General features: G+C 41.3%; 5 protein-coding genes and 1 pseudogene across 7 annotated transcripts; 2 read left to right on the top strand and 4 right to left on the bottom strand.

Moving 5' to 3' along the window:
- Nucleotides 1–1,150: 1,150 nt before the first annotated feature.
- On the top strand, nucleotides 1,151–27,680 carry ITPRIP (inositol 1,4,5-trisphosphate receptor interacting protein). 2 transcript variants are annotated; one of them, XM_063102068.1, is made up of 2 exons: nucleotides 1,151–1,386; nucleotides 24,271–27,680. In XM_063102068.1, the coding sequence occupies exon 2, from the start codon at nucleotides 24,284–24,286 to the stop codon at nucleotides 25,940–25,942; it is 1,659 nt and encodes a 552-aa protein (XP_062958138.1). In that variant the 5' UTR covers nucleotides 1,151–1,386; nucleotides 24,271–24,283; the 3' UTR covers nucleotides 25,943–27,680. The 2 variants fall into 2 exon arrangements, with proteins under 2 accessions (XP_062958138.1, XP_062958139.1); XM_063102069.1 differs by lacking the exon at nucleotides 1,151–1,386 and adding an exon at nucleotides 2,361–2,397.
- Nucleotides 27,681–38,528: 10,848 nt separating this feature from the next.
- Nucleotides 38,529–56,266, bottom strand: GSTO2 (glutathione S-transferase omega 2). The gene is made up of 6 exons (XM_063102070.1): nucleotides 56,233–56,266; nucleotides 55,853–55,961; nucleotides 54,220–54,442; nucleotides 53,166–53,267; nucleotides 40,016–40,122; nucleotides 38,529–38,688 (listed from the first exon to the last, which is right to left on the bottom strand). Exons 1-6 carry the CDS (start codon nucleotides 56,264–56,266, stop codon nucleotides 38,529–38,531), a joined length of 735 nt encoding a protein of 244 aa, XP_062958140.1.
- Nucleotides 56,267–62,864: 6,598 nt separating this feature from the next.
- Nucleotides 62,865–78,407, bottom strand: GSTO1 (glutathione S-transferase omega 1). The gene is made up of 6 exons (XM_063102569.1): nucleotides 78,290–78,407; nucleotides 77,977–78,085; nucleotides 73,752–73,974; nucleotides 71,087–71,185; nucleotides 64,544–64,650; nucleotides 62,865–63,064 (listed from the first exon to the last, which is right to left on the bottom strand). The coding sequence occupies exons 1-6, from the start codon at nucleotides 78,321–78,323 to the stop codon at nucleotides 62,911–62,913; spliced, it is 726 nt and encodes a 241-aa protein (XP_062958639.1). The 5' UTR covers nucleotides 78,324–78,407; the 3' UTR covers nucleotides 62,865–62,910.
- A 16,313-nt stretch (nucleotides 78,408–94,720) lies between these two features.
- Nucleotides 94,721–220,605, top strand: CFAP43 (cilia and flagella associated protein 43). Its single transcript, XM_063103441.1, has 38 exons — nucleotides 94,721–94,785; nucleotides 96,158–96,411; nucleotides 100,172–100,268; nucleotides 109,766–109,933; nucleotides 111,726–111,876; nucleotides 132,841–133,000; nucleotides 136,071–136,138; nucleotides 137,957–138,088; nucleotides 143,943–144,059; nucleotides 156,301–156,381; nucleotides 159,787–159,935; nucleotides 161,495–161,598; nucleotides 164,600–164,740; nucleotides 165,607–165,779; nucleotides 166,985–167,134; nucleotides 169,194–169,324; nucleotides 171,252–171,399; nucleotides 173,477–173,569; nucleotides 174,348–174,425; nucleotides 186,948–187,073; nucleotides 189,044–189,148; nucleotides 190,195–190,311; nucleotides 191,254–191,484; nucleotides 193,461–193,667; nucleotides 195,336–195,425; nucleotides 195,715–195,795; nucleotides 196,541–196,666; nucleotides 205,655–205,774; nucleotides 207,226–207,333; nucleotides 208,930–209,016; nucleotides 209,746–209,834; nucleotides 211,536–211,749; nucleotides 213,061–213,173; nucleotides 214,282–214,441; nucleotides 217,589–217,753; nucleotides 219,384–219,464; nucleotides 220,106–220,259; nucleotides 220,439–220,605. Exons 1-38 carry the CDS (start codon nucleotides 94,721–94,723, stop codon nucleotides 220,603–220,605), a joined length of 5,001 nt encoding a protein of 1,666 aa, XP_062959511.1.
- Nucleotides 128,477–132,799, bottom strand: LOC134382429 (tRNA (guanine(10)-N2)-methyltransferase homolog; annotated as a pseudogene).
- Nucleotides 220,606–227,399: 6,794 nt separating the features above from the next.
- On the bottom strand, nucleotides 227,400–230,787 carry SFR1 (SWI5 dependent homologous recombination repair protein 1). 2 transcript variants are annotated; one of them, XM_063103443.1, is made up of 4 exons: nucleotides 230,719–230,787; nucleotides 229,871–229,992; nucleotides 228,838–229,245; nucleotides 227,400–227,774 (listed from the first exon to the last, which is right to left on the bottom strand). In XM_063103443.1, exons 1-4 carry the CDS (start codon nucleotides 230,729–230,731, stop codon nucleotides 227,583–227,585), a joined length of 735 nt encoding a protein of 244 aa, XP_062959513.1. In that variant the 5' UTR covers nucleotides 230,732–230,787; the 3' UTR covers nucleotides 227,400–227,582. The 2 variants fall into 2 exon arrangements, with proteins under 2 accessions (XP_062959513.1, XP_062959514.1); XM_063103444.1 differs by having other exon boundaries at nucleotides 230,611–230,745.
- Between the last annotated feature and the right edge of the window lie 11,140 nt (nucleotides 230,788–241,927).

Here is a 241,927-nt window from a genome sequence, read left to right as displayed (position 1 = left end):
TCAGTCCAGTGCCCCTACCTCCCAGGAATTTCTCCTACCTGCTTTCAGGAGGGTGGATGAGTACCCCACCTGTCCAACTTGTAGATATTTTGGAAATACACAGCTCTTTCAAGAATGTTTTCCCAGATCACCCCATCCACCCATAAGCCCTCCAAACTCTGCCGTAACTATCCCTGATGTAAGGACAGGACTTGAGTAGCAGTAAAAGCTTGAAAATAAAAGTACCCTGGGCCAAGGGCCAAGAGGTCTATTTTTAGAAATTTTTCTCATTGCCTGTTTATCTTTCAGACTCAGCCTAATGTTTTCCAGGCAAGTATTAAAGTTATGTGGCTGGATTGAGGAGGAAAGGAAGAAGGTGATCTAAGACCAAATTGCAGTAGAAATGCTGATAATTTGGGACAGTGTGTTCTAATTTCCCCAACGTGCCCTCACTGGCATTTGGCGCCCCCAACGCAGCTTAATGTAGAATTCATTCAAACCCTTCCTGGTCACTTCTACTGGCTTTGGGATTTGGGCAGGTCACAAAGGAAATATAATAGAAGGGTGTGGATTTCGTAAATTATTAAGGACGGCCAGGGTGCTGCTGCTGCTGCTGCTGTCCCTCTGGCCCCAGTTCTCTCTAAAATAGGGCTAGTGATACTTAATTTAACTTCACAACGTTTAACCAAGGCTTTGGAAACTAAAGCGCCCCTGCAGCATCTGGTAATCATTCTCCTACGTGCCTGGTTACTCAGGGAAAAAGGCAACACTGTATTCTTCATCATAAAATTTGGTGAGTTATTTTAATCTATTCATGCCCCCAAAGAGAAAAAGGTCGGTGCTATGTCCCGACCTGTAAAATAGGTGGCCCCAGGAATCCTACCACTCGTAAAACGCGCCGCAGAAAACGCTCCTAGCTTGCAGGACCTTAACCCCTTCCATTCCGCGGCCTGGACCGACTTTTAAGGTCGTCCTCCCCGCCCCCTGTCCACGCTCCCCAGTTTACTCCAGATCCCGTCCCGCCCGGTCACTCTCCAGCTCTGCTGGGCCGTTTGGAGTTTCCGCGGGGGGCAGAGGGGACGTCACTGGGCAGATCTTCGCGGAGGGCCTTGGGCCCGGCCGCCCTAACCCGCTCGGTCCTCCTTAAGGAGCCTCCGAAGCCTGGAGTAGAGGCGGGTGTTTTGTTCTCTTGAGGAGGAAAAGTTTTTGTGACATCCAGGAAATGAGTAACTCCGCAGCCCCGTGGAGCCTGCTGACGGCGGCCCGAAGGCGGGAGCCGGCTGGGGTCCGCCGCCGCCGTCCGTCTGACTGACCCGCCGCACGCTGCCCTGCAGCTGCCGGCAAGCAGCGCGCAAAGCCCGGGTCGCAAGGCCCTCTGGCGGCGGGGAGCGGGGACCAAGGCTAAACGTAAGTCCCGGGCCGGCAGCCACGAGGCTCTGCTCCCTGATCTCCTTGTGTGCTGGGAGGAAGAAGGGCGCAAGGGAGACCGGGGATTCGACGGAGCTGCGCCCGAGATGGCGGCTAGGAGCGGGGGCGCAGGGGGTGCGGGGTGCGCGGGCCCCCAGGCGGGGCGTGGCTTTGGGGACCCCCTGAGGGCGCGCGTGCGGAGGCGGGCGCAGCGACTAACCGCGGCCACCGCTCTTGCTCCCCCGCGCCGGGAGCGGCGCGCGGGTCTCTGGGCTCCAGCCGGGACCGCGGAGCCCGTGGCCGCTTCGCTGCGACTGCGTAGCGGGCCCCGGAGTCAGAAGCGGGATCACGTTTTTGTTTCTAGTGCTCGGACGACCCGTTACCTTGGCCGTCTGAGCAGAGGGCTGCCGCAGGAGGAAAAGCCCGGTCGCCCTGCTCCTTAGCCGCCGCCTCCCTCCGCCCTGTGAGGAAGGAGTAGGAGTGAAGTTTCTTTCTTCTCGGTTTCTGCTCGGGAAGCTTTGGGGTTGCTTGGGCCGGATGAAACCCCGCCGCTTCCTTTTCTTTTTTTAGTGGAGCAGACCCCACGCTGTACAGGACTTTCTTTCGAGGCTGCAAATAGTCTAACCCCATCCTCAACCTCGTCCCTGTGCCTGCGCCTTTCCAGCTGCTGGGTGAAGGGACTCAGAAGCCCTAGGGCGGGCACCTCCATCTGAAATGCTCCTGCTCTTTAAAAACAGAAATGCTGTCGACCAGAAGAGGAAAATATTTTACTGAACGAGGCAGGGATCTCATTTTACTTTTGCCTCTCTGCCTGGTGTGAGAAGGGCCCCCCCTTCAAAACTAGGAGAGTCACAGATACTGGTAGCATCCTAGGTCCTGGTCTTTGGGATCTAAAACAATTTGGGGGCGCGTTCTATTTTCTTGTTCCTCTTTTGGATTTGGCGCAGGGCCCTTCCCTTTTACAAACCAGTTCTACCTCTGGGAGGCTGCCAGCTGCAGACACAGGCCCAGGTTAGTAGTGAAAATGGGCCGGCAGACAGGCAGAACTGCTGTCATTCACCTCCTTGTTAATAACTTAATAGGCTGTGTTTTGGAGTCCTCCCTCCAGCCTACGTGCCTAAGTGGCTTTCATTGTCTGCTAATTCTCTGTGTGTTGCTGCTGCTCCAGGCCATCCTGCCCTCAGATTTTCCGCTTGTGGGTAATCATAAAGTGGTTATACTGATTCTACTCTTCCTGGCTGGATGGAAGGGCTTTCATTCAAGTGCCATCCTCCAGCTTGGTAATTTTCAAAGATGCAGCAATTTCAGGCTCTGGCTTTCAGGGGGCAAGGATCTGGACCTTTGACCTGATGTCATCTCCCAGAAGTTGCCACTTCTCTGCTCTTGCAGCACCCACTAGGAAACAAAGAAGAGGGTGTGTGGGTGAACTTTTTATCAGAGGGCGAGTAGGGGCAGGAACTTACGAGGAGAGGGTTCAGGAAAAATTGCCCACTCGGAAAGGTATTGTCTGGGAGGAAACTGGTTTTGTATTTTTCCCTTTTCCAACCCTCTGGGGTCAGTAAAGAGAAAGAGGGTGAGTTGTTTTGTCTGAGGGTGCACAGTCTCGGTGGGAGACAGTGGTAAGCACTCCACACATGGAGCCCCATAAGTGTAGGGTTGGGCCGATGGAGTGCACTAGACCAGTTCTCAGTGCCATTTCTTACAAGGGACACCACTGCCAAACAGGAACTTGTCCAGAGAAGGGCTGTAATGGTGTAGAAGGTCTGGAAAGTGCATCTTATTAGGAAGAAAGGAAAGAACCTGCAGAATGTACCCAGGGAAGAGAAGCCTAGGGGGACATGGCTGTGGCCTTCAGGTATCTCAAGCATTGTTTCTCAAGGAAAGAAGACTTGCTCCCTCTGGCCTGAGAGAGTCACTGGTTAGACAAAGCAAAGAAGACTGTATTAGTCTGTTTCTGTTGCTTAGAACAAAATACCTGGAACTGGATGATTTCTAAGAAAATGAAATTTATTGCTTACAGTTTCAGATGCTGGGAAGTCCATAGCCTGAGGAACACATCTGGTGAGAGCTTCCTTTGGTGGTGACTTTAGTGATGCAGGGTATCACATGGCAGAAAATGGCAGAGCAGAGAGAGATTAACCTCTCATGTGCTCTTCTTTTAAAGCCCTCAGAACCACGCCCATGACCACCATTTTTAAACCATTCACTACAGCCTGGCCCTACAATCCAATCACCTCCCCAAGGCCCCACCTTTCAGTTACCGTAATAGGATTTCCCATCCTGAACAGTTACAGTGGGAATTAAGCTTCTTCTATATGAACTTTGTGGACACAATTCAATCAATCCACAACAGACACAGATCTCAACGTAGCCTAGGAAGTAACTTTCCAACAAACAGATCTCCTCCACAGGTAATGTGCTGCCCATCACTGTCAGCCAAGACAGTATGAAGGAGAAGTTGCCTTAAGAGGTGAGGACTCTGTGGTTCCAGGTTTGGCGTTGAGTTCCCTCCATAGGGATGAGGTGGTATGGCAGCCCACTGGGCTTTAATCAAGAATTATACTAAGGGCCAGGCAAGTGCTCCAAGTGTGCCAGGGAGTTGAGAAGCAGGGCTTTATTTATGGCTGAGACCAGTTCATCCCGGATTCCCTCTAATCCAGTCTTGCTGAGGAGGGGGGCAGAGCCGTGAAGATGCTAAGGGCTGATAACAATAACCTCCAGGACTGCTGGTAGCTGATTCAGTCCCTTGAGTGAATTAGAATAAGGTGCTCCCTCTCAGCAAGAGTATGGCACTTGGTGCCATTTAGAAATAGGGGCCTTATCTGGGTGGACATAGCCAAGGCATGTAGCTGGGCATGCAGCATGTGAGCTGGATCTCTCCGCACCCCGTGCCCGCCACGAGCCTAGTGCCCTTAAGCAGGGCACCACTTGAACAACCATTCACAGCAGCCCTGATAGCCAACATTTATCGAGGGCTTAACATTTGCTAGCCTTTTTTCCTTTTTTTTTTAGCCTGTATTAACTTATTTAATCCTCACAGTAGCCCTATGAGATATTGTTATCCCCATTTTACAGATATGGAAACTGAGGCACAGAAAAGTAAAAATGTTCAGGAGCCTGGAAACTGAGTCCCAATCACTGAGCATTCATAGAGCAAGAGGCAAGTTACGCTTTAAAAGCTAGTTTGGTTGGAGACCCTAATGGAAAAGAGGGAAGAGCAATTGCCTTTTTCTTTCTTTGTAAAAGGAGGAAATACCCGCTCTTGGCCCAGGCGGGGGAGAACAGGAAACTCACCTGGCAGGAGAAAGAGGCAAGCCCAGCCTTCATAGCTGATGGCGAGGCCCAGCCCAGGCATCAAATGCCTTTTCTTCTTAATCGTTGAGCAACGTGAGGTAGCAAATCCAGTTTGGGGCCTGGTATGAGGGTGATGAGTAAGTGCCACCTGGGACTTGGAAAAGGCCTTGACCTAGGCGGAAAACTTCCCCAGCACTGGAAGGAGGCGGGAAACGTCCAAACATGCTATCCTGACCTTCCAGCCCCCTGACATCCATTTGTGTCCTCTTCCTTCCTTATCCAAATCCTGTTCACCTGCAAACGCCCATCCCGAGCTTGTCCAGGAAAGCTTCCCGAATCTCCACTTCATGGCTTCATATATGTGATCACTTAGGTTCCACACTGTACATCTCAGCACTTAATTAGTGGGAACTGAGCATTTTACTACATACTATTTATAGATGCTTTAAACAAAATCGGCTTCTCACCAATAAGGAAGTTCAGTCTCCTGGGAAGGACCGGCTGGTACCCAGCAAATTGCCTAAGCAAGGGTGGTGTTTACTTGGATAATGTCACCTGTCCCAGAGTCTGGCTTTTACCTATGCCCACTCAGAAACCCTATTTCCATAATTGTCGGAGTGGTTTGGACTTGGGCTACTGAGTCACCCTGAGGAAACTCCCAGAAGTGAGTGTACAAATTAGAACGCTAGTTTATTAATTTGCAAGGAGACTCTGTGAACATCATACAGATTGGATATCATCTGTTCCCTGAATCCTGGGCAAGCCACACGGGAAACCAAAGATCAGAAGGCAGCTTGTGCTTAGCAAAGCTGGAGTCAGAGCCAAGCAGGAGGAGGGTGAGGGACATTGATGTCTAATAGTTCAGGGCTCTACCTCTGTGGCCCTCTCACCAATGGAGAGATACCTGCCAGGTAGATCAGGTCCTCAGGTCAGCCTGGCTGTATGCATCTCCTTGGCCAGTGCCTCAAGGGCAGCGTTTGCCTGGTAGGCTTTCTCCCTTTCCTCTCATAATGAAGTGATTTTTCATTTTATTTACTTATTTGTTTAGTGCTTTGCAAGCATTAGCTCCCAGCTACATAGATTTGTATTTGCATAAGTTAAATAAATACTGTACAATCTCAAGGTTGTAGGGCCAGGCCACAGGGTAAATGCTGTATGCAAATCAAGAGTACGGTCAAGTGACCTGGATGGGTCAACAAGAAGGCAAGCACAGAGCAGAGAAACATAGTTTCTAATCAGCTGGGAGGCCTTGGGAAATCGGAGGGCCATGGCTGGCCACTTACTGCACCCCCTGTGTGAGTCTGGGGGTGAAGCCATCCTAATGCAGTGCTGCTTTGACTGCCTCAGGCCACTTGCCCTGCCCAACTGGCCTTTTTGGATTTAAAAGGCTCTCCCTGGTCTCTGTCCAGGCAACCCAGAGCTCAGGAGATGTGACCCTCAGGGCTTTGAAGTGGAGCACACTTTGAGTTGAGTCCTTGTTCCACTACTCAGTAGTTGGGCAGGTGCCTTGACTGTTCCAAGCCTCAGTTTCATCATCACTAAAACAGGGATGAGCCCTCATAGGGCTCTTCAGAGGACTGAGCCAGATGATGGGTAGAAAGCACTGATACAGTGCCTGGCACAAACCTGCGATCTGGCTAGTATGAATTCCTGAGGACGGTGGGGACCAATCAAGAATCTATGTTCTCTGCCGATTGGACTCCCAGCTTCCCCGCCAGCCTGCTCCCTCCTCTGAGGTCTGGACAAAGGGCAAGGCTGCAGGGATCCAGACTGCCCTGCTGTGTGGTTTTTAAGGAACTGAGGGCAGAGCTGCTCCTCCTGACCTTTTGGCTGACTCTGGGAGAGGGAAAGTCAGGTTTGAGGCATAGCCTGTCATGGGCATTCAGAGAAGAGAGAAGGGTGAGGAGGTTTTCTGGGAGCAGAAGAGGGTCATTTGGGAGTGCCCAAAAGCCCTCCAGCGTCTTTCTTAACAGTCTGGGACCCACGATGTTTTCCTATAGCCAGAATATTCCCCTCCATCCCGGTGGGCAGCCCCGTGACCTCAGTGGAATGGAAGCATGTTGCAGGTGACATCATCACTGTTGCCCAAGGCAACACCACCATCTTAAGGTAGATAGGGAGGAGAACCGCCCGCCTCAACTGTAACACACATGTTGAAGGGAAGGGACATAGAAGTTGTGACATCTGCAGGTGTGTTTCTCAGGGGCTGGGCAGGGGCTGGCTGGGCTGTGGGGGCAAGAGGAAGAAGGAAAGGAGCGGCTGCAGTTTTAAGGTCTGGTCTGTGAGCCAGTTGGTAGTAGGTGTTTAGACCTTGGGTTTGGCCCTTGAGAAAAGAGCACAGTGCTGACAGCTGCCGTCTCCTTTAGTTCTCCGAGCGTGACTCCTTATGGGGCCTCCTGTAGCCTGAATCTGTAAGGCGGAAGGGAAAGGGCAGGCTGGAGCTGGGAAGGGACCATCAGAAAAGCGGCTTTCCCTTCTTCACCCTCACCCCCAAAGGAAAGAGGAAAAGGATGCCCATGTCCTTTCTATGGGGGCTTCCTCACTGAGCAGGTATTGTGCACCTACGGTATGCATGGCACTGCGCTAGGGATTCAGTGGCCTTGTGGAGCTTTGTGACTGAATGCGCACAGAGAGGAGGGATGGATCGAATCCACTGCCCGAGGAGGCAGTGCCAGCTGGGAGTAGAAACAGGTCTCACAGTCCACCTCCCACCCAGCTCTAGTGTTCCCTGTGGAATTCTAGATAGGTTAAATTAAATCTGTGGAACCCCTTCCTCTCCAGTAGTTCGTGCAGGATGCTGGAGGTGTTTGAGATATGCTTAATATTTTGGGAATGGTGTTAGGGAGGGCAGCCATGGGTGTCTATCATGTCCCATCAAAGGGAGACCCTGGGAACAGCACTATTTGCAAGGTTGAACTCACTCAGCAATTCTGATGCTTTTAACTTGGTGACCTGTGGCATCAGCCACATCTTATAAGGTGACGTTTACTGCTCTCCTTAAGACAGAAATTCCTAAGCAAGGGCTGACAAATGCCAACACAAGGGAAGAAAGTTGTGGGAAAGGGAGAACTCCCCACCCCGAAGAAAGGTCTCTCTCTACAGAGGTCTCAGAACAGGAATCGCCTTGTCTTTCAACTTGAAAGTACTTGATTAAAGTTTTTGCTTTGCGCAACTGAGCATAACTTCAGATTCTTCCCCGATGTCCAGACTATCAGTGGCTAAAGTAATTGCCCTAAGTTTTGTATGAACCTAACTTTTTCAGGGTTACAAAGGAAAATTATTCTATCTTTAGTAGAGAAGACTGTTTGTAGATTATGCTTCTATCTACAAATCTGGTTTTGTCATGACCTTTTGTTCATAAAAGTTGAATAGCCTTTAAAAAAACAATGGCTTCATTAACTGAGCACCTATTCTTAGCAAAGCCCCATCCTACAGGGAGAAATGTGTTTGTTTCTCTTCCTCACATCAGCCCATCAAGGTAGGTATTATCCCAGTTTTACAGGTGAAGGAACAAGCTCAGAGAGGCCGAGGGACTTGCCCAAAGTCACAGAGCTGAAAACAACGGTGACAAGATTCAAATCTAGATCTGCTGTCTCCCAGAGCCTTGCACTCTTTCTACCCCCTCAGGCCTCTGCCTGTATACCATGCCCCAGTGAACATGAAGGTAGCGTAGAGAATCCCACAGAGTTTGAGTGTCAAAGATGAGAGACAGTAGGCAGACCACCAACTCCAGGCCCGAGCCTGTCTGGTCCCTTCCTGCTGTGACTCATTCTGTGATATTAGCAGACGGGGCTCAGTTTTCTTGTCTGTTTAATGGGCACAGTAATAACCAGTACCAGATAATATTTAGAGCACTTTGAGATCTTCAGATGAAAGTCCCTAGGAAAAATACGAAGCCCACAATTATCAAATGACTCACTCCAGGTGAATAACAACACAGTGGGACACTCATTGCTTAGGCTGAGGGGCTCAGCTGTGAAGCTATCCTGGGCTGCCACTGCTTTCTCTGGGTTATTTCCCTGAAGTGGATGCAGGAGAGTCTCCTACCAACCCGAATCAAACCAAAAGGGAGGGTGTTGTCATAATTTTGGCCCTGCCTGTTGGTGCAAAACCATGTGCTCTTAACGCACTGTTCTCATGGGAGCCTGTTTAAATAGCCTTCTTAGCAGCAGGCTAAGGACCCGCCTGAAGTTCATGAAAGGGTCTTTTGTTTGCTGAGACTTTGTTCCAGAGTCCCTAAGAAGGCAGGGATGCCACATGCCTGGGCTGGGGAGGAGGGCAGGGGAGGCCTGGGCCCCACCCTGTGTGCTGCCCCAAATGTCCTGAGAACATTCATGCCACTTCCTCCCTGAATCCCCACCCAACATATGCCAACACACACCTCCCCCTCCTCGCCCCCAGTGTCAAAAGAGCCCTCACTCCCTTTTCCTAACTGATTACAGAGAAGGTTTCCCCCGTCCTTCTGGCTGAAAAGCCTCTCAAATAGCCCAGGTCACACTCATGGCATCTCTTGGTAAAAGAGCTGCGTAATTTCTTTTGGTCTAACTCCCTGTTTCATGCCCAGATTTCATCCAAATTTTCACCTGCCTGTCCCTAAACAGTACAAGGAAGGGAAGTGTGTGGGTACATGTCTGATGTTTCACAGATATCTGGTCACTGAGCAGCACGGCATCATAGGAAACCATGGACTTGGAAGTAAGACAGGTCTTGGTTCAAATCACAGCTCTGTGATGTTGGGTAGGTGTCCTCACCTCCATGCCTCGGTTTCCTAATCTCTAAAATGGAGATAAGTGCCTGCCTCAAAGGTTTAATGCGAGGATGATATACATAAAGCATTTTGCACAATGCTTAAGCCTCAATAAATATGATGTGTTGCTTGCAATTGACTAAACCCTCCTGTGGTGTTGTTAGGGCCATGAGGCTTGTCCAGTTTTCTCCGGAAAGAGAGAATTGCCAGTCCCTCTGCCAAGAGTTACTTGTCTGCTCCTTCTCTTAACTAGTTTTTTATGGAACCCTGTAATCTTCCATTCATCTTAACATTTCTACAAGATCCTGGAGCAAGAAGGGGGTTATCAAGGGGCAAGGCAGCTGGGGGTTAGATAAATGTATGTCGGGGTTATTCCTTGGTCATTTTCTTTGTAAATGTAAGCAGTGAGTCAGCCTGCAGTTAGATGAAGGCCAGTCCAGACCAAAAGGGCCTGAGGCCATCTCCAGGGCTGCGTCTCCAGGGCTGCATCTCCTGGGCTACAGTTGGAAGGGATTTCACTCACATTTCTCAAGGGACTTAGTATGGTTAGCCCTTAGCTTTTCTGACTGCAGGGTGCCTCCCAGGAAGAAAGAACTTAGAAGTTACTTCATCAGGGACTTTCCACTCCAGGAATTACAAATTCCTGCTCCTGGTAGTAAAGGCAGTGAGGTTTTTTTCCCCAGTCCTGACTCCATTCATTCATTCATTGATTCATTCAGCAAACATTCATGAAGTGTCTGCCCCTTCTGATGCGGGGTACTCAGAACCTGGTGGAGAAGCTGTCAGCTCTGCTGGACTGGAGGGAGGGAGGTTGCTGCTGAGCTTCCCAGGTTACCAAACTCCTCCTCTGCCCCATGTCAGCCCCTGGGGCCTTTAGAAGACAAGGAGATGGAAGAGACCACTTAGTCATCCACCCCAAGCTTCTGGAGGAGCTACAGGAATGTTGGTCACCCCTGTCTTCCCAGAGGAGTCCTTAAGATGCAACCAGGATGATGTAACAAACTAAAAGGGAGACCTGACCTTATCCCCAGTAGTAATGCCAACAGCAGTGCCATTTATAAAGCACTGTCATGTGACTGTGCGCCACCTCCCCTGATGTGCGCATGACATGAAACAGGCACTATTGTCATAGCAAGTGCTAGAGCCAAGATTCAAGCCCAGCCCGTCTGAGCCCAGAGTTTGGCCCCTTCGCTACTGTACTCTTGGCTTCTACAAACTATTAAGCCCTTCTTAGCTGAAGACCTTTGGTCTGTTTCTTTCTGGTTGGCCTTGCAGGGCGGGAGTGTGTCCTTGTGAACTTGACCCTCTATCCGTGTTGCTTGCTGCACACGCCAGTCTGACACATGCATATGAGGCTTAGGTTCATGCATTCAGCAGGCACTATTGGAACACTCCTGAGTGCCAGGCACAGCCTCGCAGAGCATGCGCATCACTCATTACTCATCACTCCATCCTTGTGGCTGGAAAATGATGTGGCTGTAGGTTTTGCTTGTCATTATTTTGTTTTGTGTAATTTGCAGGGAGTGTGACTCTGTGTAATCATAGATATTCTGGAAGGAATTTTGCTAATTGTCCCTAGCCTTAAGGTCTAGGCCCTGTGCTTTCTGGAGAAGAAGAGAACTGGTTTGCTCTGTGACTAACCAGTGTGTGAGAGCAGGCAGATGTGCAGGCAGACGTGTCCTGCTCTGTTGTTCAGCCCGGATCCCCACAGCACAGCACAGGCAAAGAAGCTGGCCACTGTCTCTTAATTTTTTTACAACTGGTTGGCCTCCCTTTTGCCTTTCTGTTTCTTGCTGTTCCCCTTTACTAAGATGAAAGAGATTTTTAGATCTTCACAGGCACAGAGCGTGAGTGTGAGAGAGAGAGAGAGAGAGAGAGAGAGAGAGAGTGTGTGTGTGTGTGTGTGTGTGTGTGTGTGTGTGTGCAGGAGGCCCAAGGGGCTTCCCTTCCTCCCCACCCCCCACTTCTTCCCAGCCCAGCTGGGGCCCAGGCATTGTGTCAGGTACTAAGCCTAAGCCGCAGGGGATCAGGGCGCAAGAACAATCTGGTATCTCACTTTGGGGGGGCCAGAATCCCAGGAAGCCAGGACGTGGGTAAGAGATGATGGGGTGGGGAGGCTGGGGTGGGGAGACTGGCCTTTCTGTGGCCATGGAAGGGTCCTGGGGGACTCCTCCACCGTGTCCTGGAGACAGGTAAAGAACTCAGGCCAGGCTGTCTTTCTGAGCTTGTCTCTCTTTGTTCCCATGCAAGGATCAAAGGAAGGTGGCTGTTGGTCGCTGACAGTGCATTTAATTCCACCCATCCCCAGTTCTTCTGTGAGGACTGGGGAGGGCCCTGGGAGGGCTTTGTTTCCACTTTGTTTTACTTTCTGTTTACTCGGGTTCTGCTCCACTCGCTCCCCGGGAAGCCGGTGTGTCTGCAGTTGTTGGGATCCTGCTTCCCACCAATGCCGCCTCATCCCACCCTACCTAAGAAAGTGTGGCTTTTCCTGAGTGTTTGCTGCTCTGCTTGGTGGCCAGGGGTGTCCAGAACACAGGGTAGAGAGAGAGAAAGGGGACACGTTTTGGGAGCCCTGGCATACCCTGCTCGGAGGTGAGTATTGATATTCCCTCTGTACCAGCTCTCTTGTGGGTGAGATGGGCCCACAGGGGTAGGGTGAGTTCTGAGGACTACCAGCCCAAGCTGGTATGTGACAGCATGAACTGGTTAGTGTGGCGTTGCTATATACCAAGCGCCCTGTGATTTCAGGCATAGAAAGCTGAAGTGGGAATCCTGGCAGGCAAGGGAGGCCCTTCTGTGCACACCCATTATAGGAAAGTCTGGGATTGTGGAGCTCTTCTTTTGAAAGCGGTGTCTCCAGCCTGTGCGCTGTGAGCTGGGTGCCGAGGATAGCATGCTCCTCGGCACAGTGAGCAGGTCTATGCCAGGCACTTTGGGGAACGTGAAGATGAGACCCTGCCCTTGCCCTGGGGGAGTCTACAGCCAGGGAAGGCAGTGGGACAAGACCAGACTGAGGCGCTGGCTAACTGTTGACAAAGCAAGATGGGGCACCCAGGGAGACAGTGGGGTCTGGAGCAGACTTCTCGCCCTCTCAGCGCCTTGGGCTGCTGCCTGTGAGGTGGGCTGACGGCACCTCCTCCAGGGCTTCATGCTGAGGACAGAGACGTAGGGACGAGCCTTTATTGGGTGCCTACTGTGTGCCAGGCTCATCTGTGGAGACACCTACACGAGGGACCAGATGCTTGCCTGCACTCAGAGGCCCAATAAACACGTCTGCCTCCCTCCCCTTGTTCTCTATCCCTTTCAAGAAAGAGGGAATTATCTCAGGAGTTGGGAGTGGGGGAGGGACCCAGAGGGCTCTCCTTGGACACGGTTTCTGAGATGGGCTCTCTGTGAGGCCAGTTGGCTGTTAGTGTGAAACTTCCCCTTGGCCCTCCGAAGGGTTACTGAAAATCAACTTGCCAAAAGGCAGATTAATAGGAGAAAAGGCATGACACATGTTATTTAATGCGCATAAGCATGGAAGCCACACACAAAATCTGAGACTTGAAGGGGGGCCAGATGAAGTTTATACCATCCTGAGGTTAGTGATAAGGGGCTTGGAGCCTGGCAAGATGGGTTATGGCAGAGGAAGGGGGAAAGTCATGGCAAGCAAAGGGGGTTGTGTTACCCCAATGAAACCTCACGGGTAGCAGCTCTCAGAACAGACTGTGGTCTGTGGGGACAGTTCTCTGTCAGACCTTCAAAGTGACAGATGAGGGAAGGGCCACAGAGAAAGGCTGGCTGCATTTTTCACTTCATTTCCCCTGCAGATGCAAATCTCCTCTGCAAAAGGCAGCTTTTTAGCTATTCTTATGCTTCCAGCCCCTCTGAATAGCCATCTTGAAATACGTCGAAGACACATATTTGGTGCTGAAATATTTTTGGTTTCCTTCAGTGGGGAAGCGCAGGAGGTGTTCAGAGGACAGACGATGATCAGAAGTGGCTGGGACAGGCAGGGAAGGAACCAAGGGGTCCTCTGAGGCCGGTTGGGGCCAGGGCCTGAGCATCAGACTTGGGGGTCTGACCTGTGTTACACAGAAACAGGGCTCCATGGAAGTGGGGAAGGGATGCAGATCAGAGGCCAGTTCAGAGCTGGCTGGGGGACTGGAGGCACCCAAGCAGAAACAGGAAAGTGGGTGGAGGAGCCAGCTGGGAGAGGGGAGGCTGCATTGCACTTTGAGGCTGCGTTAGTCTCCTGGGGCTGCCCTTCTGGAGGCCAGAGTCTGAAATCAAGGTATCTGCTGGGCTACGCTGCCCGCGAGTGCTCTAAGGGAGAACTTCCTTGGCCCTCCCAGCTTCTGCCAGCTCCAGATGTCCCTTGGCTGTGGCAGCATCACTCCCACCTCTTCCTCTGTCCCCCATCACCTTCTCCTGTTCTGTCTCTTCATAAAGACATTTGTCATTGGATTTAGGGCCCACATAGGTAATCCAGGATGATCTCATCACAAATCCTTAATTTAATCACATCGCAGAGACCCTTTTCCCAAATAAGGCCACATCATAGGTCTGGGCATTAGCCCAAGGGCACAACTTTTTGAGGGCTGCCATGCAACCCATATGTGACTGTCGGCTTTGAGGTGCTCTGGAGGGAATGGATGAGAAAGGGGATGTGGGCCAGGACTCAGGGATAGCAGGGAAGCCGCTTCCTTTTCTCTGGGGCATTTTGCTCCTTCTCGTCCCTTCGCCACTCTCTCCACCCCACTCCCCACTACCCAGTCATAGACACCAGGCCTTAGTCTGTCCATCTATCCCAAGACACTGTGATTTCCATGATGTCCTGTGGGCCAGGGCTTCTGCTGTTGGGGAGCCAGGCAGGGCAGCTGGACAGAGGGGCACCCCATCCTTCCTGGGAAATTGAGGGCCTCCCTGCCTTCTCCATCCTCTGCTTGCTGAGGGGCATGCATCAGCCAGTGGAGGAGCAGGAACAGGAAGGATGTGGCTCCCCACCCGGGGTGGGCAGGGTCCGGGCTGCTCTCCTTCCTGCACCTCAGCTGGCTGGCCACCCTCATGACCTCAGTCCAGAGGAAGGGGTTGGCATCCTGGTGACTTTTGGGTGCCCCTCCTCCTTCCGAGGGTGGGCCTTGACAACCTTAATGCTTTTGGCAGATATGACCAGACACCTCCTGTGAGTCCAGCCAGCGTGTCCCCATGTGGACAGCAGAGATCTCCTTAGCAGAAAGACTGGCTCAACCGCAGTGTGCACTTTCCCACGGCTCACTGCTAGGGCCACTTAACAGGACATGTGGGGCAGTGATCTCTCCTTCCTGCTCTCTCTCTCTCTCCCCTGTCCTGCTCCCCCTCCCTCACCAGAGTCCATTCTTGAACCCTGGTCCTCCTGAGCCCAGGGTCCCACTCACTCAGTCTCCCTGGGTTAGAGGAGGGCAGTGGGGGCTCCAGTTCTCAAGTCCTGGGACTGCGGACCTTACTCTGCAATACCAAGCGCTCCTCCTCAGTGCATAACCATTAGATTTTTTTGCTAAGGCGAGCCTGTGCTGTCCACATGTGGACACACAGGGTGACTCACAGGAGGTGACCGACCACATGCGCCAAAAGCTTCCTCAAGACCCACTCTGGGAAGGAGGAGTTTCAAAAACATTCCAACAGAGTCTCTTTTCTTCTAGTCCCTGGAGAGACCCCGGGGAAGGAAGAGAGCCCCTCTGGCACTTACTCAAAGCCCCTAGCACAGGCACAGCAGGGAGTCAGACCTCACGCATACTGGTTATGATTATTCTTCCCAGTGTGGCTTCTGGGGCCGACTAGGAGGCACTGGACTAGAGTCAGGACTGGGTTTGGAGAGAAAGATCGAGCCAAGAGGAGTTCAGGGAGTCCTGAATGCAGAGGAAATAGGTTTGCTGAGGAGTTGCCAAGGGAATGGAAGTGAAGGGAGTCCGAGGTCAGGGTAACCTGGAGGGACGCTTCCTGAAGGTGGGGGAGGCAGTGGGCAAGAGAGAAAAGGCCAGCACAGCACAGGAATGGGGCTGCAGACTAGGGCCACTGGCTCTGGGTGGCCCACTAACATATTTTATTTGGCTCACATGGTTTTTAAAGAATTTTTGAAATAGCAGTCAACATTTAAAAATTTGGGGGTTTTGATAAAATCCAGATTGCTGACTTCTCTTGGGGGGAAAGAAATCTTCTCATTTCGGATGCACAGGATGTACGATGTGGTGGCTCACCCCTTTAGATAAAGCACGTGCCACCAACATCCCCACCACACAGCTCTCCAGGATCGTGACCACTGCGACCACCTCTCTCATTTTCCCCTGGGGCTTGGCCCCCAGAGGCACATGGTTTTACAACCGTTTTCCCCAGAAAGGGTAACGGAAGAGATGAAGGAAGGAGTCCACTGGCCAGCCGAGTGGCAGGTCCAGGGGAGCTGGGCCTGGCTGGAGGCCAAGAGGAAGGTCCTGTCCAGTGGGAGAGGTGGAAGGTGACTGGGCCAGTGGGCAGAAAGGACGCTGAGAAGAGGAGGCACTGGGGGCCCAGAACCACGCCCTTCCTACCTACTTTTGCAATTATTTTTTTTTGGTCCTCTTCCTTCCTCTTTCCTCACTTCCTGTCCTTGCCTGCCCCTTCCTTTCTTATCAGGGCCTGAGGCCTGCTAGGGCCCACCCTGATGCTGCTCGGCCCCCACAGATCCCCTGCCATCCCCATTTGGGGAGCAGGTGAAGAGAGACCCTCTCCAGAGATGCCCTGGTGGTAGCTCTCCTCTCCCACCATGGATGGGGCCGCGATGCATTCAGAGCTGATGTACAGAACCACCTGTGCTGGGTCCTAACTCTGTCCTGACTTAGGCAAAGAGGAAGGAGTTGGAGACATGTCACTCCCATAGCTCTCTCTGGCCCCGGCCATCTCCTCCTAGGCCATCACCTCCCAAATGCATGATAATTTACATGCTGGGAACCTGCAGTGTGCCTAGCCCCTCACCTGGTGCCCTGGGGGCTGCAGGAGGGCATTCAGCTTCTTGATTATGCTGGAATTGTAGGTAGGAAGGCAGGGACAGGTGGGTGAACTGACAGTAAAGAGCAGGAAGGTGGCCTGACCTGCAGGAGTTTCCAGAGGGGACCTGCTCCCAGGGCAGGTTCCTGGAGGAGGGGCCCCTGAGCCGGCCTTGTACAGTGGGCAGCATTGGACCCAGCAGGGAAGTTGGTCTAACTCCAATGTGGTGCATGGGCTGTGCTAGAGAGAAGTGTGGAACCAGGGATCAGAGGAGTGGACTGGGCCACAGGAGGAGAGCTTTACCAGGGCTTCAGACTCCAAACTTCAAAACCAAGACTCAAGATCAAACTCATGCTCTGCATCCAATCTATCCTTTCTCACAGTCCTGTTTCTCTAACGCTTGGGAAGCTTGGGGGACAGCCGACCTAGGTGATTTTGGTGGTCATCACTGACAATGGTGCCAAGGAGGTGCCCATGGGCAATGGGAGGTAGCAGGGCTCACTCAGCTTCCCATCAGTCCCCTGGGGAATTGAGGGAGAGCAGAAGGAGGGAGCAGGCTCAGCCAAGGTGCTGCTCACATTGTCAGGTACTGCAGACCAGGGCATCTTAGCGGCTACCTAGTAAACCTCCCTGACCATCACTCTTCATCTGGAAGATAGAGATAATGCAACTGCCTAGTTGATATTCTGAAAATTAAATAACAAGACACATGCAGAGTACTTCACATTGTGCCTGGCATAGGGTAACTCACTATTCCTCTCCTGTTGTGTGCAGTAATCCCTGCCAGGTGCTCCCTAGGAGGGCCCATAGCATGATGTCCAGCCTGCTTCAACCACCTCCACCCCACCCTTCCAGTCAAGCATATCTCCTCCTTAGGCCTCAGTTTTCTTATCTTTAAAATGGTGTTAAATTAGTACAACTCTAAATTCTGACTTTCTTAAATCTGTGGCTTTATTTCCCCCAAACAACTGTGTACCTCATTAGTTGGGACTGCAAAACTCCAACACAAAGCCAGGCATCCAGTAGGGGTTCAGCCCAAACTTATGACAGTTTAGGTCTCCCTTGGTGCCTCCTTTCATGGAGAGTCCATAACCTAAACATTGAGAAAGAGACCCAAGTAACCTCCCCAGGGTCTGGGCTGAAAGTGCCCTCCTCTGCTGTCAGCCACCTCCTTTATTCCATATTGTAAAGGAAACCCATCAGCTGCTCCTTTTGGCTCTGAAGATGACGCCAGGGCCGGGGCTGCTTTTGCTGTTGTAATTAGCAAAGCTAATTTCATCTAACAGGTTGGACATGGGGCAAGGACACCTGGCTTGGGAATGGTTGGTTCTCAGATGTGGGCAGGCATTGGAACCACATGGGGGGCTTGTTAAGACACAGATGCTGGGCCCAACCCCAGGAATTACTGAATCAGCAGGTCTGGGATTGCACCTGAAAATTTGCATTTCTAACAAGTTCCCACGTGGTACTGTTGCTGCTAAGCACTGTGAGAAGCACTGTACCATGGGGAACTCTGGGCCTGGGATCCCTGCTGCTAAGCCGCAGTTGTGTGGGGCCGGACACAGGCTCCTGCTGTTCCTGGTTTGTTGTAGGAATTGTCTGGACGGAGGGGAGGAGGTGAATGTAGAGCCAAGAGATTGTCCACCAACATCTCTCCAACAGGTGGGAACAGTGAAGGTCTCTAGACAAGGGGAGATGCCCAAGGGATAGGAATAAAACTCCCTCCCTCTATTGCATTTCGGCAGCCCATGGCTCATATGCCTTTCATGCCCAAGTGCTCATTCTGTCATGTGACATTACGGTCCTTAGTGGTTGGCTGACTCCCTGCGTGAATTGCACTGTTTTCACTGGTGAGGGTCATGCCATGCACATCCTGTGGGCCCTGAAGTATCTATCACATTCCTTGAGCTCAGTAGTTGCTCTGTGAACGTAGCACAGTGGGAAAAACTTGGGCTTTGCAGACAGACTGACAGAATGGGCTTGAATCTCAGCCTGGCTATGACTTCTCTAGTCATGTGGCTAGAAAATTACCTATCTGCAAATTAGGTTAACCCATCTGCAAAAAGGGGCACACACCCACCTCTAGAAGTTTATAGTGGTCACTGTGCACAGTGTCCAACATGTCCTAGAGAGGGCTTGGGGAATGGAAGCTGTGGCTCTGGAACAGCTCTTAGTGATATCCATGGGATTAAGCTATGGTGGGGAGTGCTGTGGGGCTCTGGGAGATGCAGGAGTGAGGGACTATGGTGAAGGAAGGGAGCCGCCCTCTTGGATTTCTCCCCCAGGGTCTTGGCTTCTGGCCAGCGTCAGAGTAAGGATCTGAGTAAATCACTGGTCCTGGCCAACCACTGCCGGCCATCCAGAAGCCACCGTCTTCCTTCAGCTGCTGCTGCCCGTGACCCTGGCCCTTTGACAGCCTAAGTTTAGCTGTGAACTGTATGGGCCACCCCTCTCTGTGGGCAAGGACAGGAGTGGAGAGGAATTCAGTAGCTTCCTGCCGGCGTCCTGGCAAGCTGACAGACAAAAGCCTGCCAAATGACCCAGATTTATTCTCAAAGCCAAACCCACCAGCTGATGTCTCAGACCACAGGTGTGGGACAGCCTCACAGAGGTGAGGGCTTTGGGTCAAAGAGGAGGTGGACATCCTTGGAATTGGGGGAAAGTTGTGTGTGTGTGTGTGTGTGTGTGTGTGTGTGTGTGTGTGTGTGTGTGTGTGTGTGTGTGTGTGTGTGTGTGTGTGTGTGTGTGTCCCATGTGGACATCCTTGGAATTGGGGGAAAGTTGTGTGTGTGTGTGTGTGTGTGTGTGTGTGTGTGTGTGTGTGTGTGTGTGTGTGTGTGTCCCATGTGGACATCCTTGGAATTGGGGGAAAGTTGTGTGTGTGTGTGTGTGTGTGTGTGTGTGTGTGTGTGTGTGTGTGTGTGTGTGTGTGTGTGTCCCATGTGGACATCCTTGGAATTGGGGGAAAGTTGTGTGTGTGTGTGTGTGTGTGTGTGTGTGTCCCATGGTTTGTAAGAGGCTCCCAGCTACCTGTCCTGTCCCCATAGTCTCCAAATGTCCGACCACCCTGATTCCTTCTCCTCGTTCTTCTGATCTCTGGGGTCCCCAGGGAAGTTTTCCGTATGACTTAGTTGGGAAGGGGAAGTAGCAGAGACTTCAAACCCAGCCCCATCCAGTGAGCACTGAGCAGCCACAGCCCTTTTCTCCATCTCTGCCTAGCCCTCCCTACCCCATCCCTTAGGGAGCTGCAGACAGAGGCAGCCTGTGTGGAATTTAACAAGGAGAAAAATGACAGCTGGGATCCCATCCCGGGGGAGGAGAAGAGGGCTTAAGCACGGAGGTGAGTCAGAGAACCCCAGCTCCAAAAGCCTCTCCCCTTTGCCAGGGGGTAGGGCGGAAGCGTGATGTGCCAGGGATGGCAGTAACAGTGGAGCACTTTGTGCTTTCAGAGCACTTTTGAGCATGCACGCGTTCCTCCATGTCCCTGGGACATGGGCAGGGTTGGTGCACTTGGCTGGTGCACTCGGCAGTGAGAAAACAGAGGTCTGTGGATGATGAGGGGAAAGGGGCTGGTATCTGTAGGGAGCCTACTCTGTGCCAGGCACTGTGTTGAGCGCCCAAGGTACGTCACCTCGTTGGGACTTCCCAACACCCTGTGAAGGAGGGTTGTTATTAACCCCATTTCACAGGGAAAGCGTGGGAGCCCTGGAGAAGCTAAGTGACCCACCCAAGATCACTCAGCAGGGGCAGCATCAGAGTTCAGACCCAGGTCTGCTGGGTCTACAATTCGGTCTCCTTCTGTTTTGTTGGTGGTTTTCCTGGGGCTCCTGCAAGACTGTGTAGCCCCGCTATTGTCAGTGTTACTGTGTAGGCTGCCTGCATCCTGGCAGGCTTCCTCTTAGGGGCATCTGTGTGGCGCACTCCATCATAAGCCCCTGCAGGCAGAGTCATCTGCCTATTCGCATCCCATGGCAGCTACCCTTTAATAAGAAAACTTGCTCAGGGGCAATCATTTTGCCAAGCATTTTATATTATGCGTTATCTTCAAGCTTTATAACAGCAGGTGTTATTATTCCCATTTTATAGATGAAGAAACAGGTTCTGAGAAGTTGAGTGATTTGTCCAAGGGGTTACATTCAGTAGGTGCACATGCTGGGTTCTAACCCAGTCTGTCTCCTCCAGAGTCCGTGCTCTTTACCCCTTGCACACAGAGGCAGACTCTCCAATTGGTTTGAAGTTCTGAACCTTGCCTGCCCACCCCGACAGCCCTTCTTCCTCCAGCAAGGATGGGGATGCACACAGGTACACTGTGGAAGCCATTGGGTAGAGAGAAAAAGGACTTCCCAGCTCAGGGCTTGGTGATGGCACCACCCCTACAGCAGTGGCATCCTACCTGAGTTGACATGGAAACTGACTCCCCCCTGGGTTGGGCTATTACTGTGATAGGTCAAGGCCTGCTGTGCCCAAAGGTGGCTGCCCACAGTTCAGGGGCCCTGAAGGACCTCAGAACCCCCAAATTATCTCCTAATTGGCTGCTTCCTGGTATTCCTCTCTTAGCACTCCAGGCCTTTATCTTGAAACTCTCATCTGCATTAGTCAGCCCACCCCGCTGTTTTGCCTTGGACCACGCTGGCAAAACTTTCTGTTGCTGCTTCCCTAATGTAGAAACCAGGGCTGACTTGTTTGTTCAATTATCTAGCAAGCTGCTTCTTGGCTTGGGGAAGAAAAGCTGGCTCGCTGCCCCCCTGTACTTTTTCCTTACCCCACCCACCTTCCAATCTGACTTCCTCCACTTTCTTTCTACCTTTTTTTTTCTTTTTAAAAAAAAGATGACTGGTAAGGGGATCTTAACCCTTGACTTGGTGTTGTCAGCACCAGGCTCTCCCAAATGAGCTAACTGGCCATCCCTATATAAGGATCTGAGCCCGTGGCTTTGGTGTTATCAGCACCACACTCTCCCAAGTGAGCCACAGGCCAGCCCTGACTTCCTCCACTTTCTCTGGTCCCCCATTTCCTCCTCAAGTGGAAACCCATACGTGCTTCAGAGCTCACCTCCACAGCCTCAATTTGTCTGCACACTAGATTCCCTGCTGCATGGCCTCCATCCTCCCAACCCTTTTGGTTCCTGCTAACTTGTCCTGCTGTGTACAGGTTGGAGCTGTCTGAGTCACACCTGGGCAGCAGGCTTTGCCCAAGTGTGGCTGGTGGCCAACATCCTGCCCCTTGCCGGGGACAACCTGCAGAGGTATCCTCATCTGATGACAAATGTCTTCTCTTGTGCACCACTAGGTCAAGAATTTCATTGTGCAAATTCAATGTCAGGGGCTGAAGCCCAAGGGAATAAGCTCAGGCCTCCCCAGAGCTCCTATCAGGAGCACTGGCATGCACCAGAGGGTGGTGGGAGGAGCCTCCGTGTCCTCTTTGTGGTCCAACAACAATCCTGGGACCTCAGCTGATTTGCTCTCTTTGCTGAAATCCCAGGCAGGAAAGGGGTGGGGCGGGTGGGAGGGCAGGGAGGGGGCAAGTGTGGAGAGGGAGGATTGTTAATTCCCAAGGTTCCTGTTCTAGGAGAGGAGAGTGTAATGTAAAGCTTACACTATAAGACACCATAAAACACCAACCATTTCCCAGACTTTGATCTGCAGGGTGTTAAAATACAGATTCTGAATCAGTAGGCCTGGGGCCGAGATTCTGCATTTCTTTTTTTTTTTTTTTTTTTTTTGATACAAAATCATAATTATTCTCTATGCCCTTTGTCCAATCTCTCCTCATCCCCCTTCCCTCCCCCCGGCCCCCTCTAATCACCCTAAATTTCTTCTTTCCCCTGAAAGAATAATGGTTACTCTGTTGATTTGCTGCCCAAATGATCTGTCCAATGCTGAGAGGCATGATCGGGTCCCCCAGTACTATCATAGAGTAGATGTCTCTTTCTTCTGTCACTATACAATGGGCTCTGTGGAGACAGACATCCTCCTCCTTTCTTTATCACTGCTGGTGAATCTTCTTGTGTCAACTTGCTTCAGTGGCTGGTGGACCATCTGCATGGTGGTTGTGGCATCTAGCTGCCTTTGCAACAGCCATGGTTATTGTGGCTGGGGTGGGCCACCACATGGAGATGTTTTTGGCCTGCTACGTGGTACGGGAAGTGTGTCTGGTTGTGGAGAGTGTCCGATCCCTGGTTCCATGCCCCAGGTCCCCAAGTGGGTCCCGAGGCACTGGCACGGTGTGCCTGGTTGTGGGAGGGGGGATCCAGTCCCTTTCTCTATGCCTCGGTTCCCAGGGTGGGCCCCAAGGTGCTGGCACAGTGTGCCTGGTTGTGGGAGGGGGGTCTGGTCCCCTTCTCCATGCCTCAGGTCCCAGGGCAGGCCCTGAGGCACTGGCTGTTGTGTCTGGTTGTAGGAGGGGGGTCTGGTACCCTTCTCCATACCCTGAGTCCCTGAGCAGGCCCTGAGGTGCTGAGATTCTGCATTTCTAACAAGTTTGCATTTCTAACAAGTTCCCAGGAGATATTGCAGCCAGGCCTGTGGTTCACATTTTGAATTGCAAAGATATTTCCCCAAAAGTCACTTGAGGCCTAAAAATCCATTTATCCTGGGGGAATAGAGTACGTCCTTTCACAATTAAGAAGTCGGACTTAAAGTTCAAATGCCTCATAAGAGGAAAAACCAGTGAGTGACTCAGTTGTCACTAGTTCTCTACTTGTCACCAAGATTGTCCTTGGGAAAGACGGAAGGCCAGGAGATCTGTGTCTGAAGTTAGGGTGGAGTCTTCCAGATCAGAAGGAGAGCTTTACAGCAGGGGAAGATAAGGGCTCAAAACTGCTTCAGAAACAGTTACTGTTCAATGAATGTGTGCTGTGCGCCAGTTGCCAGGCCATGCAGTTTGCACAGATTGTCACATCCATCAATACCTTGACCCTGTAGGATACTATTGGTTTCCTCTTGTACAATAAGGAAATCAGGGCCCAGAGAGGTAAGTTAACATTCCCAAGGTCACACAGCTGTTCAAAGATGGGGCTGGCTTTGGAGCCTAGCTCTCTCTCTTAACCACTAGGCTTTACTGTATTGTGGAAAGATGCATTCACTATATAGCATTCACTGCGGGGAGAAGAGGATGTTTTATTCTGGACTATTTTGGTCTGGAGTGATGGAAAAACAACCCAAACTGACTTTAAAAAGGAACTTCTTATTGACTTATATGACTAAAAAGCCCAGAGATAGTGGCTTCATACATAGCTGTACTGCAGGGTAGGCAGGGGTGGTGGTAGTAGGGTTCTGCTTTCCTCACTTTCCTCTGTGTTGGCAGGCTCCCCTTCCTGGTGGCCAGAGAGCGGCCAGTACTGCAGGTGTAATCCTCTTCCCTCGGCAACCCTAGGTGACAGGGGGTCTTTCTCCCCATTGGTCCCAGCACATCCTACGTCTGTCTCCTATTGGCCCAAATTGGGTTATATGCTCATCCCTGAACCAACACTGTGGCTGTAGCAGGGGCAGGGGGGTGGAGGATTCTGATTCTGATTGTCTTGGGCCTGGGTTACATGTCATCCCTGGAGCTGGTAGTTGGGTTTATCTCCACCCCAACCATAAGGACTGGGAGAAGTAAAGGATTTGTTCCCAGGGACAGCAGGTGCTGCTGCCAACAAGAGAAATGTCTGGGCAGGCAGAAAAAGATGTCCAGCACAGGTGAAGGCCCTTGGGGTCCTTTCTTTCAAGGCTAGACTGAGCATGTGAGGAGACCGTAGGGAGGAGAGTGGTGGGTTGGGTGGGAGAAGAACTAAAGCATTCATCAGCTCTGTTGGTGTGAGGGTCCCGGGAAGAAATGGCATCAAGGGAAGCTTGGTATGACCGTTGGTCTCCCTTTTCCAGGAAAGCTCCAACCATGGCCATGGGGCTCTTCCGGGTATGTCTAGTGGTGGTGACCGCCATCATCAACCACCCTCTGCTTTTCCCACGGGAGAACGCCACAGTCCCTGAGAATGAGGAGGAGATCATCCGCAAGATGCAGGAGCACCAGGAGAAGCTGCAACTGGAGCAGCTCCGCCTGGAGGAGGAGGTGGCACGACTGGTGGCCGAGAAGGAGACCCTGGAGCAGGTGGCAGAGGAGGGCCAGGTGCAGAATGAGACCCTCGTGACCTGGGACCTCTGGAGCACCCTCTGCATGATCCTCTTCCTGGTGATCGAGGTGTGGCGGCAGGACCACCAGGATGGGCCCTCACCCGAGTGCCTGGGCGGTGATGAGGACGAGCTGCCTGGGCTGGGGGCCACCCCACTGCGGGGCCTCACCCTGCCCAACAAGACCACACTCGGCCACTTTTATGAGCGCTGCATCCGGGGGGCCACAGCCGACGCCACCCGCACCCGGGAGTTTGTTGAAGGCTTCGTGGATGACTTGCTGGAAGCCCTGCGGAGCCTCTGCAACCGGGACACAGACATGGAGGTGGAGGACTTCATTGGTGTGGACAGCATGTACGAGAACTGGCAGGTGGACAGGCCACTGCTGTGCAACCTCTTTGTGCCCTTCACGCCCCCTGAACCCTACCGCTTCCACCCAGAACTCTGGTGCTCCAGCCGCCCTGTGCCCCTGGATCGCCAGGGCTACAGCCAGATCAAGGTGGTCCGGGCCGATGGGGATGCACTGGGCTGCATCTGTGGCAAGACCAAGCTCGGGGAAGACATGCTATGTCTCCTCCATGGCAAGAATAATGTGTTGCGGCCTGGCAGCGAGATGGAAGACCTGCTGTGTGCCGGGGATTCCCCATACCTGGACACAGTGCAGGTCATGAGGTGGTTCCAGACGGCCCTCACCAGAGCCTGGCACCTCATCGCCCACAAGTACGAGTTCGACCTGGCCTTTGGCCAGCTGGACACCCCAGGGTCCCTCAAGATCAAGTTCCGCTCAGGGAAGTTCATGCCCTTTAACCTGATTCCTGTGATCCAGTGTGACGACTCAGACCTGTACTTTGTCTCCCACCTTCCCAGGGAGCCATCCATGGGGACCCCGGCCTCCAGCACAGACTGGCTCCTGTCCTTTGCTGTCTACGAGCGACACTTCCTCAGAATGACCTCTAAGGCGCTGCCCGAGGGTGCCTGCCATCTCAGCTGCCTGCAGATTGCCTCCTTCCTGCTCTCCAAACAGAGCCGCCTGACCAGCCCCAGTGGGCTCAGCGACTACCACCTGAAGACGGCCTTACTGCACCTCTTGCTCTCCCGGCGGGCCACCGACTGGAAGGGCAGCCAGCTCGACACCCGTCTGCACGAGTTGCTCTGCTTCCTAGAGAGGAGCCTACTCGAGAAGAAGCTCCATCACTTCTTCATCGGCAACCGCAAGGTGCCCGAGGCCATGGGACTGCCTGAGGCTGTACGCAGGGCTGAGCCTCTCAACCTCTTCCGGCCCTTCGTCCTGCAGCGCACTCTGTACCGGAAGACAGTGGACTCCTTCTACGAGATGCTCAAGAATGCCCCGGCACTCATCAGCGAGTATTCCCTACACGTCCCCTCAGACCACGCCAGCCTGCCCCCAAAAGCTGTCATCTTATAGAGCATATGGGACCCCAGAGGACCAGGACAAGAGCATCCCCCATGCTTGCACCTGGGAGCATCTGCAAGCCCTGTCCTGGGAACATGGATGTCTTTGTTGGGAGCTGTGGCTCAGCCTGCCAGGAAACCAGGTCTATGGTGTGGAGGGAACAGAATTCCCACTGGAAGCTGGTTTGCTTTCATGCCATTGGGGCCTGTTGGTAAAGTAGTTGTTTTCTTTTGGAGACTGATTCTCTGCGGCTTCCTTTTGGATCACCATGATGGCCAGGATGATGGCAGAACACTCTGGACACTGAGTTAGAGAAGACGCAAACACTGACTTGGGTGTAATTCTTTTTGCATCCTAGGCCCAGTCTGTACTTGAACAACAGCAGAGTATCTACAAGAACGCCGACAGCGACCCACATTAAGACCCAGGAACGCTTGGCCTCAGCCATTTGCAGCCAAAGCACTCACAGGGACAGAGGTGGGAATCCACATCCTGCACAATGATAGGGGTCCCACTGTGGCTGCCACTTTTTTATACTATTTGGAGAAAAGACCTGGTAGAGACTCAAGGCCCCAGGTGGTTAATGTCTCTGTCACATGGAAATCGGTACTTGGTGGCAAACTTAAAGTGGGCCACTGTTCCAGCTGCCCTTCTTACCCAGGTGCACCCCCTCCCCTGTGCCTTGCCCAGTGTGCTGTGTCCCGAGCACTATGGGTGCCATTCACCATGCTCAGCGGCCCCTCTTCTCTCTTTACTATCTCTGACCATCAGTGTGGTAGGGGGAGGACAAATGCTGAAGGTGGAAGCCGATCTAGAGAAAGAGAGGCACAGGGTGACTATGGCAAGGGGCATAGCCTGGTGCCCAGGGTGCTGGGGTCTGGTTGTCAGTCTGGCCCAGTTCAGAGAAAGCTGCAGAACCTGGGAGCTGGCCTCCATCTCCAGACCTGGTTCAGGAGGGTCAGGAAGCCTCTTCCTCTCCACTTGTGGTTTCACTGACCCTTTGAGATTTTCTCTCTCAGCGTTGCCTCAGCAACCCTTGCAGAGGGCCGAGGAGGAAGTGGGAACGAGGAGCGAGACTGCACCTATTTCTCCAGGGTTTAAGCCAGCCGTGCCTCCCAGACAGAGTAACCAATTCCACAGGGGTGCCAAGGCTCGCCATGAACTGAAGAAAGGAGCTCCTTCCTCTGCCCCCAAGAGAGCTCTCAGCTAGCTTCAGAAAGCTGGAGAAGAAGATGGACTGTTTGCCTGCCAGAGTTAGTCATGGTGGGGAGGCCTGTAGGAAGTTGTCCTGTGTGAGCTGGGGTTGGACTGAGCATGCACTAGGGCCAGCAGGCACTCCCAGGAACGAACCTGCTGAAGTGCGTCTCTAACAGCAGCCCTGGGTCACCCCATTCTGTCTGGATGCATTTCCATATTCAGGGCAAATTTCCTTATTTATTATCACCCATGCCTTTCCCCTCTTCATCCTGATCCTGTTGTGCTTTGAAGAGACCCCAGCAACCAAGAACCAGCCTCCAAAAGCCAAGAACAAACCTGGATCTCCTTGGCTTCCCCTTTGCTTTCGGGAGAAAGTTCACAAAAAAATACCTTCTGGCTTCTTGTTTATACAGAGACAACTGAACTCGGTAGGGACACAGGGATCTTTTATGCACCAAAGCTGCTTCTGATGTAGAGAGCAAGTGGGGCTCTTTGTGTTTCATGCTGCCTTATTTATATTAAAGGAAGAATTAAATTTTGTGAGGAATACAAACAGTCACAGTGTTTGTTTTTAACCAGGAAATCTGTGAGGCTCCCAAGGCAGAGTTCGGGGCAGGGGGCAGGGGGTGGTGGATTTCCTTACAACAAGCAGAAGCTTTCACTCCCCATTTATTCTTACTCTTTCTGGAAACTTGAAAAAAATAACAAAATAGAACATTTCTAGCCTGTCTTTGAGGCAGCTTGTGCACTGCCTGCAGAGTTCCAGAAAGTGCCTTTGAAAGCCAGCTGCAGGGTGGATTCCAGCACCAGACCTTATTTCACAGATCTGATGTGTGTTAAGAAATGTAGGAGCTGGAAGTAACAGGAAGCTTTTGGTTTTTGAAGAGATTGTCTTTTAAATGGAGAAGTTGTAGTCTTCTAGGGCACTTTGATATTCCTGCTAAGGACATCCCCTGCCCTCTTTGTCCAAGGAGTCTCTTTTCCTTCCCAAGGATGCTTGACTTTACCCGGCATCTGCTCAAGTGCTATGCTAAATGCTCCAGGACTGCATTGCTTCACATCTTGACAAGGGTGAAATGAGTAGGGCCAGCCCAAGGCCAACAGGTGGGTTAGGTTAGGGAGGGCCCTACATCCTCAAAAGCCCCAGCCCGTCTTCATGCCTTGCTGAAGCACAGTCCAGGTTGAGAACCTGGGACTGGCACTTTGGTTTATAATCAAGATTGTCATCAGAATCACCCAGAGCTTGGCCAATTGCCCAGACCCCACCTTGAACCTATGTGGTGCCCACAATCCAGTCTGGAGTGGCCAGGTAAGGCTTCCCCCAAGTGACCGATGGCACCCTTAGCTGAGGAAGCCTTCTCACTTCCTTTCCAAATGGAAAGTTACAAAAAATCAAATGGACTGCTTTCCCTACAGAGCTATTAGAAGGTTAGACCTGGGAGAAGCCAGCAAGCCTGCTTGGGATCCATGGTCCAAGTGGCATTGACTGTACCAAAAGCACCTACACTCATACTAGTGACATGAGAAGCAGAGATTGGATGAGGGAGGCAAAAGATGGTGAGCACTTCTTCCTAGCAGGTCAGGAATAGTCCACAAGCATTTATCAGGAGCCTAATGTGCACGAGGCATTGTGGAAAATAGAACAATGAATAGGGCCAGGCCTGTGCCCTAGGAGAGACATTGTAAGATGGCATTCCAAGTACTTGCCTGTGAAAAGTACCACGAGAAAGATCAAGACGCAGTGCTGGCGAGATTAAAGAAGATCATTTAAGGCCTGTTTCTCCAGGTGTGACCCTGCACTACACATATGGGTATCACCTGCAGGTTCCTGGGCCATAGACCAGGGGAATCTAGAAGTTGGGTACAGGAATCTGCATTTCACCAAGTTCTGCAGATAATTCTAGAAGTCCAAGAACCACTGATACCTGGGATGATTCGGGAAGCCTCTGAAAGATGGGTAGGATCATGACCAGGAGAAGCACTCCAGCCAGAACGAAGTAGTGAGGGTGGGAAAGCATAACTGAGGCGAGCAGCGCTGAGGCAGCACCTACTGTGTGCCAGGTGCCCTTCTATGCACACTTACAAACGTTAACTCACATAATTCCATGTCAGACCTATGAGGTGGGTGCAGTTATTACCCTCCCCATTTTCCAGATGAGGAAACAGGCACAGAAGGGTTAAGTGACTTGTCTAAGGTCACACTGGTAAGCAGCAGAGGCAGGATTCCAATCTGGGCAGTGCTGGTATATATGTTGGTATATACTGGAAAATCATGACAAGGTTGAAAAGTGTCTTAGTTCGTTTCTGCAGCTGTGACTGAATATCACTGACTGCGTAATTTATAAAGAATAGAGGATTTTATTCAGCTCACGGTTCTGCAGGCTGGGAAGCCCAAGAGCATGGCACTGGCACCTGGTGAGGGCCTTCCTGCTGCGTCATGACGTGACGGAGAGCACACGGCAAGACAGAGCAAGTGTGCCCGCTCACATCTCCCTTCCTCTCCTTATGAAGCCACCGGTCCCATCCGGAAGGCCCTGCCCTGATGACCTAATCTAATCCTAATCACCTCCCAAAGGCCCCACCTCCAAACAACATAGGAATTTGGGGATTAAGTTTTCTTTTTTTGGGGGGGGGGGATTAAGTTTTCAACACATGAAATCTGGAGGACAAATTCAAACTATAGCAAAAATGTAGAGTGGGGCTGAACCACAGAAAGCCTTGGGCGCTAGTCTGAGGTAAATCTGGACTTCATGCAACGAGCAGCGGTAAGCCACTGGCTGTTTTTGAGTGAGATAGTAACTTGACTCACTCCCAATCTATGGAGTCCTTACCTATGTGACCAGCACCATGTTGGGTCTGTGGGATAGATGGCCAGCTTCCAGAGCAGGGCTGGTGGCAACTGTGGCAGTGGTCAGTGAATGTTCAGAAAGTCCTCAACACAAGTCTCTCTAGAGCTGTGATTCAGAACATTCTCACGATCCGTCTAGTCTCCACCTCGTGGGACAGAGCTGGAAGGCTGTTTGGGTTGGCCAGCGGCCCAAAAGCAGATAGAGCCAAGAACCACAGCAGGGGGCAGCATGTGCCTTCAACTCCCCTGGTCCTGTCCCACTTGGCCCTCCACCCTGCCCCGCCCCCACGGCCCCCCCAGGAGAGGCATCTTTTAGCATTAACTTTTCTCCTTGTCATCTAAAGATAGCTTTCTTTTTTTTAACTAGGTTTTTGTGTTTTTTTTTTCAAAAATAAAAACAATATTCAAGATAAAAAAATTCAATCACTGACAAAAAAATTAAATAACAGATAAAAGTTCCCACTTCTGACTTCTCAGGCCACTCTGTAGAGATAACCAACATTGAGTTTCTTGTGTATCCTTCCAGAATTTTTCTACGTACATACCATGTGTGCATATGCCTCCCTTTTGTTCTTTTTTACGTAAATGGCACCACACCATCTAACTTTTCCTGAATATCTTTTTTGAACATTTGGCTCTACCTATTCTCTAAAATAGCTGCTTACCATCCCACTGCATTTATGCATGTACCATAATTTACCCAGCCTCCCCTGCTGAAGAACACTTAAGGTGTCTCCACTTTTTTTGCTATTATAAGCAATACTACAGTGAACATCTCTGTGCACAAAGCCTGTTTTGAAGTGATCCTTCCTCTCCCGGTAATCACTATATACTGTACTTAACAACTTGCTATATGTGGATGGATTCACCACCAAGCACCTAGCCATAAAAAGAAACTATTGCCTCGGATTTGTTCAGTCATCATGATTCAAGAGTAAGGAAAAGGCATCTAACCAAGTACTAGCAACAACATGTGCTCTGCCCTGGGTCAGGCTCTGTGTGGCGAACCAAAGCATCAGACAAGGACTGTTCCCCAAGGAGCTGGGTCTGTTAGGAAGACAAGACTAATGGCTGCAAAATAAGTCAGAGATCAATGAAGGGTGATAAGTAATCGATAATGAAATTGTGTGGCACCGAGGCCTGCATGAGAGGATGTGAGAACAGCTAGATCAGCTTTGAATGTGAGCTGTAACATTTTAGCTTCCTTATACATGGGAAAACATGAAGAGCCTCCCCAAAGAAAATCAGATTTACACAATTTTTGTTCCGTCTCCCAAATGTTTGCATGTAATTCATCTGAGCCAGGGGCTGGTCTCTTTCCTCCTGCACAATGTGGGGTCCTGCTTTATAGGTGAAAATGGCATTTTCCATCCCGTTGATGTTTCTCTACAGACCCACGAGAAACCAGAAAATAAAACTGTCAACAACAAATTATCTCCCAGCAAGATGGAACCACATAAAACTCAGAGATGTTCGAAGACATTTCTTCTTTTCTTGATAGGAAAAGGTAGGTCTTAAAAGTGCAAAGTGTAGCGCCCGGCTAGCTCAGTCGGTAGAGCATGAGACTCTTAAAAGTGCAAAGTGAGGTATGCAGGATAGGGGTTGGGTCGGGAGTTGGGAAGAGTTTGGTCCCATCTCTTTCTTTAATACCCACTGGTCAGTGGTATTTTAGGTTTCTCTTAGGGTAACTTTATTTAAAATAGTAATAGAACGCAAATAGAAGCACTTTCCTGTTGCTTCTCACCAGCCACACTCAGCCGTCTTCCCAGCTGGCCAGAGATGACATGCAGCCCCCACGACCTCATTGCTCACCTATTCCTCAAAAGTGGGCTGGGCTATGTTAGATCAAAGGTCTCCTGGGACAGTGGTTGGACCCCCAGCAACTGACAGTGGCCTTGGGTCTCTTCCAAAAGGCATGGCTAGTGCTGAATCAGCCCCCCATGGATCTGGAAGCTGCATTTCCACCTCAGGATCTCCCAGCCAAGGACAATGAGTCAGCCCATACGTACCCCGTGTTCCCTCACCCCAGCAATCAGGGCCAAGCAAGATTACAGCAAATGCTGCAAGTAGAGCCAGATTCAGCACCAGGGAGGAGGTTGGTGGCATTCAGCCCTCTTGTATACACAGCTTTGCCTGGTGCAGTTCCTGAGAAGCCCGCTCCACAGATTTGTTTCCTCCTTTGTGGCATTTTATAATCTAGTCAGGCAGGACATCAGAACAAGATATCAAGCAGCAAGGTTGCTGGTCTTGAATGTTTAATGATCCAGAGAGAAACAAGGAAGAGTAGACCCCTGCCCCATCTCCATGTACCGGCTCCCACCTCCAGTGCCCAGACCTCCCCCATAACAAAGCCATGCCAAGGCCAGTGAGACTGAGATACTCTAGACATGGCATAAACAGCACAGGGGCGAGAGCTCGGCTATGCCATGTCCTAGCTTGGCAAGTCTTGTCATTTCTGTGAGCCTTGCTTTTGCCTCAGTTTCCTCCACTGTAAAAGGAGAATAATACTGCCCATCCCACAGAGCCATTGAGAAGACTGAGTGAAAGGGCATGTGTGAAGCACTTGACTTAGGGCCTGACGAGTGACAGGCTCAACAACGGTGACAGCAGCGGCTACTACCCCTGCTCTTAGGAGGGCCCCTCGCAGCCCAGCTCCCCTTCCTGGTTCCCCCTCCTGGCTGTCTCTGGGTGCCTCCTCCTGCAGGAATCTGTCTTCCCTGGGCACTCCTGCAGCACACAGCGCAGGACCTGCGGGGACTGTTTCCTCCACACCTCCCTTAGGGCCGGACACATGCTGGATGCTCAGGAAATGTCTGTGGACCTCACTGGAGGGGCTGGGGCACTGCCCCCAGTTTGAGGGAGTAGGGAGGGGTCTCTTGCCTCGGCCCTTCTGACCCGCTGCTCTCCTCATCCCTCCACAGCAGTTGCCATAGGAACAATAGAGCCAGAGAATGAGTACCAGACAGGACATTCCTACTGCTCCAGAGATGCAGGCTCCTCTTTGTAGACAGCAAAGGGGGACACAGCTGTGACAGCTGCCTCACAGTAAGCTCCCTGGAAGCCATCCATGCATCCATTCATTTGGTGGTTCATCCAACCATGTATTCCTGCAATTGTTGCTTCACTTACTGAGTGGCCATTGCTACCGTACACCAGGCACTGAGCCAGGTGCTCAGAAAACAAAATCAAGTGGGACACTATTCCTGCCTTGAGGGAGCTCCCGGTGGAGAACGAAAAGCAGGAGAGGGAGGTAGGGAGGGCAGGAGGCAAGGCAGTACTGGAGATCAGGAGGGTGGGTGGTGGTTAAGAGCGTAGGCTCTGGAGTCTGCTGCTGCATTCAAACCCCAGCTCTGTTCATTACTAGCTATGTGACATCTGGGCAAGTTACTCCACCTCCAAGCCTCAGTTTACTCATGTTAAATGGGAGTAATTAGCACTTACCTAAGGTCGTGCAGAGTAGGTAGTGTATTTAAAGTACCTGGCATATAGTAAGTACTCAATAAACAGAAGGTTTATTATTGTTCCATGTTCCCTCCTCCGCAATCCCAGTCCCAGGTTTAGGTTAGGGCTTCCTGCAGAGCTTCCTTAGAAGAGCCCCAGCTAACTCTCCCCTGGTTTCCAGGTTAAGCAGCCCCTGCACCTGGGATGTCCGTGGGTCCACTGGCTCTCTACTTTCCCACTGCCATCAGATCATCTGGGACCATGCCTCAGATAAAGTCCCCAAAGAAGCCTTTCTGTTTAGCAAATGAATGGTCAATGATCATTTACTCTAGAATGAAATTTTTAAGATACCTACTGCCCTTATCACGTATACAGTTCTTCAGTATATATGGAAGAAATGCACAGAAACATGCAAACACACACACGCACGCACGCACGCACGCACATCCTTTGAGAGACTTTCTACGTCTCTGAGCATTACTCAAGTATTAAGCCCAGATTAGCAAAGGCTGTTGCTGCTCACAGACCCCCCTCACTTCCCAATTCGGTCCTGTGATGCTGGGAGAGAGGCTGCCCCTGCTCAGCGTCCCCTGGGGGCAGCACAGTCACTCAGCCTTTCTTTGCCCCCAGGGGCCCCAGGACCGGCCTGGAAGAGGCTCTTTCCTGCTGGCTCCTATTGCAGGAAGCTGTTCAACGGTGCCCTCTGGAGGGAGCTGTCTGCTAATGATAAAATGGGCTGGGGACCCTTGTGTCTCTGGGGGAGTCAAGTCATGGTGGATCCTTGGGAGGAAACAATAGGACAGTGTATCGTCCAGTTCTTGTCCATGCAGCATGTGTGTAATTGCCTGTCCATGAGCAGCAGGGTCTGGGGTGCTTTTGTGTTCCATTCAGCATCCAAGCTGCCTGGTAACTGACCAAGCCTGCAGGCATTTCAGTCCCTCACGTTTTAACCCTATGAAGGAAATAACCCACTCCAAAAGGTGACAAAGAGCCTCTGCTTGACCAAACTGTAGTTTAGGCTCCTGAAGTTTCTAGGCACATCTGTGCACACTTCCTTGTAAAATCCAGTCTTGGCAAAGAACCCTGGTAAGTCAGTTTAGCAAGAACCTTCTCCCCACCCCACCCCTGATATCTGATTACCCTCAGTATTTAACCAGGTTCCTCATCCTCCACCATCACCCAGGTGATGTCTGATCACCCTGGCCTGTCTTCACCAAGAATCCTGATAGATCATTTTAGCCAGAATCCCCCTACCCCTGATGTTTCTCATTAGTAATTTTCTATCCACTGACTCCCACACTGCTCCTTGGCTATAAATTCCCACTTGCCCATGCTATATTCAGAGTTGAGCCCAATCTCTTCGCCCACTGCAAAATTCCATTGCAGTGGCCCCTACACCTATCGTGATGGTCCTGAATAAAGTCTTCTTTACTATGCTTTCACAAGTATCACTGGATAAATTTTTCTTTGACAGAGGGTAGAGGAGTGAAGTTCTGAGTACTCTTCTATAACATGGAAGAGGGTATTTATTTTACTGTCATCCACAACTTTGCAAGATTTCGGAATGCACTGTATTAAACTAGGCCTTGGGGTGGGAGGGAGGAGGAAGAGGGATAAAATCGCAGGTTATTGAGATTAAACTGCATGCATAAAACAACCAGAAGACAACTCCTAACCATGAGCCAAGCTGTGTTCACTGTAGCACATGAAGTTCCCCAGAGTGATGAGAGAATGAACACAGCTCAAGTGTGACTGCTAGCAGAAGTCTCGTCATGGTAATAGGGTGGCCTGCCAGTCACTGAGCCTTGACCCAGTGGGGACTAAGCCTTTACTGGATGATCCCATCCTTCTCCAACAACCCTGTGAAATAGGTGCTCAGCAGTCCCATTGTACAGATAAGAAACTGAGGCTCGTGGAGGTAAAGCACATTAGCCAGAGAACATAATGAGTTGCAGAGCCAGGGTTTGAACCCAGTGCATCTGACCTTGAGGCCCTGTTCTGAACCACTAGGTGGACACCACTTCTCTTTACAGAAAGCAGAGTTTCGGCCCGGACTTTGCAAAAGAAAAAGCTGGTTGAAAAAACCAGGAGGCTGCTCTGAGGAAGGGTACAGCGTGGCGGAAACAGAATATGCAATGGCTCAAGAGCTCTGACAGGCCAGATGTGAGCAAAATGTTTGTTAAGACCCAATGTCCAGCCTTCCAGGCCCTCACAGATGATGAGTGGGGAGATGGGTCTGGGGTGGGCACAGTGCTCAGCACGGGGGAGGAAAGGGATGGAGGCTGAGCAATGAGAACCCCCTCAGGCTGGATATTTGGCTGTTTGGGAAAACTTTAGACAACAAACCAAATCAGTCTGATATAAACTACAGGTGAGACAAGCTTGGTCCTCCCTCCATCAAGAAGGCCAGTGACTCTGACACAGGAGACATGGACCAGGGGAAACCTGAGGGTGAGAAATCAAGGGACAGACCACTCCCCCACTGCCATCACTGAAGCTCCAAGGGCAGATGTGGGAGCCACATGCAGGCAGTCCCTGCAGCATTGAAGGGAATGTTGTAGCTTGTCCTTATGATTTAGACTAAACCCACTTGAACACTCACAGCCACTTCTGCTGTCTGAGGTCAGAGAATGCTGGAGCTAGGAATTTAAAGTAACATTTAGTCACCATCCTCACCGCCGCTGCCAGCTCACCCAGCCACACACACACACACACCAGCCCTGTTAGGATGTAACTGGACTTAGTTCAGGCTGCGCTTTAGCTCAGAAGCTTCAAGAAAGGCAACCCCACACTACTCTCTGGTCATCGATTCTGGTATTAACATCATCTGTGACAACGAGGTCTTTCAAATGCTGTGGTTTAAAGTAATTTTCTCTTTTTCCAGTCTGCAGGGGGTAGAGGATGGCTCTCACATTAAATCCTTAAGTTTAAAATGCTTTTTTTTTTTTTTTTTTTTGACTGATAAGGGGATCGCAACCCTTGGCACGGTGTGGTCTACACCACTCTCAGCCAGTGAGCCCACCGGCCATCCCTACATAGGATCCGAACCTGCGGCCTCGGCGCTCCCAGCGCCACACTCTCCTGAGTGAGCCACGGGGCCGGCCCTAAAATGCTTTTTATAAGATATATGCCAGTTGTTAAAATTGGTTATCTCTGGGACATAAGATAATGGAAGTTTTCCTATTTTTCACATTATTGTATTTTTAAACTTATATGTATTATTTCTGACCCCTCTCCCCAATAAAAGAAGTGTATTTTAAAACTTTTTCATGGAGCATTATTTAATTGCCTCTTTCCCACTTTTCTCCAGTTTCCTCACTTTTCTAGTTTCACCCAGAGGTTGACAACTTTTTCCTCTGTGGATCAGGCAGGTGACATGAAGTGAGGAGGAGGAAGAGTAGGACACTGCAGGTGACCAGGACTCTGGCACACTGCAGAGGGCACACCTGGCCAAAAGTTATTCAAATCTGAAACTGGGCTGTGGGTCATCTGCCTGCAATCTTTCCCCATGAGCACTTTCTCCTTTCTATATTTCCTGGTTCTTCATGCTTTCTAAATGAGTATGTGGAGCCCCAAAAAAGAACACCTCTGTTTTGGTGATCTGGAGACATGCCATCTTCTGTTCCAACAACAGCAATATTGGCCCCGTGCCAAGCACTCACTGGCATGCAAGATTTACACCTGCCAAGGCTGAGCAGTCTTCTAAGTCCTATGAGAGGCCACAGGAGACAAGGCTCCTCTTCCCAAGCAAAGATCCCAAGGAAACAGTGATTCATGGACTTCACTCTGCATCAGCTCAGGTGCCATGGCAACAGGGCACCACATCCGGAGCAGATGGTACCGCAGACTGCCCCTGTCACATGGTGCCTCTTCTGGCAGGACAAGCCACCTCACCAAGCAGGCTTGCTGCTGGCCAACTGGCATGGAGTAACACCTGGTAACTATTTACAAGGCCCAAAATACACCCAGAGCCAGCAGATGGCAGGGCCGGGCTGACATGTGGGGAGGATGGAGGGCTGGTTTGGGCTGAGGCAGAGGCAAGGGCAGCAGAACACCACTCTGGCCAGGTCTCTCCTCGTGGTTGAGGGGCTGGGAAGAGTTGCAGTGTGAGCAAAGCTGAAGTGATCGCAGGCTGGCCCCTGGACACTGAGGGAAAGCAGCATTGTACAGACTCAGTCCCCTCCTACAGGGAAGGTGATAGAAGCTTCCAGCCAAAGGCAAGCAGCTCTGAAGCACTAAGTTTAAAAATCTCAACCACAATGAGTGCAGAGATGAGGGGTCCTGTGGGGCAGGGCCCGTGTCCTTGTAAACTTGATCCGCACATGGCCCTGGGCGTGGTACACAACAGGCAACCAGAGGCATTTGGGGGGATGAACCGAGAAAGTGTGTGATATAAACCCAACAGAGTGACCTTTGCCTGTGACTGTGTTTGGGGCGTATGTATTTTTTTAAGGCAGGATGCCGGCTCTAGAACATTTTGTGAGACATCCTGAGCCCTGACAGCACCAGTGAAATTCTGACGTAGTTAGTCCAGGGTGATAAACGGGTGTTTCATTTCCTGCTTTGGAATTCTTTCCAGTCACAAGACCCTCGGTGTCTCTCAGGCCCGCGGCCAAAGTTTGAACGGGAATGACACTCGGGCACTCCCATGTGGACAGCGGCTTTCTTTTGCCAAATGTGGGGTATTCGGATTTGGAGTGTTTTCTTCTTCCTTCTCCCCCTTCTCAAGCTTCCCTCTCACCACGGAGGTTTTTGGACGGTGTCAATCTGTAGCGATAAACATCAATCATAGGTAGACCCTAAACCCCAGCATCAACACCAGCACGAATAACCTAGAGGTCAAACTGTGCTGAAGGTCGAGGAGCCAGGAGGCACAGAGTCTCCCAGAATGTGCTCAGACATGAGCACTGGGCACTTTCTAGAGAATTGCTAGAAGCTACGGGCTATAGGAGTCAGACAAATGATTATCAGAAAGAATACATTTTCTGTTTTCATTTTTATTGGGAAACTCAAAGAAAAGGAACAGAGATGATTGAGCCTCCAGACAATCCCCGATGCAGAACCACGACATGCTTGGGAGATCCTGGACGGTGAAGGGGTAGACTGTGAGGCTCAGCAACATAGTCCGAAGTCAAAGGCAGCGGGGTTGTTCTGGAAATAGAGATTTAAGAAGCACTGGAAGATGGTCTTATCTGTGAGAAGAGCGCACACTGTGGGGTCCTGCTTCATGGCTGCTATCCAGAGCTGAAGAGCTGGGGTGTGGCTCACACAGCTGCAAGACAGGAGAGAGGTGTCACACGTTACAACAGAGGGCATCAGGAAAGGGGACATGTATGGCCTTTTAGATTCACAAGATACGAAAAACACATTTGTCTGGGAATCAAGTAACCTTACTTATCAAGTGAGCATGATCTACTGGAGGAAAATCTCATTTTTGGAATAGCTGCTTGTGTTTTTGAATCATAGAAGTTGTTGTTCCTTCTCACAATACAGTGAAATACTTGTGGACTGAAGGCTCTGGGGAAATAAGATGTCTATTCTTCATCGTTTGCAACAAAAGGAACCCTCCAGAACAAACATTCTTGGGTCATGCTCAGATTTTACTTTAAGGGGTGTGAAAAATAAAAAGACAAGTAGTTTCCAAAACATTTTTTTTGAATGAATGAAACAATTGTGAAACCTTGAAATAATGGAGCTGACAGGGCCCTTTCAGAGATCGATTAGGAAATTCAGGTCTAGGGTATGTAAAGCAACATGCTCAAGACACTGCCACTGGTGAGTGGAAAATCCAGGATGGAGGTGGGGCTTCCTAACCCATGCTTCAGTGCTTTGGTCTTCGGAAGAGGCAGGCTTTTGGAATTTTTATGTTTGGAACAGAGTTTAAAATATCCAAATATGTTATATTTTATCTTCCTTCAGAGAGAGCTAAAGTTGGAAGTGCACGAGATGACCCTCAGGTAGACTCAAACCCGTGCATTAGGAGGGTATAGACACAGTCCTGCTTCAGCGGAACCAGATTTCCAGAAACCAGAAATGGCCCCACCCACCAAGCGGCTGGCTGGGATTAGAGCAGGCACCAGCTTTGTGGGAACAAGGCACGTGTTCTGCCCACGACCCTCCGCACCTATTTGCTCAGCTTTAACTTCCCTACTCGTCCAGTTTTGTTTGTATGTTTTAAGGTAAATGAGATGTGACTAAGGTATATAGTGTCCGCTGGGTGACTCAGCAGGACCAGGTGGAGGGTCACGGAGGCAGCTGCAGCCCAGGCATCAAAACACTGTGACTGTGACCATCACCTGCTTCCACAACCGACGTGTGTTTGGATGGGCTAGTGAGGACAGCAGGCCCTGTAGCTCCATGGCAGACTTTTGGACACAGGGTCTTCTCTGCAGAAGTATAGGGAAAGCGTGAGTCTGCAGTGAGTGGTAGAAGAGCACCAGTGCATTTTTAATAAGTACACCTTGGTGGTCTAAAGCCTGATCTCACTTCTCATACATCCTGAAACATGTCCTCAGGGGATTAATAGTGCACAGAACATTTCAACCATTGTTACTCAGTGTGATTCCAGGAATTCCCAACCATATGGTCAAATGTCTTACTCGGATATCCCATATACATCCAGCCGCTCAAACCAGGGCCAGAGGAGGTAATCGATCATGGATATGCAGTCTCCACCAAAGAAGGTGCTGTTCTGACAGTCAAGAATCTAAAAATGTAAACAGGACAAGCGCTAGTTAATTTGCATATCTGCTGACATATCTTCAGACACTAAGTATAAATAACAGATGAATTCCCAAAAAGGGAGAACTAAGACTTCGATTCTCCTTCCTATTTGTTAGGAGAATGTTTCTTCCCTTTTCCTGAGGTTTCCTCCACCTCCTTTAGGGTCACACTCCCGGCCACACTCAGTCCCCTCCCTTCCTCCCTTCAGCACCAGAGGAGCAGCGAGTCCATGTAATTGGAGAATTTGGAAAAACAGCCTAGGCAGAGGGAGTCCAGCTCCTCCCTCTGAGCCTGGAACAGGCTCCTTGTGTGCTCAGCTTTCCTCGGATGAGCTCAGCCCCTGGAGACAGGAGGCCCTGCTCAGACCACCGCTGCCCATTACTTGGGGAGAGGGGCTCAGCCTGACGCTGAAGGCCAGCAGTAGGAACACCACCTGTGCAGCTGCTTCATCTATAACAAAGAGGAAAATGTAGTCTCCATCTGTCTTACTCTTGTGAATTATTTCTCAACTGGTTCAAAATGAAGACAGGAAAGAGCAGTGCTATTTAATGGGCTCCCTCAAATCCCAGCCTTGCCTCTCCATCATGCTTTCTTTCTCTATTTGAGCTCTTCAAACATCACAGTTGTTGGCCACTCAATTTATCAACTCTTTACATTAAAATAATATTTCTCATCCCCAAATGGACAAATCAATCCAGATAGACAGACTGTAAAGAAAACAGACAAACTCTCAACAGACAGGCAGCCAAAGACTGTCCCAAAATAAAAGCACCCAAAAATTTGAAAAAAGCAAACGTGCTTAGCAGAGGTTATTGTTGGTCCAAAAGTATGGTGCCAATTACCTCGTTAAATAAAACAAACTACTCACTTTGACCAATATAAACAACTAAATAGCTCCCTATGGCTATAGACTAGATTGCTGGGCCCAGGTGAGTTGTGGAAGTAAGCTATGCAGGTGGTGAGGCAGAGGGCCACAGTGAAGCCATAAATTAGGGTCCCAGGGCAGGGATGACACTGGCAGCCAGGAGACACTCAGGCTTGCCTCTTCATGTGCCAGGCCAGCTTGCTGACTCAGCTGTGAGGTGGTCTGGGGTGGTAGCTAAGAAGGTGAGCTCTGGAGACAGCAGACCTATGGTGGGCTTCACCTCTGATTCAACATGGGACCCAGGGCAGCTTAACCTACCTCCTCCTCCAAGCCTCAGTTTTCTTATCTGCAAAGTGATGATAATGTTAGTACCCACCTCAGAGATTATGGTGAGGAGTAACATAATCATTCATGAAAAACACTCTGGCCCTACTCAGTAGATGTGAGCTCTTGTGAAGAGTAAGAGCAGAGACCACCGAAGGTTGCATTCACAGAAAGCAAACCCATCCCTGACAGAAAGGATCAATGAACTCCTCTTCTCACAACCCCTTCTCAAGGGGAAAAGCAAATCTTCTTGCCCTAAAGTCTAAGTCTTCATACCTCCCATTGTGATATATAGGGGTTCCCAATCACTGTCCTGGAAGTCTGAAAAAAATGTTAGGTGACATCACTTTGTTCAAAGAAGCTAACAGGATGGTACTAAAACAGCAGAATGAAACTTGAAACAGAGGCTATTTTCAGTCGTGTATGAATAAGATCTGGTTTAGAGGGGAAAGGAACAAATCATTCAGTTTCTATGAATCCCAGAAGGCGGCAAATTTTCTTTATGTTCGGGAATAAATTATAATTTCCCAAATTCTTACTGCTGACTTTGAAATGTACACCTGCAGCCTGTTATTGGACTTCATGGCACAAATCAGAACCAAATCTAAACCCATCAACTCTGGAACATCTGTATACCTTTTGCTTTTCAGAGCAGAAGTGTTCTTAGAAAAGTCCTTGTCAACACAAATCACATACAGACATTTAATGGAACCCCTGTTGGGTCCTTTGGTGAAGTGATGAGATAATTTTGAAAATGAATAACTGCTTAGTAATTGATATTTGTTTAGTAGTTTTTAAATTTTCCATTTACTCAAAATAGGAGTATGCCTTTAAATATATATGATCTTATAGATGCCAACAATTTTATATAAACACTTGTAAAGTAATCCAGGCCTTACTGAGGTACTCGGCACAATAAAAGGTCAAGATGAGAATGTGGATGAAATGAATCAACTCTCCTTCCACAGCCCTTCCCTCTCAAAATGCACACACACAGTCCCTAAGATTTTCTTAGAGCCACATGTGATGTGGGACCCCCTGACATCAAACTACTTGGAGTTCTTGATACAGCTGCAGATTCTTGAGCCCTGCCCCAAACAGGCATTTCTCCACCAATTTCACACAGGGCAAGTCTAAAAATTCCAATAAAAAAGCTATCTTCCCATAAACTAGCACAAAGTGCTGACGCCTTCCCAGGCACATCCCAATCACATAGGAAAACATCCTGGCCAGGCCTCCTTAGAGGTCTGTTGAAGTCTTTAAGACCCTCAGCAGAGAGCTCCCTTCCAGGCAAACCTGGTACCTTCCAGACATGTAAAATTACTTTTCCCCTTAGAATCCTATAGTATCAGAATTGGAAGGGCCCTGGGACTCAACTAGTGTGACTTTGTCATTTTACCACTTATTTATACCATGCTCATTACACAAAGGATTAGCGGTGCAGTGTAAAAAATGTATGCAACAACACATTAAATAGGAAAAATAATAAAATGCTAAGATCAGGGAAAATAAAAGCTGAAACAGAAGGTCAACACCAGGAAGGAAAACAATCCCAAGACATCAAGTCATGGGTCCTACAGAGTTCTTAAATAAAGTTCTTAAATAAAACTTGACTCCAGCAACACGAAGAGGAAAACATGCTGCTGAGCTGATTCTTGTCTGGAAGTACAGGGCATCCTCACCTTACAGAGGAGGAAACCTGGTTCCAGGGAGGTAAAGGGACTCTCTGGTTAGTGCCAGAACTAGGACAAAACACCATTCTCCTAATTCCCAGACTCATGGCAACCTTGCATCATTCAATTTCAAATATGTATTCATGAGCACTCTAATCACAGAAGTTACCGCAAGTCTCTTGTGAATTCTTTGCTACTTAACAACAAAAAAGCTCTGAACCAGCACACTCTACAGCCAATGACTGGCCCATCTCTCAGCTTCCCTGTGAGAATTCCCTCTCAGTCTTACTCTTCCTCACTGTCTGAATCAGGAGCTCATGCCAAAGCACCTAACTGGCTGGCAGAGATGAGGTATGCCAACATAACCATGGTGAAAGAGCTTATCAAAATCCTCACCTCCCTGTTTCACTCCATTGATGGCAGGTCTTCAGGCAACATTACTAAAATACTTCTTTTCTGTTCTCAGTTTAAATTAAGTCTCTCTCATTTACAGTCGACTAGCTACTCTGAAAAAAACTTAGGATAGAGCCAGAGGTAAAATAAACTGACTGTCTTCACTTCCAATGTCTTATCTTCCCTAAGTGTTTTATCTTCAGAAATGCAATGAGAAGTTGACCTGCGATCTCGATCCAGGTAGCAGTGGTTACATTAATATCCAACGTCATTTTAAAGAACTCTGTGTTGAATTCTTTTGGTCTCCCACCTGATCATATATCACACATGATGATACCGGCCATGCTTAATGCTCAGTAGTTTTCCCCACATTGGAATATCTCACTTTCAGAGCTGTTGTCCTTGGTATCACCAAGCAAGGCAAAATAGCCTGCTTAGAAGGTGCTTTTCTTCAAAAGTCCCAGATATCCCCTATAAGACTTCCACAAATGAACAGAGGAGGAAACTGAGGCTCCAGCTTCTAGCCCTCAGATTTTCTGAAAGCATTAACACATCCTCAATTCAGGCTTAAGAGTTAAAGAGGTTTACTGAATCTTTAGGCCCCTCAATAGCAGAGCTCCCTTCTAATGCAAACATGATTCCTTCCAGACATGTAAAATTCCTCTCCCCTTTAGAATCCTAAATATTTTGTGTGAGATACTTTGTGAAAAGGCGTTTGATGTTCTGGAATATTAGGAAAATCTCTTTTTAACTTTTCTGTTCTCCAGTTCACTGCAAAATAAGACTGTGAATTCAATGAGGCGTCATGAGTGAGCCATGCAGATGAAGAGGGAGGGACTGTCGGGTTTGACGATTTCCAACCCCTGAACGTGAAAAGCCGGGCTGGATGGAAGGGCCCCTCTTCCTCTGCGAGGGCCTCTCGGGCGCCCCCAGAGGGACGAAAGGAGAAAGGCAGCATTTTGAGGTAGAAGCGAGCAGGGCTCCCCCTGGTGGCCATCAGTGGGGAGGCGGCCTGGCCAGGGCTCCCCGAGAAGGTTCCACAGGAGGAAAAAGAAATCTGTTAAGTTTTTGTGAGAGAAACAAGAAGATCATAAAGAGAAGCAGACTCCGGACTTCTTCAAACCAGGCATTTTAAAAAGCTAAAAAAAAAGCTCCAGTCTAAGGTGTTGGACTGTCGGGTTCAGCCTCAATAATTGAGCTTCCAGCGTTGATGCGGCCTCCTTCGTTTACACTGTCACTTACACCACTGCCAAGACATCCCCCGCCTCCCATCCCAAGCTGTGTGGCGGCTGCAAGCGGGGGCTGCTGTATTTGCTGGAGGAGGAAGACGATGCTTTTCTCGATGGGAACAGATCTTAAGAAGCAGAAAGTCGCCCTCCTCCCCCACCCTTCCCCCCCTGAAAAAGACACACAATCATTTGCCAGTATGTCAGCAACATGGGCCCTTGACCAGAAGCCGCAGAAAAGTACTCAATCCCAGGACAGAAACGCTTTGAGTTCATAAAAGGTAAGTGGAGGTTCTCAAGATTTCAAATTTCAGGTCTGAGCTAACGATTGATGAACCAATTCCCTGTAAAACAAACCTGGGGTATAGCACAAAGGTAGGGTATAGCTGAGACCATGTTCTCCTCTAGGAATAAATAGGTAGAACATGCCCCTTCTGCTGCTCAGCATTTATGACCTGGATTCTCCTGTGCAGATGCAGAATACAACTTGTCAACATTTGGGGGTTAAAAGACCTCCCTGAAAATTCTATGCTGGAATCCTTTTAATGGGCTTAATTCTTTTGTTCAAAATATATTTGTAAGATAATGGGGGGTGGGGGAAGCTAGTAGGGTAATGCTTAACCAGTCAGATATCTATAAGTGATGGATGGTGGATGAAAGTATAAATGAATATTTATTCAACCTCTGAAGGGAGAGAGGACTTCCCATGAGTAAAAGCAGTGGAAGAAATCGCAACAGAAAAGGCTTACAGCATAATATTTTTAAATGTCATACTTGTATACGTACCAAAAAGATAAGGTAAATTAAAAGTTAAAACAAAAGAAAACAAAAATTAGTTTTAAAAACAGTCAGATATTATTTATATATAAGGAACTCTTTAAGAGGAACTTCTACAAATCAAGGAAAATCATTAAGACCCTCCATAGGCAAATGGGCAAAGCCCCTGACCAGACGGTTTTCTCAAGACCAAACACAGAGATGGCATACTTTGGGGAAAACCTTCCACTTCGCTAGCAATCAAAGTACACATTAAACCAACAATGATACATTACTGTTTATCTCCAAAACAAGCAAATATCTTTTTGAATGAAATTTCCCAACAGTGAAAAGGAGATAGTGCAAAGGGCATTTTCATACTTTGCTGGTAAGGGATTAACAGCACGAGCCTTTGGGGAAGCAACTTACTAATATACAGCCCCAGCCTCCCAAGTGTTCATACTTTTACATCTGGTAACTCCATTCCTGAGAGTCCAGCCTGAAAGCATAGTCTAAACTAGAGAAAATGCTTTCTGTGCAAAGAAGCTGCTATTCCCTGCAGCACCATTCATAATGGTAAGGGATAGGAAACCGTCCAGACACCCCTAGTTAGTGTGCTGGATAAATAACTTTATGGTTTATATACATGGGGCAAATTATACAAACATTAAAAGTGATTTTTTTCCACTTTTCTTTCCCACCCCAGTTTTAATCAACTCCTGAAGGAAATGGTTAATGGACTTCTGTGGTCAGCACCCAAGGACGTGTTCACTTGGTGAACTCGCAAACGAGTTAACCAAGAAATATCAAGGATTGCAAACAATCCTTGAGAACGCTTGAAGTTGTGAGAACACTTTCTTGGGATGTTCCCAGGAAGCGCATTATAGATAATCAAGTGCTTGAGAAGGGAGGTAACGGCCTTCTGCTCTTGAGAAAAGTATAACAGAATTGATGCATTAATGCTTATATTGCATGCACAAGCTTGCTAAATGTAATAAAAGCTGTCACAGCGTCTGGGTCGGCGCTACTTGCCTGAGAGAGCAGTGGCCCCCGCTCGTCACCTGCGTCTCGTCTGCTGTGTCTTCCTTCGCGTCTCCGATCATTTTAATCAACAACTCCCTCTACGGTAGTAGCAACTATAGGAGTTTGATATGCATCTCACCAGATATTTTTCTAGGCATTCATTTACATGTGTATACACACACATATATAGTTAAGTTTTCTTCTACTAAAATGGGATCATACCATCTGTTTTTCTATGTAATTCACTTAAATATTTCTAGGCAATCTTTTCATGTCAGTACACATAAATCTACCTCATTCATTTTTAACTGCTCTACAGAACTCCAAAGATAAATATAATTTCTTTAACCATTCCCCACCTAATGGATATTAAGGTTTCTGACTTTTCGTCATCACAAATAATCCTGCTCTAATAAACACACTTATACATATAAATAAGCATTTATAAAGTTCATAAAAATATGGGGAAAGTCTTTATATCATAATGGTAACCAAATTTTATACACAGCACAATTTCAACTAAATAAAAATATCATAGCAGAAAAGGACAGTAAAAACAAAAAAGTCCCAAGATAATAACAGTCGTTATTTCTGGGTAGTGGGATTATGGATTTTTTTGTTGTTGGTTTCTAAATTTTTCCTGTATTTTCCAAATTCTCTCTAATGAACAAGTATTACTTTATAATTACAGAATAGTAAAATTAAATCTTTAATAATAATTATTACTCTATTATGTACATGGTGGGAGAGGGTATAGCCTATTAAAAGAAATACAGCAAATACTAATTTACCTAGAAAGCAGCCATCAGAATTGGACAATGAATTAAGTTGCTAAACTAGTGACAGCACTAAAAAGCTCAATTAGTCATCCTGAGTCAGGGATAACCAGTTTAGCGTAGAAGAACAGTGGTTACAACTAAAATGTCACGTTAGTAGACATGTAAGATTATCTAGCAAATCTAAGAGAACTGACAACATACATCCACACAAAAACTTGTACACAATATATAGCAGCCTTATTCATAATAGCCGAAAAGTGGAAACAACCCAAATGTCCATTAACTGATGGGTAAACAAAGTGTGGTGTATCCATACAATGGAATATTATCCAGCCATAAAAATGAATGAAGAATGAACCTTGAAAACATTATGGTAAGTGAAAGAAGTTCATGAAAGGCTGCATATTGTGATTCCATTTATATGAAATGTCTAGAATAAGTAAATCCATGGAGACAGAAAGTAGATTAGTCATTGCCTATGGTTGGGAGGATTGGAAAGAAATGGGAAATGACTGTTAATGAGTAAGGGGTTTCTTTAAGGTTGATAAAAGGTTCCAAAGTTAAATAGTGGTGATGGCTGCACAACTCTGTGAATATACTAACAACCACTGAATTGTACACTGGAAAAGGGTGAACTTTATGGCATATGAATTATGTCTCCATAAAGCTGCTATAAAAATAGCTAGTAACAATGAATTTAGTTTGTTATAAATTGGTAAAAAAAAAAAATCAATTTTGCTTGTAAATAGTTTGCTATATATAAAAGTCTACAGAAAATTATTTTCAGTGAAGAATGATCCAGGTATAAACTTTCTTTCCTTCCTGTCCTGGTGATATCAAAGAATAAACAATTAAACAATATATAAGTGATTTTACCGTGGAAATTAATAAAAATTAAGAAAGAACAACAGCAAAACAATCTAATAGGGACAAAATGTCTTTTTGGAGAGAAGAAAGGACAGATTAAAAATTAAGATTATGGGTGGAATTTAGAATCAAGAAAGTATTTAACTACAGATGCTCCTGGGTGATACACACACAATTTATGCAAATTTAACTCATGCAAACTGCTACGCATAAGATATGTAATCAAATTTGGCAATGTGAGACACTTTGCATGGAAATGTCAGGTAAAGTACTACAAAGTAGGTCGATGAATGCCAAAATGCAAAAGCATAATGTGTCCTGTGGCCACCGGAAGACAAAGACTTCAGTTGCTGGGCAGATTCTCACTCCCTCAGTGCTATTTTGGGGTTGTTAATGTTATCCTTTCCTCATTCCCCTTTGTTAGGTTCTGTTAATGACTGGCAAAGAGCCAGGCAATAGCCAGAATCTAGAACTAATTCATAAGTGGAGGAACACTGAATTCAAGCAAAAATCCAAAGCATCAAAAAAATCGGCTGAATCCTATCTTTCACTGCACTTGAACTTGATGTGACTACTTCTATAATGAAAATATTTTGAATGAAGGCACTGGCCAAAAAAAGCCACTGAAAGGTCCTGCCACATTCAAATCCACAAAGATAAAACAAAACTGAACTCAAGTGTTATTTTGAAATGGAAAAGTCAATAGCAACATAAAAAAGGAATAAAGCTAAAAAATGTGTGCTGCTTAGATTAATTAGTCAGTAAAGGCTAGAAAATCTGTTTGAATATATAAAATATGATTAGACAGGGCATCCTGATAGTTTTAAAATTCATGCCAGTGTTCAGAACAGGAAAGCAAGTCGGAAGGCTGCTGATTCGATAATAAAAGCAGCAGTAATATAGCTCAAAGAATTGTTCAAAATATAGAAAAATGTGGTTATATAACAAGCACAATAAATCTTTAATTTTGATGAAATTGGATTTCTTAAGAAAAAAAATTTTTTAATTTAAAAATCAGAGCACTTATTTCAAAAAAAGAAAGTGTCAGAATTTAAGGCTGCAAAAGGTAAACAGAGCCTTTTGCTCAGGGATAACATGGCAGATTATACATTGACATTTTGGTTTGCTTATCACTCAGAAAGACCATGTGTATTTAATACATTTTCTGCTCACACAAAATCCTGATTGTGCAAAACCATGCAAAAGAGTTGTGTTAAGTCAGAGGATTATCACTACTGGAGTCATTCTGACCTGTTTCAATTTCACTAGAATCTCCTAGAGTCAACATATTAGTTCTTAGAGGAATGGACCGTTAAGTTCACTGGTCATGTTTTCAGATTTCAATATTGCTTACATTGTAGTTTCAATTCTTGCTAACATTTTATGGGACAAAACCCACAATCAAACCTGTTGGGACATGCTGATACTCAGTGGTCCTTAAATAGCATCTGTGAGAGCTACCTAAACCTGGGCTGGTTAACAACAGGTATTTCTAGGGCTCAGTAACTGACAAGAAAGTGAACTGTGTTATTCAGTGATGTGCTAGGACCAGCCAACTGCCCACATCTCTTCCAACTGAGTTTGGAAACGTCACATTCATAGCTGAAAAGAAGCCTTGGTGGAAGTATTGACACCAATGAAATCAGCAAATGCTACAAATCAGGGCCTTTTCTTTTTCCTTTTTCTCAAAGAAAATTGGTTGTTAAACATATATCACCACACCACTGATAACATTCCTAATCTCACTGGTTTAAGTTCCTCACCAGTAAAACCATTCCAAAGTCTAGTACAGCCCACATATTGCCCACATATTACTCCCCTACGCTGTCTCTGCATGAATATCCCATCAACACCAAACTGAACAAACTGTGTCCTCCCTCCAACTCTCTCACTGAAAAGCACCACATTTAATGGCCACAAACTTGGAAACCATCCTCAGTAACTCCTACTCTTTCACCAGATTCCATCTTATCTTAGTCCCTTAAAACTTCCCCAATCAAATCCCTGTCTCCAACCTCTTTAGTGTGGTCTTCTTTGTCCCTCTCCTGTCCCTGCTATTGGCCCTCTCCCCCATCCTCCACACTGTTGCTGGGCTGGACATTTTAAAAGCATGAAGGAACACACTACTCTCTTGTCTGATTGCCCTCAATTACTCCCCATCAACTCTGGCATAAAGTGCAAATTCCTTGGCACAGCGGGACAGGCCTTTTAGCATCTGACTCTGGTCCACCCTCCACAGTCACCTCTTACCCATAACTCCCTCATGCCACCACCTCTCACTGCTTCTTGTTTGCTGCACATACCATTTCTCTCCCCTGTGCCTGTAATTCATCCTCAGGGTCAATAAAGACTTCACCCACCCCCAGCACAAGCTTTCTCTTACACCTGTCTCCAGCCTAGTGCTCAGCACACCTAGGTTTTCAATAATTTAACAGTCTATCTCCTCCTCTAGGCCTTGAGCCCCCTGGAGGTCTTTAATTTTTGTATTCCTAGCACCTAGTTCAGAGCCTACACAGGGAGGCCACTCTTATTTGCAGAGAAGGACTAGTAACATTTACTTGAGCAGGTTGTTGGAAAGATTAAATGAGATGGTGCACACAAAGTCCCTGTCGCACAGTGCAGGGCACAAAGTCCGCCTTCACCTGCCCTGGGAAAGAGCCCCAATGAAAAAGAACTGTGCCCTGGGGCTCCATCATAGTATCATGCATTTATTTAGCAATGTGTAATTTAGAAAGATCATCCATCATCCAAAGGCAGAGTAGGAGGCAGACTGATCAAAATGAGTTTTCAAGTTACTGTGTCTTTGAATTCAAAGGGTTTTTTCCCAGCTCCTTTCCCTGGTCTAGCATTTATTTATCTGTTAGAAGTTAATCAGGCATAATAGGATCAATTCAGCTGATCTTGAAAATAAAGACTTTAAAAATTCTCTATTCAGAAGAGTTCTCAAACTTCTTTTATTTATATATATATATTTTTTAATTGACGTGTATTAATTGTACATATTTATGAAGTACAAGAGTTATATTTCAATATATGTATACAATGTTTGATGATCAAATCAGGGTACTTAGCATATTCATCACTGCAAAAATTTATCGTTTCTTTATAATGTGAACAGTTGAGCTGTCTTTTAGCCATTTGCGAACACACAATAAATTATTAATTGTAGGTGCCTAGCACTACTGTATACCACTAGAACTTATTCTTCCTATTTAGCTGTAATTTTGTATCCATTAACCCATCCCTTCCTTCCCTTTTCAGCCTGTAGTAACTACAGTTCTACTTCCTACTTCTAAAAGTTCAGCTTTTTTTAGCTCCCACATGTGAGTGACAATATATGGTATTTATCTTTTTGTGCCTGATTTATTTCACTTAATGTGATGTCCTCCAGGCTCACCCATATGCTGCAAACAACAGGATTTCATTCTTTTTCATGGTTGAGTAGTATTACATCATGTATATATACACTAAATTTTCTTTATCCATTCATCTGTCAGTGGACACCTAGGTTGATTTCATATCTTGGCTAATGTGAATTGTGCTGCAGTAAGCGTGGGTGTACAGATATTTCTGGGGTATGCTAATTTCCTTTCTTTTGGATAAATACCCAGCAGTGAGATTGCTGGATCATATGGTCATTCTATTTTTAGTTTCAAACTTTTTGTCAAAGCGAATAGTTGCCCTCCCTTTGCAAATGCTATCTATCTTGTTAGATGTCGTTTTAAACATAGTGGTTGAAGGCAGTGCTGTTTGAGGTGAATCAGAATCTGGAAGCATCCACCAGGCCTCCCCTTGCTGGATGGTTCCCCTGCAGAACTCTGCAGTAAAATACTCCCTTGTTTTATACATGGGAAACCAAGGCCCAGAGAGATCCAGAACGTTGCCCAAAGTTCTAGAATCCAGTAAAGCCAAGACTAAGATGCAAGACTCTTTATACCACATCATACTGCCTCCTCAGGGTCAAGGCCACAATCTGTGGCCTCAGGAAAAAAGATTGATATTTACTACACATGACTATTACTCAGTCATAAATACTGCAACTGTACAAATCTAAGATAGGCTACTGGGTGTGTAAATAAATATAATCTGCTTCCGTTTGTTAAATGTCAAATGGAAGAGTATTAATAATCAGTCTTCCCGTAAGGGGATAAAAATAGCATTCTCTGGCTACCAACAGAAAAACAGCCCACCCATAAAGGGAATTTACCAGTTTCTGGAACAAAGATAAAGGAAGTCAAAGAACCACCTTCCAGATTATTCTAGAGGTCAGGGATAAGTGGTTCCATTACTGCCAAGTTAATGAAAGACCTACTGGCAGAGATTGCTGCTGCTACCCACACCCAATTTCCCTTTCTTCCTTAATTACAAAACCCTGATTTTATTCTGGGTGTCCCAGCTAAAAGACTAAATTTCCCAGCCTCCCCTGCAGATAGTTATGACCCTACAACTCAGTTCTGGCCAATGAGATGTAAAAAGTCATTGGGAAGGATTTCTGTGACAGCCCTTTAAAGGGGTTTGGCCGTTTGCCATTTTTTCCTTTCTGTTCTCCTTTCCAGAGCCTGGAGCTTGGATGTGATGGCTGCAGTTCCAGCAGTTATCTTGTTATTTTGAGGATGAAAGCCTTGCACTAAGGATGATAGAGCTGATAGAGAGAAAGAACCTCAGTCTCTGCTAACTTCACCAAGAAGCCATCAAACTAGCCCTGAACAACCTACCTCTGGCTTTTTTATGTGAGAGAATAAACCCTTATAAGATAAATTTACAATAGTTAGGTCCTTTTTATTAGCAGCCAAACACAATCTCTAACCAAGGTGGACACTGGCCTCAATGGCAGAAGCTACAAAGCCATGCAGAGCAATCAGGGATTGTGGTGACTGAGAAAGGAAGCAATTCATCACATCTCCTCCCCCACTCCTTGCTGGACTTTCAAGAATAATTCCAGAGCGCATTAGTGGAGGGCAAGAATGCACATGTTAAAATCTGATGACTAGAAGCTAAACTTAACAAAGTCTGGCAGAAAGAATAAGCCTGTGACAGCAGAAGGTGTCAGTGTGACCAGGTCAGCAACCCTACATGGCTTCCTCCATGGTATCTGACCAGGAGAGGGGCCTTTTTTGTACCTCCTCCAGGTTGCAGAGTTCCTGACGAAGGGCTCGCTTCAGATCAGCGCATTCTCTCCCGCATCTCAGTGCTACCAAACACTCCTTGGTCAGGTGTGGAACCTAATGGGAGGAGACACAGGTTCTTGGTGGAGAATTCCATGGGAACTCCATGTTCTTGCTCCACCTAAAAATGCAGTGAAGCTTTAAAACTCCAGCATAAAAGGCCAACACCACATACAGACTCCGCAGATCCCTGCAAAGAGCACTAGGTTATCTGTGGTTCCAAGAATCCACTTGTCACAGCACCCGGGTAGAACAAGGTGCTTTAACAGGGGCTTTCCAGTGCTCTTTACTTGATCAGCTGCTTCCATGCTGTACATTCTTAGGCGGGACACTTAACCTCTCTAAGCCTCAGTGTTCTCATCTGAAAAATGGGTACAATAACAATACCCATTTCAAAGGACAGTTGTAGGGTTAAATGAGTTAGCCTCTATAAAGTAGTTAGGGCAATGCTTGCCACATCCTAAGTGGTCAGTATGAGTATAAGCTATTAATATCATTTAGTTATTTTTATTTCTTTTCAAAGGGAACCATCTTAAAATTTCTCTATCACTTTTTCTCCCATTATCAGTGGCTGCCCCCTTTGCTCTATTCTTCACATTTCCTAGACAGGTGGCAATCTTGTCCTGCATAAAGGGCAGTCCCCTTCCGTGCACAATTTTCTTCATACTCCGATATTTTTTACCTGAAGCCTGAGAAATACTCCCTTTACAGGATTACCAGTTTTCAGTTCTTTCAACATTCCTATTTCAAGTCACATGGTCATTACCATGTCATAACCATACCTCCGAAGACTGCTAGTTGGAATGGAAAAGCACCTAGCAGTTAAGCCTTTAACCTTTAATATCAATGGTCATATCCTCCTCTAATCCCATGCCAGTTATCCAACTGAGGCTCATGTGGTATTAAAACAAAACAATTGTACCAATGACTTGGTTTTAAAATGAATTGAAGCTCAAGAAAGACATAAAAGTAAAATAGAGTGTAAGTAGCTTTTTAAAACTGAATATACCTTGCAAAACAGCTCCAATAACATCTTTTGGCGAGCTCGTTCATAAGGGTCATACGGAAACAGCTTCCTTCCCGGATAAGCATCGTCCAAGTACTCACAAGCGATGACAGATTCGTAGATCAGTTGACGCTGACTGTTCTCCAGGACAGGAATATGGCCAAAAGGGTGCTTTGTATAGTACCATTCAGGCTTATTTCTCAGGTTAATGTTGATAATTTCATGTCTCAAAAAAGCAAAGGGAAAACAAGACAGAACAAAACTGAGAGGTGTGTGCAGGCAGACGCTCATCTTGAAAGCAGAAGCAATCGATTCATAAAATTAAAGTTTGCAATTAGCTGTTTAAAGTTTAAGTTGTGTATAAGATACATAACATCATTGTCTTCATTCCAGCAGTAAGATGTATTAGATGGTCTCTATGCCTTACCTCGTTTGTTCCTCATGATTCCCCATGAGGTAGGTTTACCTCATAGGAAGAAATAAGGCTGGAGGAGGTACCTTCATGCCCAATGCCACCTGCTAAGAAGTAGCAGAGCCCAGATCACAGCCAGGCAAACTGTCTGAGGGCTCACACACTTAATCATGGCATTAGAGAATTTAGTACATTTTAAAGCTTGAAAACACAAATCTGGTATTAACAGGTTAAAACAGAATATGAAAAATGTTAACTGTTAAGAGCACACATTCTGGCATCATACTGTACAGTCTAGCTGGTGCCCTTGGCCACATTCCTTAACCTCTCTGTGCTCAGTGTCCTTAACTGTAAAACGGGGAGTAATAATTAGACCCTTCTCTTGGCATCATTGCAATGATCAAATAAGTCAATACATAGAAAGTATTTAGGATAGTACCTGGTACATAAGAATGCAATAACTTTTTAATTCTTCTTAATTGTTATTATTATTGGAGGGTCAAGCCTGTAAAGTTACCAGAGGGGCACATATATGCTTAAAAAGATGAAAGGAAACAAGTGTGTACATTTTTTGCTCAGTCTAGGAGATTGTGTTAAAACCTGAAGCAGTGGGTCTCAACCAGGAGTGCTTTTTGCCCCCCTCCCAAGGGACTTATGGCAATATTTGGAGACATCTTTTGGTTGTCACAACTGGGGGGGTCATGTCGAGGAGGGAGGGGGATTCTACTGTCATCTAATGGGTGGAAGCCAGGGATATTGCTAAATATCCAGTGATGCACAGGAGAGCCCCTCCCTCTTCCCCCACAAAAAATTATCTGTCCCAAAAATGTCAATAGTGCCAAGGTTGAGAAACCCTGCCCTGAAGAAATATTTACATCAGTTCCTAAGCTGCCAATTTGTAGCCTTGGCTGTGCCCTTGCTAAACAAACATTACGGGAGGGAACCAGTTCACTAGTCCATCATTCAGTTTACTCTGTGTTGACCTAAAAGTTCCATGCACAGACACGACTCGGAAAAGAGCTCTACATTTCAGGAGGGCCTGCTAAACAACCGGCGCTTTGCTAACCATTGATTGACTTTGCCTGGGAAAAAGAAATGGACAGGGAGCCCTTTCTAGAATCTGAGCAGGGAGCCCCAGGTTTTAAACATCCCCCTGCCTGTGGGGCGCTGGACCTGCTCAGGCGCCCTAGGCTCTGCTTCTCACCTGATGTCTCTGCTTCTCACCTGATGCCTTTGGCCTTGAGGACTAGGCGCACCCTGTGCGAGAAGGGGCAGAACCTCATGCTGTAGAGGCGGATGGTGCCCTCTGGGACGGGCCCTGGGGGGCAGCTTCCTGCAGGGCAGGGGTTGGGAGCACGTGGGGAAGAAGAGGCTGGTTAGCCCAGTGGAGAGGGGGGCTCACTCACTTCCCCGGGATCCCAGGCGCTCTGCCTCCCGAGTCCCACAGAGGACCCTTTTGCGCGTGGCTTTTGTGCCGGGGAGCCCTCCAATTCCCTCTCTGCCCCGCACGTCTGTGGGCCAAGGCCGGGCAGCCCCTTCTCTGAAGCCAACATCCCCAGTCGCTCGGCATACCCAGCCCGCGGACCCCCGCCAAGAGGACTCACCTTTCCCCAGGCTCCGGGTCGCATTCCCAGACATGGTTTCCAGGTGTTTGCGCAGCGACCAGCGCCGACAGTCGCTGCCCCGTAGCTCGCCGCGCCGCCGCCGCCGCCGCCGCAGGATCCAGGGATGGAAGCGTTCCAGCGCGCCCTCCTGCCCCAAATTCAATTTTTGAACGACTGGGCTCTGGACGGGCAGAGGGGAAGTGATGGGGGCAGGAGCTAGGATAACTTAATCTGGGGAGACATCGCCCCAGATTTGGAAGCCCAAGAGTGGGGGTGGCAAAAAGAAAAGTGCCCTTGCTTTGGACATGTGGATACAGCTTTGGTGGGGCCTCCTCCGCGTCATAAATCCGCGAAGAATGGGCATTTAAACCCGGACATGTATTTCAAGGGAGTTTGATAAAAATCAACCAGGGGAAAGCTGCCTTTTGCTTTCCCACTGGGAGCCCTCCCTCTTGCACCACTAAGACAATTGCCCCCATCCTCTGTGTGAGTATAGCTTCTTTTTTAAAAAAAAAAAATAAGGCCTAACTTTCTCATGATGTACCAGACAGGGAAGACAAAGTTACTGGTGTTGAGATCTTGCACAACCCTGGGGGCCAGTGCATCCTTAAACTTTGGACCCTGGACACTACATTTGCCTCGCTGTAGCCTGGCCCCACTCCTGAGATTTTACACAAGCTCTGAAAAACTGGTAGTGAATAAAAACAAGATCCCTGGAGGCAAAGAACAGTTTGTGAACTCTCCCCACCCCCAGCATAAATTTCCAAGAAGTCTTTTTCTAGTTGCGAGGGACACATTGCCAACAGCCCAGCAATACAAGGGCCACTTGCACAGCTCTTCTGCCTACATGAGGTAAAGGATGTAGCTGGCCTTGGCTCTGACATTGATAAGCTGAGATCCTGAATTTCAGCAGGTGGAAAGGGAATTCCTTTAATTTTTCCAGGATTGAGCTGAAGTGGCAATTGCTTGCAAATGCACTTTATGGACTGACAGGGAATGAAGGAAAGAAAAGTATTGTGTCTCACTCACACTGAATTATTTCCATGGATTACCTTATTTGGTTTCCACAACTGCTCAGGCAGGCAGCTAGTATTATTACTATTTTACAAAATAGAGGGGGAAAGCCTCAGAAAAATGAAATTATTTGCCCAAAGTGACCAAATAGTAGGATTGAAGAACTTTAAAAGTCCAAAAGCTGACTCATTGTCTTGACCTCTAAAGCTGATAATGAGGAGAGAAAAGGATATAAGTTCAGGAAAAGATAAAGCACATTAGAGCTGTTCAACAAATGTTAGTTGAATCTAAATACCTTCCATTAAAATGACAGAACCCAATTATGTAGCTTATGAATGGGCACCTTTTGGCCTTTGAAATTCCAATCTATCCAGAATTTCCTGGTTAATAGTGTTAACATTTTTTTCTAGCAAATAAGAATCTTTGAAAATCTCAGAACAGTGACTCACCTACATTTTTCGCTAAGCCAGTTAGTGATTTCATATGAGATAAAGATAAACTTAGATAATAATCTGGCATGTGTTGTCACTTTATAAGAATTAGGGAATGGCAAAAATATTTGCATAAATATTTTCTGGAAAGGAAATGCATATATGTCAGCAAGAAATCTGGTGTTGGAAAAGACAAATTGGTTCTTGACTTGCTAGGCCGACAACTTTTCATTTCAGAAGACAGAGAAAGTAATAGAATAACTACTACTATGGAGCTAATTTTGATCAAGAAGGAAACTGGGTATTAAAATAGAAGCGAGGAACATAACCAAGTCATGTTAGAGCTACTGGTAGATAATGAAATGACTTCTGGGCAGACAAATGTATCCTTCACATAAATAAAGCAGATTTCAAATAGTTAGGAGAAATAGATCAAGATTCTAAAAGGAAGGCCATATAAGGAATGCAAAATCCCCAAATCAAAACAAGTTGTTGCTAACACGTGTTTGGTTAATCCTTACAATAGTCCTATAAGTGTTCTATTATTATCCCATTTTAAAAGATGAGTAAACTGAGGCTAGCCAGGGTAAGCACTGGTTAAAACCTCACAACTAGTAAGTGGAAGAGGAAGGATTAGGAACCCTGGAAGTTTGACTCCAGAGGCAACACACACTCAAACAGTGTCTTAAGTCTATACCAGATGCAATAGCTTGAATTGTTGGCAAACTTTTTTCAGACAGTAAATATTTTATGTTTTTCAGGCCATCTGGTCTCAACTACTCAACTTTACCCCTGTAGGGTATGAACAGCCATCAATAATATATAAACAAATGGGTGTGGCTGTGTTCCAATAAAACTTTATTTATTGACACAATTTGAATTTCAACTGTATATATTTTTTAAAAGCCTTTATTTTTAGAGAAGTTTTAGATTCAACCAAAATTGAGCAGAAGACACAGAGATTTCCCATGTACTACTCTGCGCCCACACATGCATAGCCTCCCCTACTATCAACATCCCAACAAGAATGATACATTTGCTACAATCAATGAACCTAAATTGACACATTATCACCAGAAGTCAGCAGTTACATTAGGAGTTACTCTTGGCAAATTTCATATAGTTTTCAGATGTCACAAATTAAGACTTGTATTTTGATATTTTTTCAACCATTTAAAAATGTAAAAACCATTCTTAGCTTCTGGGCTATACAAAAACCAGCCCTTGGCTAGATTTAGCCCGATGGTTTTAGTTCGCCCAGCCATGGGCTATATTACAATGACTGAATTAGCAATGGCCAAACTGGGCATTCCATTTGTAAATTAAAAGGTTCCTGGGCTCACCTTTCTGCTATGCCAGAAAAGGATGAATTTCCAAGTTTTTTCTCCTCATTCCCAACTTTTAAAGGAAACATACTGCATGAGCTGGAAAATGTTATTAAAAGTAAATCTGTATGTGGGAAGTCACATTCTGAAATGCAAGTATATTTGGTGTAGCTAGGGGAGAAAAGACAAAGGCATGGAATTCATTCTTATTCCACTAAAGAGAAGCAATGTAGTGATAAGTTTCTCACAACAGGCCTGGGAGCCAGATGGCCTGACTTTGAAACCTTGGCTTCGACACTTAGGCAAGCTATCTAACCTCTTTGACTTTCACCTCCCTCAAATGTAAAATGAGATCATTAACGGTACCTACTTGATGGGCTTGTTGTATCAAATGACATCATGCAGGGCAACATCAGTATAGTAAGAGCTCAGTCTACTTTATGCAAAATTAATGACAAATACTAGTGAATAAAAACACATTTTTAATAGCATAGCGCATTCCAGTTTTTTATCCATAAAGATGAAATGCACTGCAATTCAGCTTTGCCAAACATGAGAATTAAAATTCAGCTCACAATACTTATTTCACCAGTTACCAGTTTAATGCCAATTGAATGGGTTGAACGCCGCAGGCTACATTTCAGTAATGTGGTTTTTATTCTTACCACTGAACACTATATTTTCCCTAGAAAGATTTTAATTATGACCTGTAAGCTTATCCCTACTTCCTTTTTAAGACTCAATAGGTACCTCTCTGAAATCCTCTTTGCAAACTTCCCTTCTATATTACTGTTTCATGTTTACACCTCTATTATACTGACTCGCTCAAGCATGAAACAAATTGTAATAAGGCCATATTAAACCTACTCCAAATCCGTTTCCAACCACCTGAAATACAATCAGATCTGTTTTGAAAATGTGAGGATCTTCGGTCAAGCCTTCTATGAAAAGAATGCCACCACAGAAATAATTTCTTCACTCTATTTACATGAGTCTGTTTAGAGAAGAGTAAAGGAAGTAGGGTTTGCATTTTGCAATTTTTCAAAATTTTTCGTCATAACAGTCTTTGATAGTGACAGAAACTGGAGGACATTCCTCTTAATATTTCATTCAGAAGCCTGGTTTACATGACAGATTATATTACTGGGTGTTCATTACTGTTCACCCAGTTTAAAGAGTGAGTTAACGGAGAAAAAAGGCTCTATTCTCAAAACAAAAGCTCACATTCAGGACTTGTTTTTAGAAAGTGAACACCGTAGGGAATCCTGTGTTCTAATAAAGATGTCTTTGGGACATATTATGTAAGATTACTAAAGTTGTCAGAGGATGAGCTATCTTCCCACTAGGGAAAGCAAGGTCCAAGGAGACTTTCTCAGTACTTGATTCTGCTTTCCTATTTCTATTTTTCTTTACAACTTGAGGAATCAAAGGTGGGGGGAGTTTAAACATTTTGATATAATATTTGAATAAGCAAAGGAAAATTTTCAAGATCCTGAAATCAGCAAAAGTCAAACATAAAACCAAACAAAACTCATCGAGTTTGGGAAAGGAACATCAACACCTCTTGTTAAATCCCAGGCATAAGAATGGTGTTGTCAGAAAGGTAGATATTACCCTCTCCTGGCTCAACCTCTAAGTGCTAAGAGTTGTTGAATAAAAAGAGACTGGGGCAGAAACAGCATGTAAATGCATCTCAAGACCGGTCTTAACTGACTTAGTTCAGGCTGGATTTGAATCTCCTCTCCAGCATTTACTAGCTGGGTGACTCTGGGCAAATTGAGATAACTTTCTATGCCCTAGTATTCTTATCTGTAATTTGTAACTATAGTACCAATACATCACATGGTTTGGGGGTTAATTCAGACACTGGAGAAGCATTTACTACTTAGCTTGTGGCTGTTACCTAGTAACCATTCAACATTAGTTATTATTATTTTCATTTTTATTGGAATTTATCAGGAAGACTTTCATGGTCTTCACAAAGACAGTACATTCCCGGAGGCCAAATTCCCCTGCCTGCCAGTGCCCTACTTTGTGATGTAGCTAAACCAGCGGTGCCCCATGCAGGGCTAAGAACTGGGGTGGTCTTCGCCTGTCTTCAGCCAAATCAGAACAATTATAACTATTTAAGTTCAAGGTGTTCTGTTTAAAGACCTGTTCTTAGATTATAACCCTTGTACTTTCTTTGATGTTAAACTCTTTGATGAAACGTTGGCGAAGGTTAAAGGGTCGGGCTTTCTCCTAAAGTTTTAGGCAAAATTAAAAGTTGGTAACCCTGTTCTAGGCCCCGAAACTCGTTAAAACCCCCAAGTTCAGAATTGACCTCAAACCCCTCTTCCTTTCAAAAGCAACGCAGGCCGGACCCACCCAGCCGGTGGAAGTGAAAAGAGAGATGTCCTCCAGGGACCTCCGGGCGCGGAAGGGACGGAACCGGATGGGGGGGCGGCGGCCGCATTAAGGGGAGAAGAGGCGGGGCCCGGGCGGAGCCCGCCCCTTTCTACGCAATCCTACCCGTCAACTGGCCGCGCCGCCCGGGGCTTCCGCCAATCCTCAAAGCTTTTGGAAGCGCCTGCCAAGCAGTGCGGAGCCGAGCCAATGGGCGGCCGCGTTACGGACTCTTCGAGACCGGAGCTGTGGGTTCCCGCCAGTGTCCGTGGCTGGCGAAAGAGTGAGCGGGGTAGTTGTTGGCGGTGGCACCGCGGCCAACCCGCTCCACATCCGACTGGGGATCTTGCGGGAGCCACCGGGGCCTAGCGGTTGGCGCAGGCGGACGGCGACAGAGATAGGTCCGCTGGCGGCCGCGGCGTTGGTGGCGGCCGAAGGCCGTTTGTGAAGTCAACCGGTCCTCGGCGGGCTCTCGGGGTGCGGCCCCCACATCGCCTGCATCACCATGGGGAGGGGGAGCCCACCCCAGGCCTACCGAAAACGTGAGCCGTAGGTGATTGTGGTGCACGCTTAAGAACTAATCATTCAGTGGTTTTCCCCACCAGCAAACTTCAAAATAAGTACAGGAAACCAGACTGTGGGGTGGGGCGGGAGCCCCCTAATCCTGAGGGTAAGAGCAGTGTGCTGGGTGTGTTCTCCGGGTCTTACTGCCAGCATCTTCAGGATTCACGTAACCTTCGGACCCGAGTTGCATCATCTGTAGAATGAAATGATGCTTTCCTACCTATCTTCTCACGGAGGTGATGTGACAGTAAAAATTAAATAGAAACCCAGTGGGCTACGGAAATGTGTGGAAGATGGCATTAATATTTCTCAATGGGGATATTACCTATTACTTATCCAGCCTTATATAGTGAATTAACTGATGTGGTCTCCCCAGTATTCACATAAATAGGATGCCCACTGTGTGCCCAGCATGGGATTTGGTAGGAAAGATTTGAAGGGTTTGGAGACTGGGAGACCAAACAGGAGCCTACCCAGATGCCTAGCTTCAAGGAAATGTGGATCTGAGGTTTTTTTTTTGGGGGGGGGGGGCAGTTAACAATAGGAATAAGAGAGAGAGTGAAATTAAGTTGATGATGGGAAGGAAAGAATAAAGTTTTTCTACTCAGAAACCAAAGACAAGAAACTTGAGAGAGCTTCCCTTGAATTAACAACAGGACATACAAGTGGAAATTTCCTATGAGCAGTTAGAAATCTAGATCCAGATCTCGCTAGAGAGGATAATTTGGGGGTTTCAGCATAGACTGATAGGACCCTCAGAATCATTTGAGCATCCTGAGACAGGAACTGCATTTACATTTGTGTAGGAGGGCCTTGAGGAGACCCCACAGTTAGGTCATGATGTTAAATCAGTAAGAGAAGATGGTCCAATGAAACCTGAGAGTACTTGGTAAGGTAATAGTATTCAAATTAGTGAAGGAAAATATCGGACAAAGCTTTATTGACGACTCTTGCCCCCTTCAGAGCCCATAGTCGCAGGCCTCAGGGTTATTCTGTAAGTAGAGATCGAAGAAACCTTGATGGGTCTTCACATCAATGAGATGACCTGATACTGTGGGGTCTTTCCTCATGGCTGCCATCCAAAGCTTAAGTTTTGGAGTATGGTCGACACACCTGTGGGAGGAGGAAAGAATAGAAGGTATGAACTAGGTTAACTAGGATGGCATCAAAAAGTCTCGCATATATCATCATCATCACTCTGCCATTTCATTGTCTTCCTCTAATTTTTAAAAAATATTTCTTTAAAAAAAAAACAATAAATAAATAAATAAAATATTTCTTTAAAATGCATGTAATCATAGAATATTAGATTTGAAAGATATTGCTGAGGTCTTTGTTTTAGGAAAGATGAATCTGAGACTAGAATTAAGTGACCAGCTCAGTTAGTGTGAGAACTTGTCCAAACTGAAAGGCCAATAACTTTCTAAAAAATGAGAATTTGAAAGGCAATCAAGAATGTTATAGGGCCGGCTCCGTGGCGCACTCAGGAGAGTGCGGCGCTGGGAGTGCAGCAGCGCTCCCGCCGCGGGTTCGGATCCTATATAGGGATGGCCGGTGCGCTCACTGGCTGAGCGCGGGGCGGCCGGTCACAAAAAAAAAAAAAAAAAAAGAATGTTATATATTAATTATTCTATGGCCAGATGTGTTGCTTTGCCTCCCACGGATTTGTCACCCCACTTTCCCTGGGTGACGGAGCCGCAAAGGATTACTCAAAGTCCATCTCTTCTGAGCCGTGAGAAGCCCCAAAGTGGTTAACTTTCCTGGGACCCTCCAGCAAGAGGCATCCCTTCCTTGGGAAAATTAACCCCGAATTGGGGTTCTCTTCCTGCATTTATTTTGCAGACCAGGAAGTTACAGGAAGAGAACATAGGTGGGGTTATAATTTAACAATATAGGCTGGTAACTTTCAGTGAAACAAGTCAGATGACATTCCATTAGACAATTAAGTGATCTTACAGCACTTTCTCAGTATCTACATAACAATCAGTAACTAGTCTGTCCTTGAGCCAGCAACCTTGCTGTGCCACAAATCTTTACCTTACACCAGAGACTTTACAGCCTGAGGAAAATTTCTAGTCCTCCACAAGGTCAGTATTTGAAACTGCAAGGCTTTGGAAAACAAGGCCCTGTGAAGTTTATTTGCTTTATAGTATATTCCACACAGATGTAACTAAAAGTAACCCTGAATAACTTTAAGCTGTAAGAAGTGAAAATAAGGCAAGGTGGCTGCTAAACTCAAAACAGAGCTTGGCAAATAATATGGAAATCTTACTGGTAAATGGGAAGTCATACAATCCTGCAACAACATCCTTATAAAAATTTAAATCCTTATGGATTTTTAACCAGGAAGGAAGGAGTAAAATTTAAAACATTTTACTATTTGTCACAGAAATCCCCTACCCCCAGGGATGGGAAGGAATAGTGAGTGCAGGTATATGAGATGCCCTGGATAGTCCAAAACTCTCTTCTTGTCCGCTTGTTCACACTTATAACAGTTACATTAAATATCTTAAGTTTTGTTCAAAGAAAAGGCCAACATATACTATATTCCAACTATTATTCTATACTATACACAAAATATCCATATCTTACTCATTTAACTCCAGTACTTCCAGCCGTTCGAACCAGGGCCAGATGAGGTAATCAATCATGGAGAGAGAATTGCCACCAAAGAATGTCGTCTTCTTATTAGTCAGGACCTGAACATTAAACAGCATGAGTAGTTATTATTTGTGGATCTCATAAGACTCATCATCAGAAATGATGAAAGCAAATTAAGAGCAGGTGAGAGCAGCAGCTTTTACCCTGGTATAAGTTGGGTTTTTGTCTGTTTAATCAGTTTAAGCTTTAGAATCTTTGGTCTGAGCTGAAGCAAAAACAATCAACAAAATAAATTGGAAAATGGAGAAAAATACAAGCCACAAAGTACAAGATCTTTGTAATACAAAGGACTGATATTCAAAATATCGAAGTCCCAGGAATCAAGAATGAAGGCAAATAACCCATTAGAAAAATGAGCAAGATTTGAACTTCACAAAAGAGGACATCTAAAATGGCCAATAATGGTTCCTGCCGGGACTACCACCTGTGCAGCAGCGGAGGCCCAGGTGCCGAGCCTGATCTCCATGAACGCCGGGGCACTGGGTGCTTCGGTCCCACTGAAGCGATGACCAGTAAGGGGGTCTTAACCCTTCACTTGGTGTTGTCAGCACCATGCTCTCCCAAGTGAGCCATGGGCTGGCCCTCTATCTATTAAGCTTTTGACCACAGGAAAAAAAAAATTTTTTCTAAAGTTCCCAAACTAGCCCAAGGAAACAGAGAAAAAGAGGACAGTGCATCACCTGGGAACTCATTGGGAATGCAAAATCTTGGGCCCAATCCCAGACCTACTGAAAGAAAGACTGCTGGGGAGTAGGTCACGTCACCAGACGTGTTCCCTGGACTTTGGACTTCCCAACCTGTGAAACTCTCTGTGCTCCACCATTTTTGCAATGTGATACTCTGCCATCACTGTTACCGCCACCAAGACCTTCACCAGATGTGTTCCTTGGATTTTGGACTTCCTAGCCTCCAAAATTAGTCACCTTACCAGATGTGTTCCCTGGACTGTGGACTTCCCACCCTCCAAAACTAAACTAAGTCTTTAGGGAGCCGGTGGCAGCGGCAGCAGTGAAGGAAACGGCGGCAGCGGCAGCAGCGGAGGAGCTGGCGGCAGTGGCGGAAGTGGCGTCAGTGGTAGCAGCAGCAGCAGTGGAGGAACCGGCAGCAGTGGCAGCAGCGGAGGAGCTGGCGGCAGCGGCAGCGGTGGCAGCAGCAGTGGTGTAAGCAGCACCAGTGGTAGCGGCACCAGCAGGGGAAGTGGCACCAGCGGTAGCGGCAGCAGCGGCAGAGCCAGCGGCAGCGGAGCTGCGGCGTGAGCGGCGGCAGGGGCAGCAGCAGGGGAAGCGGCAGCAGCAGGAGCGACACCCTGCGGTATGGCCCCGTCACCCAGCAGCCCGGCAGAGTCCAAGCTGACCAGAGAGGCAGCTCCCTGGAGAGGCCCAAGATCTGAGGCAACTACACATGCAAGGCACTACTGGCCAACTGAGCAGTCACTGAGGTAGCCATACCAAATTGGCAACCACAGCAACATCTTAGTCAGTCAATAGTCTCAAACCTGTGGACTGTGAAACCCCCTACCACAATGAATAAACATCAAAGAAAAGATACCAGAAATACAAAAAATCAAGAAAGTACACCACCAAAAGATAATAAATCTCAAGCTCTAGATCCTATAGAAATGACTGACAAGGAATTTCGAGTGATAATTCTAAGGAAACTGAATGAGATACAAGAAAACTCAGCTAGACATCATGATGAAATGAGGAAAAGTATACAGGACCTGAAAGAGGAAATGTACAAGGAAATCAATGCCCAGAAGAAAAATGTAGCAGAACTTGCTGAACTGAGGAAGTTATTCAGCGAAATAAAAAACACAATGGGGAGTTTAACCAGTAGGCTTGTGGAAGTTGAAGAGAGAACCTTTGAACTTCAAGATGGGCTGTTTGAAATAACACAAGCAGACAAAAAAAAAAAAAGAAAAAAGAATCAAAGGCATTGAAGAAAATCTGAGAGAGACATCAGACAACCTTAAGCACTCAAATATCTGAGTCATGGGTATTCCAGAAGGGGAGGAAAAAGGAGATTGCATTGAAAACATATTCAACAAAATAGTTGAAATGTTCCCAGGTATAGGAAAAATTCCCAGGTAGAAAACTTCCCAGGTACAGGAAAAATCACAGATCTTCAGATCCAGGAAGCTCAATGATCTCCAAACGTGTTCAACCCAAAAATGTCTTCTCCAAGACATGTTATAGTCAAATTGGCAAAACTCAAAGACAAAGAGAGAATCTTAAAAGCTGCAAGAGAGAAGCATCAAATCACCTATAAGGGAAAGCAATGCTGAGCAAAAAAAATAAAGCTGGAGGCATAACACTACCTGAGTTTAAACTATACTACAAAGCTATAATAACCAAAACAGTATGGTACTGGCATGAAAACAGACACACTGATCAATGGAATAGAATAGAGAATCCAGAAATCAACCCACACACCTACAGCCATCTGATCTTTGACAAAGGCACCAAGCCTATACACTGGGGAAGAGACTGCCTCTTTAGCAAATGGTGCTGGGAGAACTGGATATCAATATGCAGGAGAATGAAACTAGACCCATACCTTTCACCATACACTAAAGCCAACTCAAATGTATTAAAGAATTAAATATACACCCTGAAACAATAAAACTTCTTAAAGAAAACATAGGAGAGACACTTCAGGAAATAGGACTGGACACAGACTTCATGAATATGACCCCAAAAGCACGGGCAACCAAAGGAAAAATGAACAAATGGGATTATATCAAATTAAAGAGCTTCTGCACAGCAAAAGAAACAATTAACAGAGTTAAAAGACAACCAACAGAGTGGGAGAAAATATTTGCAAAATATACATCTGACAAAGGATTAATATCCAGAATATATAAGGAACTCAAACAACTTTACAAGAAGAAAACAAGCAACCCAATTAAAAAATGGGCAAAAGAGCTAAGTAGCCATTTCTCTAAGGAAGATATACAAATGGCCAACAGACATATGAAAAACTGCTCAACATCACTCAGCATCCGTGAAATGCAAATCAAAACCACACTGAGATACCATCTAACCCCAGTTAGGATGGCTAAAATCCAAAAGACTCTGAACGATAAATGCTGGCGAGGTTGTGGAGAAAAAGGAACTCTCATACATTGTTGGTGGGACTGCAAAATGGTGCAGCCTCTATGAAAAATGTTATGGAGGTTCCTCAAACAATTGCAGATAGATCTGCCATATGACCCAGCTATCCCACTGCTGGGAATATACCCAGAGGAATGGAAATCATCAAGTCAAAAGTATACTTGTTCCCCAATGTTCATCACAGCACTCTTTACAATAGCCAAGAGTTGGAACCAGCCCAAATGTCCATCATCGGATGAGTGGATACAGAAAATGTGGTATATCTACACAACGGAATACTACTCAGCTATAAAAACGAATGAAATACTGCTATTTGCAACAATATGGATGGACCTTGAGAGAATTATATTAAGTGAAACAAGTCAGGCACAGAAAGAGAAATACCACATGTTCTCACTTATTGGTGGGAGCTAAAAATAAATAAATAAATTCACACACCCCCACACACACAAAAAAACCGGGGGTGGGGGGGGAAGAAGACATAACAACTACAATTCCTTGAAGTTGATAGGACAAGCAAACAGAAAGGACATTGTTGAGTGGGAGGGGGGAGAGGGAGGAGGGAGGGAGGTTTCGGTAATGGGCCACAATAATCAACCACATTGTATATCTACAAAATAAAATTAAGAAAAAAAAATAAAAATAAAAAAAATAAATTAAAAATTAAAAATTAAAATTAAAATTAAAAAGTAAAATAAAATAAAATGGCCAATAATCATTTGAAAAGGTGTCCAACTGAGCACCTAGTTATCAGTTAAAACCAAAATGCAATACCAATGTATATTCATCAGAATGGCTAAAATAAATAAGACAAAGTAAGTAAGGGTGTGGAACCACTGCTGTCAGGAGCGTAAATCGGTACAATCATGTTTTGACAGTATGCATCCTTTTTAATCCAGCAATTCTACTTGGAAATGTAACCTACATTCACCAAAAAATATGTACATGAAGGTTCACTGCAGCACTATTTGTAATAGCCCAAACATGGAAATGTTTAGTCTGTCAAAAGTAGAATGGATAAATTGTGCAACAGTCATACTTTGGAACACTATACAGAGAATAGGAAGGAACTATACACAGCATAGATGAACCTCAAAAACCTCATATTGAGTGAAAAAAGCCAGACCCATAGAGTGCATGTTACATGATTCCATTTGTGTAAAGTACAAAAACATCCCAAACTAATATTGTTTCTTGATATGGGTTCTGGATCCATGACTATGTTCACTTTGTGAAAATTCATCAAGTTGTACTCTTATACTCTGGGTACTTCTCTGCATGTAATTTTTCAATAAAAAATGTACAGATAATCCCCAATGTGTAATGGTTTGACTTTCAATTTTTCAACTTTACTATGGTGCAAAATTATTCAGCAGAAACTATACTTCAGATTTTGAATTTTGATCTTTTCTAGGAGGGTCGATACTCTCTCACAATGCTGGGCAGCAGCAGCGAGCAGCTGCTCCCAGTCAGCCACACAATCATGAGGGTAGACAACCGATGCTCTACAGTATACAGTATCCTATCAGTATTTAATAAATTACATTAGATATTCAACACTTTATTATAAAATAGGCTTTGCGTTAGATGATTTTATCCAACTGTAGGCTAATATAAGTGTTCTGTGCAGGTCTAAGGTAGGCTACGCTAAGCTATGATGTCCAGTAGATTAGGTGTATTAAATACATTTTTGACTTAGCATATTTTCAATTTATGATGGGTTTATCTGGATGTAACACAACTGTAAGTGGAGGAGCATCTGTATTTAAAATATACTGGAAGTAGACTGGATTAACTATTAAACAGATGACAATTATTTAAAAATCAAGCACAAAGGTACATCAAAAAGTTTATTGAAAAATTCATATGATCTTTTAATTCTATTTTTCCACAAACTTTTTGAAGTACCCTCATATGTTTCTGAAATTTAAGAAGGTGAATTGGTATTAGGTTTTGCCAAAGGGGGAACTGAGAATATTATCTGGCTAATTAAACCTACACCAAACCAATTTTCCCTTCATAAATAATCTACATAGTTTTTCTCACATAAGATTATGCATTGTAAATTGATTGTTTATATCTACCTGACTATTTGTCTTCTGTCTACTCCTAAACTGTAATCATCTGAAGAATATGGGCTGCATATTACTTTCCAGCTCCCAAACTGTCTGGCAGAAAAATGTGAATTACCAAAATTGATTCAAGAAGAAATGTAACCCCCCCCCAAATCAATTACTGCTAAAGAAATTAAACTGGTAATGAAAACTCTACCCCCACTAAAGACACCATCCTCAAATGTTTTACAGAAACAGTCCCTATCAAATGGTTTCAGAGATTGGAAAAATAGGTAAAGTTACCCAACATCCTTGATACCAAAGCAAATAAGGATGATATAATAGAAAATTATGGGCCAGTCACATTTATAAACACACATATAAAAATCCTATCATTCTTAACTAATTCTATGGTACATACAGAAAAACATTGAGAACAAGTAGGTTTTATCTCAGAAATGCTAGGACGGCTCAACACCAGAAAAATCTGTCAATAATACCTTATTCACCAGATTCAAGAGAAAAGATCCTATGAACATTTTGATAGATGTAACAGATGCAAAAAAAATTCAATAAAATTCAACATTCATTCACGACTTTTTAAAAAAATTAGCAAACTAGTAAGAGAACTTTCTTAAAGGTTTCTGAAAAAAACTACAGCAAACTTCATACTTACGGATAAAATGTTAGGATGCATTCCTATAAAAGACAGGAACTAGGTTTCTGTCAGTAAAAACTGCAGGCTTAGTGTCAGTGGAATATCTCAAGATCAAGAGGAAGACTCTCTCTAAACACTGAAATAGCAGCTCTCCCCAAATGAAGGTAAAACACAACTGAGCTTCCCTAAGTGTTTGTATGATTCATGGCAAACTTTTTTGTGATGAGAAATGGTTATTATGTAATGTTAAGTGGGAAAAAAGAACATGAGTAACATCTATGCTCTGATTATAATCATGTTAAATTATTTTTTTTTAAATATGGACAAGGACTGCAAACAAGCACGGAAAAATAGAATCAGACAAAAAATTGTGGCAATGTTGGTATGATTTTTTTCTTGTTATTTTAATGTGAATGCAACACAGTATTTTAAAAGCAAGCCCATGACAAAGCATTTTTAAGTGATTTGGTTTATATCTTAAACAGAACAGGTTATAGCAATCTGCTATTAACTAAAACTTTTAATTTGGTATTATTTCTAATTGCCATAATGACTTGGGAAATGGGAGTAGGAAGAAAAGAGAAAAAGGAAAAGGAGGGTAGATATAGTGTATCATTTACACTTGATAGCGGCTAGGAGAAAAGATTACCTCCTCCAGCTTGCTGAATTCTTTACGTAATTCTTCTTTCAGGCCAGAGCAGTCTCCCTTATTTCGATTTCTAATAAAGCTTGAAAATGAAGATGGTACCTAGACAGAGAATAATTTCTTAGTTTGTCAGTTTGAGGCTAACTGTATTGGCCCCCTCACATAAAAACATGAGAGAAACCTCATAGTCCTGGTGCCCGGTTGCTCTAGAAACATCAAGAGTGCACTAAGTTCCTGTGTTGACAGAAGTCATGGACTGATCTTAGACACTGTTTTGTACCCTAACCATAATAAGATGCTATGTTGTTCAGGATTTTGTAAGTTGCAAATAATAGAACCCAGTTTGGCGCTTTTGAGATGAAAAATTCTTTAAAAGGACATTGAGTGGCTCATAGAATTGTTGGGAAACTGAACAAATAGGCTTGGAACTATGGTGGAATATGCCAAAATCACTGTGAAAACTGGCCTGATGGGCAGCACCCACTGCCGAGCACTACATACTAGTTTCTGCTGCTGCCAGAAAGTGGGCTCTGGGGTAACTACTGAGGCCACCCACACTAATACCACTTCTACTCTGGAATTTCATCTTCCACCTGCCAGTACTCCTGAAAGCCAGAAGCTCTGCCACATTTCTCCCCCCTAGAACCAGTGGCCCACACCAAGTCCATTTCCTTACATTGCTCATTTCTGAATTGAATTCTACCACATGTGTATCTGACAGGAAGAGCCGAGGTCACAAGCCTTGGCCCTGGCTGCAAAGGGAGCTGGGGAAGAGAATGTCTCTGATTTCTACCTTGGGTGGACATGAGAAGACTGTTCAAAAGGGACTGACGACCTGCTAAGACTTATGGGAGCAGTGTCGGATGCTTTCATGCTGTGGTGGAGGTGTGTGTGTGGTTTAATACCTCAGTCTTTGTTATCATCTCATTGCAAGAGACAGAAGTCCACTCGTACCACTTTAAATAAACAAGTACTTAAAAAACACAGAAGAATCTCATAAAACTCCATCTATATCAGTACAGCTTGCTCTCGTTGGAACTGAAGGTTTACAGGCAGCCCTTCTGTCCACATTAGCTTTTGAGCCTGCCTGGTCTTTCATCTCGTTTTTCCTTAAATATCTTCCCTGTATTATTTACAATATGTTAGTTCCCTTTGCAGTGCTCTTAAGTTCTGCTTTCCTAAAAATTTATTTTTTACATGCCTTTGATTTTCAAGTCTCCAACGATATATACTATACTAAAGCATATGCAACACTAAAGCTTAACATCCTTACTGTCTTAGTGTTTGTGTCTCATTTCCAAATTCCTAGGAGAGAAGATGATTGGGAATGGGGGTGGCATACATTTCTGCCCTAGTGAGCTGTGGCCAGAGCAAGGCCATTTAGTCCATAAGGCCACCTCTTTCCTGAAAGTGAACAGGGAAGTAATGGTGGGCATCTCCGCTTTACTTTTCAAGCTCATTTTCTTTCTAGACTGTACAATGAATCTCTTGTTACTAGTTTTTAAACTCTCCAACATTTCTTGTAAATTCCATATTTCCTTTACATCAGCTTTGAAGGCAGACACTTCTACTATTCTTTTACCCTCATCCTACTAAGCCAGGGCTAAGCTTACTAAGCCCTCTACCTTCCTTAGCCCTTGCAACATCTCCTAAAACAATACATTCTCCCTGTAAGTCTCTCCCATATTCAAGGTATTTTTTTAACCATTTCTTTCTCTAGAGGCAAACTATTCCTTTATATGCCAATAATACTACCAAGGTAACAAGATAACTGGATGTTGCTATTCTTGCATATAAACACACATCTGTTGGTCATTTCTTTGTTACTACTAATGATTTTAACTAATCCACACTGATGGTAATTAAGATACAAACAGTTCTACAGGTATGCTATTTATTCAGTCAGCTAAGAGTTATTGCCAACACACAGTAGAGCTGAGCTCATTTATAGACACTGTGGCTATAACAAGAGCAAACACTGAGTAGTTTCTATGTATCAGACTCTGCTCTAGGTGCTTTATATTAACTGATTGTTACCTTATAAGGTGGAAACAGATAGTGTGTCTGATGAACTAAGGTACAGTTAAGTAAAATAGCAGGTAACTTGCTCAGAGTCAAACAACTAAAAAGTGGCAGAGCCCATCACAAGACTAGGCAGTGAACCAGCAGTGATCAAAATACAGCTCTCCCGCTCCAGGAGCTCATATTCCCAGTGCAATACACAGGCAAAAAGTCAGGCAATTACCTGTGCCGCATGCCTCGGCAGGGAGAAGTTAGCATACATGGGAACATAAAGCTAGAGCAATAACCAGCCCGGACAAGGTTCTGAAGGGCAGCAGTGTACGAGTAGATAAATGAAAATTGACTGGAAGAGAACCAGGCAAAGTGAGAAGAGAAGAATATTCCAGTAAAAGCTGAGAGAGAAGATGGTGAGTCTGGAAAAACAAAAAGTTCAGTAGGGCTGGAATATGAAGAGCGAAAATGGATAACTTTGGAGAGATAAACAGAAACCAGATCATGAGAGAATGTGCAGGACATGTCAAGCTGAACAAGCATATTCCTATTTTCCTCTCCCAAATTACTGAACCATAAATGACAGCACTGATTTAGCTTTAAAAAAAGCGGGGGAGGGTTTTCAAATAGGAACTGAAATTTCTTATACACGCACCTTAGAAAATAATTCAAAGACCATCTTTTGGCAAGCTTTCTCATAAGGGTCATCTGGCAACAGCTTCTTCCCTGGATATGCTTCATCCAGGTACTCACAAGTGATGGCAGATTCGTAGATCAACTGACCCTGACTGTTTTCCAGAACTGGCACCAGACCATGGGGATTCTTCTTAAAGAACCAGTCAGGCTTATTTTTCAGGTTGATATTGATGACTTCATGCCTGAAAGACAACAAAACTATGAAGGCAGTGAACCATTTTTTTTTGTTTCTGAATTAATCATCACTGGCTCTACCATCCACTTAGCTAATCAGAACTCAATTTTAGGAGTCAATTCTGCCTTGATTCCTTCCAGTCTTTGATTTTATAAATTTGACTATTTTAGATACCTCCTATAAGCAGACTTATGCAGTATGTGGCTTTCTGTGTCTGACTTATTTCTCTCAGCATAATGTCCTCAAGATCCATCCATGTTGTCACATATTGCAGAATTTCCTTCTTTTTAAAGGCAGGATAGGTTTCCATTGTATGTATGTGCCGCATTTTCTTTATCCATTCATCTGTCAATGGACACTGGCATCATACTATCGTGAATAGTGCTGCAGTGAACATGGGAGTGCTAATATCTCTTCAAGATCCTGATATTAGTTCTTTTAGATATATATTCAGAAGTAGGACTGCTTGATCATAGGTAGTTCCATTTTTAATTTTTTTAGTAACCTCCAGACTACTTTCCACAGCAGCTATACCATTTTGGATTCCCACCAATAGCGTCTAAGGGTTCCTATTTCTACCCATCCTCACTAACACTTCTTGTCTATTATTATTATTATTATTGCCAACCTAACAGGTGAGAGGTGATACCCCAGAGTGGTTTTCATTTGCATTTCGCTGATGACTAGTAATGATGAGCATTTTTCATATACCTGTTGGCCATTTGTATTTCTTCTTTGGAGAAATGTCTGTTCAAGTCCTTAGCCCATTTTTTAACTGGGTGATTAGATTTTTTGTTATAGAGTTGTAGAAGTTCCTTATATTTTTTGGAGATTACCCTCTTACCAGATATATGGTTTACAAATATTTTCACCCATTCCACAGGTTGCCTTTTTACTCTGTTGATCGTTTGTTTCCTTTGCTGTGTAGAAGCTTTTTCATTTGAGGTTTTTGTTGCCTGTGCTTTGGTATCATATCCATGAAATCATTGCTGAGGCCAATGTTATGAAGCTTTTCCCCTATGTTTTCTTCTACATATTGACCTTTTTTATATTCCTTGAATTTGCCAAACATGTTCCCACTTCAGAGTCTTGGCGTTTGCTGTTCCTCTGCCTTCTTCTCTGCCTGTCTTCTCCCAGGTCTTCCCAGGACAGACACCACATCCTCAAAGAGGCCCTCCCTGACCACTGCTCTGAAGTTGCTGAGCAGACTCTCTATTACATGATCATCTTGTTTTACTTTCTTCACTGAACTGATAATATGTATCTGAAATTACTTGCTGATTTACACATTTATTAAGTCACCTCCTTAGAATGCAAGCGCCATAAGAGCAGGGATCTTATGTGTCTTGTTCCTATTAATAAACACATAGATGAGCAAAACATTAAATAGATATAAATGCTATGAAGAAAATAAAAATCGTTTCAGATAAGGACTCAGTAAATATTTGTGGAACGAATAAATAAATAAATAGAAATGTTTCAAAATTGTCAATAAGATATTACATTTTTGGCTAAGAGACATCTTAATTGTAAATTACATGAGACAACTAGTCAAATTGTGTCCACTGCCCACTATATAAGAATCAACATGGGCTGGCCCGTGGCTTACTTGGGAGAGTGTGGTGCTGATAACACCAAGGCCACGGGTTCGGATCCCTATATAAGGATGGCTGGTTTGCTCACTCGGGGAGAGTGTGGTGCTGACAACACCAAGTCAAGGGTTAAGGCCCCTTACTAGTCATCTTTTTTAAAAAAAATAATCAACATGACTAAATTCAATTCACTTTGCTAATCTGAATAAAAAGTTCCTTGCTTTTTACAAGGATGTTAAGGAAGCCTAAAAATCCACCTGTGAAATAAACTTTCAGATTAAATCTTCATGTGTTGATATGTCTTTAAAAATGTTGCATGGGTAAGTTATACAGTAAACCAAAAAGGTGAAGTCCAGGCTATATTCAGATTGTAATTAGATCTATCTTATATCTTGCCTGAAAGATGGTAGAAGAAATAAGAGAAAGGGAAGTATCATATAATTATTTAAGCCTCATCTATATGATTGTCAAAGCTCGGTAAGTGTTCAATAGAACAGATTACTCAACAATAATATACACGAACACCTTTCGTTTCCTATTTCCCCTTCCACAGCAGTAGCTAGGACAGCATTTAGCTTGAGAATTTAAATATGTAATCCCCAAGGAAACAAGGGAATAGCCAGTTTGAACTCTAGCATATATGTGTGTACATATAAAAAGGTTCATGTGCTGATAAAACACTGGACTCAGCTACCAGCTATTGCAAGAAAAACAAAGCCCCTGCCAAAGAATCACCAACATTTCTGAAAATTTATGCTATGAAAACAAAAGGCAGCTTCTGGGCTTTTGTGATAAAGAAGTCTCAGAACATACATGCATTTTAGTAAAGTGGCACACCTGCCACAAGTTGGAAGATGCACCTTATAGAGAAAACCATGTTCTATGAGGTTATATTTTATGGTAAAAATCTAGTACTTCTCCAATAAAAGTATCCTGGGGTTCAAACTTAAAACTGATCCATGAATGTAGTAGACTCCTGTTGGTTGCTGTATCTAGGAGCTATTACTAACTCCCCCTCTTCCCCCCACCCCCCAACTATTATGGTAAAATAATTTCAATTTTCCTTTGGAAAACTGTCCCAGTAAGTACAGTAAGGTTGTTTTCAATCTGGAATTCCAGAGGGAGGCACATAACCCAGGACTTTGTGCCCCTAAATCTAGCTGTGTCCTGCTTAAGGACTTTTCAATTATATGAGTACAAGAAATGTTAATCCAGTTTGAATTAGTTTTCTCTTACCTGCAGTAAAAAGAGTTTTAACTAATACAGCAAATGATACAGTGCTTTGGGTAAACGTTACTAAATGGTAAATATTTTGCTATGTGTTTAGAATCATAATTTCATCCAAATGAGATAGATGCATATCTTAGTGAAGTGATGGCTAATCCAAAAATAACTTTTTTTCTTTTGATTTCATCTTCCATTTATTTTAGGGAAAAGAATTGCCTGCCTAACCAATTCTCCCCCTAGAAGACTATAATTAGTTTACAAACTCTGAGCACATAGATGAAAAAATTCCTTAAGAACGGGGGGCGTGCTTTAAACTTCCACAGAGCCTTCTGCACCGCAAGTATCTAATAAAAATGTCTGTCAAAAATATTCCGAAGGGGCCGACTGCGTGGCGCACTCGGGAGAGTGCGGCGCTGGGAGCGTAGCCGCGCTCCCGCGGCGCAGGTTCGGATCCTACATAGGGATGGCCGGCGTGCTCACTGGCTGAGCGCGGTGCGGGGCGATCCCCTTGCCGGTCACAAGAAGGGCAAAAAAATATATATTCCAAAGGTCATTGAGAATGAGTTGGTTCCAATCGATACTTGGCATGAGAGAAATGCCAAGTGATCTGGCACATTCCTGTGGGTAACCCATAGGTTAATAACTATGCTGGTATCAAGAATGAGGCTTCTGTTACGCCTGAATTTTTAGGCACAGACACTTCCTTTTTTCTGACTAAACCAACAACCCGATCCATGTGAAATAACTCAGCAGTCTGCTAGGAGGGTCAAAGTCTGAACTCTGTACTGTCGTAAATTACTATTCCAGGAGAGACCATGTTTTCAGTATAACAACCAACAGTACAGACTATGCCGGACAAGAACGGAGAAGAGTAGCCGGGAAAGCGAAGGACCCTGGACCAGGAATCAGGGTCCTACCAGAGCTAAAAGAGCTGCTGCCAGTGGCTCTCCTGGAGCCTCAGCTTTTCTAACCTATAAAATGGTTGTTTAATCTAAATGAGGCGTCCTAGAATGGTGGAGTCCGTGGCATTTCCCCCCCTGGGGAGAGGGGCTGTAACTTGATGTGTCCCCGCAAAGGCTGGGAGTATCTGGCGGCAGAGGAAGCTCCGGGGGCGCTCTCCGAGATCCCCATCCCCGCCGCCCGCAGCAGCGCTCGGTCCCGCTGGGGTTGCGCCCCGCCTCGGTCCTCACCCGATTCCCTTGGCCTTCAGGACCAGCAGGGTCCTCTCAGCGTAAGGGCAGAACCTCATGCTGTAGACGCGGATCAGGCCCTCCGGGACCGGCCCCGGGGGCGCGCTTCCTGCGGGGGGAAAAACCGAGGCAGTTACAGCCTAGAGGGCGCTGGGGACCCCAGCCTCCCGCCCTCCCCGGGTCCTGCTGCCCCGCGACCCGTCCGCGGCCGGTGGGGGCCCTCCCGGGCGGCTCGGTTCCTGGAGCAGCCGCCCTCGGAGCCGCGACCGGGGGGCGCGGAGACCCTCCCCCGCCAGCGGCCGGCAGGCCTCACCCTGCGCCAGGCTCCTGGCTGACTTCCCGGACATCGCGGCGCAGCGCAGGGTTAGGCCGAGATCCCCGCGCCACCCGTCCTGGGGTTTGCAGGCGATTAAGGAAGTAAGTCGCCTCTCTCTCCCTCCGTCCCTCCCCCCACCCCGTCCGTCCCTCCCTTTCCTCCACCCCTTTCTTAAAAGTGCTGGCCTGGGGCGGCCGCCAGCTCCTCTGGGCTGTGTTCCCGGGACCCCGCTGCCCCCGCGCTTAAAGCGAGCGCGCGCGCCCCGAGCCACGTGGGTGACCCAGGCCCATGAGCCCCGAATCCATTTCCCACCTTCTACAAGAAGGATCCTGCGGCCGCTGCAGCCTGGGCCCTAGAGGGAAAATGTGACTGAGACGCCCACCCGGATGCGCCCCGACCCAGGGCCAGCCTTCCCTGGCTCTGGGCGCGTATGGGATATTCTTTAAAACACTGCAGGTGGGTGTTGTGCCAAAGTGTCTCTTGTTGGCCAAGAGATGCGCCCACGTCGATGCACAGAAGCAGCTCGAAATCCTCAGAGCCATCCCCCGACCCCAAACGAAGGTGGTCTCCAGTCCGCCCTCCACGCGGGTCCACTCCTGACCCGGCCGCCCTCACGTGGCACCGGCCCTGTAACAGGTGGCCCTCATCACAACCCCACCCCCCCCACCCCCGCTCCAAGTTTTCGCCGACTTGAGGGCCTGTAGCCCGGGCTCAGCGCTCAGTCAACTTTCCAAACCGTACTCTCCGAAGGTCCTGCTCTGCTCAGCCTTTTTTTTTTTTTTTTTGTCTTTTTCGTGACCGGCACTCAGCCAGTGAGTGCACCAGCCATTCCTATACAGGATCCGAACCCGCAGCAGGAGCGACGCTGCCCTCCCAGCGCCGCATTCTCCGAGTGCGCCACGGGCTCGGCCCTGCTCAGCCTTTTTATTTTTCTGTCGTTACTACCTTAATATGACTTCTGGGAGGGCCACTGTCCCTACCGTCACCCACAGGACACAACCTTTTAATTTGAACTCAAAGGAAACAACATAAATCTGGACATTATTAACCTCAGAATGATAGTACTGCTTTCAAAAATCTATTTATTAAAACATTTTGGTTTCCAAGCCCTAGTAAGGGCACAGGCTCAGTGTCAGGCAGGGGGACTGGGCGAATGCGGTCTTGCGGGTCTATGAAAAGAGGTCCAGCCAGAGGGTCCGCACAAACAGCCCCCTTTAACTTGGAGGTCAGGAAAGAGGAGTTGGGGGCACCATGGTACCGATATGCGGGAAAGGCCGCTCTATGTTTTGCTTGTCTGCCTAGACTTGAAAGCTGGTAACCCCTGTGCCATTTATTGGAATCGGGGTGACCGAGTTGGTCCATTTTTCTTTTGATTAGCTCCACTACGGGAGAGGCAGAGAATGGGGTGATAAGCAGGCAGACCTTGAAGCCTCCCTGCCTGGTTTGATCCTGGCTCGACCCCTGTATTAGTTTGCTAGGGCTAGGGTGACCTAGTAACACAAAGTGAGCGGCTTTGGCGCAGTCCACGCCATGGCAGGATCCTAAAGGAGTCAGCTTGGGCTGCCCTCTCCGAGTTGGCAAGGCCGCTGGAGGGAGAGCTGCTGGCAAGGCCGCAGCTACGAGCACTTGCTGCAACCGGAAGGGCTGCCTGCCTCGGCTTCGTGGCTTTTCCCTTCTCTTTAGATATTTTGGTTAGCGTGGCAGTTCTCTGAATTCCCAAAAGATTATAAAAACAACACAAATAATTATACGGTCATTGAACTAAACATTCCCACAGAGGATCCGAGTAAATTGGACAATTCAAAATTATGCCCTTATGATAAATTGACCACACCAACATATGTTCCAAAAGCACCACTCATGACTAAATATGAGCTGCAGCCTAATTAATGTAAGTTGGCAAACATCATTTACTGGAGGTTATATTAATGGCAAGAGAATGGTTGGTATTAATGGGAAATTATATGATTGGGACAAATTAAGTATATGGAAACGAAACTGTAGAACCCCCTTTACTTGCTGGTGTTCAATTTTAAATAAATCATTAAGAATCAGGTATTGGGATAAAAATATATGCTGTAAAATTATTAAACCTGCAAAATTAGATCTTAGAAAAATAAGAGAGTACACCTAGTTTTGTGAGGGATGGTGCTGTGCACAATGACACTTTAACATTTAGATCAAGATTATAGGGCCACAGTGAATGCATAACCTCAAAATGTGCATGATAATGCTGCTCAAATATCCACTGTTCTTTTTCCATATAAACAGTAGATTCATTCCATTAGAACATAAAATCATTACACCACCATTAGAATTTAAATGTTAGCATTTTTCCTTTTAACAAATTTGTACTTACATTTAGCAATAGACATAGGTCATATGATAGTACTGTCTATCACTTTGCAACTGCAATAGTCCCACCCTGTTAATAGGGTAGATATTAACCACATCTTGCCAACCAGAAAAGGTCACAGGTTAACTTCAGGACAATGAGAAAATGATCCCGATCTGATAAGCTGATACCAAAAGGAAGAAGCACTAGCTAATCACCTGAGACGAAGGAAAAAAAAACTGGCTTCCCCTGTCCTTTTTAAATTATTAATTCAAGCTTAGTGATGTAATAAAAATGATACCCAAAAACCCCCTGCAGAGAAAAATCTCAATAAAAGGCACTGTCTCATGCTCTCCTGTGCTCTAGCTGCAACACGCTGACAGCCCGCAGAGAGAGAACATGCATACTGATGCATTGAGGTCTCTGTCTGTGTTTTTTATTTTCGCCGGCTTCCTCATCCCTCTTTCAAGGACCCACAACTCGACTGGAGCTGGTCTCTGGCACGGCTTAAATAACAGAAATGTATTGCATCACAGTTCTAGAAGCCAGATGTACAAGATTAATGTGTCAGCAGCGTTGCATCCTTCTAAGGACGGTGAAGGAGGATCTGCCATGCATCTCCCCTATCTTCTGGTGGCTTGCTGGCAATCTTTGGCATTCCTTGGAGTGTGGAAACATCACCTGATCTCTGCCTTCATCTTCACATAGTATTGACCCTGTGTGCATGTCTGCATCCAAATTTCTTTTTTTATAAGGACACCAATTTTACTGGGTGAGGGACCAACTGCACTCCAGTATGATCTCATCTTAAGTTAACTAATTGCATCTGCAACAACTCTGTTTCCAAATAGGGTCACCTTCTGAGCTATTGGAGGATTAGGACATCAATATATGAATTTGGGGGACACAATTCAACTCATAACGACCCTTATTAACTGTGGGAATGTGGGCAAGTGACTAACCTCGGTGTGCTTCAGTTCCCTCATCTGTAAAAGGGGCGGTAAAAACTTAATGCCTCCGTACAGAGTTTGGGGAAAGATTAAATTAATTAATATATAGAAGGCAGTTAGAACAGTGCTTGGCACAGGATAATTTCTAAATGAATGTTTGTTATTCTTACATATTTCTATTTAACTTGGTAAACAGGCAAAAAAACATACTAAAATGAAAAAAATCAGACTAAAACATGGGCCTTTCTTAACTCTTTCTACAGAAATAAACTTTTTAGAAGGACTTTTGGTGCCTTAATGTTGTCATGCAAATTAACCTTATAATTTTAATCTTGGCCAGGAAAAACCTCTGGCTGGCCAAACCAAAAAGTTCATGTCAAGGTATTATTTTAGAACGTTTACCTGGAATGGCATGTCCCCTGATTAGAATAAATAGTGTAATGTTTCATTGTAATGATTAGAAAGATCCAGTTCATCAATAAATAAAGTAAAAAGGTTAATTTCTCCAAGAAATAAACTGAAAAAAATATACTGTCCCACTAAATTACTGTACTGTATCACTGTTATGCATTTTGGTAGATCATCTGCAAGTCCTCTGTGGTTGTGTGCGTAATATGTGAACATCTGGATTTAGACTGCTGTTAGCCACAGTAAAAAGGGCAAACTTTTGAAGCTGTATTTGTCAATAATTAGCCTGAGGGGACTAATATGAACTGATCCTGGTGGTTAAAGATGAAGAGTTAGAGGCCCTACTGATAAGAAACAGTTTTCTACCTTCTAAGTACCATCTATCTTCTCTGCTCATACACGTCCACTTGATACAACCTTCTTCTGTGGCTTTTTAGGAATGTAATCTGAATATATGCTTTCTAATATATAATAAATTGATATTAATAAGGTATTTTATTGAGTCATAGGGGCTGATCCCTCATGAATGGATTAATGCTCTCTCTGGGGGAGGAGGGGTAGTGAGTGAGTTCTTGCTTTATTAGTTTGCCTTAGACCTGATTGTTTAAAGGACCCTGGCACCTCCTCTCTCTCTCTTGCTTCCTCTCACCATGTGACCTGCTTGAACCCGCTGGCTCCCTGCCACTTTCCACCATGAGTAGAAGCAGCCTGAGGCCCACGCCAGATGCAGCTGTCCCAGAATCGTAAGCCAAGTAAACCTCTTTCCTTATAAATTACCCAGTCTCATGTATTTCTGTCATAGCAACACAAAACAGACTAAAACAGTAGGTTAGGAATATTGAAAGTCACTTTAACTGTTTCACTGTTATTTTAAGAAATAATATTTACAATCTCTTTTTCAAAAGTTAGGGATCCTTATCCTGTAAATAAGATTTAAAAAAAAAAAATAATAGCATTCTGTGACAGTCCACAGCGGGGAGAAACAGGCTTCATCAAAGAGACTCCCTGGAGAGATACTGGCTGAATGACTGAGTGAAAGAATTAGAAGGGCTCTGAGTGAGGTCAATGAAAAAAAATTATTATAATCCTCACAGTAAAGAAACATGTAGGAATAAGTGGTCCACAAAGAAAGGAGCTTGAATAGAAAAAAAAATTTTTTGAGAATATTAAAAGTGCATTGAGAGTAGAATGGATAAATAAGTTGGGGTGTATTCATATAAGGGACAACTACCCGGCTTTATCTGTCAATATAAATGCATCTCAGAAACATAAGACTGAGCCATAAAAGCAAGTCATGGAATACTATATATGGGATAACTCTATGTTTTAAATACAAACTTTAAAAACATGCAAAATGGAGCAGCATATTGATTATGGCACATGTATATGTGGTAGAATTGAAAAGCAGGGAACATAGCCACACAACTCAGAATAGTGGTTATCTCCAGGGGGCAAGAAGAGAATGGAAAAGGGAGAGTATGTGGCACAGTGGGGGCTCAAAGGTGCTGGTTACCTTCTATTTCTTCAGCTGGAAGGTGGCTTCTGGAGAATGGAATTGAAGAGAAGAGTATGAGGTGGGAAGAAATGAGGTGGAGACTGTAGTCATTTGAAAACCTTTCTAAACAATTTGATGTTTTACTATATGCTATACTGGAAAAAAATAAAAATTTAACTAACTTATTTTTAAAAGAAGAGAACACAAACAAACAAAACTGACTGTTAAAAGGGATGAAGTAGATGCATATGTACTGATACAAAAACATGCTTAAGATACATTGATAAACACAAATATTGCAAAACAGCATATAACAAGGGATCATCCCATCTGTTGAATGTACACTTCCTTCCAGGTATCTGCTAAATATTCTACCTGAAAAATCTTTCATCCTCACAACTACCATCACAATTAAGTACTGTTAAAATTTCCATTTCATGGATGAGGAAACTGGGGGCCGGAGGTTAAGTGACTTTCCGAAGATCAACGTACTGTTGAATGGTGGAGCTGGCTTTTCACCTCTGGTCTGACACCTGAATCTGATCTCTTAACGGCTACTATATCTCAAACACATATTTCTTTACCTTGTAACACCTCTGAAAATTGAGATGTATCTACAATCACCGTAGAGTGGGTGGCAGTCCTGACAGAGATGTTATTGCTCATCTTGAACTTGCAGGGTAGATGTCAATGGCTTGGAAGAAAATCCCAGACCTAATACGAGAGCACACTTGCTGCGTTATTAAATTAAATGCTCTTACTGGTAGAGAGGATAATAGCGTGGGACAGAGGGTAGGGAACAGGAACCTAGCACATGGGCTTGAAAAATTATTCAAAAGAGCTATATTCTAAAAGTGAAACATTGAAGGAATACCTTAATTTATGTCACTTATATTTTCCTTTTTATATTGGCACAAGAATAAGATAGGTTAAAGTTATATTTCTATGTAAGAGTAAGAGTTCTTTTATCAAAAAAATCTGTCCCAGTTTAAAAGAGCTCTTTTAATAAGTATAAAATAAAAATTCTAGTAGCCTGTGTACTTTAATTTGTATATTATTTTCCCCTTATCGGTTCATCCTAGATTTGATGAAATACAGTATTTCTCCCTCACAGTCCCCCTAGAGTACTTACTTTTTTTAAAGAAAAAATGCAGTTTATTTAACGACCAAGACAACATACAAATACACACACACACACACACACACACACACACACACACACACACTTAAAACAGTATTTACCGTTACCACACGGGATGCATTACAAAGTCTTCTGTTCCATGTTCTTTCATTTAAAAAAAAAAAAAAATGCTGATCACAACTTAGTAACCAGACTTTATAAACCACTAATATGTTTCAACCCATAACTGCTCTAGAACACAAACATGTTGCTAGTGTTAATTAATAATTTAAAGGAACTTTATAGTCTTCTAACTTTGTAGAATTATCCCACAATAGTATTCCGTGTACTCTGAAAAAAAAATGTAACATCGACCTGCTACCATGTTTTCAGACTGGATGAGGCACATGCTTTCAGTGTGCTTATAAATCACCTTCCTTCCTAGGCTCATTTGCTAAGGGAAATGACTTGCAACCAGGTAACAGGACCATACATTATCTGTTTTGTACATTTTATATAAAAGTCATTTTTACAGACATTACTTTATTTGATCCTCACAACAACCCTGTAAGGGCAGGCAGGAAAATAAAAAACTTTACAGATGACGAAGTTAAGGTTCAGAAAGTGATTTTTCCACTTATCACATACCTAGTAAGAGGCAGAGATAAAGTAAGAACCATTGTGGAGGGCTCTTTCTCTAAACCACAGCCAGTGAGAATATAATCTGGGCTCAAATATTTTCACAACTTCATCCTCACTTTCTTACTGTTAACTCAAGTTTTTGTCATAGAATACAAAGAAGCACCCAATTCTAAACTTACCATGCCAGGTTTCTACCAGTGAAAAGGCCATGGAACATGTATTTTTGGAAAGCACTGTTTCTTTGTTTCTAGTATAAACTCAAGTAATATGAAAAACCCTAAAGGCCAAGGAAATTGAAGGAAAGTCAGATGAAAAAATATAAAATAGAATATATTGATGGATTTTACTTTTGTAAGAAGGTTCGCTTTGTGAGAAATTAATACAGATGACACTTGAAGCTTTAGAAGAGGATCTCAGATCTTGCTGATGTTATTCAGTGTGGAATGTGGAATGACAGTAAACCATGGTCTGCAGGCACTTGGTACTTGATGCTCTCCTAACTGACATTTTCACCACAGTGCAAATTGATTCATGTTGTTGTCTATTAATGGTCCTTAGATTTCTTTAAATTAAATCCATGTTAGAATCCATAGATGTCCGTGTTCTGCAAAACTGCGTGGGAACCAAGACTCCAAGCCATCTCAGAAGTCCCACCCCACAACCAGGCACCTCCTGCAGGGGTAACTTCATGACTTTTTGTTACTCTGTAAAGTAATAATGTTTTGTCATTCTTATAAATTTCATTGTTTTTCCCTTTCATAATCTCCTACAAAGTCTTCCTCCTATGCTATTTTATTTTCAATGGTTTATCAAACCTGTGTGACATGATGCCACCCATAGATCTTGCAAGGGGTGCCCCTGTCAATGGGCCTCACACTTGAGAGGGCCCATGACTCTGTCATATGGGATCCAGCACTCCACATTCCCCCAGCCTGACTGTAACTCCAAAAATCCATCATTGTGACTTCACATTTCGCCCATGTCCTTGAAACAAAATGCTACTTGTTTGAATACTGTGAGGTTTGTGTGTTGTGCCCCTAATGACCTCAGAGGCAGAAACCACTTAAGGAGTGTGGGGAGGATATGACTGGCAGAAGTGCCCAGATAAGAGAACAGACAAATTAATGAATTTATTGACTCCTTCCTGTCAGAGAACATGAATGTATTCATTCATTCAGTATTGCTTCTTGCGTAATTATTTTCCTGTAGAATCAAGAGACTATTTTCTTCCTTCTCTTTGGTTCCAATCTGTGGTTCCACAGGTTCTCATGAATTAGTGTAGTATTGGCAATAGTTGCACATGAAGGCTGAGGAATGTTTTGCAATATAGAACAAATCTTATTACTCCTATGTTTACATATGCATGTATGTCTAGAGTGACACGTATAAAGCCTGATACCAATTCTTTACTTTGACAACTAGATGGATATTAAATATTAGAACTAAACGTATTTTTGTTTATATAAAAATATTTAACAAGATTTAATTAAAATTGGAAATTCGATTAAAATGTTAGTTTTAAACAATTTTGATTTGGCTTTTTGATTTTCATTCCTATAATTTGTATTTGACTTTTGAATTTTAAAAACTAATTTTAAATAGTTGGACAAATGGTTTATGGGTATCCATTTATATTTTTGCATTAAATTTACAGGTAGGCCTGATGTGACAATCCCGTCCGTTTTGTGAACTAACTTTCTCAGTCCCCTCCATCAAAGCATTATCTAAAACTGTATATTCAGTATATTATCTATTGCATGTTGATCTACAAACCCTTTCCAGGTTTCAACTTAGTATAGATATGTCAGCATCAAAAGCAAGATAAGCAACATGAGACAAGGAATTTAATCATAAAGCTATGTTCCACAGACTTTATAAAAATATTTCAAGTTTGAAAATAAAGTCTGAATCTGTTAGATTAAATGCATAAACTAATAACATTTACCAGTAACTAATCTCTTCCCTATTATTTATTGTAAAACTTCTGGAAATTATGAAGGTTGTTCTATTTTTACTTCCAGAAAAATGCTCAATTCAAATTAAGTGCCCAAATAACTTTAAAATTTCCAAGTCTGTACATCTACTGAAAAGAAGAGTTCTTTAAAACAATTAAAACTACCTGATTCAAATCCATTTGAAAGTTGTAAGACTTTAGGCAAAAATCTTAACTTTTCTGAGACTTGATTTCTCTGACTATGCAATAGGGATCAAATAATACATGTTTTCTAAGGATGTAAGACAGCAGGCACAGAGTAGCAGCTTAATAAAAGTTAGCCATTGTTGTATAAATACAAGTGGATGAGGTAGCAGAGCAGAGAGGAAACCTGTGCAGACGATGTAGATTTCATAGGCAGGTGGACCCAGGTTTGAACCCAACTCTGCCACTAACTAGATGTGCAAACTCGAGTCTCATACTTCATCTCTCTGAGCCTCAGTTTCCTTATGTAGCACAACTGATGGGAGGATTCAGATTTTATCAAGTTTCTAACACATAATAGGAGCTCAATAAATTGTGGTTTATTATCATCATGTGAAAGTTGTCAGAATCAAAATGGAGTCACATGTGTTCAAACAGTGACAAATACAGCCATGAAGTGGGGTGGTTCTCATGCATGTATGCTTGATAACAAGAAATATCATGAAGGACTGCAAAACCACAATCTTGCACAAAGGCCATTGCAACCTTACACAAAAAGTCCTTCTGCGAGGACATCTGCCTGGCAAACTGCCTGTTTAACTTCAGACTAGCGTCACCTTTTTTATTGTTCCAAGGATAATTATCACAAAATAATTATGTAATTCTCCATTGTTTTTCCTTTAAAAACTTTTGTCTTTCTTTATCTCTCTGAATACACACATAGTTTACAATGGCATGCTTATTCCCATGGCAATGCCCTACTCCTAATTAAAACCACTATTCTTTAAAAGAGCCTCTCTGTTTGTTATTAAGGTTGACATAAGTGGTGTCCAGAAGTAGGACCTAGAGCAAAATCACCTTCTGAAGGAACTGGTGATCCTTTGAGCTCTCCACTTCCACAGCTCACATTTTCTGCCCTGGTGAGTCTTCTCTCGGGCCCAGCCTCCCTCTTTGAGTAGAGGTTCTTTTTCACCTTCAATTGGGATCTGGTTTGGTTATAAGGCAGCCTTAACAGAGGACTTCACATCCCCTCTAGGATGATAGAAGACTTTTTGTCTTTTCTGGCAAGTCCTTTCTGGTCTAAAGACAAGTGTCTTTCTGGTTTGAGAACTCTGGTTTCTACAGAATTTACATTTTATCTATGAGGCATGTCTTTTCTGGTGAATTTACTTTTGTTTCTGCACTCCTGGCTTAAAATTTTAGTGAACACTCTGATTTTGTTTTCATTTTAGCTTGGTTATGCATGTCTGTAAATGATTTGGCTCTTTTGTCTTGCTTGTTTCTGGAAATCTTTCAAGAGCAGAAATAAACATTCTAAATTGTGGGTACATATGGCTAATTAAAAGCCACTAGGATGGTCACCACCATCTGAATAATGCCCGTCTAAACTCCTGACATTCTCTGATAGGATTTATAAGATTTTCTTTGCTCTCAGGACATTAATAAGAAATCAAATTGGATTCTCAAGCATTAAGGCATGACGGGTTTTCTGAGACTCCAGCTGGCTACATGGCTTTCCTAATGCAATTTTTAAATCGATGGCCATTATGGGGATCATTCAAACTTCCCAAGTTTGTTTTTTCTTAGTACCAAATTTAGAGACTACAATTACAAAGTTAACATGTAGAGCCTTCTAAGTTCTCTGTTTCTTTTTTTGTTTGTTTGTTTTCCCAACTTTGAACCTGTTGACTCTTCTGTAGGTGTTGAGATAAAACTCACTGCTTATGGCATTCCAGCCAAGATAGAAAAAAAAAAAGAATCTTAAAAGGCTTTCAAATTAATAGCTTTACAAATTACAATAGGTCCATGGTAATCCAAAACCTAGAAACCTAGATAGCTTTTGAAATGTAAACTAAGGTTTTTCTGACTATCAATTGCTTAGGGTGATGAAACAGGTAATGGAAGGATAGAAAACCTAAAGGAAAACAACTAGATAAGTGTTTATAAAAGTTAGGCTCTCAGATCCAACAGGTTCATAATCTAGCACTCAGAGCAATTATATAAAGTATTTCTGTTTGGCGTTAAAAAAATTCTTTGTCTACCACACATATACCGAACACAGCTAAAAAATAATAATTTTTTAAAAATGCTTCCCGCCCACATTGACTAGTAGAGTAAACCGGACTGGCAAACAAAAGATATAATTACTACTAAAAGTTCAAGGATACTTGGAGATTTTGTTTTCCTTATGCAATTCAGCCAGTGCTAGCTAAAATGTAAACATTTGAATATTTAACCCCTAATCTCATTTGAGATTAGAAAAGAAAGGATAAAAAGTTTTTTTTGGTTTTTATTTTTAACCAAGCTGTTATAAAAACTGCTTTACTCAAAATTTTGGTCCAGAGCCTTCATTAGATTACCTATGGGGTAAATAAAATTTAGCCACGTGAACATATCCTATCTTGTCAAAAATATAATTTGGATCCAACTGGTCTTTTATAAACCAGTAAGTTTGTATTACTTTTGCATGACTAAAATTTAAAAATGAAAGCTATAAGATCTTTATTTGTGTGTGTGTTTATGTGTTTCAGTGTGTTTACACATATGTACATGTAATATGCTGTATGTTGGGTCTACATGATAAAATCTGCCACCATCGGACAGAAATCCTTTAAGAAATTATATTCAATAATCTGGCACAGATAAATGAGCACTCATGTATAAAGGGACTTCAAAAAGGCCATGGAAAAGTGGAATTTAAAAGATAAAAATAAAAAATATAAATTTTATTTCTCAACATAAGCACCATCAAATTCAAGACACCTTTGTAAATGATGATATCAGCCATTCAGTCCATCCCTAAAGAGCTGAATTTAACCATGTCAATGCATTCTTTATTACAAATGTGGCTGAAAGGGTTTTGACACTGACTTCTAGCCACCACTCACTCCCTCCAGTGCAGGACCAGACCATCAACCCAGAACAGTCCATCCTGGCGTCGAGGGATGATTGATCAGCGATGCTTTTGCTAATCACCATTGCAATGCCCTATTCCTGAATAAATGTCATTTTCTTTTAGAATGCCTCTGTTATTTAGGTTGATAACCACTACTATAAAAGGGGTCAATTACCAGAGAATAAACTGGTATTTCCTATTACAATAGGTTATCCCTTACCTTAAAAACCTTCATTCTTTACATAGCTTTTTACCCAGAGAAAAAATGCTCACTGCTTGTTTTCACAGATTTTCTTATAAACATGCTACCTTTCACAAAAAGCAAATAATTAGCTAATAAACAGATCATTTATTTATCTACTTAATGAAATACTTTCTAGTATGCTGTATAATCTTTTCCCGTGTTTAAATGACCCTTAAAAACCTAGTTAATGGGTGGAAAACTTAGTGAAAATTCATCTTTCAGATTATCATGGAGTTTGAAATGACAGAAGCCAGGATTGACACAATCTTTCGGTGGGAAATAAGCATGTTTTATTCTGTGGCTGGTAGTGGGCTGGTTTTGGTTTTAGGGTACAATGAACTCGAATTGACCACTGTTTTTTGGCCTTTAAGATAAGCTGAGTTCTCCTACAAAGGTGTAAAACCTCAAGCTGACTGGTCTAGCAGTGAGAGGTGAAGTGGAGATTTGCAAGTGGGAGAGGAGATTGAGAGGGGTAAAACCAATTTAGGGGAGTTGGGAATCTCCTAAAAATGGCGGAACACACTGGTTATCACTTTAGGAAGCCCAAGACTTCTTCCTGGGTCACTGATTAGAGGAAAAACTGTGAGTCTTAGATTTTTGTTTCTAATATTCATAAATCTTTCAGAGTGAGAACTGGAACAGATTTTTCTGATTTATCCTTCCCAGTCTATTCTCTGGAATAATCTGTATTTCCCCTTCCAGACTAAGTAAGAAAAGCCACTCATCTTGCTGTAATCTGGCACGGTGTAGAGGTCAGGATATGTCCTTAATATCTGCCACAGGAACCCAGCTGGAGACCTCACTTTTCATCTAAGCCCCAAAGCCAAGGTCTCAAGGAGTAAGAAAGATACAAGGACTGCTTTTTCAATTTGATTTCATTAAGTTCCTCTTTGGCTCTAGCACAGGAGTTCAATTTCCAAGAGTCATGACTGATTACAGCCACAGTCAATATCTCTTTACCAGACCACTTACTTGGGGGGTCAACCTAATTGGGAGCAGGGCAGGACTGACCTCATATTCTTCTCTGGGGTTGGCTTTAAAATGCTCAGGTTGTGGTTAAAGGTATGCAGTTGGGGGAGGGGATGGGGAAGGGCTTGGTCAAAACACAAATAAGCAAAGTAGTAGGAGATTGGCAACAAGTTTAGGAAGTTCTGGTCAGGGAGTGTTGGGGGTGAAATAGAGCTCCCTACACCCTCATAACATACGCTGTCTGCTTCTGTAGAATTGCTTGCTTAACCTAAGTAACCCCATTTTACCCCATCTAACCTGCAGACTACCCCCCCACTTCTGAATGAGAAACCATTGACCTTCTTATAGAAACAAAAGCCGTTGCATAGAAACAGGGGCCATACACAGTAAACTATTACATGGGAACAGGAACCACACACAGGGAACTATCACATGGGAACACACACAATGAAAAGTTATATGCTTGATTGCTCTAAGGGCTCATTCTTGGCTTCTGTAACCTAGCTACCTAGCTTGCTTTGTGGACCTGGACAAGCTCGTGTGCCAATAGGATGTAGTTTTTGCCTTTAAAAACCCCACAAGACCAAGGTCCGAGGCCGCTCTTCCTTGATTGCTCCTTGGGAGACGGTCACTGGCCAGCTGGAGTGAATAAACTGCCCTTTTCTGCACGAGTGGAGTGTAAGTGCATTTCTCGTGGGAGGGTGCCTCCCAACAGCAGGAGCTTGAATTTCCCCTCTGCCACTTCTCCCTGTGTCTCAGAAGCACTGGATTTTCTCAGCCAGTTTTGTGCAGCCCCTAAACACTAAGCGCTGCCTGTATATGGCATTCATATTTCAGCACAGAAACTCTTCAGGGCAGAAATGTGTCTCCATTCTTTCCTCACCACATCTTAGTGAAGGGCACCACCGTCTTTGACTATGTTAATCTGAAATCTAGGGGTATCCTTCATTCTTTTTTCTCCCTTACCCCCCTTTACCAATCCATCACCAAATCCTATAGACTTTTACCTTCTAAAATATTTTTTTGTGTGTGTGTGTGACCGGTAAGGGGATCGCAACCCTTGGTGTGGTGTCGTCCGCACCGCGCTCAGCCAGTGAGCGCACCGGCCATCCCTATATAGGATCCAAACCCGCGGCGGGAGCACCTCTGCACTCCCAGCGCCACACTCTCCCGAGTGCGCCACAGGGTCGGCCCTAAAATAAATTTTTAATACATTGACTTATTAATAGTTTTCAACTGGGGGTGATTTTGCCCCCAGGGACATTTGACAATGTCTGTAGACATTTTTGCTTGTCACACTGCAGAAGGGCTACTGGCAGAAATGCTACAAAACACTTTACAAGGACTCCTCTCCCTCAAGAATACAGCCTGAAATGCCAATATTGCTGAGATTGAGAAATCCCGCTTTAGCTCCAGTTGGTAGGACCATGGAATAGACTCCTGACAGACCTTCTTATTTCTGTTCTCCATGTTTTCCCACCTCCTGTATAATCCTCCTGCAGCCAGAATGATCTGTTGTAAACAAAGATCTGATCATGTTATTCCCCTGCTTACCTTTAACCACAACCTGAGCATTTTAAAGCCATTTGTCTTTTCATGACTCTTGAAGTCAAAGGCCAGCATTCTCAACTTGTCCTTCACCTGGCCGTTGGTTCCTTCACCAGTCTCATCTTCAGTATTTTCTTCTCCTTTCCCTCTGCTCCATTCCAGTTCATCCAATCTGTTGTCCAGCCTTAATCCCTTCACAAAAACTGTTCTCTGCTCGTCCCACATCCCTCCAGCAATCACTCCTCGTTTTTAGACACTCCGTGAAAGTAGCACATGCGCACAGAAATCATCCCCGACACTGTACATCCAACTCGTGTTAAAGAAAATACATTCAATGACATTTGTTAAAGCATGGTACGGAAGATTTTATTCAGGACTATGGAGATGAGTATAGGGACCACTGCAAGAGATTTTGCAGTGGGGGAGAGACTGGGCTCAACTCCAAACACAGCATAGGCAAGTGGGAATTTATAGCCAAGGAGCAGAGTGGGCGTCAGTGGATGGACAATTACTAATGAGAAACACTAAGGGTAAGGAAGATTCTGGCTAAACTAACCAAACAGGATTCTTGCTGAGGACAGAGTAACCAACATCACCTGGGGGTGGTGGAGGATAAGGAATGTGATCAGATATGAAGTGTGATCAGATGAGGGTTGAGAGGCTCTTCCAAACTGACTTAGCAGGGTACTTTGCTAAGACTGGATTTTACAGGGAAGTACACAAATGGGCCTAGGAGAAGGTTCGGGAGCCTGACTACAGTTTGACCATGCAGAGAATCTTTGTCATTAGGTGAGGATCCAAACATAAGCACTCCTAACATTATGTTCCTTTTCTTCTTATTTCAATCTATAATTCTATATTTCTGTAACGAAGTGGGTGTCTGTCCCCACACCCGGGCTCCCACCAGTCTCTAAGTTCCAGGAAGGAAGGAATTGTATCTGTTTTGCTCACTATTTTGTTCCAAGTGATTAGCACAGTGCATGAATGCATGGGAGGTGCTTGTGAAAGAAATGAAGGAGAGACCTAAAGAAGGGAGGGAAGGGAAGGATCAGGTGAGGGAGGGAGAACTGGGGAGGGTGTAGGAAAGAAGGGAAGATGCAATGACAAGCAGCTGACCATGCGATCAGGAACCTCCAGAAGCTGAGGGTTCATTCGAAAGTATTATACTGTAGTTAAGGGCTTGGAGCTCTGGATTTAGAACAGACCTGGATTGAAGTCCCACTCAATTTTGTAGCCTGGGACAAGTTCTCTTATATTCCCTTATCTGTAAAATGGGGGTGATGAGGGATGTAAAGATTAAATGAAATAATGCCTGCATGGCGCTTGGAAACAGCGTCTGGCACGGTCAGCACTCAAAATTCATATCTCTTTTGACATTTATTAATATTGTAATTACTTGTCCCAGGCTGGGCAACTCCAGCACCCACTCGGAAGAGCCCACCTCTGGCTTCGCTTGCCGCTCGCCTATTGGTCGAGACGCGGCAGCGCTTCCACCAATCTGCTTGGCTGTAGAAAGAGCCGGGCCAAGGGGCAGAGCCAATGGGCGCAGAGGCTACTGTCTCCCGGATACGGTGTAAACAGCGGACGCCTGGCTGCCGAGCAGACCCCGGCGCGCAATAACCGTTACAGACCGGAGCCAGGTCCAGCGTCGCTGCCCGCGGCCGGCTGAGAAAACAAACGGCCCATGGCGCAAGCCCGGGAGCGAGAAGAGGCCCCCTGCCCCGCCGGCAGCGCGTCCCTGTCCGTGAGGTGCGGCGTCCGGCCCCACGACTGGCTGCGGCCTTGCGGAAACTCCCGGCCTCCGTGCCCTCGTGACCCGCTGCTCCCTCCCGGTCTTCAGACCCGCTCTCCCCGCAGCTTCGGGCTCTTCTCCGCCCCGCCCGCTCCACGCCTTTCCGCAGACTTCCCCCCGTGACCTCTGCCGCACGACCCCCCCATCCCCGTATTCAATGACCCTTTCTCGGGTTGTCTCCACCCTCCCCCCTCATTTTTCTGCGACCCCGACCCTCTCTCGCTTACCCAGTATTCCTCACCCCACCCTTCACTTGTGCCTCCTATTTCTGGCTCAGTATTCCCTTGAGCGACCCGGTTCCCCTGACCTTTCATACACCCCCACCCCACCCCTCCACCCCACACACACGTGCCAGGGAGAGCCCGCATCCCATCCGCGTTGCTTTTAGTGATTTCCCCCAAAGTTAGGGCTGTCGATCCCTTCCAACTTCCATCCACTAACTTTAGATTAATTTGCATTTATAGTGGCCTTTGAAAAGCATCAAGCGCTGCACAGATTTAGGTGGTATTTCTTTCCTTCCACATTCTAGAGTGTTCCCTGAACACTCCACTCCATACAGCGTCCTCTGCCAGTCCTGTTCTCTCCAGTCTCTTGAGATTACTCACCAAACCGGTGTCCTTCACTTGCCTTATCCACCGTCTTCAAGCATATCTTTAATTTAATATTTAAATAAAAGTAGAATCTCATCTCAGACTCTCCTTTCTTCTAGCATATGCCTACCACACACTCCTTACTTAGTATATTCCTTTTGTGTTCCAGCCTTTTCATTCATGTCAACTACGTTCTTTTCGTTTTCTGCATGTATCTGTATTTTTAAGTCTAAAATATGTCTACACACTCTTCATCTGTGTAAAGCAATTTTCCTACTTAGCGCACAACCACAAAACATGCTGTTCTACTCAAAGCTTTTTTTAAAGTTAATTTTAAAATCAAAACTAATCATAAAAGATTGGGCCAGGATGCACCCCATTTTCTATTAGGATCAAGCTCTTTTCTCTTTGTATGTTCACTTTTTCTTTCCAAGTATGTAAATAACCCCAGAAATTCTTCTGAGACTTCCTCAGGTCACAGGGTTTTATTTGCTGAAAAAGTTCTCTGAAGAAGGCTCTTGAGACCTATAGAACTTTAGGTCTACATTGAAATTTTTAGTGTTTGTTGACTAATACTGGTCTCACCGCGTATGTGTTATTTTATCTTAGAGATCGTTTGGGGCAGAAAGGAGGTGAAAATAGATGAGTTTTGAAGATATTGATGACCTTTTGTTTTGTTAGAAAAAAGAAAAAGTAATTGAAGTGTGTTATATTGATGGTAATGTATCTTTTCCCGAAGATGGGTGCAAGGATTCCCTAAGCAGAATGTTCATTTTGTCAACGACAACACCATTTGCTACCCTTGTGGGAATTATGTAATTTTTATTAATATTGAAACCAAGAAAAAGACTGTGCTTCAATGTATTAATGGAATTGTGGGCGTCCTGGCAACTAACATTCCCTATGAAGTTGTGGCTTTTTCTGACCGGAAACTAAAACCCCTCATCTACATATACAGCTTTCCTGGACTGACCAGAAGGACCAAATTAAAAGGTATCCTCAAGGACTCTTCCTCTGCCATAACTGAAAGATTTTGTTATAAGATGTGACCAAATCTAGTCATTATAAATGAAGGTGGTTTGTTTTTTGAAGGTCTTAAAAATATATACAAATTTTTAAAAAATCAAACTGATCACTGAGGATTCAATTAAGTGGGCTAGAACCTTGCTACTCAAAGTATGGTCTGCTTACCAGCAACATTGGTGCTGCCTGGAAAGTTTGTTATAAATGCAGAAACTTAGCTTCTAACCCCAGACCTACTGCATCAGAATCTGCGTTTTAACAAGACTCTCCCAGTGATTCATATGCACATTAAACTTTGAGAAGCACTGGGCTAGAAGACTGTTACAGCACTAAATGCAGTTTGAAAACCTGTTTTCAGAATAATGATTTTTCTTTCTTTCCTAATGACTTATTGAAAATCCAGGTGCATTGATGTTTGTATAACTTATAAATACAAGTCTCTGACTTTCAATTTCCCCATGTTTGAAATGGGGATAAAGGTAGCATCTAATATTAAGACTGTGGTGATGATAGATGAATACACACACACACACACACACACACACACACACACACACACATACACATACACATATGTGTGTATATATACATACACGAAGTGCTCAATATTACCTACCATCTGAATTACTACTGACTCATTCATAGATGCAGCGGACCAGACTGGGCTGCTGCACATCTGCTGGAACCTCCATCTAACAGTTCCCTCATTTAACACACCATGCACACAGAGCTCATGCTTGAGGCTGGTCTTAGTTCCGTATCATTCTGGGTCAAATAAGTGTTTGGGTCAAGCCAGGGAACGTCTCTGTAATTTATAACATTTTATTTGTGAGGAAATTTGTCTGTGTTCTCAACAGATTAAGACAATTTTAAAAATATAATCCATCCACCCACTGGGAACTGTCTATGTGAACTATAACTACCCTTTTTTTAAACAATTTTCCCAGCTTGGTTATTTGGCTATAGCCCTGTCCAAGCAATTGCAAGTGAATTCAAACCAATAGTCAACATTCATATTAAATAATGAAACCCTAAAGGAATTCACAATAAAATTAGGAAAGTCAGCAAGGGTATCTGTTATTACCATTGCTATTTAAAATCAACCTGGAAGTTCTAGCCAATGCAACAAATCTGAAACTGAAAAAAAGTATAGCTGAGTTAAAGTATATTACAGGTAACGCAATAGTCTGTGAGCTCATTAAAATGCTGGTTTCAAAATAAATACACATGTAATTAGATTTAAATATTTAGAAATAATCCAAAGAAGAAATGTGAGTGACCTAGATAAAGAAAACTACAAAAATCACTCATTTAAAATATTTGAATATATACAGGCATATTCCTGGATGGAATTTCTGGTTATTACAAATAAATGTAGTTCTGATATTTGTCACAGAAAGTAATTCATAGGTTTATCATATGTTTTTAAGAGCAAGGAATACTTAAATAATTCCAAAGTTCATATGGAAAAAAAAGTAGATAGAATAATTTGAAAGAGAATCATGGCAAGGCAGGGGTCATTTTAACATTATGATGGTATAGTAAATAGGAGTGTGGTATTGGTGTGGGGATCACCAGATCAGTGGAAGAATTGAAGAAGACTGGAGACAGAGTCTAGAGTATATTAAAGCTAAGTAAATGATGAAAGAAGCTCCCACAAACAAACAAACAAAAGATAATCTGAACAAAAATATCGAGTTAGATACTCACACTGTACATCAAAACACTGCATGAAAACAAGCATTTACTATAAACAACAAACCCATTTGAAAAGTAGAAGAAAATAATGGTGGAATATTGAAATGATTTCAGGATGATGAAGAACTTTCCACACAAAGGAAAAAATTAAAAATAAATAGATTGATATACTGTATTCGATTACAAACAAAATTAAAACTTATGAACATCAAAAATGCTATGAGAAATTAAAAAGCAAATAGTAAATGGAGGAAAATATTTGGAATAAATATTATCAAATATTTTCAGACATTTATAAAACAATAAGAAAAAAGACAAATATCCTATTTCAACTTGGAAAAGGAACTTACCCAGACAAATTATAAAACTGCAAATGAACAAAGACATCAAAAACTGTTCCATTTCAATATTAATTTTAAAAAAGGTATCACCCAACGTGTTATTTTTCTGCCTATCAAGGTCACAGTTTGTTTAAAGATCATAATCGCTAGGCAGAGTGCAGTGAAATTGGTAGCACGCTTTTCTGCTGAAGGTGAGAGTATAAGTGTATATAATTTTCCCGAGAAGTATTTACTCTCTTTTATCCAGAATACCCACTTCAAAACATAGAATTTTAAGGAAATAATCAGAAATATGGTCAAAGATTTGTGAGCAAAGAAGTGAAAAGCACTGTTACAACAGCAAAAGACTGGAAACAACCTATATCTTCAATATTATAGATTTAGTTAAATAACTTAAAATATCCCATAAAAGGGTATTATGCAAATGTTAAAAATCACATTTTTGAGGAAATATTAAGAAAATGATAAAATGCTCAATGTAATGTAAACAAAAAACCAATAGGACAGCTCAGTTGGATAGCGCATGTTGCCCCTAACACCATGGTCCAGAGTTCAGTCCCTGTACTAGCGATCAGCTGCCAAAAAAAAAAAGAAAATACCAGAAAGAAATTTATCAAATTTGGTGGTAGGATTACTGAGGATATATTTTTCTTTTCATGACTTTTGGGGGTATTTCCTTCAAAAACTACATTTTTTAATTTAAAATAAATGTAAAGAAAATATAAAATTAATAATCTTCAATTATGGGGTGAAATGTCTGTACAGCAAGAATAGAAAATCATTCTATTAAGTCCTCATCCCATAGAAAAATTATTTTTGCATTGAATGCTCCATAAATACATGGTTTTTTGTTGTTGTTGTTGATTACACTATGCTAAATAAATTCAATAAATGACAAAGTCACATTTTAGGGTTATATTATAGTCAATTAAAATGAGAAGATTAAAAAGCAGGAAATAGAGCCCTTAAAAATACACAGAACAAACAACAGAGATGTGAATGTGAAAAGGCAAACCTCGGAGAAAGCAAAGCTTGCTGCTACAGAACCACACTGAAAACAGCGGCTAAAAGAGAGGGAAAACCAGGCCCCTGTACAGGGGAGCAGAGACAGACACTTCTCTGTTTTAGCATCCTCGTGATATGCATTTCAAACATGTTGTTGCTAAGACATTTAAAATTACGTTGCATTTCTTCAACTATGGGTACAAATGAGAGTAGAACTTTCTAGAATTGTTCCAAGAGCTGAGAGATATTAAGATAAGGGACAGATATGGCCTAAGGTATAGAGATAAGGAAATGAGCTAGAATTATTACAACTCCCCAAGGTATTTAAAGGTTTGAATAACTGTGCTGATTATAATGTCTCCTGTTTATGGGATATATTATGGTTCTTGGGTCATTTAAGTCATGCTGGGACATATGTGGTGTGGTATGCTCAGTTCTGCATTGAAATCTAGAGAGAGTGACTTAATGAGCTTAATTTACTCTAATATCTTTTAAAAATGGACCTTAATTTTGCTCTTAGTTTTCTGTTGATAGTCTTAGAAATCGCCCCAGGAGATCTCTTATTCTAATAGCTAAATGCTTTTGAGTTCTGTGAAAATTATTAGAAAAGGGAAATAAACAGTAAGACTATATATAATTAATCTGAACATTATAATTAAATCCTTGTAATGGATTTTACATTTCAGGCAATGTTCTCCTGGACTACACTTTACTTGCATTCAGTTACTGTGGTACCTACCTGGCTAGTTATTCCTCCCTCCCAGAATTTGAACTAGCTCTTTGGTAAGTTTCAGCATCCTGCAGAATTCCTTTTACTATGTTACATTTTAATCTTATCCTTCTGGATTTTATCAAAGGAAATATATGTGAAAAATCTGAAACGAGGAAAAATGGAAGGAATAAAAATACTAATCTTAAGGTTTAATATAGTTGCTATATTTAGGCATAAACTGTACGAGAGCTAAATTTTGTCTTTTTTTTATTAACGTGCTGTAATGTTTCCTTTGTCAGGTAAAGAATACATTTATAAACGCATAAAGTTTCATCTTTTCTTGATATGGAGCTATTTACAGAGTTAGTGTGCATGTTTTCTACTAATGCTGAAATTAGATGGTCTCTATATTAGAGCTCAGTTTGAAGTAATTGTTTTTAGAGACATTAGAGCAATTTCATGTTTAGAGAGTGGAACGTTATACCACATTTACCAGCTACGTAGGAGATACCTGTGCATGAGATGCGTCTGTCCTTTGCTGGCTCATTTTATGTGTCCAACTTCAAGGCTGCGTTCATTCTTCCATCCATGATATAAACCCCTTCAGAGGTAAATTTGTCTTATTAAGGGAAAAATGTTCCAGGAATGACTGAGGATACTCCTTACATACCAGCATTTCTTAAACAAAAATGTAACAATCAAGGTTCAGAGAGCCACATTTAGTTTAGGAGTCTTTTTTTTTTCTTTAACAGCTTTTTAAAGGTATAATTGATATATAATAAACTGCTCATATATAAAGTGTACAGTTTGACAAGTTCCAGCTTATGTATACACCCATGAAACCATCACCATAATCAAGATAATGAATATACTCATCACCCCCAAAAGTTTCCTTGTGCCCTTTCACATCCTCCTTATTGGCCCTTGCCACGCATAACCTTGGCCCACCACTGCCCTGCCCCAGGCAACTGCTGATGTGATTTCTGTCACTCTAGATTAGTTTGCACTTTCTTGAATTTCATATACAGGGAGTCATACAGTGCATATATATTTTTTTAAGTCTGGCTTCTTTCATGCAGCATAATTATTTTTGAAATTCTCTTATGCTGCTGTGTGTATCAATAGTTGCTTCTCTCTGTTCCACAGTAGGGCTCTGCCACAGTTTTTCTAGTCACCTGTTTGTTACAGTTTCCTAGGGCTGCTTCAGTGTAGTGCCCCAGACTGAGTTGCTTAAACAACAGAAACTATCGTCTCATAGTTCTGGACACACAGGCAGGAAGCAGCCTGGGAGGGGAAGAGAAGCACTTAATTCTGATAGTGCCAAAAGCAGAAGGCTCTGTTTGTCTTTCAGAAGTGCAGCCTTTGAATATTAAAAATAGCAGCAAAGTAGAATGAGCACAGACATTTTAGTGTAACACAAGTAGGTCTGAATCCTGGCTCCACGAATCACCAGCTGTGTGATCTTGGAGTCTGAGCCTCAGTTTCCTCCTCTGTAAAATGGACTGAACAATATCTCCTAAATATGGTTCTAAGAATTCATTGAGCAAAAGTATGCACAATACTTAACAGTGCCTATTATGTAGTATTTATTTAATTAAGTCAAAGGTTCGAAATTGATGATCATTAGGATAATTCCGGGCCACAGATGTGTTTTCTTTGGGCCATAAATTATTTTTAAAATTGGGAAAACTTAGAGAAAAAATTATCTGGCTCTTTATCGAAAGAGTTTGCCAACCTCTGACCTAGAAGTGTATTTTCAGGACATTTCATTCATTTACATTAACTTCCTGGACACTATAGGCATTTGAGTTTGTTCACTGGATTTAATTCATTCAGTACATTTTTTCCCCCTACTTCTTGCTGGATTTAAAATGTTTCTCTTAGGCTTCTTACAGCCTGGTGGGGAAGTCTGAGACTTCTGTAACAGGGCATTTTTGGTAGACTGAGGTGAAGGCAAGACTAGGGGCAGACAGTACCTCCTCCCACCCCAGTCCTTCCCCTGTATTTGTTTGCATGCCTTAATATTCATGGCGTTTCTATCTAGGAAGTTTGGGTTGGAGGGGAGAGAGAAGGGGGCAGGGGTGAGGAGAGCAGAGGAGGACTGGCAGACACTGTGGGGAGGACCAGAAACTAATCTCCTGTGAAGAGGCTCTGCACAGGCAGAGGTGCCTGGGGCCCGTGAATGAGTATGAACAGTGCCAAGGAACAGACCCTCCTCTAGGCTTCTGCGCTGGCACTCAAGGTTGGGAAGCTCTGGGAGCAGCCCTAATGGCATGCTTGGGTGCTGTATATCAAGTGTGAGTGGGGCTGTGTGCCATGATGGGAGCCATCACCAAGTGGCTTTGCCAGCAGGGGCCCTGGACAAGAGCGAGCTGGGAGATGAACAGGGAGGAGGAAGCAAGTTGGTGGTGGCAGCTAGTCTGTGGGCCCTGTGGAGGCAGCCCCTGGGGATTTCCAGTATTGGAAGTCAGACTAGCAGGGACTCATGTGCCAAGATACAACTCCTGGAAGTAAATGTATCCAAGGGGACTTTACCTTTGTGTTCTAATGTTTTGTTGTTTTGGGCCAATTGCCAGTATTGGGATCCAAATGCTTGACCTTAGTGTTACCAGCACCATGGTCTACCAAGTAAGCTAACCAACCAGCCCCTGAGTTCTAATGCTTTAAAAGAGCAGAATGGATTAACATATTTTGTGTGTAATTAAAAATAATTATTTTGAGAAAAACATTTTAAACTGAGGAGGAGTGGCCTCATACTTGTAGTCCCAGACTGGTGGGGTCTGGGACATTTGGGGTCCATAAACAAAGATAATAAGGGAGGCTAATTGCTATGCACCAGCTAATCACCACTAACACCAGTTTCATCAGGGGGACATTTGTTGAGATTTCCAATGGGTCAGGCCATTTAATCCCCACAAAAAACCCATGAGACATTGTGATGGTCTTCATTTTAAAGAAAAAAACAGAAGCTGAGAAGTTAGATGTTAAAGCAGAATTTTCAAGCAGATTGTGAGCATGCAGGGAAGTTTTATATAACTCCATAATAATGGAACACAAATCAAAGCTGATTTCTGTCTTAGTCCATTCAGGTTGCTATAACAAAATACTGTAGACTGGGTAGCTTATAAACAGCAGACGTTTATTTCTCACAGTTCTGGGTCAAAATCAAGCCCTGGCAGTTTCAGTGTCTGGTGAGGGCTCACTTCGTGGTTCACAGATGGTGTCTTCTTGCTGTGTGCTCACATGGTGGAAGAGGCACACTATCTCTCTGGGGTCTCTTTTATAAGGGCACTAATTCCAGGCAGGAGGGCTCTACCCTCATAACCTAATCACCCTGCCGAAGGCCCCATCTCTTAATACCATCACCTTGGGAGTTAGCATTTCAATATAGGAATTCAGGGAGACACAAACATTCAGACCATAGCAGCTCCTGAGTGCTTAAAGAACACACACACACACACACACACACACACACACACACACACAGGATTAGAAAAAGGAAGGGCTAAATAAAATTCCTAGGTTTTTTTCTAGGTTGGATACAAGAATGGTTAACTTTCCAGAGGTCTGTAAAACAATAGCACCTTTTTTTTGGTTTATTTATTTATTATATTATTTTTTTACATTCTAAGATGTTGTTGGGGAGCAGTTGAGGGGAGAGGACAAGGAGGAAGGAAATAGGGTGGGAGAAGGAGGAAGGAGGGGGGTGTGGGTGAGGCCCATGGCAGCCCCCTCATTCCTGCAGGGGAGACCAAGGGGCTTCCAGCGGTAGCTCCATCATTGCTGGGATGGATGCAGATGTCAGGGGGGTGCAGCTGAAGCCTTCAGCACCTCACTGCTCTGGTTGGGGAGACCAAGGGGCTTCCAGCAGTGGCTGGTGGTTGTTGCTGGGCTGGTTGTGGGTGTTGGGGGGCATGAATGAGACCCACCAGCCCTTCCTGCTCCCTGGTTTGGGAGCCCAGGGTCTCCCAGTCCTTCTAGGTTTTATAGGTGTTCTTTGTTGATGTGAGACCTTTCCTAGTTAATATCAAACTGTCCCTGATCTGTGGATATTTTGTTTTTTTCTTTCAGTTCTGTGTTGGGTTATTTGCTGTTCCCATCACTTAAACTCTGCACTGGAACTAATTTGTTGTCCTTTGCTTACTTCTATAATGGAGGAACTTTCTGTGGGGACCAGCACTTGAGCCCTGTGGTTGAGCTAAATTGCTGCTTTGCTGCTGGTTCCCTGGGGAAGCCTTTATGTGCAGCTCAGGTTTTAATTGTTGACCATGTATGTACTTCTGGGTCTTGTGAGTTCCAGTACACCTGGGTTGTGTGGAAACTCTGGTCTGGGCCTGAGTCTTTTCAGCAAACTGTACCCCGTGCAATTCTATATTCCTGACCAGTCTCCACTGAGTGGTCCTGTGCTGATTGGGGATCAGATCAGCTGTCCATGCTGTGCCCCAATGTTCCCCCAATGGGCCTGTCTCCCTGACTGCCCACACTGAAAACACTTCCCATGGGGCAGGCCATGTGCTAGTCCCTTGTGATGACTCACTGGCCTCTGAGTGGCTCTTTTTTTCAGTGGCCTCATTCCTGTGTGGGTCCACAGGAACTCTGTTAGTGGTCTTACTGACCTGAGGGCCACCAAGGCCTTCTTCTCCACTGTTGCCTTCAAGCAACTTCATAGGAAGGGCAGAGCTGTGGCTTTTGCTGGCTCTTGCTGTGTGAGCTCAGCAGCTCCAGCCTGGAAGCTGCTGGGGCTCAAAATGGTCACAGCGGTCCTTTCTTTCTCTCATCGTGGCTTCTCCCACCTTCATGCACTCCATAGCGCTCTCCTCCTCTTCCCCTGAGCTCTAGAGGCCCCAACTTGGCTGTCATTGCTTTTTAATAGTTGTAAATTGTTTGATTTGTGGGAGAGAGTGACGCTGGGGACCATCTTGACTGGAAGCCTCCACAGCACCTTAAACTTCACCATTCTACCAGGCAGTGTCATCATAGCATCTTATTTGTTCTGGAGATAACCTCTAATCTATAAAATCATGCCTGCCTTTATCACACAGGGGCTGTTAATTAGTATACTATGTCAGCAAAATCACATTCCCCAGAAGAATCAGATAGGGGTCAAAGCAAGATACAAAATCCATTTCTCATTCAAAGTCCATTTCTTGGTGGAAAATGCTTTCCAGCACGACATGAGAAATCAAGCCAGCACAATTTTGCTGTTTTCCAAGTTTGAATTTTTTTCTCATAAACTACTTACCTAAACTTATATAGTTGGTGAATTTCTGAGTGGGATTTAAACCCATAGGGGTCTGAGCTCTCTTACAGCTTCCAGTGATCTAAGGTACAGTGGGAACATGTAGTAGGGACACCTCATCTAGTCTGAGAGTGGAGCGGGGTGACCAGGGAAGGCTTCCTGGGCAGGGGAGATAACATTTAACTTGATACCTGTATTAGTTTTCTAGCCCTGCCATAACAATGTACCACAAACTAAGTAGCTCAAGCAACAGAAATGTGCTTGTATCATCTCCCAGTTCTGGAGGCTAGAATTCTAAGATCAAGGTGGCAGCAGTGTTGGTTCCTTCTGAGAGCTGTGAGAGAGGATCTGTTCCATGCCTCTCACCAGCTTCTGCTGGTTTGCTGGCAAGCTTGGTGTTCCTCAGCTTATAAAAGCATCACCCAGATCTCTGCCTTCATCTTCACATAGCGTTCTCCCTATGTGTGTGTCTGTCTCCAAATGTCCCCTTCTGAAAGGACACCAGTCATATTGGATTAAGGCCCACCCTAATGACCTCATTTTAACTTGATTACTTCTATAATACCCTATTTCTAAATAAGGTCACATTCTGAAGAACTGGGGGTTAGGACATCAACATGTGAATTTTGGGGTAGAGGGAGACACACAATTCAACCCATAGCAATACCTAAAGGATGTGTAGGGATCAGCTTTGTGAAGTGAAGGAAGAGGATTCCAAGCAGGGAATGGCACATACAAAGGCCATGAGGTCAGAGGAAACATGACAGGTTTTAACTGAAAGATCATACGGTGGGAGTAAGAGATTAGCCATGAGAGAAGCAAGCCTGGGGGGACAGTCTAAGGCCAGCTCATGAGCAGCCTTATTAGGAGGTGACCACGTAGTTTATTGTCCAAATTAGGATAGTTTTGAGAGTGACAGGGATGTTATTAATAATTAATGCAGAACAACAGGCTTAAACTGGAGTTTCTCCTGGACATACTGGGAAGGATCCTCACCCTACATATAAGCCATGCTGATGGGCACACCTTTTATCCTAAAGGCAGTGGGAAGCTATTAAAGGGTTTTAAGCAGGGATGTGACATGATTGTATCTGCATTTAAGATGATAACTTACAACTGTATTGTGGAAGGTATGTTAGGGGAAACAAGGCACAAACATCAATTAGGAGGCTGTGGTGGTCCAGGCAGGAGATAACTGTGGCATGGATGGGTAGGTGTAGGGTCAGAGAGAAGTGGACCTGTGTGGGAGACTTTAGTGGGAAGAACCATGGAACTTGGCGACTGACTGAATATTGGGTATGCTGTCGACAGAGAGGGAGGGGTTGAGAGCTATACCCAGAGTTGTGACTTGGACAACTTGGAGACATTGTGGTGCTATTCAAAAATATATTGAGGACATGGGAGGAGGGAAGACAGGAGGCAGTGGAGGAAGCTGAGTTGGGGGCACCCTGAATTGAGGATATTTACATGTCTAGCTGGCAGTTGATATATCCATTAGGGTTTAGGGTCAGTTGCTGTCACAGAAACCCAAATTGCTAACAGAAATTTATTTCTTTCACATGCAGTAGTCTGGATACGAGCAGCCCATGGGTGGTATGGTGGCTCCTCTGTGCCAGCAGGCAGTCCCCACTATCTTGCTCTGCCATTCCTAGGGTGTTGCCCTCACCTCTAGTGTAAAATGGTGCACCACCCTTGTATTTTAGGAAGCCAGTGGGAAGGGGAAGGAGGAGGGGACGGCACAAACCTGTTGAAATACACAGTGTGGAAGTTGCACGCACCACTGCCGCTTACATCCCATTGGCCAGTTCAGCCACAAGCCACGTGTAGCTACAAGACATGCTGGGAAATACAGTCTCATTGTGCTGACCATGTGCCTGGCTGACAACCAGGGGTTCTGTTACTCAGAGGGAGAAATGGAGACCAGATATGCCTCTGCCACAGACATCTAGGAGCTCAGGAGAGAGGGCTGGAGATCAACATTTGGGAGTAGTTAAATCAAACTGACAATCAAAGTGCTAAAAGTAGATAAGAACAGTTAAGAAGAAACCTAGGATGAACCTAGAGGAACACCAGTGGAAAGGACTGAACGAAGAGGAACCTGCATAGCAGACTCAGGAGAAGGAGCCATGGAAGGAGGCGGAACAGGTGGGGAGGGTGCAGAATATGCCTCAGCCTGGGCTCCACGGAAAACAGAGTCTGAGGCAAAAGCTCAGGAACCTGTCCCGAATAGGGAGTGTGATCCCAGGGAAGGAGGCAGGGAAAAAGCAGAGCCAATATGAGGGTGTATTGCTTTGCCAGCCACCAGTGGATTCCAAGTGCCATTGATTGCTCCATCTAGAAGGGGGTGTTCAGAGTGGCTGTATGAACTCCTGTGAATATGGATAGTCCTCAGGCATGGACAGACAGGCATGGACAGGGGAGGGGAGAGGAACAGACAAGAACTTACCCACCAACTCCTGCATCCCGTCGATCAAAGCTTCATAGCATGGGGTGTTAACTCCTCTGCACTTTCACATTTATTGTGACCTCCTGCATCTTATGGCCAGGGCTAAAGGGAAGCCAGGGCATATGAAGCAGGTGTGAAAGGAGGCCCAGGTAGGGTGTACCCACCTGAAGTCAGTCACACCCACACACAGTCGGACAACCAAAGAGTAAGCTAGGCAGAAGAGGTGGCCAAGGCCCCAGACACAATTGAGGTTGAGAGGATTCGAGGTGTCCCCTAAGAAGCATGTGACAGAGGGTCCGGGGGTGATTCCAGAAGGCGGGTGTGGTGAGCATCATCAAATCCTGCAGAGGTGAAGTCAAATAAGGACTGAGAAGTGCCTGTTGGATTTAGGGTGCAGGCAGATAACTGTGTATTTGGAGAGAGCTGCATCAACGCAATGGTGCTGACAGGATGCAGATACCCTGGGATGAGGGGAGATAGGGAGGACGCAGAGGCAGAGAGTTTACAGCTCGCTCAAGCTTGGCTCCAATGGGAAGAAGAGAGACCTGGAAGGGTGAGGTTATGGAAAGGCTTTTTTTAAAAGGTGGTATAGATGAGCACTTAGGTGTTGACAGGAAGGAGTCAGGAGAGAGGGAGGGTCTGAAGATGCAGAAGAGAAGGAATTACGAATAAACTAATATTCCTAAGAAGGCAACACCTGTAGGCTCCAGAGCAAAGGTGGTGAAATCAGCCTTAGGTAGGAGGAAGGACATGCTTTCCACTGTAACGAGAGGAGGAGACACCCTAAGAGGGAGTTCAACTTGACATCAGCAATTTGGGAGAATTCTCAGCTGATGGCTTCTATTTTCCTCCTGGGAATCATGGCCATTTACTGAGATCAAGAAGGAGATGGAGGGGTTAGATGGAGGGGGAGAGTGCAGAATATTAAAAACAGCCACTTGGGAGAACAGGAGAGAGAACTGACTGCAGAAACAGAGTGGGATTGGAGGTGGTATCAAGGGCCTGTTGGGACAGTCACTGTGAATCTGTAGTGTCACTGACACACATGGTCCTGTGATCTTTGTTACCATGTCCCTAGCAGCCCAAAGCTTTCAGTTGTATCCATCCAGGTTGACAGTTTTTGCCAGGTATCTGAGGCAGAAAGTCAAGGGACCAAGGGAACCAGAGAGAGCAGCAAGAGAGTGGTTGATGGGATGAATGGCGCACCTGTGATGCGGATAGTGCAAGGAGGAGGGAGCTGAAGACAAGACGAGCTCTGTAAATACTAGTTCCCGTTTCCCAATCACAACTCTGAATGCAGTACTACTCCTCGTAGGGGGCATAGCTCACTTTTATTTATTTATTTTTCTTTCCTTTCATCTAGCAAAGGACCTTGTTCATAATAGGGGTTCAGGACATTCTCTCAAATGGGTAAATGAATGAATCTATTGTAAAATACTACCACTTTGATTTTTAAAAACTCAGTAAATGATTAATTGGTATCGATGATTACAGTGCGCCCAGGTCCACATGGAGTACTCATACGTAATACTTAGAGATTTAGACACCTGCACCTGTTTTTCAGCAAACGGGATGATATATTCCATTTTCTAGGTTTGACTGGGTTCAATTCAAATTTAATAAAAAGAATAAAATAGCCTTGATATTGCATATGACAGTGTTATATTTTTAAAATATATAGTTATTTTATTTTCTTAGAAGGATGCAGCATAATGATAAGCATAATTATTTATAAATTTGTCATTAATGTCATATATTATATAAATTGTACCATAAATTATGTCTCAATTCACATAACTTGTTTCAAAATAATTAGATAAATGTTCTCAAGATGTGAAATTTAAATACATTATTTTTTTCATCAAATACTATTTTCCTCTAAGGAACTGGGAATCAAATGTTATTTTGTGCAAGAAATCACAGCCTGGTATGGACATGAACCAGATGTCTTTTAACCCCATGAACTGGCACCAGCTATGCTTATCGAGTCCAAGTACAGTGAGCGTGTGGACCATTGAAAGAAGTAACCAGGAGCATCATTTAAAATCAAAGTAGGATGCTTTGTTATGACACAGCAACAAAGTGGTGGCCTTCATTTGCATTTATGTAATGTGATTCAGTCAATTTGATGAATTAAGTGGCTTTATACATACACACACACATATGGCTTATCTTGAGTTATGACATCTTTCTACACACATGATTACCTTGGAGTGGTTGTTTGCATTTCAAAAGGATTCTCTATGACTTGATTTCTCAATGAGTTTCTTTTAAATATCAAGTCCTCTGAGAGCTTTTTCCAACATGGTTTAATTTTCCAAAATTTGATTTGCTCTTACTATTTCAAAGCATGCCTATTGTATAAAAATGATGGTTATGACTTTTTGCTCCTATTACTTTGATGATCTACTGAAATCTCAAAAAGAAGAAACTGTTAGATATAGAAAGTGTACGGATTATACATTCAATCACATTACCCATAAACAGAAAGGTAGTTGAGTATAGTGGAGTCATGGGAGTTACCTGTTTAAATAGAACTGGCTCGAAGAGAGATTCTATGACAAATGCCCCAGTGATAGTTGATGATAATGGGTGCCTTTGTTGAGAAAAAGTTCAAAGACTCCAGGTGCCACTTAGCTACCATTTTTAGCATACTCCACCAAGTCAAAGACCAAGAGATCAGGTCATGCATACCCCTGATATTGCAATTTTTGAAAAATCGCCTTGAGAGAAATGTAAAGCTAGTAAATAAAGTTTTCAAAATGGAGAGCTCTGTGAGAGGTACTTCTTTCTGCTTGGGACTCTTTATGTCTTGGTTTCATTTTTACAAGAACCCATTGAGTAGCCAATTCAGTCTCTAGTCAGAGTTGACAACACCATACCTTTTAAGAAAGTGCCTAGCTCTATCAGATCATTGTCAGGGCAAGCAAGTAATTTGTCACACCTTTTTCTCCCTTTGCTTCCCCTGGATATTCTACTGTACTTCTGAATGTTGAGTTGTGATTTTTTTCTATAAGCAAATAAAGTGGGGGAAAAAAGTGAGTGGATTGTCCTGTTTCATAAAGTAAGCAGGGCCTGAGAACACTTAAGCCTTACGTAAGAGTAGGAAGTACTGTTTTTATGTGATCCCAGGGAAGGAGGCAGGGAGTCCCCACTATCTTGCTCTGCCATTCCTAGGGTCTTGCCCTCACCCTAGGATATTTATCATTCATAAAACTTAAACCAAGGAAGTTTTAAATTTAATGCATGAGGCCGTGAATTCATCAAACTCACCTTTATAACCAAATTATGTGTTAAAAGTAGATACATGGTAAATTTGAAAATAAATGCTTGATATCAGAGGCTACAAAGGTAGCTGAATATAGCTTACATATATGTTTATTTTGGCCCACAGTGTTTTTTACTTGAATTAGTTGCCAACATTTAAGATTTGAGAGATTTCTCATAAATATCCAGATTATGGTATTCTCTTGAAATTTTAGAACCAGATTTCTCACATCAACAACTCTCTTGGCTGGAATTGAGTGGCATCTGCCACCTTTACAAGGGACAAACACTTTCCTATTTTCCAAATCCCCACCAGCCACGCATCACCTGTCTGATCCCCATCAGTATTCAAATATTCAATTCTTGCTTTAGATATTTGAAAAATTTTGATAATCCCTATATACTTAATTTATAACTTTGCATAGCTTGTCCTTTTATGATGTATATTTTTAAATCTACCATTTGGCTTTTATCTTTTTATAGTACCTCCCCACCTCGCTTACTGCTGATACACAGTGTTTACATTAGTGATAGTTTCTGTTAATCTGACTGTTCTGATGTCTCTTTTTTCTACAGGTTGATACAACTGCCTCTAGAAGATGGGACATTTTTTAATGAAACAGATGTAATTTTCCCCCCCTCGTTGCCCAAGGATCCCATTTATGGACCCGTGATGCCACTGTCAGCCATTGCTGGGCTAGTAGGAGAAGAGGCAGAAACTTTCAGGGTAATTACCTGGCACCTCTTTCTGTTTGCCTAATGGGATGAGGTCTAGGAAGTGTGATCTCATTTTATTGTCATAAGCATCCCATGAGACATGCAGGATAGAGAGGATCATCCTGGTTTTTGATACAGATTAGCTATGGAGACCACAAAAGACAAAGACACTGGAGTTTTGAGTTTGGTAACTGGGAAGATGATAGCTCTGCTAACAGAAATGGAACCCAGATGTGATTTCACTTTTTGACATTCTGAATTTGGGGTGCAGGGAGGACATCCAGGTGGAGATGCTGGGTGGAAGTTAGCAAAGTGGACCTAGTGTCAGTAAGGAGAAGTCAGGGCTGGAGACACAGGTGTCAGTGTCATTCACAGATAGCAGAGTGGGAGCAGGGAGAAGGGGGTGTGATGAGCAGAGAGAGGAAGGGTGCCAGGGAAGAAGAGAGAACCCAAGGGGAAGCTGACTGCCTGAAGTCGGGAGGAGAACAAGGAGTCGGAGACAGCACAGCCATAGAAGTAGGAGCAAATCCAGCAGAGAAAAACGAGGCCATAGAAAACAGTGAAAGAAAGTTTCAAAAGGGAGCATTAGTTAACAGTTACACACTCATTCATTCATTAATTCACTCAACAGATACTTATCAAATTTCTTCTATGCAGCAAACACTGTTTTAGGCAATAGGACTCACGTGGTGACCAACCAGGTATAAACTTCATGGAGTTTGTGTTGTCAGAGACAGAACAACAACAAAAGTAAAAATACATTAAATTATGGCAAAATTTGATCATTGTTATAACGGAATAAATGTGGGTGGAGGAAGCAAGGAAGAGATTAACGTGCTGCTCAAGTAAGGCCTTTGGGGAAATGACACTTAAGCTGAGACTTGAAGGACCGGGAAGCATTATTCATGTTACAAGCAGGGAGAGTTTTTTCAAGATGGCGGCGGCTGCGGCGGCTGGCGCGGAGTAGCTGAGGTGGAAAAGGTGGCCACTGGGCCTCAGGCAGCCGGGAAACTTGTGGACCTTCCTCGGGCCATCTCTTAAGGGAGGACTGCTGCTGCTGGCCGGTCGTGGGGGCTCAACGCCACTTTGCCCCCGGCAGGAGAGGCTGCCTCATTTACAGGCAACAGCTTTGAAGTGTGGAGCAGGAAAAGAACTGATTCTTAGCTGCAAAAGCGAGTCTTGAAACAGGGAACACGGCGCCAGGGCTGCTGTGGATGCAGCCAGGATCCCGGAGGCTGGGGCCGCACTGAAGGCGGCCAGCTGCCCTATTCAGGATTCGAGGTTTCAGGCCGGCATTAAAGAAGATTCCTGGGAACGCCCGAGCGGCGCCGCGACTGAACAGCCCGAGGCGGCAGCGCCGAGAACACGGAAGGCAACAAACCAGAGACAGAGCGAGCGCCCGACCTGGCACAGCACTGTGAGTGATCCCTGGCACAGCTCTGTTCGGGGGGTGAATGCCCACGCGGCTTCCGCCTGCACCACCAGGCCACTCACTGCCCCGGTGCTGCCTCCATTTTCCCAGGTGCGGGCAGCTCCGCCCTGCTCGGCCATCACTGAGCCCATTTGCTTGGCCTGGCGCGGGGCTTTCCGGACCCTGCTGGCCGACCTCCTCTCCCACTCCCTCCGCGGTTCTCTGGCAGGACTGGGGGTGTGGGGCGTCCCGACCAGTTTTGGGAGGGCTAGGAAGTACGGGCGGGCCGACTGTCACTCCACCACACCCTGGACTCCGGCCCCGGTAAACTTCCTGTTACTGGGAGGCAGATACCATCTCTGCGACCACCAGTTTGGAAAAAAGCCTAACGAATTTCTGGTTGGGAATAGTGCGGTAGGAGAGTTCCCAGGTCCGCTTGAACCTGCCGGAGAGCAGGCTGCAGGCGGGCACTAGACTCGGTTTATACCGGGGGGATACAAAGGTGAACAAGACCCGAGAAAGATCTACACAGTGCTACAAAGGCACCCAGAGAGACCGGTCGTCTGTGCCTAGCAGAAACCTGGTAGACTTCCTGGGCAAGGCGGTGCTGAGCAGGGTCTTGAAGGCCCAGCTGATAGACGAGGGGTGCAGAAGACACGCCCCAGCCCAGCACAGTGTGCACAGAGGGGGGAGACGTGCGGCCAGGGAGGCGGAGTCTCGACAGAAACCACACACCCGGTGGGGTCGCCACTGCACGATCTAACAGCCTGGGCCAGAGCACACGGAACGGGGAGAAGTCCTGTACAGAAAGTGAAAGCTCAACAGAGATCACACACCCTGTGGTACGTGATCCACCAGCCCAGCAGAGTACAAGCTGACCAGAAAGGTGGATCCCCGGAGAAGCCCAAGACCTGAGGCAACCACACACACAAGACACTAGAGGCCAACTGAGCAGTCACGGCGGGAGCCATACCAAATTGGCAACCACAGCAACATCCTATTAGTCATTAGTCTTAAACCGGTGGACTGTGAAACCCCCTGCAACAATGAATAAACACCAAAAAAAAGACACCAGAAATACAAAAAATCAAGAAAGTACACCACCAAAAGTTAATAAATCTCATACTCTAGATCCTATAGAACAAGAAGCCCTTGAAATAACTGACAAGGAATTTCGAGTGATAATTCTAAGGAAACTGAATGAGATACAAGAAAACTCAGCTAGACATCATGATGAAATGAGGAAAAGTATACAGGATCTGAAAGAGGAAATATACAAGGAAATCAATGTCCTGAAAAAAAATGTAGCAGAACTTGCTGAACTGAAGAAGTTATTCAGCGAAATAAAAAACACAACGGAGAGTTTAACCAGCAGGCTTGTCGAAGTTGAAGAGAGAACCTCTGAACTTGAAGATGGGCTGTTTGAAATAACACAAGCAGACAAAAAGAAAGAAAAAAGAATCAAGGACATGGAAGAAAATCTGAGAGAGATATCAGACAACCTCAAGCGCTCAAATATCCGAGTCATGGGTATTCCAGAAGGGGAGGAAAATGGAGATTCCATTGAAAACATATTCAAAAAAATAGTGGCAGAAAACTTCCCAGGTATAGGAAAAATCACAGATCTTCAGATCCAGGAAGCTCAACGATCTCCAAACGTATTCAACCCAAAAAGGCCTTCTCCAAGACATGTCATAGTCAAATTGGCAAAACTCAGAGACAAAGAGAGAATCTTAAAAGCTGCAAGAGAGAAGCGTCAAATCACCTATAAGGGAGCCCCAATCAGGTTAACATCAGACTTTTCATCACAAACCCTAAAAGCTAGAAAGGAATGGGATGATATTTTCAAAATACTAAAAGACAAAGATTGCCAGCCAAGAATACTCTTCCCTGCAAGGCTATCCTTCCGAAATGAGGGGCAAATAGTATATTTCTCAGACAAACAAAAACTGCGGGAGTTCACTACCACAAGACCACCCTTACAAGAAATCCTCAAGGGAGTACTGGGTTTGGTTCCTGAAAAATAACTACCACTGCCATAAAAACCTAAGAAAAATCTAAACCCGCTAGTACAATAAAAATGGCATTCATGAAGAGAAAACAAGCTAACAAAAACACTATCTACAACCTAAGGAACCAACAAACAAAGAAACCAAACAGTAAATCAGAAAGCAAGGAACAAAAGACACCTAAGACAACCAAACAACCAATAAAATGCTAGGAATAAATCAACACCTTTCAATAACAACTCTTAATGTTAAAGGCTTAAATTCCCCAATTAAAAGACACAGACTGACTGACTGGATCAAAAAGCAGGACCCAACTATATGCTGCCTACAAGAAACCCACCTCACCCATAAAGATTCACACAGACTAAGAGTGAAAGGATGGAAAAAGATTTACCATGCAAACAGAAAAGAAAAACGAGCTGGAGTGGCTATTCTTATATCTGACAAAATAGACTTTAAACTAAAAACCATAAAAAGAGACAATGAGGGACACTACTTAATGATAAAAGGACTGATCCATCAAGAAGACATAACAATCATAAATATGTACGCACCCAATGTTGGAGCAGCCAGATTTATAAAACAAACTCTATTAGACCTAAAGAAGGAAATAGACACTAATACCATAATAGCAGGGGACCTGAACACTCCACTGTCAATATTAGACAGATCATCTAGGCAAAGAATCAGTAGAGAAACACAAGATCTAAACAAGACTCTAGACCAATTGGAATTGGCAGATATCTACAGAACATTCCACCCAACAACCTCAGAATATTCATTCTTCTCATCAGCACATGGATCATTCTCCAGGATAGATCACATATTAGGTCACAAATCAAGTCTCAGTAAATTAAAAAAAATTGGAATTATCCCATGTATCTTCTCAGACCACAATGGATTAAAACTAGAAATTAATAACAAACAAAACTCTGGAAACTATACAAACATATGGAAATTAAACAGCATTCTACTTAATGACATATGGGTCCAAGAAGAAATCAAGCAGGAAATCAAAAAGTTTATTGAAACTAATGAAAACAATGATACATCATACCAAAACCTGTGGGATACTGCAAAAGCAGTATTGAGGGGAAAATTTATTGCATTAAATGCTCACTTCAGAAGAATGGAAAGATGGCAAGTGAACAACCTAACACTTCACCTTAAAGAACTAGAAAAACAAGAACAATCCAATCCTAAAGTTAGCAGACGGAAAGAAATCATTAAGATCAGAGCAGAACTGAATGAAATTGAAAACCAAAAAACAATTCAAAAGATCAACGAATCAAAAAGTTGGTTTTTTGAAAAGATAAATAAAATTGACAAACCATTAGCATGGCTAACAAAAAAAAGAAGAGAGAAGACTCAAATAACAAAAATTAGAAATGAAATAGGCGATATTACAACTGATTCATCTGAAATACAAGGAATCATTCGAGACTACTATAAACAACTGTACGCCAACAAATTTGAAAATCTGGAGGAAATGGATAAATTTCTGGACACACACAAGCTCCCAAAACTGAACCGTGAAGACGTAGAAAATCTGAACAGACCAATAACAATAAAGGAGATTGAAGCTGTTATCAGAAGGCTCCCAACAAAGAAAAGCCCAGGACCAGATGGATTCACAGCAGAATTTTACCAAACATTCAAAGAGGAATTGACACCGATTCTTTACAAACTATTCCAAAAGATTGAAACGGACGCAAATCTCCCAAACTCATTCTATGAAGCAAACATCATCCTGATACCAAAACCAGGTAAAGATATAACCAAAAAAGAAAACTACAGACCGATATCCTTGATGAATATAGATGCAAAAATCCTCACTAAAATACTAGCAAACAGAATACAGCAACACATACGAAAAATTATTCATCACGATCAAGTGGGATTCATCCCAGGGATGCAAGGTTGGTTCAACATACGCAAATCAATAAATGTGATACACCATATTAATAAACTCAAACACAAGGACCATATGATCATCTCTATAGATGCTGAAAAAGCATTTGATAAAGTTCAGCACTCATTCATGACAAAGACCCTGTATAAGTTAGGTATAGAGGGAAAGTATCTCAACATAATTAAAGCCATATATGACAAACCTACTGCCAACATCATCCTGAATGGGGAAAAGCTGAAAGCTTTTCCTTTAAGAACAGGCACTAGACAAGGATGCCCACTCTCACCACTCCTATTCAACATAGTGTTGGAAGTACTAGCCAGAGCAATCAGAGAAGAGAAGGAAATAAAGGGCATCCAGATTGGAAAAGACGAAGTCAAACTGTCCCTGTTTGCAGATGACATGATCCTATATATCGAACAGCCTAAAACCTCTACAAAAAAACTGTTGGAATTGATAAATGATTTCAGCACAGTAGCAGGATACAAAATCAACACACAAAAATCAGTAGCATTTATTTTCTCCAATAGTGAACATGCAGAAGGAGAAATCAAGAAAGCCTGCCCATTTACAATAGCCACCAAAAAAATAAAATACTTAGGAATTGAGTTAACCAAGGAGGTGAAAAATCTCTATAATGAGAACTACAAACCACTGCTGAGAGAAATTAGAGAGGATACAAGAAGATGGAAAGATATCCCATGCTCTTGGATTGGAAGAATCAACATAGTGAAAATGTCCATACTACCCAAAGTGATATACAAATTCAATGCAATCCCCATCAAAATTCCAAAGACATTTTTCTCAGAAATGGAAAAAACTATTCAGACATTTATATGGAACAATAAAAGACCACGAATAGCCAAAGCAATGCTCAGCAAAAAAAATAAAGCTGGAGGCATAACACTACCTGACTTTAAGCTATACTACAAAGCTATAATAACCAAAACAGTATGGTACTGGCATAAAAACAGACACACTGACCAATGGAATAGAATAGAGAATCCAGAAATCAACCCACACACTTACTGCCATCTGATCTTTGACAAAGGCACCAAACCTATTCACTGGGGAAGGGACTGCCTCTTCAGCAAGTGGTGCTGGGATAACTGGATATCGATATGCAGGAGAATGAAACTAGATCCATACCTCTCACCGTATACTAAAATCAACTCAAAATGGATTAAGGATTTAAATATACACCCTGAGACAATAAAACTTCTTAAAGAAAACATAGGGGAAACACTTCAGGAAATAGGACTGGGCACAGACTTCATGAATACAACCCCAAAAGCACGGGCAACCAAAGGAAAAATAAACAAATGGGATTATATCAAACTAAAAAGCTTCTGCACAGCAAAAGAAACAATTAAAAGAGTTAAAAGACAACCAACAGAGTGGGAGAAAATATTTGCAAAATATACATCTGACAAAGGATTAATATCCAGAATATATAAGGAACTCAAACAACTTTACAAGAAGAAAACAAGCAACCCAATTAAAAAATGGGCAAAAGAGCTAAGTAGGCATTTCTCTAAGGAAGATATACAAATGGCCAACAGACATATGAAAAAATGCTCAACATCACTCAGCATCCGGGAAATGCAAATCAAAACCACATTGAGATACCATCTAACCCCAGTTAGGATGGCTAAAATCCAAAAGACTATGAACGATAAATGCTGGCGAGGCTGCGGAGAAAAAGGAACTCTCATACATTGTTGGTGGGACTGCAAAATGGTGCAGCCTCTATGGAAAATGGTATGGAGGTTCCTTAAACAATTGCAAATAGATCTACCATACGACCCAGCCATCCCACTGTTGGGAATATACCCAGAGGAATGGAAATCATCAAGTCGAAGGTATACCTGTTCCCCAATGTTCATCGCAGCACTCTTTACAATAGCCAAGAGTTGGAACCAGCCCAAATGCCCATCATCAGATGAGTGGATACGGAAAATGTGGTACATCTACACAATGGAATACTACTCAGCTATAAAAACGAATGAAATACTGCCATTTGCAACAACATGGATGGACCTTGAGAGAATTATATTAAGTGAAACAAGTCAGGCACAGAAAGAGAAATACCACATGTTCTCACTTATTGGAGGGAGCTAAAAATTAATATATAAATTCACACACACACATACACACATACACACACAAACCAGGGGGCGGGGAGGAAGAAGATATAACAACCACAATTATTTGAAGTTGATACAACAAGCAAACAGAAAGGACATTGTTGGGGGGGAGGGGGGGAGGGAGAAGGGAGGGAGGTTTTGGTGATGGGGAGCATTAATCAGCTACAATGTATATCGACAAAATAAAATTTAAAAAATATAAAAAAAAATAAAAATAAAAATAAAAAAATAAAAAAAAAAAAAAAACAAGCAGGGAAAAGAGTGTTTCCGTGGAAAGAACCACATGTGCAAAGGCCTGGGGAAGAAGAGAACTTGGTATGTTTGAGGAACTGAGAAAAGATCCATAGATAAATGAGGGGAAAATGAGGTGCAGGGTGATGTACAAGAGGGAGGCAAGAGACAAGGATAGCATATGCAAGGCCTTTGGGGTGAAGTTAAGAAGCTTCACTCTTCCAAGCCTCTCCTACGGGTGTTATGCTGATGCTTGTGTTAAGTTCCAGGCAGAAAATAGAGAAGGCAGAGTTTCCCAAGTGTTTTTGACTTCTGCAGAGAATTAAGCTATGAATGTTAAAAATAATTCAGTGTGAGAATCAGTTGATTAAAAAAAATCTCTGTGGCAAGCAAAGATTGCATGTCCTTAGTATTTCCTCTAATGAATGACAGTGATTCACTTTTTTAAATGACAGAAAATGACTAATTTCTTTTGTAGCACAGGTCTTAGCTTTGGAAATCTAACTACACTCAGCCACAGTGGGGCAGCAAAGTAAAAATAAATAGGTCAGCCACCAAGAATTGCAATTTGAAAGAATATTTCTGTGTTTAGTACTTAGAGCCTAGAACCCTCAAATTTCAACTATCTCAAATCTTCTTTTTCTGCAGTAAATTTCTGCAAGAGACCTCATCTTTCACATTTTACACCAACATGATGTACCCTACATAAAACATTTAAAATTAGGCAGTTGTCCTTGTCATTTGAAAAATGCTGCTATGAAATGACTTCTTTAAATACTTAAATGTGGAGTTATTTTTTAAAATGCTCATAATATATATACATCTTTATTTTCTAGGACTTTTGCATTCAGTGCATTTTAACCATTTTCTGAAGGCAGAAATTTAATGTTATGGTTTGACATCTCTAAATCATACAGGGGATATTAATAAAGTCACATACTTTGCATTATAGAAATTAATTTTCCCAGTAGTTTACTTTTTCATTTTATAGCTAAATAAGGTGAAGAGAATGGCTAAAATATTAATTAATGTCTGTACTATGAGTGAAAGCATAACCAAAGTAGATCTCGAATGTCTTGGTTCCATTCCTTCCTTTGACTGTCATTTTTGTGACCTGGGTACCAATGGCAAAGAAATCAGTAATGATTTGATCTATTTAAGAGTCTTAAAAATTGACAAGCTGTGGAATTTTACAGAATTACAAACATTAAATAGTCTCACTATCTTTCTTGTGGCTAACACTATAAGGGCGCACACAGGCCTTTAAATAGACCCGAGTCACATTACACAACTTATTTAGGGCATTAGAAACGTATCCTGCGGATCCTAAGATGGCGGTGGCTGCGGTGGTTGGCGCGGGTAGCTGAGGTGGAAAAGTCCGCCACTGGGCCTTAGGCAGCCGGGAAACTTGTGGATCTTCCTCTTTCCGTCTCTTAAGGGAGGACCGCTGCTGGTGGCCGGTCGTGGGGGCTGACCGCCACTTTGCCTTTGACAGGAGAGGCTGCCTCATTTACAGGCAACAGCTTTGAAGTATGGAGCAGGAAAAGAACCGTTTCTTAGCTGCAAAAACGAGTCTCTAAACAGGGAACACGGTGCCGGGGCTGCTGTTGACACTGCCAGGATCCCAGAGGCCAGGGCCGCGCTGAAGGCGGCCAGCTGCCCTATTCAGGATTCGAGGTTTCATGCCGGCATAAAAGAAGATTCCTGGGAGCACCCGAGCCATGCCGCGGGACCGAGTGAGCAGCCCGAAGCGGCGGCGGCGGCTGAGAACGGGGATGGCAACGACCCAGAGGCAGAGAGGGAGCCGCCCGACCCGGAACAGCCCCGTGAGTGACCCCTGGCCCAACCCTGCTCAGGGGGCGGACGCCCGCCTGACTTCCGCCTGCCCCACCGGGCCACTCACCGGCCTGGGGCTGCCTCCATTTTCTCAGGTGGTAGCAGCTCCGACCCAGCTCGGCCAAGCCTGTCCTCCTCGCCCGGCTCGGCTCCTCACTGAGCCTTCCCACTTGCTTGCCCTGGCGCGGAGCTTCCCGGGGCCTACAGGCCGGCCTCGCTTCCCACTCCCTCCGTGGTTCTCTGGCGGGGCTGGTGGTGTGGGGCGTCCCCAGCCAGCATCGGGAGTGAGAGGAACTATGGGCTGGGCCGACTGTCACTCCACCGTACCCTGGGCTCCGGCCCCTGGTAAACTTCCTGTTACTGGGAGGCATATACCATCTCTGCGGGCACCAGTTCGGAAAAACGCCTAACCGATTTTGGGTTAGGAATAGTGTGGTTGGAGAGTTCCCAAGTCCGCTTGAACCTGCCGGAGAGCTGACTGTGGGCGGGCACCGGACTCGGTCCATGCCGGGGGGATACAAAGGTGAACCGTGTGCTGCGGGCTCCTCCCTCAAGGAGCTCATGCTCTGGGGTGGGAGATAAGACAAGTACACAAATAACTGCGATACCAGGAGGAAGGTGATAAGTCCCGAGAAAGATCTACACAGTGCTACAAAGGCACCCAGAGCGAACGGTCGTCTGCGCCTAGCAGAAACCTGGTAGACTTCCTGGGCGAGGGGGTGCCGAGCAGGGTCTTGAAGGCCCAGCTGATAGATGAGGGTTGCAGAAGACACGTCCCAGCCCAGCACAGTGTGCACAGAGTGGGGAGACGTCCGGCTAGGGAGGCGGAGACTCGACAGAAACCACAAACCCTGTGGGGTCGCCACGGCATGATCCAACAGCCCGGGCCAGAGCACAAGGAACAGGGAAAGTTCTGCATGGGAAGTGGAAGCTCAGCAGAGACCACACATCCTGCGGTACCGCCCCGTGATCCAGCAGCCCTGCAGAGTCCAAGCTGACCAGAGAGGTGGCTCCCCGGAGAGGCCCAAGACCCAAGGCAACCACACACACAAGGCACTAGAGGCCAACTGGGCAGTCACGGAGGTAGCCATACCAAATTGGCAACGACAGCAACATCTTAGTTAGTCAATAGTCTCAAACCGGTGGACTGTGAAACCCCCTGCCACAATGAATAAACATCAAAAAAAAGATACCAGAAATACAAAAAATCAAGAAAGTACACCACCAAAAGTTAATAAATCTCAAACTCTAGATCCTATAGAACAAGAAGCCCTTGAAATGACTGACAAGGAATTTCGAGTGATAATTCTAAGGAAACTGAATGAGATACAAGAAAACTCAGAGAGACATCATGATGAAATGAGGAAAAGTATACAGGACCTGAAAGAGGAAATGTACAAGGAAATCAATGTCCTGAAAAAAAATGTAGCAGAACGTGCTGAACTGAAGAAGTTATTCAGCAAAATAAAAAACACAACAGAAAGTATAACCAGCAGGCTTGTCGAAGTTGAAGAGAGAACCTCTGAACTTCAAGATGGGCTGTTTGAAATAACACAAGCAGACAAAAAAAAAAAAAGGAAAAGGAATCAAAGACATTGAAGAAAATCTGAGAGAGATATCAGACAACCTTAAGCGCTCAAATATCCAAGTCATGGGTATTCCAGAAGGGGAGGAAAATGGAGAGTCCATTGAAAACATATTCAACAAAATAGTGGCAGAAAACTTCCCAGGTATACGAAAAATCACAGATCTTCAGATCCAGGAAGCTCAATGATCTCCAAACATATTCAACCCAAAAAGGCCCTCTCCAAGACATGTTATAGTCAAACTGGCAAAACTCAGAGACAAAGAGAGAATCTTAAAAGCTGCAAGAGAGAAGCATCAAATCACATATAAGGGAGCCCCAATCAGGCTAACATCAGACTTTTCATCACAAACCCTAGAAAGGAATGGGATGATATATTCAAAATACTAAAAGACAAAGATTGCCAGCCAAGATACTCTACCCTGCAAGGCTATCCTTCCGCAATGAAGGGCAAATAGTATATTTCTCAGACCAACAAAAACTGCGGGAGTTCACTACCACACGACCACCCTTACAAGAAATCCTCAAGGGAGTACTGGGTTTGGTTCCTGAAAAATAACTACCACTGCCATAAAAACCCAAGAAAAATCTAAACCCACTAGTATAATAAAAATGGCCTTCATGAAGAGAAAACAAACAAACAAAAACGCTATCTACAATCTAAGGAACCAACAAACACGGAAACCAAACAGTAAATCAGAAAGCAAGGAACAAAAGACATCTAAGACAACCAAACAACTAATAAAATGCTAGGAATAAATCAACACCTTTCAATAACAACTCTTAATGTAAAAGGCTTAAATTCCCCAATCAAAAGACACAGACTGGCTGATGGGATTAAAAGGAGGACCCAACTATATGCTGCCCTCAAGAGACCCACCTCACCCATAAAGATTCACATAGACTAAGAGTGAAAGGATGGAAAAAGATTTACCATGCAAACAGAAAAGAAAAACGAGCTGGAGTAGCTATTCTTATATCTGACAAAATAGACTTTAAACTAAAAACTATAAAAAGAGACAATGAGGGACACTACATAATGATAAAAGGACTGATCCATCAAAAAGACATAACAATCATCAATATGTACGCACCCAATGTTGGAGGAGCCAGATTTATAAAACAAACCTTATTAGACCTAAAGAAGGAAATAGACACTAATACCATAATAGCAGGGGACCTGAACATCCCACTGTCAATATTAGACAGATCACCTAGGCAAAGAATCAGTAGAGAAACACAAGATTTAAACAATACTGTAGACCAATTGGAATTGGCAGATATCTACAGAACATTCCATCCAACAACCTCAGAATATTCATTCTTCTCATCAGCACATGGATCATTCTCCAGGATAGATCACATATTAGGTCACAAATCAAGTCTCAACAAATTCAAAAATATTGGAATTATCCCATGTATTTTCTCAGACCACAATGGATTAAAACTAGAAATTAATAACAAACGAAACTCTGGAAACTATACAAACACATGGAAATTAAACAGCATTCTACTTAATGACATATGGGTCCAAGAAGGAATCAAGCAGGAAATCAAAAAATTTATTGAAACTAATGAAAATAATGATACATCATACCAAAACCTGTGGGATACTGCAAAAGCAGTATTAAGGGGGAAATTTATTGCATTAAATGCTCACGTCAGAAGAATGGAAAGATGGCAAGTGAACAACCTAACACTTCACCTTAAAGATCTAGAAAAACTAGAACAATCCAAACATAAAGTTAGCAGACAGAAAGAAATCATTAAGATCAGAGCAGAACTTAATGAAATTGAAACCCAAAAAACAATACAAAAGATCAATGAATCAAAAAGTTGGTTTTTTGAAAAGATAAATAAAATTGAGAAACCATTAGCATGGCTAACAAAAAAAAAGAAGAGAGAAGATTCAAATAACAAAAATTAGAAATGAAAAAGGCGATATTACAACTGATGCATCTGAAATACAAGGAATCATTCGAGACTACTATAAACAACTATACGCCAACAAGTTTGAAAATCTGGAGGAAATGGATAAATTTCTGGACACACACGAGCTCCCAGATGTAGAAAATCTGAACAGACCAATAACAATAAAGGAGATTGAAGCTGTTATCAGAAGGCTCCCAACAAAGAAAAGCCCAGGACCAGATGGATTCACAGCAGAATTTTACCAAACATTCAAAGAGGAATTGACACCGATTCTTTACAAACTATTCCAAAAGATTGAAACGGACGCAAATCTCCCAAACTCATTCTATGAAGCAAACATCATCCTGATACCAAAACCAGGTAAAGATATAACCAAAAAAGAAAACTACAGGCCGATATCCTTGATGAATATAGATGCAAAAATCCTCACTAAAATACTAGCAAACAGAATACAGCAACACATATGTAAAATTATTCACCACGATCAAATGGGATTCATCCCAGGGATGCAAGGTTGGTTCAACATACACAAATCAATAAATGTGATACACCATATTAATAAAGTCAAACACAAGGACCACATGATCATCTCTATAGATGCTGAAAAAGCATTTGATAAAATTCAGCACTCATTCATGACAAAGACCCTCTATAAGTTAGGTATAGAGGGAAAGTATCTCAACATAATTAAAGCCATATATGACAAACCTACTGCCAATATCATACTGAATGGGGAAAAGCTGAAAGCTTTTCCTTTAAGAACAGGAACTAGACAAGGATGCCCACTCTCACCACTCCTATTCAACATAGTGTTGGAAGTACTAGCCAGAGCAATCAGAGAAGAGAAGGAAATAAAGGGCATCCAGATTGGAAAAGATGAAGTCAAACTGTCCCTGTTTGCAGATGACATGATCCTATATATCGAACAGCCTAAAACCTCTACAAAAAAACTGTTGGAATTGATAAATGATTTCAGCACAGTAGCAGGATACAAAATCAACACACAAAAATCAGTAGCATTTCTTTTCTCCAATAGTGAACATGCAGAACGAGAAATCAAGAAAGCCTGCCCATTTACAATAGCCACCAAAAAAATAAAATACTTAGGAATTGAGTTAACCAAGGAGGTGAAAAATCTCTATAATGAGAACTACAAACCACTGCTGAGAGAAATTAGAGAGGATACAAGAAGATGGAAAGATATCCCATGCTCTTGGATTCGAAGAATCGACATAGTGAAAATGTCCATACTACCCAAAGTGATATACAAATTCAATGCAATCCCCATCAAAATTCCAAAGACATTTTTCTCAGAAATGGAAAAAACTATCCAGACATTTATATGGAATAACAAAAGACCATGCATAGCGAAAGCAATGCTGAGCAAAAAAAATAAAGCTGGAGGCATAACACTACCTGACTTTATGCTATACACAAAGCTATCATAACCAAAACAGTATGGTACTGGCATAAAAACAGACACATTGATCAATGGAACAAAATTGAGAATCCAGAAATCAACCCACACACTTACTGCCATCTGATCTTTGACAAAGGCACCAAGCCTATTCACTGGGGAAGGGACTGCCTCTTCAGCAAATGGTGCTGGGATTAACTGGATATCCATATGCAGGAGAATGAAACTAGACCCATACCTCTCACCATATACTAAAATCAACTCAAAATGGATTAAGGATTTAAATATACACACTTCTTAAAGAAAACATAGGAGAAACACTTCAGGAAATAGGACGGGATACAGACTTCATGAATACGACCCCAAAAGCACAGGCAACCAAAGGAAAAATAAACAAATGGGATTATATCAAACTAAAAAGCTTCTGCACAGCAAAAGAAACAATTAACAGAGTTAAAAGACAACCAACAGAGTGGGAGAAAATATTTGCAAAATATACATCTGACAAAGGATTAATATCCAGAATATATAAGGAACTCAAACAACTTTACAAGAAAAAAACAAGCAACCCAATTAAAAAATGGGCAAAAGAGCTAAGTAGGCATTTCTCTAAGGAAGATATACAAATGGCCAACAGACATATGAAAAAATGCTCAACATCACTCATCATCCAGGAAATGCAAATCAAAACCACACTGAGATACCATCTCACCCCAGTTAGGGCGGCTAAAATCCAAAAGACTCTGAACGATAAATGCTGGCGAGGTTGTGGAGAAAAACGAACTCTCATACATTGTTGGTGGGACTACAAAATGGTGCAGCCTCTATGGAAAATGGTATGGAGGTTCCTCAAACAATTGCAGATAGATCTACCATACGACCCAGCTATCCCACTGTTGGGAATATACCCAAAGGAATGGAAATCATCAAGTGGAAGGTATACCTGTTCCCCAATGTTCATTGCAGCACTCTTTACAATAGCCAAGAGTTGGAACCAGCCCAAATGTCCATCATCGGATGAGTGGATATGGAAAATGTGGTACATCTACACAATGGAATACTACTCAGCTATAAAAACGAATGAAATACTGCCATTTGCAACAACATGGATAGACCTTGAGAGAATTATATTAAGTGAAACGAGTCAGGCACAGAAAGAGAAATACCACATGTTCTCATTTATTGGTGGGAGCTAAAAATTAATATATAAATTCACACACACACACACACAAAAAAAAAACGGAGGGGGGGAAGAAGATATAACAACCACAATTACTTGAAGTTGATACGACAAGCAAACAGAAAGGACATTGTTGGTGGTGAGGGAGGAGAGGGAAGAGGGAGGGAGGTTTTGGTGATGGGCAACAATAATCAACCACAATGTATATCAACAAAATAAAATTTAAAAAAAAAAAAGAAAAAAAGAAACGTATCCTGATGTCACATGGGGAAAATCAAAAGCAGATGTTATCTGGGAAGAAATTCGATCCAAGATAACGAATTTAATCTCAAGTATCCAGTTTCCTTTTGCCACCTAACTTTAAAAAAGAAAAAAGAAAAAAAAACAGAAGTTGCTAAATAGGAATCTCTTTTATAAACTCAAATATTCAGAAACATATTTGGATTTTTACATTTTCTAAATCAGAGTAAAGCTGGGCTGCAGTTTTTCATGTTTGGTTTTCAAGTGATCAAAATGTTTGATTTATGATTCCAGAGGACTGAAAAAGGAGGTAGTATTATCAACAAATATTTTAGAACGTCATTGACACCTTTTCTTTCTTTCTTTTCTTTCTTTCTTTCTTTTTACACGTTTTCTTTTAAAACTCAGAATTTTCAGAATTGAAGCAGATAGGTGGGGTTTTGTTTTGTTTTTTGTTGTTTTGTTTGAGTCAATATTAATACTTGAAAGTACAAATATAAATTAAATGAGGTTCAACAGACTTCATAACACATACAATAAAATAGACTATAAAACAAAGATAATTTGAAAAGGATTGTTCAGTTTACTGTGTAGCATTAATTTTTTTTTACTAAAAATTTTAAAACAGTACACGTTTTCTGGATCATACATGGAAGTTCACATCCAGATGTCAAATTCTCATTCTTTCTTCATTGTCAAAATCTTAATTTTCACTCCTGGCTAGATTTTTCTTCCTTGGCAATTATTTTTGTTATGCCACTAAAGTATTTCTCACAGAAGGAATTATGACCTTGATATGGCAGAAAATGATCACTTAGCAGATGTGAATACTGGTTCTGATTCTCAAATTTCTTCACCTTTTCCATTGTGATCAAGTACTTTGATGTGTGAGTGGAAAGCTTCTGCTCACGGGTGCTAATGAGTTTCAGACATGGGTGCCAGGGCACCATCTCTTCAGCGTATTCTGGTATATATACTGGTAACCAATAGACTAGTTTTCCTTCTAGTATGAAGGTCTCAGCTGCAAAGTTTAATAGGTCAAAAAACATATCACTGTGGATGATAACTCAAGGAACCTGGAGTGTAGCTTTCTGGACATTTTTCTATCCCTTTTGGTATTTCCTTCTGTGAACCTGTTCTTCTTATAGATTCTCTGGTTCCATACAGATGATCAGTTATGATTGCATCAAAATGAATGCCCTTCCTCCAGGTAGGTTTAGGTGCATCTTAAACCAGGACATCAAGGTAATACTTCTCTAAACCATATTGATGAAGATTTGCCCTAATGTTTTCATCTGGTGCTCTCCATTTCTGATTTTTCCAACTAGCCTTTCCCCAAGCCATGAACTATGTTGTAGTCTATGTCTGTGCACAAAAAAGAGCAGATGGTGTCAAGAGGCCATCTGTTCCAACAAATGGATCAAAGACATTATCATTTTCTTTCACTTTTCCATGGTTGGCCATGATGAATCATAAACCAGCATCCATTCTTTTATTTCCAATATAGTGTCTCTTTTTGACAGTATATGATTCAATATGCTCTCTCTGCCCATCTGTGATCCACTGATAGCCTCAAGGGAGTGGGCAGAACTGCTGTATAGTAGTTGCGTTTATTCTCAGAGTGGAAGACCTACATTGGTTATCTTCACAATTGAAATCCCTCAACTATCACAGCACTCTGCTTTTTTTCTGTTTTATTATAAAAGCAGTCCAGATTTCCCGACAGGTCTTGTTTTAATGTTTCCAGGTACACCACCTCCTCTCTGGACCCTTTTTCTAACAAGCCTCTTACACTTCACAGGAATCTCCATCTATCAAAATAAATATTGTGAGAATTCTCAGGAATGCAGTTTGTGTCCAAACGATAATACTCCAAAATAGAGAATATATGTTGTGGATTATTTAAATTCACCTTTCCTTCAAATGTCAGGAATTCAAGTGCATCTATTCATTTGACGTTTTCTTCTTGTGTCAATGTTTTATTAAATGTGTGAATCTTTATTTGATATGTAGAGTCTGAATGCAGAAATGGAACTTGGTGCACACTGCCCATTTCATTAAGTTTCTTGCAATATCTTCAGAGGGAATACTAAGAATCCAAAATGGAGACTTTCCATAGGTTCCCTGACTGCAGGTGAACTGTTCAGGGTGCAGGGCAGTGCCATCACAGCTGCCTGCTGTGCACCTGCGTGGCCTACGTGACGTCCCGCCTGTTTTGTTGTTTTCGTTTTTTCAGATTTTGAGCCTGTTACCATACCAGATAAGTGTCTGTCTTCTTGTGATTTATCATCTCAGCTTAGATGTCATCAGGATAACTCAATAAACTTTAAAATAATGATGATTCAGTGAATAACTCTTTTCCCTATGAGTCAAATCTCAGTCAGACACCACAGAAATGTCATTAATCAGCAGCAGTTTAATCCTTTTTAGTGTTTTTACCTTTTTTTGGTCCACTGGGTGACCAGATGGTTGCTCAAGTATTTATTTTCTAACTGTCCTAAGTTATGAGGGTATAAAATAAACCAATCATACAATTAAAGTCAATCTATACTTTTAAAACAATTATCATGATGAAAGTGCCTTAGTCACATTTTAAGGTCCATTCCAAATGATCGTCTCTCTCTCTCCATTCCCTTCACTCTACCAAGAACACATTACTTCCTCGTCAATGAGAAACAATGAACAACCTTCTATTATAACCTATCATCTTTTCTGACTCTATTTGTCGATTCTGCTTTTTCCCTCAATAGGTGATTATCCTATTGAGAGGAGGGATACCTTAGGACTTGTTATATAACCAACACCCAATATTTTAAATATTTATTGAAATATTAGTCATACAACAAATTTGTATCAGGTGAGACTCTAGTAGAAATAGTTACTTTGGCAGAGCCATTCTTGCCACTACCTTGAATCTACAAACCTTTTCTAAATTAACAGAGCAATATGTAATATATTATTCAAACAATTTAGTATTTATTAGAAAGGCAATTTGGGAAATGCCCTCACCCATCCAATGCCAAAGGATGCACAGAGACACGAGGTCCAGTGAAGCGAGACTTTAATTACAGCCTTATAAGATTCGGGTGTCTGAAAGGGAGGCACATGAAAAGGGGCTGTAGCAAGCCATTTATTCCCTAATACACAAGTCCCACTCTCTGCTTCCTCATTTGGCTGAGAGTACTACAGGGTGCACAATCTTCCCAGGTGGCATCTAAAATTTATTACCCGGATTTATTACCCCTTGTAAGAAATTTGTCTGAGTGCTCAGGACAAGTCTGCAAAAAAGGCCTGCTGAAACCCTGTGAAAAGAGACACCAGGAAATGAAGAAAACAATAAAGGGCTAGTCACTCATTACCATCTCAAGGAGAGCTTTATCTGTTCAAGTAAACAGTAAGAGCTAGTAACTAATGACCTCCTCAAGGAGAGCTCTCTGTGTTCAGCAACCCTCCAGCAGTGGGCAGGACCAATCAAACAACTTTTGGGCTGGGCCTGAATCAGTTAAAACACCCTCAGATAAGTCATTTATGAAAATGAATCACTAAGATTATTTTCTTTCAGGCTTCTTGCATTCATCAGGGAGGTTTGAATAGAAAAATGGCTATTTATGTAGGTTCACAATATTACCCACCTGTGAAACCTAGTCCAACTTACCCCACTTTATTTTTCTTCACAGCACTTTCAACACAAGACATTCTATGAATTTAACTTCTTAACTTATTTTTAGTTTCTCATGAGGGCAGGGACTTTTTTGTCTGTTTTGTTCATTGCTACACCCCTGTTCCTAGAAAAGTACCTGGAATGTAGCAAGTGCCCAATAAATGTTTCACCTGTGCCAAAGAATGAAATAAACATGGAGCTCTTAAGGAATTTAAGAATTCTGTTAATTTGGCCAGTAGCTTATTAAAAATGTTTTCTGTATTCTATGGGTGTAAAGATGCTTAAAGAAAAGACGTCATGTTGTAGCAAGTGCAATTCTAACTACAATTTAGCATAATAAAAACTTACATAGCACTAAACATTATACTTTTAATAAATAAATAAATAAACACATAAATGTAAGCTGGTATGTTTGATTGGTTTAAATAGAGAGAGGCAGTGCCATATTATGGTATCCTAAATTCAGAATCTTAATCAGTGCTATCATAGCTACCTTGACCTCCAGGAAGGAGAGCAGATGGTCCTGGGCTTACAAGGAGGCCTGCTCTGTGCTGTCAGCAAAAGGAGCAGCCTCTCCAGGCTGGGTACGAGTGTTTAAGGGTGCAGGGACACAGTACTGAAGTATTATCATCTAAGGTGGAGATCTACCCACTATGACCTGCTTTTTATGGCCCAAGCTCAAGAACACTTTTTACATTTTTTAAGGGTTGTTAAAAAAAGAGAAAAAAAGAATATGTGACACAGACCTATGTGGTCTACAAAACCTAAAATATCCTCTGTCTGGTACTTTGCAGAAAACGTGCCTTAGACCCTTCATCCATATTTTTAGTCCCCAAAGTCAGCTTTTCTTCTAGGTTCACAGATTTTGTGCATTTCTCTTTCCATTGAATCAGTCATGTAGGATGTTTTATGAACCAAATTAGAAAGGCCAACAGAATTAGGTAAAAGGTCCTCTTCTCATTCCCCATGAAAGCTAATATGCACAAGACACAGGTCACCCTCTCCATGGCAGCTCAAGGAAAAGCACATTTGTGCCCCTGATGAACCAGGAGAGAGGAATGTCCCCAAACGGCGATTTTAGCTAGGCAATGACTTTCTTAGATCTAAGATACCAAAAAAGTCCACTAAGAAACAGTTTAGAAGTTGTTACTCAAAGCTTTTATGAGAATCTGTGGCACTAGGAACTCTGAATGTGTTGGCAGGAACACCCTATTTTTTCTTAATGCATTAAAATGAAGAGAGAAAAAAAGGAGTGAGGAAAAAGTTCACTTAGCTCTTGGCAAATGGCAAGACAATGAATTTATCTATGATCATATTCACTGGCTTCTTTTTGGCAATTGTTCGGATGGGTATTTCTCTGGCTCTTGGCCATGATTGTTGTTTTAACACAAGGTTTCCATTCTTTTCCTGAAGCCAAAAGATGATCTATATCCTTTGCTCCACCCAACTATGCATTGCTGGACTCCTGCAAGTGACCTGTATGTTGGCTGTGAAGAGGGTCATCTTTTAATGATTAATGGAGAGACCTTGAAAGTGACCGTGCTTAGTAAGATAGAAGAGGCACCACCAATGGGTGAGAAACTTCTCTGCTTCATATTCCCGGAAGTGTAGCCATGGGTGTTGGTTTTGCACACACTTGAAGATGGATGTTTTGTTACCTATTTTTCCCTTTCTTAGAGACGTCGTCTAATCTTCCTCCTCCTTTATCTTCTGGTTAGTTACCAAGTCCTGCAGATATTCCTTACAGCTAGCTAATGTTTATTGAGTCTTACTATGCGCTTGGCATTCTGCCATCACTCTAAATGCATATTTCATGTGATTCTCAAAACAACATTATAAGGAGATACATCTTTATGATGCAGATGAAGTTAAGAAACATGTCCAAATCACATAAACTATCAAGCTAACACTTGAACCTAGGTCATAAGATCTCGGAGTCCAAGTTCTTAGCTACTTTGCTGTATCCTTTCGTATGCATATGCGCATTCTGCCTAGTCAGCTAATAATCATGGTCCTTTCCTGTCTCCCATCCCTCACAACCCCTTTCTCCATGACAACCATCTCTTCTAAGTCCAAAAGCAATCTTGAAAGTTACCTTTGTGCTTGATCAGATTTTCAAAGAGAACCTGTCTATTTCCCTTAGATCTAGTGTCCATTCCTGGTCCTATCAGCTGTGGCTAGGGTTGGGCCTACATCACAGGAGCCTATGTCCACCCACTGGGGGCTAGGTGCAGACTCTTTGAGGAGGGATCCTGGTCAGGGCAAGCTCCCCAAACCTGTCCAATGTACTCTATTACAATTGCTCTGATTATATCATGCTTTGATTTCTCTAATAATCTTAGGATGACTTCACTGACCTTAATGTACATCTGACACAAACCAGGTAGCTGGTCCTACCAAACTGTCCTTTTTGAAGACCATTTTCAACACACAACTCAAGGACTGCTCTCACTTGATTTCAACCCCCCTGCCATCTGATCCCACCTGCTCCATTAGTATTATTTCCTACTACTCCCCAGCATGAACTTTCTGATCTAGCCAGTCACTTCTTCCCATTGTGTCACAGGCATGCCTTCTACATTATTCCCTTGCCACTTTCCCACTCTGAATCTCCCAGGACTCAGCTCAAATACCACCATCTCCATCAAGTTTTCTCCAACTCTGATGCCCCTCATTAACTCCCTCTCTCATTCTCTGACCCACACTTCACTGATAAAGCTGAGGCCATCAGGTTTGACTTTCCTGCCCACTCCTCTTCCCTTTAGTGTTACTGCACCTACCAGGCTTGCTCCTCTCTCTAATCTAGCGTCTAAAGTGCCATCCAAGTATCTCTCTAAAAGTAAGCTTCTTTCCAGCCTGCCTTTCCAGTTTCAGCTCTTCCCACATGAGCTTTTTAAACTTTCTCATCTTTCGCATGCTCTCTCCAAATTCTGTCAGCTGGTGTTGGTAGTTACCTTTGTCTGGATCACTCACTCTTCCTCGTCTACTTGGTGAAATTATCCTCCTTCGTGGAGCTTTCCCTCTCCTTGCCCCAACGTTCAGGCAAAATTAGGTGCCTCTGTCTGGGATTCCATTAGACTCACTCTTGTGTTAGGCCCCATCCTTTGCTACTACAATGACCCATGTGCATGTCTGTTTTTCCCACTAGTCATCAACTCTTTGAAGTCAGGAATTGAATATTACTCATTCTTTGGCTCCAAAGTCTAATCCCAGATATCATTACAGAGTAAATTGGCAACTCTTTGTGTTTGTAAAATGAATTATAAAACCATGTTTCTCAGGTCCAAATTCCAATCTCACTTCCAATGTATTTTACAAAATTTGGAACTTAATCATATGTAGTCTTGTATTGCTCATTATTTCCTTCCTGCATACTATTTCTTATGATTGTCACAGTATATTACATATGCTTTCAAATACATATTTATCAAGCTTTTACAATGTGGAAGACACTAAGCAAGGTGCCTTAGAGGTTACCTAGATAACAAGTACATAGTATCATAATTTCTATCCTCAAGGGACTTAGACTTTATTAGAGAAGATAAGATAAGTAGACAGATAATTACAGCCAGGTAAGTTAAGGTGATCTTACTAAGAAAAAGCTTCACAAGGTACTATGGGGACTGAGATGAGGGAAACAGTCCAAGTTAAGTCATTTTGAAGATTGAATTTGAACTGACCCTTGAAGGACAGGTTCACAAGGAGAGATGTGGGTAGGTGGAACTTTTGGCAGTGGTACCTGCATGGACAAGAAGGCATGGGGAAGGCTGAGAAACAAGTGGTGCAGTTTGTCTGGAGCATCAAGTGTTACAAAAGAGTAGAGGGGAAAAAGGGGCATCCAACCCATATCTGGCCAGTCATGTCCTGCTCAGGTGTTTGTACTTAATTCAGCTGACAGTGGGCACACTTCAAACATCCTGAATGGGGATGTACCCCAATTGGAATTGTGCTTGGGCAGATTATCCACAATTCAGGAAAGAATGATCCTAGAAGTGAGTGGCTGTAGGCAGCGAGCATCTAGACTGGGCCAAGAGTCAGAAGAATGTGGACTTTAGTGGCAGCTGGATTCGAAAAGAAGGGACTTCTGGGAGATGACATCTTTGAAGGAAAGGAGTATACTTCCTAGCATCTAGCAAAATGTCAGGCACATGGTATGCAGTAAACAAATAATTTGATGGATGCCATCTGAGCCTGTGATTTTGTAGCTCTTGTGGTTTGTCTACATAAAAAGGTAATATGCTTTTGTTATTTTCCCCCAAGGACAATATCTTATTAATGACAAATGTACTCATAGAATAGTTTTTCTTTTCACTTTCTTTTTGTTGACTGTGCTTTATTTACTGAGGTACAAATCTACATACCATAAAATGTACAAATCTTAAGTGTACAGCTTGACTATAAGATGGTTTTGGTTGTCCCCTGCCCCAGATTCTTAAAACCTCTGACAATGCTTTCCTAAAAAATAAAACATATTTACTACATAATTCTGTAATGTTGGTTACATAGGTCTGATGATATAGAACTTAAGAACAACTTGTGCAATTTACATAAGCAATCATTACTAAGCAACTTTTATTATTCATTGTCACCTTGCACTTTTATTTATGTGTCACCTACTTTACTTTGTTTTTCTTTTCCAAAAGACAGAAGAAACCTTATCAGTCCGGTCACCTTGGTATATCAGAAGGAGGGTGTGCTTGCTTCTGGAATTGTAATGTATTTTTTCCTCAAAATTAATCGCTTTCAAGAAAATACATAATTTCTATTTGCTGCCATTTTCTACTATGAGCCATATTTTGGGATGTCAGTTTTTGTCAGATTATTAATTAAAATTGTTTCCTCTTTGGATACTATTATAAAAAAAATTTATGAAGACTTTCAAATATTTACAAAAATAGAACAGTATATTAGCTACCATATACCTATTTTGTTGCAAATAAACAAAAATAGAACATGAAAACCTATTGCTGTCTCCCAATGAAAAACACCTGTAACCCAATTCCATGCACATTTCCGCACTTAATATATTATGTTGTCAGACATGAATTTGGAACCTTTTGTGCGTCCCATTTAGCTTACATGTATCACGTTGTTATTATTGATATTAGAATTAGTATTAATAGCCTCTATTGACTTGTGCTTACTTTGTATCTGCCACCATGCTAAGTGCTTTACTTGTATTATCTTATTGGTCCTCACCAAAACCTTATTAAGTAGGAACTATTGCCCTCCTTATACAGATGGAAGAACCAAGTCTTACAGCATTCACCAGCAAGTAAGTGGGAAAGCTAGGCTTGTACCCAAGGGTGTCAACCTCCAAAGTCCTTGCTCTCATTTATTAGAACACACAGCCTTAAAAAAAAAAAAAAAAAAAAGAACACACAGCCTTAGTAAGTATGAAAAGGGATCAGACAATGTTTTCCTGTGGTGTTGGAATAAACCCTAAGGTTTGGAATTGACCTATACTAAAGTCTCAGGTCTAGCTGTAGCTGTACAGAGTCCACTGTTAGCTTTGTCTTTCCATTGCCACAGATCACATCTCCAGACCCTGAGGGCAGCTAGGCAATGACCTCAGGGTGAGCTATGTAGTTCCACCAGTGAGAAGCCATCTGGAGCTCATTCACCTACACTCAGCTCGTAATTCCCTTCCTCAACCTTGTAGTGGACCATCCCCACCACCCCCTACAGTTAGTCTGCATTTATGGCCTTTTATGACTCTTGTCCTCTTCAAGGCCACTCTCCATGTTTGTTTTAACCTACTTTAAAGGAATGATGACAGCATTTGCTTTGGTGAAGGATGGAGAATGATGGCGAGCTTAGAGAAGGCCCCTTGCTTGTCCCCCAACCCCAGGTCCCATGCATCTGAGCCCTGCCACCTCACAAATGCCCACTCTTAGTTATAATGGGGTCTAATATAGAAAATAATGGATGAATTTTCCCAAACCCACTTACCTATTGTAAAAATAACACAAATTCCTCTTGAGAGAAAATTAACCGAAATCTATTTACAACCAACTAACAAACCCACCCATGTTCTAACATTGTGTGAGGAACTGGAAAAGAGAATACAAAGGAAATAAAAGAAACACCAGGGTCACTTAAGGAGATAAGAAATGCACATAATAATGATTAAAGAGCATGCATTAGACCTAGTGTCCTCTGAAGTAAGGAGACTGCTGTACACAAGCCACACAAGCTCTGCCCCATTTTTCCCACCTCCTGTACAGTGAAGAATGTGGTAAGAATATAGATACTAGAGAATCAAAGGAAGAAGACATCACTAAAGTTTTAGGTAATTGAAAAATGTGTCACAAAAGAGAAAAAACTGAAGCTTTCCCAGGGAACATGGTTAAAAGTTGCCTAAATAAATATGAGAGGACAGTGTATTCTAGATAATGTAAACACAGATGATGATTCCAAATAAACAGTAGATGGTAATCATAAGTCTTAGCTTATCTGATGAGGAAAGAATGCTATGCATTGATGGAGACTAATTTTCTGCATTTATCTCATTGTTTTTGGTCTCTAGGATGGCATCGTGTATTCTTTTACTATTAAAGATTCAAGTTACAAAGTAGAAAATTTTCTTGAGTTTGAACAGCCTGTAGAACATTTGATCTTTTCTCCCAGTTACAAAATGTTGCTGACTCAAACAGATAAGGTATGCTGGATGGTAATTTCTTGATAGGCAATTTTTAGATAATGTTTTTATCAACATTGCTTGGCAGAAATGAAGGGCAGAGAGTGCTGCGTAATGCTACTCTACTAGTCAGGAATCAATAGATTGAAACTGAAAACATACCCAATTTAAAAGGCCTGAATAGCAAAGATATTTGTTTGTTTTTTGCTTGTAACTGAAAGCTTGTGGAGTGGGCCCAAATCCAAGAGCTCCCACTATGCCACTGGGCCTTGTTTTGTGCATCTCTTGGCTCTGTTTCCTCTCTGCTGCCTCTATTTCCATCCAGACCTTCCCCTTGTGGTGTCAGGAGAGACTCCTGCAGCTCCAGCTTATGTTTCTATCCTCTTTGTGACCCTGATGGAAAGAAACCAGCTAGAAAAAAATGTCCTGAAATTAGATATTGGACTAACTTGGGTCACCTGTCTACCTCTGGGCCAATCATTATGATCAGGGAGAATCTAAGCTCTGATTGGCCAAGCCTAAGTCACATGCCTACTCTTAAACCCTGGGTAGAGTTAGCTCACCCAAATGTGGACTGATTTTGGGGTCATGGGTTGTTCTATTAAGGAAAATATGGTTCAGTGAAAGACAAAGGGAGAGGAATTAATGCAGGGTAAAAACAAATGTCCATCTCAATTGTATTGTTAGAAAAACTAATAATGGAATGACCCTCAAAGGTCAGAATTAGAAGCCATGTATATTGCTGGCAATAATTTTAGATGGATTACAAAGTTCAATGATTTCTGCCCAAAAGAAACTTAAATTTAGATATGGAAAGACTTGTTTCTGGTAATTACCAAAAGTTAAAACAACTGTCCTATGTTTTAATAAATAAATGACAAATCTAAAATATTTATGGAGAATAGGAACCATTTAAAAAAATAACAGAAGGGGAAAAGACCCAAATATGCTGACAAATATAAAGTAAATAAACATGTCTGACAGAAGATTGGACACAGCCAAAGAGAGAATTAATAAACTAGAGGATAGATCAGAAGTTATCCAGAATGTAGCTTAAAGAAGCAAAAAGGAAGGAAATATGGAAGGGAGAGTAAGAGACATAAATAATACAGTGCTAAGATCTAACATGTTTGGTTGTAGTCCCAGAGATGAGAGAGAGTGGGGCAGAGACAATACTTCAAAAGATGTTGATTGGGAATTTTCCAGAACAGATTAAGGTCATGAATTTACAGATTTAAGAGGTCCAGTGAATTCCAAGCAGGATACATTAAATGATGATATACACATGTAGACTTACTAAAATGAAATTTTTGAGATCAAAAGATTAAGAAAAACTTTTAAAAGCAGCCAGAGAGAAAAAACAAATTACTTCAAAGGAGTTTCAGTTAGACTAACAGCTGACTTCCTTCTTGCAATAATGTAAGAAAGAAATAGTGGAGTGATACCTTCAGTGTACAGCAGGGGTCAGCACTACCATGGCAGTGTTAAGTAGTTGTGACAGAGACCACATGGTCTGCAAAGCCTAACACATTTACTATCTTCATTTATAGAAAAAATTTGCTGACTCCTGTGATAATGGAAGAAAATAACTACCACCATTCTATACCCAATGAAAATATCTTTTTAGCATGGGAGTGAAAAAAGACATTTTTAGACACACCAAAACTAAGATTTTGTCAGCAACAGACTGTCACTAGAGAAAAGTCTAAAGAATGTACTTCAGGCAAAAGAAAAATGATCCAAGATGGAAGTTGTGTGTACAAGAAGGATGCAGAGCAGTAGTAATGTGTGGAGAAATACAAAAGAACAGCAAAAATAATGTGAAGTTGGGTTTTATTTTATTGTTTTAAATTTTATTTATATTTATTTTTGTGTGCAATGTGTTGTTTCAATACATGTATGTACTACACAATGATTTACTTAGGGTAGATAGCATAGTTTTGTACCCATTAGCCCACTCGTTCTCCTCCCCACCAATCCCCTCTCCTCCCAGCCTCTGGTGACCATTACTCTTCTATGAGGACCACTTTTTTTTCTTTTAGATTCCACACTTGCTGTATTTGTCTTTCTGTGCCTGACTTACTTCACTTAACATGATGGTTTCCAGTTCCATTAGGCCACTGGGGCTTCGCATGATGGTTTCCAGTTCCATCCATGTTGCTGCAAATGATAGAATATCATTTCTTCGTATAGCTGAATAGTTTTCCATTTTATACATGCACACCACAGGCTTTTTTATCCATTCATCTGTTGATGGGCATTTAGGTTGATTCCATCTTTTGGCTGCTGATAATAGCATTGCATGAACATGGGAGCACAGGTGTCTTTTTAATGTATTAATTTCATTTCCTTTGTGTATATACCCAGTAGTAGGATAGCTGGATCATAAAGTAGATCTATTTTTAGGTCTCTGAGGAATCTCCATACTGTTTGCCAAAAAGGCTGTACCAGTTTACATTCTACCAACAATGTAGGAGAGTTCCCTTTTCTCTGCATCATCAATAGCATTTGTTATTTTCTGTCTTGATGATAATAACCATTCTAATTGGAGTGAGATGATATCTCATTGTGGTTTTATTTGCATTTCCCTGATCATTAGTGATGTTGAGCATTTTTTCACGTGCTTGTTGGCCATTTGTATATTTTCTTTTGAGAAATGTCTGTTCAGGTCCTTTGCCCATTTTTTAAATGGTTTTTTTGTTTGTTCTTTGGTTTTTGGAGGTTTTTTTGCTGTTGAGTTGTTTGAGTTTGTCATGTATTCTGGATATTAGCCCTTGTCTGATATGTAGTTTGCGAACACTTTCTCCCATTTCGTAGGTTGTCTCTTCATTTAGTTGATAGTTTCAGAAGCTTTTTAGTTTGCTGTGTGGAAGATTTTAGTTTGATGTAGTCTCATTTGTATATTTTTGCTTTAGTTGCCTGTGCATTTGTGGTCTTGTTCAAAAACGCACTGTCCACTCCCATTCCATGTATAATTTCCCCTATGTTTTCTTCTAGTATTTTCATAGTTTCATGGTTTGGGGTCTTAAATGTTGGTATTTAATCCATTTTGAGTTCATTTTTTTGTGTGTATGGTGAGAGACAGGTCTAGTTTCAGTCTTCTGCATATGGATATCCAGTTTTCCCAGAACAATTTATTGAAGAGGATGTCCCTTCCCCATTGTATATTCTTGGCACCTTTGTTGAAAATCAGTTGGCTGTAAGTGTGTGGGTTTGTTTCTGAGCTCTCTATTCTGTTCCGTTGGACTATTTGCCTATTTTTATGCTAGTACCATGCTGTTTTGGTTACTATAGCTTTATTTTATATTTTGAAGTCAGGAAGTGTGATGCCTCCAACTTTGTTCTTTTTGTTCAAGATTGTTTTATCTGTAAGGGGATCTTTTGTGGTTCCATAAAACTTCACAATCTTTTTTTTTTTTTTTTCATTTCTGTGAAGAATGTCATTGGTATTTTGATAGGGATTATTTTGAATGTTTAGATAGCTTTGGGTAATATGGACATTTTGATAATATTAATGCTTCCAGCCCATGAACATGGGATATCTTTCCATTTATTTGTGTCATCTTTAATTTTCTTCACCAATGTTTTATAGTTTTCATTGAGAGGACTTTCACCTCATTGGTTAAATTTGCTCCTAGGTATTTCTTTTCTTTTTTTTTTTTTTTTTTGGTAGCTATTGTGAATGGGATTGTTTTCATGATTTCTTCTTTGGCTATTTTGTTATTGGTGTATAGGAAAGCTGTTGACTTTTGTGTGCTGATTTTGTATCCTAGCACCTTACTGAATTCCTTAATTAGTTCCAGTAATTTTTTGGTGGAGTCTTTAGGGTTTTCTATGTATAGGATTGTGTCTTTAGCAGTTAGGGATGGTTTGACTCCCTCCTTTCTGATTAATATGCTCTTTGTCGCTTTCTCTTGCTGTGTTGTGCTGGCTAGAACTTCCAATACTATGTTGAATAAGAGTGGGGAAAGTGGGCATTATCGTCTTGTTCCAGATCTTAGAGGGAAAGCCTCCATATTTTATCTATTCAGTATTATATTACCTGTGGGTTCATTGTAGATGACCTTTATTGCATTGAGGTACATTCCTTCTATACCTTGTTTGTTGAGTTTTGTTTTTTTTTATCATGAAGTGCATTGGATTTTATCAAATGCTTTTTCTGCATCTATTGAAATGATCATATGGGTTTTTTCCTTCATTCTGTTGACATGATGTATCACGTTTATTGATTTGCATATGTTGAACCATCCTTGCATCCCTGGGATTAATTCCACTTGATCATGGTTGAATGATCTTTTTAATGTGCCGTTGGATTCTCCTTGCTAGTATTTTGTTGAGGATCTTTGTTTCTGTGTTCATTGGGAATATTGGCCTTTAGTTTTCTTTTTTTGTTTTATCTTTTTCCAGTTTTGGTATAAGGTTAATTTTGGCCTTGAAGAATGACTTTGCAAGTATTCCCTACTCTTCAGTTTTTTGGAAGAGTTTGAGAAGAATTGTTATTAGTTCTTCTTTAAATGTTTGGTACAATTTGGCACTGAGCCATCTGGTCCTACAGAGTTTTTTGTTGTGGTTGTTGGGAGCTTTTTATTACTGCTTCAGTCTCATTACTCATCATTGATCTATTTAGGTTTTCTAGTTTTTCATGATTCGACCTTGGTAAGTTGTATGTGTCCAGAAATTTATCCATTTCTGCTACGTTTTACAGTTGGTTTTCATAAAATTGTTCATAGCAGTCTCTTATGATCCTTTGTATTTCTGCTGTATCAGTTGTAATGTCTCCTTCTGCATTTCAGAGTCTTTGTATAGTCTGTTCCATCTGCCTGAAATGCTGTTCTCACTGAATCCATGTGGATTCTTTATTCATTTCCTTCAAGTCTTCTCTCTAAAGTTACCTTTTCACTGAAGTCTTTCTTGGAGACTCTATTTAAAATTTCACCCTTTAATTTTGCCATGTAGTATCCCCCTTCCCTGTTTTTCTTTCTTATAATTATTGCTGTTTAACTTACAATACATTTTATTTGGATATATTTTTCATTGTCTGAATCCCCCAGTATAATGTAGGCAGGGAATTTTTGTCTGTTTTGTCCTCTGAGGTAGCCCCAGCATCCAGAGCAGAGAAGGCACAGTGTATTCACTCAATATTAGTTGAAGGAATGAATTAAATGTTAAATTATTAAAAACCTACCAGATTTTCATTTTTTTAGATAAATAAACAAAAATATTGATATTTAACTCAAGTAAACTTTAAGAACTTGTGATGAGTTGAAAGCAGACATCTATCTAATTGCTGGTTGAGTGGCCATATCATATTACAATTACTTGGTAGAAATTCATAAATTACAAGACAGAATTTTTTTTTTTTTTTTTTGGCAAGGTGAATTTGGGAGCCGAGAATGATAAACAAGTCATAAAGTCATAGCTTCAGCCACAGTTTCTCCAAAGGCTTTTCAAATTTTTTAATTAGAACTGCCCCATTGAGTTTAGCATGTGGTAGAATTTAGTTTATCTTAAAAACTTTTCTGGTTTTCCACATAAACAGACATTGTTTTTTAAATTTGAAATAAAGTGTTTTATTGCATTTTTAAAATTTTAAAATAAAATGCCAGGAATTGAAGAAGAAAGTCCTATTTATTGATTACTTTAAATGATGAATAAATGAATGAATGGATGAATCAATCAATCAATCAACAAACAAATCAAGTATCTAGATTTTAAGCCTCTCAAGGTCAAGGTCTTATTGAGTGGATCTATACCTATTCCCACACAGAGCCTTGCTTGCAGTAGGCATTTAATAAATATTTGTTGAACTACATACACAACGATTGTAATATGTTTCTTTTTCTTTTCTTTTTTTTTTTTTTTGTATATTTATCAGGGATCTGTTTATATCTACACTTTTGGTGAAGAGCCAACCTTAGACAAAGTCCTAGATGCTTGTGATGGGAACTTTCAGGCAATTGACTTTATCACACCTGGAACCAAACACTTCATGGTAAGAAATCTTCTGTGTCACGGTAGGATTTAAAGATGCAATGTTTCAAGATTTAAATGTCTGTCTACATGTAACTAGGTAACTTTGAAAGTTCATGTGCAAATAGGAGGCAGAGGGAATCTTCGAAGATACTGAAGATAAAGATGCCAACCACTTAGATCATCAAATCTGCTCCCTAGTTAGAATTATCTTATTATATTGTGACTTCATGTATTGTTTTCTGAAAACGGCCAAAGCAATTGAGATCTTAGGAGCCTTACTTCTTGTTTTAACCACCCAAGCTTTGCAAGCAGGTCTTTAAACATATTTATTGCTAATGAGTTGTTAACATTCAGTAAACTATTAATATTTGCCTCCTTTCAGAGTGATGCAGAAGCACCACCTGAGGATAAAAATGAAATAATTGCCAAGTACAAAATATAAATTTAGTCCTACTTAGAAAAAAAAATAATCTCTACATTTAGAAACTATATACTTCTTTTCCAGTGTCTCACTGTTCACCTTTTGTTGATCTCAAGAAACATACTTCAATTTTCGTATGACTTATTAATAATTCCATTAAGATTTTTGGGAGTCTAGCAAATAAAAACATAGACTATGGAATGGGTAATATTTAAAGTTTCTGCAGATCTTGAGATTCTGATTATATGATTTTTTTACTAGATGTTCTCTCATAAAAATCATGTCTATACTCATGATTGTTTCAACTCAGTAAAATTTTCATGTTTGGGAATTAGATACTTGATTCACATTTTCATCTTACCTAATCCTTAGTATTCAAAAAACAGTACTTAAATTATATCACATTGCAGTCACCTTAAGTTTTTCAGTCTTGATGCTGAGAAAGTTATCAAAAAAAGAAAAATGTGCACTCTTGGTTTCCAGTCCAGTTTGTAAGGAGCTTGAAAGTTGTCACTCCCATCCTCACAACAAGAAAAAAAAGCTGAACAAACTGCAAATCAACAATTCTTCCTAGAGTGATCAGTGATTTGCAGTCACAGGGCAAACCAGTACCCCCTCCCCCAAATTGAAGAGACAGACGAATAAATACAGAGGATCACAACTTACCGGAACAGAAACCCAGAAGCAGAAACCACCACTGGAGCCAGTACCAGGGAGATTACAACTGAAATAATGTCACAGACCTTATTTAAGAAATCTCTAGAGAAACCCAAAAACCAATAAGGAGGCAAAAACAAGGACACCCAGAGGGGATTTGAGCTTCTGACACTTACAGCTTCAGTTAACAGTAAACACAGCCTAGATTCTAGCCAGATAAGCATAGAAACTTACGCTAAAGCCTATTTACTTTAGTTCCTTCGACCCACTGCATCATGCTCAGCTTTCAACCCAAAATTGAAATTGACAGCAGGCATATTTGAAGAGACAGAGCAAGAATCATAACCAAATATGGCAAAGATGTTGAAATTATTATGCCAGTAATTTAAAACAAGCATGAATTACATGCTAAAAGCTCCTATGAAAAAAGTGAAAAATATGCAAGGAAAAATGGATAATGTAAGCAGAGATATGAAAACTCTAAGAAAGAATCAAAAGAAAATGCTAGAAATTAAAAACACTGTTAATATAAATGAAAAATATCTTTGATGTGCTCATCAGTAGACTGGACATGGCTCAGGGAAGAATCAGTGATCTTGATAGAATATCTATAGAAATTTCCAAAACTGAAATGCAAAGAGAAAAAAGAATGAAAAAGGCAGAAGAAAAATTCACAAATTATATGACAATTACAAAAGGAATAACATATGCATATTGAGAATACCAGTAGGAGAAGAAAGAAAGGAAGGAAGAGAGGAAATGTCAGAAGTAATAATGGCTGAGTATTTTCCAAAATTAATGGTAGACATAAACCACAGATACAGGAAGCTCAAAGAACACCTAGCTGGATAAACTTAAAAATAATAATAATTATATGCACATCATACTTAAACTGCAGAAAATCAAAGACAAAAAGAAAATCTTGAAGAAAATGGGGAAAGGGGCTGGGGGGAGAGGAAGCACTCTACTCATAGAAGAGCAAGTATAAGAATTACGTAAGACTTCTCTTCGAAAACCATGCAAGGAAGACTGAAGTGAAATAAAGTGTTGAAAGAAAAAAACTCCACCAACTCAGGATTCTGTATCCAATGAAATTATCATTCAAAATTGAAGGAGAAATACTTCCACAGACAAACGAAATGAGGGGATTTTTTGCCAATAGACCTGCCTTGCAAGAAATCTTAAAAGAAGTTCTTCAGAGGGATGGATTCAGAAGGCGGAAGATTGAAATCAATAAGGACATACTCAGAACAAGAAGCCCTCGAAATAACTGACAAGGAATTTCGAGTGATAATTCTAAGGAAACTGAATGAGATACAAGAAAACTCAGCTAGACATCATGATGAAATGAGGAAAAGTATACAGGATCTGAAAGAGGAAATATACAAGGAAATCAATGTCCTGAAAAAAAATGTAGCAGAACTTGCTGAACTGAAGAAGTTATTCAGCGAAATAAAAAACACAACGGAGAGTTTAACCAGCAGGCTTGTCGAAGTTGAAGAGAGAACCTCTGAACTTGAAGATGGGCTGTTTGAAATAACACAAGCAGACAAAAAGAAAGAAAAAAGAATCAAGGACATGGAAGAAAATCTGAGAGAGATATCAGACAACCTCAAGCGTTCAAATATCCGAGTCATGGGTATTCCAGAAGGGGAGGAAAATGGAGATTCCATTGAAAACATATTCAACAAAATAGTGGCAGAAAACTTCCCAGGTATAGGAAAAATCACAGATCTTCAGATCCAGGAAGCTCAACGATCTCCAAACGTATTCAACCCAAAAAGGCCTTCTCCAAGACATGTCATAGTCAAATTGGCAAAACTCAGAGACAAAGAGAGAATCTTAAAAGCTGCAAGAGAGAAGCGTCAAATCACCTATAAGGGAGCCCCAATCAGGTTAACATCAGACTTTTCATCACAAACCCTAAAAGCTAGAAAGGAATGGGATGATATTTTCAAAATACTAAAAGACAAAGATTGCCAGCCAAGAATACTCTACCCTGCAAGGCTATCCTTCCGAAATGAGGGGCAAATAGTATATTTCTCAGACAAACAAAAACTGCGGGAGTTCACTACCACAAGACCACCCTTACAAGAAATCCTCAAGGGAGTACTGGGTTTGGTTCCTGAAAAATAACTACCACTGCCATAAAAACCTAAGAAAAATCTAAACCCGCTAGTACAATAAAAATGGCATTCATGAAGAGAAAACAAGCTAACAAAAACACTATCTACAACCTAAGGAACCAACAAACAAAGAAACCAAACAGTAAATCAGAAAGCAAGGAACAAAAGACACCTAAGACAACCAAACAACCAATAAAATGCTAGGAATAAATCAACACCTTTCAATAACAACTCTTAATGTTAAAGGCTTAAATTCCCCAATTAAAAGACACAGACTGGCTGACTGGATCAAAAAGCAGGACCCAACTATATGCTGCCTACAAGAGACCCACCTCACCCATAAAGATTCACACAGACTAAGAGTGAAAGGATGGAAAAAGATTTACCATGCAAACAGAAAAGAAAAACGAGCTGGAGTGGCTATTCTTATATCTGACAAAATAGACTTTAAACTAAAAACCATAAAAAGAGACAATGAGGGACACTACTTAATGATAAAAGGACTGATCCATCAAGAAGACATAACAATCATAAATATGTACGCACCCAATGATGGAGCAGCCAGATTTATAAAACAAACTCTATTAGACCTAAAGAAGGAAATAGACACTAATACCATAATAGCAGGGGACCTGAACACTCCACTGTCAATATTAGACAGATCATCTAGGCAAAGAATCAGTAGAGAAACACAAGATCTAAACAAGACTCTAGACCAATTGGAATTGGCAGATATCTACAGAACATTCCACCCAACAACCTCAGAATATTCATTCTTCTCATCAGCACATGGATCATTCTCCAGGATAGAGCACATATTAGGTCACAAATCAAGTCTCAATAAATTCAAATAAATTGGAATTATCCCATGTATCTTCTCAGACCACAATGGATTAAAACTAGAAATTAATAACAAACAAAACTCTGGAAACTATACAAACACATGGAAATTAAACAGCATTCTACTTAATGACATATGGGTCCAAGAAGAAATCAAGCAGGAAATCAAAAAGTTTATTGAAACTAATGAAAACAATGATACATCATACCAAAACCTGTGGGATACTGCAAAAGCAGTATTGAGGGGAAAATTTATTGCATTAAAGGCTCACTTCAGAAGAATGGAAAGATGGCAAGTGAACAACCTAACACTTCACCTTAAAGAACTAGAAAAACAAGAACAATCCAATCCTAAAGTTAGCAGATGGAAAGAAATCATTAAGATCAGAGCAGAACTGAATGAAATTGAAAACCAAAAAACAATTCAAAAGATCAACGAATCGGGGCTGAGCCCGTGGCGCACTTGGTAGAGTGCCGCGCTGGCAGTGCGGCGACGCTCCCACCGCGGGTTCAGATCCTATATAGGACTGACCGGTGCACTCACTGGCTGAGTGCCGGTCACGAAAAAACGACAAAAAAAAAAAAAAAAAAAAAAAAAAAAAAGATCAACGAATCAAAAAGTTGGTTTTTTGAAAAGATAAATAAATACAAGGAATCATTCGAGACTACTATAAACAACTATACGCCACCAAATTTGAAAATTTGGAGGAAATGGATAAATTTCTGGACACACACAAGCTCCCAAAACTGAACCGTGAAGACATAGAAAATTTGAACAGACCAATAACAATAAAGGAGATTGAAGCTGTTATCAGAAGGCTCCCAACAAAGAAAAGCCCAGGACCAGATGGATTCACAGCAGAATTTTACCAAACATTCAAAGAGGAATTGACACCGATTCTTTACAAACTATTCCAAAAGATTGAAACGGACGCAAATCTCCCAAACTCATTCTATGAAGCAAACATCATCCTGATACCAAAACCAGGTAAAGATATAACCAAAAAAGAAAACTACAGGCCGATATCCTTGATGAATATAGATGCAAAAATCCTCACTAAAATACTAGCAAACAGAATACAGCAACACATACGAAAAATTATTCATCACGATCAAGTGGGATTCATCCCAGGGATGCAAGGTTGGTTCAACATACGCAAATCAATAAATGTGATACACCATATTAATAAACTCAAACACAAGGACCATATGATCATCTCTATAGATGCTGAAAAAGCATTTGATAAAGTTCAGCACTCATTCATGACAAAGACCCTCTATAAGTTAGGTATAGAGGGAAAGTATCTCAACATAATTAAAGCCATATATGCCAAACCCACTGCCAATATCATCCTGAATGGGGAAAAGCTGAAAGCTTTTCCTTTAAGAACAGGCACTAGACAAGGATGCCCACTCTCACCACTCCTATTCAACATAGTGTTGGAAGTACTAGCCAGAGCAATCAGAGAAGAGAAGGAAATAAAGGGCATCCAGATTGGAAAAGATGAAGTCAAACTGTCCCTGTTTGCAGATGACATGATCCTATATATCGAACAGCCTAAAACCTCTACAAAAAAACTGTTGGAATTGATAAATGATTTCAGCACAGTAGCAGGATACAAAATCAACACACAAAAATCAGTAGCATTTCTTTTCTCCAATAGTGAACATGCAGAACGAGAAATCAAGAAAGCCTGCCCATTTACAATAGCCACCAAAAAAATAAAATACTTAGGAATAGAGTTAACCAAGGAGGTGAAAAATCTCTATAATGAGAACTACAAACCACTGCTGAGAGAAATTAGAGAGGATACAAGAAGATGGAAAGATATTCCATGCTCGTGGATTGGAAGAATCAACATAGTGAAAATGTCCATACTACCCAAAGTGCTATACAAATTCAATGCAATCCCCATCAAAATTCCAAAGACATTTTTCTCAGAAATGGAAAAAACTATTCAGACATTTATATGGAACAATAAAAGACCACGAATAGCCAAAGCAATGCTCAGCAAAAAAAATAAAGCTGGAGGCATAACACTACCTGACTTTAAGCTATACTACAAAGCTATAATAACCAAAACAGTATGGTACTGGCATAAAAACAGACACACTGACCAATGGAATAGAATAGAGAATCCAGAAATCAACCCACACACTTACTGCCATCTGATCTTTGACAAAGGCACCAAGCCTATTCACTGGGGAAGGGACTGCCTCTTCAGCAAATGGTGCTGGGATAACTGGATATCGATATGCAGGAGAATGAAACTAGATCCATACCTCTCACCGTATACTAAAATCAACTCAAAATGGATTAAGGATTTAAATATACACCCTGAGACAATAAAACTTCTTAAAGAAAACATAAGAGAAACACTTCAGGAAATAGGACTGGGCACAGACTTCATGAATACGACCCCAAAAGCACGGGCAACCAAAGGAAAAATAAACAAATGGGATTATATCAAACTAAAAAGCTTCTGCACAGCAAAAGAAACAATTAAAAGAGTTAAAAGACAACCAACAGAGTGGGAGAAAATATTTGCAAAATATACATCTGACAAAGGATTAATATCCAGAATATATAAGGAACTCAAACAACTTTACAAGAAGAAAACAAGCAACCCAATTAAAAATGGGCAAAAGAGCTAAGTAGGCATTTCTCTAAGGAAGATATACAAATGGCCAACAGACATATGAAAAAATGCTCAACATCACTCAGCATCCGGCAAATGCAAATCAAAACCACATTGAGATACCATCTAACCCCAGTTAGGATGGCTAAAATCCAAAAGACTATGAACGATAAATGCTGGCGAGGCTGCGGAGAAAAAGGAACTCTCATACATTGTTGGTGGGACTGCAAAATGGTGCAGCCTGTATGGAAAATGGTATGGAGGTTCCTTAAACAATTGCAAATAGATCTACCATACGACCCAGCCATCCCACTGTTGGGAATATACCCAGAGGAATGGAAATCATCAAGTCAAAGGTATACCTGTTCCCCAATGTTCATCGCAGCACTCTTTACAATAGCCAAGAGTTGGAACCAGCCCAAATGCCCATCATCAGATGAGTGGATACGGAAAATGTGGTACATCTACACAATGGAATACTACTCAGCTATAAAAACGAATGAAATACTGCCATTTGCAACAACATGAATGGACCTTGAGAGAATTATATTAAGTGAAACAAGTCAGGCACAGAAAGAGAAATACCACATGTTCTCACTTATTGGAGGGAGCTAAAAATTAATATATAAATTCACACACACACATACACACACACACACACAAACCGGGGGGGGGGAAGAAGATATAACAACCACAATTATTTGAAGTTGATACAACAAGCAAACAGAAAGGACATTGTTGGGGGGGAGGAGGGGAGGGAGAAGGGAGGGAGGTTTTGGTGATGGGGAGCAATAATCAGCTACAATGTATATCGACATAATAAAATTAAAAATAAATAAATAAATAAATAAATAAATAAATAAATAAATAAGGACATACTCAAGTTGAACAGTATCATTAACCAACTGGATCAAATTGACATCTATAGGATGCTTTATTCAAAAATAGCAGAATACACATTCTTTTCTTTTCTTTTTTTTTTCTTAATTTTATTTTGTCAATATACAATGTGGTTGATTATTGTGGCCCATTACCGAAACCCAGAATACACATTCTTTTCAAACTCATATAGAACTTCAACAAGATAGACCACATTCTGGGTCATAGAACACACCTTAATAAAATTGAAATTACAGAATTATGCAAAGTATGCTGTCAGGACACAGTGGAATTAATTTAGAAATCAGTAATAGAAAGATAGCTGGAAAACCCTCAAAACACTTGAAGATTAAATAACACACAGGTTAAAGAAGAAGTCTCAAGAGAAATTAAAAATTTTGAACTAAATTAAAATGCAGTATAACTTACCAAATTTATGGGATGCAGCACAAGCAGTATTTAGAGGGAGATTTATATCATTGAATGTATTAGAAAAGAAGATCTAAAACCAATCATCTAAGCTTTCACCTTAGGAAACTAGAAAAAGGAGAGCAAATTAAATCCAAAATAGAAGAAAAGAAATAATAAAAATTACAGCAGAAATCAATGCAATTGCAAATAGAAAATCAATATAGAAAAATGAAACCAAAAGTTGGTTCTTCAAAAAGATCAATAAAATTGATAAACCTCTAGCCAGATGTATTTATCTGTTTCTGTTGCTTATAACAAAATACCTGGAACTGAGTAATTTATAAGAAAATGAAATTTATTGTTTACAATTTTGGAGGCTGGGAAGTCCAAAGTCCAGGGAACGTATCTGGTGAGGGTCTTCCTGGTAGTGGTTTTACAGTAGTGCAGGGGTCTCACCTGACAGAAAATGGTGGAGTGGAGAGAGAGAGAGAGAGACTTTTTGTATGCTCTCCTTTTAAAGCCCTCAGAACCACACTCCTGACCACCATTATTAATTCATTCACTACAGCACAGTCCTACAATCTAATCACCTCTTCAAGGCCCCACCTTTCAATTACCATAATAGGATTTCCCACCCTCAACAGTTACAGTGGGAATTAAGCTTCTAATGTATGAATTTTCAGGGCCACAATTCAATCAATTCACAGCACAGGTTAACTAAGAAAAAATGAGAAGATACAAATTACTAATATCAGCAATGAAAGAGGAGTCATAACTACTGACCCCATTGACAATAAAGGAATACTATGAGCAACTCTCTGCCCACAAATTTGATAACCTAGATGAATGGACCAAATCCTTGAAAGACACAATCTACCAAAACTCACACAAGGAAAGATAGATAATCTGAATGGGCCTATACCAAAAAAATTGAATCAATAATTAATAACCTTCCAGAACAGAAAGAACCAGGCCCAGAGGAGTTCACTGTTGAATTAGAAATAATACCAATTCTCTACAATCTCCTCCAGAAAATAGCATCAGAAGAAATATTTCCTAACTCATTCTATGAGGCCGGCATTACCCTAATACCAAAACCAGACAAAAGCACTACAAAAAAGGTAAATTACAGACCAATATCTCTCATAAACATAGATGCAAACATCCTCAACACAATATTAGCAAATTGAATTCAACGATGTATATAAAAAGAATTATACACCACAACCATGTGTGATTTTTTCCAGGTAATGCAAGGCTGATTTAACATTTGAAAATCAATTTTTTAAATATTGTTTATTATAAGCATATTTTTATTACAAATCGTGATTTTTCTTTATGCCTTTTGCCCAACCTATCCCTCTCAAGCGCCCCCTCCCACCCCCCACCTCACCCCCATCTCTAGTATTCTGAAAGTTCAAGGAATTGTTTAGGTCTTTTCTTTCTTTATTTCTTTCTTTCTTAGCACCCAGTTACCCAACATGAGGTATTTCTCTTTCCTTGTCTGTCTTATTTCACTTAACATAATTTTCTCCAGACTCATCCATGTTGCTGATTCATCACATTGAAAAAATAAAGAAAAATTATATTATCATATCAATAGATGCAGAAAAAGCATTTGACAAAATCCAATACCTAGTTATGATAAAAACTCAGAAAACAAGGAATAGAGGAGAACTTCAACTTGATAAGGAATATCTACAAAAATCCTACAGCTAACATCATGCTTGATGGTACAAATACCTATTCAACATCATACTGGAAGTCCTAGCTAGTGCAGTAAGAGAAAAAGGGAAATAAAAGATATACAGACTGGGAAGAATGAAATAAAACTGTCTTTGTTCTCAGATAACATGATTACCTACATAGAAAATCCTAAAGAATCAACAAAAACACTCCTAGAACTAAGTGATTATAGCAAGGTTGTAAGATAAAAGTTTAACATACAAAAAAAGTCAATTGCTTTTGTATATGCCAGCAACAAACAACTGAAATTTTAAGTTAAAAACAATATCGTTTACATTAGCACCAATAAAATGAAATAGGTATGAATATAACAAAAGATGCATGAGATCTGTATAAAAAACTACAAAATTCTGAGGAGAGAACTCAAAGAAGATCTATATAAATGGAGAAATATTGCACATATGTGGATAGGAAAATTCAATATTATCAATATGTCAGTTCTTCCCAACTTAATCTATAAGTTCAATATAATTCCAATCAAAATCTCAGCAAGTTATTTTGTGGGTATTGACTAACCGATCTAAAGTTTATATAGAAAAGCAAAAGACCCAGAATAATCAACATGACATTAAGACAGGTCACAGGACTGACACTACTCTACTTCAAGACTTAGTGAAAAGCTATAGTAATCAAGACAGTGTGATATTGGTGAAAGAGTGGACAAATAGATCAATGAAACAGAATAGAAAGCCCAGAAATAGACCCACACAAATATAGTCAACTGATCTTTGACAAAGGAGCAAAGGCAATTCAATGGAGAAAGGATAGGTTTTTCAAAAAATGGTGCTGGAATGACTGGACATCTACATGCAAAAAAAAAAAAAAAGAATCTAAACACAGATCTTAGACTTTTTACAAAACTTAATTCAAAATGGATCATAGACTTAAATGTAAAATGCAAAACTGTAAAACTTTTAGAAGATAACGTAGGAGAAAATCTAAGTTACTTTGGTCTTGGTGATAACTTTTTATATGTAACAACAAATCACAATCCATGAAAGAAAAAATTGATGTTAGACTTTATTAAATTAATAACATCTGTTCTTCAAAAGACACTGTTAAGAGAATAAAAAGACAAACCGCAGACTAGGAGAAAAATTTTTGCAAAATATATATCTGATAAAGGACTGGTATACAAAATGTACAAAGACCTTTTAAAACTCAGCAATAAGAAAATGAACAACCCCATTAAAAATGGGCAAAAAATATGACTAGACACCTTACTAAAGAAGATACACAGATGGCAAATAAGCATTTGAAAAGATGCTCAAATCATGTGATTAGGGAACTGCAAATTAAAACAGCAATAGGTGGGGATGTCATCACCACCTATTAGAATATCTGAAATCCAAAACAATGACAATAACAAATGCTGGTGAGGATGGGGAGTAACAGAAACATTCGTTGCTGGTGGAAATGCAAAATGGTATGGCCATTTTGGAAGGCAATTTGGAAGCCTCTTAGAAAACTAAACATATGCTTACCAAATGATCCAGCAATTACACTCCTTAGTATTTACCCAAATGGGTTGAAAACTTATGCCCACACAAAAACCTGCAGATGAATGTTTGTAACAATTTTATTCATAATCACCAAAACTTGGAAAAAACCAAGATGTCCTTCACTGTGTGAATGGATAAATAAACTGTGGTATATTCACACAATGGAATATTGTTCAATGATAAGAAATAAGCTATCAAGCCACCATAGACTTGGAGGAACCTTAAATGCAAATTGTTAAGTGAAAAAAGCCAATCTGAAAAGGCTACATATTCCAACTATATGACATTCTGGAAAAGGCAAAACAATGGAGAAAGTAAAAAGATCAGTGGTTTCCAGGCGTTTGGTGGAGAGGGAGGAAGGGATGAATAGGTAGAGCACAGGGGATTTTTAGGTCAGAGAAACTATTCTGTATGATACTGTGATGGTAGATACATGTCATTAAACATTTGTCAAAACCCACAGAATGAACAACACAAAGAGTGAACCCTAATGTAAACTATGGACTTTAGTCAATAATAATATATCAATATTGAGTTATCAATTGCAACAAATGTACCACACTAATGCAAGATGTTAATGATAGGGAATTGTATATTTGGAGGGGGTGGGCAAGGGGAACTCTCTGCACTTCCTGCTCAACAGTTCTGTAGTCCTAAAACTGCTCTAAAAAATAAAGTCTATTAATTTAAAAAAGGAACAATGTATAATTTCTTATTGCTAGGTTTATTCACCAGGCAATAATCCCATTAAATTTCCAAGTAATTTTTATCTCAAATATGTTACATGGAAAAATCTTTATTTTATTTTCTAATCCTAATTAGTTATAATGTATTACTTAAATTGTATTAAAGATAATAGTTAATGTTTGTTCAGAAAAGGAGTATTGATGCTGAAATTATATAATAATTATTTATAATCCACGTAAAATGAAATTCTGTATAAAATCATCAGATTGACATACGAGAAAGAGAGGTAGAACATGCTTCCATAGAAGAGTCTTATTTTCCAGTGAGTGTTTTATTTTTCTTTCTTTTGCAGACACTCACACATTCAGGGGAAGTTTGTGTTTGGTGGGTAGAAGATTGTGCTCGTGCCGGCAAGATTTATCTGAATACCCCAGTAAGTGTGCCTGACAAATGAATTTTTTTTAAAATGTTGAATTCTAATCCAATCTACCTTTTTATATTCAAATAGTCTGTGGAAATGCTTGCTACAAAAGCCTTATTGCAATTCTACCTTATAGATTTAGATTCCTGTGTGTAAAGTATATGGCATAGCCCAGAGAGTGGAATATAATGTACTATATCTGTGTATAGGAAAGGATAACTTTTTTCTGTGGCTGCAGTTATTTTTGAAATCTTAGTGTTTATATTTCACACATGCTGTAAGTTCATTGTGATCTGGCAGGGGTCTCCGTTGCACATAGTCACTCAGGAGGCCAGACGGATGGAGGCTCTACCACAGACTGGGAGAAAAATCTTTGTATAATACATGTCTGGTAAAGTACTGATATCCAAAATACACAAAGAACTCCTAATAAGAAAATGAACAACCCCACTAAGAAAATGGGCAAAAAATCTGAACACCTTACTAAAGAAGGTATATAAATGGCAAATAAGCATTTGAAAAGGATAGCTCCTCAGTGCCAATGAATGGCTTCTTAGTGTCATGGCAGGAGGGGAAGGGAGTGCTGGTGGGTCTTTTTTTTTTTTGGAGGGGGATCTTTGGATTAGAAATTAAGTGCTTCTGCTCAGAAATGAAAAGAACCCTGGCCATAACTAGTTAAATGACCCCACCTAACTGCAAGAGGATCAGTTAGAAATGAAAGAAGATTGCCACTCTGCCCAGTTTAAGCCAAAAAATATAAAGTGGGTGTTATTGGCACAATCAACTATGAAGTACAGAGCTTGTCTGGCCTCACTTGTGCCTCAATCCAGCAGCTCAAATGATTTTACCAAGGACCTTGTTTTTCTCTGTTTCTATATCATGCCTTTCTTAGGCCCCATTTAGTGGTACCCATATGCCACAGGTGCCAAGCTCAAATCACACTGCCAGGGAAGAAAACTTCCTACAGGTGGGGAAGAAGAGAAAGGGAATTTTGCCTTTCTAGAAGACTTAGTAAATATCTCCTAATGTCTTATAACATGCTTGAACTAATCACTGTGGACAGAGGGATGAGAATTGCTAATTGGCATAAGCTTAGCCCTGGAAATGGGATTCAGATCCATTCCACTCAATACTGAAAATAGGGGAGGGATGGTTTGTCAGTGGGTATTCAAGAAATTATCCAGAAGGAGGGTGTATGGATGCTGGATGCAAAATGGTATGGCCATTTTGGAAGACAATTTGGAAGTCTCTTAGAAAACTAAACATATGCTTACCAACCACAATTGCCCACAACACCTGCCACAATGTGATACCATTATTTCTCCCATGTTAATAGTGCATTTTATGTAAAATAATATAAAAAACAAAAAAGAACCAAGAAACTATAATAATGCTGGGGTTTTTTTTCCTTAAATTATCATCATTTGCTGCATTACACAGTTCTAGATGAGATACAGATTGAAAAGGATGAGTCGACACCAGTTGTCGATACACCGGAGAGAGCTCGTTTTATTAGGAGGCACACACACTTATATATAGGGCTTTAAGGGAAAGCTGATTGGTTTAAAATACAATCCCTATTTAGCATACCGCATGGGGCTTGGGGGGGGGCTGATTGGCGTGCGATTCGCACCGGCGGGAAGGAGAGTACGGAAGAGAAGGGCAACCAGTGCCATGATGGGGTGCGGCCGAGAAGGGCTTATGTGATCAGGGTGTGATCCCTTGGGGCATTTGGGTTCTTACACAGATCTTGGTAGTAGGTAGGTTAGTTACAATTCTTCCCCTTTATAAAATTAAAATCTCAATCATAAAAGACTAAACATGATACTTTATGTAAGAGGATTACAAAATACAAAAGATACATAATTCAATGTAATAAATAAAATTCTCCCTAAAACATAAAGATAAAAATACTTACCTAAAAGACCATGAAATATGAAAAAACTTCATAATCTGTGTGGCAAATACTTATATGTATTCATTTCTGTTAGAATCACTAAAACTAGAAGAGATCTTACAAGTTCATCTGGTCACATCTCCTTTTGCAGATGAGAGACGTACAAATGTTCAACAACCCACCCAGGGTCTTAATCAGGATTTAACTTGTTCCTCTTGGCCAAGGAGGGATAGAGGCACCATCAGGCCTTGGCAGACCTTCTTTGAACTCTAAACCAGGCATGGTACACTCATGTGGTTCAGCCTGCGTTGGAGGAGACATTGGTCTTTCCTTGCTGAAGGATGTGGCTGCCCTATGGAGAATTGATCAGTGGACTGACCCAGCGATGCTGAGGCCAAATCTTCCTGCCTGTACCTGGGACTGTGTTCCCTGTGAGCACTTTAGGCAGTGGTCCTCAGAGAACCTAGCCCAGCACTACAATGGCACCACACCTGGACACTAGCAGCTTCCCTTGATGGCACCTGTGAGGTTATATAAGACCCTTCTGACTATTGCTGCACTTTTTTGGACTAGCTCACTATTGCCCTGAAATGGAGGAGACTTTCAACCAATTATTTTGGGAACATGCACCACACCCTGAGAGGTCCCATAAAGGCTTTTCAGTTGAAAAAGATAAAATAAATGCCCACTCAATTGGGAAACTGTGTGCATTCTAATAAGGCAGGACACCTGAATGCTCATATGAACCTTGTCACCAGCTGTGGGATCCTGAGGCAGATCCTTGGCCTCCATTTTCTGTTCTGCAAGATGACGTTCTCTTAAGTTCTCTTCCAGTTCTAATCCTCCATGATTTTATTCAAAACAATCTACAAAGTGTAATAATAGAAGAATAAATCTGATTCCTTAAATACTGTGAAAGTAAATTTGTTCTCTTAAACATCATCTTCTGTATAAATAATTATGAGAGAAACAGGAATCTGTTATGTCTTTCTTTAGTGACTGAATACATGGTCCAGTGATATAGTTAATTTTTTAAAAAATCTTCTTCAGTCATACCAACTTCCCAGGATTCACCTCCACTCAGTAGATGAATGATGATTTTAAAAATCACTTATGTATCATAAAAATATCTAAAAGATGCTAGGAATTTATTTTAAATTTATTATTTTATTTTTCGTTATTATTGGACTAATCATTCCAAAATCATTTAGATAGATTATTGGCATAATCATTTCATCATCATTTAGGGATAAAAATTAAGCTATGGTTTAAAGTCCAAGTAATTTCTTTATATTTTTATCATTCTAATTTTAGAATGAAAGAATAAGATGTACAGATTCCTGTGACTTCTTACGCAATTGGTTAGTTCAGTCACATTGAGTTTATAATTTGAAATACCACGCAACACCTGCCACTCTTCTTCTGCAGGCTTTTCAAATAAACTAAATTCTTATGTGTAGGACAGCAGGCTTCATTCTCTGGCACAGTGAAGATAAGCATCTGGGATTTATTTTAAACAGGTGACAGTTCTGGCTTGCTCTCCATCCTCCCTCTCTGCTGTTGTGGGGACCGTGGGTGGCTCTGTCCACTTCCTCGACGTGACTGATGTGGAATCCCCTCGGGTAGTTCACAAGACCTTTCTCTCCGAATCCCCTGTCCAGCACCTCATGTAAGTATCTCCTGCTTCCAGCAGCAGCCTGGTGTCAGGCCTGTCGAGAATTCCAGTGAGGGCATCATCTCTTTTAATTTTAGGTTTTACACATTGCATTTGTTTCAAATATTAACACATTTTCTCCGTTCAACATTCAGAAGAGTGTGTAGTGAAGTCTCCCCACCCTTGTACCCCCCACACCCCCAGTTCTCTCCCTGAAGGCAGCAATTTCTTGCATCTCTGTTTCCAGAGACATTTTATCCATAAGCAAGCAAAACGATAAGTACGTCCTTTTATTTATAATCATCGAGTACTTGTAAGTGCTTGTAAGAAGTGCAAGCCAGGCACTTCTGTTGTATTAAGGCCATGAGGCCAATACGCTGACTGTCTCCGTTTTACAGATGAGGAAGAGGAGCCACAAAGAGTTTAAATAACTTGCTCAATATTACACAGAGAGTAAATGGCAATTGTCAGGATTTGAGTCCAGGCAGTTGTGCTCCATAGTCACTGCCTTTATGTTTAAAGGGACCAAATATGCACAATGTTCTATACCTCATTTTTTTTCTCTTAATGATAGACCTTGGAGAATGTTTTTCACCCACATGTAAAGACCTTCCTCATTCCTCTTTATAGCTTCATAGTATTCCATTATATGAATATGCTGTCATTTTTTTAAAAATACTATATAGGTAGACGTGTGGATGATTTCAAATGTTTCAAAGCAATATTTTAAAAAGACAATAAAGTGACACTGGACTTGGAGTTGAGCGTTATCATTGTATTAATCTTTTTAAAATTTTTCATAGTAGTAAGTATTAATAGAAACTAATGTTTGTGCCCTGCTTTATAGCTTGAGATACATTGTAGCTTATTGAATGTAATATTTGGAACACCAGTGAGAAAGGTATTATGCTTGTCCCTATTAGACAAATTGGGGAATTCAGGTTCAGAGAGGTGGAGAGAAGCATTTGCTCAGAATTACACAGCAAGCACGCAAGGAGCTGGGTTTCTGCTCAGCTCCACAGCCTCCAGCTCAGTGGGGAAGGACATATAACCTTCCTCTGTTTACCTCCTGCTCTTCTGTACCATAGTTTTTTGCACTTTTTCTTTTCCAGATTCTTTTCTCTTCTTCTACTTTGCATCTTCCCACTTTTTCTAATTTGATAACATCATAGAAATGTTTCATTATGTTCTTCATCCTCCAGCCGAGTACTAGACAGGGTACTGAAATGCCACACCCATCGCCACTTTGAGAATTGCTTATTCCCACTTGAAACATCAAGAAAGTTCTACTGACATATTTCATTCACTTATGATGAAACAGTTGCCCATTTTTACTGAATCTTCTTGACTGTGTACTTGTAAATTGCAACTCGGAAATAGCATTGGCCTAGAGTGCTGTATAATGATTATATCTACATGTAATCACTTGGCTTTTATAATGTTAGAGAGTATTAAAAATTACAAACCACAAGAATGACTGGTTTTGAACATATCTCCACAGTCATTCAGTAAGCTTGTTTACCATCTAATTGGCAAAACGAGTAGGATCTGATATTCGTATTTCTTCTGTCTAGTTATGACCAGCGAGGAATGTATCTGTTCATTGGAACATCAGAAGGAAACGTCTTTGTTATCAACGCCAAGCCCTCAAGCTCATTTCAGATTCTTGGATTCACAGGTATGACATAGAATGTTTATTAATTTAAAATACTGATCACTTTATTCCAAAGAATTTAAGGTTGTGAAAATGGAACTATAGTGAAACAATTATTTATGGCATATTTTCTAAAAGAAAAACATTTAAGTAACTGTTAAAAGTTGTTTAGGAGAATTCCCACATTATGTTTAGAGGTATTTGGAGTATAGAGGCATCTGCTTGGTACATAGTTGATACAAAATAAATTGTCTTGAATCAATTATTGTATTAATTAATGAAGTGGCTGGACATTTCTAATGTTATTACAAGGGGAAGTTGGGGTGATTTCTTCTTGAAATATTTTAAAATAATATTTAATCTATATTTAATAAAGAGCTAATTCTTTTCTCTCTGTCTTTAAGAACCAACTATATATGCATATTTTCTCCAAAAATGTGTTTTTAAATCCATTCACTGATTTAAAAAATTGAGAGCCTACTAGGTACCAAATGCTGAACCTGGGCTTTGTGGGTGATGAAAAGGTCAAGGAGACAGTTTAGTGGAGAAGGAACAAGCAGAGTGCTGTGCGGGCTCAGAGGAAGGAGCAGTTACTTCTGCCAGGTGTGAGGAAGGGAGTGGAGGTGAATGTGGGCACAGGTAGTGGGCTCGGGGGTTTTCATAGGGGCAGGATGGGGCATATTAGTATTCCAGCTCATGATAAAAATCTGAGCAAAGGTACTTAAATGGCAAAAAGTCTGTTGTAACAGGTAAGTGGAAGCATTCACTGGAAGATGATCATAGCAATGAAGTCTGAAAGATGATAAAGGTCTTTGAATATCATTCCAAGGAGTTTGGAATTTGTTCTGTTGTTAATGAGATATCATTAGAGGTTTCACGATGGAACTGGCATGATTTTACTTGGTGTATGGAGGATGACTCTGGCACCAGTGTGAAAGATGAAGTAGAAAGGCAAGAAAATGGAATAAAAGAGATGAGTTAGGAAGCTATAGTAGTAGCCAAGGCAAGAAGTGATAATAATCATAATCATAACAACAGCCAGCATTTATTAAGGGATGCCTTACTATGGGCTAGGCAGTGTTCTGAGCCCTTAGCATGTGTTGACTTATTTAATTCTTAGACAACTTTTATGAGATAGATACTACTAATATCCCCATTTTACAGATGAAGCAATTGAGGCATAGTGAGATTAAGTACTTGTTCAAGATCATGCAGCTAGTTAGTGGTAGAGCTAGGACTCAAACTCAGGAAGTTTGACTTTAGGTGTGTGTTCTTATCCGTAATGAATAAACCCATGCAGTAGTCATGGGAAGAGATAAGAAGGGACAACTATGAGTGATGAAATTGGTAGGGTTTGGTATTCAATTATATGTGAAAGGAAGGGATCAGCAATGAGTCCAAAATCTCTAGTCTGGGTGGTGGAAGTTTGTGATGTCGTTAATTAAATAAGAAAGTTCTAGAGGTCAAGAGATAGGGCGAGCTGATGAGTTCTATAGGTTTGAGGCCAATAAGCTCTTCATTTGGAGATATTCAGTGTAAGTTTGGAAATAGACATATGTACTTCAAGGCTTAAAAACAGAATTCCTATCTTGAAATCATGGAACCTACGAGATGACTCAAGAGACAGAATAGAAGCAAACCTAAATGCTTAATGGGGCCAAACAGGTAACCTAAATACATAAATTAGATGGCACTGTGTGTGGCAGGGCCTGTGGCTGACCTCAGAGTGAATGCACACCTGCCTAAATATTCCATTTAACATATCTGGTTGGCCAGGAGATGGGATGGGAGAAGCTGGGAACAGAACCCTGGACCACATTTTACATTGAAAGTGTGTACAGAGGAAGATGAGACAGTGAAGAAAACTGAGGATGGGCCAGAGTAATGAGAGAACTGGCAGTCACCCCCTCTGAAGGAGCTTGAGGAAGGATGGCTGGAAGAAGGTGCGGGCTGTGACAAACGTGCGAGTGGGGTGAGGGCTGAGAGGAGGCCCTCAGATGTTTGCCAAGGAGCAGATGACCCTGGGAGAATTACTTCTTTGGAATGAAGAGACAGAGAGGTTAGGCAGGGAATAGAGGTAAGAAAATGAAGTCTGTAAGTGGCAAACCTATTTTAGGAGGTTTGCAGTAGAGAAAGGAGAATCAGATGGTAGCTGTTGCGGGGAAGCAGAGTTAAAGGTTCTTATTTGAAGATAGGGGAGTCTTGAGGAATGAATAGAAGGAACCAGAAGGGACACAAGATGATAAAGAAAAATGATCAACAGTGCACAATCTAACAGGAGGTTGGAAGAATGGGCTCAGAATCTTGTTCCTACATCACTGTCAGGAAATGAGGGGGGAGGACGGAAACAGACTGGAAGAAAATGTGAGGTTCAGGATAAGAATGTTGAGGTTGACTTTATGTCAGGTGTCCTCAGTCTACCTTGTTAAGTAAGAGAGGTCATCTCCTGAACTCCTGGAGGAAGGGCTGATACCAGGGCCTGAGAAAGTGGCCACCTGTGGCCCAGTCCTATGGAGAGTGGGAGAGTGAATCTGGAATGAAAGCGTGGTGGCTCCAGGTGTGGCACACCTTGCAGAGGTCAGTTTAGCTGGCTTTCTAGAGGAGCAGACATATAAAGTCAGGTGTATTTCCAACACACCCGAAGTCCCTTGACCGCAGATGCAAAGAATACTGACGCTTGAGTTTATCCAGCCTGAGGAGTGGACAAACTGGTTGGAGTGGACATGTGAGGGGCCAGGGCAGGCTGGGTGCTGACAAGTGTGGTAGGGATGGGAGACTCCAGGGCCACCCCGGCTGGGAAAGACGAGGCAAACGGAGCTGGTTTGAATCTGCCGGTCCAGACATCTGTTCATCAGAAATGTCCCCACCCCTTATGTTTATAGGTCACTTAAAATGTCCAGTAAGTAAAGTTGGATCTAAAGATTTAGTGAAGACAGATCTATAATGTGATATCTTAATCAGAGAGTCAAAAGTTTTTTTAACTTACCAATGACCAGTTGTGGTGTTGATTTCTGTTTGCTTTCAGAGGTGGGCAAAGACATTTTACAAATATCCACCGTGTCTCTTTTGGAAATAGACATAGTGGAAGTGATGGTGCTTTCCTCACTTGCAGAAACAGGAAGAAGCAGGCTGGAAATATTCACTCTGCCTACAATACTACCACAAGGTAAAGAAGAAACAAGCAACCGGTTCTGTCCGGGGTCCAGATAAGTCCTTGCTAGAATTTTTTATTTATTTTTTTTCTCCATCTAGTAATAGTATTTTTTTTTTCTCTTAGCACGTGCAGAGGTAAAATGTCTACCTTTTGTGCATCTTTACAAAGTAAAACTAATGTGGCAACTGAACAATTTGCAATGTACTTTCCTCTAGGCCTTGCAACACACATGAATTTGCTTTGTCACCAGAGAAAAGAAATAGCATCAACATCCATTAATGTCAAATTGATTTGTCATTTTGTGAAGTCTCCTATTTTGTAGCTTTAAAAATATGTTAAATGTATATCGACAAAATAAAATTTTAAAAAATAAATAAATAAATAAATAAATAAATAAAAATAAAAAGATGTTAAATTCAGATAAATTACAGTGTAGTTACTTTCACTGGTAAAATTATAAAGTAAGCTTTCTGGATTAAAAAGTCTGAGAAAATAGATACTCTTTGTTTTAGATGACAAATATGTCTGGGTAGCAATTTTGCAAATATGTAATTATAGAGTAAACGAGAGCTGAAAACTTCAAAGTACTTTTGTGTTTTAATTAAGAATTTCCACACCATCATGACTTTCTCTTAACGATATGTCTCTAAGTTACCCGATGAAATTAACCTAGGCCTTACAAAAGATATTTTAATACTCATGTATTTCTAGTGGGGAGACAAGTTGTTCTTAAATCATTTTTATCACTTAATAGCCTCTACAATATTAATGGAGCATTTCAAAATTTTATTTTTCTTTTTATAGTTGTTCATAATGACTTAAAAAAATAAAATCAATATATGGTGTAAGTGCTCTCTCTTCTTGCCCAAATCTTATAGTTGCTGAAACCTTCACTGATGAAAGAGGGAGGCTGAGAGATGAACTCATCCATAAGTACCTGTACGAGGTGGAACACACTCTGTCCTCTGCAGTCTTGGACTTTCAAAGTAACCGAATATATGGCTTCTGTGATCAAGTGCCGTACATCTGTAGCTATATTCTCCCTGAAGAAGTATGCCAAAACTTAAGCATGCTATCACTTATCTTAGCAATCAAGATTGACACACTTATTAATTAGACATGATACTCTTGACTACTTTAACAGAATAGTCTAGTTAACAAATGGCTTTATTATACTAATATAATCCCCTTCAATTAGATACATATTAGTGTTACTTGTTAATTCATCATAAAATATGTTTGGGGAACCTCACACTCATGTCATATATATCATACTTGTCAGATAAACGTGCAGACAACACAATACTAGTTTAGTGCCTTAAAAACAACAATCTAGTATTAGAAAATCTATTCCGCAGATGTCAGGAGCTACAGAATAGATGATTTTCAGTGGACCTTTGCACCTGATCCTTGAGCAAAATTGCACAAAATAATTAAACTATGTTTCTGGAGTCCTCACATCGTTGCTCTTTCTTCAGACTTCTCCTGTATTGTGTCACCTCCTGCTGCACATACCGGCCCAGTGCCCTCCTGCTTACTGACCTTTGGCCATTCAGTTTCCCACTGATACGTGTCTTCCTGCCCCAATATCTATTTCCCTTCTTCCCCAAATCTTCAGCCAAAGCCTTTTTCTTCCAGAGTAGCTTGAATTAGACACAGAAACACAAAGAAGGAAGGAAAAGTTCCTGGTAAGGGGGATTCAAGAAAAGTTTCATGAAAGAAGCAATATTTGAACTGGACTTTGAAGAATAGAGGCCACATTTAGACGTGGAGCTTTAGTGTGTGCAATCTTGGGGAGCAGTGCTGATGCGGGGAGGTGGGGCAGGACTGGTGGGGATGGAGTGGAGAATGGCACTGCAGGTAAAAGGAAGGACACATGCAGAGGATTGGAGGTGGGAATGCAGGAGACATATTGCGGGGGGGGCAGGGGGAAATAGTGACTACTTTACTTGACTTGAGCATGAGGATATATGAACATGATTAGTAAAAATATAAATTGTCAGTGTAATTTGGGATCTTTAATGGTAGGCTAACATATAAAGAAGACTTCCTTAATTGCAGGAACAAACTTTAATTTGCAAACAAAAATGAGAAACATGATGCAAACACAGGTGCCCACTTTATCTCATATCAGGTTATTTCCAATGACAATGTTTGTGGATTTGAATCTGACCGTATATGTATGCACATCTGCAAATCCAAAGGCTCTGCTCACCTGATCTTTCCTATAATGTGGTCATGTTCTTTAATTGGCAGGAACATAGTGGTGTTTACATTCTTAAACCACACCAAAAAGTGCAAAGCAGACATTATGGACCTGGAATGTTCTATCTATCTTCACATGGATGGTGGCTAATAACAATAGCTAAATGTGGAATTCTGTGTGTCCGAGATGTTTATACTTTGGTAAGCTATTTTTTTTTTAATTATGAGATGTATATATTGAACTCCTATAAGGAACAAAACCATTAGACTGAAATTGAAACTCTTTCTTAAGTAAATTGACTCAACTTTTTTTTTTTTAAACCACTGATGGTATTAATGACTTAACATTTTTACGGGTGTTTTTTGTGCCAAGGTTTGCATCTCTGAGGGAGGAAACTCCAATCAGTAGAATGAGATCTGCAAATAAAGAGTGAGGGGCAGGATGAGCTCCAGCCCAGCTTCATCAGCAGCTAGTTTTGTGTCTTGGGTACTCACTGAGCTTCGGGTGCTCACCTGTGAAGTTAGGGAAGCCTCCTGTGCTCTCACCCTTTGGGGTTCTGACAAGGGCCAGTGAGAGGGTATATGGGAAACTGCTTGGGAAACAGTGAATTGCTGTGCAAGCCTGCTATCTCCTTGGCCTGTGGGCCTCCCCCATGCTTCCTGCAGTGCTGGAAGAGCAGAAGGGAGTGGGCAGGTCCTTTACTGAGTCCTTCTCCATCACTTGCAGACCTCAGTGTCACCACCACTGCTACCATTTCTGATTTCTGTTGTCCTCAGACCTCTGAGAAAGTGCAAACAGTTGCTTCTCCCAAAAAGGTGGGAGAATCCTTTTCTAGGGTTTGAGACTGAGTTGTGCTGGCCATCAATATCATTTAATTCGGCCAGTGATTCTTACCCGGCTTCCTGACCCCCTATATCTGAGGCATTGCCATCACCCCCACGACACATTCCCACCATCCACAGATAAGCTGGATCCCTGGTTGTGCACATCCCAGCTCATTTTGCTCACCTCTAGAAGAAAGCATATTTGGGATACAATTGGGGAAACCTGTTAACCATATAGGGATAATCTTGAATCCCTTAGAGATTATTTTTAAGTAAATGATTTGCAAACTCTGCTACACCATCTGTTAGTCAAATGAGTTGTAATTGTATGGTATAACTGATGGTGGCCTGCCATGGCAAGACATCAGAGTTGTTCTGGATGATTCTATTACCTATGCTCCCATGCAAAACACCTCATATATGAGGTTATTTCTTTACTGTTTGTAAAAGCAACTTAATATTCATCAACAATAGAACTTAAATAAATTATGGTACATAATCAGTACATAAGTAAAATATGGGATATTATGCAGCTGTAACACAGAATGAGGAAATCTTTACATAACAGTAGAGAAAGTGTCCCAAGATATATTGATTGTTAAGGGGGAAAGCAATGTGCATAATATATTATTATATTATAATTTATATAAGTAAAATTTATATTTGTATAAAAATTTGTTTACATGAGCATTAAAAACTGTGACAGGATATTGAAGGTACTAATTACATTGATTGCCTTTGGGCATTGGGGCATGGGGGCAGGAAGGAGATTTCATGGTATACTTTGTAGATTTTGAACTTTGAAACATTTGAATGTATTGCCTATTCAAAAATTAAATTTAAAAAAAAGCATCATGGTAGAGAAACAACGTGACACAGAGATCCCAGTTTTTAGTGAAGGAACTTAAACTGTTGTCCTATGTACCAAATTGATGACATGTTTTGTTTGAGTTCCAATTTAACTCATCTAATTAGCACCCCCCCCCCACCCCTGGGCAGGTTATCTCTCATTCTTCACAGTGCCCATCACTCTTATCACACTCATCCGCTTTGCATACATATGAAACCTGCCTGATTCTTGAAGGCATCTGAATTTGCTTTCTCTGCTTGCTCAGGCCCCTTCCCCTAACTTTGTGGCTTTCAGCAAGTTCATTCACTTTTTAGTTTCTGATTTCCTATATTAGGTTGGTTATAAATAATCCCTCTCCTTCCATACTACACAAAGGTGGGACAATAAATCAGTATTGGTGAACGTGGTTTGAACTAGGGATTTTAAGTGCTGTGTATTACCAAAAGGCTACTTCTATACCAACTAAATGCTGTTACCAAATAGAAAAAGATTTATCCACAAGCAAAAGTGCATGTAACCCCATTAGAAAACCATGTGGTAGAATTGCATTTGTAATTTTTCTGCTTTGCTCCTAAAACTATTGAGGAAACATTTGCTCGGTGTCGAAGTCATTCTCACCAGGGGCATGGAATTCAATTGATGAGAATTTCAATGGATGGACAAAGCTTTCTGGTGAATGGAAGAGATGATGGTACCCTTGTCTACCTCAAATGGAAGTACGTACCGTACACAGCAAGCAACCCCATGTGGTATGGTGTTTTAAAATACAGATTTTCTTATTTGAGTACAGCGAGGCCAGCATACCAGGAGACGACTGCCATTGAACAGATAGTTTGTTATACTCACAGGTCCCAAGAGGAGAGGGCATGCCACACTCCAGGGGCCACATGAGAAGCACCAGGGAGGATCGGATGGCTGGGGGAGTAGGGAGAACGTGGACAAAAGCTTCTAGCATAGTTTCCACAGGAAGGACTGGACCGGGGCTTAGGGTTGGCTAGTCTGAACGGTGTCAGTGGGTTCTGGGGTATAGGGGCTGCCCCTAGCTGTCTGGTACTTGGCCCTGGGGTGATTATGATGGGGAAATGGTGGCCATGAGTGTGAAAGTCCACTACAGGAGGCGGTTGGGGTGTGGCCTCTGGATTGGTTGGTTTGCATTTGGAAGGCGTGCTCCAGGGCGTGTTGCTTACTATCTGCAGTGATTGGCTAGCCCTCAGAGGGGTAATCCCCCAGGGTCAGCAAGGCCCCAGATACCAAAGCATCAAAATGCAAAAAATAAAGACATAGTTAAGATATCTGAGTGTGATCAGTGTTACCTACCACAACTTCTGTTGGAGGAACATAAGGAATGAGGACAATTCTGAACATTAGATAACTTAAAAAGAAAACTCCTATATATCCCTAAAAAACATGACGTATATATGTATGTACGTAAACACACACATTTCCTTTCCTAATTAGATTTTGCTTAGATAATATTAAATTACTTAGACTTTGCTTAGACTAAAATTAAAGTTCTAAATAAACAAACACTACCCAAACATACAGATGATGACCAGGGATCAGAGAGCATGAAGGTGACATGAAATAAGGCAGCCTGGACCTTCAGTGTTGCCTTATCTGCCAATAGACATCATTAATCAACGTGCAGGTCATTTTGTCAAAAATAATATTTCATGTGCCTTCCTGTGATCAAAGCAGTAATAAAACATGACTTTTTTCCGTAACATTGTGAAAATGTTAAATATTGTGGAGATTTTATATTATATTTTTGGTAGCCATTTATTTCAAAGACTCATTTGAAGGCTGTATCACCATGCCCGTTTTATACATGGAATCCCGAATGAAACATCAACTTGTATCGCACTGTCAGTTGTAACATATCCTTTAAAGTCAAGGAGCCAGAAGCATCACAGGCAACAGCAAACACGTGCTGGAGCCCTATTAAAAGAAGTAAAGGGTAATCACCTGACTCCTGACTCAAAGTGATGCTGGGCTTGAAACCTTGGTCCAGAACGTCAGAGCTTGTGACCTCAGGCATGTGACTACCCCTCCATGTCCTCTATAACACTGTTATTCAAGGTGGGAGTCCACAGTATCTGTGAGCTTGCTAGAAATGTCTATTTTGGGGCCCCATCCACTTTTAATGAGAATGTCTGCAGGTGGGGCCCAGAAATCCTGTATAACAAACCCTCCCGGTGATGCTGATGTGCCTAATGTTTGAGCTGCCCTGGTGTATTGAGTGAAAGGAATAATACCTCCCTCAATGTGGGGTGGGACTATGCGGACTGAATTTGATAATGTGATTGATTATGTGTGTGAAGCAGCACTGTGCATTCTAGTCCATTCCAGGGGCTTAGCCGGTACAGTGGCTCTTCTGCAGTGGCCAAGGGCGGTCCAGAGGACATGTTGGGTAAGGGTACAGAGGGAGCGGTCACCCTAGAGAGGTCAAAAGGCCTGTTGTTTCCTGGAACCCACGAAAGGGTTTTCCTCTAAGAAGAAGAGTCCTAATAAACATGGTACTGCAGAGAATTGTCCACGTATTTCTTTGTATAGAAATGGTTAATCTAGAAATAATACTGCTAAATGTTTTTTTTTTTTAATTGTGATTTTGTAGCCTTTGTATTTTCTTTCTTATTAATATAGGCTGTTTGGAGGAAACTTAGCCAGTGAGGCTCTTAACCATTACCAGCACCTATTAATTTCTCTGAGCAGCACCATGAATGAGGAGAATGAATATTTAATGGCAACACCAAGAGTTTCCTTAGATTTGGGATCCGAAGCTGAACACACAGTTGAGTTCCAGTGTAGCTAGCTCGCTACCTTGCTTGCTTGCTTTTTCTTTCTTTGTGAACAAGATAGAAGTTTTCAGTTTGTGGTTTTCTTTAAGCAGATATTTAGTAATGTTTCTTATTATCCAGGTATCACATGATTTTCAAAAAGAGTATAAGCTGCATCTGAGAGAAAATACTCAGGGTTTCTCAACGCAATTGCAAATGTTACATTCTCAGGTCTGATTTAAACCATAGTGTAAGATTCAGTCTTGCCTGAAAAAAATATCTACCAATACTGGTGCTTGGTCAAACCAGTCTCTCTATACTTTTATATCGCATACATTAAGAAGTGTCTAGCTAGAGAACAACATTCATTCATTTATCAAATATTTACTAAGTGCCTATAAAGTGCTAGGCTGTGAGGGGCTATAGCCATGAACAAGATAGAAAAAGTTTCTGCCTTCATGGGAATGGGGATAGGCAAGGAGAGACAGATAAATAACCCAATAAATAAGAAAAGATTGAATAGCAACAAGTCCTATTCAGTGAATAAAAATAGATTGATGTGATGGTGTTTGGACAGATAGCTTCTCCAAGGAAATGACATTTCAGCTGAGATCTGAGTTAAAAGAGGGTGCCACCATGCTAAGAGATAGAGGGGGTGAAGGGGTCAAGATACTTAGGACAGGGGGAAAGACCTTACATGTGATGTGTGAGGACCAGAAAAAAGCCTGTGCATTGAAGTGAACAAGGGAGAAAATGGTAGGAGATGAGGTCCCTGCAGTGGGAAGTGACAGGTAAGAAGGAAGGGCTTTGTAAACCAGGTAAAGAGTTTGGATTTTATTTCATATGTAATGAGAACCTATTGAAGTGTTCTGAGGAGAGGATGAATAATATCTTATTTACCTTTTTTAAATGCTTACTTGTTGCTCTGTGGAGAATGTTTCCTAGGGGTCAAGAGTGGAAACAGGGAGATGACTCGGTAAGCTATGGCAGAGGTCCAGGTAACGATGGAGGTGGTAAAGGACAGGAGTGGTAGATTCCTGGTGGGTTTCGGAGGTAGAGTTGATAGAACTCATGGATGGATTGGACAGAGAGGGAGGGAAAAGAAAGGACTCAAGGACAACTCCTAGATTTTTTTTGCTTGAACAACTATGTATAAGATGGTACCATTCACGGAGATGGGGCAGACTGTGGAGAAGGGAGCAGCTATGGGGAGGAAAAGGCAATCTACGTTTTACCCACACTGAGCTTAAGAAGCCTGTAAGACACCCAAGGGGACATGCCAAGGAGGCCGTGGGCTAGATGAGGCTTGAGTTCTGGGGAGACGCCAGGACTGGAGATGTTGATTTAGGAGTCAGGGGCATGTGGATAGAATTTAAAGCCATAAAACTAGGTAAGGTCATCATGGAAGAATGATGCGAAACAGAGGGGACCAGGACAGAACAACTCCTTGAAGCCAGGAGAAGATTGCAGGGAAGCACAGGAGTCTGAGAAGGGGCCACCAGGAGAAGTTACAGGAGAACCAGGAGAGTACAACGTCCCCAACTCTCTCAAGACATTTTGTTGCAAAGGGGAGCCTAGAAATGGGGTAGTAGCCAAAGGAGAATGTGGTGGTCAGTCGAGGATAGTTTTCCTAAACCAGGAGATACTAGAGCATGTTTGGATACTGTTGGAAAAGATCCGGTAAAAGGGAGAAATGGATGACACAGAGGGAGATGGGATTTAAATAAACATGTAAAGACCTCAAGAAGGAGGAAAAGATTAAGATCCTAAGCACAGATGGCAGGGCAGACCTGGATAGGTAGGAACACTTTGTACACAGTAACAGGAAGAAGGCAAGGAGTGATTTGGTGATGGTGTGACCTGTCTGATCATTTCCACTTTCTCAGTGAAACGTGTGGCTGATATAAGGACAGACTGGTAGAAATTAAATTAATAAAACACTACATCTTGAGTAGGCAAAATGTTTGGTATTATAAAAAGAATGCAACAAATGCATAGGAACTCAAAGCAATTATATGTTGTGGGGTGGAAGGAGAAGAACTTGATGAATTCTAAGTTTACAAATGTCTGTCTTCTTCTAAGCTACCTCAGAACGTGAAGTTAAGCATTGACTCCTCACAAGAGGAATTAGTCCCAGATGATGCTATGAAGGAAATTCCCTGGATACAACAAAAAAGCCAGCAGGTATTTGTAAAACATGGGATAAGGTTGAAATAACGCTCTGTACATGTGCCAAGTAGATTATTTTCCTGTGGAAACCTACAAGAAAGATAGAAGGTAGAGTGAGGTAGTACTTGGCAGAGTGTTACGCCATACGTGTTTCCTGAATGCAAATATACACCCTAAAGACAACCCAGCCTTTTAGATTAAGTTATATGAGCTTTAAGAATTGTACTTAGGCTAACATGAAACCCGACAAAAGTGTCCAAGTAGGCCAAAGCAGAGCATGAACAGTGATACTCTATTTTGAAGTGAGTTTTGGGGGATGCTTGACTTAAAGAAAAGGCATGGCCCAGGAACAGGAGAAGGGGTCCGTGGCTTCAGATGTTCAGGAAGGTGACATAGCTAGCAGGCTGATAATAGCTTGCATTTGGATGTGGCCCGTTTATCTAGTTTCACTCAAGTTCCCAGTAAAAGAGTATACTGGTTTTCTTTTGTCAACTATTCACTATTTAAGTTTTTACTACTTAATTATTTTCCCCCCATTGGCCATATAATGGACATCAGTTTCAAGTTGCCTCAATATGGTCACTTAGATAGTAATAGTTAGATTTAAGCAAGGTATTGCAGTGGTGTTATTTCATATATACTCTATATTATTAGACTTCAGAAATGTTTCATTTCTTTTTCAAGAGAAGTGCTATCTATGTATCTATCTATCTTATTTATTTATCTATCCATCTATCATCTCTCTCTCTCTATGATTTATCTTCCTTTAAGTGATAAATTTATCCCATTTCAGGCCATCAAAAAGGAGGTTAAACTGTTTTCCCAGAAAAGGAAAGAAATAAAAAACAGAATCAAAGTACTTGCTAAAACTGTGAGTGTTGTGATTTTATACACTACAGTAATACATTTGGCCCTTGGTCTAAAATTACTTTTCAGACTTTATTTCTTTCAACACAGCACTATCCCCCTTTTTTTCTCTGCCCATAAGCTCAGTTTTCTGGGGTACTTTAACAGAATAATACCACACTCTATATAAATAGTGGTTTTCTTCTCTGGTTTCCCCCCAAAACCCTGTATTATTTGTTTTTTTAATGCTAATTTTATCAAAGTTATACATTTACATTTTTACAAATTAAATAATACAGAGTAAATATAATTAAAAACAACATTTTTAAAGCAGCACCTGCCCTACTTCTTATCACTCTGATTACTGTACTCCTGAGGTAAGTGTTTTCAATTCTCTGTGCTTTTTTGTTTGGCTATTTATTTCCATCTTTCTAAATAGTCTTCTTAATACTGCTATTTATTGATGTTGCTATTTTGACACTAACTATGGGCTTCCTGGTACGTACAACATACGTATAAATTTATACTTAGTATGCACACTATTCTTCAAAGGTGAGCCACATGGTATATTATGATTACATTTCCATTTCTACAACTTTATTTTTCTTGGAATTAATAATTACCTTTGTTTTGGATTAAGCCTTTCCATGTACTTATTACCAATTCATACTCCCTCAAAATGCTGGAAAACTCATGTCCGTACAGTCAAATATCTGAGGTAACCAATCTGTGAGTGCATTTTTTTCTTTCTTGCAACCTCCCCTCTAGAGATTTTCATCTTGCAGCTCCAGTCTGTGCACCTTGCTCTGTAGACCAGGCACATTGATAATGTCCTAGGGACTTCTCTTTCTCTTGTCCATGTTCCTCAGAAATCTTCTCAACTGCCTCCCAAGTTAGAGCTCTATTTCCTGGATCCCATGTGTTTTTCTTTGTTAATGAGCATCTTTCAATAGCTTCCTAAACAGGACTGCTGTGTTGCTCCATGCTTGGGAATGTCCTTTATAATGTAGCTGAGCTTCTGGGCTCCATTTAAATTAATCCAATGTAAATGGGGCCTGCCCCCTAGAGCTGTAAAATGCATTGGCTCTGTTCTTGAGAAAGAGCACATGAGTAGTACATTTTTTGAGATGTGGTTTTTCTTAAAATGTCTTTATTGTACTCTCACATCCATTTGATGGTTTGCCTAGGTGTGCAACGATTTCCCCTCGTAATTTTGAAGATTTGCTCCATGGTCTTCTAGCTTTTGGTGTTTGCTTTAGAGAATCTGATACCTTTCATATTCCCAATTCTTTGTAGGTAACCAGATTTTTATATCTGGAAACTTATAAGATCCTCTCTTTATCACTGGTGTTTAGAAATTTCACAGTTATGCACCTTGATATGTTTGAAGGATATTGCTGGTGTAGATATACTCTCCACACTTTTTCCACCATGCTCTCAGCCAACAGGCTGGCCTTTATGGGCAGCAACAATGGGATCTCTCGCCTTCTGGCTTGCACTTGGGTTTAGCCAATGAGTGGCATCAGCAGGAGAGCCCATCGCTGCTGTCCATAAAGGCCAGCCTCTTGGGGCTCAGAGCATGGATTAGAGGGCAGGAGACCAAGGTCAGGGTTCTTATTCTCTCAGTTTCCTCCCTGTGGGGTTGAGTTGCTAGTGATTGCCATCCCTGTCCTACAGCTACTGGTTTCTCCAGGTTCCAGTGACCACACCCAACCCTTGCCCTTCAGACCTAGGAGTGGTGATAGCTGCCCATGGTCGGCAGCCCAAGATGCCTTATCACACCTTGCTGGTTCTCCTTACCCTGCCAAATGTTTTTTAAAAGCCTCTCTCTTCAGTTATTCCCTTTGAATGTGTCCTGTTTCCTACCAGGACCCCAGGTATTTTTCCTCTTTCATGTGCTAGACTTTGGTGAGCATTTTAACAGGAAACTATTGTCTTTCAGTCCTAGAAAATGTTCTTGAATTATTTCCTTTGGCAAATCCCTCTCCTTTGTTTTTATTTTCCTGATTATTAATGAGTTTGAGCAACTTTTCATATCTCTGAAGACTATTCGTATTTCCTCTCCTGTGAATTCCCCGTTCACATCCTTTGTCCATTTTTCTAGTGGGTTGTTGGTCTTTTTCCTGTTGATTTCAGAAGTTTTTTTTTAAATGTGTATGTATTTATGTTAATTAGGGTTAGCTAGGCTATGGTAACAAATAAACTTGACAAACATAATGGCATAGGGATGAGCTTATTTCATTCTCATATAACAGTCCTGAGCGCATGTTCAAGTCAGCAGCCATTCTGTTCCATGCAGTCATTCAGAGACCCAGGGCTATTGGAGACCCTGCTATCCTTAGCACATGGCTTCTAAGGTTGCATTGCTTGAATTTAGCCCAGGAAGCTGGAAGGGAAATAGAGCACGAAGGTGAGCATGAGGCAGATCTAGAGGTAGCCATTATTATTAGTTTGAATGCATGAAATTGCTGTTTTATATAGTTCAACCTACAAATATTTTCTGCAGGTATATGGTTCAACCTACTACAAATATCTTCTGTCTTGTAGCTTAACTTTTTTTTTTTTTTAGTTATCAGATATTTTTTATTTTAACATTTATTTGTACATATTTGTGGGGTGTAGCATGTTGTTTCAATACATGCATGTACTGCACAATGATTCACTTAAGGTGGATAGCAGAGTTTTATATCCATCAGTCCACCACTTTTCCTCCTCCTCCCTCCCCCACCGCCCACCTCTGGTAACCATTATTCTACTCTACTTCTATGAGAACCACTTTTTTTTTTCAAGCTTCCACGTATAATTGATATCATGTGGTATTTGTCTTTCTGTGGCCTGACTTACTTCACTTAACATGATGGTTTCCAGTTCCATCCATGGTGCTGAAAATGATAGGATATCATTTTTAAAAAATAGTATTCCATTGTGCATATATACCACAGTTTTTTATCCATTCATCTGTTGATGGACATTTACATTGATTCCATCTCTTGGCTACTGTGAATAGTGCTGCAGTGAACATGGGAGTGCACACGTCTTTGATATATTGATTTCATTTCCTTTGGGTATATACTCCGTAGTGAGATAGCTGGGTTATGAGATAGATCTATTTTTAGTTCTCTGAGGAACCTTCATACTGTGTTCCACAGTGGCTGTACCAATCTACACACCCACCAGCAATGTGGAAGAGTTCCTTTTTCTCCACATCCTCACCAGTATTTGTTATTTTTTGTCTTGATAATAGCCATTCTAACTGGAATAAAAAGATATCTCATTGTGGTTTTAATTTACTTTTCTCTGACATTTAGTGATTTTAAGCATTTTACACATGCCTGTTGGCCATTCGTATGTCTTCTTTTGGGAAATGTCTGTTCAGGGCCTTTGCCCATTTTTTAACTGAGTTATTTGGGGGCGCTTTTTGTCTTTTTGTTTGTTTGTTTTTTCTGTTGAGTCATTTAAGTTCCTTGTATTTTCTGGGTATTAGCCCCTTACCTGATGTGTAGGTTGTGAACACTTTCTTCCATTCTGTAGGTTGTTGCTTCACTTTGTTGATAGTGTGCTTGCTGTGCAGAAGCTTTTTAGTTTGATGTAGTCCCATTTGTGTATTTTTGCTTTAGTTGCCTGCATATTTGTGGTCTTATTCAAAAAACCTCTGCCCACTCCCATTTTGTGTAACATCTCCTGTGTTTTCTTCTAGTAGTTTCATAGTTTTGAGTCTTAAACTTAGGTCTTTAATCCATTTTGATTTGATTTTTGTCTATGGTAAGAGGTATCTAGTTTCAATCTTCTGTGTGTGGATATCCAATTTTCCTAGCACCATTTGTTGAAGAGGCTGTCCTTTCCCCATTGTATATTTTTGGCACCTTTGTCAAAAATCAATGAGCTGGGTCTGGCTGGTTAGCTCACATGGGAGAGCATGATGCTGGGAACACCAAGGTCATGGGTTCAGATCCCCTTACCAGCGGGGAGCCAAAAAGAAAAAAAGAAAGTCAATTTGCTATAAGTGTATGGATTTATTTCAGGGCACTCTATTCCATTCCTTTGGTCAACTTGTTTTTTTTTTTTTATGCCAGTACCACACTATTGTGGTTATTATAGCTTGATGGTATATTTTGAAATCATGAAGTATGATGCCTCCAATTTTGTTCAAGATTGCTTTAGCTATACAGAGTCTTTTGTGGTTCCATACAAGTTTTACGATCTTTTTTTCTATTTCTGTGAAGAAAGTCATTGGTATTTTGATAGGAATTGCATTGAATGTGTAGATTGCTTTGGGTAACATGGACATTTTGATAATGTTAATTCTTCCAACCCATGAACATGGGATATCTTTCCATTTATTCATGTCCACTTTAATTTTCTTCACCAATGTTTTATAGTTTTCATTCTAGAGGTCTTTCAGCTCCTCATTGGTTAAATTTACTCCCAGGTAGTTCATTTTTGGGTAGCTATTGTGAATGGGATTACTTTCTTGATTTCTTCTTCAGCTATTTCATTGTTGGCATATAGGAAGGCTATTGATTTTTGTGTGTTGATTTTGTATCCTGCCATTATGCTGAATTCATTTATTAGTTCTAGTAATTTTTGGTGGAGACTTCAGGCTTTTCTATGTATGAGATCATGTCATCTGCAAATAGGGACAGTTTGATTTCCTCCTTTCTGATTTGAATGCCCTTTATTGCTTGCTTTCTTTTGCCTTATTGTGACAGCTAGAACTTCTAGTACTATTTTTAATAAGAGTGTGGAAAGTGTGCATCCATGTCTTTTTCCAGATCTTAGAGGAAAAGCCTCCGATATTTATCCATTCAGTATTATATTAACTGTGGGTTTGTTGTGTATAGCCTTTATTGCTTTGAGGTACATTCCTTCTATAACTAATTTGTTGAGTGTTTTTATCATGAAGAGTTATTGGATTTTATCAAATCCTTTTTCTACATCTATTGAAATGATCATATGTTTTTTTCTTTTTCCTTCATTCTGTTGCTGTGATATATCGCAGTTACAGATTTTCATATGTTGAACCATCCTTGCATCCCTGGGATGAATCCCACTTGATTCATGGTGTATTATTTTTTCAAATCTGTTGCCAGATTCTGTTTGCTAGCATTTTGTTAAGGATCTTCACATCTGTGTTTATTAGGGATATTGGTCTGTAGTTTTCTTTTTCTATTGTGTCTTTTTCTAGTTTTGGTATCAGGGTAATGCTGGCCTCCTAGAATGAGTTTGGAAGTATTCCCAGCTCTTCAATTTTTTTGGAAGAGTTTGAGAATTGTTATTCAGCAGTGAAGCCACCTTGTCCTGGGCTTTTTGGGGGCGGGGGGAGACTTCCAATTGCTGCTTCAGTCTTGTTGCTTGTTATTGTTCTGTTCTATTTCTTCTTGGTTCAGTCTTGGTAGTTTGTATGTGTCCAGAAATGTATCCATATCCTCCAGGTTTTCAAATATGCTGGTACAGAGTTGTTTATAATAGTCTCTAATGATTCTTTGTATTTCTGTGGTATCAGTTGTAATGTCTCCTTTTTCATTTTTGATTTTTGTTATTTGGGTCTTTTGTCGTCTTTTTTGTTAGCAAGCTAATGGTTTCTCTCTTTTGTTTTTCTTCTCAGAAAAGCAACATTTTTTCTCATTGATCTTTTGTATCATTTTTTGGGTCTCTATTTCATTTAGTTTTTCTCTGATCTTAATTACTTCTTTCTGTCTACTAATTTGGGGATTGGATTGCTCTTGTTTTTTCAGTTCTTTGGGGAATAGCATTAGGTTGTTGGTTTGAAATCTTTCTGTTCTTTTGATGTAAGCATTTATCACAACAGACTTCCCTCTTACTACTGCTTTTGCAGCATTCCACAGGGTTTTGTATGACATGTCTTTATTTTCATTACTTTCAAGAAATTTTTTGATTTCCTGTTTAATTTCTTCTTGGACCCATGGGTCATTCAGGAGCATGTTGTTTAATTTCTGTGTATTTGTATAGTTTTTAGAGTTTTGCTTGTTATTGCTTTCTAGTTTTAATCCATTGTAGTCTGAAAAGATACTTTTTAAAAAATTATTTTAGTTTTTTATATTTGTTGAGACTTGATTTATGACCTAACATGTGGTCTATCCTGAGGAATGTTCCATGTGCTGTTGAAAAGAATGTATATTCTGTAGTTATCTGCCAGGTCCAATTGCTCTAAAGTGTAGCATAAATACTGTGTTTGTTTCTCTGTTGATCATTGCCTAGGTGATCTGTCCAATGCTGAGAGAGGGGTGTTCAGTTCCCCACCCGTTATTGTACTGGGGTCTATCTCTTTTTTTAAGGTCTAATAGTGTTTGCTTTATATATCTGGGTGCTCTGGTGTTGGATACATATATATTTATAATTGTTATGCCTTCTTGCTGGATTGATTTTATTCCTTTATCATTATACAATGGCCTTTTTTTGTCTGTTTTTATGGGTTTTGGTTTAAAGTCTACTTTATCTGATGTAAGAATAGCTACTCCTGCTCATTTTTTATTTCTATTTGTGTGGTATATCTTTTTTTCCATCCCTTGTCTATTAGTCTGTGTATGTCTTTACAGGTGAGGTGAATCTGTTGGAGACAGCATATAGTTGGATCTAGCTTTTTAATCCAATCGGTCAGTCTGTGTCTTCTTAATGGGGAGTTTAATCCATTTATATTTAGGGTTGTTATTGAAAGGTATTGTCTTAGTCATGGCATTTGGCCAACTTTCTCCTGGATGTTTTAAATATCTTTTATTCTTTTCTTCTTTTTATTGATTGTCCTCAAAGTTTGTTGTTTTTTGAGGTGGTGAGATTTAGTTTCTCCTTCTCATTTACATTTTTGTTCTACCAGTGGGTTTTGTTCTTGTGTATTCATGGTAGTGCTTATCATTTTTCAGATTCCAGATACAGGACTCTCGAGAATTTCTTGCAGGGCCGAGTGTGTGGTGGTGAACTCCTGCCATTTTTGTTTGGGAAGTACACTATTTCTCCCTCATTTCTGAAGGGTAGCCTTGCTGGGTATAGTATTCCTGGCTGGCAGTATTTTTCTTTCAGTATTTTGAATATATCATCTCATCTAATTTTATTCTGGCCTGTAGAGTTTCTGTTGAGAAGTCTGCTGTTAGTATGATGGGGAATCCCTTACAGGTGACTTGTCACTTTTTTCTTGCTGTTTTTAAGATTCTTTGACTTTGAGCTTTGCCAGTTTGACTATAATGTGTCTTGGAGAGGATCTTTTGGGATTGAACCTTTTGGGGGACCTTTGAGCCTCCTGGATCTGAAAGTCCATGTCTCTCCCTATACCTGGGAAGTTTTCCATTATTATTTCATCAAATATGTTTTCAATGCTTTTTCCTTTCTCCTTGCCTTATGGAACACCCATGATTTGGATGTTTGTGCACTTAAGGTTGTCTACTACTAGGTCTCTTAGGTTTTCTTCATTTTTTAAATTCATTTTTCTTTCCTTTTTTTTTTTTTTTTTTTTTTTGGTCTGCCTGGGTTATTTTAAAAAGACTGTCTTCAAGATTAGGAATTCTTTCTTCTGTTTGCTCTAACCTACTGCTTAAGTTCTTGGTTATGTATTTTTTAATTTTGTTGAAAGAATCTTTAAGTTCCAGGAGTTCTGCTACATTCTTTTTCAAGGAATTAATCTCTTTATAAATTCCCTCCTTCATATCCTGAATACTTTTTTCTCATTTCATTGTGTTGTCTAACTGAGTCTTCTCTTGTCTCATTGAGTTTCCTTAAGATTGTTACTCAGAATTCCTTGGCAGTCATTTTAAGGGTTTCTTGCTCTATGGGGTCTGGTACTTGAAAATTACTGTATTCTTTTGGTGGTGTCATATTTTCTTGGTTTTTAATATTTTTAGTGTATCTACATTGGTGTCTGGTCATCTGGTAGAGCAGTTGCTTCTAATACTCTGGAGTGAGATTTGAGGAGAGAGCCTTCCTCCTCTTTTTCCAGACTCTGCTGGTAAGTCTACTTGTGTCAATATAGTCAAGTGGCCAGCAGGCTGCCTGCACAGTGGCCATGGCTGCTACTGTGGTGGTGAACTGCCCTTGTTGTGGCAGTGGCTATGGAAGTGACTGTCATGGACCACCCGTGCAGAAGTGGTGTTTGCAGCAGTGGCAGGGGCTGTGGTCCCCAGGTGCCCTCCTGCATTCTGTTGGGTGGGACACTGTCCACAGCTCCTAGTGAGGTCCCTAAGCACACTTTTGCCTTCTGGCTTTACTCAATTTTTTAAAAATATTCTTCAGTGAAGTTTTATAGTTTCTACAAAAGTGACTATGTAAATTTCTTGTTAGGTTTATTTTAGGTATCTTATAGTTTGTATTGCTTTTGTACATGGAATTTTTTTATTACATTGGTTATTACTGGTATATACGAATGTTATGGATTTTATTGACCACCTTGTTGAATTATCTTTTTAGTTCTACTATTTTGTCAGTTGATTGTCTTGGATTGTCTAGGTAGACTATCAAATATTCTGAAAATAATATCTCTCTTCCTTATTAATCTTTATAATTTATTTTTCTTTTCTATGACAAAGGCTTCAGAACTAAATAGTGGTCATGAAAATGAAATACTTGTCATCTTCCTAACCTTAAAGAAAATGAGTCTAACTTTTAAGTATGATTTTTGCTGTAGTTTCTGTTAGATACCCTCTATCAAGTTAAAGAAATTCCTTTTCATCCCTTGTTACCTCAGAATTTTTATTGTGAATTTTATTGTGAATTTTATCAAATTCCTTGTATTCTTTGTATTCCTCAGATACACATTGGTCATTTTAAGTAGTACATGAGATTTAATTTGCTAATGTTTTATTTAGGATTTTTATATCTCTATTCATAAGTAATATTCATCTAGTTTTCTTGTTCTTTCTTTGTATAATGATGGTATCTGGATTATATTAGCCTTATCAAGTAATTTGAGTAATTATCTTTTTTCATTCTCTGAAACAATTTATATAAAATGGGAATTCTTCCTTTTTTTTCCAAATTTGGTAAACAAACCAGCAACCTCTTCAGTCCTGCATCCAACCTCCCCAAACATACAAACTGTCTGGGCCTGATGTCTGTTGCAGGAGTTGATTTTTTCCTATTGTTTCAAGTTCTTCTATGGTCATTAGAATTATCATATTTTTTTATTTCTTCTCAAGTATAGATTTGATAAATCATATTTCCATAGAAAATTGTTTATCTCATCTAGATTTTTAAATCTGTAGTTTAAAATTATGTAATATTCTAATTTTCAAGTCTCTTCTGATTTTTCAGTTACAGCTCTCTTTTTATTCCTAATATGTATATTTATGCCTCCTATGTTTTTTATCAATTACACTTTCTAATGGTTTTTCTATTTTATTAACATTTTCAAAGAATCAGGTATGGTTTTACTGATTTGACTCCATATTATAAGAGAATATTATACGTAATTTAATACCTGTTCATTTGATCAACTCAGAATTTTATTCATTCCTCCTCACTTCATTCAGGTTTATTTTGTCCTCATTTTGTTACTTTTTTGAGTTGAAAACTTGGTTTATTTACTATTTTTTTACTGTTGTGCATGCAAGGTAATAAATATTCCTCTGAGTACAACTTTGACTACATTGCATTGATTTTGATTTGCAATTTTCTCATTACTACTTAGTTGTAAACTTTTTTTTTTTTTTGGTGGCTAGCTGCTACAGGGATCAGAACCCATGACTTTGGTGTTATAAGGCTGCATTATAACCAACAGAGCTAACTGGGCAGCCTAATTAAAAATTAAACATTTTTAATTTCATTTTGATCAATTGTCCAAAGGGTTACTTAGAAAAGTATATGCATTTGTCTGTTTTTAATTTCTAGACTATTTGGTCTATTGTTTATAGATTGTTTTATATATCTTTTTGTTGCTAATTTTGAACTTTATTTCATCATGGTATGTGTGGCCTTGTATCCGGTCACTCTTTGTAAATTTTTCATGTGTGCTTGCAAAGAATATTTTAATTTCTATTTTTTTAGGGGGATATAATGAAGTTCCTTAAATTCCTATTAGATCAATCTAATTCTGTTAGGTTCTTTATATCCATGTTTATGTTTTTGTCTATTTGAACTGTTGTTTTCTAGGATCTTATTAGAGATTGTTCAGTCTATCTTTATATTTCTACAATATCTATGCAAAAATAGATGCAAAAATGTGCATAATCTCTTTGATATATCACTTAAAGGGAGTAACATCCTTTATCCTGTGAAATATATACATTTGTCTGTTTTAAGTGTTCTTAACTACATTTTGTTTTTTTCTGATATTAATTTTTTTTTTTGCTTTATTTCTTTTTCTTAGCCCTGCCTATATATCTTTTTCCACTCTGTTAATTTCAACTTTCTTCCATCCTAGTAACAGTGTACAGCTGGATTGTTTTTTGTAAATCCTAAGATTTTTTAATAGGTGAGTTTAGCCACATTTGTTGTAATCATTGAACTATAATTTTATTTTGAGTTTTCTATTTAACATATTTTCTTGTTATTTCTTTTTCCCTCCTTCCTATCTTCTTGGATTGATTGTGCATTTTTTGTTACTATTGTTCTGTTTTTCTTTACAACTTTGGGAGCCATAATTCTATTTCTATTTTTGAAATTCTAACCCACATGCTTGACCTTCTAGTTTTCTAACATCCCTGGTGCCTTCTTGCTCAGTGGTCCAGAGCACAGTAACATTGACATCACCTGGGATCTTGCTACAAATGCATCTTGACCCCATCCCAGATGTTCTGAATCAGAATCTGCTTTTAACAAGATCCCCAGATGATCCAGAGGTGCATTAAAGTTGTAGAACTCTGGTTTAGTGTGCACTGTACCATATCTACCTCCCAGGTAAGACAAGAACCCTAGTGTGCTTTTGTTGTTGCTTTTTACTTTTTCATTTTCCTCTACCTCAATGCCCCCCTCTCCCATCTCTCATTGATATCATTTGGAGTTATAGTTCTACATTGCTATTTTTAAAAACTTTTTAAAACATGTAAATCTTATTTAGACTTATTAAGTCTTTCTACCTACCTTCCCTCTGGCTTCAGTACATCCTTAATAATCCTTTCAGAGAAGTGGATATTAGTGAACTTTCTGAACCTCCGAATGCCTATACATGACTCTACTCTAATTTGGCCCCACATTTGAATGATGGTTTGATGAATATAGAATTAGAGATTCAAGGTTTTTTTCCCTTGAAAAACTCTTGATGCAAAGCTATGGATCCATTGTATTCTTCTATCAGTCTTATTCTTCTACTTTTGTGTGGGAAGAAGGTAGGAAATCCGACTTTAGCAGCTATCCTAGTCTGTTTCCAGTAAAAGGGGTAGGGGTGGTGTTGGGAAGTGTCTTGGCAGCATATCTTGGGGGGGTGTTCTCCATTTCTTCTAGCCACCGACAGATTCCTTGGGTATTATCCTGTTTCTCCCACCCAAATATTCATTCCAGCTGCTTCTACTCGGAGGCAAATACCCACCCAAGGAGCTTTATCAGGTTGGAGTACATGCAGGTTCTATCCATAACCTGTTTCTAATGCATTACCCCCAACTCATCACTCTGCTAGTGACTTTTAGATAACCCCTTGCTCCTGTATCTGGTGTAGCTTCTACCTTTTGTTGAGTATTGTCATGTGCACATTTGGGGCTATGATGCATCCTTCAGATTCATTTGATTTTCATCTTTCAGGTGTTACAATTTCCATTCTCCTCAAAGATCCTGTTTCTTTTTCTTCTTCTTCTTCTTCTTCTTCTTAATTGCAATATGAGTTTATATACCTGTTATACTTTTTTTCCTCTTAATTTTATATTTTGGGGCAAGAAGAGATTGTAAAGCCCATTCTCAGTCCACTACTTTGAAACTAAAGTCCCCATTTTTTCTATCATGTTGTCTGCCTTGTTTTTGTTGATTTATAAGGGATTTTTATATATGAAAAGTATGAGGTACTTTAAAAAGTTCCTGCAAAAATGTTAAAAGATAATGTGAATCTTTCCATGAACTTTTTGAAGTACTCTCTTATTAATTCTTTGCCATATGTGTTGCAATGTACATCTTTGCCCCTGAATTTTTGAAGTAAAAAACTTTTAAAGGTAATTTTTATTGTAGAAAAGTTCAAATATATATATAAGTGGAGAGAATAATAATATAATAAATCCAGTGGACAATATTGTTTCATCTATATTCCTGTCTATTATCCCTTCCCCTGATTATTTTGAAGTAAATTCCAGACATCACATAATTTCATCTTTAATTATTTTATTCTGTATCTCTAAATGATAAGAACTCTTAAAACACATAACCGCAATTCCATTAGTACACCTAACACACAGTCCTTTAATATCATTCATTGAAGTGGTGAACTTATACATTTTTTGTTTAAGGATTAAATCTTGAAACTGTAATAACCACAATAAGCCCATATTCTAATTCTTTACTCAGTAGTACATTTAAATAAACACAATACTATTTTTTATTGATTGCTGTCTAAAGAGACTTAAAATAAATTTCTTTAAAATTTAATTCTTCACTTGTCACCATCCTTTCTTATTTTAAAATTCAGGTTTTAAATATGATGGAAGAAAATGAAAAAGTAGATAAGATTGCAAAATTAGAACAACAGGAATTTGGCCTGGATCTTGAGGAACTGGAAAGACTGAGAGATGAAAGTGAGAAAGAAGTGTCAAAGGTATGGAAAATTTTAATTTAGCCACCATAGGGCTGGCCAGTTAACTCAGTTGGTTAGAGCACAGCCTTGTAATACCAAGGTCAAGAGTTTGTTTCCTGGTACTGGCCAGATGCAAAAACAAAAAAAAGAAAGAAAGAAAGAAAGGAAAAATAGCCACCATAAAGTTATAATGAAAAAGTAACAAGAAAATAGAAAAGGGAGCTAATGTGAATATAACTAAAACTTTTCCATTAGAGGGCACCATGAATAATACGAATAAAGCAAACTTAGTGATGTGAGTATCATGAGTCAGAGAATCATTGAATTTTAGGGTTAGGGAAAGAAGAGTATCCAGGCTAGCCAGACATCTGGTGTTTGTGTCTGCTGCATGACCCCCAGGCCAACCATTTTCCATTACATGTTTGAACATTTTGGGAAGTCTCCTCATCCACCTCATGCCAACTTTGGACCTCTCTGGTTGAGTAAGCTTTGCTTAATTAGAGGTGAAATCTGTCTCCCTGTACTCGCTGATCCTTCTACTCTTTGAGCATCATCTACTCTAATGGCTCTCAGAAGCAGGTTTTGGTGCAGAGACAGGGTCTTCAGATGCTAGTTTCTCTTACGTTATTTATTTTTCCTGAAATCTGAGGTTTGAAGAGGTTGTCAGCACTGGATTGGACGCACTAGTGGTCCAGGAGAAAACAATGTTAGTACACGGCACCGTAACCCAACTGGTTTTCAGCATGTTTGGGAGCAGATTGCTAGTTCCTGGGAAGCGTTAGTGGCACATACCAGTCAGGGATCCCAATCCTAAAGAGACTAGGCTCTTAGCTAGCCCCGGCCAGGATCTCAACAATAGGAAAAAGACCAAAGGCCAGTAACAACAATCTGAACACAGTTATTGGGGACTGAGTCTGGAGCAGTTGATCAAGTAGCCTCAGGAATGGAGAGAGGAGAGTTGAATGGGCTGGGAACCAGGCAGGTTCTGACAATTGATATGCCAAAAGAGCTGTCTATTTGGGAAAAAAATAGTTTAAAACTGCATTAGGCATTAACTCAATGAATCAGAATTTTTAAAAATGCAAATTAAACAGTCATTTGAATAATGTCAATGAATAAAATAAATAAAAATTTAAAAGAAATAATAAAAAAGACACTTTAAAATCCAGGAAATATTATTCTTAGCTAGTTTGCTAATAATTCTGCCAGCAAAGTGAAGTGAAAAAGGCTCTAAAGTGGATCCTAAGGACTAAATATGACTGGCTCTCACTTTTATACCAGATCTTTTAGCAAACACTGTTAAAATAGGAATACTTAATTACTTAAATATTAAGCAATACAATTGCTTAGGCAAATAAAATTAATTGGAGTAACACATATGTTTCTAAGTGGAAAAATGTAGATTATATGATCCCAAAGAGTAGTAAAGCACTCTTTTTATTATGTACATAAATAATAGAAGAATTCAATGCAGTAAAGATTTCCAAACAGAGGTCACACACTGGCATTTCAAATATGTGTTGACCAGAATTAAGCCAACATTTAGGTATCTGGCAATTTCACATCAAATGTAAATTTCAAACTTCTCTAATAAAAAAGGAAGACTTAGCACAGTGGTTTCACTTCCTCACTGTTCCAATCAGCTGGATCTGTACTCATTAGCTATCCGGCTCACCAAGCAATACGTTTGTCCTCACAACCCACTTCACCCATATATATATGACCTGTCCGCCCTTAGAAGTGTTTGTGTCAACACCCCAGTCCTCAAGGAAGGAATCCAAGCCTGCAGACATAAACGTCAGAAAATGTTCTCAAAGGCAGGAACATGCTCCCCAAAAGTGCATCTCAGTGCCGGCGGCTCAAAGTGTTGGGGAAAGACAATCCCACTCCACCACTAAATGTGCAGCTATGGCTGGTGAATTTACCATTGAGATTATTTTTTCTAAGAAGCCACCTTTTCATTTTTATCTTTTCTCTTTATGTTCTTCAAGATAAGAAAGAATGTGGAGATGCATAACCTAGCCAAGAGCTACTTGGCTGAACTTATCAAAGAAGAATGCTGGAATTCAATGGCTGTGAAGGGTCGCGCTCTTAAGGTAACAGATATAACCCAGATACAAAACTTTGGTGAGAATTTTCACTGACAGTCACATGGCAGGAAATTTTCTTTAAAAAAAATCTTTTTAAATCCATACATAACAAAATGCTGAAAGCATGCTTGCCCCTTCCTATACTGAATTTCTCCTAGACACGTCACTTTCTCCTGATTCATTCTTCCCTCTGCTCAGTCCCCATGTGCTTCCAAGCCAGCATCTCTTAAGATCTGTCTTAGCACCCTTTCCTTCTTTCCTCTGTGACACTCCCTGCATTCAGGTCTTAATATCTGTCTCGTCCAAAAGGCCACCTCACTCACATTTCACACAGATAAAAAGGTAGATAAAATATTGTCCACATTTCTACCTGTGCCTGCCTTCTTATTTTCTAAAGAGCTGTTCTTCATGCTTTTTCACTGAGATTCCTCCCAACACAGTTTTCCTCTCTGTGTAGGGTGACCAAAAGTCTCGGTTTGTGCCTGTGATCCTAGAGTAATTATTAACAGCACCCTTTTTCATTTTGAAATATGCCCCCAGTTTGGATAGTGAAGTATATAATCACCCTACATTTATGTGATTGAGTATTGTTCTAGGACAGGGTTTCTCAAGAGCACCACATTTTGGGCAGTTTAATTCCTTGTTGAGGAGGTTGTCTTATGCATTGTCGGATGTTTAGCAACATCCCCGGTTTCCATCTGCTAGAGACATCCCATATCCCCAGTAGGGACAACAGAAATATCTCCAGACATTGCCAGATATCTTGGGGTCGGGGTGGGGAGGGCTGGAAGGTAGACAAAATTGTTCGTAGTTGAGAACTGCTGCTCTACCAATAAATCCTTCACAGAAGCACAGTATTTTATACAAAGTTCATACAAATACTAATGGAATTCATTGTTTCATTTTAAAGGTTTTCATCATTGATTTCATTCATGTATTATAGATAACCTATGAGTTATTTTTAATCAGAGTAGACATCCCCCACTTCGTCCCCAGATACACACAATTGTACTAACAATGTATTTATTTCATCTTACTTTTTTTCCCCCAAGTGCTTTCACCTCCCCTATGTGGTTGAGAATTTCCCAATGAAAGAGCGCACAGATGAAGAGTTGAAAGAATTGAAGAGGGTTTTGCAGCAAAAGAAGATTGAAACAGAGTGTCTTAAAGTACAATCTTAAATATATATGTATTTATATAAGTGGTGAACTTTCTTTCAGGGTCTCCTTTATGCAGATTTGAGTTAGGGTACAATTTAGGATAAGTTATATTAAACAGATTTGAACTTAAATTGTATCCCAACTCAAATCTGTTTAAGACTATTAGATATTTTACTTCTTGTTAATTTGTAGAATATATTCTAATAAATATAGGTGCCTATATCCACACAATAAATCAAGGATCCTATATTCCATCCAATATTGGCTCGCTCTCAAATATGAGGATACACTTTAAGAAATGGGGTTTTGTTCTTCTCCTGCCCAGAAGTGGTCTTCATCCACACATACCCTTTTTTACCCTCCCATATCACTGGGGATTGTGTTTTAAGATAATTGACCAAGGATGAAGTAGAATCCATTTTGACAAAATTATGGTTTTCCTAAAGCAATCCCAGCTTTTTTAGCAATAATCTCTTCAAACCACTAAAAAACACTGCCCCTTTTGGTGTAGTTTTGTTATGGCTAGAACTTAGCATTCGTTCTTTTTCAGAAGCGTAAAATGAAGACATACTTAATTCTTCTTAACTTTCACCCCCCAGTTTTATGTGAACAAGTTCCTTTGTAAAATATGAAGAGAAGATATATTTTTTAATGCTTAAGAACCCAGAAAGACTCAAAGTATTTACAAGCAGGTGTCATTATGACAGAGAAATATAAATATTACATACTATCAAGGACAATTTTTGTGCTTTGATTTATCCACAGTTTATCAGTTTCTGAAGCTTTAATCTCTTCTGCTGCAGTTTCAGGATCTGTTAATCACTTTGAATTCAACTGTTGGCAAGACAATTTAACATCTTAAAATGATTGTTGAAATAAGTTGTAACAAAATTGCCCTTTAGAAAATTCTTACTATTGCATAACTTCCATGTCATCCTTTTCTCTATTTAGCTACAAAGGGAAATTGTAGAGGTTCAGTCTGCAGCTGTCTTGGTTAAACAGCGTCATGAAGAGGATGATGAAGAAGAGGAAGATGAAAACAAGACAGTAAAAAACACCAACTTGCTCAATTACCTTCTTGGTAGTCTGAGTACTGATTTTGGGGTAGATACCTCTTTGTTGTCAAGCCAATTGGAACTGCATTCCAGAGAGGAGAAAATCAACCAAATTATACTGCTGAAAGTGGGTGGATTTTCTGTTTATCCTCAGAAATTTCTAAAATTCTCTGTCAGGTGTCTTTCAAAGGCTCCCACTGAAACCTAATGCCAATCAAATAATGTCTTTAAAATACAGAGAGAAATATATAGATGGCTAGTGTCCGTGTCCTTTAGACAGAGCTTGTGTACAAGAGTTGAGTTGCTTTCAACCATTTGGACTGGGTTCTGTGATACCAAGTTTTCTAAAGAACATCTCACACTGGCTGACACCACAAACCATTCTTCTGCTTAGATATTCAGTAAGCTCAAAGAGATAAAAGAAACTCTTGAATTCCATCTTCTTGGTAACCCAGATATCAATTAGGATTTCCTCATAACATCAAAATGTGATTCTGTATTGAATTAGTCCATTTCTGTTGCTTATAACAAAATACCTGGAACTGAGTAACTTACAAGAAAGTGAAATTTATTGCTGACAGTTTCTGAGGCTGGGTAGTCCAAAGTCCAGGGAGCACATTTGATGAAGGCCTTGGTGGTGATGACAGTGACAGCAGGGTATCACATTGTGAAATTGTGGAGCAGAGAGAGAGAAAGACTCAGCTCCTCATTCACTCTCCTTTTAAAGCCCTCAGAATCCCACTCCCGACCATCATTTTTATTCCATTCATTACAGTATGGTCCTACAACCTAATCACCTCTTCAAGGACCCATCTTTTAATTACCATAATAGAATTTCCCACCCTCAACAATTACAGTGGAGATTTAAGCTTCAGTGAGGTTGGGGGCAAGGGGGCATCCAATCTACAGCACTTGTCAATCTGCTTAACCTGGAGAAATACAATTTCCTCTCTAAGACTTATGTAAATTCTGGGGTTCAGGGCCCTTCTGGTTCTAAGCTCCTGCTCTTTACTTTCCACCAAACAAATCAGTCTCAGAACACATTTGCAGATGAAAAGACCCTACTTTAGTTTTTTGAAAATGCAGTGACTAAGATTGTACCAATGAAGATAGCTTGAAATGTAATATTGGCTATTCCTTTTCCTGAAAGTCCTTCAGCCATGTCAGCAGTCTGACTTCTAGTCTCCTACCATGTTACTCAGCTCCTTCTTCCTATTCTTTTCTCTTCTCTTGTAACCCCTGGAATTCCTCTTCACTTATACTCAGAATACTAGTTGTTTCTTTGATGCTCAGTGTCTGCTGACCCGTGCCTTCAAGGTCTCACCTTCTTGCTGCTTCATTAAGGTGTTTTCCTACAAGGAGGTAATTTAAGCCCAAGAGAAATTCTGGTGCTAGCTGTTAAGATCATTTCTTCCACCCTACTTTAATGGTTCCATGTTCACTATGATAAATATATGGACTGAACTCTGATGGTATCATAAAGGCCACTTTGAGTTGACCAATCAGCCAGAGTGGGGGCAATCCAGTTGGACCCACTGCCACCTTAGGAATTGGCTAGTCCAGCTGGCTAGCTCAGCTTCCATTCCTACCTGAGAATGACCTGTCCATATAGAGGATTTGCGTATGGTAGAGTTCCTCTGGGAGATTTTCCAAACACTGTCTACAGGCCATCTCTTTCTCTCCATATCTCCCCCAAACAAGGTTTAAAGAAAAGATACTTGCCAACTTAAATGCTGTTATTTCTTTTTGAATATTTTATGTTGGATTTTGTACAAAAGTAGAAAGAATAGCCCAATGAGCCTCCAAGTACTCATCACCCACTACAACATATATCAACATATCTGCATATTGAATTACAATTTACATTTCAGGAAGTAGGTTATGGTATAACAGTTACATTGTTGCCTTAATCCTATCCATGGTTGGATGCCACTGTAGGTTACTGACCCAAAAATAATATAAATAGTATTCCAGAAAGATTAGTTTTACCATCTTAAAAGATAATTTATAGAATGATTTTGAAGGGAAGGTATAACCTTAAGATCATATTGCCACTAAAGATGTAATATGTGATGCATTTTCAATAACATATTGATATTTCAGGATATCATTTACAAGGTAAAAACTGCTTTCAATGATGAGTTTGATGCTGCATATAAACAAAAAGAGTTTGAAGTTGCACGTGTGAAGGAAAGAAATGTTAGAGTTCAAGAAATTATTTTAGATCTCGACTTGGGCGAAAAAGTCTGGCAACCAGGATTTGACGACTCTGAGAAGCCGGAGAGAACTCTTGTTGTGGAAAGTTGGGAGGTACTGGCTAGCTACCTTATCCCTTCCCTTCTTTCTCAGCAGATTTTTCCTAGCTCCTATTTATTCATCTTCTTGTTTGTACTACTGGAAGGAGCTGTATTAGGTAGCTCTCTCAGTTATAAGTGACAAAAATAGGTGACATAGCCTCAGCGATAATGAGGATTTATTTTATGAGCCCTGGAGTCCAGAGAAGATTTGGATACTGAGCCTAGGAAGAAGCAGGAACCAAAGACTGGAGCCTTGTGTGGAGTCTGGAGACCTCTCTTCATCTCTGAGCTCACTTCTTTCTGCATTTCACCTTCCTCTGGCAAATTCTACTTTGTATCTCCTCCACTCAAGAGAGCAGCTGGTCTGAATTAGAATCTCTTAGTCCCAATTCCAGGTTTGCCTGGGAAAGGGCTCCTGGTCCAGCCTGGGTCCAGTGCCTGTACCCAGCGAGGTCCTCACTGTGGGAATGAGGCTGATGGAGTGCCAGAAATTATCTAGGTCATTTAGCAGGATGTCACTGGACAGCCTTCTTCAAAGGTGTTGGCACGGAGGCAAACAAATGCTTGCAAATAAGTGCTTCAAGAAAATAGTTATGATATGACCACATTTCATTTTAAAAAGTAAAAACTGCTAGAGAATACTCAAAGAAACTCACATGAAATTAACTTGATTACTTTGGGGCAAAAGATAATAGTGGCATTTAGAAGTAATAGCAAATATTTTTACAGTCCCTGTGAGATGCCCATCACCATTCTAAGTGCCCTAGATGAATTAAAATGAATTTATTATTTTAAGACTTTATAAGTTAGGTAGAAATATCACCTCCATTTTACAGATGAGGAAGGTGGGGCTCAGAGAGGTAAAGTAGCTTGGCCACAGTTACAAGGCTAGCAAATACCAGAGTTGAGGTTTGAACCCAAACCATTATGCTTCTGAGGACATCCTCTTAACCTCTGCGCTCGACTGTACTTGTTTAAGCAAGTCGTTTTTTCCTGAACCGTACTCTTGCTATGTGACCTAAGACCCTGGAGCAAGGTGACCGCAAAGACTTCACTCTGCCACTCTCTGGAGGGCCCTGCTCTGAGCAATCATTTCATACGTGCATAATTAACCCCATCACGATTATTTCTCCTTGCGCTCTGATCCATTCCACATTCAGAAGAGTGATCTTGTTACAAGACAAACTTTCTCTGTCCCTCCCCTGCCAAAAGCCCTGCAGTGGCTCCTCCTTCCACTTAGGATAAGTCCCACTCCTGCCCCCTCCTTGTCCAGCTGTTCTTGCACTCACGCTGTTCTGGCCAGGCTTCCATTCTCACAGTCCCTCGAACGCCCCAAGCTCTTCACCTCTTAGGACCCCCCCCCACCCCGTCCTTCAGGATTTGGCTTAGATGACACATCTTTGAGTCTCCTTTCCTCCCTCCCTTTAGTCTAGATCAGGTCCCCTGTTATAATCTCTTAGTGACAGAGACAAGCTTTGAGAGCTAACAGAGAAGTAAAAATCTTTTTTCCAACCCTCTCATTTTAGACCCCATCTTCATTCAAAACTAGGAAATTAGTTGCAAAATCTGGATAGTCCTTTTAATCCCCTTAATAGTTTCTAATCTTCTCCCACTGTGTGGAAGGAAAGTTTAGTCTGAATTTTGCAAGAATAACAGCAGAAAACTGCATTTTCCCTTTCAGATTAAAGCTCGCAGACATGTTAACCCATGGCAGAAAGCCAAAACAGGATTGATTGTGACCCGTGAAATGGAGCGTTGGTTTCAGTCAAAGGTATGCAGCTTTGTTCAAACAGTACCCAAGACCCTCTTTCCTTTAGGGATACTTGTGTCTTGGTTTGGCTTAATAGTCTTAGACTCTTACTCCATTGTAGAAACACATCAAGGCATCTGTCATGTTCCGAGGTCACTCGAATCTCAGTTGGTCTCCTCTTCTCCGTGTCATTGCCCACCTTCCTCAACCTAAATGCAGCCATTCTATCACTGGGGGAGGCTGCCCCTGGGGCCACCCAGAGTGTCAGATCTCTGTCTCACTGCCCTCCCTGACTCTGACTCTTTCCCAGAGCACTGACATGAGATTCCGAGCCCTGATGGACATGATGGGAGGTGTTCTGGATGTCAAGAAAGAAGACATTTTGAGAATGGTGAGATTTCTGACCATCCTTGTGGAAGGTGGAATGGGGTAAAAAAAGATAATTAAGGGCCGAGCCCGTGGCGCACTTGGTAGAGTGCGGCGCTGGGAGCGCAGCAACGCTCCCACCACGGGTTCAGATCCTATATAGGAATGGCCAGTGCACTCACTGGCTGAGTGCCAGTCACAAAAAAGACAAACAAACAAACAAACAAAAAAAAAGATACTTAAATTTTACCATTTTTGTCTTATGTGACCTGAGTTTTAGAAATTCTACACCAACAAATATTATACAACCCCCTAGTACCTTATAAACATACCACATTAGGCAAATAAGAAGAAATTTGAAACCACAGGTTTGCCTTCTTACAAAAAGCAACAAATACACCAAAATAAGCAATCACAGTGGTTTTGGTCTCTACAGAAGTCTGGGACACTGCTTCATCTGGGATGCTCCAAATACACCAGGAAGTGTTTTCTTTGATATGTGACATAGAACTTCCTGGAGGTCAGGTGTAGTTCTAGGCATAAAGATACCAACACACACCTAAGTGTCTTGGTATATCCCAAACTTCCCACCCTCACCTAAGTCACAGAAAAACAATTGTAACATTTTTTCATATCCTTTGGTCAAAGTGTAAGGTCATTGTCCTTGCCAATGTAAAGGGCTTTTTAAAAAAATTAATGATAACTGAGCTTTTACTGTACTGCTACGTTTATGTTTGAGCTAGAGTATATGCTTTCCTTTATGTCTTCAGGTGATTCCTCAGCCTGATTTCATGGCAAAACCTGATGCTTTGTGGACTGAAGAGGAAAGGAAACAATTCAAAGATTATGAGAAAAAAGTCAAGGATTTAAATGAAGAAAAAGATAAGTATAGAAAGGTCAGAAGAGCAAAGAATTAATATAACCTATCATATCCAGGGTTTTGTTTCAGTATCATTTCAAATGATTTTTATTTTCTCAGTGTTTTTAATAGCTTACGGATAGTATTTCAGTTTAAATTCTGAAGAGAATTTAGAGAAGTAGGTGAAGATAAATTTAAGGAGTTAGAACAATTTAAAACAAATAGAACATATAGCAATGGTTTAAAAAGTTCTTATTTATTTCAGCATTTCCCACATAGTTACGATTCATTCAGTCCTTCATCCACTCTTCACATGTTTAATGAACATCTATTATAGTATGTTCAAGTCACTGCAATTTGAGTTCAGTAATACTTTTGCTTGATTTGTTCTCAATCTCAAGGAAAGGATTTGCAAAAAGAGGACACAGTCAATGCAGCATACACTTGACAGTTCTGATGTGAAGTTCTTGCAGTGATGTTCTGCTACTTCCATTGCAAAGAAATAGCCCTGCATTAAAATTACTTATAATTACAATAGAGATATAAAAGATGATGGCCTACAACCAAGATACTAATGTTTATTCTTCTGTGGAGAAAATAAAATCATACCATCATTTGAGGCAGGACAGTTTGGCAGCTTTATTGCAGCCGTATGTCATGAACCTCTTTGAACCTATTGTTAGCTTGTCCGTGTTTTTATTCACTGCAGTCCTCTAAGGCCCCTTGCATTTTAATCTAAGATAGTTCTTGCTTAAAAACCAAAATTAGCAATCCTGAAAGAAGATTTCAAGGAGTTAGGGAGTACAGATACATAAGGAATAAAGAGCGGTGACCATTCAACTGCACTTAGTCCATGGTTTTCTGTTGTGAAATAGTCCTCTGCCTACACCCTCACTTCCCTGATCCTTATATTCACTGGTGAAACCCCAGTCTTGATTAAATCCAGTTAACTCTGCCTTCTCTGCATTTGTACCCATGCAGTGGACAAAGAAAAAAATATTGACAGTTTTCACTCTGAATTAATTACCTTAATCTCAGTTGGGTCCTTAGAGCTGCTCAGTGATGCTGTTGCATTTTCCCCCAGCCCAGTGCTCTCACACTGCCGTGCCAGTCCGCAACCCCTGGGGGATCTTGCTAAAAATGCAGATTCAGATCCCATCGTAGTCACTGTGGTTGTTCTGGGGAAATGGAAGGACCTGAGTGAGACTCTTCTAACAAGCTCCCAGGCGGTGCTGCTACTGCTGGCCAGTGGACCTAGAGGACCATTTCACACCTGCTCCTCTGTCCTCCAGCTTTCCACCCCTAACCCCCTCAACTCACTCTCATCATATTTTTTATTTCACTGGGAGAAGAGAAGCAACTAGAAGAGATTTTCCTTACTCTTCTGCCGCTGCATCTACCACCCAGCTGCACTGAATTCCATAGTCTCCCTGCCATTCTGTATCTTACAGATGAAATGGTCTTACATCCACCCACGCCTGGTTCTCCACTTGCACACTAGACGCCACCCATCTCAACTACTCTGTGTCATTATTTATCAATTTGTCCTTCTTTTCTCTGCATTATCAATTTTTCCCTCTCTGTTGGATTTTTCCCATCAGCATAGACACGTGCTATAATCCTACACATTTTATAAAATGTATAAATCTTATATCTCTCTCACCTTATTTTTTTTAAATGCTCCCTTGAAGGGGATACCTACATTCTTTCTGCTATTCTTGTGACTTCTGGGTTACCCTGAATTTATTTCAAAATGAAAAGCAGAAGAAAAAAACCCCAACTCCCTTGACTCCACTTTTCTCTGGATTCACTGCTCAATGTCTTTGCTACCCTTTACAGCATAACTCAAAAAAAAAAAAAAAAAAAATCTGTGTTCACCGTCTCCAATTTCTCTCTTCTAATTTTTTTAAAAATACTTTATTATGGAAAATGTCAAACAAGATGAAAGTAAAGAGACCAGTGTAATGACCCCATTTTCCAGCTTCCACAATGATCTGTTCATGGCCAATCTTGTTTCATTTTATACCTCTGCCTACTTCCCTAACACTGGATTATCTTTTCACCAATTTTTATTTTATAATTGTTCAAATGTACAGATATGTTATGTGCGTAATACAATCCATATACCACATATCTGTACCACTAGTACATGCATATGTCGTATACCTATATTCATCGATTTTTAATATTGCCACATTGTTCTCTATCTTTTTCTCCTGAATAATTGGAGATAAAATGCAGACATTATGACACTCTTAACTACTACAGTATAAACTCCTAAGAACAAAGACATTCTCCTACATAACCACAATTAAAATTATCATACAGAAGAAGTTTAATATTAATACTATTGTCTAGTATACAGCATATATTAAAATTTCCCTGTCATCCAAGTGATGTCCTTCATAGCTTTTTTTTACAGTTGCTAATCCAAGAATCTGATCAACTGCACTTAGTTTTCATGTCCTTTTAGTCTTCTTTAGTTAAGAACAGGTCCACAGCTTTGTGTGTCTGTTCCATGACATTGGCATTTTGAAAAAGTCCAGGCCAGGTTGTTTTGTGGAATGTCCCTCAAATTGGATTTGATTGTTTTCCCCTGATTAGATACAGGTAAAATATTTTTGACAATAATACTAAGTAGGTGATGCTGAGTCTTCGGTGCACCGTGTCAGGAGGTACCTGATGTCAGTTAGTCCCATTATTGGTGACGTTAAGTACGATTACTGGTAAGGAGATTCTCCAGATTTCTTCGTTGCATAAATTCTCGTTCTCCCTTGTATTTAATCAGTAATCTGTGGTGTGGCATTTTGAGACTGTGCGACTCTCTCTTCATTCTGCCTTCTGGCATCCATTGATGGTCCTTGTCTGAATCAATCATTACTACAGTGATTGCAAAATGGTGCCTTTCTGGTTTTTATCATTTATTCCCTTTTTATTAGTATTTTTCTGCAAAGAAGAGCTTTCCTTCTGCCCTGCCCTAGGCATGCTCTTTTTTTAAAATATTCTTCTTAAAATTTAATGTGTTTTAATCCATTTCTGTCATTATTCTTTCTGATGTTCAAAGTGTTTGGAGTGTCCTTTTCATGTGTCCCCATCAGTTTTTTAGCACTTTCTCCCTTTCTAACACAACAAGATGTTCTAGGTACCTGGAATCAGCTATTTTCTAATACCTGATTCCTTTTACTGAGAATTGGTATTTAGAGACGAAAATCTGGGCACTAGATGTGCTCATTGCTTCAGGTCATTTCAGTGGACAGAGCTTGATACACACACACACACACACACACACACACACACGCCCGCGTGCGCATTCACAGCCTGTTACCTCAGTTCAAATTCAACAAATTTCCTTGTACCTTTTTTTTTATTTCTAGAATATAGGGCTCTGGAAAGTTCATGGAAGAGTAAAATTTGAAGATAATACAACTCTTTCCGTGAACTTTTTGAAGTACCCTCATATATCCTGCTGAGGGTACATCACCAGCATGTCATGTGGAGAATTATTTGGACCAATGCTTTTCCCCCGCTTCTGTGTGGATAACATTATCAACTTGATACACAGTTAAGTTCTTTAAACAATGGTGTTCTTCTTTGAAGAGGAGGTGTCTTCTGGTTTTATGATTTTCTTTTGTTTGTACAGGACCCTTAATTTCCACATCTTCCTTCCTTCTTTCCCTTCACCCCCAAGTCTCTAAGGGCCACCTCCCTCTTCCAAGCTGCCTTTTTCTCCCCAGGAGCAGTACCACTGAGACTGCACTTCTGCCTTTCAAGTCCCTTCTTTTTGACTTCCCAGTAGCTCCTCTTCTGACACCTCTACAGCTACCACCCTAAAACAAACCACTGTCATCTTTTCCAGATTTAATGCATTCATTTCCCTGCTCTCCCCCTCCTGATCTCTGTATCTCATCTCATTTTATCTCCTGTTAGTCTCTCTCCTTCATTAACTGTTCTGGCTCCACTGAATTTCTTGCTGTTCCTCAAAGATACCCAGCAAACTCTTGACTCAGACACCCTTAGCTCGTTTCTGCTGCAGGGACTTAACATGCTGCATCCTTTGCCTGGAGTGCTTTTTGCCCATTTGACTTCCCCCATATGACTTGCTCTCTCACCTCTTTGAGATTTCTACTCAATTGTCACCTGATCTCCCTATATTCCATGGAGATCTCTTCCACATCCAATCCTGCTCTATGTCTCCCTTACCCTGCTCTATTTATCTTCATAGTACTGTGAACCTGGAAAGAAACTGAGGCATAGCCTAAACAACGAAGAGCTGATGTAACCCAAATTGAGTGACTGCAGCCTAGGAGGCACTTCCAAGTTACCTTGAGAAGTGTTCTGGAGAAGCAAAGAGGAAGTTGGGCTTATAAAGGGAAAAGGACCAAACAGAGGGGAGGCAGTTACAAAACTGCTCATCTAACATTACGATCGGTGCTAACATCTTTAAGTAGTCTTGGTAGTAGGGGGTTGATTGTAATAGTCTGTGAGATGATCCTCAGCTAGAAATTCTTCATTTTGATAGGAGGTATGTGGAGTAACAGTCAACAGATGGTCGGCAGATGTGTTGGTCATTCTTCCAGAAGGTTGTGACCTTTGTGATTGATTAGAAAAGTTTGAAAGTTTAGGGTGTCTGGCTGTGATTGATTGCATGAGTCCTAGAGTTCAGGGTGCCCTCGGATGAGACGTGCCTGAAGCCCAAGCTAAAATGGCCTCCTCAACTCTATTTTAGGTGCTTTGACCAGACTGATACCATTTTCTTTCATCAGCACTTATCACCACCTGTCCTTCTTCATTTTTTAATTGTTTACTTATTGTCCATCTCCTCTACTAGATTATAACACAAAAGCAGAGAATTGGCCTGTTCCCTGCATCTCCTTTCTCAGCATCTGATGCAAAAGATTTTAGGCAAAATCAGATTATCCCAGGAATGTTTGAGGAAAAGTGACATTCATGTCTTCAATGAATACTCCTTGAGGTCCCACTGTGTACTTGGCACCATGTTAGGGCCTGAGGAACACGTGTGAACAAAACAGACATTGCCCCCCTAACCCACGGTGCTTATTTTCTGGAGTGGAGAGAGCTATATATTAGCTGCACATTCACAAAATAATTATTTAATTACAATGTGACAAATTAGAAAAAACTAGTTTGGGTGCTACCTATGACAGTAAACACAGAGGCACCAACTTAGACTGGGGCCATTGGTGCCCACCAGGTCCCTTTCACAGGTTGACGTGCCTATCCTCTCACTGCTATGAGTGCTACAGATAAAGGCTTACACCTGAGACCTTCTCTGGAGCAATGCCCTGGCTGATCAAGGGAACATCCTTGTCCAGGGACACCTGCAAGGTTACATCACTGCCCCACCCAGGGCAGCCAAATGACTGACGAGGCTGGAAGAGTTGGGGTGAGGAGTGGGGTACAAAAGCCCAGCCCCTTTGTTGCGAAGTGCGACAACTCAGAAGAGCCTCTCTCATTACCGCCCAGCCCTGGAATCAGGCCAAGGCTGGACCGCCTGAGATCACACATTGCTCAGCTCCTGCCCTTTGCCCGCCCTGCTGCCCTCATTCTCTCACAGGTGTCTGCTAAAGAGCAGTCCCACCAGAAATCATGTGCGCTGGATTCCTGTTTCAGGCTTTGCTTCTAACACTTAAGACAGGGCCCAGTGAAGGCTTCCTTGGGAATGTGCCATTTATGGTGGCATTTATACTTGCATTGCAAAAATGAGAAAGAGGTGAACAGGTCCGAGAGTAGGAATGAAAAGTGGACAGATGGAAGAGCATGTGAGAAGAATCTGGGGCACTTGAACAACAAGCAAAAGGCCATTTTACATTATAAAAGGTCCTTTCAGGACCAGAGACCCTCAAAGGCTGGAACCTCAGAGTTTTAAAGAAGGGCGTGTGGAGGACATTTAACAGTCTGGCCTTGGCTGGCTGAATCTGTGGCCATTTGCCATGTGAGGATGCTCCATTATCTAAAAACACAGCATCCCGAGGAATAGCCACTCAGATGACACAGTCCGTGGGCCTTTTCCATCCTTATGAAATAGTGATATAAATTACAAGCAAATTGACCCTGAGATGTGCTTTTTCTGTGTTTGTTTTATTTTAATATTTCCCCACTGCTTAAGTAGCTTAATTTGGATGGTATTTCTCCTTGCATTATATGTCTCTATACTTTTGTCAATTTGGCGGGGGGCGGGGGGGTGCTGACCAGTAAGGGGATCTAAACCCTTGACCTTAGTGTTACAAGGCTGCACTCTAACCAAGTGAGCTAACTGGCCAGCCCTGTGTGCCTCTATACTTCTGGCCAAACCTCTTTCTCTATCATCTTCTCATAGTCAATCTCTTTCCTTATTAAACTGGCATAGAGAGAACTTGTTTTTTTAAAGTAAATTTTTTATCATCATAATAATAATTGATTCAAGTAAGAACCATCAACAGATGCTAAAGCTGGTAGGTAAAAATGTGATGAGGAACAAGATAATTATATAGTCAAAGTATTTTCCCACAAATTAACTAATTCCAAATGGAAAAATAGTAACTTTACGATAGAGAAACTGGCAGACACTACTTAACCAAATATTCCAAGTTAACATCACTAATGATGAAACAAACCAACATCATGTGTCTCCTGATGTGGTAAACTGAGGACATAACATAACTTATGTAGTGTTCCTGCTAAAATTGTGTAACCTGGGTCTAAGCATGAGAAAACATCAGATCGTCCTAAACTGAGTGACACTCTATGAAAGAAGCAGCCTGTCCTGAAGTGTCTGCAACTTGCTTTCAAATTGTTCAGAAAAAGGTAGGTAGGTAGATACGTAGATAGAGAAAGTGATAAGGCAAATGGGGCAGAATGTCAATAATTGGTGAATTTGGTAAAAAGTAAGTAGGAATTCTTTGGAATATTCTTGCAACTTTTCTGTAAGTTTGAAGTTATATCAAAATAATTTACAAACAATAGATTTTTGGGGGTTTTTTTGTCTTTTTGTGACAGGCCGTACCGCACTCAGCCAGTGAGTGCACTGTGCTCCCAGCGCTGCACTCTCCCGAGTGCGCCACGGGGTCGGCCCCAAACAATAGTTATTTTAACTGGGATGAGAAGATACCTCAATGTGCTTTTGATTTGCATTTCCCTAATGATTAATGATGTTGAGGATTTTTCATATACCTGTTGAGAAATGTCTGTTCAGATAATTTTCCCATTTTTTAATTGGATTGTTGTGGTGGTGGTTGTTTGGTGGTTTTTGTTTTTTTGTTTCGTTTTTTGCTGTTGAGTTGTTCTAGCTCTTTGTATATTCTGGTCATTAATCCGTTGTTGGGTAGGTAGTTTGCAAATATTTTCTTCCATTCTGTAGGTTGTCTCTTCACTTTGCCAGTTGTTTGCTGTGAAAAAGCTTTTTATTTAATATAATTCCATTTGTCTATTTTTGCTTTTGTTACCTGTGCTTTTGAGGTTTTACCCAAAAAAAAAAACTTTGCCCAGAACATGTCCTGTAGCATTTCCCCAATGTTTTCTTCTAATAGTTTCATAGTCTCAGACCTTATATTTAGATCTTTAATCCATTTTTAGTTGGTTTTGGTATATAGTGAGAGATAGGAGTCTAGTTTTTTCTTCTGCATATGGATATCTTTTTTTTTTCTTTTAGTTTTATCTTTACACAATGTAAACAATGTAAACATTTTCTGTGGTCCTTACCAATTTCTCCATAGCTCCCCCTCCCTCTTTCCCACCTCTGGTGGTCTCAGTTCTGTTCAGTTATCCCAGCACAATTTATTGAAGAGATTGTCTTTTTTCTAATGTGTGTTATTGACTCCTTTGTTGAAAATGATTTGGGTTTAAATGTGTGGATTTACTTCTGGGTTCTCTATTCTGTTCTATTTGTCTGTGTGTCTGTTTTTATGCCAGTACCATGCTATTCTGGTTACTATAGCTTTGTAGTATATTTTGAGGTCAGGCAGTGTGATGCTTCCAACTTTGTTCTTTTTACTCAGGATTACTTTGGCTGTTCAGGTCTTTTGTGGTTCCATGAATTTTATGATTGTTTATTCTATTTCTGTGAAGAATGTCATTGGTATTTTGATAGGGATTGCATTGGATCTGTAACTTACTTGGGTAGTATGGATATTTTGACAATATTAATTCTTCTAATCTAGGAACATGGAATATCTTTTAATTTTGTTGTGACCTCTTCAATTTCTTTCATCAGTGTTTTATAGTTCTTCTACAGTTCTTTCACTTCTTTGGTTAAATTTATTCCTAAGTATTTTTTCTGGAAGCTATTGTAAATGGGATTGCTTTCTTGATTTTTTTGTATTTAAAGATAAAAACAATTTGTAACAATATGCCTTATATCGATCTACAAGTGTTGTTCTTTTTAGAAATATAAATTTATAGCTTTCCACTTACCTACTGTGTAAGGTAAGCTACGTTAGCTCAATATCCTGGTACAATTTTTAAAGGGGGGAGGGGGACTTTCTTACCTTGCTGTAGAACTGTTTAGAAGGACAAAACATACAGAAAACAAGAGAATACAAATACAAATACATAAACATATGTATATGAATACTCACTTCTTGTTTCCTTAAAATATAAAAAATTCCATGAAAATGTGTTCAGAGTTTGAAAACAAAATCAAGATTTTTTTTAGAACCAAATTTTGTGCGTTGAAATTGCCATCCTGTATAGAGAGTCAGAATTTTCTGGAAAGATTCCCTGTAATTTGTATTTGTATTTGTAATTTGTTTTACTAGGCTTATGTCTGCCTGCATTATTAGCCATGATCAGTGACTTTTAACCTATTTCCCCAGTGTTATCTTTTCTTAAGCAAAAATCTCAGACACACAGTGTTTTAAATAGATCCAATAGAACATCTCTGGTTGAAGGGGGGCAGGGGGCAGAGGGCCCAGAACACCTCACAAGATTTGTCCTCCACCTGCCCCTTCCTTGTGGCAAAATGCAAACACTACTTGCTAGAAGGATTTAATATCCCTAAATGTTAACTTTACTATTGCCTTCCTTTCAGTCATTAGAAGCAGAACTAAAAAAACTTCAAAACTCTATTCAAGAAAGCACACAGAACTTTGATGACTATTTGAAAAGGCTCTTTGAAAGGAGAGTGAAGGCAGAGATGGTTGTCAATCAGGTAAACAAAGGCTTTACTTACATGACTTTTTCTTTTAAGGAGACAGTGGCCTTCCATTGTTCTTAGGATAAAGACCAGCACCCTGACCAGGTGCCAAGGTCTTGGATGCTCTGGGCCTTGGATGCTCCTCCCCAGCCTCATCTTGTGCCACCCTTCCCTTCACTTGCCACACTTCCTTTTTCAGTGTCTTGAACACACCCAGTATCCTCTTTCCTCATGACTCTGCCAGTAATACTCTCTACCAACTTCTTTGCCTCCTAGACTATATCTCGTCATCCTTCCAGTCACAGCTTAAAAGTTAGATTCTCAGATTAGGTTATATCTTCCTACTATATACTCCATTCTTTTCCTTTCTACCACTTAGTGCAGCTGAATTTTAATTTATGTGAGATTATTTTTAATGCTTCCAAGACTGTAAGCTCCATGAGGGTAAGAACTAAATCTTTCCTGTTCATCCCTGTATCTCCAGCAAGTAGCAAAAGGCTTGGTTCATAGTATACGTTAAATGAATAAATAATTCTCATGCCCTAAAAGATGAGATGGAAAAGTCTGTCTTAATTTCCTCCAACAACAGGAATATAAATGAAGTATGCAGTAACTAGAAACCAGAAGATCAAGGAGCAATGCCTTTAAATTCTGAGAGAAAATTATTTCTGACATTGGAATCTATACCCAACCAAACTATTAATTGAGTTTAAGAGGTGAATAACGATATTTTGAGACATGCAAGGTTTCCAAAATTTACATGACCTCATTCTCAGAGAGCTATTGGAAGATGTGTCTCACCAAAGCAAGGGGTCAACCAGAAAAGACAAGGCAACACTGGAGAGAGGTGAAGGAATCTCCAGAAGAATGGCTGCATCCTCAGGGTCCCAGCAGGAATGGTAAAACCCAGACTAGGCGAAACCACAGACACTACTGATAACTATAAATAAATTGTGAGGAAAAGAAAGGGTTGGTAGAGAACATGAGGATTGTAAGAGATTTAAAAGACATGACAAAATGTTTTTAATGAACAAATTATACTGTACAAGGTATACACACTTGGGTAGTAAAACTACAAATAACAAGTAAGTTTTTACTTACTATCAAAGTCAGGACATTTTGATGGGGACAGCTGGAAAGATCTTTTGCAGTGGAAAATTTGTATTTTATGAATTGAGTGGTGATAACAAAGGTGTGCCTTTATAATAACTCATTCAACTACACATTTGTTAGGTATTTTTCTGTATATGTGTTTTCCCTTACAGTGAAATGACGAGAAAGGTAAAATAACTGAATAGTTATTTCAACAGTCTATACTCCTTTTTTCTTTAAAAGATTTTTCCTACTTTTATGACATAAACTTGTTTGATTAGTGCCAAGTCTATGACTGTCGACAAAAAGTCTCAGGTAGTATTGATCATCCCCGCCACACACACCTTTTTTTTTTTTTTTTAATGTTTCTACAGGAGGAATTGAAAATAAACAACCTTGTTTTCTCTTTACTGTTGAATGAAGAATTAAGCTCCAGAGAAAGTTTCCTGAACAACTACCTTACAAAGAAGCAGGAAGAGAAAGTAAGTACAGTGTCTGGCATCTGAGTACAAGCACTTTCTGACAGATGTGCTCCGTGTTTAACAGGAGCTCGTGCATCTGGACCCTTCCTTCTGTCCACCATTCTTACTCACCCTTGTGCGTCCCTTGGCTCCCTGTCTAGTACTTTGCTCCAGGGCCAGGTGAAAGTACCCATTCCAATCTGTTAGTAGAGTTATGTGATTCTACATCTGCAATCCTTTAGTCAAAAGAACCATGTAGTTTTTGGATGACATGTGGTTTATAAAATGAGGTCATGTAACTTTGTGGCTGGAAGCACCAGCTTTTAACCACTGACTGGCTGAGGGATCTTAGACGAGGAATATAACCTTTTAGGCTGCTTTCAAACTCTTCTTTAGGGAATATTGTTCTCTCTGGACCATTTGGCACTCTAAGTTTCACTAAACATGTAAGCAATGGGTTAGCTTGTAGAATGAAAAACTGTTGTATTCTGAAAAACTCTCTATAAATGTGAGCATGAACAGATGTGATTCATTAAATAGACAATGAATACGAAATGCTTAATACATAATAAGTTTTAACAGATGTTAGCTTTTATTAGTATTAATAAGGAACATTTATGAATGCATGACTTACTGTATCATATGTGACATACGTACTCACTTTTTTCTAAGCCTCTGTTAAACGGCCGTATGCAAAGCACCTTCTAAAGACAGCCCTACTCATAAAACCCCTGGAGAGAACTAGATTTCTTTCACAGATGAGGAGACCATCTCAGAGAGGCTGGATAACATGCCTAAGTCACCCACTAATATGTAGTAGAGCAGGAGTTGGAACTGTGGAAATAAACAAAGACCACCCAAATGAGAACAAGCAGAGGATATTTATTCAGAGCTTGGCAGAGCAAGTGACTCAGCCACTATCACTTGTGTTTGGCAGAGACTCAAAAGCAGGCAACTTGAGTGGGAAAACTTGATAGTAAAAAGAAGGGAGGGCTTTAGGTGCACCTTGATTGGAAGTTGCTGGCATGGGGAAGCTGGAGGCAAACCAACTAGAAGCGGGACAACCTATGTGTTTGGTGTGGGAAATATATTTGGCATTCTTTGGATGGGCCTAAGTTGGAACTGAGGGCAAAAATTAGAGAAGCAGTTACTGACAAAGTTATTGACAAAGTCCTGACAGTTGGGGATGATCACTGCAAAGGTTGTGGTTTAGCTTCCTGGCTGGTTGCTGCAGAGGTTGTGGGTCAGAATTCTGTTTTTATATAGGGTCTGATTACCTTCCACATTTACGTTCAGTCTCTCAAACCGAGGTCCACGCCACTCCCAAGCCTATGTGCTTTCATCGTCCACACTGCCCCACCAAGCATACAGAGAGCTCTATAGACACTTACACACTCACGTACAGAGGTGGCTATGCCTGGAAACAGGTGATTGAACGCCTGTTCCTTCAAGGTCTCCAATTGGCTTATTTCTTCTCTGAATGTTATCTGTAATGGATACTTCACTGGCACATTTATCTTGTACTAGGAAATTCCTTATTCTTTTCAGTATCCCCCGCATTTTTGTTCATCCTGAAAAGTCTCCACTTCCAATAAACTATTCCTGATGTTATTATAGAACCAGATTTCGGAAGCCATCCAGAAATCTAGAGAAGACCTCGATGTGTACAGGGAGCACTATGACAACTTACTGGCAGAAGACAAGGTAACAGTCATTGTCTTACCCATTCAGCAATGCAGTAGAGTTGTTGCTGCCTGGATTTGCGAAGATTAAAGGGGAACTCTTAATTTCCTCACAGGTTTTTCTCCTACTATAATTCTGAGCTGTCAGTGAACTTCATTCTGTGCCATTGTATATTTCTGAAAAATCCATGTGTAAAATGAGTTTTTGTAAACTTCTCTGGTTTAAGCTTTCTCTTAAACAAAAACTAGGGTGATCATCTAGCCCTTTTACATTGCAGACCCCATTAGTTGGTCATAAAATTAATTTAGTAGGCTATGACCAGCAGTTTTATAGTAGAAAAGAATAGGATACAATAGCATAAATAAGACAGAATAGAGTGAAATGAAACAGAAGAGAACAAAATAGAATGGAATAGAATAAGATGGAAAGGAAAAGAATAATTAGAATAACTTGCATGTTTTGTGGCTAAATATTATTTTGGAAAACTTCCATTCTGGATGATTTCTGAGACCTCTTATATGAAATAACATTTTTAATGCACTGAGGTGATTCCTATTCAAAACAAATCTTTGTGAAATCTTTTCATAGTGAATGGTCACCCTCTAACAACTCAACTCTATAAACTGAGTTTTCCTGGATATTTTTTTAAAAATCAAAGTGATGCAACCTGTATTTTGAAGGGTATTGTCAGCAAATAAAAGGTTTCTGTACAAAGTTGCAGTCCTCACAATGATGTGTGTGTGACCTTAGGTTCTGGATCGCAGCTTTAAAAAGGAGTTTTCTGAAATTCCCAGTCACCAAGTGGACATACTCTACAAACTTTTTAAACGTCGGCCAAGGTTTGTTTCTCCTTTGCTGTTATGTTTTTGCTATTATGCTGTTGACTTTTAAAAACTTTTTAAACATCGACCAAGGTTTGTTTCCCCTTTCCTATTATGTCTTTGAGAAAAAAGTTGTAAATGAAGAGAAGTGTTATTAGATTTCAGCTTTTTTCTTCCAGTTAGAGGGCAATACTCAGTGTAACATCTTTTAGGTGGAGATGTTTAAGTGCCGTGGTCATAACTCAGTATTTTTTGAGATTATGCCTATATCTTAAGGTAAGGAATAAAGAGTCATAATTTCTTTTCATTATTTAAAAGAAGTTAAGTATCTAAGCATAGTGCTATTATAGGTTCGATTTTATACATAAAAGCAATTTCTCTTAAGTCGTAGATGGCATATAGATTTAGAAACAGTTTTTAACAAGATGTCTTCTAAAAATATATTTTTTTGTGGTATGAATTGGAATTATACATAATAGGCTTCCAGAAGTAAATAAGTTTGGGGAAATACTGGCCTTAAAAAAAAAGTTAAACAGACTTTTTTACTGCAGCACTTCTCAAAACTTTGTTTGCATCTCCAAGTATAAGAAACAGAGTAAGCAGTGTTATCCAAATTTATTTGACCACAAATTGCCTTTACTCAGAGTATCTCCTATGAATGTACTTAAGACAAAGTTTGAAAAATGCCATCATAAATGGTTGAAAATAACCATTATCAAAACAATTCTAAAATATATAAACTTTTTTTCTGAGAGTAGCATTAGAATTACACTTTGCTGACTTCCAACATTATAAATTCAGATTTCATAATTTTCAAACATAATCTAGAAATCATGCAGTTTGTCACAAAGGTGTAGGCTAATCTGTGTCAAGTATAAATTCATTCTCTCACCTTTGAAAGGTTACATGCATCCTAGGGAATTTAACCCAGAACATGCCTCATGTCTTGGTTTTCCTATTTTTAAAGGAGTGAGTTATAGTAAGCCCAAGTGCATATCTTTTCCTTGTGAACAAAGAAGTGAGACCTCCTATATACTGGGAGGCAGCAAGGGAAAAGCACAAGCTTTGTTGTCAGAATTAACTTTAAATCCTAATGCCACCACCTATCAAACCTGTAGCCTTGGGCTGGTAGCACGTCTCAGAGCCTGACTTTCCTCATCTGCAGAAGAGGGATAACAGTACTGACCTCACAATGTTCTGTAAAGGACCTTGTAAGTGAGTGCGTGGCACAAATCTTTGTACCCTTCTTCCCTCTTCAGCCGCAGCACAGGGAAACAAAACTAATCTCTTAACATAGATCAAAAGAGGCACTTCTCCAGTTCCACATGCATCTACACATATTGCAGGCTACTCACCTGCCAAAAGGTTACCAGCAGAGGACGGGCAAGACAGAACCAAGGAACACCCACACTTCTCTTGGTCATTTATTTGCCTGCTTATAATACGCAGAAGGGAGACGTTTCCCGGCACAGGTAAAGCCTCCAGTGCTGACAACAGTTAAGGACAGCTATAGTCCAGCCGAGGTCATGCCTAGGGATCTAGAAGGTGTGGAAGAAGGACAAAGTGGGTGCCTTTCTCTTTGGAATAATCCACCCACCACCTCTCAAGTGCCAAAGGAAAGTGCCATAAAATGTGTCATGTGCTCAGGGTCTTAATATTTAACATTGACCTGTTTTGTGAGAATCTTAAAGGTTGATGGGCTTTTCTTGGTAATCCCAGGATTCACAAACAGAAAGTGAATTTAGATACGACCAATATTGTCCCTTTCGGAGAGCGACCAGGATCTGGAAAGTCGAATAAGGACAACTTTGCCCAGTTAATGAAAGCCATGGATGAGTTGGACAATGTTAATAACATGCCAGAAGGCTTGGACCCCTTGGTCTGGGATCATTTCTGCATAACCAGACGAGCGAAAGTGGAAAATGAACAGAAAGTATATAACATTTATTTTGTTTTATTTTATATCTTATTTTATTTTTAGTGTACTAACATCAACTATATAGTTTACACATTGGTCAGTGCATCCAGAAAAACTAATTATTTAGGTTTTCCTGCTAGGGTAGTAGTTGGTAATATTAATAATAAAATAATGAAATAAGGTATTAACTTTGGTGTTACTGAGGGCTAAGTGCAGGCCTGTGCTTATAGAACAGAGCTGTCCAAAATAGTGGCTACTAGCCACATGTGGTTATTGTACACTTGAAATAAATGTGGCCAGTCCTAATTGAGATGTGCTATAAGTGGAAAGTATAAACAGATTTAGTGTGGAAAAAAGAATGGAAAATGTCTCATTAATATTTTTGTACTGATTACAGATTAAATTATATTTTTCATATATTGTGTTAAGTAAAATATATTAGTAAAATTAGGTTCATCTATTACATTTTACTATTTATAATATGGCTACTACAAAATTTAAAATTACATATGTGGCTCACATATATGGCTCACATATTTCTCTTGGACATCACTGTTATAGATTATCTCATTTTGCATAGGTTGGAATTGTATTTAGCTCAGCATAACCAGCATTATACTTTTGCTAGAATAGAAAAAAAATGTAGCAAAGGGTAAAATTTTGAGAGTGTGTTTATTTGAGAAGAAAATCCTTCTTCTTGTTGCTTCTTGACTACTACTTCCTACCTCCCCTACCCCAAATTCCCTAAATTTAGTGCCACATACATATTTTTGTTAAAGTAACTATGACTTTATAATTTCATCTAAGGTGATGAAAACAAACTGTAAAATAAGATATAAGAAAAATTATAGTTGCTTGCATACTTGATTTTCAGCAGGAAGCAAATTTGGTACTCTTCAAATTATTCATGGAATGTACCATGTAAGTTTTAGACACCTTATGCAAGTTTAATAGCCCTCATCTGAAAATGTGAAATCTGAAATGCTTCAAAATCAAAACTTTTTGAGCGCTGATATGATGCACAAAGGAGACGTTCATTGGAGCATTTCAGATTTCCTATTTTCAGACTAGGGATGCTAAACTGGTAAATATAATACAAATATTCCAGAATCCAAAAAAATCCAAAATCTGAAACACTTCTGGTCCCAAGCATTTTGAATAAGGGATGCTCAGCCTGTATTTCAAAATGTCAGTGATTTAAATTTTCATTAATCTCTTAGAAAGGCAAGCTTGTTAAGATTTTGTACAAAAAAAAGCTAAAAGATGAATGTTTTCTAAAGTTGACGCTACATATGTTCTGAGATATCTATGGTTCAATTTCTCCAGGTAAAACAGAAAGCAGCTGGTTTAATGGAAATGATGGCCTTTCTCCGGAAGAGAGTTGAGGAGGATGAGCAGGTGCAGCAGGAGATTGAGAAAGTGTTCCAGGAACTTGTCCTGTAATTTGAACCTTTCATTCATGTTCGCATACTCAAAGTCTAAGCTAGGCCTAAGTTAGGTTGTGTTATCTTTGGGGGAGAATGCCTGCTCACTGATTGACTTACAGCTGGTGCAAACTTCTCTGTCTCAATCCCAGCACTGTGCTTTAAGATTTCTATTTTAGGGCTGGCTGGCTAGCTCACTTGGGAGAGCTGGTGCTGATAACTCCAGGGTCAAGGGTTTGGATCCCCATACCAGCCAGCTGCAGAAAAAAATAATAATAATTTCTATTTTAGAATCTGCATTTTGTTACATAAGACCTTGATTCAGGATGGAACTTTCCCACATGTTCCATTTCTCTTATTACAAATAAGCAAGTTTTAGATCATCTTAGTATTTTTTTAGATCTGCCCTTTCCACATAAAAATACAAAGAACCTGTTTCCACCAGAAGTATTTTGGGGTTCACGCCTTATCAGTTAACTGTGCGGAAAATTAAGCAGATTTCCAAACACTTTCCACATAGACACATAGCCAGCTAATATCTTTTTCTTTGGGGGAGCTTGTTGTTTTTAACTGACTGATTGGGATACTCTTTCAAGTCCTTCATTGCTTGGTCGTACTTACAGCCACATTGATAAATACTCCTCCAGTGCTTCCACATTCATTGTTATACATCATTTTTAGATTTAGGCTATAAGGAGGAATATGAATTACCTTGAAATACACTTGATAAGTAGCATTCAAATTAAATACTGTTAACATTGTAGGAAAAATCAATAAATAAGGTCATAACTTTAATAGATTTGTTATTTAGTAACATCTCTATTTTCTTCATTTTTACTTTGCTTTTTATTACAATCAAAACTATACTAATATTTTCTTAATCCTAAAGTAAAATTTTATGAGTGTATTTCTGTCCATATTGCTGTTTGAGCAACCCAAGTGTATTTCCACGTCAATAGGAAGAGGTATCAGAGAGCCCTCTAGGGAAGCTCGTCACTGGAAAAATATTCTTCACACTAATCTCCAGCATGTTTTCCTTCAGCTGATTTGAATATTATATTCTCAAATGAAATTTCAGATATAAGTGTTACAACTACTTGCTTTGAAGTCTTTTTTAATATAGATTACAGGAAGAGAAAGCGAGATGCCAGTTGGATTTGACAATCCAAATTCTCCTTAAACAAGGACAGGTAGAAATGGAGAATTTCCAGTTAACACTGGAGTATTCCGATGCAATTCTCATCAACAAGAACATAATTGAAGACTTGAATTCTGTGATTCGGGTAATTATAATTTTTTAAAGAGAAAAACACAACATATTGCTTGCTGTGTCTCGTATTTTGCATTGTTCTCCCACTTCCATGATAAGTAATTTTACTTCAGTTAAATCAGTGGTTCCTAACTGGGACTGCCTGTTAGAATCACCTGAAGAACTTACAAATGTGCCCAAACCCTGCCCCCAGGCATGAGTATTTTTTAAATGCTCCCGCGATGAGTCTAAGGTTCATCAAGTTCAGGTCTATGGAATTAAATGTTCATTTTAATATGCCATAGTTTCATTAGGCCCAGTCTACTCACCTGCAGATAGTCTTAGATAAACTTGGTTAAATTGATTTCAGACCTTGCTTATTTTCTAATATAGATATTTAATGTTATACATTTCCCCCTATACTCTATTTTGTTATACTTCTTTTCCCTGTGTAACAGAGACGAAAACAAAGAATTACATGATTACTCAAGCACTATGTATGCATTGAGGCCTGGACGGACTGCACTTCAGCAATTTCCCCATTAGGAGGGGCAAAACTGAATGTGTCAGCCTCATCCAAAGTTAGTCTCTCCCTTTTATTGTAAAGACAAGGAAGTTTTACAAAAAAATTCAGTCGATTTAACCATTACAAAAACACAAGGATATGGGCAGAATTATGGCTAACAAATGGAAAACTAGTAACATTATTGAAATAAGCAAAGTGACATTCCATAAGGCAGTTTGCAAAAGGTTAAGATGATCCACCAACAAAAACTTGTTCTTAGCAAACACTCCTCTCCTACAGCAGTTTCCTCAGTATTTTTACATAACAATAAAGCAACTTTTTTAACATATCAATCAATAGGTTAACCTGCTCTCAAGGACATCTGTCCTTGAGAGCCAGCAGCTTTGCTGTGTTACAATTCTATATCCACAACAGAGCCTGAGGAAAGTTTCCTGTCTTTTGCAAACTCAGCATTTCTATATGTAATTTTCAAAGGTTAGGTTATACCTGAAACTACAGGGCTTTGGAGGATAGGCCCTGCAAAATACATTTGCTTTATAAATGTTAGTATACTCCACACTGTTTTATCTGTATTCTGCAAACTTTGATGTTTTGTGTTTTCATTTAAAATATTTTCTAATTTCCCTTGTGAATTCCTATTTGACTCATGGGTTATCTAGGAGTGTGTTATTTAATTTCCAAATATTTGGGGATTTTGTACTATTTGGGAATTTGATGCTAATGTTATTTTAATTTTACTGCTCTATGCCCACATTATATTACTATTATTTTGCTTTATACAGTCAATTATCTTTTAGAATGGTGACAAAGAAGGAAAAAAGCTATTTTCTATTTATCTTCATTTTCACTGTTACAAAAGATCTTTATTTTTTTATGTAGATCCAAGTTTCCAACTTGTATCATGTACACTCTGCTTAAAGAACTTCCTTTAACTAAAGTACAGATCTGCTGGTAATAAATCCTCTCAGTTTTTCTTTGTCTAAAAAAGTCTTTAATTCACTTTCATTGCTGAATGATATTTTGATGGATTCAATGGATTGGCAGGCTCATTCATTCATTCATTTGTTCTGTTTCATTCTTTTCACTTTAAAGATGTTCATTTTCTTCTGGCTTACATAGTTTCTGACAAGGTGTCTGCTATACCTTCCACCCCTCCCCCCCGAATGTAATGTGTCTGCCTTCAAGATTTTCTCTTTATCTTTGGTTTTCAGCAGTTTGAACATGATGTATCTAGGTAGGAGTGTGTGTGTGGTTTTTGCAGTTCTCTGAGCTTCTTCAATCTGTAGTTTGATATGTCATTATTTTTAGAAAGTTCTTAGTGATTATATTTTTGAATATTTCTTCTTCCCTGTTCTCTCTCTTTCTACTGGGATTCCCATTGCACATATGTTAGATTGTTTGATATTGTTCTACATCTCTTGGATAATCTGTTCTCATTGTATTTCACTCTCTGTACCCTTTGTGTTTCAGTTTGGGTCATTTCTATTGACCTATATTCAAGTTCATTAATTCTTTCTTCAGCTGTGTCTACTATAATGATGAACCCATCAAAGCCAAAATCTCTGTTATCACATTATTGTTGTTTTTTATATTTCTAGCATTTCTATTCAACTTTTTATAGTTTCCATTTCTCTGCTAAAATTCCCCCATCTGTTCCTGCATGTTATCTACTTTTTCCATTAGATTCTTTAATATAACAGTCATTTTATAAAATAAACTTTTTGTTTTTGAAAAGTTATGAAGATGGTACAGAAAATTCTCATATGCCCCCCATACTCAGTTTTCCTGTATTGTTAGTATCTTGCATTAATGTGGTACATTTGTCACAACTAATGGACCAATATCAACAAATTATTATTATTAAGTAAAGTCCAAACTATATTCAGTTTTCCTAAGTTTTTGCCTAAGTTCCTTTTTCTGATCCAAGATAAAACATATTTAGTTGTCGTGTCTCTCTAGATGGTGACAGTTTCTCAGTCTTTCCTTGTTTTTTTATGACCTTGACAGTTTTGAAAAGTAGTGGTCGGTTATTTTGTAGAATGTCCCCCAACTGTGGTTTCTCTGAAATTTTTTTCATGACTAGTTTGAAGTATGAGGAGGAAGACACAGAGGTAGAGTACTATTCTCAACACAACATTTCAACTATTGATGTGAATACTGATCACCTGGATGAGGTAGTGTTTGTCAGATTTCTTTACTGTAAAGCTACATCAAACTAAAATTCTTTATCCATAGCATCAAGTGTGAGGGCAATGAGTAGGGATACAATGCACACAGGTTGGTAAGTTAGGTGACAGCAAAAGGATTTCCTGCCGAATCACTGACATGTAAAGTAAATTGGCTCTGCCATTTAAATGTATGAGGGGTCTCCAAAATGTTCATGAAAATATTTGTATTATCTTTTAATTCTATTTTTCCATGAACATTTTGAAGTTCCCTCATACCTTATAATCTCTACAGTTAGTGACTATCATGCTTTATAGTTATCAGATTTTGCCCAACAAGTCATTTTTTAATATCTGCTGCATTTTTTAAAAGAAGATAGAATTATCTCTGTGATATAAGTGTTTTGCAAGAATAGCATTCGGCTTTAAATATTCTGTATCCAATACGCAGAATCATATTATATGAATATTGAATGTCCTTTTTTTAAAGACTCAAGGACAAAAGAAAGTTGCTAGCATGATAGAAAGTAAAGAAGTTCACAAAGGAATATTTCAGATTGAGTGGGAACATAAGAAAATGGAGATGGAAATGGAAGATCTAAATCAGAAGGCTTGGGATATTCAGATGCTGTTTTTTTCAAGAGAGCGTCAAAAGGTAAGTTCTCCCTGTCCCCTTGCAAAATTTTAATGTCATTTATTTATGTATCCATCCATTTAACCAGTATTTAATAAGAAGCCTCTGTGATGCCAAACATATGCCATGCCAAGAGTGTTTCCTAATGTGTCTGTGAATTCTGTCTTTGCCTTCCAATTGTTTACATTTGCTGCCTCTGTTTCTTCGTGACCCATTCAGTAGTATAGTTCTATTTTACAGTTCTCTAAGGATTTCCCAATTGTCTAATCCAGTGGCCTTTTTCCTACTCATTACCATCCTTCAATTCTCCATAGCATCTGACCATCTTACTTACCCATTCCTTTGGCTTTTATCACCCCTATTTTCTCCTATTTTTCTTCCAACATGTTAACCCCCTCTGACTTTTACTGGATTGTTTTTTGCAACTATCTTAAATAAATTCATTAAGATCTAGCCCTTAACTCTGTTTTTCTTTCCATGCCCTCTCCCTTGATAGTCTCTATTTTTCTAACTTCAATGATCACTTCTAAAAGACTAATCCAAGCTGTGTGGATTCCAACCCAAGCTTCATTTCTGTATTTCCCACCTCCAAAAAGCTCCTTTACATAATTTACTTATTTGTGTTCTTTTCAGTCACTCACGCAGTCTTAAAGTTTAGTCATCTTTGATTCCCCTCTTTCCCATGCCTTTCAAGTCTTGCCTAGTTTATCTGTTTATTCCCTCATTCTCTATCCTCACTGCCTTTGCCCCAGTTCAGTCCTCTATTGTCAATGGTTTAAACAATCTCATATCTCTAACTGGTCTCTTGACCCTGGGTCTTTCTCTTATCTAATCTATACTGCATATTGCTGTCAGATTAGTATTCCTATTTGGCTCTAATAACATTACTACCCTACTCAAATATTTTTAACTGCCACCTCTTACCTGGCAAATAAATTATGAAATCCTTAGGTGGGAAGTGTCTTTCAACTTAATGTTTCAAATTCATTTCCAGTATTCTAGTATACATCAGTATTCTCAAACCAAACTTCTTACAACTCTCTAGGATTCCACCTCTGTACTTTCACTCTTATTTGTTCTTCTACCTGTAATGTCTTTCCTCATTTTTTTTTTTTTTGCACATACCAAATCTATTTTTCAAGGTCTAGTTTAAATGCCACCGCATTCGTATAGCCTTTCTTGATTTACCAAGCCTAAAGAAATCTCATCACAAATCACCTTTGAATTTGCATGACACTGTACATATCTTCTGGAAACTAATCATATCTGTATGTTCCCTTTTTCTTGAAGGCTAGGCCATGTTATCTTTCTATCTTCTTCAGTGTCTTTAACTGGGACACTGTTAATGTGGGACTCAAGTGAGATACTTAATAAGCATTTGGTGCATTTTAATAAATGAATGAATGAGTGAACGAATGAATGAGAAAACAGACTCCAAGCATTTGTAATAATTAGTATATAGATGAATATATTGATGGCTCAATACAAGTAAATATTATGGTACAAAAGTAAAATCAATCTTAACCTACACAGAGTTATTTGTTATGAAAAACAGTAACTTTCAAAACTAAAACAATCTTTATGAAGTTATCTATTGAAAGAAATAGAGAAAAATATTCTTACATATGTTGTGGGCTTTTTTCTCTCAAAGTACCTAAATGAACCAAACTATGAGTCTATGATTGCTATTCAGATTGGAATAATGGAGCAAACCATTGCTGTTTTAGATAAGGTAAGTTCAAAGACATTGAACATTATAATCTCAACAGCAGTGAATCCTTTGAGCAAAGTAATAGTGTTTCAAATTATAAATTCAAACACACCTAACAAAATCTTGGTCATTTACTCGTATTCATTATATGTATAATTAGAGGTTCCTGAATAGTGTCTTTGCAACATCACCAGTGGCATAGACTGAAGCACCTCTTTTAATATTAGAATTAACCCCTGGGGACATATCTGAGTGTAAGTTAATTTCCTATTGCACATTAGGTTATGATTTATGTCCAGAAATGTTGATAATCTTTCCTGCATTTTAAGGCTTTGTTTTATCATAACATATGCCTAGTTTTGATTATATAGCATATGTGAGAGGGAAACAAAGTAATCTTAAGCTCGTAAAAATAGTCTCTCATTTTTAAGAATACACAAAATTTTTTCTAAAATGTGGTATTAACATACCATTCTATCTTTCAGCTAATAATTTGAGTGCCTAGTATGTGCAGGCCATATACCAGGCAATAAGGATATTGTAGTAAGATGTTATCATAATGATGAAAATGTATTTAAAAATACAAGAATAATGTCTTTATAAAACAAATCGCATTTTTAAAAAGTTATTTTTGTGGGGTATCATGTAAACAAAAATTTCAGACCCACAGAAAGAATGTGGAAAACTGCAAAAAATTACTCAAAAAACTGGGAAAATTCAGCAATCAAAAGGATGTCGCAAATTATACTCTAAGCTGCAATCTTCGAGAAGAATTGGTAGCTGTCTCAGAGAGAAAAGACATCTGTAATGCAGTGGGTAAGCATTTTTTTCTTTAATCAACTGTAGGTTTCTTTCAGTGTAATCAGTACTCCTGAAATCTATACAATAGTTATAAAGCTACCAGCATTTCTTCCACATGTTTGATTGAATGCTCCTTCTGTATTTGAAAGTATTGATCACAATCCAACTAATTCCTTTCTTCATTTTGGGGATAGGGTCTAAACTAACTTGTGAAAAGATTGTCAAAGAACGATATGAAAACATGATGCAACAACAGAAGTTAACAAATATTGCAAAAGAACAAGCTGAACAGATTTCAATACTACAGGCTGAAGTTGAAAGATTAAGGATGAAAACATTTCCTGCTCTTCTTCCAATGTAAAAATGCTGGTGGGAAACCAAAGGCCAAATCAGTAATTTTAAAATCATTTAATTTGGGTAAAATGATTTCTTTTTCTTTCATATTAGGAAATGTAAGTCTCCTCTTAGTTGCATGGTGTTTTTAATAGCAAATTACTTAATTTTAGCCTTAATCGATATAAAATTTTTTGTCCTGCATGAATAAATGTGTAAACTATTGTGAATTATTGTTTTTATTCAAGGATGAACAAGATTTTAGGTCAGAAAATATTCAAGGTCTATTTTATTCATTTAATCTTAACTGGATCAAGGATATTTTCATTGTTATGGTATGGAAAGTCTTAAAGACAAAAAGAAGGTCTTAGTCACCACTAGCATTTCTAACTTTATAAAATTACCAGAAAAGTTATGAAATTATGAATGATTTTTTATCGTAGTCCTTTTTTTGTATTTCCCAAATTTTCTTCAGTAAGCATTTCACCTATAATCAGAAAAAAATTATCAGAATGTTTAAGATTATTCCCTGTTCTACCAATAAGAACAAGGTACATTGTTGACTTTTTCCAAGCCTTAAATCATTTGTAAATTACAACATATTTTGAAAACAATCTATTACATTTCTTATTTATTGGAACAAAACTCAATTTTGTTCCCAATCCAATAGGGTTCATCAAACAGAAAAAAGTCCTTTTTCATTTCCATGAAATAGCGTATTGCTTCACTCATTAGATGATGATACATATATAATGAGAAGACTCAACTGGCCAGAAAACTGCTTTGCCCTTCCATAACCTGTGGACTGCCATATCATTGGGATCACTGACCACAATGTCCAAGTGATGTCAATGCTTCACTCTTCTGCAATTTATGAACTGAACATTAAGTCTAAGCCATAGTACCATATCCAATATACACTGGTGTAGGTAAAACAAGAGAGCTATTAGAAAATCTTCTATTTAGAAAAAAATTCTTAAGATTTCATTGATCACCCACATAGTGATCAGTGCTAGATGGGATGGTAAGGGAAATGACAGGATCAATATAATTTTGATTACTTTCCTCCTTAGTATTAGAATGACTCCTATAGTAGTTTGGCTGATTCAGTAGGGAAGTGCCCATTGGTAACATTTCGTACATCCAGGGTCCTTCAAAATTATCCCTAAGACAGGAATTGGGAGGGAAAGTGTAGGGGGATGGACCCAAAGATGGGGGGGTATGTGAGGTGCAAATACTTTGTACTAAAGATGGGATTGCCAGAAGTTCTCTGTCCTGTTGGTTTTGAGTAAACCACAGAGGATGTACTAGACTTGATTTTTTTTTTTTTTTTTACTTTTCTGGTGATACAAATTCCAAATTCCATGTCACTTAAGTTAGCTCCCTGCATACTCCATTTGCTAAGAGCCAATACCACCAATTCCACTGGATAATGCTCTGTGGATTCCCAGGTCTCCACCAACCAATCAGCTTGTGTCATTTCTATTTCTTAGTCATCAACCCTGGGTTTCTCTGGCAATGCTCCTTGCTTAACTGCTTCAGCTTTGAGACATGAATTGAATGGGGCTTAGCAGGAGCCTCTTGCCCTCAAACTATATTCCAGTAGAAACCTTTTCAACAGAAGATACCTTCTGGCTTGTGGGTTTGGAAGGTGCTTTGGGAGGGCACATGGGTCATGCACCCCAACTTCTCTCTTGATACTATTCACAGTACAGACTCCTCTCAGCTTCTGCTGAACAGCAATTATATTTTTATAGTCCCTTAAAATGTTATCTATATTATAAACTGGTGATATAATTTATTCAGTCAAACATAGCATGGCCTTAAGAATAGGAATTAAGAATATGGGCTCTGTTGCTGAGCTGCCTGGGTTCAAATCATGTCTTTGCCACTTAAGAACCACTTAGTTTTTAAATAACTATGCATTCTTAAATTTCTTCATCCTTGGGACTTCCTGTCAAGATGGTGGAATAAACAGTCCCCAGTGTCACTCTCTCCCACAAATCAACCAATTTACAACAATAAAAAAGCAATGACAGCCTAGCTGGGGCCACTAGAGCTCAGGGGAAGAGGAGGAGAGACCTACGGAGCTCATGAAGGCAGGAGTAGCCATGATGAGAGAAAGAAAAAACCTCTCAGACCATTTCGAGCCCCAGCTGCATCCAGACTGGAGCTGCTGAGTGCACAGAGCAGAAGCTGGCAAAAGCTGCAGCTGTGCCCTCCAGATAAAGTTGCTTGGAGGTGGCAGGGGAAAAGAGGGACTTGGCGACCCCCAGGCCAGCAAGACCACTAATAGGGTTCCCGTGGACCCACATAGGAGTGAGGAGCCAGAACTACTGAAGAAAAGGAGCCACTCAGAGGCCAGTGAGTCATCACAAGGGACCAGTGCATGGCCTATCCCATGGGAAGTGTTTGCACCATGGGCAATGGGGGAGACAGGCCCACTGGGCGAACACTGGGGCACAGCAAAGACAGCTGATCTGCACCCCTATCAGCGAAGGACCACTCAGAGGAGACTGGTCAGGAATATAGAATTGCATAGGATGCAGTTTGATGAAAAGACTCAGGCCCAGACCAGAGTTTCGGATTTCTCGAGAGTCAGAAGTACCTATAAAGTCAACCATTGAAACCTGAGATGCACAAAAAGACTTCCCTAGGGAACCAGCAGCAAAGCAGCAATCTAGCTCAACCACACAGCTCAAGTACTGGTCCCCACAGGAAGTTCAACATTTTAGAAGTAAACAAAGGACAACAAATTAGTTCTACCACAGAGTTTAAATGATGGGAACAGCAAATAATCCAACACAGAACTGACGAAAAAACAAAGTACCCGCAACCAGAGACAAAGTTTCATATTAACTAGTAAAGATCTCATTTCACCAAAGAACACCTATAACATATAGAAGGACCAGAAGTCCCATGGGATATCAAGCCAGAAAGCGGGGAGGGCCAGGGGCCTCAGCAATGCCCCCCAACACCCGCGACCCATCCCGAGGGTGAGGGATGAGGGCCTCAGCCATGTCCCCCAACACATGCAGCCAGTCGAGCAGCTGCAGGAAGCACCCCAGGCTCTCCGAACTGGGGCAGTGGGGGCTCTCAGGCCTTGGCCATGCCCCCCCCCAACACACACAGCCAGCCTAGAGGTGACCACAGAGCTGCCACAGGAAGTGCCCCTGGCTCTCCCATGCCAGGAGAGTGGGAGGCTGAGGGCCTCAGCCACACCCCTGACATCCACAGTCAGCCCAACAGTGACCACTGAGCTGCCGCAGGAAGCACCCCAGGCTCTCCTGACCTGAGGTGGTAGGGGGCCTTGGGCCTCAGCCATGCCCCACCAACATTAACAGCCAGCTCAGTGGTGACCACCAAGCTGCAGCAAGAAGGGCCCTGGGTTCCTGGGGTGAGAAGCAAAGGCTTTTGCCACACCCACTGACATCTGCACCCAGCCCAGCAATGACAAGCCAACTACAGAAGCTCCCTGGCCTCCCCTATGGGAATGTAGGGGTGCCACAGGCCTCAATCCCACCCCTTCTCCTTCCTCCTTCTTCCATCACATTTCCTTCCCCTTCCCCTCTCCCCTCCTTCCCAACTGCTCAACAACATCCTAGAATGTAAAATATAAAATTTCACTTTCCACTTAAAAAAGTGAGAAAACTAAAGAAAATCCTACAAAAAAAAATTTCCTCATCCTTAAAATTGGGATGTTGATAATTATAATACTCAAATTAGTTAATAAACTTTTAAAATTGACACAAAGCGACTTGGCTGCTGGGAGGCAGGGGGTCTGGATGTCTCCAAGAGTTGGGGTGGGCCAGTGGGCGCACCAGAGGCTCCTCAGCCCCACTGAGTGTGAACCAGACATGGGGCAGCACAGCAGTGGCAGACTGAGGCCTGCAAAGGAAGCGGTGTGGCGGTCCAGGAAAGAGCAACAAAGCCAGCATTTGGAAGAAAGGAAAATAATATTGATATTATTGAAAGTGCTCCACGAGAGCAAACAAATGACAATTTGACTTCTAATGATGGAGCGCACACAAAATAATAGTAATACGAAGTCAACATTAGGATTAGGATAAGAGGAAGATGTAGAATAATGGTAATTGAAAGGTGGAGCCTTGAAGAGGTCATTAGATTGATTGTAAGACCATCAGTAGGTGAATGGATTAAAAATGGTGGTCAGGGGCATGGTTCTGAGGGCTTTAAGAGGAGAGTCTGTCTCTCTTGCTCTCTCTGCTCTTTCTGCTTCCACCATCTTGCAATGTGAGACCCCTGGATCACTGTTGCCACCACCAGGTGGACTTTGGCCTTCCCAGCCTCAGAAAGTGTAAGGAATAAATTTTGTTTTCTTCATAAATCGCCTAGTGGCAGGTATTTTGTTTTAAGCAACAAAAATGGACTAATACAGAAAATTGGTACCAAGGAGTGGGGTGTTGCTTATAACAGATACTTGGAAATATGGAAGTGGCTTTTGAACCAGGTGTTGAGAGAGGCTAGAGGAATTTGGAGCAACAGGCCAGAAAAAGCCTAGATGTTAGTGGAAGTTTATAAGACAAGAAAACCATGGAAAATTTTAGAGCTTGGTTGAATGGTGGTGACCAGAATGCCGATAGATATATGGACTATAAAGACCATTTTAAGGAGGTCTCAGATATAAATACAAAGGAATTCTTTGGAAACTGGGGCAAAGATCACCTTTGCTATGAACTGGAAGCGAACTTGGCTGTGTCGTGTCCATGTCCTAGGAGTTTGTGAAAGGTGGGACCTAAGAGTTGTGAACCAGAGTGCTTGGCGGAAGAAACTTCCAAGCAGCAAAGCATTAAGGAAGCTGCATGGCTACTTGCAACAGCCTACACTGAGTTATGGTGGCAAAGGCATGACATAAAGCCAGGATTTAAAAGCAAAGCATAAAGATTTGGAAAATTTGCAGCCTGGACAAGTGGTAGAGAAGCAGAGAGCATTTTTCAGAAGAAAAATTAAATGGTGTTAAGATTAACACAGAAGTACAGGATTATCAGGAGAAGGGGAAACAGGCCCTGAAGGCATTGCAGAAGCCTCTGGGGCCAACCCTTCTATTCCATGCCCAAAGGCCTAGGAGACAAAATGGTCTTGGGGAACAGGCCTGAGGTGCCCTCTGTGGGCTCACTGCCCAGGACCACCTTGGGAAGCTGCTTCCAGCACCAGCACCCCAGCTGCTCTGTCTGCCCCAGCTGTAGCTAAATTGGCCCCAGATGTGGCCGGATGTACAGCTTTGGAAAATACAAGCTGGAAGCCTTGGCAGCATCCACATGGTGTTAGGTCTGCAGGTTTGCAGAATGCTAGAGCTGTGGAGGCTTGGGAGCCTCCACCCTGATTTCAGAGGACATATGGAAAAGTCTGGGAGCTCAGGAAGAGATCTCTTGCAGGGGCAGAGTCACCACAGACAACCTTCACTAGAGCAATGCCGAGTAGAAGGATGGGGTCAGAGCTGCAGCAGAGAAACCCCAACAGTGCCATGTCTAGTTAAACTGTGAGAGCAGGACCGCCATGGAGACCTGAGACCTGTGGAGCTACCAGAGTGGAACACCAGCCTATGAGAGCTAAAGTGTGGCCTGAGACCAGGAAAGCCATAGGAGCAGACCTGCTCAAGGACTTGGGGACCCAACCCTACACCAGCATATAGAGGAAGTCAAACATGGAGTCAGGGTACATGATTCGCCAGCTTCGAGATTTAATGCCTGCCCTGCTGGGTTTGGACTTGTTTGGGACCTGTTACCCCTTTCTTTTGGCCTATTTCTCCCTTTTTGAATGGGAATATGTACCCTATGTGTGTCCCACCATTGTATCTCGGAAGTAGGTAACAGCAGTGCCTAGAAGCAGAAATTTGTGTATGTGGATGGGGGTAAGAGAGTTTACTGGCATGGATGCAAGAGCAGTGCCCTCGGGACCCCTGGGGAGGTACTGGGCTGAAAGTGGGGTGCAATGGAGAGGGGAGAGCTAAGAACAGTGGCTATTTACCAACTAGTTGGGAAGTACCTTTTGTAAAAAACTAAGTAAAGCTGTTTTAGTCCAACTGGATCCAAAAGCAGAAATCCAGAAAACCCTCAGGAACGACTGTCACCTAGAACCAGGAAGCCACTGATCCACAGAACTTTCTCTCCACCTTCTCTGAAAGCACACACATTATCCTCCTTAAGCATGCCAGCTCTGCTGCTTCCAAGTTTACATGCAACAATTCCAGCATGAAAGCCCAATGAAGAGATGGGCTTTCTTTTCCTGAGCTCAATTCCAAATTCTCAGAGACTGGGCCAGCTTGGGTCATGTCTGTATATACGGCCAGGATGATAGGTACAGTTGTATAACTTAGCAGAAACCCAACCCTGTGGAGGTGAGTTTCTGGCTAGGTCATCGTGAACTGAACAGACACTCTAATCTGTTTCACAGATGAAACTAGAAAAGTAGATGAATGTGAAGGACCTTGATTAGGAGATGAGAATGTGTAGTTTCATATGAAATAGACAATCATTTCACTAAATGAGGAATATGAGGAACAAATTTGAAGAGAGGGAAGAACATAATTTTGGGCACATCAGTTTAGTTACCTGCTAGGTTATCAGATGGAAATACGTAGTAAATGGATGGAAACAAGGTTCATAAATTTAGGAGAGGGGTAAGCATTTTTAGATCAGTTTAGGTTTAGACATTCACAAGATTGGACTATTTTTCAACATTTAAAATAAAATTTTGCCATAAAAAAAATGTATTAAAACTAGCTTCCAGAATTGTTCAAATTACTTTTTAAACATGATTTTTTTTTCACATTTCTTTAAATGTCAAGTTTTCTTTGGTAAATCTATCCAATATACTAAAATTTCATTTTAGAACTTAATTTACATTTATGTACAAGAATGTCCTAAACTAATGTTCATCAAGATACCTTCCTCTAAGGCCTAATGGTTTATATCTTCCATTTAAAATGTATAAGCATCTTTTAATTAAGTTACCATTCTCAAAGATATTCTGGAGGAAAAAATATTAAACACCTATAAATTCTTCTTCACTTCTGTTGTAGTGCAGCAATTTATCATCTAACCCATAGTGGTCTATCAATTGAGTAAGGCTTAGTTTCTCGTTCTCTTCAGACATAGCCGACTGCAACTCATAAAGCAACAGCTGACTGCAGCTTCTCCACTTCCTTATTAACAACTGTAACTGAGACAGGTCATTCTGAAAAAGAAACAAAAAACAAAAAACACGAATTTATGTCAATAACTAGAAAGTCATGTGAAGGTTTAAAGGCTAACATATCTGGGAAAGAATGGTACTTCTACCTAGGAAAAACTAGGATGCTTATAAGTAGAATGGTTATAGTATCAGTCAACTTGAGTTCTATGGCTATTTTGTTTGGTCTAAACTCTGGGCCATCCTTACCTTCAGGGAAAAATCAAATCATTTAAAAGGGCAAAACTACGTAGAGAAGCAACAATATAGGTAAAAATTCCACTTTTTCTATTACAACTGTACTTTTAAAAAATGATGCTACACCGTACCTTCCACTCAATTTAGCTGTAAAACTAAAACTGCACTAAAAACTGACAATATTCCAGCTAAAAAAATATTTTTTAACATTCAATATTTCATAAACAAGTCATATTTAGAAAAATCCTAAGATTCAAGAGAGCAAATGAGATATGCTATTCCATTATTTATTCCCCACTGCTGGGGAAGATTGAGCTATCGTATATACATAAACTATGCAGGTAAAATAAAGGTTACCTTCTTCCAAGTGCTATTTAAATCAACCCATCTGGGTTAAAACCTGAATTCTAATACATATTTTCTCAAACAAAATGCCTGAAACATTCTAAATATTTGGGGGAGACAGAAGATTATTAAAAATACTTTTTATTGTACTTTGCTGCCCATTTTTAGTTTTATTCATTCACTGTCAGCTGTCACTTCTGTTCCCACTGTATTTGCACCTAACATATGATACTTCCAATATTGCTATGGGCTAGAAACTAGAGAGAAAAGCTTCAACTGCATTTTAAATGAGAGCTGGGACTTTTAAAAATTTTTATCTGTGTGTAGAGGACTTTTCTACTCTATTCTAAATCTGACTTAAATATGTTGGAAATTGACTAAAGCTGTTGGGAGCCAGGTCTCTGCATAGTTGGTTTATTACGGTAAAACAAACAAAACACCCTATTCTCTATTTTTGAAATTACTTTCCTGCAAATTACATAAAAATTTTTTAAAATTATTATGCAATGGTTGAAATTCTTCTCACCTTTGATCTATACATTTTCACTAGTTTTAGCCTGCGAAGAAGGTCTTCTTTCTCCTGAACCTGCTTCACCAATTTTGCCTTTTCTTCATTTAACCCTTCTTTAGAAAGAGTCTCATTCACAAAATCACTTTGGAGAGCACTGCATGATCCAGTATCAAGTGATTTAGATTCACATGCACTGATATTCTTGACGGTATTTTTCAAATATGTACTTTCTTCAAATTCACTGTCTATGTGTTTAAAACCTTCCTGAAATTCCAAGCAGTTTTGTTCTGTTGAAGACGGTTTCTCTGAAGAACTCTGATCATTTTCTTCATTCTCTATTTTAAGACGTTTTACCACACTGTAACGGGAATTAAATGAAGATCTTGTTTTCCTTAATCTTTCTCTAAGTGTTGCGCTCATAGGCTGGAAAGGGCATCAGACATTAAAAATGTTAATCGAGAAAAACATTCTCAATGTAAATAGAAAATAAAGGCCTTATATTCTATGGTAGACATCACTAGATGGCTTTCATCTCCATACATCTAAAGTAACCATCACAAAATGTCTTTAATTTCTGGAAATCCATTAATTTTATTCTCTTTTTACCTCAGCAAGGTCAACACCCTTCTAAAAGTGTTGCGACACTTATCCCAGTAATCACAAACATTTGTTCAGCAACTAGCACGTGCCTTACGCTATTCCAGGTGTTTCAGAATTACAGATTAAGGAAAGCCCTAGGTCCTGCCACCAAAGACCCAAAGCCCTTCGTAATGATAATATAACACAGATTCAAAATTTCCTAGTTTGGAGTGTTGTGATAACCTGATTTAAAACTAAACAAAATTGATTCAAGATGAAAATCTGGCAATAGCGGTGGGGGAATCATATACATATCTTAGGAGAAAAACCTAAAATTACTATTTAATAAAATATCTATTCATTAATGCTACACATTATATTAATTGACAATCTTCAGTAGACTTAAAACTACCACTTCAGTACTTAGAAACCTAGAATGGATTCACTGGAAGAACTAAGATTTTCATACTTGTTTTCGTGAACTATTGGTATGGGGAGATGGTGGATTCGCACAGGCCTGTGGAGTGCTAGGTAAAATCACAGCTGAGTCTGATGGACTCTCCATCTTGAACATGAAATCTTGGTTTACCTCTAAAAAAGAAAAAGTAATTGTAAAATGGGAATCAAATTAACCCAAACCTCTAGATAGCCCTCAATTTTTATCAAAGAATGTTGCATTGATGTACAAAACATCCTCAAGTAAGCCAGCAATTTCTTCTAAAGACCCTTAATTATAATTCATTCTTGTTCTTTTTGCAGTTTTCCATTTACCTTCCCACAGGTAGTTTTTCCATGACAAATTAACAAACTAGTTAATAGAGAACTTTTAAAATATCTTTAAATATCTGCATTATGGGGGAAGGGGAGTCAGGGATTCTTTCATTTCGTCTGACACCTTCATAATTAAAGGAGATAAAGCCTAAATCTCGACTCAAAAAACATACGCAGACTTGACTGAACCATCCTAAATCCTAAAAGCTGCGTGATTGGAACCAGCTACACTCCAGGCCTGAGGTATAAGAAACACAAGCGGAGATAAATTTACGACTGTCTGCACCGTTTCAGTTTAAGCAGCGAACAGACACAGAAAAAGAGCGTCGATGGAAGTTGTTTCCTCCAAGAGGCATCAACTTCAGCGGGTTAAAACCACAGGGAGGCGTCCTCCTCTCCTTCCCCCCATTGCAGAAAGCCCACTAGCCCTCCGGAGACCTGAGGCCTGAGTGGAGACAAGCTCCCCCGACCGCGGAAAGAGAGCACTACTCCACTCCACAGCGGCCCCAGAAGCAGCTCAGACGCCCGCCTGCCTCCGCACTCTACCTCCCTCCGCCATTCCCAGCGACTGTAGAAGGCGCGCGCAGCAACGGCCGTTAACCGACACAGTCCCGGGGGCGGGGCCGCGCGGGAGGCAGAAGAGACGCGCGATTGGCCAGACTGACTGACGCGGGCCGCTTCGCTTCCCCTCGCCAGCGCCTGAAAGCAGCAGGACCGCCAGCACGCAGCCGCGCGAGGCGGGGCGGGGCAATGTGCATGATTGGCAGAACTGACAGACGCCCGCCGCTCTGCCCCGCCCAGCTCCTGAGAGCGGCGGGACTGCGCGCGCGCGCGTGGCCGCCATCCTCGGAAGGGCGTAGGGGGCGGGCGGGGCTGAGCTTCGGAACAACTAACGGAGCTCTAGGGGGGCGTGTTTCCGTTCTCGGTTTCCTTTCCCCTCCTTCTCAGTCAGTCGGCGTCTGTGAAGTGCGCGGGAGGAGGCCTGCCACCCCCATTCCCCTGGCTCCCGTCAGTCTGGTTTCGGCGCTTACCACAGCAGAGGCTTTCCTCAGACACAGCAGGGGCGGAAGCCGCACGGCGGGCTACCTGCCACATTACAGCTTCTAAACTCTCCAAAGGCAGAGAGCACAGAAAAACAGCGCTGGGGCCAGCCTTTTGAGAGTCACACGCGCTACAAATCGACCCAAGAGGCCCGGCACATTCAGTTGAGCTTATCTCTAGCCTTCTTTCCCGCCGCAAACTCGGCGGTCCCGTCACCAGGCTTTTCTGCCTCAAAACGCAGGTTCCTTAGGTTGGCTTCACCTCTTTTAGCCAAATCTGAGAGAAAACGTAGCCCAACGAATATTGTTGTGGCGCAATATAAGACGCAGAACAATGACGAAATCCGGTCCAGAATTCAGATGTTCGAGACAGATAATGGCCGTTGCTGAACCCCGGGCAGCGGTATCCTTAGTCAGAAAACGCTTCTCGCTCCCCGTGGGGCGAAGTTCCGTTGCTAGGCAACAACAACGTTAATTTAGTCGGGTGGAGCACAGAGTTTAGGGACAGGCCTTTGAGTAACTTCTGAGTCACGTGGAAGAAGTTGGGGATTTTTCAGGGGCCAGTGTTTTCAATCCCCTTATCGAGGGTCATTTTAAACGTTGACACTGTCTCTTTACTAACAACATTTGATAATAATGGCTTAGAAGTAGCCAGAAGGAAGTAACTTGAGTCCTAAGCAATCAGGTATAGATACATAACCTGAAGACAGCCTAATGCGGTGATCAGGGACATAAATGTTGGAGTCAAGTTGTATAGGTTCAAATCCTGGTGCCATGTTTTATCTGCTTTGTAATGTAGTGCCTCTGTGCCTCAGTTTCCTCATCCGTAAAATGGGGATAATAGTATCTACCTCCTAGAGATTGGAGGATTAAACTGGAATTCATGAGAGGCAGCTAGAACAGTGCTAGGTATCTAGGAAGCACTCAACAGTTATTTTATATATACAAGTATATTCACCATTCCTTAATTGACTTAAAAGAATATATCACACAAACTCATCCCTTCCCTTACCTCCCCCCCAAAAACCACAGTTTTTTAAAAAGATGCTGTGATCTGTAAGATCCCACACAATTTAAACCATAAGTAGCAGAAAACTTGGAGCCTCTACGTATAATTAATAATATGTATTCTCCTAAATTTTTCAAAACTTCTATAAATTAACCTCAAGGAATTTACAAAGTGAAAGACAGAACTCATGATTTTGTAATCCAGGTATTATTCACCTCACCAAGCCACAGGTCTCAGTCTTTACACTTATTTCTATCTTTACTCATCTGCTGGCATCAATTGATCTCACTGAACAAAGAAGACTGATTTGTCCTGACACCAAAAGCACAGTGCAGACTCTGCATATTCTTTATACCTTGGGGCATAAGGGTGAGTTGTTTTTATGAGTACCTAAAATCAGCTGCTCCCAAATCCTGTTATCATTACAGTCTGAGCTTAGAGCTGTGTTTTTGCTGGCTGCATAAAGGAAAACAACATCTTGCCTTGCAAATGTTCTGACTTGCTTGTTATGTGAACTGGTATATTAAAATGGGATTGTTTTGGCCAGATTTTCAAAGAACTTCAGAACAAGTACTCAGAAAAATGTGTTTTTCAGAAATGTGTATGTGTTGACCTACATCTCTAACTTCCATGCATTATTAGGATCGGATGATCTTCCCATACATAAGTTTGTATTTTACTTACTCCCATCCTTGGAAACCCACCTTCCACTCTTAGTTTAGTGTAAGAGATCTGGAATATAGCCCCTTTACTTTTCATTGTACCTTTACATAAAGCCTAGCAAACTCTTCCATGTCTTTAGTGACCTGAAATCTACAATCTGCTAGCCTACTAACAGTTTGATGTTTCTGACACAGGACACTGTATGTTTCATAGGAAACTTTTCAGGCAGGGAAAAATACTGCCCCTGTGGGCCAGAAAACAAAGATTCCTTACCCTACCACAGAGACCAATTTGAACAGTAGAATTCAATGATAATAGTAATTAATATCAACCTAAGACAAGCTTTCTGTGTTTTTAAATTTCTTCCATACCCAAGGCTACTGTTGGCCACATTGTTATTCATCAGGGTGTGGTAAGATGCTTCTGTTCTTGTCTGTGATTATTGTTAGTGGGATGATGACATAGACCTTAAATCTTTATGAGGTTTTTTTATTCTTTTTTAGTAGCAAGAAAAGAATAGTGAACAGTGTCTCTCTCTCTCTCCACACACACACACACACACACAGACAAAGTACACACACACAAATGTATTTTTTAGCCACAATTAAAATTTTCTTTTCAGTAGATTTATTCATTTTTTAAATTCTCAGCTTTAGCATTATTATTGAAATCTTAATAATCTCAGGATGACCTAAATTCCATTCCATCGACTTCTGTATTAACGAAATTTTTTGTATCATGTAGACATAGTTCATCTAAATCTGTAGATTTTTTTAAAACAAAAATATAAATGTACAATTTTAAAAGTAGGATTAAAATCCACTTGGATGAGGTATTGTGTAAAATCCATAAGATTAAGTTGACTTATAATGTTCATTAGGATAAATTAAACAAAATAAATTTAATACAGGTTTATATCACTCACAAGAAAATCTGCTAAATTGTCTTAACTGACTTTTGACATTTCATATAACATTTGTAAATAAATTGAAAGTAGCCTTCAAAAACTCTTCTCTAAGTTTCTCTTGCTGTCCATGGTAAAGAGGTGTTTTAGTGTTCTGTCATTTTATAGATTTCCCCTTGAGAATAATTGACAAACTATTTCTATTTCTTTTCTCTATTACCCAAAGAACTCCATAATGTGTAATTGATGCACTTGTATAGACTTTTGAAGACTTTGTTACCAAAGGGTGACCTTTGTGAGTTAACTGTTTAATGTTCTTTAGCCAAGTTAGGCAACAGAGGGTTTTATTTTCAACCCCAAGATAAAAGGCCCTTGATTTAGCTGTTAGGCGTGCCTGAGAGATTGCCTTACTGAAGGATGGTTATGATGGGGAGGGTCAGGATCATTCGTTTGATAAAACCTTTCCATCACCAGGCAACTAGAAAATGTATCTGATAACTAACATTCAGGATAATATATGCTAAACAAGAACTTAAAGAGCTCCCTTCACCTCAAGTTTCTGTCCTTTTATAAACCAGATCTGGCATTTTGTCAAGTCCATTAGAGACTAGAGAAGCAATAGTGTCTATGATTCACTGCTATTACTGGGTGTGTTCCCCTGGAGAAGAATAGAGTGATTCAGGGTAGATTAATAACTGTGAGGGAGGAGGTAGGGTGGGTGTTGGGGGGTGGGGGGGTAGCGGCATAGGAGTTAGACTGTGAAAAGGTAATGAGAATAAAAGTATTGCTCAGGGCCACATCCTTCTCAGATCCTTTATTAACTCGGAAATGTCACCCCTGCATTCATTTGGAGAAAAATAGGCATTAGATGTCAGCAAATCCTTAAGCAACAGAACATGTCTTATAATCATCTTTAACCACCCTGAAGTTTGATAGCTAACAACCCCCAAGATAATTTCACATTGTTGAAATCTGTTTGAAGTGCCGGCAAACAAGTCAACTCAGTTTCCCACCCTTACCTCTCATTACTGTTTCAGTCTTGAGGATATAAAAGGTTTCTTGGTGATGTTTTTTAGATGTGGGGAGGGGGATAGAGAGGAGGGGCAAGGGTATCTAATTGTGCCCGGCAAATAAGGAGTTAAGAGACCATTCTACTATGTTCTAGGATACTGTGATATTTTTGCTTTTGCCCTTGACAAACTTTGATGATACATACACTAGCAGAGAAAACTGTGAATTTAGCCTAAATTTTCTGGCCCAGTTCAGGATCTGAGAGCTAGAATGAAACTTAATCCCTTTCCCACTACCCCACCAATTCAGCAAAAACACTAGGTCTCCACTGCCAAAGGCAACGTAAAATGTCTTAAATTCCCACCATCAAGCTTTATGAGCAGTATCAAACCCGCTGAATGTAGAGCCCCTGACCAGAGGTCTGAATCCCCAGTGAGGATCAACTGGAGAGACATGATCAAAGATAGGGGCGATGGCTTGAGCAAGGCACCTTTTCATTGATCCTCTCCCTTCCACCTCCAAGATTGCACCTAGTGCTCATGTCCCCCACTAAATTAAACTGCTTGTCAGTGATGTCAACATTACCCAGCTCTCCACCTCCATTACATCTCTGTGGCTACCAATCAATAATGTGTGACATTTAATGATGACGCCAGTGACCCTCAGTTCGCAAATGATTTTACTATTTTTTGATAGTGAAAATATATCTTTCCCACAGATAGGATCTTGTAAAAGAAGCATAGAATACAGCTTCGTTCACCCTGACATGGTCCTCCATGATTTCACCCAGCTATTTAGACTTCGTTAGCGCAAAATTAAAATGAATACTTTTCTTTGACCAATGTAAACCTTTAACTTTAACTCTTCTGAATTCTCCCACCTCCCAAAATTTCTTCTTAGGTGCCACTCTGGTTATTATTATACCATCTATCAAGTACCGACATCATCATGGTTGTTTTTTATTTGATGTAAGTATGTACCTCTGAGTCAAATTGTCCTTTTCTTACAGCCACATTCAAACTTTTCTTTCATCTTTTCTTTTTTAATCAAGAGAAGGGTTATTTAAACAATTGTTTTCTAATACTCCTTAGTATATGGGAATGATGGCTTAGTCCATCTCCACTGTGTTTATTCTCTTCCTTATGCTATGATATGACTTGTGAATCTATGCCCTTCTATGAATGCTGGACATTGAAAACACAATCTCTGTGTTGCTGAAGATCTGCTGTGAGTGGAATTCATACCAAGTGCAAGGATAATACCCACCAGCAAAGATAGTCTTCTCAGGGCTCTCAAAGGCCTGTCATTTGGCAGATAGCATCCCATAATACCAAAGAATACAGGTTTGGGTTTTAGAGGGCAGGCAACTAATCACATCTACATTTGTTAACCAAATTCCTGTGAAACTATAAATTAAGCTACCCATAGGTTAAAAAAAAAAAATCAAGCATTACTACAGGTTGGCATTGTCTGAAATGCTTTCCTAGCCTAACTCTGGGCCATTGAAATAGAGTTTTTGAACCTGCACATACATGTTTAAGATTTTTGTAGAGCTGCCAGATCTTTAGGGTAACAATAATTAGCATAAAGCTTTTGCAATTAAACTGCTCTGAAAAGAATGAGTTTAAATCTTTGGCAAGATGTTCCTTTTTTTAAAAAAAGCAGTTTCACCAATACATATTATTATTATTTTATTTTATTATTATTTTTTTTTTTTTGTCTTTTTTCGTGACCGGCACTCAGCCAGTGAGTGCACCAGCCATTCCTATATAGGATCCGAACCCGCGGCAGGAGCGTCGCTGCGCTCCCAGCGCCGCACTCTCCCGAGTGCGCCCAATACATATTATTTTTACTCGGAGCTGTTTTCCACAGGTTTTGAAGAGATGCAAAGCTGACTTTGTTTTCTTCCAATAAATGTCTACAGGGAGAGAAATTTATTTTCAGTCACTAGTTTTCAGAAAGAATTAATCAAACATATTTATTCACCAGTACCACCCTGTCTGCTATGAATACTTTCCAATCTTACAGTTGGAAAGAATCAGTCTTAATGTGCCCCTCAATCTAGATATAATTCTTCCGTGCTCAGAATGAGATTAAGTCCCCAAAACAAATGCAAAGAAAAGAATTCATTTTAAGAAAGAAAGAAATTCAGAGATACCAAATAGTAGATGCAGCAAGCCAGTACCTGAAGTGACTTGATTTTGATGAGTGAAAAATAGCATGTTATCACAGGTTTGAAAAACTACAGGTAAGAATCATATGGACTAATCAGAGTACTTACGAGGTTGAAATTAAACATTTGCATGCTACTTAGCAGCTCTCAAGGCAAGACTCACAAACCCATCACCTTCCAATCAATAACTGCTCGAGCTGAGATTACAGGAAGCTTTCCTGGACCACTGTGTTCATAACTAAAGTCAGTCCTCATGAATGTTCAAACATTTTTTGCCAAGAATTATGTAGGAGGAGAGGAAAGGGTTGGAGGGAAGGGGAGGGAAGAGAGTGTTCTTACTACATATTTCTTTCCCTTAAGCAGAATAAAAACTTATGTTCTAAATCCTATTTTTCATAATATATTACTGATTACTAGTCTAGTTTATTCCATACTACAAGTTATTCTGCAGACTTAACCTGGGTTTTGAGGTCCAAGCAGCAAATCAAATACCACAAATCCTGGGCATATTTAATTTGGGCTAAATTCTGAGAAAGTGATGATTTCTTCCTTGGTGACAAATGTGTACTTCACGTTCTTAAGTCCTTTTGAAACAATGGAATAAAAAGGATTATGGAAGTTCAAGATTTTGTGATTAATAAAGATGTAAGTGTGCATTACAGATATATGTGTACTTTCTTAGGACCAGTGGAATATTATAATAATAAGCTAAACCTTATTATACCTTGTAAATTAGATAAACTGTTTCTACAGCCAGTGAAATTTTGAATGGGAAAGGCTGTAAAGCCACAGACCTTACTTATTTGAGTTTTCTTTTGCTTTTCAAACCTTGCCTTTGTTGATTTTTGTTGCTGTATGCAGTGCATTGGGAATGAGATGGGCTGTGGTCAGAAACTGTGAAGGTGAGTTTGCATAAATCTGTACTACACATGAGGTAATCCTGAGTTATCAGTTTAAGTTGAGAAAAATGGGGAAGTCTTTTGGGATTTTTGTTTGAATACAAGTTTTTGTGAATACAAATGACACTTGATGTTTACAACTTCTCTGATTCATTCATTCTGACAGAAATACAGTCACAGTAGGGAATAGGACTGAATTTAGAGTATATGAGTTCTTCATTGACCTTGCCAGTAATAGCTAACGAGCTGTGTGACTTTGGCAGGCTCAGTGAAGATCTATGGTTTCAGTTTTCTCATCTATGAATTGTGGAGAAAAAGGTAATCTTTTTCTAGCTCTGAGTTTCTGTAATTCCAGTTTTGGTACATTTTGGTACATCTGAAATTACCAGTTCCCACCAGAGAGTTAAAGTTACAGGTAAAATTCCCTACAAAAATAACCATTATGATTGTCGAGCTCTTTTACCTGCCCGTAATCCTGCCAACTGGGCCAATTGTCAAGCTAAGGCTGGGTCTGGAGCTCACAGACCCCTCAAGCCCATTGTCCAGATTGGGTCACAAACCCTTCACATGCCAGGCTGGGTCACCAGACCCCTTACATGCAGGTCTATGAGCTAGGTAACCAGCCAAAAGGTCCTTGGAGCCATAGGTTGAAGAGCAAGGCCATGCCGCATGGATACCCAAGGCAGTAGATGCCAGCCAAGCCACGGCACCACGCAGGCGTACTAATTCCACCCACCCACACACAATTTGCTTACAAAGAATGCGCTGCACCACCCCCAACTGGACCTAAGGTGAGGGGGACTGATTAAACTATTCTATTTTCCCAACAATCCACCCCTTCAGGGTCCCTCACCATACAATCTACACGTTCAGAATCTTCCGCAATGTTCCCTTAGTGAGGGTAAATGACCCTTACATTTACATAACCTATTGTCCATTCAATATGCCTTAAGGCTTTTAGTTCTGTCCTTTTAACTGTTAGCCACATATGTCCGGTTAGTAGTCACTGTTGGTGTGATCCTCCACAGGAATCCTGCAGTCATACTGATGGGAAGATGAATGCATATTCAGTAGATGATCACACCAATGTATGTATGTACCCAGTCAACTCTGGTGCAGCGCCTGCAGTCGGAACACTATGGGCAAAAAGACAGAAGAGTTATTGGTACCAATAGGGGAAGTTTTCGCCCCTCTGGTAAGATACATGCCCATTTGCCATCCTGAGAAAGGATGGTTGCAGGAATAGGTATCTTACCTGGTTTATGATACCATACTTTATCTACTAACACTGTTGGATCTGTAGGTTCTACATGTAACAGTATAGGGGAACTCATAAATGGCCATAATGATAATACAAATGTGCCCTTTGGAATAGAGTGCTTATCTGTTCCAGGCCATGTTACCTTTACTCGAGGAGGCCAGCTACTTGTCACCCAAGGTGAAACTTCCAAGGCTTCCTCTAATTCTTTTCCCCAAGGCCCTATTAAATCTACCCAGTGTATAGCGGGGGGAGGCTTTTATTCTTCAAGGCCATTCCCATTGTACTGTCTGTCCCTGTTGCAAACAGGTTGGGGCCAGTAAGAGAATATTTCCATTCTTGCCATATCCTGTCTTCAAAAGCTTATCTTTAGTAGTGATTTGCAGCTATGTAGGTGCTGCAGCCCTATGCAACAGAGCTTCCACTGGAGAGGGCCCGCCTTTGCAGGGTCTCTCATTTAGAATTCTGGCTGTCAGCCATAATCGCTGTGTCCACCCCTTCAGGATGGTGGTTGGGTAGATGGCCTTAATCCCTTTTTTAAAAGACCATTGTACCGTTCAATCATTCCCACTGCCTGGGGATGATATGGCACATGTAACTTGCACTGAATGGACAACTGGGAGGCCCACCTCTGAACCCTATGTCCAGTAAAGTGTGTTCCATTATCAATCTCTATAACTACAGGCCAACCATACATAGCCATTAAGGCTATTCATTGCCTTCACAGTGTTTACCTGGTTTGGGGCCTTACAAGGCCATACAAACAGAAGACCAGTAGCCATATCAACAGCAGTGAAGATGTATCTGAAATTTTCTGACCTTGGCAGTGGTCCGACAAAGTCCACTTGCCATCGAGTCAGGGGCACCCTTCCTCTAGTTATTTGCCCATCTGTATGGGGCATCTACCAGGGATGTGGACTCTCCTGAGCACACACTGGACAAGCACGACAGGCATTCACTACATCTTCACATTTTATAGGCAGAGCCCATCTTTGAGCCACCATCCACATGGTTTTACTGCCAGCATGTTACACTCATCAATGTAACCACTGTGCTACATCAGTAGCTGGGGCTCTCTCCAGCCATCTTAACCTTAGCCAAGGCATCAGCTTCATGATTTCCTGGACTGGCTAAGGGGAAGTGTCTTGTGACATGGAAAAGAGTTACTGCTTTCTCATGTCCCAATTCCCATAACTCTTGCCACATGGTTTGTCCCCACAGGGGTTGGTGGCCTACCATCCACCACTGATACTTCCAAGTAGAGATGCAAAGGGTTAAACCTTTGTACACAGCCCAGCTGTCAGTACAGATGGTTAATGGCCCCGGCTCATTTTTTATCACCATCCATACTGCTCTCAGCTCAGCCCATTGACTGCTTTGCCCTGTGCCATTTTCATACCACATGATATCTGTTAAGGGCTAGACAGCAACCGCTGTCCACGATGCTGAAGTTCTCATGCTAGAGCCATCTGTAAACCAAGCTTGCTCTGTAATAGATCCCTGTCCCTCATGGAAAGGTGTAGCCTCCACCTCCATGGGTAAGGGCTGTGTCAAAGTTTCCTCCATGACCTCTACTGGGCCTAGCACAGTTTGCAACTCTTTGGACAGAGGACTCGTTGATACAGTGCTCCTTTATTCTATATATGTTCCCCATTTAGACAGAGTAGGAGTCTGAGCTACACCAGTTTTAGGGTTGGATGCCCACGTGTGCAGCCAACCTATTATAGGGTATGTTGTCCTTACTAGGACTTTGGCAGTTCCTGTGATAGCTTCAGTGGCTATCAAGGCAGAACACACAGCTGCTAACTGCTTTTTCTATTAGGTTATAATGCACTTCAGCGCCCTTGCAGAGCTGAGACCAGAATCCTACGGGTGTGCAGAATCAGTCCTGTCTCTCCCACAAACCCCATCCTAAACCCTCCTGGGTTATATGTACATCTAACTCAAAAGGCTTAGTGGGATCGGCCACTTGTAAAGCTTATACTTGCTGTGTTGCCCTTTTTGTAGCCTGATAAGCCTGTCCTACTTCCTCAGTCCAATCTCAGAGGGCTCCTTTCTTTGTTAATGCATACAATGGGCATGCCATTTGGGCCATATGGGGTACAAAAGCTCTCCAATACCCCCAAACTCCCAAATATGTCTGTAGCTGAGCTACCATTGTGGGTCAAGGGTATGCCTGTATCTTACCTATAATAGCTTCTGGGATGACCCTCGTGTTACCCAACCAGACCACTCCTAGGAATTTGACTGACAGCCCAGGTCCTTGAACTTTGGCTGTGTTCACAGCCCACCCACATTGTTCTAAATGACTTAGCAGCATTGGAACTGCCTAGGTTAAATCTGCAAGAGAATCGGAGGTTGGTAACACATCACCAATGTAGTGAAACATTGTAATCGTGATGGGCCTAGTCCACTTGGCTAGGTCCCCAGCCACTGAACCATGATAGATGGTTGGGCTATGCAGATAACCTTGGGGCAATACTTGAAAGGCCCACTGTCTTCCTTCCCAGGTGAAGGTGAACTGATCTTGGCTATCAGCTGAAATTGGAATAGAGAAAAAAGCATGTGCAGTGTCCAATACATGATGGTAAGTTCCCAGCTGAGTCATCAGCTGATCCATCAAGTCATGAACTGAAGGCACAGCTGCATGCAAAGAAGGTACTACTTTGTTCAGTTCTTGATAATCTAGTCATTCTCCAGGTACCGTCAAGTTTTTCACTGGCCATACCAGAGCATTAAATGGGCTATGAGCCAGATGAATAATGCCAACTTCCTCTAATTCCAATATAGTGGCACTT

The sequence above is a fragment of the Cynocephalus volans genome, chromosome 7, assembly GCF_027409185.1.
Source record: "Cynocephalus volans isolate mCynVol1 chromosome 7, mCynVol1.pri, whole genome shotgun sequence".
Lineage (NCBI taxonomy): Eukaryota > Metazoa > Chordata > Mammalia > Dermoptera > Cynocephalidae > Cynocephalus > Cynocephalus volans.
The sequence above is the reverse complement of the archived record's forward strand: the minus strand, read 5'-3'. Positions and strand labels throughout refer to the sequence as shown.

Bases quoted from the DNA above. Each gene is read 5' to 3' on its own strand.
- ITPRIP (XM_063102068.1), top strand. From the start codon at position 24,284: ATGGCCATGGGGCTCTTCCGGGTATGTCTAGTGGTGGTGACCGCCATC.
- GSTO1 (XM_063102569.1), bottom strand. From the start codon at position 78,323: ATGTCCGGGAAGTCAGCCAGGAGCCTGGCGCAGG. The intron at 73,975-77,976 runs GTGAGGACCGAG...GTTGTCTTTCAG, and splicing joins CTGAAGGCCAAGGGAATCGG to GCATGAAGTCATCAATATCA. The intron at 64,651-71,086 runs GTAATCTTTTCT...TTTAATGTTCAG, and splicing joins AATTCAGCAAGCTGGAGGAG to GTCCTGACTAATAAGAAGAC.
- CFAP43 (XM_063103441.1), top strand. From the start codon at position 94,721: ATGGCGCAAGCCCGGGAGCGAGAAGAGGCCCCCTGCCCCGCCGGCAGC. The intron at 111,877-132,840 runs GTAATTACCTGG...CTTTTCCTGAAG, and splicing joins AAGAGGCAGAAACTTTCAGG to CCAAAAGATGATCTATATCC. The intron at 196,667-205,654 runs GTCAGAAGAGCA...CCTTCCTTTCAG, and splicing joins AAAAAGATAAGTATAGAAAG to TCATTAGAAGCAGAACTAAA.
- GSTO2 (XM_063102070.1), bottom strand. From the start codon at position 56,266: ATGTCTGGGAATGCGACCCGGAGCCTGGGGAAAG. The intron at 53,268-54,219 runs GTATATTCAGTT...TCCTCCCATTAG, and splicing joins TATTGGAGCTGTTTTGCAAG to GTTCCACACCTGACCAAGGA. The intron at 40,123-53,165 runs GTACAAAAAAGG...TTACATTTTTAG, and splicing joins AACTCTGCAACCTGGAGGAG to ATTCTTGACTGTCAGAACAG.
- SFR1 (XM_063103443.1), bottom strand. The intron at 229,246-229,870 runs GTATGAAAATCT...TGCCCTTTCCAG, and splicing joins CCAATAGTTCACGAAAACAA to CCTATGAGCGCAACACTTAG. The intron at 227,775-228,837 runs GTGAGAAGAATT...TTTCTTTTTCAG, and splicing joins TGAAAATGTATAGATCAAAG to AATGACCTGTCTCAGTTACA.